The 288,358-nt window shown below is 42.2% G+C and overlaps 2 protein-coding genes and 1 long non-coding RNA gene across 5 annotated transcripts in view; 2 read left to right on the forward strand and 1 right to left on the reverse strand.

The window, feature by feature from the left end:
* Positions 1–60,488: 60,488 nt before the first annotated feature.
* LOC122813805 (nuclear fragile X mental retardation-interacting protein 2-like) lies at positions 60,489–115,100 on the reverse strand. 3 transcript variants are annotated; one of them, XM_044086328.1, is made up of 4 exons: positions 114,481–115,100; positions 103,409–104,866; positions 62,534–62,566; positions 60,489–60,823 (listed from the first exon to the last, which is right to left on the reverse strand). In XM_044086328.1, exons 1-4 carry the CDS (start codon positions 114,551–114,553, stop codon positions 60,774–60,776), a joined length of 1,614 nt encoding a protein of 537 aa, XP_043942263.1. In that variant the 5' UTR covers positions 114,554–115,100; the 3' UTR covers positions 60,489–60,773. The 3 variants fall into 3 exon arrangements, with proteins under 3 accessions (XP_043942263.1, XP_043942264.1, XP_043942266.1); XM_044086329.1 differs by lacking the exon at positions 114,481–115,100 and adding an exon at positions 113,745–113,878; XM_044086331.1 differs by lacking the exon at positions 114,481–115,100 and adding an exon at positions 113,217–113,240.
* Positions 115,101–115,375: 275 nt separating this feature from the next.
* LOC122813807 lies at positions 115,376–209,815 on the forward strand. Its single transcript, XR_006366732.1, has 4 exons — positions 115,376–115,453; positions 201,317–201,414; positions 203,766–203,863; positions 209,724–209,815. It is a non-coding gene; the product is annotated as an uncharacterized LOC122813807 (long non-coding RNA).
* Positions 209,816–238,215: 28,400 nt separating this feature from the next.
* Positions 238,216–288,358, forward strand: part of CDIPT (CDP-diacylglycerol--inositol 3-phosphatidyltransferase) — a 455,350-nt gene continuing 405,207 nt past the window's right edge. Inside the window, exon 1 of the mRNA XM_044086333.1 lies at positions 238,216–238,292. The gene's annotated coding sequence lies outside the window, so the exon portion shown is untranslated. The remainder of the gene's footprint in view (positions 238,293–288,358) is intronic.

A 288,358-nucleotide genomic window follows, 5' to 3' on the forward strand; every position in this document is an offset into this window, starting at 1 on the left:
TCACTGAGTACCGGCGACTGGCTTAGAAGCGACATGGGCAGTTACGGACGTAGGTGGCCTGTCTGTCTTTATCTTTGCATTTTTTTTGGAATGTCGGTAGTCGGATGGTTTACCGAAGACATATCAGGATAATTGAACAGAGCACCAAAATATTTAGCAGCGAAAATATACCGACAACGAATAGTACGTGGTTTAAATAAGGCACAAAACCGACAGCGAGGTACATCGTGGTCAGGGCCTAGGCAAGGAATACAGTACGAATGAAAATCTTGAGTTATTTGCTTTCCACAAGTAATGCAATTATTTACTTTTACGGACATCGGTTTAGAGCAAGAAAAAGTTTTCCCAACGGGGTACTTAGCTTTTAGTTGAAGACTTCATTTCTGAAACTCAAAAATGAAAATTTCAGGAGTCTGCCGACTAGCACTTGCAAACTGCTTCTGCTTCGGGCAACGCACGGCAAGAAAGACTTGGCATCGGCTGCATGTTTTATACCCCTGACGACCTGCCTTCATGGAAGAAGGGACAGCAACTGACGCAGGACCCAAGATTTTGTTAATCAGGCTGACTGAGGGCTACTGCAAGCAGATAACCCAAATGTGATGAATGCAACAGTGAAACACGAACATCCTACCGACACTGGACCCATCTCAATTTAACTGAGAAGGGAGGGTCATGCATACTTAAACTGGTAGACTTCTTTGACCGGGTCACCAAGGCAAAGTATGACTGTAAAACCGTACGAACATTGTATCTTTACCTGTCTAAGGCATTTGATACAATACCTCACTCAGGCACTGTTGACAAGTTCTGGGAGCTAGGTGTAAATCCTTACTAAATTCACTGGATGGATGGCTCACGCATTGGTGAGACCATCTCCACCAAGAGACTGGTCACCAACAGAGCACCCCAGAGCTCCATGTTGGCCCTGCTCCTGTTTGACATCACTTCTCAGAAATTAGTGCCAATATTAAAGCCCTCTGGTTCACCAAGTTCAAAGATGATTGTAAATTAGGAGTCTGTTTCCTCCAAGACATAAACATCTTGTAAATGAGTTTAACAGACAACTGACTGGTACCAATGCCAAAAATGCCTTTTGGGAAACTGTTCATGTAAGTTAATTACTCTAAGGATAAAATGCCCCAAGAGTCGAGCCAGTAGTAAGGGATGTGTGAACATATGTAGACAGCAATCTGGCCTTTGACCAACTTGTAGCCAAGACAATAAAAACATTATGTTGCCCAACTTATAGGTAAGGGTATGGCATCCAGGTCCAAGGAAATTATAGTAACACTCAACTTGGCCCTTATCAGACCTTCCATTGAACACAAAGCCTCCTTTGGCACATACCTAATAGCAGTTGGAACACCCACAAAGGTCTCTCACCAGGAGAATTCAGTGCATAAAAATCCTGTCCATATCACCTGAAGACTCTGTATTCAGTCTTCTACACACTGCTGAAAGGGGATCTTTGCCTGGCTTACTGACCTTCCTCAACCTAAGCCCTGATGGACGTTTAGCACATGCGCAAAACAAACAGAACCAGAAAAGTACAGTTGTGTACACTTACCATAAATGTAGATGTTAAGAGTGTATTCACTGTCGCAGTCATTACATTTGGGTTACCTTCTTGCAGGTAGCCCTCAGTCGGCCTGATTGACAAAGTCTTGGGTCCTGCGTCGGTTGCTGTCCCTTCTTCCATGACGTCAGGGGTATAAAACATGCAGCAGACCCCATTACATCAGTTTTTCTTGCCCCAGATGTCAGATGCCCCCCTAACAGGAAGAAATTAAATATAAAAGTACAAAGATACACCTCCAACAAAAAAGCAAATACACCAAAAAGGCTTTTAAGCATAGTAAAGGAAAGTAGAGGTATAGTCAAAAGAAGTTAGGGGGCTGGATGGAGGGTAACCAGGACTGCAACAGTGAATACACTCGAACATCTACATTTATGGTAAGTGTACACAACTGTACTATGTTCTTAGTGTTTCACTGTTGCAGTCATAACATTTGGGTAGATTCCCAAAGATACAGTTGGGGAGGTGGAATTTAGATAGCATTAGGGCCAGCTATAAGGCCCTGCAAGGCTGCAGTGGCAAAGCCAGCTCTGGATTTAGAGAAAATTGGCAAATGATAATGATTGGTGAAAGTATGTACAGAACTCCAGGTAACAGCTTCTAGGATGTCCCTGGTAGGGACGCTTCTGAGAAAGGCTGTAGAGGTAGACGCAGCCCTGGTAGAGTGAGGTCTTATCGCCTGGAGATAGGTTGTCTGTGGTACTTATAGCAGAAATTAATGCAATGGCTTATCCATTTAGAAATGGTTTGCTTTGAAATAGCCTCCCCCTCTGCCCCTGCAGCAAATGCCACCATCAGTTGTTCAGATTTCCTTTGAGGTTTAGTTATGTCCTAGTAGAATCTACGTTGTCTGTGCACATCTAAGGAATGCAGTATCCATTCCCCTTTATTCTGTGGATTGGGAAAGAAGGTTGGCAAATGAATGGACTGGTTAAGAACCACACTGGATACCACCTTGGGCATGAAGGATGGATTGGTTCTGAGGGACACCCTGCCCATATGAAAGATGATGAAAGGCTCCACTGCCATAAGGGCCTGTAATTCAGATACCCTTCTAGCTGAAGTGATTACTAAAAGGAAAGCTGTATTCCAAGAAAGAAATTTTAAGTCTGCAGTAGCAGCTGGCTCGAAAGGAAGTAGAGTGAGTTTCTCCAAGACAAAGTTAAGGTCCCAGGCTGGGGTTGGAGCTCTCCTGGGTGATCTCAAATTTTTGGCCCCTCTGAGGTACTGCTTGAGCAGTGGATGAGAGAAGAGGGGAGGTTCTGTGTTATAAGCTGAAATGGCTGAGGCGTGGATTTTAATGGAGGAAAAAGACAGGCCCTTGGTGAAGCATCTCAGTTAAGTATTGTAAAATCGGAAGTAAATTGAGCGCTGCTGTGCTCATCCCTTGAGATTGGTTCCAAGCACAGAATCTCTTCCATTTTTCTGCATAATATTTTGTAGTACTAGGCCTCCTTGCCTCTAAAATGATATCCATCACAGGTTTGCTGAGGGATGGTAAATGAGAGATTAAGTAATTAGCCAGGCTGCAAGGTTCAGTGTTAGAAGCGGAGGGTGCAGAATCTGGTTCTCCTGCTGAGACAGCAGGGAAGGAGTCTGAGGCAGGTGCTATGGAGATAACCATGACACACTGTGCAGGAGGGGTACCAGTGATGGCCCCGCCAGTCTGGAGCAATCAAAATCATCCTTGGTTTGTCCTGTTTGATTTTTAGTAGTACTTTGGAGAGCAGAGGCTGAGGGGGGGAAGGCATAGACTGATAGGTTTTTTCCAGCTGAAGGACAGAACATCCACTTTCCAGGCTTGTTTGTGGGGAGTCCTTTTGCAAAATTTGTCCAATTGGTAGTTCTGGGGAGAGGCAAACAGGTCTATATCTCGGCTTCCCCATTTGCTTGTCAACATGAAAATCCTTGGTTCCAGTTCCCACTCGTGTGTGCCCATGAGGTTTCTGCTTAGTCCATCTGCCAGTGTATTTAATTTTCCTGGCAGGAATTGAGCTTGTAGGTGCACTTGGTAGCTCAAGGCTGTATTCCACAATGCCATGGCTAGTCTGCAGAGGGGGTAAGAGTGTGTACCCCCTCCTGCTTGTTTATGTACCACATAACAGTGGTGTTGTTCATCTCTACCATTAGTTGTCCTGGAATGATGTGGTCCTTGAAGGCTGTCAGAGCATTCTGTACAGCTAACATTTCTTTTTGATTGATATGCAGGTGCATTTGACTTGGGTTCCATTTGCCCTGAATGCCCTTCCCTGCCAGGTGAGCCCCCCATGCATAGTCTGACGCGTCTGTTAGGGTTTGGGCAGCAGGGGGTGGTGTGAAAGGTAGTCTCTTGATTTGGTGGCAGGTCTCTGATCACCAAAGGAACTCTAGGCGTAAGCAAGGTATGATAGGAATCATTGTTTCTAGGTCTTGAGAATGTTGACACCATAGGCTTTTTAGATACCACTGTAGTTTCCTTATATGCAGTCTTGCATATGGAATTAGAAGAATGCAGGAGGCCATGACCCCCAAGACTTGCAGTATTTGTCTTGCAGATAGCAGGGTTTTTGCGGCCACTTGTTTGAAGTAGGTCGTTAAATTAATTTGTTTCTCTGGTGTGAGGTAAGCCATCTGGGAAGTTGTATTCAAACTTGCCCCCATGAATATAATTTGTTGACAGGGTACAAGGTGTGATTTCTTCTCATTTATGGTGCACCCCAGACAAGTTAGAACCCTTTGTACAAAGACCAGATGATTCAAATGTATGTCCTGGCTTTCTGCCTCAATTAGACAATTGTCCGGGTATGGGTATATTTTAATATTTCCTTGCCTGCAAAATGCAATAACTGGAGCTAGGCACTTTGTGAATACCCTGGGCGCAGTAGATAAGCCAAAGGGAAGTGCAGAGAACTGATAGTGCATGTAGCCTGCTTTGAAGCGTAGGTATCTTCTGCAAGATTCCCTGACTGGGATGTGCCAGGTATGCTTCTTTTAAATCTAGTGTTGCCAACCAGGCATATTTGCCTAGCATAGGAAGTAACCGAAGAGTCAGCATTTTGAATTTTGGAATCTCCAAAAGGGTGTTTAGAGTAGACAGGTCCAGGATAGGATGCCATGAATTGTCTTTTCTGGGTACCAGGAAAAGTCTAGAGAGTATAAACCTTGTCCCTTTTCCTCTTCTGGTACCAGTTGAATAGCCCCCATGCTTAAGAGAGAAAGTACTTGTTTTGGGGCCTCTGCCCACTGATTTGGGGGTAGGTTCAGACACCCGCTTGGTGTTGGCAATGTGTGGAAGTGAAATCTGTATCCCTGGGACACTATTTAAAACCCATTTGTCCTGGGTAATGAGTTCCCAATTCTTTGCATGAAGAGCAATCTTTCCCTCCAAAGTGGCAGTCAGTTGATAGTCATTGAGACAGTTTACCATAGGCGGGTTGTCTTATTCCCAGATTTGGAAGTGGAGGCCCCCCCACTGCTTAGCTCTGTGTGTCCCCTGGGACTGAAACCTGGGTTTTTTGCTGTGTCTGGGTTTGGCTTGAGAAGACCTGGGAGGGGCTGGAAAGGACCAATTCTTAGAAGGTGAGTGCCTAGTAAATCTAGGAGGCTGAACTTGTAAAAAATCTAACAGTTTGCATAGATTTAGCTTTATCTTCCATCTTTTTAAGAACTTCTTCAGCCTTGTTGCCAAACAGGTGGTCCTGATTTAAAGAAGCATCCAACAATTTAGCTTTAACATGATCAGACAAAGATTGCTTCTTAAGCCAAGCATGCCTGAGCACAGACCCAGTAACAGCAGCCCTGCAAAAGGCCTCTAATGAATCAAAACCACATTGCAAAGTAGGTTTTCCAACGTGTTCAGCAGAATGCATTAAATCCTGCAATTCTTTATTTTCCACACAAGTCAGAAATCAACATGTTCTGTTTAAGCAGTCCAATAACATGTTGCTAATACTTTAACATATGAAAATGGCAGTTTAAAGCCCTAATGGGTAAGCATAAACGTTCTTACCCAATCTATCCAGCATCCTGAAGTCTATCAGAAGGGGTAAGATTTTTAGCAGTAGAAGCCTTAATGCCCTTGGGCCCCTGTGAAATAGTCTCTGGATCTGCAATAGGATTTTTAAAAAGGAACTTGTGGGACTCGGGGACCCTGTAGTATCTCTCAGGTTTTCTGGGAGCAGGAGGCAGGGAATCAGGGGCCAAACTAGATTCTGAAAAAGCATCAACAATGTCTAGTACAGGAGGAATAGCTAAAGCCCTATGCTGAGGTAGAAGGAAATCCCTAAGCCTCTTTTTTGAATCAGAAAAATCCTGGCTTTCCCAGTGGGAATGCTTCCTTGAGTATGTAAGGTTTCCCCAAAGGAAAAATCCTCAGGAGGGGAAGCAGAGGGAATTGAGTCCCCTGCATCAGAATCTTCATAAGTACATAAGGGCAAATCCAGACCATCAGAAGAATCAGAAAGAATCCTGATCAGAAGATTCATAATCAACTTCAGTCATAGGTCTCTGGGGGGGGTTGGCTACCTCTGATTAGAGTTTTAAGATCTTCAGCCATTCTTGTTTTTTAGGCATAGAGGCCTGAGCATGTGGCCTGGGCGTCGTTTTTTTAGGCATGGATCGAGATTTAGGCCTAAGTAAAGAAGGAGGCGGTTTAATATGCAAGTCCGTAGGCCTGAATACACCCTCAGAAGCCGGTGCCTGCACAGTGGCTCCGGACCCATCCACGGTAGAGACATCCGCTGGTTCCATAGTTGAAGCATCTCGCGGCATACCAGACTCCGAATGTGTCTCAGTAGAGGCCTGCGAATCAGAAGTAGCAGGTATCAGGGGCTGCAAAAGCACCTCACTGAGTACCGGCGAACTGGCAACTGGCTTAGAAGCGTCGTCGGCAGTTTTGAACCTTGGCGGCCTGTCTGTCTTTATCTTTGCGTTTTTTCAGAATCCTGGTAGTCGGATGGCTAACCGACATTTCTGGATAATTAAACAGAGAACCGAAATATTTAGATGCGAAAATATACCGACGATGGATAGTGCACTGACTAAATAAAGCACAAAACCAACAGCAAGGTATGTCGTGGTCAGGGCCTAGGCAAGGAATACAGTACGAATGAAAATCTTTGAGGTATTTGCTTACCACAACTAATGCAATTATTAACTTTTACTGACATCGGTAAGGAGCAAGAAAAAGTTTCCCCAATGGGGTACTTAGCTTTAGTTGAAGACTTCGGTTCTGAAACTCGAAAACGAAAATTTCAGGAGTTGGCCGACCGGCACTTGCGAACTGCTTCTGCTTCGGGCATTGCATGGCAAGAAAGACTGATGTAATGGCATCAGCAGAATGTTTTATACCCCTGACGTCATGGAAGAAGGGACAGCAACCGACAAAGGACCCAAGACTTTGTTAATCAGGCTGACTGAGGGCTACCTGCAAGTAGATAACCCAAATGTAATGACTGCAACAGTGAAACAAGAACATCACTAGATCCAGGAATCTGAACTTCGCTTGTGACGATACGTGCCTCAAAGGATCCCTGTGCTATGGAATAGGCTCCCTATCCACACGAGCAAGTTCATCCTGAACTCTGTTCAAACAAAACCTTGACAATTGGATGAGAAATCGTAAATTTAGCCCCAGTCTGACCCCTATGTCCCTTATGGACAGAGGGAATCGACAAAACAAACAAAAAACAGTTACGCATTACCATAACGTTCTATCTGTGTTGTAGATCTTTATTCATTCATTACTGTTAGGACTTACGGTTCGGTCCTTGGAACAGACACTGCTACTGCTCGTGCCAGCCAAAAACTCTCAGCCAAAATCTACCCATAATACCTCTCAGTCTCTCCAGATAGAGTTTGGCCAGCCCAATATTAGAGAGATAGTAAGAGAAACACAGGAGGCGGCTCTGTCTGAGCAAATATCCTAACCAGGAATTCCTAAAGTCCACCAGGAGTCCAGGCAGGGGGAAGGAGGGTGGGAAGTAATGAATGAAGATCTACATCACAGATGGAACGTTATGGTAAGATGTAACTTATCTGATGTAAATCTTTATTCATTACTGTTAGGACAGAGTCCCCACCTACTTGAGTCCTGGGTGGCCCTAAGGAAGGATATTCCTGAGCACCATAGAACCAAAAGATGCTCGTTCTCCTGGAGGCCAAATCCAATTTGTAATGGGTGATAAAAGTATGAGGTCTTGCCCAAGTGGCTGCTGCACAGACATCATCCATAGAGGCTCTGGAATGAAAAGCCACAGAAGTAGCCATCGATCTAATAGAAACAGCCTTTATTCTGAAAGGTAAGGATAGCTTATTCTGATGGTAGATAAAGGTAGTGACATTTCTAAGCCAAGAGGATAGAGTCACTTTAGAGACAGGTTTACCCAGTCTGGGTCCTGCAAAGGCCACAAACAATTGATCAGTGTTCCTGAAAGATTTTGTCTTGTCTAATAACAAAGCTGCCTGTGAACATTAAGGGTGTGCAACAGATACTCCTCTGTTAGAATGCTGAGGGAAGAAAACCGGCAGATCAATAGATTGGTTAATGGGAAAAACAGAAGTGACCTTGGGCAAGAAATAAGGGTCAGTACGAAGGGATACTCTATCCCTGTGGAAGTTCAAGTAAGTTGACACTCAAGGCCTTCAACTCAAATACTCTTCTCACTGAAGTAAGTGCTACTAGAAATAGTCTTCCATAACAAAAAAATATATATCACAAGAATCAAAAGGCTCGAAAGGAGGGCCTGTTAGTGACTAAGTACCAAGGTCAAGTCCCAGGGTTCTATGGGGGGCTTGACAGGAGGTTTTAACGTGCAATACTCCTTTCAAAAAGGTCTTGCACAAGCGGTGTGACACAATAGAAGAATTATCAAATCCATTATGAAAATTTGCGATAGCTGCTAAATGTACAGTGATTGTCGATGCTGAGGCTCCTGCATGTAGAAGAGTCACCAGGTATTGTAGGGCCTTTTGAATAGGCATAGAGAAAGAATCTAAGTTCTGATCTTTGGCCCAAATAGAGAACCTAGTCCATTTACTAGAATAAATGCTCCTGGTGGAAGGTTTGCGTGAAGTCAGAATAATTTCACAAACGGGAGATTAGATATCAGGCAGCCTGGCAATCATTGGAAGTGGAGGAACCAAGCTGTGAGCTTGAGGCTGTGGAGATTGGGGTGAATCAGTCCCCAGGGATAAGATAGCAGACCTTGGGAATGATCCAGGATCCACAGGCTGTGAATCAGATGAGGCCATAGGAACAGGAACCAGACTTAATGGGGGCAATGAAGATCACTTTTCTTCTGAACCTCTGAGCTTTCTAGAGGAATTTCGGGATGAGGGAAAACAGGGGCAAAAGGCATACAGTAGACCCAGGGGCCAATCATGCGTTACAGTGTACTGGGGGGGGGATCAGGGCAAAGTAGCTTCTGCATTTAAGAGGGAAGCAAACAGATTGCAGCAAGGCTTGCCCCAGTGGCAGAAAATCCGACCCACTATTACAGGATTGAGGGACCACTCATGAGGCATCAGGATGTTCCTGCTCAGACTGTCCGCAATAAGGTTGGAACTCCTGGGAATGTGCATTGCTATAAGAAAGGGGTTGAAAGCTATCGCCCAGTACCAAATCCTCATGGCTTCCCACCACAGTAAGACCTGGTTCGGCCTTGCTTGTTGATATACCAGACGACTGATATGTTGTCCGAATGAATTGCAATGGTCCCGGAAGGGAGGGAGGGATGTATGGAACGCTTGCAAGGCAAAGAGAACTGCCCTCAATTCCAGGACATTTATGTTCAAACTGGCCTCCATGGGGGACCACGTGCCTTGGACAGTCTTTCCGTGAAAATGGCCCCCCACCCTAACAGGGAAGAGTCCATGGTCAATGTGGCCATAGGTTGGGGAGACGAGAACGGTCAACACCAAATATTCGATTATGACTTCATCCACCATAGTATTTCTTCCTTGCAAAGATTTGTAAGACATATCATGTGGTTGAGTGGGTGGGTTAAGATAGACCATTGTGAAGAAAGGAGCCACTGTTGTATTCTCATGTGCAACCTCGCCAGTGGTACTAGAGTAATGGCAGCTGCCATGGAGCCTAAGAGTTGCAGTACAAGGCATGCTGGTACAAAGGTCTGTGGAAGAAGGGCTTGTATTTGGTGTCTTATTTTCGAAAGCCTGTGAGGAGGGAGGGAAGCTTGACAGGACGTTGTCGAAAACTTCTCCAATGAATTCCAGTGTTTTTGTCGGGTCATTTGAGATTTGTCCTTGTTGATTGTAATCCCCAAGTGGAGAGTGAGGCCTTGAGTGTAAGAGACTGTAGATTAGAAGATTCCTGGTCGGGGCGGTAAGGAGCCAATAGTCTTAGATACAGAAACACCTGGAATTCTTGTAGTCAAAGATGAGCTACTACAACTGCCATACATTTGGTGAACACTTGGGGGGGGGGCTGTCAAGAGACCGAATGGCAGTGCCCCCGAACTGGTAGTGATGGGCTCCCATCCGGAAGCGGAGAAATCTCCGGGAGTGGTGATCCATCTTTATGTGGTAATACGCATCCTGGAGATCTATAGAGCACATCCAGTTGTCCCTCCCTAGAAAGGGGATAATGGACTGTACTGTGACCATCCGAAATTTGAGGTTTGATAAATTTGTTCAATAGGCTGAGATCCAGGATTGGTCTCCAGTCCAGTGTCTTTTTGGCACTAAAAAGAACCTCGAGTAAAACCTGGATCCCCTCTGGTCTGGTGGGACTGATTGGATGACTCTTTCTTAGCAGCTTTTCTATTTCTAAGGCTGCTGCCACCTCCCTCTGACTGGGTGGCACATCGGGGATTCATTTCACAGGTCTGGGATTTAAATCGAATGGTATCTGGTAGCCTCTGGATATTATTCTCTGCACCCAAACATCAGTAGTAATGTTGCCACGCTGGTGGATGCAGAGAAAAACAACCCCCCCACTGCTTCCAGAGGAAAGCAATTGGGCCACTGCTCAGGAGCGCTGGTAGGGTCGGCCGGAGAAGGAATCTCTAGCATTCTGGTTACGCAGACCCCCTCTACCCCGAAAGGGGCATCCTCCAGATGAGTTGCCCCGGGGGGTGGCTCACGAGTGTCACGAAAAGATCCTTGGGATTTCTTGAACCACATTTTTCCTCCTCTCTGGTTCCTGGAGTAGGACCTCTGGGGCGTGGAAAAATGTATGCCTACAGCAGACTTTCAGTCTTTCCCACTTTGTGCTAGTGTGTCTCGTACTTTGGGACCACGACAGGCACGTTGACGAAGGAATATTGAAAGGGGTCTGCGAATTCACACAAACTCATTCAAGCATGGTGTCTCATGACAATGCCTGATGCGGCAGCTCGAGCTGCCCCCTCGATGGTGAGAGATATCAAACACATTGAGGAGTTATAGAGACAGATCCAAGGGTAGCTATCTGCAAGGCGACTGTCACGCACCTCATCAGGCAGTACACCTCTGCCAAAGAGGAAGACATTTCCAGAGATTAGGTCTCTTTGAAGGAGAGTGAAGTGTGCCAGATAGTTCAGCGACCAAGGTCATAGTCTGTGGAGCCGAAGAAGCTATCAGCACCATGGCCAGGGATGGTGCCGAAGCAGGTATGGTCGTGAAAGCCAGTGCCGGAACCAAAAATGGCACCGAAACAGATCGTGCAGAGGCTGGAACCAAGTCAACATTAGAGACAGCACCGAGGGAGAATACACAGGGCCTGGTGCTGAAGAGGTCTGCACAGAGGCCGCCGGAGAAGCACGGAGCTGACTCTGTTCCATAACTAACAGAGATGCAGGAACAGAGTGACTCCATTTTTCCTTGTGTTTCTTGGTCTTAGGAGGTAGTGAGACCACTGACCCAGATAGAACCTCTGAAAAGGGCATTTTGATTAAACCTTTCAGAATTAGCTTGTTTTTGCATCCCAAGCTGGATCTGCATCCAGCACAAGGTGACATAGGCAGCCACCTTGGACCTGGTGAAAACTGGAGCAAAATGTCTCGAGTCAATTTAATAAAACAAATTAAGCAATGGCTCTATTTAACAAAAGCCTTTACATGCCTTTCACTTGAAAGACTTTTTTTTGAAGTGTTAAAAGTTAAAAGCTTGTTTAAAATATCGTAATGTCATTTCCTCATGTCCCCCTTGACTTCAGAACAGGTTTTATACTAACCATATCATTTAAGTCTGGGCTTTATCATCTCTAAAGTTACATATCCACTTTAATTCTGTTTTGATCACATCTCCCTTGCTTGCACCATGACCAAGGCAATGAACTCAAAACCATGATCACTTCCCCAACTCTCACAAATGCTTAGAGAAGGCATTTCTGTTTACTAGTGGCTGACGTATGGTTACAAATTATGTCCAGTATAGGAAAATCAAATGGGAAGCTATAGAAAGCTTCACTATTTGTATTACACCATATACATTTATAGGGCCTAGTGCTGCCTGGAGGCTTGGTCATATAATTTATTTTTTTAAGTCCAATTTTTACTACAATGTTAAGTCTTGAAAAATGCTCTTACAATAAATCACAGAAATCAGTTTTCTGCTTGCCTACTCCAGTATACTTGGCAAAAGCTTTGAGCCAATAAGACTGGACGTGGCAAGCAGATAAATAAGGACACGTCATGCAGCTTTAACCAATGAGCACGGCTGCCACTGTCTTGTCTTTCAGCTTTTCCAGGTTAGGGGTTACTACAGCAGAACTCCGGTCCGCTAATGATTGGCAGTAGATTTTCACAAACGCTGAGGTGCCAGCTCGTTCAACCTTCAACAAAGGCGCGCTCATTTACACATCTTTCAAACGGCCACTCAACTGCATGGAGGACATGCAGACCCACTGTCTTGTACAGAGTAGCAAATAGACTGGCTAAATGTATTTTTATGCAGCATGAGCAATCCAAGTTAAATTGATTGGTTGAAGCAGGGTTTTTAACCCTCACAGGAGTACTGTTGTCTCATATTGAGTGGCAGCAGCATTAACTTCAGACTTGTATTTAGTGTTAATGTGCCACTTCAACCACAAAAAAACAAGCACTGGGGGGGACAAGTAGATTTTGTTGGGCTTTGCTAATACTGCTGAAGAAATTTTTCCAATTGTGTACAAAATGCCCCAGTGGAGAGCCCCCCAAACAATCAAACTCTGTACCTTGGCTACAGGTGGCAAGAGCCTTAATCCTCCATTAACTTAAAGCTTCATAGGCAGGTACTAGGCCATCAGCCCAAGGGCCAAAGCAAGCCTAGCCAACAGTAAATCATGTATTGTTAAATTCCTGCCCCTCTATCGAGCAGTGCCCCAAACAATCCCAGAGGTGAATTTCCTATCACCCATCTTCTTTGGCACATAACCAAGGATTACTGAATTACACTTTTTGTCGGTCATTAAACACATTGACACAAAACCAAGCGATTAACAGTAGTCTACAGTTTTACAGAACATCCCTGATTTAGTTTATTTATGCCCTCTACTTGAGGAAGTCAAGTAACCAGTGCTTTGGAGCAACAGGAAATTTGGGTTAGGCTCTTCAATGGACCCCCTAAACCTAGTAACTCCTTTTAACCAAAGTAGTTATGGTTTAAAGGAAAGAAATTACTTGTAGTAAACTGGACCACCATCACATCAGCCACATTCTTTGAATGTTATTGTTGGCTTCCTTGATCTGGAGAATGAAGACAACTCGTTACTTAACTGCAAATAGATTGCAACTCCTATATGTCATGCTTTCCAATATTATTAACTACTGGAATTCTTAATTTGGCTAGCTTTTTGCAACAACAGGTGCAAAATGCTCTGTTTGGGCAACAGCAATTTGTCTAACACTTACTGCTAATCAGTAAGGCAATGGGCTGCTTCCTGCAGTATAGTTTGATTCTCGGCCCTCACTTGTCCATCACCTTACTTTACCAGACAGTACTCCTGGGACGCTCTTAAAAAGCAATGTGCTCAGTGGGCTATCCCAGGCTGTTAGTAAACACATTATATTTGTCTTTAGAACTCCTGCAGTCTTCATGTAGATGCGAATTAGTATTTTACAATTTGTTAAAAGTATCAAGCCCAGCACACCATCTCTTGTAATTTAACTGGTGCACTTTTAAGTGCATTTCAAGGGAGAGAAAACCGAAAAACTTGGCAGGAGAAACTATTGTTTAAAAAATGGCTGTTTTTTTTTTCTGTAAAGTTTGAAATGGTTTTAAATGAAATCCAAATCTCTGACAACTGTAAAGAGTAAAGAAAAAGTATAGTTGTGTACACTTACCATAAATGTAGATGTTAGAGTGTATTCACTGTTGTAGTCATCACACTTGGGTTATCCTGCCAGGGGTAGCCCTCAAGGTTGCCTCGAATACCACAGGCTTAGTATTCCTACGTCAGTTGCTGTCGCTCCAGGACTGAGGTCAGGAAGTCAGTGGTATAAAAACAGGCAGACATTACATCAGGTTTTCTTGCCCCAAATGTCAGGAGTCCCCAAACAGGAAGCTAGGATATGGTGGAATAACACCATCAGTAGAAATTAAATACCAATAACCCTGTAAAGAGTGAGGGGGAGAGAGAAAGAGAAGGGGGCTGGAGGGTGGGAAGCCAGGACTGCAACAGTGAATACACTCTAACATATACATTTACGGTACGTGTACACAACTGTACTATGTACAGTGTTTCAATTGGGTTGATTCCTAAAGCTGAAGAATGGGTGGAGGCAGTCAAGAAGAGTTAGATTTGGAAAAGATAGGCAGGTGGCAATGCTTGGTGAAGGTATGAACAGAACTCTATGTTGCATCTTCTGTGTGTCCCTGGTAGGGACCCCTCTGAGAAAGGCTGCTGCAGAGGTTGAAGTTGCCGTAGTGGAATGTGTTGACCCCTGTGGGAGTGGTTTCCTATGGTGTTTGTAATGGATACAGTGTGCTATCCATTTGGAAATCGTTTGTTTTGATTTGGCCTTACCCCCTCTGCCCCTGGTGCAAAGCTGACTAGTAACTGGTCAAATTTCCTAAAGGGCTTAGTCCTATCCAGGTAGAATCTGGACTGTCTGTGCACATCTAAAGAGTGCATGATCCTTTCCCCCTTATTTTGAGGTTTAGGAAAAAAGGTAAGCAAATGAATTGATTGGTTGAGAGCCACACTGGACACCACTTTAGGCATGAAAGTTGGGTTAGTCCTGAGGGAGACCATATTTGCATGAAAAATGATGAAGGGTTCCATAGCCATAAGTGCTTGTAGCTCAGACACTTTTCTAGCTGAAGTGATGGGCCAGAAGCAAGGCTGTTTTCCAAGAGAAGAATTTTAACTCTGCTGAAGCTGCAGGCTCAAAGGGGGGTAGCGTGAGCTTTTCCAACACAAAGTTCAGGTACCAAGCAGGGGTAGATGCTCTTCAGGGTGGCCTTAAGTTGTTAGCCCCCCTAAGAAACTGCTTGATGAGAGGGTGTGAAACCAGAGGTGGCTCAGTGCTGTAATGTACAGAGATGGCAGAGGCATAAATTTTAATGGAAGAAAAGGATAGGCCCTTGTGGAGGAGGTCTGCTAGGTAATCCAGGATGAGGTAAAGCAGGCTGTGCTTGGTAAGCTCCTTTAGTCTGGATGCAGAATACCTTTTCCACTTGTCAGCATAGGATTTTCTAGTGCTGGGTCTGGCTTCACATATAATGTCCAGGACCTGTTGCTTAGGCTGGCCACTGGAAGAAAAGTCAAGGAATAAGCCAGGCTGTCGGGTTCAGGGTCTGCAATTGTGGATGCAAGAACTCTCCCTCCTGATGAGTCAGGAGAGTTGGAATCTGAGGGAGGTGCCATGGAGGCAACGGTGACAGACTGCACAGTAGTGGGTACTAGTGTTGGTGTGGCTAGTCTGGGACAATCAGGATTACCCTTGGTCTTTCCTCCCTTATTTTGAGTAATACACTTGTAAGAAGAGGTAGAGGAGGAAATACACAGATAGGAAGGATAGGGCATCCACTCTGCAGGCCTTGCTGTGAGGTTCCCTGGTGAAGAATTTGCTGGGCTGGTGGTTGTTGTGGGAGGCAAATAGGTCCACCTTTGGGGTACCCCATTTCTGGGTTACAAGGCTGAAGGTGTTGTGGTTTAATTGCCACTCATGTGGGTCTAGGAGATTTCTGCTTAAGTTGTCTGCCAAAGAATTTTGGTTGCCTGGCAAGAATTGTGCTAGCAGGTGAATATGCACGGCTGAGGCCATGTTCCAAAGGGTCATGGCTAGCCTGCAAAGTGGGTAAGAGTGGGCCCCCCCCCACTTGTTGATGTACCACATCACTGTGGTGTTGTCGGTTTTGATTAGGAGAGGCCCCGGAGAGAATAGGGGGTCTGAAAACTGTCAAGATCCTGCTGAACAGCTAGCATCTCTTTTTGGTTGATGTGCAGATGAATTTGATTTGGGCTCCAGTGGCCTTGAATGCACCTGCCATCCAGGTGTGCACCCCAGGCATAGTCTGATGATTCTGTGGTTAGGGTCTGGGCAGTGTGGGGTTGTGAAAAGGGAAGTCCCTAGTGGTTGCATGCTACTGCCCACCAAAGAAAATATTTCCTTAGACAAGGTATCATAGGTATAACAGTTTCCAGGTCCTGAGAATGTTGACACCAAAGGCTTTTTAAGTACCACTGAAGTTTCCTTATATGCAATCTGGCATATGGAATTAGTAGAATGCAGGAGGCCATGAACCCTAGAGCTTGCAGGATTTTCCTTGTGGATAACTGGGTTCTGTTGGCCAGTTGAGAGAAGTAGCCTGTCAGATATGCTTCTTTTTCTAGAGTAAGGAATGCCATCTGGGATAGTGTCCAGGCTTCCCACCCAGGAATACAATTTGGCTGGGGACTAGTTTGTACGTCTTTTTGTTTATAGTGTACCCCAGTGACATTTGTATTTCCTTTACAAATGTCAAGTGCTGCAACAGCTTTTCCTGACTGTATGCCTTAATCAGGCAGTCATCCAAGTAGGGGTAAATTTGGACATTTGTCTGCAAAAAGCAATGGCTGGAGCCAGGCATTTTGTGAAAACTCGGAGCAGTGGATAAGCCACACGGAAGTGCTGAGAACTGATAATGCATAGATACTGCCCTGAAATGTAGATATTTCCTGCAAGAGTCTATGACTGGGATGTGCAGGTAGGCCTCAAGTCTAGGGTGGCTAACTAGGCATCTTTGGACAGCATAGATAGAAGCTGGAGGGTGAGCGTTTTGAATTTTGGTACCACCAGGAAGGTGTTTAGAATGGATAGATCTAAGACTAGGCACAAGGAAGAGTCTGGAATAGAAACCTTGGCCTATCTGGTCTGCAGGAACAGGCTGAATTGCCCTCATGGAGAGCAGGGAATGAACTTGGTTTTGTGCCTCTGCCCACTGGTTTGGAGGAAGATCTGGGAACCCTTTTGTTGTTGTCAGCATGTGGAAATCTGTAACCCTGGGACACTATGTTGAAGACCCATTGATCATTGGTGACGGAGGCATAGTTTTTTGCATGGGAGGCAGGTCTTCCTCCTAGGGGCACAAGCAGATGGGCAGAGGTGAGAGGTGGAGTTGAGAAGTCATTGTGAATTCTTTCCATAAGGGGGTGGCTTAGCACTCCGTTTTAGAAGTGGAGGTACTCCATTGCTTAGATCTCCGCATTCCTTGGGACTGCTGTCTTGGGGGGGGTCTGTTTCCACTAGGTTTAAGTCTGAGGCAGCCTTAAGGGGGTGGAAAGGACCAATGTTTTGAGAGGCAATGCCTACTGAATCTTGCAGGCTGGACTTGCAAAAAGTCTGTCTGCATAGACTTAGCTTTTTCTTCCTCCATCTTTTTTAAAACCTCTTTTGCTTTGGTGCCAAACAGATAGTCTTTGTTCAGTGGTGCGTCCAATAATTTTGATTTGACATGATCTGGTAAGGTCTGTTCCTTAAGCTAAGAATGCCCAAGTACAGAACATGTGACTGCTGCCCTGCAGGATGCTACTAGGGTGTCAAACCCACATTGCAGGGTATGCTTACTGACTTGGCTTGCAGAATGCATACGCTCCTGTAATTCTTTATTTTCTGCACAGTCAGGAAAGGTAGATAATTCATTTAATAAGTTCCATAGTATGTTGCTGGTATTTCAGCATGTGGAACTGACAATTTAATGCTCTAATGGCAAGAGTTAGAGGTGTATACTTTTTTACTTCATCTGTCTAAAGCCCGGGAATCCCTGTCTGAAGGGGTGGGATTTTTGGCTGTGGTTCCTTTTATTCCTTTACATCCTTGGGAGATGACTTCTGAGTCAGCAGTAGGATTTTTGAAAAGAAATTTGAGAGTCAGGGACTCTGTAGTACCAGTCAGGTTTCCTGGGAGCAGGAGGTAGACTGGATTCCATAAAAACAAAACAATCTACAACAGGAGGAATAGCCAAGGGTCTGTGCTGTGGTAAATCTAAAAATTCACCGAGTCTTTTTGGATTGAGAATAATCCTGGCATTCCCAATGGAAATGCTCTTGCAAGGTACGTAGGGTTTCACCAAAAGAAAAATCCTCTGGAGGAGAGGCAGAAGGAATGGATTCCTCTGCATCCGAATCCTCATAAGCAGAGAAGGGCATGCCTTCATAATCAGGAACCTCAGAGTCGGAGTCTTGGTCAGATAAAGCGGCTGGAGACCAGTCTTTCTTTTGGCAGGGGTAGGCTGGCTTCCCCTAATCAGCATAAGGTCTTCCGCCATTTTGAGCATCTGAGATTGAGGCATGGAAGCAGGTGCTTGAGTAGTCGTTTTTTTAGGTGTAGTCGCACTCTGGGCCTTAAGCTCAGTAGTTTTAGAAAGAAATGAAGACGCAAAAGAAGTCTGCCTGTGTAGAAGCTGGTGCCTGCACAGCGGCTCCATTCTCATCCAAGAGACATCCACAGGTTCCTTAGTAGAGTCTTGCAGCATACCGGACTCAGAACGTGTCTCTGTAGCAGCCTATGAATCCATAGAAATGGGTATCGGGGGGTGCGAAAGTGCCTCACCGAGTACCAGCGACTAGCTTAACAGAAGCGTCGGTAGTTTTGGACCTGTGCGGTCTTGTTTTTATCCTTACGTTTTTTCAGAAGATTGGTAGTCGGATGGCTTATCGAAGCCATTTCGGAATACGGAACTAGACAGCGAAAGTATTTAGCTACGATAAGGGCCCGACAACATAGTTCTGGTGTTGAACAAAGCACAAAACTGACAGTGAGGGTAGTGGCACAGTAAGAATGGAAATCTCGGTGTGGTACTTGCTTTTCACAGGCGAGAATTGTAATTTTTTTCTGACATTGGTTAGAGCAAGAAAAAAAGGATCCCCAACGAGGTGCTTAGCTTTAGAAGACTTCCAACTTTGGAAACGAAAACTCAGGTAGTGGCCGACCTGCACTCGTGTGAACTGCTTCTGCTTTGGGCTCCTCGGCAAGAAAGACTGACGTAATGGCGCCGGCTACCTGTTTTTATACCACTGAAGACCTGACATCAGTCCTGGAGTGACAGCAACCAACGCATAAATACAAAGCCTCTGGTATTCGGGCCGACTGAGGGCTACCCCTAGCAGGATAACCCAAGTGCGATGACTGCAACAGTGAAACACGAAGAACATAAGTATTACACTATGTTTGAACTGAGTTAATAGTAACTGGGGAAAGACAGCCAAGTAATGGGATACTGGTACAGCTGAAGGGGGTTTAATGAATTACCCTGCATAGGGCCCTATACGATTCAAGCTCATGTTGACTCAAAGTGTATACTGCAGCAATACATAGCCATTCATACAGGACAGATTGATCGTGAGTGATGGTGTGACAGCCATTCTTGATGACAAAATACACAGAAAGGTCAAACGTTTATCTTGCAAGAATGTAAGCCACCCCCCCCCCCCAAAATAAAAAGTGTATGCAGTAATATTTCTGTTTTTGTATAACTTTTGGGTTGTTTAAACAAAAGTTTTTGCTTTATTCATTGCAGCAACATTAAACTCATCAATAGGGATGGGTTGTGTAATATAATTTAGACATGTTGCATTTTAGCAAAGTATTTTCAGCACCTTCTTTACAAACTCCAACTATAAAAAGGTTTACATTTTTAGTCAGTTTGCTGTACCTCGGGTAATGATCAGAACAGTCTGATAGTTACCACTTATGCAGTCATTGCTGCATATTAAATATTCTCTACCAGATTGGATTGTAAAGATTTTCTGCATTTAATTAAACTGCTATTCTGACAATAAGCACAGGAGACAACTGCAGTGTTAATTTTACTCCAGTGGAGCTCAGGAAGTTAGCACTGTTAACTTCCAAAGGCCAAAGCCTAAACCTTTTGACAGAATCAAATTATGTCTTCACATTTCAAACAAATGTTCACACATCTGTGGAACCACAAGGGTTATAAAAAGTATAAATGGAAAACTCTTCAAACTATTTTTATAGTGGTAGGATTCTTTAAGCTCCAAGTCTTAAACCAAATTGTATGTCACAATAAACAAACTATTAACATTTGTAATATTTTATAAAGTACAATATCTCAACAACTCATATTACAGAGTTATCTGCATTTCATTCATTTAGCTGCGAGCTTTCATACCAGGCTAAGAGTTCTGTCTGTTACTTGGTTGAGGTATTTAGAAAAAATGTGAACATTACAACTATATAAAACGTCCAAAAAAAGTTATTTACCTGCACTAGACAAAGGTCAAATATTAATGTAGTTGATTTTGCCATTGTGTCTTTCGGCTTTTCCCGGTTAGGGGTCGCCACAGCGGAACTCCGGTCCACTAATGATCGGCAGTAGATTTTTACGTGCTGGCTTGCCGGGCCTAACGCACAACCTTCAATGAAGGAACACCCATTCACGCATGTCGAGACACAGAAGACACTGAGAATTGAACGGGCAACGTCTAACTGTGAGGCAATAACGCTACCGCAGCAGCAGCACCACTGCATTTTTGCCATTGTGTAGGTGTTAAAATAAAATTTTAAAACATTGTACATAGCATGGTCTTAGAATTTTTCAAGTAAATATGAAAAAGAAATACTTGACACCCAGAGACATCAGTAGGCATTAAGTACAGATGCACCTGGAGGCATCACTCGGATGTAATGAGTTAATGACCTGTGGCAGGAGTGCACCATTTTAATCTTTCCTTCTTTAACCTACTGTGTTGACATTAAATAAGTCACTTAACCAAAACAGTGCTTTGTAGCAATTGGGATAGGCTCCATAATCATCTCCAGGACCGTGGCCTTAGTAACTATAACCTTGTAGTTTTTCGGCCATTCCATATTGCATAGCTGCTCTAGATCAGGATTACCATGACACCATTTTTAATGCAACATACTCAATTTACTCTTCAAGGGCAGCAGGCACCACATTTGTAGGTACACTGAAATTGAAAGTGGTTTACCAGCAAGCAATCTTCGGAGAGAACCATTGCCATTAAAATGTGGAATTCAAATAACAGACTTCTACAGCGACTGTGCACATTGATTGACTCGGATGGTTAACATTTCTTACTGTCAAATAACTGCTGTTGGGGGCTCCCTGTGAATAAATGTACCTTATGCTGTTATCTGGTCTTTTTTTTTTTTTTTTTTTTAAAAAAAAACAGTCTTATCTGGCTTTGCAGGAATAGTGTGCGTATCAAGTTAGAATACTTTTGAGTGCCTGTGAGAAAAATGTGGACTTTTTGTGGTCACAATTGCTGGTATGAGGGTGTTGCTGAGCTGATAATATTGTCTCTGCAGGTCTAGTATGCATTTGGGTAAAGCAAACTGTAATAAAAAGAACTACGGTAAAGTGTTCACTCGGGGGCTGTAATTGTGGAATGATATTGGTAGATAAAGACAGCAATTTTATTGGCCTTATGGTTGCAATGCTCTAAATTTTTTTTTTTCTTTATGTCATTACTGGTTCATACACTTTTGCTGCTTACAGAAAAAATGTTCAAAACTACAAATTTAACACAAAAAAATTGCAATATTAAACATTTAAAATAAGAAAGGTAAATCAGAGTATGCATTTAGGTTAGAAAAAATGCCCAGAACCCAAAGTAGAGTTAAATCTGCCATGGATACATTTTTAATGAGAGCGAGCTTCAAGGGACAGAAGTTTACAGTTATTCGTACCAAGTCTGTTTTAATGAGACTTCAGTGTTTGCTATAAAACTTTGAAATTAAATCCAAATTTCAGTAATCATTGTAAAAGCAAAGAAAACGTACAGTTGTGTACCTACCATAAATGTAGATGTTAGAGTGTATTCACTGTTGCAGTCATTACTCTTGGGTTATCCTGCTGGCAGGCTACCCGCAGTCGGCCAGAATTCCAAAGTCTAGGTCCGGCGTCGGTTGCTGTCACCTCTTCCCTGACGTCAGTGCGCCAGGGGTATAAAAGATGCACCAGACGCCATTTTCTTCAGTTTTTCTTGCCCCAGATGTCAGGTGCCCCAAAATAGGTAGGCTGAAAAATATCAGTAAGAATGCATACACAAAAAAAAAATTCCTTCATCTACAAGCAAATACACCAAAAAGGTTGTATAGGATAGAGAAGTGCAGATAAGTCCCAGCAAAGAGAAGGGGAATGGTGGATGGGTAACCTGGACTGCAACAGTGAATACACTAACATCTACATTTATGGTAGGTACACATCTTTACTACGTTCATAGTGTTTCACTGTTGCAGTCATTACTCTTGGGTTGAATCCCAAAGCTGAGGAAGGGTGGCTGGGCTAAATAGGATTAGGAGAGGCTATGAGGCCCTGCAGAACTGCAGTGGCAAAGCCTGCTCTGTACTTAGAATAGAGAGGCAAGTGGTAGTGCTTTGTAAAGGTGTGCACTGAACTCCAAGTTGCAGCCTCTAAGATTTCTTTGGTTGGTACTCCCATGAGAAAGGCTGCTGAAGTGGCTGCTGCTCTGGTGGAATGAGGCCTAATGCCCTTAGGCATTGCTTTGCCATGTTGAGAATAGCAGAAATGGATGCAATGGCCTATCCATTTAGAAATGGTCTGTTTTGAGATAGCCTTTCCTTGTGATCCTGCAGCATATGACACAAAGTTGCTCAGTCTTTCTGAAAGCTTTAGTTCTGTCCAAGTAGAAGCGTAACTGCCTGTGTATGTCCAAGGAATGTAGAATTTTCTCACCCTTGTTCTGTGGATTTGGGTAAAAGGTAGGCAAGTGAATGGTTTGATTGAGGGCCACATTGGACACCAGCTTAGGGGTAGGGTTTGTCCTCAGAGAAACCCTGTCTGGATGAAAAATGATGAAAGGTTACACAGCCATGAGTGCTTGTAATTCCGAGACTCGCCTTGCAGAGGTTATGGCTAGGAGCAGAGCTGTTTTCCAGGATAAGAATTTAATATCCATTGTTGATGCTGGCTCAAAAGGAGGCAGTGTGAGTTTTTCCAAAACAATTGAGGTCCCAGGCCGGAATTGGTGCTCTCCTTGGAGGCCTAATGTTTTTGGCCCCTCTGAGGTACTGCCTTATTAAAGGATGAGAAAAGACAGGTGGTTCCGTATTGTAATGTTCAGAAATGGCAGAGGCATGAATCTTAATTGATAAGAAAGCCCTTTGTTCAGCATCTCAGTTAGGTATTGTAAAATCTGAGGAATGTTTGGTACAGACGTGTCAATGCCTTGTTCCTGGTTCCAAGCACAGAATCTCTTCCATTTTTCTGCATAAGATTTTCTGGTACTGGGCCTCCTGGCCTCCAAGATAACATCCATAACAGCTTTTGAAAGAGGAGTGTTCTGAATGGCTACATTCTCTGCCATGCTGCCAGATTTAAGGTCCTGAATTGGCTGTGCAGGATTGGATTGTTTTGTTGGGTCAGCAAATGAGAAGTTTGAGGCAATATCAATGCTGGACCTTGAGACAAGCTCTTTAGGACTGGGTACCAGTGCTGGCGTGGCCAGTCTGGTGCAATCAGAATCATTTTTGGCTTCTCTTGTCTGACCTTTAGGAGTACTCTGGGAAGGAGAGGTAGAGGGGGGAAAGCATATACTGTTAGATTTTTCCAGCTAAATGATAGGGCATCCACTTTCCATGCTTGCTTGTGGTAAATCCTTGTGCAAAATCTCTGCAGTTAACAGTTGTGGGGGGAGGCAAACAGATCTATGTCTGGGCATCCCCATTTCCTTATTATCCTGAAGATTTGTGGATCTATGTCTGGGCATCCCCATTTCCTTATTATCCTGAAGATTTGTGGATCCAGTTTCCATTCGTGGGGGTCCATGAGGTTTCTGCTTAGTTCGCCTGCCAGAGTATTGGTTTTTCCTGGCAGGAATTGTGCTTGCAGGTGAACTTGAAAGGCCAATGCTGTGTCCCATAAGGTCATTGCTTGTCTGCAGAGGGGGTAGGAATACCTCCCTGCTTATGTACATGACCGTAGTGTTGTCTCTGTCTATCAGTAATTGTCCTGGATGAAGTAGGTCCTTGAAAGCTGTCAGGGCATTTTGAACAGCTAGCATCTCTCTTTGATTGATGTGAAGATGCATCTGGTTTGCAGGCCATGTGCCCTGGATAGATTTTCCTGCCATATGGGCCCCCCCAGGTATAATCTGATGCATCCATTGTCAGTGTATGTCTGGCTGTGGGTAAAAATGGCAGACCCTGGTTGTGGGGACAGGCGCCCACCATCGAAACTCCCGTTGTAGGCAGGGAATGAGTGAAATTACTGTCTCCAGACTGTGGCAATGCTGAGTCCAAACACTTTTCAGATACCATTGTAGCTTCCTCATATGCAGTCTGGCATATGGAATTTGTAGAATGGAGGAGGCCATGAAACCAAAGGCTTTCAGGATTTTCCTTGCAGATAAGTGGGTTTTTGTTGCCAATTTCTTGAAGTAGTCAGTTGTTTTTGCTTGTCTGGTGTGTGATAAGCCATCTGGGCAGTTGTATTTAAGCTTGCACCCAGGAATGTCATCTCTTGAGAGGGCACTAGTTTTGATTTCTTTTCGTTTACTGTGTACCCTAGGCCAATTAGTCAGATGCTTTAGGAGTGTCTGTTTTCTGCTTGAATTAGGCAGTCGTCCAAGTAGGGATATATTTGAATTCCTTTTTATCTGCAAAACGCAATTACTGGTGCCAGACATTTTGTAAAGACCCTGGGCGCAGTAGATAAGCCAAACGGCAGTGCAGAGAATTGGTAATGCATTGAGCCAGCTATGAATCTGAGGCATCTTCTGCAAGATTGTCTGATTGGGACATGTAGGTATGCCTCTTAGGTCCATAGTTACTAGCAAAGCCCTCTTGCCCCGCATGGGTAGTAGCTGCTGAAAAGTCAACATCTTGAATTTTGGAACTTCCAGAAACGTATTTAGTGTAGACAGGTCCAGAATCGGTCTCCAGGTTTTGTCCTTCCTGGGTACTAGGAAAGGTCTGGAGTAAAATCCTTGCCCTTGTTGTGGTACTTGCTGAATGGCCCTCATGCCAATGAGGGCTGTAATTTGTTTTTGTGCCTCTGCCCACTGACTGTGTGGCAGGTCTGGCATGCCCTTTGACCTCGGTAGAGTGTGAAAATGGAACCTGTAGCCTTGGGACACTATGTTCAGAACCCATTTGTATTGGGTAACCATTTGCCAATTTGATGAAAAAATTGCTAGTTTTCCCCCTAAGGGGGCTGTCAAAAGAAAACTGCTTGGAACTGGTAGAGGAAAGTCATTGGGACTGTTTCCTGTAAGGCTGTGATTTGTCTTCTCCACTTTTGGAGGTAGGAGCACCCCATTGTTTAGGCCTGTATGAGCCTTGGGGCTGAGATCTGCCTCTGGGACGCCTGTATCTGCCTCTTTGTGGTGTGTCTGAGACTGGAAAGGACCAACTTTTAGAAGGCCAGTTCCTGCTAAACCTGGGTGGCTGTATCTGTAAGAAATCCTTGACTGTCTGCATGGATTTTGCTTTATCCTCCATTTTTTTTTCAACACCTCTTCTGCTTTAGTACCAAACAAAGTATCATGCTGCAATGGTGCATCTAATAATTTTGCTTTAACATGATCAGGCAGATTTTGTTCCTTTAACAAAGCATGCCTTCTAATAACAGAACCTGTAACAGCGGCCCTGCAAGAGGCCTCCAGTGAATCATAACCACATTGCAAAGTATGCTTTCCCCACTTGTTCAGTTGCATGCTATAAATCCTGCAATTCTTGTTCTCTGAACATTCAGTATTTGTCAACATTTTCCATTTAAGCAATGACGTTAAATATTGCTGATATTTAAGCATATGAAATTGACAATTTAAAGCCCTTACAGCCAGGGTGGCAGAAGTGTATACTTTTCCCCCATCTGTCTACAGCCCTAGAATCCCTATCAGAGGGGCAGGGATTTTTGCAGTGGAAGTCTTAACCCCCCCCATGGGACCCTGAGATATAGTTTCTGGGTCAGCAACGGGGTTTTTATATAGGAATTTATGAGAATCCAGAACCCTGTACTATCTGTCTGGCTTAGCAGGTGCAGGGGGTAAAGAGTCAGGGGACAGTCCGGACTCTGAAAAATACATCTACAATATCTAGAACAGGTGGAATGGCAAGGGGGTCTGTGCTGAGGAAGAAGCAGGAAGTCTGAGCCTTTTCTTAGTCAGAATATTCTTGACTCTCCCAGTGGAAATGCTCCCTCATAGTATGCAGTGTTTCCCCAAAAGAATAGTCCTTAGGAGGAGAGGCTGAAGGAATCCTCATGGGGAAGCATGGAGTAATCGTGTTCAGAAGAGGAATCGGAGGAAATAGATACCTGATCAGAAGAATCATACTCTGTCTCTTGCCTAGGCCCCTTATCAGGAGGAGGATGGGAGCCCCTGATCAAAGTAATTAGGTCTTCGGCCATTTTGAGCATCTGTTTTTTAGGCATGGAAGTCTGAATAGGAGAATGCTGTACTTGTTTCTTTGTCTTTAGAGCTGCTTTAGTCTTTGAAGCTGAGGATGGCTTAATATATAGTTGTGTAGGTCTGAAGACACCCTCAGAAGCAGATGCCTGCTCAGCGGCTCCGGACCCATCTGAGGGATTGATTTCCAAGTGTCCAATACCTTGAGTTTCCAGAGGCCCAGTCGGCTCCAAGTGGGAGTCTGTAAGCGGCCTGTGGCTCCTGAGGAAGCGGGTGCCAGGGGCTGTGAAAGCACCTCACTGAGAACCGGCGACTGGCCTAGAAGAGGCTTCATAGTCTACTTTGGACCTCGGATGCCTATCCTTGTCCTTGCATTTTTTGTAAACTCCGGTTGTCGGCTGTTCCGCCAGCATTATGTAATTAAATCGTCGGCCAAAATAATGAAATGCAAAATCGAACCGGCACTTGATAGTGCGTTGGTTGAATCTAGCACAAAACAGACAGCTAGCAACGTTGTGATCAGGGCCTAGGCAAGGAATACAAGAGTGAAAATCCTTGAGGTATTTGCTTCCCACAAGAAATACAACTTTTTCTGACATTGGTCTGGAGCAAGAAAAAAGTTTTCCCAACGGGGTACTTGGCTTTAATGAAGACTTTGGTTCTGAAATTCAGCTTTGAAAATCTCAGGAGTCAGCCGACCGGCACTTACGAACTGCTTTTGCTTCGGGCACCGCGCGGCAAGAAAGACTTAAGAAAATGGTGTCGGCTGCATCTTTTATACCCCTGGCGCACTGACGCCAGGGAAGAGGCGACAGCAAACGACACCAGACCTAGACTTTGGAATTCTGGCTGACTGCGGGTAGCCTGCCAGCAGGATGACCCAAGAGTAATGACTGCAACAGTGAAACACTATGAACATCTGCACATGGACAAGTTTGAAAAATGTTTACAGTAAATGCGTCAACCAAGCAATGGGACACTGGAAAGGCTTGGGGTAAGGGACTGTCCATTACCCCAGTTACAACCCTAAATGATCATGATCAGGCTCTGCCCCAAGCAAATGCTGGCATAATGAGATAAAGTGGCAGTTCATGTTTGGTCTATTACACTGACCACAAATGGTTGAAACTTAATCCATTGACATGCTGGTAACAGATCCAGAACCTCATAGCAAGCAAAAAAAAGCATGCATGCATACATATGTTTTGTGCAGGATATATACACCAAGTCTAATCACCTGTATGGATGCATCTCCGGAGTTATGCTTCACTTGTCAGTCTTAAAGGGCGATCTAGTGAGAGACCCCCCCCCCCCCACAAACTATGAAAGGGCTCTACCATCACAGGAAAGGGGGAGGGGAACATGCACCTAGGCTAAAGAAACTGTGCGTCTGGGGGGGGGGGGCACTGCTGCTGAACATCAGAGAAGGGGGGAGAAAGTAATTCAAAGACATATGCAGCTTCAGAAAAAAAAAGTCAGCTAAACAAAAAGCTTGAAGCATGGTACACAGATCTGGACAGGCAAAGTACTACAGTTGCATTATGGGAGAACAAGGACTGTTTGGCAACCTTTGGAAGTTTTACTTACTGCAACTGTGTCTCAATGTGTTTACTCTGGTCCTAATTTACAAAAGCTAGAGCGTCCTACTATACATATAAATAAAATAAGACTTCTGAAAGAGATTAAAACAAAATCACCCAATACTAAAGAATTAAACTCCATAATTTGTTCCCCTTTCAAGGCAATTTTAACCAAAAGGCTGAATGTGTAAAACATTGATATATGTTTATTTTGTTAATCGCTGCTTAAGCCACGTCAGCACCAGACGATAATGAAATAACTTGCATCAGAATGCAAAATTTAGACTGAACCGTGTCACTAGGTCTAGACTGATGAATTCTCTCCAAAGTGCACAAAACTGGTGGAAAATAAAATGCACCGTATGAGAATCAGAACTTTTGTACCTTGGAGAAAAAAAAATACTTTGAATCAAATGTTTCCCAACAGTTCAGAAAAACTGACAGATCTTCGGGAAATCAAATTATCGCCCTACTGTACTAAAAGTTCTATAAACGAGACGTTTTATGTACTTACCATAACTTTGCATCTGTGTTGTCCATTTCCATTCTTCCTCTTGAATGGTCATCTGATCCTCTGATCGGAATTGCCCACATCTTAAATACTTTGCATCTGAATTAATGCCCTATTCCACCCCCAACTCCTCAAATCAAGTTTGCTGCCTTACCTCTACTGTGTTAGAAACAGAAGACAAAAGATTGAGGCTCAAACCAGGAACATCATTGTTCCCATATCATCCAAAGATATGTCTAGGAGTGGCAGGGGTGGGAAGGAAGGTGAGGAAGAATGAAAATGGAAAGTAAGTAACTTCTAAAAATCTGATGTTGTCCTCTCTCACCAATGGGTCACAGTACCCAGCAACACAACTCCTGGAAGGCCCTCAAGGAAGGACATGGCATAACACTGCTAAACCAAAGGAAGCACTGCTTATGGAAACAGTGCAACTTGTAATGTGTAACAAAGGTACGAGTTCTGGACCAAGTGGCTGCTGCACAGATATCAATGGAGGTTCTTCAGGAAAATGCACATGAAGTAGCCATAGGATTTTAGTGGATTGAGCACTAAGACAAGGCAACTCCAAACCTTTGAGAATAAATCAACAATATACAATCACTGATCCATTCGGCTACAGTAATTTTGGAAACTGCTTGACCCAAGCGATTTATCAACCAGGTGCGGCATATATTTGCCTTTACTAGTGAAATTTGGAAAGAAAACTGGTAACAATCGACTGGTTAATGTTAGTCTTAGGAGCCACTTGAAAGGTTGGTTCAAAGAGATGCCCGACCCTTATGGAAAATGATGTAAGGATACTTGGCCAATAAGGCCTGGAGCTCAGAAATCCTTTCTGCTGAAGTGATGACTACTAAAAATATAGTTTTCCAAGAAAGGCACTTCATATCACATTTGTTTGCCGGTTCAAAGGGTTTTTAAGTTAATCCCTGAACCACCATCAAAGAGGAGGGGGATGTTTTACTGGAGGTCTACAGAAAAGACTCCCCTTCATGAAAGCTTTACAAAATCTGGAAGATGATTCAATTCCCCTCATGGAAGTTATACATTGCTGCCAACTTAAGTTTAATAGTAGAAAAATTAGCCCCTTCTTAAAATAAAAAAAAAAAAAACTAGTGAGAAATAGAATGGCCCAAGTAGGGGCTGAAAAGGGGTCGATATTCTGACTGGAAGCCCAAATAGAAGTAATCTTTCATTTGCTTCTGTGGTGGATGTTTTCTGAGAGGTTAAAACAAATGTGTCAGACTGGGGAAGAGAGCCTGGACCATCTACTTCTGAAGTGGAGAAACTATGATCAGTTTAAGGACATGGAGATTGGAATGTTGAATTCCTGATGGAGATCAGCGATCCTGAGTGGGCTCCAGTATCCACTAAGGATTGCTCAAATGAGACCAAAGTAAGGGCAACCAAACCTGTTTGAGGCCAGAAGAGGGCAATGAGGATGACGGCACTCTTCAGCCTACTAGCTTTCTGTAGAAACCTGGGAATCGGGGAAAGAGGGGGATAGGAGTAGAGGAGACCTGGTGGCCAATCATGAAACAGAGCATCGCTTGGTGGCTCCCCTGGAGGGGGAAGGGTGGGGGAATCAGAGAGAAGCACTTGCTGTTAAGAGAAGCAAATAGGCCTCAGCAAGGCTGGCCCCAGGGGCTGAAGTTCATATTCACTACTGTTGGATTGAGGGACCACTTGTGAGGAATCAGAATAGACCTGTCGAGTTCGCCAGAAGTTCATATTCGCTACTGCTGGACTGGAGGGACCACTTGTGAGGAATCAGAATGGACCTGAGTTTGCCAGTGTGCTTGTTTTCCCCAGTATGTGCACTGGAATATGAAAGCAGTCTGAAGAGAATGCTCATTCCCAAACCCTCATGGCGCCTCTGCATAATGGGTAGGAAAGGGTTCCTACTAGTCTGTTGATGTACCAGACTACTGACATGCCTATTTTGACTGCAATAGTCCCTACAGGCAGAACATCCTAAAATGTTTGTGATGTTAGGACTAGTCTCATCTCTAAGACATTGATATGCAACTTTATCTGAGGGGGACGTGTCTTGGACCATCCTTGCCATAACACCCCCCCCCCTTGTGAAGCATCTGTGGTCACTATGGCCATAGGCAGAAGAGATGGTCTGCCCAGAAAGAGCAAACTGCAGTGTCCACTGAAGGATTTGCATAAAGAATCCCGCTACAGGAACAAGAATGGCAGCTGACACTGAACCAAGAGCTTTAAAGACTAGTTTTGCTGGAGGGGATAGACGAGACAGTATGTCCTGCATATGATTTCTCAATGATGTGTGACAATGTAATAATGCCACTTTAGTCACATTATCCAGTTGAGTTCCTATAAAATTCCAGTTTCTGTACAGGAGTCAGCTTTGATTGGGCAAGGTTTACTGTAATAACTAGGGAGTTAGATTTGAAGCAAATAAACCCTGGCATGCAGAAATCTGCACCTGGCTGGGGCTGTGAGGAACCAATCTTCGAAAGAGAAAAGTATAGTTGTGTACACTTACCATAAATGTAGATGTTGAGCGTATTCACTGTTGCAGTCATTACATTTGGGTAATCTGCTGGCAGGTTGCCCCCAGTCTGCCTGGATTCCAAAGTCTTGGGTCCTGCATCGGTTGCAGTCTTCTCTTCCATGACGTCAGGGGTATAAAACATGCAGCAGATGCCATTTTCTTCAGTTTTTCTTGCCCCCAATGTCAGGTGCCCCCAAAAAGGTAGCAATGTTATATAAATATATACACATGCATCAATATAAACTCTACCTTCATCTACAAACAAATACACCACATAGATTGTAGAACTTTAGGATGACAGGGGAATGGCGGGAGGGTAACCTGGACTGCAGCAGTGAATACACTAACATCTACATTTATGGTACGTGTACACAACTGTACTATATTCTTAGTGTTTCACTGTTGCAGTCATTACATTTGGGTAGAATCCCAAAGCTATGGTTGGGAGGCTGGAGCTAAACAGCATTAGGTGCGGCTATAAGGCCCTGCAGCGGCAAAGCCTGGCCTGGACTTAGAGGCAAATGGTAATGCTTTGTAAAGGTGTGAACAGAACTCCAAGTAGCAGCCTCTAGGTTCATAGGTTGGTACTAGGCTATCAGCCCTAAGGCCTATGCAAGCCTAGCCATAACAATTCCCTGGAAATTTTTTCCCACAATATTTACTTCTCTGGGCCCCTGTCTAGCAGGGCGACTGACATGATCCCCGGGGTGAATTTCCTATCTCCCATCCAATCATCAAGGTTCCTTTTGAAGAGGGCCAATGAGGTGCTCTGCTTGACATGTATGGGCAGTCTATTCCAGAGTATTGGGGAGTCTCTGGGTCAGGAACCTATCCCTCCAGCAGGTTTTGCTCATTGTGATAAGGTTTAGATCCCTGGAGCGTGTGGCTCTGAGGGACTGGGATTTAAGTGGAGCATGTCCAACAGCTCAGGGTTTGACATGGTCTTGTATGTTAAGCAGAGATTGCCTCTGCGTAGACGATATGCCACAGAGTATAGCTGGAGTTTTTTTTTAGACTGTCAGCATATGGCACCTGCTTTAGGCCTGTGATTCTTTAAGTGAGGTATTTCTGTGGCCTTTCCAGCTGTTGCAGATGTCTTGTGAGGCACATATCAAATGGGGCATTATACTCTATAATGGGTCTAATGAGAGATGAGTACAGTGGGACAATGACCTTTTTTCTGGATGAAAAGCCCTTAGTGATGAGGTGTGCCACATAGAAGGATTTCCTGACTGTTGTGGCGATGTGGTTATCGAAAGTGAGACCACTGTCCACTTGTGTCCCTAAGTCACTCGTCACAATTTCGATGTTTAGTGTCCTGCCACCTATGTGGTAGCTCATGGGTACATTTTTTTTTTCCAAAGGGGATGACTATACATTTCTTGGCATTAAGCTTGAGCCCATGGCTCTGGCACCAGACATCTGTTTCTGTAAGACCCTTTTGTAGAATATCCACATCATTTGGGGATTCAATAATGGCTCCCAGTTTGCAGTCATGTGCAAACTTTGCTAGCCAGAGTACCTTAATGTTGGCCTGTACACTTGTCACTTGTCTGGAGCTGGATTTGGAGTTTGCTATATTTACAGTCTGGGTTCCGTCAGTAAGCCAGTTGGCAAACCATAGAGTGACGTAGGGATTTATGCCCAGCTTAGTAAGTTTATTTATGATTCCAGAGTGGGGGATGGTGTCGAAGGCCTTGGCGAGGTCCTGATAGGCTGTGTGGACCTCCTTACCCTCGTCCACAGCTCTGGAGATAGATTTGAAGAAGTCAATCAGATTCAGGAGACAAGATCGGCCCTTCATAAACCCAAACTGGGTGGGGTCCAGTGTCTGCAGGTTGCCAATGTCTTTGTTTATAAGTTCCATGATAATGCGTTCCATGCCCTTGCAGATCAGGCTTGTCAGACTGATGTAGTTCCCGGGGATCCAAGGTGGATCCTCCCTTGTGGAGCAGGAGAACTGTAGCTGTGCGCCACTCAGTGGGCATGAAGCCTGAGGTGAGGCTATGATTAAACATGACACAAGTGGGGTGCCAGTTCATTTTGTAGTTCATGTAGTACACAGCCTGGGATGTCATCTGGTCCCATAGATGCTATATTCTTAGCTTTGGAGAGTGCTGTTTCTACCTGTGTGGCTGTGATTATCGGAATTTGGCAATCTTTTGGTATTGAGATGGGCCCTTTAGGGGGTAAGGGGGAGTGAAGTTGGCACTAAATCGATCTGCCAGGATATTGGCAATATCTTTGGGATCAGTATATTTAATGCCATTCTGTTGTAGTTCAGAGCAGATTTGAGCACTGCCATTTAGATTCTTGACAGAACTATAGAATGCCTTGTGGTTGTCTTTGGCAATTTTATTTTCGTAACTAGCTTTTGAGGATTTTATGAGGAATCTCAGCTTCTTACTAAGGCTGGTGAGGGAGTTTTTTTGCATCCTGGGATTTTCTTCCTTTCTGCAAGTTTCTTCCTTCTCTTGTATAGTTTGTTTATAGCAGGGGACCACCAGATTGGCTTCCTTTTTTTGGAGAAGAGCATCTTGGTTCTATTTGGGATGGCAAGATTCATGCACAAGTGGATGTGCTCGTACAGTGCCTTAGAGTAGGATTCTGCAGTTGAACTTCCAGATGTGTTGTGAAGTTTGTCACTTCTGACTTCAGTAGCATGAAGTTGGCTTTGGAGAAGTTTAAGGTTTCCTTACTGGGGGGTGGGGGTGGGATGTGGATGTCAAGGGTGATTTGCTTATGGTCAGACCTGAACAATGAGGGGTTGACCACTGGTGTGGAGCATCTATCTCCCATGTTGGTAATGACCAGGTCTAGGATGTTGGAGCCCCTCATGGGACAATGGATTAGTTGATCCAGGGCGTTGGAATTTATGAATTCCAAGAACCGTTGGGAAAAGGAGTTGGTACCAGAGTAGTTTTCCCAATTAATGGCAGGGTAGTTGAAATCACCTAGTATTAGGGTGTTTGGTTGTATCTTAATATTTTCCAGTATGTTTAGGAAGGTGTAGTGAGAATCTTGGGGTATGGTGGGGGATCTGTAGCAAGCTACAATTTGGATTGCAGTCTTACCTAGTGTTAAGTTGCACCTGGAGAATTTCAGATGCATTGTGTTGGGCAACTAGCCTGGAGGTGTGAATATGGACACTCCATCTTTAGTGTCTCGGTCTTGGTTTTGTGGCCGAAAAGTGTGATAAGAATTGTAGCCTGGTATTGCAGGGGTGCTCTCTGGAGCCTTGAACCAGGTCTCAGTCACTGCAGAGATATCGATGTTCTCCATTTTTAGGAGTGCCTCGAGAGAGTGCATTTTGAGGTTTAGACTTCTAGCATTGAGTAGCATTATTTTCAGATTTTGCATGCTTGTATCTGTTACGGTGGTGGTTTTATCGTTTGAACCTTGCCTAAAAAAGGCACTATAGGGGGTGGCAAGAGCTTTAGACAGTAACCTGAATCCCAGGGGTGACAGGTGCAGACCATCTCTGGCAAAGCATTGTGGTTTGTCGATCATGTCTTCCCAGGCAGACAAATACTGGATACCCTTTGAATAACACCAGAAGCTTAGCCAATTGTTGAAGTCGATCATTTTGTCCTTGCACTGTGGTATCATTCTGGGCGAAGACAGGATGCTACTCAGGGCTAGGGTCATACCTGCCTGGGTCACATAATCCAAAAGCCCTTCCATGTAGTCCAGGGAGGTACTTCTCAAGTCATTTACTCCAGCACGGACAATGACAGTCGTATTTGTACTTGTTGTGGAATGAATTGAGTGCATGTGTTGTGGCGGACCCTGGCACCCGACAGGCAGCTAATTTTCTCCTTGTTCAGCCTGGTGAGTGGGACATCAGTGTGCCCGACTATAGAGAGTCACCTATGACTCAAGTATTGGGTACATTGTCTTGCCTTGGGGGCTGTTGTTGGATGGCACACTGGTGTTGTAAGCTATGTGTCACTTTGGTTATGACTGGTGTTTGTTTGCGTTTCGGAGGTCCTTGTTGCTTGGGCAGGTTAAGGGCCTTCACATATATGGATTTAGTGTTGCTATGTCTGGGAGTTGATGGTGTGGGTTTTGAAGGGCTATGAGTTGCTATAAGTGTAATGCAGGTGTTAGCCTTCTCCTCTTGACTGTCTAGCACAGTCTTGACCGGAGACCGCTTTGCTTCCAGTTTAGAATGCCTTTGGTTGGTACTCCCCTGGAAAGGCTGCTGAAGTAGCTGCAGCTCTGGTGGAATGAGACCCAATGCCCCTGGGCACAGGTTTACCATGGTGTAAGTAGCAGAAACAGATGCAGTGGCTTATCCACTTTGAAATTGTCTGCTTTGAAATAACCTCCCTTTCTGATCCTGCAGCATATGACACTAGTAATTGCTCAGTTTATCTTAGAGCTGTAGTCCTGCTCAAGTAGAATCTTGGCTGTGTACATCCAAGGAATGCAGAATTCTCTCCCCTTTGTTCTGCGGATTTGGATAAAAAGTTGGCAGATGAATTGGTTAAGAGCCACACTGGAAACCACCTTAGGCATAAAAGTAGGATTTGTCCTCAGAGTCTGGGTAAAATATGATAAAAGGCTCTACAGCCATGAGGGCCTGTAGCTCTGAAACTCTTCTTGCTGAAGTAATTGCTAGTAGCAGGGCTGTCTTCCATAAGAACTTTATATCAGCGGTAGCAGCTGGTTCAAATTGAGGCAGGGTGAGCTTCTCCAACACATAATTTAGGTCCCATGCAGGTTATGGTGATCTAGGAGGCCTTAAAATTTTGGCTCCTCTAAGACACTGCTTTATTAAAGGATGAGAAAAGATTGATGGCTCTGTATTGTAATGCGCTGAAATGGCAGAAGCATGGATTTTGATTGATGAGAAGGATGGGCCTTTGTCAAGCATCTCGGTCAAGTATTGTAATATCTGAGGAATATGTGGTTCTGCTGTATCAGTTCCTTGTGCTAGATTCCAGGCACAGAATCTCTTCCATTTGTCAGCATACTGACAGGTGTCGTTTGTATGATTACATGATTAGCTATGCTGTCAGGTTCAGAGTCTGTAGTTGATTGTGCAGGATCTGATTGTTTTGCTGGGACAGTAGCTGTGGTCTTTTGAGGCAAGGTCCAAGCTGGGTATTGAGACAAGTTCCTTAGGATTGGGTACCAGTATTGGCAGGATCAGTCTGGGGCAATTAATATCATCTTGGGCTTATCTTGTCCGACTTAGGAGGATCTTGGGTAGAAGAGGAAAGGCGTAAACGGATACGTTTTTCCAACTGAAGGATGGGGCATCCACTTTCCATGCTTGTCTGTGATAAGTCCTTGTGCAGAATCTTTTCAATTGATAATTTTGAGGAGAGGCAAATAGATCCATGTCTGGGCTCCCCCATTTCTCTGTTATCATGCACTTGTATTTCGTTTCCACTCGGGAGGATCCATAAAGTTTCTGCTTAGTCTGTCAGTGTATTTTGCTTTCCTGGCAAGAATTGAGCTTGAAGACGTATTTGGTAGGTCAAAGCTGTGTCCCACAGTGCCATGGCTAATCTGCAAGGGGTATGACACTGTGCCCCCCTTGCTTGTTTATATACCACATGACTGTGGTGTTGTCAATCTATCAGTAATTGTCCTGGATGAAGTAAGTCCTTGAAGGCTGTTAGGGCATTTTGAACAGGTAGCATCTCTTTCTGGTTGCTATGTAGATGCATGTTTTGGTGCCCCTATGCCCTGAATGCATCTTCGTGCCATGTGGGCCCCCCAGGCATAATCTGATGCATCTGTTAAGGTTTGGCTGGCAGGGGGTAGAGTGAAGGGCCATCCCATGTTTTGGTGACAGGCCTTTGCCCACCACAGAAACTTCTGTTGCAGGCAGGGAATGAAAGGAATTAAGAAGTTATGTACCTACCATAACATTCCATGTTAGTTGTCTCCTTCTCGCCTTCTTTCTTGCTGGTTGGGTTCGGAGCCGACCTTCGGCTCAGACTCTGCCATTTTCTAAAGCTCTAGAGCTTACTGGCTCAAGGCCTCCCTATATCCCACAATGCCTGGCGCTAGACCCCCAGATATCGTTTGGAAGACCTAACACCATAAAGATACAACTGTCCCTATAACAAGACTTCAGCTACAGGGCTGAAGAAAAAGGTAGAGGACATAAAACGGTAAAGACTGAGCCAGTGATCAGACTCGTAGGAGAACTATTCTCAGTCCATCTAGGCTAGGGGGATGGAGGGTGGGACACAAGAAGGCAAGAAGGAGAACACGGAACGTTACGGTGGGTACATAACTTCTTAATGTTAAGTTGTCCCTCTCACCTTCATTCTTGCTGGTTGGGACAGCGTCCCTAGCACCTTAGTCCTGGGTGGCTCATCGGAACAGACTCGAGCACAGGGAAACCAAAATCAGCTCTGCTCCTAGAGGCCAAATCCAATTTATAATGTGAAATGAAGGTAGGAGGGGTGGCCCATGTGGTCGCCGCACAAATGGCTTCCATTGGTAGTCTTGCTTGAAAAGCTACCGACGTAGCTAAAACCCTAGTAGAGTGGCCTTTAGGTTTAGCAGGGAGTTCTTTATGCCTCAACTGATAAGGGTAATAGAGGACAACCACTGGATAAGGTTACTTGAGACACTGGTCGACCCTGCTTACCTTCTGCATAGGGCAGGAAGAGTTGATCAGATTTCCTTATTTGCTCAGTCCTATGCAAATAGGAACGGAATTGCCTGCGAACGTCCAACTGGTGTAATTTGTGTTCAGCTTTGTTGGAATAGTTTGGAAAAAAGACTGGCAGATTGATGGATGGATTCAAATTGTTCTCAGAGGTGACCTTAGGAAGGAACGAAGGATTAGTCCTGAGCGAAACTCTGTCCTTATGGAAAACTAGATAAGGACAAACACAAAGGGCTTGCAGTTCAGAAACTCTCCACGCTGAAGTAATGGCCACCAAAAAGAGTGTTTTCCAGGTAAGCAATTTCAAGGAACAGGAAGCTACCAGTTCAAAGGGAAGTAGTATCAAGGAAGCTAGGATCAAATTTTAAGTCCCAAGGAGGCAGGAGATCCCTGACTGGAGGCCTGAGCAAGATTGTTCCTTTCAGAAAGGCTTTGCAAAGCTTATAGGACATGATGCTCGTTTCTGACAGGCCCGTATGGAAATTAGAGATTGCTGCTAATTGAACTCTAATGGTGGCCGATGAGGAGCCCACTTGAAAAAGCTCTAAGAAGTCCAGAACACTATGGACAGGGGCCATGAAGGGATCAATATTTCTAGCCTCTGCCCAGAAAGAGAAACGTTTCCACTTACTAACATAAGTCTTCCTGGTTGTAGGTTTGTGCGAGGAAAGGATAATCTCACGCACTGAATTGGAAATACTGGGAAGCCTGGCTAGGGTTGGAAGTGGAGCAACCAAGCAGTGAGGTTGAGAGACTGAAAAGACTGATGCAGCTGGCCCAACTGATGGATCAGGAGGTCCGGAACTGGGTCCAGATTCCAAGGCTGTTCTAGAAGGTGACTATGCATGAATGGGAACCAGATTTGTCAAGGCCAGTATGGAGCAATTAGGATCATTCTGCAACCCAGCAGAGTAGCTTTCTGAATTAGCTTGGGAATTAGTGGAAAGGGTGGAAATGCATACAGAGGTCCCTGGGGCCAATAGTGAACTAGAGCGTCTCTGGGGAGTGTCCGGGAAGAGGGAAAAGAGTGAAGAAACTGTCACACTTGCTGTTGAGAGGAGTTCCAAAAAGGTCGCAACAAGGCTGACCCCATTTGCGAAAGATTCTGTCCGCTACTCTCCTGTTGAGACCACTCGTGAGGCATGAGAATAGCTCTGCTTAGCCTGTCCGCTATGATGTTGGGACTTCCCAGGGATGTGCGTTGCCATCAGAAACCGTTGAAGAGGAGATCACCCACTGCCATAGTCAGAGTGCTTCTCAACATAAGGTTTGTTCCGCCCTGCTTGTTGATGTACCACACTACATACATATTTCTCTGTCAGAATTGCAATGGTCCCAGTGGGTAGAGAGTTTTGAAGAGCTTGCAACGCTAAAAGCACCGCCCTCATCTCCAAGACGTTTATGTGCAAGTAGTACTCGTGGGATTGCCAGGTGTCCTGAACAGTCCTGCCCTGAAAATGCCTCTCCCCACCCAATCAGGGAGGCATCCGTGGTCACTGTGGCAACTGGAGGAGGAAGGATAAATGGTCTGTCCTGGGGTACTGATGGAGAGACCGTGCACCAAGCCAAGTGGTCTTTGCATGACTGTGATTATCTTGAGACAAAGGAAGTTGCTGAAAATACCATTGGGTGAAAAGCATCCACTGGAGAATCCTCATGTGAAAACGAGCCAGGGAACTGATATGATCACTGCTGCTGCCATGAGACCCAAGGTTTTTAGGACGAATCTGGCCCGAATCTTTCTGCATCCTAATACTTGTACATGTCGGCGAATGTCTGCCACTCTTTCTATTGGAAGTCTTGCGGACAGATCTTTCGTATCTAATCTTGCGCCTATAAAGGTTAAACACTGACAAAGCGATAATGCAGACTTTTCGAAATTTGAGATACTAGGTTGGAGCATGTTTGTATGGTATGATCCCTGGCTCTCAGCAATTGATGCCTAGTGGTAGCAGTAAGGAGCCAGTCGTCTAGATATGGTAACACCTGGAATCCTTGCAGTCTCAGGTGAGCGGTAACCACTGCCATGCATTTGGTGAACACCCTGTGTGGTGAGACCAAAGGGCAAGGCTCTGAACTGGTAATGCCTGGCTCCCAGCCGGAAGCGGAGAAACCTTCTGGAACGCCTGTCCATTTTGATGTGGTACACATCCTGAAGATCTATGGAGCATATCCAATTGTCCTGACCTAAAAAGGGTAGAATGGACTGAAGCGTGACCATCCGGAACTTCGTTCTTTGAAAAGACTTTAGTCTGCTGAGATCCAAAATGCGTCTCCAGTCCCCTGTCTTTTGTGGTACCAAAAAGAACTGAGTAAATTCTGGATCCTTGCTGGTCTGCTGGGACTTGGATGGCCCGTTTTTTTTTTTTTTTTTTTTAGCAGTCTTGAAATTTCTTGTACTGCCTGTTCCCTTAGACTGGGTGGAACACCTGGGATGGGGTTGTTTGATTTTTGGGGAGTGTGGACAAACGGGATTTTGTAACCTCCGGATATGATAGACTGTACTCATTTGTCAGAGTGATGATACGCCAGGCTTCTGGGTACAGCGACAACCTTCCCCTGACGGCCTCCGAAGGCAGACAGCCGGGTAGCCCCTCAGGGGTGCTGGAAGGGCTGGTCAGAGAAAGATTCCCTGCTACCCTGATTCTGCGGCCCCCCTCTGCCCAGCGGGCGGCATCTATTGTTCCCTCTGCCTCTGGAGGGAAACTCGCCATGTGCGTCAGGTACGGCAACCTGGGGTTTCCGGAACCACATTTTCCCACTCTTCTGACCTTTAGGGTATGGTCTAGAGAGGGTGACCTTGGGGACCCTTCCAAATCCTCAAAGTCAGTATCTGACGTGACAGACTCTGGGGAGTCAACATGTTTCCTCTTACATTTTCTCTTTCGAAGGGGCTCCTCTGAAAATTCAGGAGAAGCCTCGGAAGAGGAAGATACACCCAGTGGGGTGACCTGGAGCATTTGATCCCCTCGCTTGGGGTCTGGAGGAGGGGCAGAGACCAAAGCAGGCACCCTGGGGGGAGGAGCTGAAGGGGCTGATCGAGGTGCAGACTCAGAAGTCAGCACGCTCCTCATGACCTCGAAGGTGCCCCTGTCCGGCACAGAGGTCCCCCGCTCAGAGGAGATGGGAACCCTCTCCGGCACCGAAAGGGACGGCTCCGAAGCTGATGCAGGAGCAGAGCTTACCTGCGCCAAAGCTCAGAGAGGGAGAATGGGGTCGGACAAGGGTCCGATGTCACTCGCCCCCTCGGAGTAGACGAGGGAGTCTCTGCGCCCAGATCCCTCCCAAGGACGGAACCATTGAAATCTGAGCCGATGAAGGAGCTGAAAGGGGAAGTAAAGGGGAAGTATCGGCACAGTGTCCAGGATCAGAGCCCCAAACAAGCTCTGGCTCCGAACTGACAGGAGTTGGAGGAACTACTTCAGGAAGAGGAGCAGCCACAGCCTGATGGAGGGCTAGTTAGCATTTTAGCCATGGCCTGCGATTTGAGGAGTCTGACCACTCTCTCCAAGTCATGATCGGACAGCCTTGAGGACAGAGAAGAGTGGGACCTATGGCTCCGTTTGGACTGTAGCACGGGTGATCCCAGAGCCGAGCGAATAGACTCCAGAGAGAAATCTGGATCGCTTACAGCTCCCTGACCGCTCCGACAGCAAGGTCAGAGCAGAGAAAAATTGACATTTTGGTCATGGCCAGAACCGAAATTGAAGATGCTCCACCTGGCGACGGCTCCGTACTGGGAGCAGACTGCTTGGTGGGCTTAGGGTTTTAGCTGGCTGAGACTTTGCTGGAGACCCCTCGGGTTTTAGTAAAACCCTGAATTAACTTGCTCCTGCAGGACACTGACTAAAGGCATGACATACCAAGCAAGAGTCCTGCAGGTGTAGGGAACCTAAACAATAAACACAAGTGTGACGGTCTGTCAGAGACATTTTCTGACAGCACGAGTCACACTTTTTGAACCCTGATACCTTGGTATCCTTAGACATGATAGAAATAAAGGGAATACCAATGGACAAAAACTTTTGACTAGTGTAAAAACACACACATTCACACAAAAGACTTATGTAATTATACTAACAAAAAAGTTGAGACACTATATTAACGCTAAACACTACTCCCTACTGAAAACAATATATATAGGAAGGGGATAGCCTCCAACTTAAACGGCCTACTTGGCAGATAGAGTTTCTCCCCTCCCCCCAGGTAAAAATGAGTTTCCTAAGGGTCGGAAGAAACCAGAAAAACTAAGACTAGTCTACAGTACTACTCTAATTTTAACAAAAAAACTCTATCTATACACTAACAGTTTAGCCATTACAAATACAAAAAGTAATATGACCCGAGTCAGTGAAGTGCAACCTCGTAGCTGAAGCGGCAAACGAGATCTGGGGGTCTAGCGGCCAGGCATTGTGGGATATAGGGAGTCCGAGCCAGTAAGTAGCTCTAGAAAATGGCAGAGTCGGAGCCGAAGGTCGGCTCCGAACCCAACCAGCAAGAATGAAGGTGAGAGGGACAACTTAACATCATTGTTTCCAGACTGTGTGAATGTTGACTCCATAAACTTTTTAGGTAGCATTGAAGTTTCCTCATATGCAGTCTTGCATATGAAATTAGTAAGATGTCATGAAGCCCAGAGCCTGCAGAATTTGTCTTGCAGAAGACTGGGTTTTTGTTGCCATCAGTTTGAAGTAGTCAGTTGCCTTCGTCTGGCGTGAGGTAAGCCACCTGGGCAGTTGTATTCAAGCTTGCACCCAGGAAAGTTATCTTTTGAGAGGGAACCAGCTGTGATTTCTTTTCGTTTATTGTGCACCCTAGGTATGTTAGAAGCCTTTTCACAAACGCCAAGTGTCAAAGAAGAGTGTCCTTGTTTTCTGCTTGAATGAGACAGTTGTCCAAGTAAGGATATATTCGTATGCTTGTCCGCAAAATGCAATTACTGGTGCCAGGCACCTTTGTAAAGACCCTGGGCGCAGTAGACAAGCCAAAGGGCAGTAAAGAGAATTGGTAATGCATTAAGCCAGCCATGAACCAGAGGTATCTTTTGCACTATTGTCGTATTGGGACATGCAGGTATGCCACTTTTAGGTCTAAAGTTACCGGCCAAGCATTCTTGCCCAGCATGGGCAGAAGCTGCTGCAAAGTCAGCATTTTAAATTTTGGAATGTCCAGGTATGTGTTCAAAATCAATAAATCCAGTATTGGCCGCCAGGCCTAGTCTTTTCTGGGTACCAAGAACAGTCTTGTCTTTTTTCCTGTTCTGGTACTATCTGAATGGCCCTCATATCCATGCGCGACGTAACCTGTTTATGCCTCTGCCCATTGATTTTTTGGCAGATCTGGCCAAACATTTGCCATTGGCAGTGTGGGGAAATGGAATCTGTATCCCTGTGATACGAGGTTTAGTACCCACTTGCCCTGGGTTATTAACTGCCAACTTTGAACAAGTGCTAATTCTCCCCCTATGGGTGCTGGCAAAAGATAAGTGCTTGGTGCAGGCAGAGGGAAGTCATTGGGATTGCTTTCTGTAGGTTTGCACTTTCTCTCCTCCAGATTTGGAGGTGGATGCACCCCATTGCTTTGACCTACGAGTCTTGCGCCTGGTATCTGGAACCCTTAGGGCATCTGGATTTGCCCATTTGAGCTCTGACACAGGAAAGGACCAATTTTTTGTAGGCCAGTGTCTACTGAAATTTGGTGGCTGCACTTGTAAGAAGTCAGTTTGCATAGACTTGGCTTTGTCTTCCATTTTCTTTAAAACCTCTTCTGCCTTAATACCAAACAGAGAAATCATGATGCAAAGGTGCAACAATTTAGCTTTAACATGGTCAGGCAAATTTTGTTCCTTTAACCAGGCATGCCTCCTAATCACAGATCCAGTAACTGCAGCCCTGCCTAAAGAATCTAAACCACATTGCAAAGTATGCTTTCCAACTTGTTCAGCTGCATGCAATAATTCCTGCAATTCTTTATTTTCTGCACATTCTGAAATCATTTTCTGTTTCAGCAATCTCATAACATGTTAGTACTTAAGCATCTGAAATTGACAGTTTAAGGCACTGATTGCAAAGGTGGCAGATATATAAACCTTTCTCCCCCCCCCATCTGTCCAGTGCCCTTGAAAATGTCAGAGGGGGTAGGATTTTTTGCTGTTGAGGCAGCAGCAGGTTTCTAAATAAAAATGTATGCGAGTCAGGGACCCTGTAATATCTGTCAGGCTTACTGGGAGCCAGAGATAAGGAATCGTGGGTTAAACTTGACTCCGAAAACACATCATCCACAATGTCTAAAACAGGGGGAATGGCTAAAGGCTTGTGCTGAGGGAGAAGGAAATCCCTGAGCCTCTATTTTGATTGAGAAGTCTTACTCTCCCAGTGAAAATGCTCTCTCAAAGTATGCAAGGTTTCTCCAAATGAAGTCCCCCAGGAGGAGATGCAGATGGAATAGACTCCTCATAGAGAGGTATAGTAATTCCTGATCAGAAGAAATAGAAACCTGATCTGAAGATTTATAAATCGGTGTCTTGCCTAGGCCTCTTATCTGGTGGGGGATGGGTACCCCTGATCAAAGTAATAAGGTCTTCAGCCATTTTGATCATCTTGTGTTTTTAGGCATAGAGGTCTGTGCACATGGCTCATGCGTCAGTTTTTGTTTTTAGAAGTTGCTTTTGTCTTTGGTTTTGCAGCTGTTGTCTGTTTGATATACAAATGTTGGTCTGAATACACCCTCAGAAGCTAGTGCCTGCTCAGCGGCTCCGGACCCAACCGAGGGAGATACATCCGTCGGTCCAATACCAAGAGTATCTTGTGGCATGCCGGACTCCACATGGGTGTCGGTAGAGGCCTGCGACTAGAAGGTAGCGGGCATCAGGGGCCATGAAAGCACCACACTGAGTACCAGCGACTGCCTTAGAAGCTTTGTCCGTTTTGGATCTCAACTGCCTTTCTCTGTCCTTCTCTTTGCGTTTATGTACTCCGGTAGTCCGATTGCTATTCGACATTTCTGGGTAGTTAAATCAGTTTCCAAAATACTTTGATGCAAAAATATACAGACGCTTAGTGTACTGGTTAAATCTAGCACAAAACCAACAGCCAGGCACGTTGTGATCAGGGCCTAAGCAAGGAATACAGTATAAATGGAAATCCTTATGAGGAATTTGCTTTCCACAAGTAATACAATTATTAACTTTTTCTGACATTGGTAAAAAGCAAGAAAAAAGTTTCCCCAATGGGGTACTTAGCTTTAGTGAAGACTTCGGTTCTGAGACTCAACATTTCAGTAGTCGGCCAACCAACACTTGCCGTGTGGTGCCCGAAGCAAAAGCATTTAGCAAAAAAGACTGAAGAAAATTGCGTCGGCTGCATGTTTTATACCCCTGACGTCATGGAAGAGAAGACAGCAACCGACGCAGGACCCAAGACTTTGGAATTCAGGCCGACTGAGGGCAACCTGCGAGCAGATTACCCAAATGTAATGACTGCAACAGTGAAACACTAAGATCACCACCTGGAATCTCAAGTGAGCTGCCACAGAACTACATATTCCCTCTGACTGGGTGGAATGTCAGGGAGTTTCTTCCTTGGGACAGGAGGTGGAAGGGGAAAGGAGTACGTTGTAACCTCTGGATATTACACAAATTTCTGTATTTGTCCAGGTGCAAGGGGGGGACCCCCAACTGCCTCCAGAGGCGGACCATCTGGCAGCAGAGCCTATCAAGAGTAGTCATCTTTGAAAGCCTTGGTTTTGCAGACCTAGTTTCCTCTGGGTGAGGTCTGCCCATTGAAGCCTCCTCTGCCTCTGGAGAAAGTATCCCCTCACGAGTCCCAGAATGGCCCCGAGATTTATGGAACCACATTTTTACCTCCTCGCAGATTCCTAGAAAATGTACATTGAGTAGAAAACTTTACTCCCACAGCAAACAGCAGTTTCCTTCCTGTGGGTAAGCGTATCCTTCACTGATGGCCCAAACAAGGAGGAGCCACCAAAGGGGGCATTAACAAAAGATGCCTTAATGGGTTCCGCAAAGTCTTATAGCCTCATCCAGGCATATCTAATGGTTATGCCTGAACCAGCAGCTTGTAAGGTGCCCTCCAATGTATGGGAGATCAGCCTCACTGATGAGCTGGCAATGGACAAAAGTAGTCAGCCAAGGAGATTATCTGCATAGACAGTTCGAAAGCTCCTTGATAAACACTCTGCAGACAAGCAAAATGCGCCAGGAAATTTTAAATGACCTCAGTGAAAGTGTGGCTGAGGTGTATATGCACTTTCCAAATCTGGTCATTACTCTGGATTTCCTGTTCAGTGAATGGACAGAGGAGATTTAATCAACTAGCTCCTCCTTGGTGGCAGACGCCACAATTGTGGCATCAACCGAAAATCCCTTGCTCCAGTGAGGTCTCATGGTTAACCAAAAACTTATCTGGACATTTGGGGATGGGCTTGACAATGTCTGGTTCCTGAGCCCAGCAGGAAATCAGGTCAAGTTTATCTTTTGGGGGGGGGTCACTCAGGAAGTAGGCAGGCCAGCCCTGACAGCCTCCAGAACACAGACTTCTTCAGGAGTTCGGCAAAACCAGCTACCTTTGTTTGGGGACATCCTGGAAATCCTCAAAGGATACCAACAGGTGGCAATCAAGGGGGGGGTCCTTCTCCCTCATCAAAAATTGGTGACTTCTGAGAGACTCCAAAGGGAAAATCCATGTGCCTCCTCTTACACTTTCTCTTCCAAGGTAACTCTTCCACAGTGTGCTCAGGAGCGGTGTCTGATGACAGGGGGAATCCCTCTGGGGAACATGTGAGCTGGGTTCCCCGAGCTGGATGACCCTAAAGAGCAGAAATAAACTCTGAGCCCAGACCTGATGAGGGGCAAGGGATAGGATCAAAGACTAGACAGGAAGGTTCTCTATGCAAAGAGAAAGCCCTTTCTACTACTTTGAAAGCTAATGAACCCAGGGAAACCTCCCTTACACCCCCACTCCCTGGAGTCAAAGCAACTAAAGGAAGGCAAGGGCCAACCCTGGATCAGTGTCTTCTGGACAGAATCTGACCAGAGTTGCCCAGGGCTACGGTAATGAGGGGAAGGGAAAAATCCAACAAAGTAGGAACTGAACCAAACCCCTTGAACCCAGCACTGACCTCTTGGATCAGAGACCCGCCTTGGTACAAAGATTTTGCAGAAGGACTGGTCAAGGATACAGTCCTAGTTGAGGGAGATTCTTTAGATCAGACTGTGAACCTAAATCAGAGATCTAGGATCCTGGGGCTCAACTCCAATGGTTGGATAGAAGGAGATAGTTGGGCAAGTGTATGCACGGATCTGGGTGGGGAAGGAGCTGGCAGGACCCCCTATATGATCGGAGCCCTAAGCAATCTCCACATCATCCCGTCCATATCCAACTCTGTCCAGCTCCCAGAAGATCTGGATGATGCTACAGATGCTGGCCTTAACTGCTTATATGGGGGTTGAAATAAATAGAGCAGTCAGAGCTAGGAAAACAGGTTTCAAAGCAAATTCCTGAGAGCAGCTCCTGGTTGTTGGATCCAAGGGTCTGGGATCAGAGTAGGAAATGGATAAGGAACAGCTTTTGATGGTAATTACACCCGTTGGACCAGATGAGACCTGTCAGAGGCACTACGGTCTTTGGATCTGAAGCCCGTTTTTTCAGTAGGGTCTGATGAGTACGTCAGGAGGGCTTGTTTCTTGGATTCTGAGGAGCCTTGACATTTAGAGAGGATTTGAGCCCCAGGGGAAGAGGCTGGAAAGCAAGCATTTAATAATTTATTGTGCCAGTTAGAGGCCCTGGGATTAAATGAGGTGCATATCCCACAGGTTAACTTCAGATGTTCTGTCCTCAAGCAATAAATGCACTTCCTGTGGACATCAGAATTGGGGTGTCTTATACCCACAAGTGCACTTAAAACCAGGCTCAAACATGTCCACGATCTTGCAGACTGTGCACCTCCACTAGCTAGGCTAAAAGTAGGTCTAATTACCAGAAACAGCACATGCTGCAAAACCAAACACGAATATAAATCAAAAAAGGTTACAACCAAGACGACAGAGTTGTCAGTAGCTCAAAAACTACATAAAACTATACAAGAACCAGTAAAGGCAAGACAAGCACTAAATTGAGCTTTTTTGAATACATACACACACAAACTTAGGGGGAGGACAGAAAACTTTGTTATGTACTTACCATAAGATAGGATCCCATTACATCTTTTAGTTATGTACTTACCATAACTTTGGATGTATGGGATCCATCTCTCCTACATACATAACTGATGGGTTCAGAGCCGATCCGTCGGCTCCGACTGCCACTAAACACTCATTGGCTGGGCTACCCCTTATCCCACAATGCACTACACCTGCTTCCCCAGATCTTGTTTGTTCGCTTTCATACAGGTACAGGAAAACATACCAATAACTGTAACAAACTAAAAACCTTCCAGAGAAGAGCTCAGCAAGACCAATGTTTCCTCCAAATCCAAAAGGTAGGGGGAAGGAGGGTGGGTATGCATGAATGTAGGTGAGATGGATCCCATACATCCAAAGTTATGGTAAGTACATAACTAAAAGATGTAATGGGATCCTATCTCGCCTGCATTCATAACTGATGGGACAGCGTCCCTAGCACCTAAAACCCCGGGTGGCTCACTGGAACACACTCCTGAGAACTGCGGAACCAAATGAAGCTCTGCCTCGGGAAGCCACATCAAGCTTGTAATGAGAAATGAAGGTGTGCGGAGAAGACCAAGTAGCAGCCGCACAAATATCATCTATTGAAACTTTGGAATGAAAGGCTATAGAGGTGGCCATAGCCCTGGTAGAATGAGCTTTGATTGGGAAAGGCAACTCTGCCTGACTGGGAATAAATGAAAGAGATGCAATCCTTAATCCATTTGGCAATGGTGGCTCTGGCAACTGGAAGACCTAACCTATTCTCTGCAAAAGACACAAACACAGTTGGTCAGATTTTCGAGTCTGAGAGGTCATATCCAAGTAAAAACACAGTTGCCTGTGAACATCCAACTGGTGGAAGATATATTCTGCTCCATTAGAAAAATTTGGAAAGAAAACTGGGAGCTCCAATGATTGCTGAAATACATAAAGGGGATGCTACCTTAGGCAAAAAGGAAGGATTCAATCTAAGGGAAACTCTGTCTTTGTGAAAGATCAAATAAGGAGGGGAAGAACAGAGAGCCTGAAGCCCCGAAACACGCTTAGCAGAAGTTATTGCCACTAAAAAAGCAGTTTTCCACGACAGGAATTTAACATCACAAGTGGCCGTCGGCTCAAAGGGACGGGCAGTTAAGGAGGCCAAAACTAAATTTAAGTCCCAAGGGGGCACGGGATGAGCCATAGGAGGTCTGAGGAGCCAGGCTCCCTTAAGAAAGGACTTGCAAAGTTTGTTAGCCATTAAAGAAAGCTCTATAGCAACATGAAAATTAGATATAGCCGCCAGTTGAAAGTGTGGAGACTGAAGAGCCAGAATGAAACAATGAAGCTAGAAATTCTAACACCCGCGGAACTGGGGCCGTAAGAGGATCAATGCCTCGCTGCTGGGCCCAACAAACAAACTTTCCATTTGCTGGAATACAGCTTAACGGTAGATGGCTTGTGGGAAGAAGACAAGATGTGCATCACTTCCGAAGAAAGAGAAAGGTCTCTAAGGATGGAAGTGGAGTAACCAAGCAGCCACTCGCAGCGACCGAAGGGACGGATGAGAGAGTCCCGACGGATTGGATAACAGGTCTGGCACTGGGTCCAGAATCCAGGGGCCCTGTACTGTACACTTCTGGAGAAATGGGAACCAAACCTGACGGGGCCAATGTGGGGCGACCAAAATCATGCGACACCCGACATGAAGAGCCTTCTGAATCACCCTCTGGAGAAGGGGAATCGGGGGGGGGGCATAAAGCAGACCCGGGGGCCAATTGTGGGCTAGAGCGTCCCTGGGACACTGTCCCTGAGAGGGTGTCAGAGTGAAAAACTCTCTGCACTTCGCACTGTTGGGGTTGGCGAACAAGTCGCAACAAGGGAAGCCCCATTTGGCGAAGATCTGCGCAGCCACTCTGTCGTTGAGGGACCACTTGTGGGGCAACAGGAGAGTCCTGCTGAGCCTGTCTGCAATCACATTGGCTTTTCCCGGAATGTGCGTGGCTACTAAGAAATAGAGAGGCTATGGCCCAGCGCCATACTCTCATGGCCTCCCTGCAAAGGGGGTAGGACTTGGTTCCGCCCTGCTCGTTTATGTGCCAAACTACCAAACTACAGACATGTTGTCGGATAGAATCGCAATAGTACCTTGGGGGAGAGCATGATGAAGTGCTTGTAAAACAAGAAGCACCGCTCTCATTTCCAGGATATTGATGTGAAGGTGCGCTTCGCAATCCTGCCAAGTGCCTTGGACAGACTGTCCAGATAATGACCCCCCCACCCTATCTGGGAGGCAACCGTGGTCACTGTGGCAACAGGGGGCTGAAGGGTGAAGGGACGCCCCCGGTCCAGGTTGGACTGAAAGCCACCAACGGAGGTCCCGACGACAGCTGTCCGTAACCAGAACTAAGTGGTTCAGGGGAAGTTCTTGGTATGACCATTGAACCGATAATAGCCATTGCAGCACTCGCATGTGCAGCCTGGCTAATGGTATAAGGAGGATAGTTGCAGCCATCGAACCCATTAACTGAAGAATGTCTGGCAGGAACTCGAGATTTAGGTAACATTTAGAACCTGTGATTGCAGAACCTGAATTCTCTGATGGCAAAAATGCCCGCATCCTTTTTGTGTCCAACTCTGTGCCTATAAAGGTGATACGCTGACATGGCCGCAACACAGATTTTTCCCAATTGAAAGCGATTCCCAGCGAGAGACCCAAGGTTACTGTGGCCATCAGCGCTTGAATCAGTAGATGCTTGGAGGTGGCAGTGAGGAGCCAGTCATCGAGATAGGGAAACACCTGGAATCCGAGACTTCTCAAGTGAGCTGTCACCACTGCCAGACACTTGGTAAACACCCTGGGGGCTGTGGTGAGACCAAAGGGCAGTGCACGAAACTAGAAATGACTGGTTCCTAGGCGGAAGCGTAAATGACTCCTGGACTCCTGACGTATCAATATGTGATAGTAAGCGTCCTTGAGGTCTATGGAGCACATCCAGACATCCTTCTCCAATAACTGGAGAATGGACTGAAGGGTGACCATCCGGAATTTGGACTTCTTTACAAAACTATTCAAAAGGCTGAGGTCAAAAATGGGCCTTACGTCCCCTGTCTTTTTTGGCACCAAAAATAATCTCGAGTAAGTTCCTGATCCGATCTGGTCGGCGGGGACGGGCTGGATGACCCCTTTGCTTAGCAGCTTTGAAACTTCTACGGCTGCCAGATCCCGCTGACTGGGTGGCACGTCCGGGATTCTCCTTGTAGGAGGAGGGGGCTTGAAGAAGGGGATGAGGTAGCCTCCGGTTACAATGCGAAGCACCCACTGATACTTGGTTATAGATTCCCAAGCCTGTGGGTGTTCGCAAAACGACCCCCGACCGGCTCCGGAGAAGCACAGCCGGGCCACATCCTAGGGACGTTGAGGGTAGGAGGAACCACAAAAGGAGTTGCGGTCTCCAGAGTTACGGGGGCCTCTGCCACCTCTAGGGTGGCGTCTTCCTGAATCCCCCCCCCGCCTCTGGAGGGTGGATCACTCAGTGGAGTAGAGAAGAACTTTTGGGATTTCCTGAACCACATTTTCCGTCCTCTCTGGGCCTTGGGGTAAGGTCTAGAGGGAGCGGAAAAACGGGCCCCAACGGCAGTCAAGGTCTTGCCCTCCTGCTCGCACCGAGTAAGTGTCCTTCACCTTGGGTCCAAACAAAGAAGACCCATCAAAGGGGGCGTCGGCAAAGGAAGACTTAAAGGCCTCCGCGAGTGGACACAAGCGTAACCAGGCTTGTCTCCTAAGAGCCACTCCTGTACCCGCTGCTCTACTCGCCCCTTTGGCTGCATAGGAAATGAGCCTCATGGACGAGTTGACAATAGAAGTTAGGGTAGTCATCTGGGCGCTTACGGTCTGTGCCAACGACTCAGGAAGGTTACCCGCAAGGGACTCTCCTAACTCCTTGAGGAGTCCCTTTGGAGCCTTGTAAAATGACAGACAGTTCAGCGACCGCATGGTAAAGATCGCTGAAGAAAGGGTACGCTTCCCGTACCTATCCATGCTCCTAGAATCCTTATTAGGAGGATGAATAGACGTTGAAGCCTCTGCCATGTCCTGCTGAGTGGCAGATGCCACCACCATAGCATCAACCGCAACACCCTTAGTGAGGAATTCCTTCTGGGGAGGGGCTGAAAGAAACTTATTGGGCCTGGCAGGCACCGGTTCCGCCGTATCAGGATGTTCCCACACCCTCAGAGAGATTAGGTCCAATAGCTCGAAGGGTGGAGACACCCAGGAGGAGGATGGCTGGGCCCCGAAGGCCTTAAGGAAAACTGACTCCTCAGCGGTAGGGGCTTTGGATTGCCAATCGCCTCTCCGTCTCAAGATCTCAAGGATATCTGAGAAAGAGAAGTCATCCGAGGACGATTTAGGGGACCCCTCCGCACCGAGGTCAGTATCTGAAGTGACTGATTCATCTTGGGAATCCACGTGCTTCCTTACAGTTTCTTCCTTGGGGGTTCATCCGAAGCAGATTCAGAAGGACCCCCCGGAAGAAGGGAACCCCCAAGGGGGTATCCCTCAGGCCCTGGGGCCCCACTGTTGTGGGAAAGGTCTCCAGAGGCACCAGTACCAAAAATTTGGGACTGAGGTAGAAACCTGCTGAATCGGCAAGGTCATGGCCAGTGCACTCCTCATGGCCTCAAAAGCAGGACCTCCAGACTCTGCAGAGGGCACTTGCTGAGACCACGACGGTACCGGGAATACCTGCGGCCGATGCTCTGAGGGGAAGACTGGGAATCGAAGAGGCGAGCTCCACAGTGTTGCCCTCGGCGAGGAAGACCCGGTACCAAACCCTGACAGAGGACAGGGTAGGAATGAAAGTCGGAGCAGCGAAACTCCGAGGGGGTCCCTGCTCCGACTGGACGATTCCGCTCCGTTCTACCTGCACAGACTCCAACGGCTCCAAGGGGGTCGGAGGAGGAATCAAATGCATGGGATGTGGAGTACGCTCCGAAGCCGCGTGGGCTGGAGCAGAGATCATTTTAGTAAAAGCTGGGGACTGGAACAGCCTCTGGATAACCCTATCCAAATCCGAATCAGATAACCTAGAGGATTTGGAGGAAACAGATTGGGGCCGAGAAGACGTCTGTCTCTGCTCCGACAAAGCAGGGGATCGGCTCCGAAAGGGTTCCAGCACTATTGGAGCTGAGACCGGAACAGTTTTGCAACAGTGTCTGCGCCGAAGGAGGCTCCGGAGCAGAGGGGGAAGAGTCTGAGCTGCACACCTCCAACGGCTCAGAGACCAATGGAGCAGAGGTAGGTGATTGGCCTCTCGATGCACTAACCTGCGGCTCCGACACCAATGGAGCCGAGGAAAGAAGCACAGAGGCAGACCCTTCAGCCATCGGCTCCGAAGCCATTGGAGCCGAGGAAGAAGAAGTCGACCCTTGTTTCTTAGCTGTCGGGTCAGACAGACTGGTCGGAGCAGACGATCTATGCTTCTTGGGTGTCGGGCCCGACGGACTGGTTGGAGCAGACTATCTCTTCTTTTTTGAAGCTGGAGATGAAGCCAAAGCTTCTTCAAATGAAGGCTTAATCAAACCTCTAAGTATCAATTTATTTTTTCTCTCCTGGAGAACTCTGGAGGAAAAAGCGTGACACACTGCAATTATCCTATAAATGTTTTGGCCCTAAACAGTACACGCAGACAGCATGGCTGTCTGTAATAGACATTTTATAATTACATTTTGTACACTTTTTGAAACCTGACTTTTGCTCTTTAGACATTTTCAGAGGAAAAAACAGGTAACTAACCACAAGGAAAAAAAACAACAACAAATGTATGGGCTAAAGCCCTAACTTAAATGGGCTTAGCCCGACACAACAGATCAAACACACAGAGAAGGAACTACGTGGGCTAAAGCCCTCTAACTTAAACGGGCTTAGCCCGAAAACTATTTCGGTCACACTAAAAGAAAATTTGATAAATACACAATAAGGGCAAAGGCCCTCTAACTTAAAACGGGCCTTGCCCAGTCCACTAGTAGCACGAAAATGAATAAATTAAATTTCACACCAAACTGGCCACAAACGCTCACAAAGCTGTTAAAATTAGAAGTTATGTACTCACCATAACGTTCCATCTGAGTAGGTGTATTCATTTGTCTGCAACCTGTGGGTTATGGATCCGATATCGGATCCGAACCGGCATGGTTTACCAGCTATGGATCCAAGCTCTCAGCTCCTCCCCTCACCCATAATGCCCTGCTCTACCCTCATGACCTCAGATCGAGTTTGCCAACAGCAAGAACACCCTGAAAAGGGTAACACACCATATGCAGGAAACTGAAAGGCCAGGGGGATAGGAGGGCGGGATGGTTGCAGACAAATGAATACACCTACTCAGATGGAACGTTATGGTGAGTACATAACTTCTAAATCTGAAGTAGGAGATTCATTTGTCTGCAACCTGTGGGACAGTCCCCAGCTACCTGAATCTTGGGCGGCCATCATGGAAGGATATTCCGGAGCACCGCGGAGCCAAATGATGCTCTACCCCTAGATGCAAGATCCAACTTGTAGTGGGAAATAAAAGTACGAGATGAAGCCCATGTGGCTGCTGCACAAATATCATCTAGAGGAATCCTAGCCTTAAAGGCTGCAGAGGTAGAGACTGACCGGGTTGAATGGGCGTGTACACCCTCCGGTGCGGGCCTTCCTGAAGCTTGATACATTGTGAAATCCAGCGAGACAGAGAGACTTTAGAAATTGGCTTGCCCAAATTAAATTTAGCAAAGGAAATGAACAACTGGTCGGATTGCCTATGACCAGCCGTTCTGTTTAGATAAAATCTAAGTTGCCTGTGAACATCTAAGGAGTGAAGCTTGTATTCACCTTTGTTTTCATATTTAGGAAAGAAAACAGGGAGGTTAATGGATTGATTAATGTTTGCTTCAGAAGCTACCTTAGGAAGAAAGGACGGGTTGGTCCTGAGGTAAACACGGTCCGGATGAAAGACCAAGTAAGGAGGTTTAGCTGATAATGCTTGGAGCTCTGAAACTTTCTTGGCCGAAGTAATGGCTACTAAGAAGGCAGTCTTGAACGACAAAAATTTGAGATCTACCGTAGCCGCCGGTTCGAAGGGGGGCGGTCAAGGCCTGGAGAACTAAGGAAAGGTCCCAGGGAGGAACCGCTTGTTTTACAGGGGGCCTGAGAAGGAAAGTACCTTTAAGGAAAATTTTACACAACTTGGCCGACATGAGTGGACTGGAGTCATGACCAATGTGATAATGTGAAATTGCCGCAAGTTGTACTTTGACTGTGGAACTGCTGGCACCATCGTTAAAAAGAGTGGTTAAGAAATCAAGCACTAAAGGGAGAGGAACTGTGAAGGGGTTCAGGCCTTGCCGCTCCGCCCACAAAGAAAACAGTTTCCACTTGCTACGGTAGACTTTCCTAGTAGACGGTTTATGAGCTGCCACCAGGATCGCCTTAACAGGGGACGAAATACTGGGAGTCCTGATCAAGAGTGGAACTGGAGCAGCCAAGCGGTCAGCTTCAGGTTGTCCAGGTTCGGAGGAGATAGGCAGGATGGATGAGATCAGATCTGGAATGGGATCTAGAATCCAAGGGGGATTCACCGAGTGAGACCTTAGGAAGGGGAACCAGATCTGTAGAGGCCAAAACGGAGCAATGAGAATCATTCTGCAACCCACCCGAGAGGCTTTCTTAAGAACTTGGAGCATCAGAGGCAAGGTGGGATAAGCATACAGAAGACCGGGTGGCCAAGCATGCACCAGAGCGTCTCTTGGGGAACCTCCTGGAGGAGGTATCAGAGCGAAAAAACTGTCGCACTTGGTGTTTGAGGGAGAGGCAAAAAGATCGCATGAAGGAGTTCCCCACCGTGCGAATATGCGTTCCGCTACTTGAGTATTGAGAGACCACTCGTAAGGGGTCAGAATGGTGCGACTGAGCTTGTCCGCCAGGATGTTGGACTGACCCGGAATGTGCGTTGCTATTAGAAAGCGGTTGGTAGATATTGCCCATTCCCAAACTCTCATGGCTTCGACAAAGAGGGTAAGACCTGGTTCCTCCTTGCTTGTTGATATACCAGACAACCGACATGTTGTCCCGATTGAATCGCAATTGTTCCCAAGGGAAGAAAGTCCTGAAGTGCTAGCAACGCTAAGAGCACTGCTCTCATCTCTAGAACGTTGATATGCAGTAAGGTCTCTGAATCGTTCCATGTGCCTTGGACGGTCCGCCTGCAAATGCCCCCACCCGAGGCGGGAGGCGTCCGTGGTCACCGTGGCGAGAGGGGGAGAAGCACAAAATGGGCGGCCTCAGTGGAGATCTGGGGAGTGAAGCCACCACAGGAGGGACCGCTTGCAAGCCTTGCTGATCGCAATGGGATGATGCATAGGAAGAGCAAGGTACGACCACTGTACTTAAGAGTCCACTGGAGGATGCGCATATTTAGCCTGGCGAGAGGAAGAAGTGCTATAGCAGACGCCATGGACCCTAGAGCCCTCAGGACCAACTCCGCCGGAACTGAACTTGAGTGGAGAATGGCCCGCACCTGGAGCTGCAGATTTTGAACTCTGTCCGCAGTGAGGAAGGCTTTCAAGCTCCTTGTGTCTAACCTGGCCCCTATAAAATCTAAGAGCTGTGTGGGTGCTAGGTTGGATTTCTTTGTTTATAGTGATGCCCAGACTGGGAGCAAGATGGAGAAAGGAGTCTCGCGCCAATAGTAGTAGATGCCTTGTTGGGGCGGTAAGGAGCCAGTCGTCCAGGTAGGGAAAGACCTGCACCCCCTGAAGCCTCAGGTGGGCCGCTACCACTGCTAATACTTTGGTGAACACCCTGGGGGCTGTGGTGAGACCAAAGGGAAGGACCCGGAACTGGTAGTGACTGGCTCCCAGCCGGAAGCGGAGAAACCTCCTGGAGCGCCTGTCCATTAGAATGTGGTAGTACGCATCTTTGAGGTCTATGGAACACATCCAGTGATTTTCTCCCAGAAGGGGGAGAATAGATAGAGTGACCATTCGGAACTTCTCCTTGGGAACTGCCAGGTTCAAGAGAGAAAGGTCTAAAATTGGTCTTAGATCCCCCGTCTTTTTTGGCACTAAAAAGAACCTGGAGTAGAACCCTGATCCGATCTGGTCTGGGGGGACGGGCTGGATGGCTCTTTTCTTTAGCAGATGGCCAATTTCTGCCAAAGCGGCCTCCCATTGACCGGGTGGAATGTCTGGGAGGGACTTCAATTTTGTTAAGTGACGAAATGGGATGCGGTATCCTCTGGATATGATCTGGAGAACCCAGCGGTCTGATGTTGTGGACTCCCTTGCCGCTAGGTGCCCGAAAAACGTCCCCCGACTGCCTCCAGAGTGGAGCAGCCGGGCAACCCCTCAGGGTTGCTGCACGGGCCGTTCAGAGAAGGGTTCTCTGGACCCGAAGTTCCTGGGAGCCCCTCTGCCTCTAGGGCGGGGTCCTCCCTGTCCTCCTCTGCCACGGAAGGACTGGTTGTCCGGAGCAGGCTGGGATTGCTGCGACTTCCGGAACCACATCTTCTTCTGACCCTTTTGGTTCCTAGAATAGGGCCTCTGGGGTGCAGAGAAGCGGATTCCGACGGCAGACAGCATCTTCCCGTCCTTCTCGCTCTGGGTCAAAGTGTCGAACGGTTTTGCCAAAGAGGGCAGAACCATCAAAGGGGGCGTTCGCAAATGACGCTTTGAAGGGCTCTGAGAAATCGCACGGAGCCAGGCCTGACGTCTAGTGACTAGACCTGCCCCTGCAGCTCTAGCGGCGCCGTCCGTAGCATGGGAGAGTAGCCGCATAGAGGTACTGGTAACTGATCTAAGAGTGGCCATGCGGGTGGAGTGCAGCACTTTGTCCTCCTCCGACATGGACTCTGGGGGAGATGCAGCGTATTCCTTAATGAGATCGCGCTGCATCCTAATTACGTGTGCCAGGTAGTTCAGCGCCCTTACCGAGAAGGTCGCTGAACTAAACATCCGCTTCCCCAAGCGGTCCATCATCCGAGACTCCTTGCTCGGGGGATGGACCGAGGGACTCTCCTGAGCAAGTTCCCTCTTGGTGGCCGCCGTCAACATGGCATCTACCGGAGGCCCCTTACTCCAATGGGCACGGTCAGCCGGTGGACTGAGGATCCGGTCAGGCCTCTTAGGGATTGGCTCCACGGTGTCCGGTTCCTTCCACGCCCTGGTGGTAATGAGGTCCACCAGGGGGTCGGCAGGAGGGGACACCCAAGAGGTAGATGGGCCCGCTTCAAATGCCTCCAAGAACACGGACTCGTCAGAGGAAGACTTGGGGGCAGACCCCCCCCCCCTTATGCGGAGCATTTCCATGATGTCTCCAAATGAGACATCCTCGGGGGTTGACCGTGGGGAGCCTTCCCCTTCCTCCAAATCCGTGTCTTCCGTGAGAGACTCGGGGGAGTCAATGTGCCTCCTTTTGCACGTATGCTTGCGAGGAACATCCTCTGTGGGGCTGTCAGAGGACTCCTCGCAAGCAGCAACCTGTTCCAGGGGAACAGCTTGGGGCACAGAAGCGGGCTGTCCCAAGGGCCGGATGGTGGAAGCCTGACCCAGTGCAGAGGGAGTGCGGGACGGAGCCGAAACAAGTGCCGGGGGTCCGGAGACCCTCAACAGGGCCCTCTCCACTACATCAAAAGCCGAAGGGGAGCCGACCTCGACCAAAGGATCCAACAATCGGCTCCCCCTCGGATCCGAAGAGTGGATCGGAGCCGGCGCCGAAGCGCTCGGATCCGAAGGGACAGTGTGCTCCGACACAGACTGCGCCAAAGGAGCACTGATCCCCCCGGATCCGAGGCTCGGATCCAGGCTCCGAGAGGTCGGATCCAATGCACTCGAGGGCAGGGTCGGATCCGAAGTACCAAGTACTATCGGCGCCGACCCACCCCCCGGCTCCGAAGCTGCTCGGCTCCAACTGCTCCGAACCCGGGTAGCGGGTCGGAGAAGGAGCAATTGGCTTGAAAAAGGGGGTAGAGCTCCCCCCTCAGAGGGGGGGGGGGCAAGAGCACTCCCATCTGCATCTGGGCCTGGATGAACCTTATCATCCGGTCCAGATCAGCGTCCGACAGGCTGTAAGTTGATCTCGACGAGGCTACCGAGGTCCTAGATAGCCACGATGGAGATCGGGTCTCCTCCTCCTCAGGTCCCGGTGAAAAACACACTGGAGACCGGAGCCGAGGAGGGGGAGAGCCAGCAGACAAGGGGGCCGGGGGAGAAGCCCGCTTGGCTGGCAGGGCCGAAACAGAGGTCTCGGCCCGCCGCTTATGGTGCTTCTCCCTCCGGTCCTTCTTCCTAGCGTCCCTCTCCTCCGAACCAGAAACGGGAGGTTGAGTCCCAGGAGGAGGAGGAGGGGGAGCCGGAGAGGGAACAACAGTGGTAACAGTTACCCCCGAAGGAGCGGAGGCCGGAGCAGAGTCTGGCGGCAAGAGACCCGCCAAAACAAGCTTGGACCTCCGCTCCTTCAATGCCCTGGGGTTGAACCCTGCACAAATGGAACGTCCAGATGTGAGGTGTTCAACCCCCAGGCATCTAGCACACAGAGTGTGGCCATCAGCTGGGGAAAGCTTATGGCCACACTCGGAGCACTTAGAAAAAATAGCTTTGGGCTGCTCAGACATCCCAAACCAACAATAAAGTTACTAGAACTAAAGTAAAAGTAACAAAAAAAACTCACAGGCCCAAACACACACTACGCTACCAGCGATGGGAGGGATATAAATTTAAGTTTTAAACTCTAAAAAAAAGTAATACAAGAGGGAAACCTACACTTTCACACAAAATTAACCAAAAAATTTCAAATTTGAGTACTTTAAACACTAAATATAGCACTTAGCTGGGGAGCTGGAAAAAACAATCTGGTCACCATGCGCGGCAATCGAGATCTGAGGTCATGAGGGTAGAGCAGGGCATTATGGGTGAGGGGAGGAGCTGAGAGCTTGGATCCATAGCTGGTAAACCATGCCGGTTCGGATCCATAACCCACAGGTTGCAGACAAATGAATCTCCTACTTCAGATCAGCTGTTTAAATTCTGACAGAAACCCTAGTCAAAAAAGACCAAAAGGTCAAGAAAAAACACTTAGCTCCAGCCAAGTCGAGACCACGTCCGGCTTGAAAAGCGGCCAACGAGATCTGGGGAAGCAGGTGTGGTGCATTATGGGATAAGGGGTAGCCCAGCCAATGAGAGACTTTGTTCTAGTGTATAGTGGCAGAGTCGGAGCAGACGGATCGGCTCCGAACCCATCAGTTATGAATGTAGGCGAGATAGGATCCCATATTTGACTGAAAGTAGTCTAAACTTTGAGAAATAGAAGACAAAAAAGGCACACACACCAGAGATTGGATTGCGATCTTGTTCCAATGGTGGCAAATCATCTGAGGAGTTGGGATGGAACAGGGCAGTACAGGTATAGGAAGGCGCTCAAGATTTGGATACAAAGTCTTGCAGATGCAGCAGTGTTAGACCAGAGGATCAGATCCGAGACCAGATCAGAGACCCATTAGTAAGAGAATGAAAAGAAAAAAATCAGATGTGATGCAGAGTTTAGTATTACATGCACATTTTACAGGAATTTCACACGCACAGGCCACAACATTCAAATTCTATTGCTGCCAATACCCTTCCCAAATTAAGTAAATTGAAGAATGAAGTAAAACAGAAGCAGACATCCAAGCACACCATCATCTCATGGTCCGAAATGACAAAGGAAGAAAATATACCCTGTTAAAACAAATAGGATCTTTAATTAGTAAAAAGTGTCCATTTTGAATGTATTTTAATTATACATATGTATATATACTATATATATATACTTAAAATTTGAACAAGGCCTATCAGAGTCTCAAGGTGCTGCTGTTGCAGCTGCTATTCAGAATGCCAGAGATGGGTCCATGTCATCACTGGATTACAGCAACTGTTTGTTTTTAGAGGGTTGCAGGGCTACAGGAGTTCCAGTCCATTGGAAACATTATGAAGGAAGAACACATGAATCAATTCTTCTGGTAAACGTTAAAACACTTGCTCTAGACATTCACTGTAGAATATCACTCTCTTAGGATCTAAAGAGGGGAGAAAAAAAAAAAGGATTTAGCAAAATTTATTAGTGGCAAACCAAATGAAAAAAAATCTATGCATTACTAAGTTTTTGATCAGCTGCAGATGTCCACTGAGCCTCCCAAACTTGCAGGCTTCCCCCAGATTATAAGATGGAAATACTATGGAGTCAGCCAGCAGCAAAAGTGCAGCATTAAAACTTGCAAGTAATGCCTTACTGCCGACACAGATATCCAGTGTTTTGCAAGAGAATTTAGACTAAAAATCCCACAAAGTCTTACCTATAAACTTGAACAGTGAAGAGACAAGCTAAAACTTGTATCCGTATCTGCTCCCAAGCTACAGCTCCAGTAATGACACTCAGCAACTGTCAATTCATCAAGTCATTCACACAAACCAGGAGGCGCTGATCAATGCAACATTCCCACATCTACCTTGGGTGAATGGAACAGAAGCACAAATTGTAGTGCTACTAAATGTTAGTCACTTTCAAACAATAAGGTGTAACAGGATAGGTGCTACTTCAACTCAGTATGGGGGAAGATTTAAATGCTTCTGCTACCTCAGCTTTAGACTACTTTTTGACTACACACCCCAAAGGAAATAGCACTGCAGAACTCTGTAGATGAATGTGGAGTAGCCACTTCAGCCTCTGTCCTTATTAACGCCTTTGCACAAAAATCTGACATTCATTAGGAGGGCAGTTTGGGTAGGGGTTGCTGGCAAAAAAGCTTATCACGCAGAGCACTGCCTACATTCTACTTAGTTTTAAAATCTGTACACTCAAAACAGCAGCACTGTCAACTCCTTTACTTCCATTTATTTTTTTTCCGGGGGGGGGGGCACAGAACAAAAAAGCAAGCCATGCAGTAGCACACTAAAAACTTTAAATTCTTAATAACGGCCATATCCTTCAAGGCAAGCCCAGTGACAGGACAGCAAGCAGTGAGAGCAGAGCTCATCAACATATGCTGGCACAGAAAAAAAAAAGGGTCTTTAGTGCAGAACTACCAGCACATAAGACACCTTGTATTTAGTGCACAGAAAGTTTCTGCTGTTAAATGTTGTAAATACAGAGGGGAAGGCAATTTCAAGCACCAATGCAGAAGAGGGCACTGCAGTAATTTGTTACCCCACTGGGGACTGGCACAGGTGGAGTACCTTGACCAATGAAGTGGTTCTCTTGAACATATGACAAAGGACTTATTTACACACAAACCCCCACCCCTTCCCAGTCAGGCTGCCTAGCACATGAACATTAAAAAACAGAAGTGGCAATTTCTGGTGCTTTCAAAAATCCCTCTGCTTCAGGGGACCTCAGTTACTTAGACAAGCCTAGTGTCCACACACCTGGTATTAATTCAGGTTGTTACACATGCAAGCATGCAGTACTGCCCACTAGGCCTTGTAGACCAGTCAGTGCTAAAATTGTGTGAGTTCTCCCAATTAAAGCCATGGGATTTAAAATGCATTTTAAACAAAGGCATGTCAAAGAAAAATAGGATGCTGAAAGTGTTCACAAATACTCATAACACTGACAAATGTATTTGATCATGAACCATGGACACTGCAGCTCTATTTATTAGCACTAAGTTTCTGGTCTTTGTCTACCAGATTTCAAAAATGAACATCCAATGAGTCATGACCAGATTTCACCCATTTTGAGATACTAACAGCCATCAATAGGATAAAAATTAGACTGGGTGCTTACTTACCTTGTTCATGGCGCATCCACACCTGTTCCCATTCTAAAAAAAAAAAAAAAAAAAAAAAAAAAAATGTTAGTGGCATTTCCAGACTGACATTCAGTTTGAAGTACAGTAAGTCACTTGTTATACTGTCACGTACAAGGTAAAAAAGTCAAAAATTGCTAAAGGAAAACAGGAACTTTTCTATCTCCATGAAAATACAAAATGTTTTACAAGCTTCTTGGCAAAGGACTACAAATTGCTTACTTATGTTCACAAGTAGGTATTAGGCTATTGGCCCTAGGGCCTATATAACACTAGCCAAAAAGGTACACTTGTTTTCACCACCCAAGAAAAATTTCTGTGCCCCTATCGAGCAGAGCCACAGAGATGATAACCAGGGTGAATTTCCTATTTCCCACCCAAATCAAGATTTTTCTTTAAGAGTGCTAATGAGGAGCTTTGTTTGACACAGATAGGTAGTTTGTTCCAGAGTATGAGAAGTCTGAGACAGGAATCTCTCTCTTCAGCATGTTCCGTTTACTGTGGTGACCAGATTTAGGTCCCTAGAGCACGTAGCTCTGAGGAATTGGGAAGTGGAGCATGTCCAACAGCTCTGGATTTGACATAGCTTTGTATGTCAGGCAGAGATCGCCTGCGAGTAGGAGATATGTGGAGTAAAGCTGGAGTTTGAGACTGTCTGCGTAGGGCATCCGAGGCTGGTAATCAGAGGTATTTCTGCAGCCTTTCCAGCTTTTGTAGAGGTCTTGTGAGGTACATACCAAAAGGGGCGTTGTACTCTAAAGGGTACAATGACTGACGAGTAGAACAATTACCTCTTTTCCTGGATGAGAAATCTTTTGTGATGAGGTGTGTGCCACATAGGATTTCCTGACTACTGTGGCGATGAAATCAAAGGAGACTACTGTCCACCTGTGTCCCAAGGTCTCATCACACTTTCGGTGTTAAGTAGAGTACCACCTATGTGGTAGCTCATGGGTACAGAGTTTACCAAAGGGGAAGACCATGCACTTTGGCATTGACACCAAGCATCTGTCTCAGTGAAGCCCTTTTGTAGAATGTCACATTGCTAGGAGTTTCTATTATGCCTCCTAGTTTGCAGTCATCTGCAAACTTCATTAGTTAAAGACCTTCTGTGTTAGCCTGCATCTCAGAGAAAGATACCAAACAGGATGACCCAGTACTGAATCCTGTGGCACTCCACTTGTCTGAAGTCTGAATTTTGAGTCAGCTACTTTCACAATGTGGGTTCTGAGCCAGTTGGCAACCCATCTTGTGACATAGGGATTTATACCTTGTTTAGTGAGTTTATCTATAATTCCAGAGTGGGGGATGGTGTTGAAAGGATTGGTGAGATCTAGATTGGCTGTGTGAACCACCTTACCCTCATCTACGGGTTTGGCGACTGCTTCAAAGTAGTCTATTAGGTTTAGGAGACATGATCTGCCTTTTACAAACCTGAACTGGGTGGGGTCCAGAGTTTGGAGATTACCAATGTCTTGGTTTATAAGTTCCATGGGTCTATATTCGATAATCAAATGTTATCTTTAGCGAATGCTCACAAGCGAAAATGCAAGTAATCGAACTTGGTATTGGGGGGGCTGCTCCCCCCACTAACTATATTCCAACTCTGAGATCACACTACAGTGAGGAAAGGGCAAATATCCCATTCCTCACTGTACCACGACCCCACAAACTTTCGATTCCTGGAATTGAGCATTCGCTTATTCGGTTATCTAATATAGACCCGTGTTTCATGGCCTTGCAGACCAGGCTCGTCAGGCTAATGGGGTGGTAGTTCCCAGGGTCCATGGTGGATCCCCCTTTGTGGAGTGGGATAACTGTCATTGTGCGCCATTCAGTGGGCACAAAGCCTGAGGTGAGGCTATGATTGAACATGGTACTTTGGTGGGGTGCCAGTTTATTTTATAGTTCATGTAGAACGCAGCCTGGGATGTTGTCAGGTCCCATGGATGCTGTGTTTTTTGGCTTTGGAGAGAGTGGTTTTTACCTGTGCAGCCGTGATTTTAGGAACTTTGCATTTGTCCGCTATAGAGATGGGCCCTTTAGGGGGTAGAGGGGGGGTAAAGTTAGCACTGAACCTGCCAGGATGTTAGCAATATCAGTTGATTTTGTATATTTAATGTCATTGTGCTGTACCTCAGAGCAGATCTGAGTGTTGGCAGCGAGATTCTTAACCCAAAGCATTCTATAGCTGTCATCTTTAAAAACAGTGGTGATTTGGAGGACTTTGAGGGATCTCAACTTCTTACTGAGGCGACCAGCGAAGTTGAAAGGATTTTACTCTTTTCTGCAGCAGTTTTCTTCTGTTGTAGAATTTATGGCAGGGGACCACCAGACTTGGCTTCCTTTTTTGGAAGACAGCATCTTGGTTCATCCATGCACTTGTACGTGCTTATAAAGTGCATTTGTGTAAGATTCAGCAGTCGTACCTCTACTGTCAGTCTGCATGGTTGTCGTGAAGTTTGCCACTTCCGTCTTAAGAAGCATAAAGTTGGCTTTGGACAATTTTTTACGGTTGTTTCCCTAACAGGGGGGATGTTGTGCGATTAGCTTGTGGTCGGATAAGACCAATGAGGAACTGACCTCTGATGTGGAACACTGGACACCCATGTTGGTAATGAACAGGTCTAGGATATTGCTGCCCCTGGTGGGGGCGTGGATAAGTTGATCCAAGGCATTGGAATTTATGAATTCCAGAAAACGTTGAGCAAGAGAGTTGGTGCACGAGTAGTTTGCCCAGTTAATGGTGGGGCAGTTCAAATCGCCCATTATTAGGGCAAGTTGTACCCTAATATTTTCTAGTGCATCAAGAAATGAGTGGGAATCCTGGGGCATGGTGGGGGATCTGTAGCAAGCTACAATTTGGATTGTGGTCTGCCCAGAGTTAGTTGCACTTGGATACTCTCGGATGCATTATGCGAGCAACTAGCCTGGAGGTGTAGATATCCTTAATATGGACACACCTCCGCCTTTAGTGTTTTGGTGCAGGTTAGGTGGCAGAAATGTGTGGTATGAATTATAGCCTGGCAATTTACTAATGCAAATGTCTGCACAGTCCAAACACTTTTTTTTTTACTAAAATTATGGTTTGCCATCACCAAGGCAGAGTAAAAGGAAGCCAGGGGACTGGTCTAACAGACGTGTGTACCATCTAGTCTATACAACAGGTAGGCTCCAAGAATAAGGCATGTAATAAGGCATGTGGAAGACTCACTAGAAATTTCTGGCTGCCAACCAACCACACCCTCATGCCTGCGACCTTCAGTGTCATGCCCAACCACATAACCATAGCACCACCACTTAAAACAGGAACAGTCTACTGCAGTGGTTGAGGACGTATGCCCCACCACTACCAGGTCTGTCTTAAGACCAGTAGTTACCCTCATGTAAGAGCAGAGGGAAAACATGAGATGCCAAGCCATAAAATTACCCTACCAAAGATGTAGCCAAGGCTTCTGCAACACTGATCAATATGAACATCTAATAATTCAGTTCTAGGTCAAATGACTAAACCAGGTAGGGGCAGCTACTGGAAAGTCTACTGTGCTGGACCCTAGAGGACTATCCAAGAAAACAACCAAAGTTAGCACAGAGTGCATATCAAGGGGGGGTAGTGTCCAGCATAGAACTAAGTTTTCCTCATTCTGATGGCAGTTTAGAGTCTAGAAATATTTGCTGGCTGTGGGGAAAATCCTGTAGACCTAAGACTACAATCTGGGAACTATCCTAACTTAAATGGCAGATCATACTGGGTACCACAAATCCACACCTACCTACAAGATGCAGGAGTAAACAAGTGCCCGAAGTAACTTTGGTCACCGCAGAGACAAATGCACATGGCCCCCCATAACAGAATGGAGGCCCTGGCTTAAGTTACTTTTCTAAAACTACATGTTTACAAGCCCCAACACTACACAAAATTGAGTGAGTCCAGAAACCACCAAATGCACAACAGCTAAGAGGAGAAAGAAAGCAGCTGTACTGCCAAAAAGATTGCCTAAAGTCCACATACCAGAAGCACTCCACCCTAGAACTAAGGAAGGTGGGGGTGGCTAGTGAAAAACTGTACGATTAAATGTTATGAGACCACCAGGAGGCACAGTTTACCAGCCAAGTTCAAATGGGATGACAGGCAACCCCCTTTCAAAGAATGGGGAGAAAAACTCCCCAATCAATTTACAGGATTTGTACAAGTTACGTACAATTATGGAATATATACAGTTACTGCAAACAGCACTACTGTAGTAGAGTGTACAGGATTAAAAGAATTTGACAGACACGCAGACTTTATTCAGATGAGTTAGTAGGACAAGCAATGGGAGGAGGATAAAGCAGACTAGACAGGCTAAGTTAAGGACCAGAGGTGTATTAAAGCTAATACAACCTGGACAGACAGCTCAAAGGGGCAATAACCAACTGAACTAGTCCCTGAAAACTTTAGCTTTAGTCTCCATGCACAATGGAGGTTAAGTCAAGGGCAAGGTGACACTGCACAAGAAACACTTGAGGGAAAAAACACCTTAAACGTGAGAGGAGTAGAAAGAGTTGTGTACACTTACCATAAATATAAATATTGTGGAGTGTATTCACTGTTGCAGTCATCACACTTGGGTTATCCTGCTAGGGATAGCCCTCAGTCGGCCCAAATACCAGAGGCTTAGTATTTCTGCATCAGTTGCCGTCGCTTCAGTACTGATGTCAGGTCAGAGGTATAAAAACAGGCAGCAGACACTATTACATCAGTTTTTCTTGCCCCAAATGTCAGGAGCCCACAAATAGGGAGCCAAGTTATGGTGGAAAACCACCACCAATAAAAAGTAAATACCAATAGCCCTGTAAGGAGCGAGAAAGAGATGCAAGGGGGCTGGATGGTGGGAAACCAGGACTGCAACAGTGAATACACCAACAGTGTACACAACTGTAGTATGTTAGTGTTTCACTGTTGCAGTCATCACACTTGGGTGGATTCCCAAAGCTGAAGAATGGGTGGAGGCAGCCAAGAAGAGTTGAGGTTGGCTAGTATGCCCTGCAGGACTTGTGTTGTAAAGCCCACCCTGGATTAGGAAAGGATAGGCAGGTGGTAATGCTTGAAGGTATGAACAGAACTCCAAGTAGCAGCTTCCAGAATGTCCCTGCTAGGAACTCCCTGCTAGGAACTCCTCTGAGAAAGGCTGACTAGTATGACTAGTAACTGGTCAGATTTCCTTAAAGGAATATAGTCCTATCAAGGTAGAATCCGAGTTGTCTGTGCACATCTAAAGAGTGCAAGGATCCCTTCCCCCTTATTTTAAGGATTACGGAAAAAGATGGGCAAATGGACAGACTGGTTGGTTGAGAGACACTGACCACTTTAGGCATGAAAGTTAGGTTAGTCCTCAGGGAGACCCTGTCAGCATGAAAAATAATTAAGGGTTTCACAGCCATAAGTGCTTGTAACTCTGACACTAACTGAAGTGACGGCCAGAAGCAAGGCTGTTTTCCAAGAGAGGAATTTCAACTCTGCAGGCTCAAAAGGGGGTAGCGTGAGCTTTTCCAACACAAAGTTAAGGTCCCAAGCAGGAGTGGGGGCTCTTCTTGGGGGCCTTAAGTTGTAAGCCCCTCTCAGGAACTGCTTGAGAGAGTGAGAAGTGGCTCAGTGCTGTAATGAGCAGAGATGACAGAGGCATGGATCTTAATGGAGGTGGAGGAGGAAAGGCCTCTGGAGTAGGTCTGCTAGGTAATCCAGGATGAAAAGCAAGAAAGGCAGTGATGTATCCGTTCTTTTAGTATGCGTCCAGTAACAAAACTTTTCCACTTGTCGGCATAGGATTTCCTTGTACTGGGTCGTCTGGCTTCAAGTAGGACATCCAGTACCCGCTTGCTTAGGCTGGCCACTGTAGTAGAAGTCAAGGGATATGCCAGGCTGCAAGGTTCAGGGTCTGCAACTGTGGATGCAAGAACTGTCCCTCCTGCAGAGTCAGGAGAGTAGGGATTTGGGGTAGGTGCCCTGGAGGCAATGGTGAGACTGCAGTAGCGGGTACCAGTGTTGGCATGGCCAGTCTGGGGCAATCAGGATTGCCCTTGGTCTTTCCTCCCTTGAGTAATACCCCTTGTAAGAAGAGATAGAGGGGGAAAATGCATAGAATGAGAGGTTTGCCCACTGGAAGGCTAGGGCATCCACTTTTCAGGCCTTGTGAGGTACCCTGGCACAGAATTTGCTGAGCTGGTGGTTGTAGGGGAGGCATTTGCTGAGCTGGTGGTTGTAGGGGAGGCAAATGGGGTACTTCAAAGGTGGACCTATTTCTGGGTTACAAGGCTGTAGGTGTTGTGGTTTGCCACTCGTCTGGGTCTAGGAGATTTCTGCTTAAGTTGTCTGCCAGATAGTTTTGGTTGCCTGGCAGGAATTGAGCTTGCAGGTAAATAAGCATGGCCGAGTCTCTGTTCCACTGGGTCTTGGCTAGCCTGCAGAGTGGGTAGGAGTGGGTTCCCCCCTGCTTATGTACCACACAACTGTGGTGTTGTTGGTTCTGATTAGTAAGGGCCCCAGTGAGAGTAGGGATCTGAAAGCAGTTAGAGTGAGAAAAAAGGATTCCCAACGGGGTACTTCGCTTTAGAAGACTTCAAGATGATTCAGTTTGGGAAACAATCTCAGGTAGCGGCTGACCGACACTCGTGCAAATGGTTTCTGGCTCCTCAGCAAGATGTAATGGCATCGTCTGCCTGTTTTTATACCTCTGACAACCCGACGTCAGTACTGAAAGCGACAGCAACAGATGCAGAAATACTAAGCCTCTGGTATTTGGACCGACTTGAGGGCCACCCCTGGCAGGATAACCCAAGTGCGAGGGACTGCAGCAGTGAAACACCAAGATAATCATCCATTATGCAGAAAGTAAACTCCTGGTAAATGAAAGTTCAAGCAGGGACCATTTCCCCAGACCCTACAAGTGACACCTGGGCAGGTTTGGACCCAAGCACAGAAAAACCTGTGCCCTGAAAGAGACGCATCTGATTAGCCACATTATAAAGGGAGTTCACTGGGGTCATGATGCTAAAACACATGAATGAATCCAGGAGGAAGTCAAGAAAGGAGAATACCCCCCACCCTCTTTCCCCATCAGATCCACTGCCTAACTTGGCCACAGGCTGATACCAAACTGCAAACCACCACCACCACTTAGGAAGCAGCAACTAATATAAAATCCCTTAAGCACAACACAATCAGTACAAGAACCAGAGCCAGAGGGGTCTTAAACAAGCACTGTGAAAGCATCAGTTTTCGGAGAGAAAGCTGAAACATCTAGTGTAAAATTAGTTTAAGAGAACCTGGACTTGATGCTGCCTCACTGGCTAGCCATCAAGATCCACACCCAAGGCCCCTAAATGAAAGACATGGGGGATATGGTACACCTTTCTTAAAGAGAAAGGGAGTGTCTGCCTCTTGGGTACCAGGTTGCTATGGAATGGAAGTACCCCCCCCCCCCAGGGCATGGCATGCAGATCCACAGACACTGTATAGATTCACATGGCCATGACACACCAGGGTAAACATCCCCTGTGCATTGACATACAACCACCAGAGAAGCAACTCAAGGCAACTTTTACAGGGCTACATGGAGTCACTAGGACTATCCGGGTAAACAGAGGCTCTAGTGAATGGGTGGCATCTTACACGAAACCTCAGCAACTCCTCAAGAGTGGCCTCTCACCTGAAAGAGAGAGAATATTGGAGCTCAATTCACTACATGAATAGCAGCTTTAACCTCTTTACATACGAATGCAAGGATTATCCTCAGTCTGAAGACTGGGAGGCCTAAGCATGCCCCAACAGCCTGAAGGGGAACATGCAGTCTGCCCAGCTACAGGGCTAAGGGAGATCCGCTCAAATGGTGCAGCAACTGTTGGTTAATATGGCCTTGCAACTAAAGCAGGCTTGCTTTGCAGTCATCCAGGACAAGAGAAGGTGTCCTGTTGTCAGGTCTCCATTGCTAGGCCCAATACACACCCAGGACAGTGTCAGGTTTCTGGAACCCAGATGTCTCCAACAGCACTAATTTTAAGTCTGGAAAGGCCCTGGAACTCCTGTGCTACAGGAAAACCACACCAAAACCTGGAGCAGACAGCCAAGAAATCAAAAAATGCTTCTCTGCAGCATTTTGGAAGAGTTCTACTGAGAAAAACTAAGCCACATGTTGGAGAAGATGACAATGGACATTAGTCCAAACTAAAATTTGTAAAAGCAAGAGAGAGCCCCTAAACGCTGAAGTCAGACTTCAAACTACACACATTTGACAAACTAGTATACTGCAAACAAAAGGGTGAAAGCTGGCAGGGGACAATCCCTAGAAGGAGAATGTGAAAAGGGAACAGCATAAAAGAAATTAAAGGACACTAACTTGTACCCAATCATGAACAATTTTGGAATTCTCTTGCAATTAGGACACTGAACTAACCCACAAGGCAGTTGTGAATCCAAAACGATCCCGTCAGAAAAGACGAAACCCCTAAGCAGAGCAGTTCTGTAAAAGGAGGTAAACCATACTCAAAAGCATCTATTTTAGATAACTGCACACATCCACTCAGTACATTTTTCATAGCCAAACTAAACTCAGGAATCCGTGCAAAGCTTGTAATCTGTATATAGTATTATACTATTCACTTACTCCATGACTAAACAGTTTTCATTTAGTCTAATTAACGTTGTGGCACTGAACTATGGCTGTGAAACTAATTAAATTGGATTGAAACTTCAGGACACTAACTTCTGGTTGATTAGCCATTGCCTAGAGTTAGGGTACACTTTTCTCCTTAAGGAACCACAGTCACCTGTTCTCCCAGAAAATTATAGAATTTGAAATATTAAATATGCAACATACTTCACCCTGCAAACACCAGCAGTCCTCAACAACCAGACCTTATTTTTGCCAGCTAAAAGTGCTACAATAACTTTCTGCAAAAGGATGCAGAAAATTCCCAGGCAGTTGAGAAAACATTTTACGCTACTCTAGGATACAAATGCAACCAGCTAATACACAGAAAAATTACTATTGTAAGTGCTGTCTAGACATTAAAGAGTACACTGTAAACAAAAAAAGTGTTCATGCCAAAAGTACTTTTGCTCCACACCAAATGGTGGGCCACAGCTACAGTAAACTCCTCAGTTGTCAATTACATAACATGTTGGTTCCTGCAGTTTTATAAAGATGTAATCATGGCTTTAATGTGTAATTTCAAGCAACTTCCTATAGGTGGCACCTCACTACAGACTACAGCCTCACACTACAATTAATGTAGGATTACCATCTTAGAGCACTACATTTCACTGCAGCTCCTGGCTCAGTTGTGGTCCCAATATTTTATATTCATATGTACCCATCACAAATACACCACAAAAAGATACTATGAAGTCAAAGGCCATTCCTTCCAAGAGTGGGAGGGGCTACACACCCCCAAGAGAGCACACCACAGCTGCCAGAATAGTAAAAGGTGCCGTTATGTTCAAAAACTTACTATTAAGCTGCACTGAGTTTTTCTTCATCAGTACTCTGTATGATTTCAAATGGAACCAAAGTACATGTTCACAGTAGTAATATACACCCCACAGCCTCAGGAAACTCCAAAGGACATCCCAAACTGGCAATTGTGAAGTACACCAACATACGCATTTTATGAAAGAATAAAGACCTCTTGATGAAAGCTTATCCTGGACCAGTGGTATAAAAAATTGCATTCTCCAACACTGTTTTAAGGGACTTGTTTCTTTCGGCTTTTCCCGGTTAGGGGTCACCACAGCAGAACTCCGGTCCGCTAATGATTGGCAGTAGATTTTCGGTCCGCTAATGATTTGGCAGTAGATTTTTACGTGCCAAGTTGCCAGCCCTGATGCACAACCTTCAACAAAGGCATGCCCATTCACGTACATCTCCGCACAGAAGACGCTCCGAGAATCGAACTGGACAGAGTCTGTGAGGCGACAATGCTACCGCAGCAGCACCACCGCAGACTTAAACAGCAATATTTCTATGACAACACATTTAAGCACGCCTTGTCAAATCTTTTGCACTACGCATTTGTGTAGCAAAATGCAACTCAGCCAGAGCCACAGGCACAGAGGGATAAATCAAATATGACAAGTGACCCAGGCTAGATTAGAGACCCGGGGGGCATCTGAGGAGCAGTCAGGCAAGATGGGCTTGCCCTAAATGGAAGGCAAGAGGGGCCCATGTGCAGGATATGCGACACCAGTTTCCAGTGTGTGTGTGTGTGTGTGTGTGTGTGTGTGTGTGTGGTTTGGGAAAACTACTGTATAGTGATCAATGATGGCAGGTGGGTCAGCGTGCAGATGTCATCCCTTTGCTGACATGAACCATGGCTCAGCAAGGATCCACCCAACTGCAAACATCCCAGCCATGGGTGTTACTGTGGCGCACAGTTTATGGGATAAAAAGTTTATACCCTCTCAAGCAGCAATATGAAGTTGCATTAAGAAATTTAGCCTTCCTCACGAGATCCAAGCACAGGTCAAAGAGTCCAGGAGCAATCTGGAGATTCCAGTGACCTGCACTGGTCCTAGACAATGGCCAGCTGGGGAAGTGCTGCAATGCCAAATAAAAATAATGCAACTGCATTATCTTTCTCTGCCTATCATTTTCAGTTGCAGCTCTTGGCCCAGAGTCCAGGTTGAAATCAGCCTTTGGTGCAGAATCCCCTTCAGGAAAATTCATCAAAACTCCAAACCGTTCCCTTGGCTTTCTAATGAAAGCAAACTAATGAAGCAAAGGGAGAGAGCCTGGACTCTACCATACAACCAAAAACACAACTGACTTCTCCCTTTATCAGCATCTTAGAAATCAAACTAAGGAGAGTGTCAGTGGGGAAAAAAAGGAAAAAAAACACTACCTGCCAACAAAATTATCAGGACAACCCGCAAAAGTTTTGGCAAATCAATCACACCCCTTAACCCTGGTAAAAACTCCACCCCTGCTCCCCTCACTAATACCTCAGAGCCCTTATCCTCTGTTTAACTCATTTTTTGAGAACTCCATCACTGCTCTCAAACTAATCCTACCTCTCAGTCCCCTCCCCCAACCTCTAATGACACCAACTCTGCTTTAAACCCAAACTTCCTACATAAAAATATCTAAACTAAAAACTTGCTGCCTGGCTGACCAGCTTCCAAAATGAGTACCTAAAACTTGCTGCTCTTTCCATTGCCTACCCCATTTCCATATTAATAAGCCGCTCTCTGAACATCTCTGAACAGTATATGCCCAGCCTATGGAAAATTTCACCACTTCATAAAGACAGCCCATCTAAAGAAGGTGCAAACTATCATCACATTGACAAAATCTTACAGAAATATATTAATCAACAACCTGTGAATCACCTTACTAACAAGCCTACTGTCCAGCTCTCAGGATGGTTTCTGGCCTAAACACAGCCCACATGTAGCTTTCATTCCCCTTACAGATACCATTCACTGCCTCAAAAATGGACAGCTTGTCTCTATGGACAGCTTGCCTCAGCCATTTTCCTAGACATGTCAAAAGCTTTTGACGCTCACCAGCTTCTACTTAACTTGCCACTTATCTCACCATCTCAACCCTAACATGGTTCCATAGTCAACAGGCTACTAAATAGGCAAACACCCTTTCTCCTCTATTACCAGTCACCACATGGGCACCCCAAAGCTCCATACTTGGGCCCCCTCTGTCATTTACCAATAGCCTCAATACTGCCACCCAACACATCATCCAGTAGGCTGATGATTTCTCATCTGCTCAGCCCACTCCTTTGTAGAACTGCAAAATAAAATGCAAAAAATCTTTCCAAGACATTGAAAATTACCTCTCCAGTCAACTCATTCTTCTCCAGCAAAGCATCCATACCCAGCACAACACCCCTCTCCATACACTCCCTCCAATGGGATCCCACCAATCAAACCAAGCTGCTTGGAGTTGCAACACAGGACAGTAAAAAAAATCCAATAAATATGCCTTACAACCAAAAACATCATGCCAAACTTGGTGCTCTCTACAGGGTGAAGCACTACCTTTCACAACAAGCTAGACTTGCCACAGATAGATCTCACTTGCTATCCACCCTCCTCTACGGCTCTCAGATCTTTACAAATCTAGCCAAAGCTGACATAAATAAATTAGAATCCTTCTTAACAAAACAGCCACGTTTGCTGCCAATCAACCCCATAAAATGCATCACTGTTCTGTTCTCAGACAACTCAACTGGCTGGAGCTTCCCAACCAGTTAGTGCTAAAGCAACTTTCTATTGCCATAAAATCATTTACATCCCTGAAGACTGTCCAGCTCTTTCAAACCTGTTACAGCCCAACACTAAGTGCAGGTTCCCAAGGTAATCTAATAAAATGCTAAAAGTAGCCCTGTCTCAATCATGGCAACTCCCTCTACTCCTAGAGAAATTGCAAGGACTGGAACAATCTTCCTCAGCACATCTTACATATCCTAAACCTGTCCACATTTAAAACTACCATGAAAATTTATCTATATGCTAACTGACTTTGCATCTGGCTAGTTTTCTTTACTTGGTTTTACTTCTCTGCCAGTGCATCAGATTTTGTTAAAAAAACAAAAAATATATTGCTTACTACGTATAGCTAGCCATTCCTGCTAATATTTCTGTGAATGCAAAACATTTTCAAATGTACTTTTTGATATTTGGTGCAACTGCTTACCTATACTGTTACAGAGCCTTCTCCCCGGGTCTCCACTGAAAAACAGGTTTCTGACCCAGTCGGACACTGCCCGGTTAACAAATGTAAATACATTTTTACCGATTAGTGACCTTGGCACTCGTTTTGGAATGTGCAAGTAAAATCTCAGTCGACTGTAGTTATCAGAATCTTCACCTTTGTTTGAATTAAGAAAAAAAGATGCAAGAAGGTGAACAGATTGGTTCACAGGCATCTGACAACTTTTAGCCATAAATGATGAATTTGTTCTAAGTGAAAGCCTGTACTTGCGGAAAAGAGGTACAGAAAAGCTTGCAACTCATAACTCTTAGAGAATATATCAAAGAGAACAGTTTTCCCATGTAAAAAGCTGCAGCTCTCTCAAAAGGAAGCAAAGTCAGCATAGACTACAAAACCTGGATCCCACCACAAAGTGGGACAGCTTTTTTGGGGTGGCCTGATGTAGACACCTTTTGCGAATTGTTCGGCCTCAAACTGAAGACAGGCATCAGGAAGAAGACAGGCTGAGATGGCGGACAGCTGTACCTCTAAGTATGCGGGACCTAAACTGAGCTGCTCAAAGTTATTTGTTACAGGTAATGTCTAAATAAAATACCAGCCTGTGTGTCACCGAATCAAAAACTTAGATATGGATTTCCTAGCCTCCTTTACCCACTACCTGTAGCATGTCCCATAAAACAATTGCCCAAAAGTGCATAATCCAAACATCAAGGCCAATACCCCAATAACCACAAATATTCTAAGACTGTTAAGAGGCACTGTGGTGCAGATCAGTGGCCTAAAAGACCGTTACCAGGACAAGACAGTTATAAAATTATTCACTGACTGGTAGCCACTACAGACTGCCGCATCAGCTTAATGTGGTGCAACTGGGCCGGAGTTTTGCACTAGTTGCAGGCTATATACCCCAAGGCTATAATATTGTTAGACTTGACCGTACTAACGTAAAGGTGGCGGAGTAGCAATTATTTTTAATAATCAACTAAATATCTCCACCCTAACAATAGACCCAACCCAGGATAGCAAAGTAGAAGCCATTATGATCAAACTTCACTTGAACACCAAGAAATCCCTTAACATTATCTGTATGCATCTACCCCCAGGTAATAACATACCCATTTTAGAAGCCTTTCTTAGCTGGGTATCTACAACCCACCCCCAAGAAACTATAATTCTAGGTGACTTTAATATAGACTGGAACAGCATAAATGCCAAAAGTCCTACTTCCCATATGAACCTCCAAGGCTTCACCCAAACCATTACCTCAACTACAAGAATCAATAAGCCTAATAATAAAGAAAGTGTTCTAGACTGGATACTGATAAATAATACCAAACATACCTACAAAGTAGGAACCCTGCCAGATGAGGTCAGTGACCACTCCTTGACTTGTATAGCAAGAGAAAAAACTGACCTTACAAACCTCCCTAATACTAGAAAAATACGTTCCACAAAACAGTTTAACGTAGACTTACTTCAAAAGGAACTTAACGAATGCAACTGGAATCCCTTAAAACTACTCCCTCTTGATGCAATATCTCACGTTAACACTAGTTTCTTATCCATACTAAATAGACATGCTCCTGAGCGTACCATTAGAATGAAGTCCAATATAGCCCCATGGCTTTCAAGAAACCAAAAATCTAATTCTCTCCAGAAATAAAATCTGGACTAAATGGAGATGTTATAGAAACAATCCTGATCTGCCTTTGTACCCCCTCTGCTGATAACCTCCCTTCTCTTTCTCCAAAAGGCTGCAAAAGTAATCACATATCCTATTTCCATTCTCATAAACAGGACAATCCAAGAGGGAACCATCCCAGACATCTGGAAAGTGTCTTACATTATCCCTTTACACAAAGGTGGCAACTCTATCGACTATTCTAACTATAGACCAATCGCACTCCTTTCTCCATTAGCAAAAATTATGGAAAAACGTATACACCAGCAACTTCTAAATCATCTCTCCTTACATAACTTAATAGCCAACTGTCAACATGGTTTTAGACCTCACAGTACTACCACTGCTCCTTTCCTTTGTAGACACCATCAATAGGAACCGCAACAATAATCTTCTCTCTTCTGCACTATTTATTGATCTTTCTAAAGCATTCGACATGGTTAACCACTCTATATTAATCAATATACTCACATCCCTCTCCTTTGACAACCTTGCCATTAAATGGTTTACATCTTATCTTAGCAATAGACAACAAGCAGTTCTTTGGGGAAACCAAACTTCCTCTCAATTACCTGTAACCATTGGAGTCCCTCAGGGCTCAATTCTCGGACCTCTTTTCACCCCATTCATCAATGACCTACATCTAGCAATTCCTCAAGCAACCGTCATACAATATGCTGATGACTCCACCCTGATTTGCTCAGCATCTTCTTCAGAACTTTATTCTCTTACTCAAAGCATCTTCAACACTGTTGAAACATAGTTCGCTACCTTCTTCTTAATGCCAAAAAAACTAAACTTCTCCTCTTCACCCCCACCTCTCTGTCCCCACCCCTTGATTACACTATTTCATCTATATTTCACTATTTCATCTAACAATGCTACTGTCATTTCCCCTGAACCAACAACAAAACTATTAGGAATAACTATTGATAACAATCTCTCTTTTGATCAACACATTAACAACACTATTAAAATAGTAAACAGAAAAATTGGGTCCTTATATAGAATCAAACCCTTCCTAACTGCTTCTGCCAGAGCCAAAATTGCCCACTCATCTTATGCCTACACTTCTCTATGCTTCTCCAATCTTCACCAACCTCAAGAAAGCCAACCTTAAACTTGCCACATCCACATGGCCAGATTTGCAACTGGCAACCCTTACAGAACACACCACTGTGTGAACCTGAAACTAGGATGGGTGGAATTTCAAAACCTTTTGCTTATTCCCCAACTCAACATTGCTCATAAATTACTCTACCAGCCCAATAACACCCCTATTCTTTCACAACTTTTAATCCCTTATAATAATCTCAACTCCCTTAGATCTTCTAAAAAACTCATGGCCTGCCTTACAAAGTCCAATAACTCAGCCGGTGACTCCCTATTACAATTGGAAGGAGCTGGAATATGCTACCCAGTGAAATCACACTAATCGCATCTTTACCGCTCTTCAAACAAGAAATTAAGAATTACTTCCAAAGTCATTGGCTCTGTTCCTGTATTAAGCCTGACTAATCTTCCTACCTACATCTGTTTTTCTAACCCTTTTTATTCATTTACCTCTCTTTGGCTTATATCCAACAGGTCTTTTTGCTTTTACTGTTAACATTCCTCTCAGATTGCTTCCATTCTTACCCACTTAGTTATATAGCTCTCTTTCTCTGGTAATTACCCCTTTGCTAACCTCTAAACTCCCTTTGTACAATGACTTGTCACCCTACATTCACACTGTCATCTCATCCTTCAACATGGATGTTTGATACTTATACAAGTTAAAATTTTGATATTTTCTTAAGTTTTTATTTTGACGTTGATATTGCTGTTTGTTATTGTTTATATTGCTTTTTGATTGTATGTTTTTTGCTTTTTGTGTATTTCTGTCTGGAGCTTTTCTCCCCGGGCCTCTACCGAAAATGGAAATATATCCAGCTAGACTAGCCCGGTCAACAAATGTAAAATAAATAAAAGTTAAGTGGGCAAGTTCAAAAAGTGTGGCAGCTCCAAGTATTAGGCAGTGCAGAAGTCCAGAGAAAGTGCAGATACTACTGAAAAGGTAATTGCATTTTTTTTTTAATCAGGGCTATCATCTCCAGATGGAAACATCACTTAACAATGGCTGATATCTGATTTTTAAGTGAACAGCTTTCACTTGGGAAGGGGGAACACCCTAGTTATGGGAGCATCTGGCACCCCCAGAAGGCCTAACCCACCCTCCCCATTCTAGTTTGTTTTTGCATTACTTGCAGTGGAGGGCTGAAATCACACAAGGGGAGTATGCCTTGGAAAAGGAGCCTCAAATATTTACACATTTAAGGGCTTTCCCTGGAGTAAAAAAAAAAAAAAAAAAAAAATACAAGGGGCACTTCTTAAAGCACAGGTAGCAATGCATTTCCCACACCAACCAAGAGCAAAAGCAAATCATAATGAACACCTAAACAGTAAACAGCAGCACCAAACTGAATACCTAAAGTAAATCAAGCTCCTCAATGGCTCAGAGGTTTAGTCCTTCACAGCAACGGCCAAATCATAACCGTTCACCGATGACCACGACCCAAGTCATTTTTCCTCAATCATACGGGTGGGGCTCTAACAGCAGCAAGATCATCTCTGTAGTCTCAGAAACAAGGGCTTCAGCATTACAATCTCAAAGGGAGACGGAAAAGATCCAACTCCCCCACAAAAACTGATTGAGCAGTAGATGTGGGCAACCACTAAGACAGGTGTATATGCAACTTCTCAGGCCTTCAGATCCTCTGTGTGGTGCCAATTATGACAGGATTGCACAAGGATCAAACACTGCTGAAGAGTTTGCTCCCACATGGGCAGAGGGTGGCCTACAAAGGTCTCGTATACAGTCTTAAAGCCATTCCACAGGATCATAGGACATTACTAGGCTATAGACCCAGAGGTCATTTTAAGCCTAGCTGTTTCATCCCAATGTAATGCCACAGAAATGCAATACCCAAGACTGCATTAGCCATCACTGCCCATGTCCAGGAGGGCTATGGGTGCTACAGTGCCCCATCCACTCATTAGGGTTCTTTCTGAACAGTGTCAGAAGTGCTCTGCTTCACAAGAAAGTACAATTTTGTACCTGCCATAAATGTAGATGTTAGAATGTCCACACTGCTGCAGTCATCGCACTTGGGTTATCCTGCAGTCAGCCTGTCCTGCAGTCAGCCAGAGTTCCAAAATCTTGGTCCGGCCTTGGTTGCTGTCGCTTCTTCCCAGACGCCAGTGCTCCAGGGGTATACAAGAGGCATCAGACGCCATTTTCTTCAGTTTTTCTTGCCAGAGATGTCAGGTGCCCCCAAGTAGGTAGGCAATACATATTGCTAATAAAACAAAAAAAAAGAATACCTTCAGTTACAAGCAAATACACCACAAAGGTCGTACAGGATAGAAAGGTATAGAAAAGTTCAGCTAGGTCAGAGGGGATGGAGGGAGGATAACCTGGACTGCAGCAGTGTGAACACTCTAACATCTACATTTATGGTAGGTACAAAACTGTACTATGTTAGTGTTACACTGCTGCAGTCATCACACTTGGGGTGAATTCTAAAGCCAAGGATGGGCAGTGGAACTAAACAGGGTTTGGAGAAGCTAGTAGGCCCTGCAGAACTGCAGTGGCAAAGCCAGTTCTGGTTATAGAGTATAGAGGCAAGTGATCGTGCTTGAAGGTGTGCACTGAACTCCAAGTTGCAGCCTCCAAAATATCCTTGGTTGGTACCCCTCCGAGGAAAGCTGATGATGCTGCTGTAGCCCTGGTGGAATGGGACCTAATGTTACCAGGTACAGGTTTTCCCATGGTGTGGGTAGCAGAAACAGATACAATGTCCTATCCATTTTTGAAATGGTCTGTTTTGAGATCGCCTTTCCTTGTGATCCTGCAGCATAGGATACAAAGAGCTGGTCAGATTTTCTGAAAGCCTTAGTTTTATCCAAGTAGTAACGTAATTGCTTGTGAATGTCCAAAGAGTGCAGGAGCCTTTCCCCTTTGTTCTGGGGGTTTGGATAAAAGGTGGGCAAATGAATGGTTTGGTTTAGGGCCACACTGGATACCACCTTTGGCATAAAGGAAGGGTTCGTTCGTAAAGCGACTGTCTTGATGAAAAATGATGAAAGGCTCCACTGCCATTAGGGCCTGTAGCTCTGAGACTCTTCGTGCTGAAGTTATTGCTAGCAGCAGGGCAGTTTTCCATGACAAACTGTAAATCAGCTGTATAAGCTGGTTCAAAGGGTGGTAGTGCAAGTTTTTCCAAAACAAAAGTTGAGATCCCAAGTTGGTGCTCTCCGGGGCGGTCTTATGTTCTTAGCCCCTCTGAGGTACTGTCTTGGTAATGGATGTGAAAATATAGGAGGATCCGTGTTGTATTGAGCTGAAATAGCTGAGGCGTGGATCTTAATAGATGAAAAGGAAAGTCCTTTGTGCAACATTTCAGTTAAATATTGTAGAATCTGAGGAATATTTGGGACAAGGGGATTTTGGCCTTTAGCCTGGTTCCAGGCGCAGAATCTTTTCCATTTGTCTGAAAAGGCTTTCCTGGTGCTGGGCCTCCTGAATGATATCCATAACAGCTTTACAGAGAAGTGCTGACTGAAGTGCTGACTGGTTGTTTAGGTAATTTGCCATGCAGCCAGATTTAAAGTCTTGAGCTGGCTGTGTAGAATCTGATTGTTTTGCTGAGTGAGCAGATGAGGAATTTGAGGTAAAATCCATGGTGGGCCTTGAGCCATGTTCCTTAGTACTGGATACCAGTGTTGGCGTGGCCAGTCTGGAGCAATGAGCATAATTTCTGGCGTCTCGAATCTGGCTTTCAGCAGCACCTTTGCCAGAAGAGGCAGTGGAGGAAAGGCATACACTAAGGTTTTCCAACTGAATGAGAGGGCGTCCACTTTCCAAGCTAGTGTGTGGTATGTCCTTGTGCAAAATTTCAGTAGTTGGTAGTTTTGGGGGGAGGCAAACAGATCTATGTCTGGGCTCCCCCATTTTTGAGTTATCATTGCGAATACTTATGGATCTAGTTTCCACTCCTGAGGATCTATGAGGTTTCTGCTTAGATAGTCTGCCAATGCGTTTTCCTGGCAAGAATAGCTTGTAGTTGAACTTGGTAGGTCAGTGCTGTGTTCCACATGGTCACTGCTTGCCTGCATAGGGGGTAGGAACGTGTGCTCCCTTGCTTGTTTATGTATCACATCACTATGGTGTTGTCAGTCTTTATTAGGAGTTGTCCTGGATGTAGGAGGTCCTTGAAAGCTGTTAGGGCATTTTGTACAGCTAGCATCTTTTTTTTTGATTGATATGTAGATGCCTTTGATCTGCAGACCATTTACCCTGAATACACTGTCCTGCCATGTGTGCTCCCCAGGCATAATCCGATGCATCTGTTAGTTTGCCTGGCTGTGGGCAAGGTAAAAGGCTGACCCTTGTTGAGGTGACATGCCTGTGCCCACCATAGAAACTCCTGTTGAAGGCAGGGAATGAATGATATTATTGTTTCCAAGCTGTGGCTGTGTTGAGTCCATACCCTTTTCAGGTACCATTGTAATTTCCTCATAAGCAGTTTTGCATATGGTATTAGTAGTATGCAAGATGCCATGAATCCAAAGGCCTGCAAAATTTTTCTTGCAGGGAGTTTGGTCTTAGTTGCCATTTTGAAGTATTGAGTCAGTTGTCCTTGCTTGCATGGAGTGAGATAAGCCATCTGGGCCGTTGTATTTAAACTGGCACCCAGGAATATTATGTCTTGTGGGGGCACTTGTTTTGATTCCTTTTCGTTTACCATGTACCTTAAACAACTCAATAGGTTTTTGACAAACGCCAGATGCTTTAAAAGAATGTCCTTGTTTTCTGCTTGAATAAGGCAGTCGTCCAGGTATGGATATATTTGAATTCCTCTTTGTCTGCAGTATGCGTTTACTGGTGCCAGGCATTGTGTGAAAACCCTGGGCACATTAGGTAAGCCAAAGGGCAGTGCAAAGAATTGGTAATGGGCTGAACCGGCTATAAATCGGAGGTATCTTCTACAATTTTGTCTGCTAGGGACATGCAGGTATGCCTCCTTGAGGTCCAAAGTTACTAGCCAAGCCTTCTTGCCCAGCATGGGAAGAAGTTGCTGTAATCTTAGTATCTTGAATTTGGGTACTTCCAGATATGTTTAGAATGGAGAGGTCCAAAATGGGTCTCCAGGCTTTGTCCTTTCGGGGAAATAGAGAGTCTTGTAAAATCCTTGTCCTTGCTCCTGTGTAGGAACCTGTCGAATGGCTCGCGTGTCCATGAAAGCTGCAATTTGTGAGCCTCTGCCCATTGATTTGGTGGCAGGTTTGGCATTCCTTTTATCCTTGGTAAAGTGTGAAAGTGGAATCTGTATCCTTGAGATACAATATTTAGGACCCATTTGTCCTTTGTGATGATGTGCCAGTTGTCTGCAAAAAGTGCTAGTTTTCCTCCCAAGGTTCATAGGTTTATACTAGGCTATCTGCCCTAAGGCATTTATAAGCCTAGCCCAAAGTTTTGTGGCTTACGCCACCCCTTATATGAAAATATACTGTGCCCATTAGTTTGTTGTGCCTCTGTCCAGCAGTGACAGAGATGATCCCCGGAGTAAACCTACGATCTCCCATCCACAGGTCAAGATTTCTCTTGAACAGAGCCAGCGAGGTGCTCTGCCTCACATGGACCGGGATTTTATTCCACAGCATAGGGAGTCCTGAGTGATAAATCTATCCCTCCAGCACGTCCTATTTATATCCGTGCTAAGGTTTAAGTCGCATGCTCTAGTGGTTTTGGTGGATTTGGATTTTTTTTGAGGTGGAGCATGTCCATTAATTCCGGGTTGGACATGGCCTTGTATGTCAGGCACATGTCACCTCTGAGCAGACGGTATGCGACTGAATAGAGCTGGAGTTTCTTCAATCTGGCAGCATAGGACAGATTGTGGAGTCCCTTTATCCTTTTGGTGAGGAACTTTTGGGGTCTCTCCAATTGCTGCAGATGTCGGGTGAGATGCATCCCGAATGGGGCATTGTACTCATTGGTCTGATAAGTGAAGAGTACAGGGGAACAATAACCTCACTAGATCTGGATGTGAATCCCTTCATGATCAGGTGGTCAATGTAGAAGGTCTTTCTAACCACTTTAGCAATGTGAGTGTCAAAAGAAAGGCCACTGTCAACCTGGGTCCCCAGGTCCCTGATAACCTCTTCTGTGCTTAGTGAGTGGATTGCTGCCTATATGGTAGCTTGGGGTTACCTTGTTTTTCCCGAAGGGTATGACTATACATTTTTTGGCGTTTAACTTCAGGCCATGGCTCTGGCACCAGCTATCTGTTTCCGTGAGTCCCTTCTGAAGGATATCCGTGTCCGATGCACTTTCCACTATGGCGCCCAGTTTGCAGTCATCTGCAAAACTTTGCCAGCCAAAGTCCTCCCATGTTGGCCTGCACGTCTGAGAAGTAGATGCCGAATAGGGGGCCAAGGACCGAGCCCTGTGGGACACCACTTGTGACCGGCTTGGACAGTGCCAGCAACTCTAACCCTGTGGGTTCTGTCCTCAAGCCAGTTTGCAACCCATCTTGTGACATATGGGTTTACATTTAAGCTGGTAAGTTTTTCTACAATACCCGAGTGGGGTATTGTGTCAAAAGCCTTTGCAAGGTCAAGGTAGGCTGTATGGACTGCCTTTCCCTCATCAATGGCCTTGGTGACTGTTTCGAAGAAGTCAACCAAGTTCAAAAGGCATGATCTGCCCTTGAAGCCAAACTGGGTCGGGTCCAATGTCTGCAAGTCCCCTATATCTTTGTTTATGAGCTCCATTATGATCCTCTCCATAGCTTTGCAGACTAGACTTGTTAAGCTTATGGGGCGGTTAATTACCAGGGTCCGTAGAGGCACCGCCTTTGTGGAGTGGGACCACAGTTGCCGTACGCCACTCCTTGGGCACGTATCCAAGGCTGAGATTAAACAGCTGCCTTATGTGCGGGTTTAATTCCTCATTTAGCTCATGTAGCACACAGCCGGGGACACCATCCGGTCCCATTGATGCTGTGTTTTTAGCTTTAGAGAGCAGCTTTCACCTGCGCATTTGAGATGTCTGGGAGGCTACACTCCGCTGGGATAGTTCTCTCCTTGGGGGGGGGGTGAAGTTTGCACTGAACCTGTCTGCCAGTATGTTGGCAATGTCTGTGGGTTCAGTGATTTTTGTATCACTTTGGACTAATTCTGAGCATATCTGGAGTCTCCACCCAGGTTCCTAACATAGCTGAAAAAGGCCTTATGATTGTCCTTTGAATCCATGGCAATTTTTCTCTCAAAATTGGCCTTAGTTGATTTTATGAGTGCTCGTATTTTTTTACTAATAATGATCAGGGGTGACTTCCCTTTTATGGATTTTGTTCCATCATGTAATAGCTTTCTCCTCTTATTGTAAAGTTTGTTAATGGCTGGGGTCCACCAGACTGGAAGTTTGCCCTTTGTGGAAAAAGAGTCTTTGTTTTATTTGAGATTGCCTGATCCATGCAGTCCTGGAGGTGTTCATAGAAGGCATTTGTAAGGGCTTCCGCAGCTTGGGTTGTGGTTTCCACTGGCTCAGGGGCCTTGAAGGATACCACACCAGTCTTGAGTAGTGTGAAGTTTGCTTTAGAGAAGTTCTTCACTGTGGTCTTTTTTGTTTGGGGTGGGGGCGAGATGTGGATTTCCAGTGAGATTAGTTTATGATCAGATCTCACCAATGAGGGATATACTTCCGGTGTGGAGCATTTTGTCCCCATGTTTGTGATAATGAGATCTAGTATATTTTCTCCTCTGGTGGGAACAGTGACTAGCTGTTCCATGGCATTTGAATTTATGAACTCCAGGAACCGTTGGGCTAGAGAGTTAGGGCTTGAGTAATGTTCCCAGTCTATACTCGGGTAGTTGAAGTCACCCAATATGATGGTGTTTGGAGATACATTTATACCCTCCAGTGTCTTCAGGAAGGCTGTGTGGGGTTCCTGAGTTTGAGAGGGTGGCCTGTAGCATGCTACAATTTGTAGAGCAGTTTTGCCTATGGTTAGCTGCACCTGGATGGTTTCCGAAGCTTCGTGCGTTGCCACCAACCTGGAGGTGTGAGTATCCTTTATGAATATGGATACACCCCCTCCTTTTGTGGTGTGGTCCGGGTTTTGGGGCCGGAACGCATGATATGAGGTAGAACCTAATAGTGCAGGGGTGCTCTCAGGAGCCTTGAACCAGGTTTCAGTTACAGCACAGACATCCATGTTCTCCATACTGAGAAGGGCCTCGAGTGCGTGCATTTTGAGATTTAGACTTCTGGCATTGAGCAGCATTACCCTCAGTTTCTTACCATTTTTGTTTTCTAGGGTGGTAGGTTTAGAATTTGAGCCTTGCCTAAAAAAGGCACTATGGGGGTGGCAAGAGCCTTAGCCAATATCCGGAATCCCAGGGGTGACAGGTGCAAGCCGTCCCTTGCGAAGCAGTGTGGCTTGTCAAGCTGTCATCCCAGGCAGACAGACACTGGATCCCCTTTGAATGACACCAGACATTAAGCCAATTGTTAAAGCTGATCATCTTGTCTCTATATTGTGGCATCATTCTTGGTGAAGGAAGGATACTGCTCAGGGTCATACCTGCCTGGGCTACATAAATCAGAGAGCTCCTCTGTCTCTTTTCATGTAGTTCAGGGAGGTAAGTCTCAGGTCGTTCACACCAGCATGGACAATGACTGTCATATTTGTACTTGCCGTGGAGTGACCCGAGTGCTTGTGTTATGTGGTGGATTCTAGCGCCCGATAGGCAGCTTACTGTGACCCTCTCCTTGTTCAGCCTGGTGAGTGGGACGTCAGTGTGTCTGACTATGGAGTCACCTATGACAAGTATGTTTGGTGTTGTATTTGGCCTTAAGGGCTGCGACTGCTTTGCACACTGATTTTGTGGTTTATGAGCTGCCAAGAGGGATTTGGCTTGGCAGTCTGAGGGGTAAGTCATTGTGTTTGTCTTCTGATAGTTTGACACCTGTCTTCTCCTCCTTTCTGGGAAGTGGCACCCCATTGTCGAGGCTTGTAAGAGCCTTGTGACTGACCTCCACCCCTTGGGCGTCTGTATTTGTCCCTCTGGTCTGTCAGAAGCTGGAAAGGACCAGTTTTTGGTTGGCCCATTTCTGCTGAAACGAGTGGGTTGAACCTGTAAAAAATCCTTTACAGTCTGCACAGATTTTGCCTTATCCTCCATTTTCTTTAAAACCTCTTCTGCTCTTACACCAAATAAAACAACCTGCTGTGAAGGTGCATCCAATAACTTTGCTTTAACATGATCAGGTAAAGTTTGTTCTTTTAACCAAGCATGCCTACGTATGACAGACCCCGTCACTGCTGCTCTACAAGAAGCTTCCAATGAATCAAATCCACATTGCAAAGTATGTTTTCCCACTTGTTCAGCTGCATGCAACAAATCTTGCATTTCCTTGTAATCAGGCTGCTCTGTATGTGTGATCATTTTTTGTTTTAATTGAGACATCAAATATTGTTGACATTTCAGCATTTGAAACTGGCAATTTAAGGCCCTCATAGCTAGAGTAGCTGAGGTATATACTTTTTCCCCATCTGTCTAGTGCTCTAGAATCCCTTTCAGAGGGTACAGGATTTTTAGCAAGGGTGGCCTTAAACCCCTTTGGGACCCCGGGAAATGGTTTCTGGGTCAGCAACAGGGCTTTTATATAGGAATTTGTGCAAGTCAGGGACTCTGTAGTATCTGTCTGGTTTGGCTGGTGCAGGAGGTAGTGAATCTGGGTTAAGGCTAGATTCTGAATAAACATCATCCACAATGTCTAACACGGGTGGAATAGCAAGTGGTCTGTGCTGGGGTAGTAAAAGGAACTCTTGGAGCCTTTTCTTAGAATCAGAGTAATCCTGGCCTTCCCAATGGAAATGTTCCCTCGTGGTATGTAAAGGTTTCCCCAAGAGAGTAGTCTTCTGGGGGAGATGCTGAAGGAAGAGACTTCAGCAGCAGAGTCTTCATAAGGGGGAAAAGAATACTCTTGTTCCTCATAAGAATCTGAGGAAATTGAAACCTGGTCAGAGGAAGCATAGTAGTCCTCCTGTCTAGGCCTTTTATCAGGAGGGGGATGGGAACCCCTGATTAGGGTAATTAAGTCTTCAGCCATTTTAAGCATCTGTTTCTTAGGCATGGGGCCTTGTACTGGAGACTGCTGTACAGTCTTTTTTGCTTTTAAAAGGAGTTTTCAGCTTTGCATAGGATTTAAGAGTGAGTGTAGTCGGTCTAAGACACCTTCTTCAACTGAAGGTGTTTCAACTGCACCGGAATCTCCTTCAGCCATGGAGTCTGAAGGGCTGAAAGATAAAGGTTGTGGAGGCCTAGCAATCTCCACTTGGGAATCGGATGCCACCTGGGGTTCTAAATCAGCGGTCATCAGGGGCTGCATAGGCGCATCACTGAAAACTGGAGAACCGGCGACTGGCCTAGCAGAGGCCTCAGAGTCTGGTTTGGGTCTCGGCTGCCTGTCCTTTATCTTCGCATTTTTATGCATTCCGGTCGTCGGTTGCTCCGACGGCATGGTATAATTACATTTCCTACCAAAATAATGTTGGGCGAAATCAGACAGACGTTTTATAGTTAGTTTGTTAAACCTAGCACAAAACAGACAACCTGTGATGTCGTGGTCCGGGCCTAGGCAAGGAATACAATAAGAATGAAAGTCCTTAGGAGGTATTTGCTTCCCACAAGAAATGCAATTAACTTTTTCTGATGTCGGACTGAGGCAAGAAAAGGTCCCCCAACGGGGTACTTAGCTTTATTGAAGACTTCGGTCTGGAATTAGATTTGAAAATCTCAGGAGTCGGCCGACCGACACTTGCGAACTGCTTCTGCTTCGGGCACTGCGCGGCAAGAAAGACTGAAGAAAATGGCATCAGATGCCTCTTCTATACCCCTGGCGCACTGACATCAGGGAAGAAGCGACAGCAACAGACACTGGACCAAGACTTTGGAACTCTGGCCGACTGCGGGATCGCCTGACAGCAGGATAACCCAAGTGTGATGACTGCAGCAGTGTAACACGATGAACATCAGGTAGACTATTCTAAAGACACTGCAGTCGCTGGGAGATGAATAGGGCATGCTGGAGACAGATTTAAGTTGCAAGCAGGCCATATTTAAATCCCTGAACAGGAGGCCTTTGTCCCATTTGATTTACAGATATGCAGCAAGTTCATTAGGTTTGGGTCTGAGATTGCTCTGCAAGCCAGGCATAGGTCTCCCCTAAGAAGTCGATAGGATAGAGTAAAATGACAGGAATTTTAGTCTTGTGTATGGCACGTACTGGAGTCCCTTGATCCTTTTAGAACCCTCAGAGGTCTCTCCAGTGGCCTGCAGGTGGTTTGTATGGTACACGTCAAATGGGGCATTATGCTCAATTATAGGCCTTAGTGCAGAGTATAGACAGGTTATAACCTCTTGCTCTTGAGGTTATGCCTTTGCTAATAAAGTGCACTATGTAGAAAGTCTTCCTTACTACAGTAGACACATGGTGGTCGAAGGTAAGGTTGTGCTCAACTTGTGAACACAAAAGTGTCTTATCATTGTGGGTACTTGGGGTATTGTTGATTTGATCATGTGAAGGGACATTGTTTGTGCTGAAGGGAATGATGGATTTCTTGCACTCAAGTCCAAGACAGCAACTAGGACACCAGGTGGTCTACACAAGACTCTCCTGGAGTACACAGACCATCTGGACATTCAATAATTGCACCCAGTTTGCAGTAGTCTGCAAATTGGTCAGCCAAAACCCCTTTGACCGGAACTTCTGAGAACATACCAAACAGTAGGGGCTCAGCACGGACCTCTGCAGCACCCCACTGGTAACAGGTCTGCTGGTGGAGTCACCCACCTTGATAACGTGTGGCTGGGCTCTCAAACAACCCATATTAAAACAAAGGGGTTTACATTCAGTTTGCTAAGTTTCAGTAATGCCCCCAAGTGTGGGATTAGCCTTTAGCAAGTCAAGGTACACTTTGTACACAGATTGCCCTCAATGGCCCTGGTTAAAGGTTTGAAAAAAATCCACAAGATTCAACAGGCAGGATCTCCCCTTTAAGTCGGGCTGGATAGAATCCAAGGTTTGGAAGTCACCTATGTCTATTAGATCCACAATGCTACTTTCCATGGCCTTACAGATGAGGCTGGTCAGACTTAAGGGTCTGTAATTCCCCAGAGCTTTTAGCCAGGCCACCTTGTGGATGGGAATTACTGCTGATGTTCTCCATTCCACAGGAACAAAGCCTGTGGTTAGACTACAATTAAAAAAGGGTACTCAATGGTGATGCTAGTTCATGTTTTAGCCCGTTTAGAAGACAGCTTGAGATGCAGTCTGGTTCCCACAAAGGCCATGTTTTTTTGCCTTGGACAAAGCTTTGATGACCTGTTCTTCAAATATACAGGGTGGGGGATCTAGAGAAGTTTGAGATAGATTTGGAAGGGATAGGGAGGTGAAATGTTTTTACCAAACCCATCTTCTAGCAGGTTTGTCATCTCTGAGAGGTCAGTGTGAGATGCCATTGGTTACTAGTTCTGCACATGCTTGAGTCTGTACGTGCGTAGCTGTAAAAGGCTTAGTTATCCTTGGTTGTCCTAAGTTTTTTCCAAAGAAGCCTTTAGATGCTTTGACAAGTGGTCTTATTTACCTGTGGAGGAGGGTGCTTTTTCCATTGTTGGGGTCTTGCCTTTGTTGTCATGGTCAGCAACTGTTTGTTGATGCTGGATGCCCACCATGGTGGCCTGTTTTTACATGGGGGCTCTGGCTTAGATTCTGGTACAGTCGACTACACACTTATGCAACTGCACAGCACTTTAGTGCAAGCTTCGGTGTAGTTACCACTTCCAGCTGGGAGTGGGGCTCAGAATGCATTTATACCTTCACCAAGGAGGGTATAGTTTGCCCTGAATTTTGTCAGATTTCATCCCGTCAGTTCTGGTGTTAGTATCAGCTCAAAGGTGACAGATTTGTGGCCAGATTTAACTAATGAGGGTCCAACAGTTGCGGCAGTGCATCTGTTTGACGTTAGTGAGGACCAGATCTAGTACGGTTGTTCCTCTCATCAGGGTATGAACAATTTGTTCTACACTATTGGAGTGAAGTTAAGGAATTAGCGCTAGCAGGTTCGGGCTAGAACAGTTTCCCAGTTGATAATGGAAATCCTCTATAACCACAGTGCTCGGTAATATTTGGAGCGTCTCCAGTCTGGTCAAGTAGGCTTTGTGTGCGTCATGACCCATGGGGGGGGGTTCTTGCCCACCATAATGTGAAGAGCAACTACATGGAGTTGTCTAACTAGATGGGAGACATCTTCAATACAGATTAGAAACGCTGCCCCTGATTATCACACATTCATTTTGCTGTATGAAGGTGTGGAAGGCACTGTAACCTTGAACCAGGCCCGACTGCAGGCATTTACATCTTCCAGAGACAAAGTGCTTCCAGGGTATGCAGTTTCGGGATAAGCTAGTGTTTAGCAGCATGACCCTTATTTTAGGATTGGCAAATTTCATATTGGGAAATTTAAAGACTTTGCCTAAAAGAGGCACTGAGGGGAAGAGAGAGCATTTGGCAGCAGCCGAAAGCCTGGAGGAGCCAACAGTCTCTGGCAAAACAGCGAGATGCTGCTACCATGGCTTCTCAGGCTGACAACAAATGCATCTCCTTTGAACAATGCCAAAAACTAAGCCAGTTATTGAAATCACTCATACTGTGGCATTCTAGGTGAGGGCAGTATGCATCTCAAGGCTAAGAACATAGCCTGGGCATCATTCTAGGTGAGGGCAGTATGCATCTCAAGGCTAAGAACATAGCCTGGGACAGACAGCTCAATCATGTCTCTTCATATAGTCCACTGAAGTACATCTCGGGCAGTTCATTCCAACATGAACTATGACAGAGTCATAATGGTACTTGTTGCTGAGAGATCAGAGTGCATGTGTGATCTAACAAATCCTGGCACCAGACAGCAGCTCTTTCCTTGTCCAACCTGGTGGAGGAGGACATTTGTGCGCCTCACTACAGTCTCTCCAATGACTAGAAAATTTGGTAGTGTTATGCCTTACTGGCTTGGTAGAGGAGACACTGGTCTTGCTGTGCATCATGGGTGCTATGGGAACTGTTAGTTGTAGCAGTCTGGTGTTTTGGAGGTATCGGTAAGTTTGAGAACACCTCCACGTATGCCGATTTGTGTTGCATGCGTACTGCGTGTAAGTAGTGATACTGTGTGCACGTGTAGTGGTGGGTTGGCCGACAACCTCCTTGTTACTGTTTTGAGTGCAAGAGCATGGATTCACAATTTTTGTGGGGCAGAGAGGAGAAAACAGGAGTACATGACACATGGCACTCGTGGCTAACAGTCATGGACAAAATAAGGTGCCCACACGGACATCTGCCTGATCAGTCTCTCCAACCTCCAAAGGCGATATTTAACACACCCACAAAATGTAGAGTTCTAGCAAAATATACCATAATAGAATTTCTTTAGCCTTGCTTGCTCACATCTGTTCATTTGGTTTCAGTTTGCCAAAATTTTAACCATACAGGCTTGGGAGGTTTCTTTTTTTTGGTTAGCCTCTGTAAATCCCAGCCTGGCACTATACTTCACCCATTACTCTCTCCAAACCACACATTTGCAGAGTGCGGTGTGTATACAAATGTGTGAATATTTATAGCACAACTACATGATCCAATGTTTTCTTCAGCAACTCACCTGCCCAGCTCAAGGTGTCAGTCAATAGCACAAGCAAATTCTTTGAAGAACATGCTTCTGAAACTTCCAAAACAGTACTTTACTGGAGTGGTGGGAAGCAGCACTTAACAGAGCTAGCCCTATCCTACAATATCTTCAAACTCAGGAGGGACATCATCCTATAGTTCTACCAGACAATATGTTCACTGTCAAAAAAGGTCCTTTCTGTATTTTCTGGTACAGACAGTGGTTTGCTGGGTATGAATAAAATGGAAAGTTTTCAGGTTCCAGAGAATTAAAGATTTACAGGTAATGACAAGTTTATGAATACATTTTCATGCAGTAATTAAGTGTTTGATCAGGGTGACCTGCCTGCTTAAATGAGTAGCGAAACATATCTAGTCCTCGACATCATATGCATAAATATTCAAAGGATGTAGTGCAACAGCTACAGTTAACTTCAAAACCACCTTTGCCAAACTCTGCAGCTCATACTACATCCAGTGCAACTGAAATAAAAAACAAAGGAAATGTCTCAAAGGAGTTGAGTCAAGGTCATACTGCTCGCTCTAGGTGCGGAGCCCCCCCCCCCCCCAGTCATTCGGAATAAGCTCATTTATCTCCATGGATTTACTACAAACAAAACCAATGAATAAAAAAGTGAAAAACTATAAGCAATCACATTGTGTATGGCTTTACAAGAAACTGGCTGAAGACTAGGCTTTTGTTGGTCACGTTAAAAACTTTTGGGGGGGACTGAAAGGCATATACCCATTGCAAAACAACTTGTTTTTGTTATTTTTATACATTTCATGATACAAACATGTTACCTAGTAAAGCATTTGCAGTAACTGTTGCACGTAACAATTTCTTAGGAACTGTAGGCATTCTAATGTAAATGAAGAAATACTGGACAAAAGCAAGTAAGTAAATATAACATTGGGCTAAGTGCAACACCACATGATTTAATGAAACTGCACGAGATGCGTCCTCAAGCTAAATTTTTAGCTTAGACGAGAGTATTGTCAGCTTCCTATACTGATTAAAGGAAATCTACTTAAATTGCCTGGTTCCATGGAAGTCGGAACATTTGTAGACCATTTCCTCAACTCGATGTGCTAGTTATTTGCTAAAAGCCTCAGTTCAGTTCGTAGTTATTACCCCTCATTAGCTGGCGTATCTATCCTGCATTTTTTGCAGATTTACTGCTAAATTTCACAAGCAGCACTACAAATTAAAACCTTATATCAAGAAAAACGCAAATATAAATTTTACTACCAAAAGTGTGTTAAATAGTATACTCGGGAGCATGCACGGAATGACAAAGCTAGCGCTAAAATAGTTTGCAAATGATGGCAGATTATAGACTTCATAATTCACACCAACTAAAAATACCAAAGCTGTAGTGAAACTAGGACCCTGACGAATGCAGTTTAATGCTCACATTTAACTAGACAGAATCACTCAGTCTTGAAGACGTGACATTATGTGAGCTACAACTTGCAGTTTCGAACCGCTCCTTACCTTTCTCAAATGACAGCACAAGACTAACTCCCAGTGACATTGGCAACAATATGAGCAGCTATGAAGAAAGGTCTTGCTCATGGCAGAAGACTTGCAACTGGCTAGGCAAGCAATGATCAGACTGCTGGCTGTCATGGCAACAACTGCAGTACTCTACACCTGGCTCTGCAAAAGTTTACAGTACACACCTGAGAAATTAATGCCAAAATTGGCTTTGGGAGAGGCGTCAATTTTTGCAAGAGTAATGTTAAATACTACGGTGACAAGTTACTTAAAAAAAAAAGTACTAAAACTCGTGTCATCCCATACTCAACCGTATGCAGGTTTAAAACAGGATTGTGTGTGCATGATTAGTGGCAAGTTCAAGTGCCATAAGTGTATTTCACTTAAAATTAAAACCTTAAATCTGCAATGACTGCCACACTGCAGGTCAGTATAGTCTACAAACTGCTTTAAACAGTAACTACCATTAGCCATCTCCACATTGTCAATGCATGAAAGCTCAACTATATAGTCATTGACGTTCTGTTTCACACACACTTAATGACTCCTGACATGAGTTTGAAAACTCAAGACTATACAGGATACAAGTTTTAACACCTTGTTTGGTCTCAAGCTTGTCCCAACATATCCACAAGTTCCACCTATGCAAGTATGCACACTGCTTGACTGACCACAAACCCCCAGTTGTACACAAGTGTTACCTATGGCAGAAGCACCCAATGCGGCCTGTGACCACCACCACCAAATACAATATCTTGCAAAAACAAAGCTTACTAAAATTGTAGTTAAGACTCCTCCCCTTAACATTTAAAGTCTAATTTCTGTGTGTTAATAATGATCAACGGTAAGGATCAACTAAAGGTAAACACTAGAAAATAGGAAAAGGAACTGTGTGTTGCCAACACAAGCACGTGGCCCAACAAATGGGGTTTGTGTGCCAAAACACAGGAATAAATGGGGTTTGTGTGCCAAAACACAGGAATAAACGAATAAAGCTCGTGAATAAACTGTGCTGGAATGTATGTTGAGGAAACAGCACCGGTGCTCAATGCAACTGTAGTGTTAGTGGCTTAATAGGAAGCATACTTACATATGATTATGGGTGATCAGAAGGCTGCGAGTTCTAATCTCACCACTGCTGATTGGATTCTTTGTAGCTAGGGAGGATGGCCTAATGGTTAAGGTGTTTGCCTTACAAAAACACAAGGTACAGGGTTTGAATCTCACAGGGGATAATTGGCTAGGCTTAAAACGGCTTACAAGGGTAGCCTAGTACTAAATCTAATGAAGCAGAAAAGCAAGCATAGACTTTCAGATCCCCTTGTCATAGGAGAAAAATCCCACAATGCACCATATACTTGAATCAAGGATATTACAGGGACAGCTGGGTACCTTCCAAAAACCACAGCAAACTAAACATTTGGGGTGTCAAGCTTTTCAGGACAGAATCGGAAGCTGCCACAAGATCTGGAACAAGGACCAACATCATTGCCTTATCATTAGGGCTGACATTACACTTTTGCAGACAGCACTTTAAATATACAAGATCCCACCCTGAACCAACTTTTCACCATACTTTAAATTGCAGAACTCCCACACTTGCATGCTTGCAACCAATGTGTAAAGAACGACTGCAAGAGGTACATTTCTGCTGAAAGGATTAGCAGTATACTCCACTACAGAATCTCCCTATAAAACTGCAAGAGACTAACACCAACACAGTAATACCTCACTCCATTCTGAGGATTACCGCACCTCCCTCACAAAGTTAAATGGGTTAAAAATCGCACTAAAAGCCATATTTTAACCAGTCTCTCACAACAGACAACAAAATTAGAGTTACTCAAATAGCACTGCACTACGACTATACAGTTATAAAAGTGCCAACTTGTGTGCAGGCTACACAGTAAAAGCACACAGTGTAACAAAGATCAATGCTGAAAATGGGCTCTTAGGTCAAGTCTGCCTACTTTAACCCCCTGTGGAAAGTTGGACACTACATTTTAACAGAGAAAAACTACAAAAGGAACTAAAGTCAACAACCTTTGCCATTTTCATATATGGTGGGGAACAGATTCCTCAGTCTCATAATTTAAATTGAGGAAGGGCAAGTAATAACAGGCTTGGGTACTTTTCCGTTAAACCCCTACCACTTCACACTATGCTTTCGTTATTTCAGTATCAGAAACAAGTTGGGTGTCCTGATCGGAGCCTTTGTCCAGGATTACTTTTGGCTTTCCTGATTTTGTGGGGCAGGAGGTTGAGAGCAATACAGCAAGCTAAGGTACTTTTCCAAAACAAATTTCAAGATGAATACTGAGGTGGAACAAGTGCCAAAAAGGAAGCGTTTCTTAGTATATAAAGAACAAAGTAGGACGAGCGGTGTACACTTCACGTTATGTATACGAGCATGGGACGTATGATGGAAGGGACTGAGGCAGAATTGGGGTTCCAGCACCTAAACTTGGTTCGTTGACCAAATGTAAACATAGAATAATACACAGCATAAACAAAAGGGTACATGCACTTGCCGCATATTGCAAAGTGCATTCTGTAAGGATGCTATTAGCATCAGGTTCCCAATAGTGTTCATATATTTGCTTTAACAACTATTTTGTTATGTTCTAACTGTAGATCTGTAATCCGGAAGTACTCTGCAGTTATTTCCTAATTTCCACTCTACTAGCGCATTATATTGATTACTTCTGAGTGTTAACAGAAAAATAGCGAATCTACAATCATATAGGTTACCAATCCATGTAAACCCATACCAAATTGCAGAAAGAATCATTACTGGGCACATTGTGGGTGCTGCGAAGAGCACTACTGGCTTGACAAAGACTGAAAAAATACTAAATTTTGTCATTCCCATCATGGTATTGGAAAACAAAGAACTTGGAAAAACTGAACCCAGTGAAACGCCAAAGGATACACACCAAGTGTGTGCATGGGAGAGAAAGTCGTGCCAGTTTTAGAAAGAAGATAAGAGTGATGTTAACACTCTGAAATAATCACAAATCGCATGTGACCAGAAAATCAGTTATTACATGACACATGTGGTTAAGGGCTACATTTACAAAAAGGAATAAAAAAAAAAGGGAGATATGCGTAAAACCAGCGGCAAGTGTTATGGGTGAAATATGCCAAAAGAAAACCTTAATGGCATCCTTCAGCTATTTCTGCAATGACAGTACATTAATTTAGATGTAAGGTAAGAAAGGTAACTTGTTTCTTAGTTGTAGAGATTTACTTAGTACGAATAATTCAAGCATAGCAGCGCAAAGTGGTAGGGGTTTAACAGAAAAGTACCGCATCCAGGCTTGTATACCAAAAGAGTCTTACTGCCTCAAAATTGTATAAAATTGTAGGAAGGTATGACAAAGCTGGAAGGAGTCAGCCAGAACTGGTGACAGCTAGGTAGTAGCACAAGCCTTTTCATGGGACTTTTGGGAGGACAGACTATACTTGTCCCCATGCCCAGAAAGGATACAAGCAATGAAAAAGTTGACAAATGTTTCAACTAATAATCCAGCAAAAGAGCAGATCCCGCCAATGATGGCAAGTCTTCCCATAGAAAAGGTGTGTAAAAGTGAGACAGAGAAAGGGCATCTTTTACTGATGTGCTCACTAACCTCTGCAAAGTACAAGCAGTTACTAAGTTACCATAACCCAAGAATGACCAACTAGAAATGTACAGAATTTTCTGCAAAGCCATTCACACAATTTACTATGGGTCACAGCAAGATCAAGGTCTTGCCTCTTACAGAAGACTTATCACACAGAATGGAGGTAGCCAAAACCATTCTATATATCCCCACAGGGATACTGAGGGCATCTTAACTGGACCAAGAACCAAATTCCACATCTCTGAAGAAACCAGCACAATAATTGCAGACTTCAGAACTACTCGTATGGTACTGGGGATTTATACATTTAAAACAGATTTAGCAAATTAACTGAGAAATAAGTACTGCTACTGTGATGTGACATTTACTACGTTTTTTTTTTTTTTTTTTTTTAATTAAAACATCTGCAGATGTTGCTCTACTCTGGGCAACCACAATGCCCAAAGGAAAACTAAATGGACCATCTCAGCACAAACAGCATTTGCCAAAGGTGTTCCCCAGGGATTAGTTCCAGGAAAGTACTTATATTTATTTCTCCCAAAGCAGACAAAGGGCCATTGGAGTACCAAGTCTGCAGGTCAACTCCCCCCACCTGAACTCAAAACGATTCTTCAGGAGGGACCAACATGCACAGAACGGTGCTGACTCGCATCCAAAAACTAAATGCCATGCAATAAACAACCCTATGGCAAAAATGGGCACCTATGTATTATCACAGAAGCCATACAACTATGAACAGGAACAGTCCTTTGGAACCTGGTTACTTTCAACAACTATGACTATGTATTCACAATTAGGGAATGCTTTCACCTAGCCATACTAAAATCACGACAAGAAGCTTCATTTGTATCAAAGGAATTTAAATCTCCCCTAATACTCCTCACTGTGGTTTGAGTATAATAGTTGTCAATGGTATGGGCTTGTCCGAGCACAAAAACACAGCTACAGAGGCTGCAGTGTTTCCTCAACATATCAATGTCATATCTTCCCAGAGCTAACCAGACCACCTTAAGGTGCTGTTACTCCAAACTTGAGAGTGTAGCCTACACAGCTAAGCTCCAGTCCTATGGGACCTCCTGCACATCTGAAGAACTAATAGCATCCAAACACCCACTCAAAAAGATCTTGGGACTTCCAAAGCAAAAAGGAATCAAACCTACAAAATATCCATCCTCCAGTGACACACTGGTTTGTGTTTACGGTAATTTTAAAACATGCAAAATAAGCCCTTACCAGTACCAGGATTTCTTAACTGAACAGTATTTGGACCATACAAAAAAAGTGGGACAAAGGCCCCAAAAAATAAGGACAATTTTTAAATAGCGCTTTTACAAACTTAGAAAGTTGACAGAAAATTCATGCTAAGGCAAAAAACGTTCTGAAGGACATGGAGTCTGAAACTTAAGTCTGCCATTTTCTAACTTCAGTCTTTAATGAATTGCCACTTGCCAAACAATTTTACAAAAAAATGGACCAAAAGTAGGAGGCAAAATTCTGGACATTCTGCGAAAATCTGTACAGCTGAGAGGTATGATTTGGAGAACATATCCTCTGTGCAGCTAAGTCAAGCCTTACTGCAATCAACATGTTATGGGAAAGTACTTGTGCAGCATATGACTGGTGGCATTACTAAATAAATACAGACTTCAGTGCAACTTCAACACAGGGAAGGTTTTCACTGCTGCAGTGTAACATGCATAAACACCACACCTTGGTCAATGCAAGCAGACAGTGGGAACCTGGTGGAATCAATTCACATGGCCATTAAGTTTCTATGCAACTGTGCATGGTCTACTTGCGTCCCTCAGGTGAAGCCAGAAAGAAAAAACCCCAAACATTTAGTGAGAAAACTGAAAATCTAAAGGACAAATCTTACATCAGGAAATTAAGGAATATCATTCAACAATGAACAAGCTCATCTATAGTGCCATATATTCCAATCCCAATGACACACCCAACATATTAAACAAATTTAGCACCAACATTACCACTGTTTATTTCAGGTTTAGGGGGAAACCAAATTTCAGAGACTAGAAAGTTTTAAAATCCCCCAAGACTAAAACCATTGCCATAGGATTACACAAAACAGGCCGCATTCAGTGCCGAGTATGCATCAACCCCCTCAAACTATTCAATTCTAGCTCATCTGTAGGGTGTGCCCAATGCCAGGAGAACAGCCACTGTGGTTTCCCTTAAGAAGGGTGGCCCTCTACAGACTCACTAAATGTATATATAAAACCACATAGTGCAGTATGGCAGAACTTGTTCAAGCAAATGCAACCAAATTAACTGATCTACACCCCAGTCAGCCTGGCTTTGAAAGGCAGGCCTAGTCACCTGAACCTCATAAGCTTCTTAAAGGTTAAGATTGCAGTGTGACCACGGTCTACAGCATATCTATCTGGCCAAGGTTTCTGACATCTCCCATGTTATTTTCTTAAACACCCATGTTATTCGCTGGACAGTGAATTGTCTGGCAAATTCTACATTGTGGAACGTGCTAGCACTCGCTCTGAATGCAAACCAACTTGTGGGTTACCACAGGGTTTAGTGCTGGGCTCTCTCCTGCTTGGCATTTATTTTAGACACACACCGCTCAATATTCCAGAAGAGGAGCTAACTGCAAGCGGAGACCTGTTACCTGCTCATCCAACAATACTGAACATTACCAGCAAAGGCCTGAACACACCTGGTGCACTAAAACTTAGTCTTAAGTTATACCTCCAAAGCAAATTAAAGTCTTAAATCCTACAGCTATCACTAAGCTACTGAATATAAAGGAGTGTAAAGGCTGCTCTGTGGTGACCAGTCCCTCACTTTTCAAACAGAGGAGACCGACAAAAAAAAAAAAGTTAGATTTTGGTGGTAGACCACCACAGGACTCAAGACTGATGTGATGTACTAAGAGCAGGAAAAGGGAGTCAAACACAACTTGGAGTTGCCCAAAACACTGCCAGTATCATGCAAAGGGCTTCTAAGCAGCCTACCACCAAATTTAACTGGGTGGAACAAGTTTAACTGTGGTCAGTTAAAACATTCCAATGTATTTGAACCCCACCTTAAGAGCCAACCTTAAACAGCAACATGGTGGCTTAGCAAAATGATCTTTGCCTTACAGCTCTGGTTCCTTACTAACTTTACTAGTTGCATATACATATCCTCCCCATACTTGTATCTCAAAAACAAAAGCCAGACAATCTGCAGATTTGAGTTTTCCAGCTGCAAGAGCACCATATATACATGATTCATAACCTGTAAGATGCATGCCCAAACGCTGCAGCCAGTGACAAGCTTATGGAAGACAGCAAGCTTAGTACAAGCATACAGTCACCCCCAGATCAATATCCTCCAATGACGCTTACTGCAAAACAACTGGTCCCAGAATCATGGTCTAAACTTATGGCTCAGAGTATCTTTTGTAAAAGTTAGCTACCATGGGGAATTACAACAAACAACCTTGTACAACACTCCCTTTGGTTATGTACCGGACCACACATAAGCAACTAGAATGTCACACAGGTTCATATATGGGTACTAGGCCAAGGAGGTGCTCTGCTTGACATGGATGGGCAGTCTATTCCAGAGTATGGAGTGTGTCTGGGTCAAAAACCTATCCCTACAGCAAGTTTTATTCATTGTGATGACCAGGTTTAGATCCCTGGAGCGTGTGGCTCAGAGATTGGGATTTCTTTAAGTGGAGCAAGTCCAACGGCTCAGGGTTTGACATGGCCTTGTATGTTAAGCAGAGGTTTTACGTGGCCTTGCATGTTAAGCAGAGATTGCCTCAGAGTAGACGATATGCCAAAGAGTATAGCTGGAGTTTTTTTTTTTTTTTTTTTTTAAGATGGTCAGCATAGGGGCATCTGCCTTAGGTCTGTGATTCTTTTAGTGAGGTATTTGTAGCCTTTCCAGCTGTTGCAGAGGTCTTGAGGGACATACCAAATGGGGCGTTTTACTCCAATGGGTCTAATGAGGGATGAGTACAGTGGGACAAAGACCTTTTTTCTGGATGAAACGCCCTTGGTGATGGTGCGCCACAGGATTTCCTGACTGCTGTGGCAATGTGGTTATCGAAGGTGAGACCACTGTCCACCTGTGTTCCCAAGACTCACTTTTCAGTGTTAGCAAGCAGTACAAGACAGTCCATAAAATTACTGGAGATGCAAAACAAGGCTGAGGTGATATGTCACACAAACCCTATTATGTAGGGTCACAAGACACCAGTCCTACAAACATATTGCAAGACAAAAATAATCAAAAGTGAACAAGGAAGGACGTATTATTGCTGCCTGTGACTGGTGACTCTTGTAACTTTCTTTAGATATTGCAAGACAAGCTATAAACCTACACCCCACAGCCATTACCTTTCCTACCCAGCCCTCCACAGCAACTAGTGAATTTCAACATTCTTTGAACCAGCTTACATGAAGTAGATCACACTTTTGAGGTGGGGCATCACAAGCACCTCAGCTTCCCAGTGAGCTTCAGAAATGACATGCCTGCAGCTAACACACGGAAAAGATGAGGAACCACCCCCCAGCAACAGACAGCAGTAATAAACACCCAATATCTTGAGTCACATCATTTGTACTTACTCTTTTGGCTTCACCCTCCTCCACAAAGTACACACTCCCACTATCAGCTTCCTACACAGCCCAATACCTACAAAGCAGACACGGACACACTTAACTGATTTAAAGCAGTGTTAGTGGCGATCTGATGAAGTCTTGCTGGGACGAAAACACTGAAATCCAAGCATGTGTTTTTAAGTTCATGAATTAAAAAAAGTTCTTCACAAATGCCTTCCTGGTTACTACACTCTGTAGGTTGGCAATGGACTGTTTTCAGTTTACTTTTTGGTTGGTTCTCATACAAGAGAGACTTTAAATGGATTACGAAGTGGACGAGAAAAGCACTAAAACAGGATAATATATACACTCTTTGCCGACTACTTAATCTTGGTTTACCTTTGAAATAAAACAAATGGCATTCAGACACCTCCCCAGTTTTGCGTTTAACTCCACAGCTGGTTCAATTCCCACAAGCTAACCCAGTAAAGCTTTAAATTTTTTTCCCCAGTATAAATAAAACTGGTGTCTTTAGCGTCTCATTACATATTCTCACTAAATACCACACTTCTCAACTCCATTCCCTAACCTATTGCATCTCTTCTAAAACCCCTTTTCCTTCTTGCATCACTAAGACTGTTGAACCTACATTGTGCATACACACCTACCCTCTAATAATTTTACCTGCAAAATTTAGCTTAAATTGGCACCTTAAAATATGAAGCTTTCCTGACAGTGGCATTTCACAGCATACACCTGTTAGCACACTTAAGTTGACAAAAAGAAATTTCTATAAATGCAAGTATTACAAAACCAGACTACTGCTCTACATCAGTTATACATCCCAGGTGAATTTATAATACTTTTGTTTTTAGCTTGATGGGAAAAAGTCACCTTTTACATACAACAGTCAAACCCTCAAGCCCATCAATCGGGTGTAGTGGTATTAGCATAGAGTGCATCTGAACAACCTCGCTAATTGAATCTTTGACTGCAGTAACATCTTACCTTTTACATGATAGCTGATAATTGCTTCTAAATTACATGGACTTGAACTATCCAAGCAGTCATGGTTTATATTCAGTGCTTCAGTGTCTTTAACTGTTGCTGTGCAGAAGCCCGGGGAGGCATGGTTACCAGAGTCCACAGGAAGATTACCTAAACTGGAGTTTGCACCACCATGGATCTCAGACTCCCGCACTGGCCAGAGTGGGACATCAGTACCTAAAGCAGAAGGAAAGCTGTCCACTATACCTTCAGTCCTACTTGTATCCCTTGTTTTTTCCGCATCAGCACCTGGATCATTGATAAAGGAGAGGCCCCACTCATTCTGGAAAATGGCACCCAAGTTTTGCTGACCCGGTGGGGGAAGGGAACTTTCCAAATGACTGGACTGAAGAGAAGAGGGGGAAGGTCCATTTTCAGTTACAGATACATGCTCACTAACCAATACTAGTTCTGGTGGTGGGGCATGGAAATGAGGCTGGGGTTGTTCAACAATAGGAGGAGCTGGTGAAGAAGCAGTACTCAAACGACCCTCTGAAGAGTTACAAATAATGCCATTCGGCAAACCATTGGAAGCAATAGTTTTGACAGCAGATGCAGGAACCTGCACAGGCTTCCCTGGATGTGAAAGAACGGACTCTATAGGTGCCTTATTCAGGTTTTCCTTTACCTTGCTGGCATAACTAATTTTAGGAACAATTTTTGCACTACTATTGTCAACAGGGAAAACAGGTGGAGGCTTAAAGAGTGACCAGGAGTCATCAGCAACTACCGTGCTACACACTTTTGGTTTGGGACGTTCCTCAGGTTTCTTGACTGCAGACGACTTTCCATCATGATTCTTACGCAATCCCTCACCTTCATTCTTGACACCATGTGAAGCAGGTGAGGAATACCTTCCACTTGGCTTGGCATTGCTGGAGTGGGACGATCTACCGGGGTCTGCTGCAGAGGATGACACTCTTGGCTTATCAAGCTCCTGCTTGGGGGATGTTTCTTTCCCATTTACAGGGGAACGGCTTTTATCCTCCAAAGACCCTATAGAATCTCTGCTGTTTCTCCGACCCTTCCAACGCCACTGGGCACTTCCATGGTCAGGACCTGCACCATCTCTTATGGGTTTAGTTACAGTGTCACCAATATGGTAGCCATTAATCTTCCCATTTGGAGTGCCCCATTCCTTCCTGTCAGGCCTCCTGGTGTTGTCCTTTGACCTCTTGTCAAACTCCTTGAAGTTTCGTCTGTCGTTACGGTAACCTGAATGGAAGTGCTTGGGTTTGAAATCAAAATGATTTGGGGGGCCAGCTTTCTGCACATGCTTTGGAACAGATGCACTTTCTGACAATTTGCGGTTGCGGATGTTCAACCCATTCGATGAGCTGAGCGGGCTGGTCTCTTCGACATCACGGTTTACAATTGCTTCTATCTCTTTGTCAGGTCCATAGTTAGAATCCCAGGCACCTAGAAATAATAAAAATTTGTTTTAGAATTTTTAAAAATTAAGGCTGCTCAACAAGGAAAGAAATGCTCACATGAAATTTCCATTAACACCAGCACAGCAGTAATCAAGGAAGTTACAATCTGAAACGCAAACATTTTTTTAAATATTAAGAAAAATCAAAACCAAGTGTACAAAAATTCAAAAGCACAACCAAATGTACAAAAATTCAAAAGCACACACTTCAGGGAGACTGCATTCCTTCTTATAACACCCTGGTCAGGGTTTGTGATCCCTTAACAGTTCCTGGTTAGAGAAAGATCGATATCTGCCCCCCCCCCCCAAATTAGTCGTGTGTACCTGCCCTTTCCCACAAGTGGCCATGTGCACCGCCAAAACATGCATCAATACCTTAATGCAAACTACCAACTCCAATTCCACCTTGTACTCTTCCGGTTTCAGTGCTGTACACCCCCACACCTTACCATAATGCATTCCAACTATCGCCTCAGTCATAATAAACCAAGTTGGGATACCCATCACATCACCTGACCTGTGAGGAAAAGCTCTAGCTGCAAGGACATAACACGTGCCCCAGGTGACACAATCCTAGAACTTACTAATTCCACCCCTGTACCCTCCATAAAAATGGAAGATATAATCTAGGTCTGGACCAAGAAAACAAGGGGGTACGACAGGATTTTCTTTTAGCTAGTAAGCTTCAGAAGACAGAGTTTTGCAGGTTACTCTTGCCCTAACAGATGCTTGAATCCCTCACTGCTGCAGTGGCCTAGCTATATGGGTTGTCTCTTGCCCAAAGACAACAACCAGCCTGCTTTTGAAAGCTCAGATTCCGCCTCACGTTCACAGTGGAAGATCTTAGGGACTTTCTTGCATAAACATTGAGTAGCATACTCATTAAGTTGAGAGAGATCAACAATTTCCCAATAAATGCTATGCACAATATAGATTGAAAGGTTGGTGGCTGCAGCATGTGGAGACCATCTACAGCTATGGGCAAAACACAACTATACTACACATTCATCATTTCCAGTGGTGCATTAGCTCTTAAGCCAATGGGTGGATCAAAGCCCATCATACCGTACTCTGCTCTTGTAGATCATTTAAGCCTAGCCACATTTACCAACTTTAGAATTGAAGCACATATCCTGCATGTGTCAGGCAAAAACCTTAATTACACCACCCTCCCCTCCAAAAATATTAACTGACCCAGGTGGGACAGCCTGGGAGGAAGGATTTGGATCCAGAAGCACTTTGAGAAGGGCCAGCTTTCTAGAACCAGATTCAAACATACCCTGAAGCGACCTTGGGCTTGAATGAGGCATTTGTTCTTAAGACCCTTTCCCTCTATCGAAGGCAGAGCTCACCCCATCATGAAAGTTTGTAACTTCGATACAAGAGTAATGAGCAGAACAGTTTGTGAAGTCTGTTCAATGTGCAGGTTGAAACGAGAAGGGGTATTTTTTTTTTCAGCAAAAAGTTAAGACAGATGGAGGAAGCAGCGTGTTACTGTAATGGTATTGGTGTAACCCACTCTGCAGAAAGTGCTGAAGTGATGGATCCAGGGGCAGACACATTGAAACGGCAACAAAATGTACATTGCAAAGGAGGGCCACTGGCTATTTTATCTCAAAACTTGAGTACTTTGAGGTGACTATGCTACTCACTAAGAAATATGAGAGTGTTAAGAGTAAAAATAATACAACAACTTTCTGCTACTCTGATCTAGTACATGCACAATGTGCTCACACACACCTCAGTCACCAGCAGTCCATTAGATATTTCATAGATGCATGGATCACCTGCTCCAGTCACTAATTTTACAGGGCTGCTGGCTGGGGGTCGGGACTGCTGTTCACACAGACCCAGACTTTTGGACCAGCATCACTGGTGGTAATTTTTTCTTGGGTGGCCTAATGGTTAAGGTGTTTGCCTTACAAACACAAGGTGCAGGGTTTGAGTCTCACAAGGGATAATCGGCTAAGCTTAAAATGGCTCGCAAGGGCAGTTAGCTTAGTACTAGCCTATAAAACCTATATAAACCTTCTGTTAACAAGCCTGTTGAAGACTGAGAGTTCTGGTGGAACCCAGCCTTCCACTGCTCTCTGCTGTCTAGGACTACTGTGAATGCTGACACCTGCCAGCAGTTAACAGTCCTTCCTTCTAAGACTTAATCACCCATTTCTAGCATAAATGGAGGAACCCTGAAGAGTGGAGTCATAAGGGGCAAAATATCTTCAGTGAGACAATATTTACTATATTGCTGCTCTGGCTGCTACATCTCATAAGAACCAAAGCATCAACTGTGCAAGCCACAGAAATCATCATGGCTGATGTGCAAGACTAACATTTAATTAAAAAAAAAATTCTGACTGCCCACATTTTACAACCTTAAGATAAACTCTTGGCTACCACACAAAGTCCACCCTTAGAACTCAAAAAGTCACAAAAAAAACACAATTTACTTACACATTTGTCTCTTCTGTAAGTGTTAAACAGAAATTCAAAATGTATTCTCAGCAAGCCATTAAGAGTCTGGTACTACAGCATGAGACAACTCACCATGCCAACAAAATTCAACGGAAACGCTTGCAAGAAAAAGTAAAAAGTGGGGAAAATATGCCCACTGCAGCTCTAGTGAGCAGGAAAGCATCGAAAGGAAGGTTACACAGACACAATTGACTGCCCATTTACTAATGTTAAAACCCAAGCAGAACACAGCCTTGGTTGTCAAGATGTTTCTCAAACTTCTTAAAATACAAGTGATTCTCAAGGGGGCCCTGAGGCTCAAGAAGGCACAGATTTTACTCCTAAGTTGCACACATCTTCCAAACAGCAATGTTTCAGACAGCTGCATAGGAAGTATTTCACAGTACAGACTACTAACTGTTGCTGGATCAAAAGCACACACTGCTGGACAACAAGTTACTTTCTAGAACATTAACAAGCCATTTCAGTTAAAGTAGATTTGTGAGAGAGAGAGAAGAAAAAAAAAGAAGATTAGACAAGCGAACCAAGCACCTTAGAATGACACTGGTTGGCAGGGAAAGAATTTTTGGAATAAAGTTGCCCACTATAACCAAGACAAGAAAGGACCCACAATTTCCTTGTAACAAAGAAATGATTAAAGTTAAGAGAATCACTTGACATTCTCATATTCCAAACACTGACTTCCCACACCAAGTATCCAGAGGGGCCAAAAGAAACAATTTCAACACAATGCCACACACATGGTCTGAACACAGTGCAATAAGGGAAGAAGCCTAGCTAGCATGGCAGACATCCCACCCAACTCCAAATAGAATACAACGGTGCAGAATGAGAATACCAAGCACTTGAAATGACATGACATAGGATAATCAAAACAGTAGAGTTAAAACTTCTAAACTCAATATGTACAAACATTAAAGGATTATGAGCGGACTGCCAATCATACCCTGTATGAGACATGGATGCCAAGAAAAGTCACCCTGATGGATACGCCCAACAAACCTTAGCATCTAGAGACAGCCTATGATGTCCAGCAGCTGTCTGAAGTAGACTCTTGAAAAGTTCACCACATGGAGAAGGACTCGCCACTTCGCTGAGCACGACAGACTGCCACTAGGCACAAGAAGTGTACATTTCTGGAGCCCTGATGTTTTGCGAGGAGTTGCTGCTGATACTGGTGTGCATTTGGTAAACACACAAATTCAAAAACTAGCCATGACCAAAGCAAAAGAAACCAGCTAAATAGAAATCTGTGCGCGCAACTAAGCATGAAAGAACTGACAAGCAGTAACTATGTACATACTCAGCCACAGACAAGATGGACAAACTGAGGACTGAGATTTCCTCAATGATAGTGTCAAGACAGCGATGTATGGCTTCAAGGCCCACAGTGCCCAGGTCTTCCCAAGCAAAGATGTGGCATAAAACAAAGTCAGAAAAATATCAAAAAAAGTGTAGCGTACAAGTGATATGAAAAGAAAAAGGCACATGTTGCATAATTCTTAATACTGCAGATGCAGCAATATGCTTTAATACTGAAGACAATGTCTCAACCATCTGTATTTTTGGTCTGTTCCGCATAAAGGTAGTGTTCCAGTAATTCACTGACTGAAGTCACTAAACAACAGACACCAGTTCCAGACTTAATTTCCTTCAGAAAATGCATACTAATGCACAACTTATTATGTCTAGCAACTTTAAGTTTATACAAACAATTAAAATGCTCCTATTTTTTGGGAAGAATTCTTGCACCAAGCGGTAGGAAGACACTGAGCGTACAAGGGACACCTCTTTACAGCATTATGTAGTCAGCCTATCACCAGGCCACACACCTTAGAAAGAAACCAGATATCTAGACAGTCAATTTTGTACATGAACGGACTTTGTTCCAGTTTCATTTCAACCAAAGCTGCAGGCTAACAGAAGGTAATTGTCAACCTCTGAAGTACCATTTCTGGGAAGTGGGGGCCACATGATTTCATACTGGAGAAATGGTAGAGAGAAGGTACACTTTAAGAATGCCTTGCAAATAGAGATGAAATTAGACAGCTGCATGACAAACTAAGCAACTCTGCCATAAACTGAAAACTTCAGGAATATAAGTCTAAGGAAGGTTTAGCTCAGTCAGTAACCCACTGTGGTTCACAGAAAAGCCAGCCAGCAGCTCCATATATTTTTTGCATGTTCACAGTTTGTGTGTGTAAATTATCGCTGATGGAACAAGGCAAGTCATTAGCCTGAGTGAGTGATGTCAGGATGAAGCCTGCCTGAAGAATCTGCGCTGGCATCTAGTTATTCTAGGCTTTACTTGTCTGAATTTCTGTATTCCAGTCAACTTTCGCCAGTTCTCACCTACTTAATTGCCATAAGACATGCACGCTCCATGCATTCTGCCTAGCCTCCAGCATCATCTTCACCTTTCTACTAAATTTCCACACACAATGTGAAAGCTCTCCTATACACAACTGACATACACTCGTCCACTTGATATACCCCTTACACTCGTCCACTTGATATACCCCTTACCCCTGCTTTGGGAACAGATACTTCTCTTATTACCAGTGCCACACACACGCTACCAATTACCTTGGCCTCTTAGAAAGCCAGCCCACCCTCAAATATCTAACTTGCCGAATACATTTATTTGTGCCTATCCCCATTTCAATACCTTATTTCCACTTAAAATTATGCCATACAACACAAAAGAACAACATGCCTTTGCCAATAGCTCTTACTTAATATACTAGTCAATTCCATTATCTTGCAAAGAATGTATTCAGTTTCTGCTACATTTTTAAATTTACCTTTTCAAAATACTCCTTGAAACAGCTCTAATGGTTCAATTACCCCCTCCTACAGCTTTTGCCCAATTTCATCTACTTTATACTAACTCATCTAATTGGAACAAATACTCCAATACTCTACAATTCTACTTTAAAACTTCCCAAAAATTCTAACAATAGGTTATATAAAGATGGCTTTAATCTTAATTATCCTAGCAATATTGTAAATGTTTCTCCCAACTGTAAATATACATTGTAAATAATTTGCTATTTTACTCCTGTTGTATTTATATGATATATCTACCTGTATTTTGTAGCCTTAGTGTATTTTTTATTAGACTGGAGCTTTTCTCCCAGAGCCTCCACTGAACTGGCTCTTTGGGCCCAGTGGACTTCCTCAGTAACCAAACTGGAAATAAATTTAACAACACTGACTCCAATTATTCAGAACATCTGCTTGCCTTTTGGTTTACTCATTGATCCTACTGTACCACTCCAGCCCTATCATACCCTTTTATTGTACCTGGAAATGCGCCCCATTCTCCCAAACTGTACTAATTTCTTCCTCTCCATGGAGTCCACTGAATGATCAGACATCTCATCCGGGAAAGACTAATACAACAGAGAGTGAGGTTTGTTGCTACCCCACAAACAGTATCAGAAAAGTTTCAGGTGGTTTATGGAAGTATATAGGAGGCTTGCCCCACCGCAACAATTGCTGTGTAGTAGTGCGTTCAAAAATTTGACATTTCTACAGATGCTACAGGAAATCACGGGTTCGTTGACGCTCACCAATATACTACAATGCTGCCAAGTCCTGTTTGTTCTGCCTACCTTCTTTTGTTCAAGCTGTAAGTGCAAGACTAATTATTTACTGGATACACTTTTATGATTCACAACCAGTATTTAATGTCACAGATCCCTTCTCGAACACACCCATTTACCCTTGTACTCCTATTTTATGTAACTTTCTCCAGTCTTAAGAGACAATCCCGTGGGTTACAACTACATATTTTCATTAACATATAGATTATGGGCTATGGTCCCATCAACCTTTTCCACAACCACACAGCCTTTTTTCATATGGTACACTTTTTGCTGCTTAAAAAATGTATTCTTTGATCTTGCTCTAGTACCCAACAGACATAACCACCTAATAGAAACATTGAGAAAGTTTCCCCAATCCCAATTATTTGTACCCCAACTGCTTTGGATAAACACATTCCCACATGCAGTTGCATGTCATTTCCAACGCTTCCTCCAAGTTTTCTTACATGAGTAAAAGCCTGACACGTTCAGGACTCCTTCTGTGAAGTCCACATTCAAGCACCAGCCATATTATCAGTTCGTGTTATTAACAGCAGTCAGATGATCCACTTTAACCCTAAACTCCATTTCAGCCTTTACCTTGTACACACTGCCTCAAGCAGTTATTCCTCATGTTGTACAGTTTACCAGTTATGCCAGTTGTCATCTTTTTCAAGAAGTCTACAGAACAGTTGAACCATTCTGGTATCAGTACCACAGCAACAGTTTCACCAGCTGTATTAGTGCAGTTGTGAAGAATGACTATACAAAAATTACCACAATAGAGCCCCGAACAAGTCTGCCCAACTTAGATTAAACTTAGATTAAGCCTGATTAAATGACATACTTCTAAGATTACAGTGACACCACTGAATCGACTTAGCTCACGTGTCTGCATACATTATGCCGGGACTGACATTCACAATTTTACTGATGTGGTCCTGGAGATTGTAGGTGTGGCCAGATAGAAGGTGCTGGCAAAGTGTAAGTGGTCACAAAACTGGCCTTGGAATATCCAAAGTCAAAGATGAAATGATCCCTCACCAACATAGTTTAGTTACCAGATGCACAAACTGGACCCTCGTAAAGAGCACCAACAAGACAAGACAAATATCCTTTGATTGATATTTTGGGGCTTTCGTCCCATTACTTATGGCTTTGTCCAGATGCATTGCTGAAAGATCGAGATGCATGTTCAAGGGGGACCGTGGAGGCTTGCCAGACATAAAAGAACTGTATCAGAACCTACAAGGCAGAAGATTAACTATGAAAACAGAAGCACAGCTAGAAAGTCCATTCCTACGAAAACCTTTAAGTATTGATGATGCAATCTAGCTATCAAGGTATTTTATTAAAAAGTTTTTCAACTCGTATGTCACTTTGTAGTGAAAGGGAGAATTAAGTTTACAAGGGAAAACGTGGCTCTTAAGCCCCTGTACCATTCTGCCACAATGGGAAATCACTATCCTTTAGGTGCGTGAAGCTATCGAGTGTTTAATGCCTGGCTGTGTGGCAATAAAATGGTTTAAATACAGAATACTACATTACAAAATACACCGTTGTTTGCACAAGGAACTATCCTTAATAAGGGACTAGGGACAAAGACTAGCTTATCACAAAGTCGAACCAGCCCCAATAGCCAGTCGGTATTGTGCTATGGAAAACAGAAACCGTTAAAATGAGTTTCACTTTAAGTTCTGGAAAGTTCCCCACCCCGTAGGCGGGAACAATTTTAAAACAACCTTTGACGGAAGCGGCTGTTCAAAGTCCGAAGGAAATAGTCAGCAAAACAGCCAACTGCATCCTGGGAATACAAGTTTTTCCACACACTTGCTATAATTTTGCTATCAAAAATCAGCAAGGCATTGGTAAAGTGTAGTCTGTAAGTAAAGAAAAAACACAACATTCACTAATGAAGCGGATTTAAAAACGTTTGGCCATCATCAAAGACAAATCCTATCGACTGAAGGCAAGGGGCATCGCCCATGCAGTAGATACTGCAACTCCCTGCGTTCCATGCGGTATGCCGGCCTGGCACTCCGATCACATGCAGCTGGCAAACAAAATGGAATTATATGGCAATCAATCATCGTAAGGGGGAAAAAAATCCCAAATCCTAGTAGTGTTTTTTAGTGTACTACATTTCTAAATAATGACGATACAAATGGATCGTAAAAAGAAACAGAACGGCGCAGTTTTGATATTAAAATATACAACCCATAGAATATTGGACGATTTTTTGTTATAATAACGTGCTTAAAAATTAACACACCGAACATCAAATGTTACGGGAAGCTTTAAAAGTTGACCCCCCCCCCCTCCTCCTCAAAATTATTGGCGAGAAATCTCCCTTGCAGAACTCCTCAGGTCGGCGTAGGTGACCGACCGTTAGCTATCATGTGCCTTCTTCCTCACGCTGTCAGTCAAGCAGCTGCAAGTTAAATAAGGAAGCTAGCCCACCGCAGGAAGTTAAAATAAGGCTCGAACACCATTTTGTAGTTTTAAAATGTCTACTGCTAAGAGTGGCAATAGACTATGAACTGCACAATTCACGCAAGTCCAAGACCCAGTCCAAAAACACCGCAACAACCTCAACTAAAGTACAGCAATATAACCACAATCTGTACGTGCAGCGACTGTTCTGCATTTGTGACCATCACTACACCGAAAGCCTTCTCCCAATGGAAAAAAAAAAGCTTGTACATACGAGTAGATATAGTTGTAAGTCAACACGCACGATGCTAATCATCATAAAGCAAATGTGGATTACTACAGTAATGTTCTCTGCCCAAGATCGCACCTGTCTTTACGTGCATCCCGGTGCTTCAAGAGGTCCCCCTTGGTTTGCGATAAGCTCTCGCTAGATACTGGGACCAGAATAGACGCTCTTCCTGCTTTTATAGGGTAGCAAGTCACGTCTTACAAAAGGGCAATATGCTGGCCAACTTCCGCATTCCACACTTATTCTACTGAATACTTCCCGCACCCCACACGCACGCGACAAAATGGTAATAAAAAATACCTACACCACATTTGTCAGTATTCCATTCTGTACCCTAACACTAGCCACCAGGTTCAGATTAGAAAGCCTGCTGGCAACGTGTAGTTATGTAATGTCGTGTTTCAGCTTATAAATTAATCACACGTGGACGTGTATAGTAAAATACCTACAATTCACATACAATCTTATTCTACTGAGTGGAGACCACAACCACCATTCACATTTTAACACAAACTATTTAAATTATCCAACTTCCACCGGCACATATGCATGAGTGAAGTGCGGACTCATTTAAAAGGAAAAAAAATAAGGGCACGCTTCACTTTTTGTCTCACGATACTGTTTCTCCGTTTACCAAAAGGCTAGTGGAAAAGGCAACCACCAAAATAATTCCGAAAGATACCGATTACAACCCAAGGTCAAGGTCCTAAACCGATAAACAATCCTTTTATATAAAACTTTGACATAGGCCGCCATTCATTCCAGGGCATCCATTTTATATCCCTTTCTTTTCCAAAATGACTTGTGTTTTTACCTGATTTTTTCTTCATCTTGTTGAGTGTGTTATGCAGCAGTACTATCTCCTCTGGATTTCTGTTCTCATCCATCGCAAGCTAACAAGACGTTTAGAAAAAGGGTTACTTTTCAACCCCTTAATAAAGTTCAACTATTAAAATAAGATTTCTAACTGCCGTCAAAGATATCCTATGAATAAAATGTATTTTCGGCCGTTAATACAGTACAAAGAAAAAAAAAAGAGACTCAAGCCAATTTAACACTTTCTCCAAATTTCTCGTTCTTTCTAAATACTTTCGGCTCAAAGTTCGGCTTTTAGTACACCATAACAGAGAAATAATGAAGGGGAAAACAACCAGACGACGAATTTGTTGCGGTTTCTTTCTCTTTGGCTCTCTGAAATCGTCTCGAACAGGTCCAGATTCAAGAAGCCGTTCTATTTTATTCTTTATCTTTTTCTACGTTGGCCGATCAATTTCACCGTGGAAGTGACCTCTCGACTATACGTAACGTTTCTCAATGGAAACCTGTAACAAAGTAACACGCCGCGCCCGGGAAGCAGAGAGAGAGAAAAACTAACCCCGGCAACCACATCAGCAGATTACACAAGGGAGGGAGGAGAGGGTGGAAAAGGGGAAGGAGAGAAGGGAGGGACACAAAATGGCAGCAAATGACAGAGGCAGTGGAGGTAAACCCGCCTACCAGGTTCAGGCTGCGGCAGATTCGACACACGTACAGCATTGCATTTCGTACTGTTTTACAAGATATCTGGGGGCCTCTGTCGGGGAACTGGAAGACTACAGGCTGGGAATGTGCTAATCTGGCACTTCTGCAGTTGCCAGAGGAAATCGACTGCAGCTTCCTGGGAAACAAGGGGATCAGAAAGGGTACTAACTGCTGGATCACCCGCGTGAGGTGTTAAAACAGTCAACACACCAAAGGCGTCCGTTAGCAGATTCTTGTAACTGTTCTGAGAATGTATCCAGTACTATGTATGTTACCGACGTTAAGAATTTTGTTGCGACAATTTTGAGAATGTATCCACTATGTTATTTAAATAATGTTATTTTCTCCCTTGTATGTGAATGTTTCATGTATCTATATGTTATATCTTGCTGTGACACATATACATTTAATAATTTCAATTATATGACATATAATGGTTAAAGAAAGTGACAACTTTGCTACTATGCACATTTTTTATTCAAAACTTTTTTGAAGTGTATAGATACGTAAAATAATAAAGCTTTCAGATACATTTAAGGTTATAATTCTTAACACTGTGAAAGCAGCATGAAAATGAAGTTTGCAGGCAGCTAGCTAAACCTGTTAGCAAGTCACTCAAAAGAGGTCTGTTTACTTCTGTTCAGACATTAGGTGTGATTGTGAAAAGCTTGCTTCTCAGCTGTCCAGGTTTTTGCAGAATGTCTTGATTTTTTAGTTATATTTTTCGTTTGTTCAAAAAATTGTGGTTTCTGGCAATTTATTGAGGACTGTGGTCACTAAATAATGACAGACATTTGAGTTTCAGACATCATATCGTTCAGAAAATGGACGCTAATTCACAACCTGCTATCCCATCAGCTGTAGAAGCAACATTTAAAATCTGTTCGTGATTTTGGGCCTTTGCCCTCCACCACCCTTCCCCACACATTATTTTTGACTTTGTCCAGATTTCATACACTAAGAGGTTTGGGGGGGGGGGCAATCGAAGTCAAGCTAGGAAGGGACAATGTAGGTGGGGAGAGTGGTCCAGAGGGAGGAGGTAAATGGCAGGTGCCAGACACTTTCCTTTTCACTGCAGAATTCACCAGGCAGCAGTTCCCATCTGACCCAATCCCATGTAAAAACAGAGGGTGAATTATATTAGTGGGTTGAAAAGGAGTTATCCCCTTAGGTTTTTCAGATTTTTGCCATCTCCAGTCAGTTATTTATGAGACTGTTGCAGTCATATAAGCAAAGGCAGGAAAGGTTGTGTTGGGGGGGGGGGGGGTGTACAGGAATTATGAGCTTGTACTCCTAGTGGGTAAGTGGGCCCAAAGGGGGTTGTCAGGGGCTCTCCAGCCTTGCAACGTCCATTGGCAGTTTACAAAACATTGCTTGAATGAAATGTGGGATTTATGCATATGTAGGTCTGGCTATTATAGGTTTGTAGGTAGGTACTAGGCTATCTGCCTGAGGGCATTTATAAGCCTAGCCAGAGTGTGTCAGTTTTCACCACCCCATTGATTAATTAACTGATCCTCTGTCAAGCAGAGCCAATGAAGTGATCCCAGGGGTGTATTTTCTGTTACCCATCCACTCGTCAAGGTTTCTCTTGAAGAGTGTTAGTGAGGGGCTCTGCCTGATGTAATTTGGAATTTTGTACCAAAGCATGGGGAGTCTGTGTGACAGGAATCTATCCCTCCAGCATGTTCTATTTATTGTTGTGGCAAGGTTTAGCTCACTAGAGCGCGTGGTTCGCAGTGACTTGGATTTCTTTAGGTGGAGCATGTCCATCAATTCTGAGTTGGATATGGCTTTGTAAATCAGGCAAAGATCACCTCTGAGTAAGCGATATGCCACTGAGTACAGCCAGAGTTTTTTTAGTCGGGCTGCATAGGACATATGTTTGAGACCAGTAATCCTCTTGGTGAAGTACTTTTGTGGTCTTTCCAGCTGTTGGACGTGTCTTGTGAGGTACATCCCAAATGGGGCATTGTACTCTATGATGGGTCTAATGAGTGACGAGTAGAGGGGCACTATAACCTCTTTATTTCTAGATGCGAACCCTTTAGTAATTAGATGGGCCACATAGAAGGATTTCCTAACTACTTTGGCAATATGATTGTCAAAGGAGAGATTACTATCTACCTGGGTCCCCAGATCTCTTATTACCTTATTCGTATTATTATTGACAGTGTTGTCTGTTCTGCATTACCTGGATGATACGCATATGCATATAAAAAATTCCTGCCTTGCACACATCCCGTAAACTAATTGGCTTCAGTCAATTAAGGCAATTAACAATAAACACATGGCTGCAGCAATTTAACCTACTATGTGCTTTCTATGTCTCTTTTTTTAATATTCACTGGATTTGTTGGCATGGATCAATCAGTAATGGGTCTGAAATTTACTGCTGAGTCACAAAGTCTAATGGTTGTTTGAGTAAACTGCAAGCTGTAACATGGAACTATAACAACAATAACAGATAAGGTGAATACGGTGGGGGAGCAATGGTGTGAAACTTTTGTGTTTTACTTACTGTGTAAGAGCTATACCCAATGAATTTTGCAATCAGATAGGTAAATGTGTGAGTGAGCATTTGCAAAAGAGTGATGGTCTCATAAATCAACAAGAGTAGCAGGGCACTCTGGACTCTAAAACCCATAAATATGAAGTGCTGCAAAGCTGTTCATGTCAAATCTGGCAAAGGACTTCCAGTTACCACTAATATATCTGTATTAGTGATGGGGAGATGCTGGAGGGATGATGCTGACTTAAACTGCAGCAGATGGACTGACTCTGGATAAAACTGTGCATGCAAACAGTCTTGAATCAGCCCTTTTATCAGATCATATTTATTTAATACATTATTATAGGCTTTCTCAAGTAATTATTCCATTATAGTTGAAAACCATGCAGGCTAGTTTTATTATTGATGTCCACTGGTACCTTATTCCTCATTTCATCTCCCCTACACCCATTCATTATCTTATGCTGGTATTAATACAAATTCTAGTGGAATTTTACCTTGTTCATTTCACATTTTATTTATTTTGGGTGGGATATTCCAACTAAGGAAGAAAAGCCCCTTTTTAGAGGAGGCTGGGGGAGAAAAGCTCCAAACAATAAAAAAATGCATACAATAATGTTCTAATTCAAAGGAAAACACTACAATAAAAACAAAAAACATGCACAATTGTTTAATATTTAAGGTTCTAATGGCACACTACAATAAGAATACAAACAACATAGAGTAAGGATCTAATATGTAAAATTCTAATTTTAATTTAATAAATTTGAGCTTCACAGGGGTTAGGTTGTCGCCTTCCAGCAAGAAGTTCCCTGGTTCAGTTCTCAGCTGGGGTGCCTTCTGTGCAGAGTCTGCATGTCCTCCCTGTGTTCTTGTGGGTTTCCGCCCACATTCTGAAGACATGCAGTAGGTGGATTGGACACTCTGATTAGCCATAGATGTGAGTGGGTATATGAGTGTGTAGTGTGAAAGAACAACTGTGGCAGGGCTTGTCACGCAGCAGTGTGAACCTTGGCTCTAGATTGTCATTGTTGAAGTGACACCCTGACTTCATGTGAAAAATGGAAAATAGGAGTTATGGATGTAAAATTCTAAGGAAGGATGATATGATACCAATATAAAGATCTTTGAGAGTGGTATGCAGTTTATCTAGTACTAAAATTGTGTAACTTTATGTAAAAGGAAGACATTTGTGGAGAAATGTAGTGAGATAGTATAGCTGTGCAAGTGACACTGAACAACTATAGAGCAAAATTGTGAATAATCCTACCTCACCCGAGTCCAATGTCTTTCAATGCTTTCTCACTACCAGTTTCTGTATTTTGACTAAAACTACTTTGTATTCACACACACACACACACAGTTTTCAAGGAGGGTCTAGTGCTGCCATCCCTGCTTGCTATTATGGCAACATGCTGCCACAAGCAAGGCTAATCAAACACACCCAGTTCACAATTACTGTGCATTCATAAAATGAGCCAACCATGCTATTAATGTAATGTGTATATAGCTAAGTAGTCTCTCTTTTCAAAAGGTAGATGAGAACAGTTAACTTGGTCTCACCTAATGTCAGAAAACCCCTTGCAAAAATAATCACTGAATAAATAAACTGGCATATACTCTTCCTATAATAGTCCTGCATGCTGATTTGAATACCAGCTTATTTCAGACCACCATGAACAAAGTTTGTAGCTCTATATTCCTAGCTGAACTCTAATTCCATCACTGCATGCTGCTTCAGAAATTGCGGTGGCTACCCCAGAGTTATAAAGGAATTCTTTTACTTGCCACTATGGTCTTTAAAGTAGTTAATCCACAGTAATGGTACAATTAGCCTTAAAAGTTTTGAATCCCCCCATTATTCTGTCATCGGCAACAATAATGCTTTTCTTATTGACTAGATCCTCTTTTGGACTAGCCATTGATAGGAAGGCTTTCTCAAGTATTGGCCTAGCCTGTTGGAACCAGATTCTCACCAATATCATAAATTAGAAGATATTAGAGGTCTTCTATGCCTAACATCTATTTGCTGAACAGATGAGTAAATCCATTAGAGACAGTGATTAACGAAAATCTATTCCTTTTGTTTTACTTGAAATTTAAATGTGTAAAATTGTAAATGTTTTAAATATTTAGATGTATTTTGCTGAATGTGCAATATCTTTTTTGAGTACGTATATTACTATAGTATTAGTGTAAATTGTAGCCATATTTCTTGTATGTGGCATGCAGTCCTCTAAAATATGTATGTATGGTTCTCCTAACATGAATATTTAACTGTTCCATTAACTGCCAAAATGTGTAGGAGCAGCAGAGGAAAAAGGCTCCTGGATATTAGCTGAAAATGGTCTGCAGACAGTCCCCTCACCAGTAAATAAATCAATAATTCCATATTAAGTCCATCCTGTTCACAGAACCTCGAAATGCCTCTGTCTTATTAATCTCATTTTATATAGTACATTGTGCATTTCTTGGTAAAATATGTCTGAATTTTGTCTAAGGTATCATTATCCTTACTGTACCATAGGATACTCCAGCTACAACCTAAACTTACTGGAATAAACCTGGGTTGTCATTATACCTCGGCTATTAGTTTCAAAGTTTTGTGTTAAAATGTCTTTTCGTGCCCTACCTGGCATAATAGCATGGTGAAATGTAGCTTATAGTCTGTTCAACTATGGCCCAACTGAAATGCTGACAGAAGTGTACCCTTTTCTTAAGCTACTGTTTTTGAAACTTGCCCTTCCCATGCATATTTACAGGTCTGTTCATTTTTGCCCATAGGCATAATTTTAAAGTATTCAACTCTGACGCTCACTTTATTACTGCCTGACCATGCAACTTGTTTAATATATACTGCATAGTTAACATTGAAACTTATATCGGTTTGTATTTTCACCTGTTGGACAGTTCATTGTAACTGGAATCTGGTGTAGCTCTAAAGACTAAAGGATTCCCCCCAATGACCTTCCATCAGGTAGATGATGTTCTTTTTTATGTAGTTTATATAAGCAAATATAATCTGGTCTAATTTTAAATCCAGGGGAATTCTCTTAGTAGCCTTCCAGTAATTGGAATTTTTATATTTAACTCTTGACTTCCTGTAACTTTAACCAGTCTGTAATCCATAAAATCATTTGCTATTATATAACCTTATCAGCAGCTTACTAAATCATTAGGAGTCAGGCTTCCTGGCAGAGGGTATCTGCCTGTGCCAGTAATAACCCAGATTTGAATGACTTGGGTGACTGAGTGCTTACTGGGTTGTATTGTAAGTGTTTACTAAATGTCAGAAAGCAAAATCCATTTTCATTGGTGACTTTGATGATATAATATTTAGATATGATGATGTCATTGTGTAACAATTCATATAATGCTTATAGGATCATAGGTGCATACTAGGCTAGTGACCACTAGGGCCTTTATAAGCCTAGCCAAGCAACCTAAATGTATGCCACAAGTTATTTGTCTTTGAGGTTATTTTAAGGGGTGCATATAAGCTAAGACATGATTTAATGGCTGGCTCTATCCGTCAGACATACAAGTGTCAGGCCAGGGATCCACCCGGATGCATTCAGGTTACGCATGAATAGGTTTAGGGATAGGCTCTCCACGTAGATAGGAAGCCTGTTCCAGAGAATGTGATTTCTCTGAGATACATACCTGTCCTTCCAACATGTCCTATTTATGCTGTAATCAAAATTTAGGTCCATCGGTCTGGCAGATCTGATGCTGTTCATTTTGCAGGTATGCAGAATGTCCATCAGAGAGGGATCCAAGGATGCCTTGCATGCTAGGCATAGATGACCTCTCAGTAGTCTGTAGGAAACAGAGCATAGAGATAAGGTTTTGAGATGATCTACAGAGAGCATTGTGTTTACACTCTCTATTCTTTTTGTGAGGATCCTCTGTGGATCTTCCAGTTGTTGAATATTTCTGGTCAGATACTGATGAGGGCCAAATACAGTGACACGATGACTTCTTTGGACCTAGATTCCATGCCCTTACCTATAAGTTGAGTGAAATAGAATGTTTTTCTTACTACCTTAGACACATGTGGGTTGAAAGCCAGGTTATTAGCTACATGAGTCCCCAAATTCCTGACTTCTGGATCTACTGTTCGTGGTGTTTTATCAATGAGTTAGTTTAACGGGGTGGTTGACTTCCCAAAAGATACATTATACATTTCTTGGCAATGAGTTTTAAGTCATGGCTTTGGCACCACTCATTTGTCTGTGTTAAACCTTCCTGTAGGATGTTGGTGTTGTGGGGAGATTCTATGACTGCTCCCAGTTTGCAGTCATCTGTAAACACGGTCAGCCAGAGACCCTTGACATTGGCTTTGACTTCAGAGAAGTAGATGCTAAAGAGGAGCAGACCAAAGTCAGAGCCCTGAGGGATCACCTTTCAGTGGAGGTGGTATCCTCTAAACTAACTTCCTGGGTCCTATCTGTGAGCCAGCTGGCACAGGGGGTTTATGCCTAATTCCATGAGTTTGTTTACAATCAGTACCCAAGTTGGGTATATTTTTAAATGCCTTAGCCAGGTCAAGGTAGGCTTATGGATTGCTTTGCCCTCATCCATTGCTTTGGCAACTGTCTCCAAGAAGTCCACCAGGTGTAGAAGGCATGACATGCCCTTGATGAAACCAAACTGGTTGGGTCCACTGTCTGAAGGTTTCCTATGTCATTGTTAATCCATTCACTAATTCTTTATATGGCTTTGCATATGAGGCTAGTCAGAAAAGTCTGTAGTTCCTAGGATCCATTGATGGCCCACTCTTGTGCAGAGTGATGACTGTTGCAGTCCCCCATCCACATGGGAAAAAATCTGTTCAGGCACTTTGGTTGAATAGTGATTCCATTGCCTTTAATAGGTCATATATCAGGCAATTTAGAGGGCATCCTGGGATATTATTGGGGACCATCAAAGCCATGTTCTTGGCAGAGCTGAATTAGCTGGCCAGTATATTTGCTGTATCTCCTGGCTCCCTGAATATGTCTCCATTTACAACCAGTTCAGCACACTGTTGTGTGCTGCCTTTGAGGTTTTTGGACATTACTAAAGAATGCCGTGTGGCTGTCCTTGGCCTGGAAAACTATCTTTACGTCAAAACTGGCTTTGTTGAATTTAATTAGCCCTCTTAGTTGTTTATTCAGCTTGATGACAGAGTTTTATCTCTTTGGGAGTTGCACTTTGTAATTTTAGCTATGACATTTTTTTTCTTTTATTGTACAACTCATTTAATTTTGGACTCTACCAAGGTGGTTTGTTTTGGGCTTACATCTGGTAGGTACAGCAGCCTCTATGTAATTATTGAAATGGTTGTAGTTTCTGTGAACTATTACACATAAGCTGCTGTGTTATTTGGGTTTGGAGGGCTTGACATTTTGCCAAGTTATAGCTTAATAGAAGGTATTTTGCTTTGGGATAGCTCCTAACTGTTACAGAGTTTACTGGGATTACATAAATTACTTTTATTTCAAAGGAGACAGCTTTGTAGTCTGACCTTGTGGGACAGGACATGACATGGTGGGGGGGGGGGGGCAGCATTTTCCCATATTTGTGAGTACCATGTCCAATATGTTTGTACTCCTAGGTATCTGTATTGTCTGGATTTGGATGTTTGTATTTACAAAGTCCAGGAATCTCTGTGCCTGCAAGTTTGAGGCTGTATAAGATTCCCAGTCTACAGAGAGATAATTAAAGTTGCCCATGGGTTTGGTATTTGGGTAACCTGCAGCTGGCTTGGATATGGTATGGGACTTTGTGGTAATCTGGATCTGAAGAAATTCAGCATGTCATCTTGTTTAACCAGCCTTACGGTGTACTTGTTATTGATATAGACAGAGACAGCTATGCCTTTAGTCCATGCCTGTACAGCTGCTGGTCGAAATGTATGGAAGGCACTGAAACATTGCACTGCCATGGTACTCCCTAGAGCTTTAAACAATGTATCTGTCACTGCACAGATGTCTGCGTTCTTCAAGGCAAGGAGAGCTTGGAGGGAGTGGAGTTTCTTGTTTAGACTCCTGACATTGAGCAGTAACACTTTTTAGATTCCCTTGAGTTGATTTTACTATAGTGGAAGGTTTGTCAATTTGGCATTGTGTAAAAAGGCACTATACAGGAGGATAATGTTTTGGACAATATTCAAAACCCTAGAAGAGAGAGGTGCAGACCATTCTTGACAAAGCAATGTGGCCTGTTGACCATATCCTTCTGTGCTGACAAATACTGTATCCCCTGAGAATGACACCAAAAACAAAGCCAATTGTTCATATTGTGGCATCATCCTTGGTGAAGGTAGAATGCTGCTCAATGCTAGGCACGTACCAGCCTGTGATACATAGTCTGAGAGTTTCATAATATCTCTTTTCACATAGTCTAGGGAGATACTCCTCAGGTCATTTACGCCTACATGGACTATGACTGAATCATAGTGGTACCTGTGATGCAGTCACTTGAGCGGGTGCATGACCTGGCAGATCCTGGCTTCTGATAGGTAACTGACTGTTATTTTCTCCGTATTCAGCCTAGTGACTGGGGCATCAGTGCATCACACAATGTTGTTCCTATGACTAGAGTCCTGGCTGGGTAGTGTGTGGGCATGCCTTATGGGCTTTGTAGTTACTGCTGCACTGGGTGTGGCAGTATGTGTAGTGTTGGGTGTTGCTTTTTATAAGTACTTTTGGGTTTGGTGAGGATAGTTCTTGCCGGTGGGTTGTCTTGGATGTCTTTGGGGTTTGGGAAGATTGGATTTAAGTGCCTCAGCATACGTTGGTGTACTTGTGGTGGGTGTAGTGTGTGTGTGTTTGTTTGTGTGTGTGTGTTTCTGAAAACCTGATTGTTATTTTGAGTACTTATATACAAGAGATTTGCCTCCATTTACGTCATCTCTTGCATACTGTGTATGTTTCTTTAAGGATTAATTGGTAGCTAGTGAACATGAGACAATTGCTATATTGTCTCAAAATGCCCTTTTCTACCAAACTGGGTGTAGAGTAATTGGGAAAGTGCATATCCATGATGTCAGGTTTTTTATTAGGTGATATGGTTTGAGTGGTTGTTAATGAATAAAATTACAAAATATAACAGTGGAATAGTCAGTTTCAGACAACATGAAAACAATCACTATTAAGCATAAAAAATGCAGATCCTGTGATGTGATGTAACTTTGGATCAGTAAAATTGTGACGGAATACTACCAATTCAGCTCTATGGCAGAGAAATACTTGTTGCAGTCACAAATGCAAAGGAATCCCAGAGAAGTGAAACGTTAGGTGGATATGCTAAGGGGTGCAAGGCAGAGGTGTATAGAAAAATGATTCACTTTGCTCAAAGTATTAAATCAGTAACATAATGGAAAGCAGCCCAAGAGACAATAAACTTGCAAACAGTAATATAAGACCAAGCATGTACAACCATACACATGTAATTTGAAATCCAAAGCTGCACCAACTGTAACTGAAGTACTGAATATTTTAAAAGTAATAAAATAACTAGAGGTGGGATCTTTAGAAAAGGAAATAAGTGAATTGTATAGAAATAACTTTTTCAATGGCTCAATTTGTTAACGAATTATGGTCTGACAAACAACCCAAGCAATACAGGGTTTGTTTGATTCCTCTTTAGGGATAGATTACCTTAGGGTTGGGGGTTGGCATAATGGTTTACGTGCTTACTTCACAGAAAAGAGAAACAGGGTTTGATTCTTACCAAGGGAAACTGAATACACAAAATGGTTCACAAGGGCAGCTAGCGTAGTACTTACCTATGAACCTACAAGTGGAATTTGTGGGAACAATACGTGCAGAATAATGTTCAGGAGGAGGACTGAGGTTTAATAAAATAATTGGATAATGTATGTAATGTTAGAGTGAATAATTGTTAAAGAAAATATATATATCCTGTATAATGCACATATATGATATATTAATGTTGTTGTATCTTTCGGCTTTTCCTGGTTAGGGGTCACCATAGCGGAACTCCAGTCCACTAATGATTGGCAGTAGATTTTTACATGCCGAGTTTCCGGCCCTGACGCACAACCTTCAATGAAGGTATGCCCATTCATGCATGTCTCCACACAGAAGACGCTCTAGCTGAGAATCGAACAGGACAATGTCTTACTGTGAGGCGACAATGCTACCGCAGCACCACCACCGCAGTACAAATATGATATGTTAATGTGGCTTGTTTTTATTTCTGTTAATGTTTGTGTGCCTCTGTCTTGAATGATAATTTAATAAAGGTGTTAAAAGCATGCAGAGAAGTATAATTCCAAATAGGATGTAGCATAAATGATCAGAATCATAAGCAAACGTGATAAAGAATTCAGTCAATAAAATAAGTAGTAAATAGATAAGAGTACCTCTACATTGTTATAACATCATATAGCATAATGTTTTTTTTTTCCTGGAGAAAATAATATTAAAAAAAAAAAAAGTAGCTGCAGTATGTATAAGTGTTGGTCATGGATTTTCAAAGAGAATAAGGCATGAGTCAAATGAGTGGAAGACAGTAAAAGAGACAGAGAAGTCAGAAATATAAAATAAAATACAATTAATTCAAATAAAAACTTGTGTGACAAGAGGGAAGGATGCAGTTATCGCCTACCCAGGTTCATGAAACCCAGGCAGTACTACAGAGTTTGGGAACATATTTACTGGTAAGCCAGGGTGCACCAATCTGGTGATACAATATGTTGACACAGGACCTCAGTGGTCCATCAGACAGGTCCCTTACAGTGTGTCTGAATGAGTTAAGTAGATACTGGGGGAGAAACTGCAGGAGATGTTGGACTGAGGCTAATCCAGGAGTCCACCAGTTTTAACATATTTTGTGACAAAATATAAACTAATAAATAAACATTTTGTTTTATATCAAAACACATTAATAGCATACATTCCTGTTATCTGATCTAAAATAGTTTTACATTCAAGAAGCCAACAAGTGGAGGAAGCAATAACATGGGGCAGATAGCCTAGTATGAACCTATGAACCTATGAACCTATATGGGGGGGGGGTGTCATATGAGGGGCCCCACCAAAAACTGACCAAATTAGGGCTGTCAGTTGCTAAGGATGGTCCTGTCCATGTAACACCACTCTTAAAGTTATAGTACACTCCCTTTTATTATAAAAAAATAAATATATACATACACATGTGTTTTTTTGTGTGTGTCTGTGTGTATGTATATAGACATACATAGATAAATAAATATATAGTACATGGTTCAATTTTAGAAGTCTGACTTTTCAAAACTTTGAACTTCATATGTTGAGACCATATGATCGACTATTTAAAAAATCGAACTATTTGTGCTGAGATCATGGTTCCGTGGGGATTGTGGAATTTGCCCTTTTCCCCACTGTAGTGGGATGTTGTAGTTGATATATATAATTAGCAGGGGATATGGGGGCACATCCTCCCACATGAGGAGTGCAGAGAAAAAGGCTGTTTGTGGTGTTAATTTGTATTTCAAGCTTTCAAAACGTTGATCATATGGTGTCGACAATATGAAGTTCAACGTTTTGAAAACAGTCTTCTGAATTACATTTTTATATATATACTAGCTCTACCCAGCCACGCGTTGCTGTGGCTCAGTCTGGTTAAATGGAAAAGAATGAAAAGAGAAAGCGCACGTTTCTAATATGTTTAATTTCACAATGCTTGTGGGTATACAATATTTTTTGTTGTTCCATTGTCTGTGCAGATATAGAGATTGTCTGGTTTGTCGACTCTAGAACACGCAACATATAACTGTACATGTGAGAAGCAATCCGTGTGTAGCTCTAAACCGCACAAGTCTAAAGATTGGCCCTAAGCTTTGTTGATGGTGATTGCAAACGCCAATCGAATTGGGAATTGCAATCTCTTAAATTGAAATGGCATATCCGTTGGAATCATAGGAATGCGAGGAACGAGGACATCTTCACCTTTGAAAGGTCCTGTCAAGATTGTTGCTTCTATGACGTTGCTCATTAATTTTTTTACTGCAAGCCACGTGCCATTGCAAAGCTTTGGCTGGTTGATATTTTGCAACATGATAATTGGCACGCCGATTTTCAATTGCAGTATGTGCAGTGGCATCCCTGGCAGATCGAGTGAATTCAAAAATTCTGTTGGATAATTAACCGCTTCATCTGCTTCCACAACAGTGTCGACGGACTTGTATGTGACTGCCTCACTTTGAATGTTAGACTGAATAATATTGTTAAGTTCGTAGATGTCTTTGTTCTTGGCCGCAAGAATAGCTCGTTCAGTCAGCCAGTCGTGATTCTTATAATTGGTTTGAATATTGGGAAATACTTTTTCAACCAATTCTTCTTTTGACGTCACTAAATTGCAGAAGTTATGAGGCAATGAAATTCGTCCTGAGGTCAGATAAACCGGCACCTTTCCGTTCCCAATTTCCAGCAATTGATGTGAGAATATCTCAGATGATCAATCGTTTTGCAGCTGGGCACGCATATTTGTAGTTAATTTTAAAGTCTTTACATGTCGCCACAAAGTAGAGTATTTCAGGCAAGCATTTATTTCGTCCGCTATTGTCGATCGAGGAGAACGAAGCAGATCTGAAGCTGTAGAACGCGATCACCGTGCTCTCAACCGTGCACACTCAAGTCTGGCTGCACGTCGCTATGCTGCTTCCTCGGCACGTATTTGAGCCATTCTTTGTTTCACCCATTCGCTGATGCCCGTTCTTCCTCAGTTTGATTTGCAATTACTCGTCGCACTGCTTCCGCTCATGAAATCGACTACCTAAGTTTGATCTTCTGCGAGGCATTATTTGGATGAACTAAAGCAGATCGATTGCACTGAAAAAGAAGTAAGAAAGTTATAACAAAAACATATAAAATTGCATATTTGTATACAAATATATAGAATCCATAGTAGGTATATAAAAATACGCGCGTATTCGAATGCAACGTGTGACATCTATATAATAGTAGGTTTATAAAAACACGCGCGTATTCGAATGCAACATTGTGTGAAAATTTCAAAGCAATTGGTGAAGAACTTTCGGAGATTTAAGATTTTGAACAAATGAACATTTACATTTTTATTTATATATATATATATATATATATATATATATATATATATATATATATATATATATATATATATATTTTTTTTTATGTATTTATATTTATATTTATTTTATATTTTATATATATATATATATATATATATATATATATATATATATAGGATGGCGCAGTGGTGCAGCGGTAGCATTGTCACCTCACAGCAAGAGGTTCTCTGGTTCAATTCTCGGCCGGGGTGTCTTCTGTGTGGAGTCAGCATGTCCTCCCTGTGTTCATGCGGGTTTCCTCCGGGTACTCCAGTTTCCTCTCACAGTACAAAGACATGCATCTGGAGTTTCTCCTCGGGCCTCTGATGAAAATTGGCTTTGTTCCAAGTCGGACTTTCCAGCTAAACAAATGTTAAATAAAATAAAAAAAAAAAAAAATATATATATATATATATATATATATATATATATATATATATATATATATACATGCATAACAGTAAACAATACATTTGACTTATAGTTAGCACTGCACTGTATTAATCATGGAACATTACACATAAAATGATCCCAATAACTAAACTGAGGTAAAATGCAGTTAGCTGTTAGCACCACTTACTGTCACTAAATCTGAATGTTTTTTCATAAGTCTACCATATCTGGTGTAGTAGCCATTAATGGCAGGTAAAGAATCTTCACTCATTGGAACTGAACTGTAAGGTAATAGTACTTTAAATGCATTACCTGTAGAACATATAGCAGTTCCTGAATCCAGTTCAGAAGTCTCCGCTGTCTGATCAGCTAAAGGCACTTTCACGGAAATCTTAGGCATCAAATTCTCTGGCAAACATACTTGATTTGGCAAGGTCTGCAGGCATCTGCAGTTTCTTCTGTATAACTCAATTTCTTCTCTGTGTGCAGTGTACACTTCTGGAATCTGGTTATGAACTTTTATTTATCCTTTGTTGACAGGATTAAGCCCACTAGTCTAGTGGCATCTTTTCAGGGGTGACCTGAAGTGGCATTTATAACTACTGGGGGTAATTTAGCTAGGGCATTGGGAATCTTCTCCTACTCTTATCTGCTGTTGCCATGGGATCTTTTACATCCACTTGAACTGCCATCAACTCATGCAGATGGGACCTCAGATGCACATTTCATCTGAAGGAAGGCATAATCGGGAGTACAGCACCCCCAGATGCTTATCATTGTCATTACTGCAGTTACTTGGAGTGGGAATATAACTCACAGCCATCTGGTCTTCCAGCACTAAAAGCAAGTGTGTTACCTGTTAACCCACCGCATAATATAATGTGTGTGTGTGTGTGTGTGTGTGTGTGTGTGTGTGTGTGTGTGTGTGTGTGTGTGTGTGTGTGTGTGCGTGTGCATGTGCACGTGTGTGTGTGTGTGTTTTCTGACCAATCTCTCATCTACAGTGCCCGGATTCTTTCCTCTTCTCTGAACTGAGATAAGTTTCTGACACTGATGCTTCTGTTTCATCTGTCTTTTCTTCAACAGTTCTTGTATTTCTACTTTCAGTAACTGACAGACCAAAATGCATACACAGATTGAATCTTATCCTTCCTGCCATATGTTTTTAAATTCCAAAATACAATTATCAGAAATAAGAGCAGCCAAAATAGTGAAAAAATAAAATTAAAACACAAAATAAAACAAGAAAAAAATAACAAGAATAAACAACCAGTTAACATTTCATCAAAGTATTGCTTTTTCTCTTAATAACAGAAAATATGATGGTTAGGTTAAAGTGTCAAATGTAAATATGAATAACAAAGAAAAGGGACAAAACAAATTAAATCAAGCCAAGGCCTGAAAACAAAAAAGAATTAAACCACCATGCTCTTACCAGAAACCATATCTGATGGGTTTTAAAGGATCTGTGAAAGTTGGGGAGTGTAAGACATTTACACCCATTGAATACAGGGCATCATAAGCAAAGGAATGAAAGCCAAGTGACTCTAACCACATCTGTGGTACTGCCATCAGTCATTAGAAAGATGACCACAGTGACTATGGCCAGTAGTATGTCACAATAAATAAGCCTCTTTGAGGTGGGTGGGAAGTCATGCATGGACAAGTATACCAACACCAGGGTTTTAAAACTGTGATATTTGTCCAGCAGCCAGCACAAGCTTCACAGTGCAAGTGTAATACGATGGCAACATGACTTGCCAATAACTAGCTTGGCAGTAGAATTTTGCACCAGTTGTGGTTGGCCGATTTCAGAGTTAAGAAGTCCCAGGGAAAGGGCATTACAGTAGTTTGGATGAAACAAGACCAGGGCACGAACAACAGTCAGATCATCCTCTTGAGAGATAAGGTGCTTGATCTTGACAATATTCCAAAGATGGAACCAAAATGTTTCATAGCAGCTGTTAACCTGGGTCCTGAAGTATCACTCAGATGTTCATTTGTTAGCTCACTTTTGCAATACGCAATGCTATATCTGGTGTCCTGCCAAAGATAGGATCAGCTGGCCAGCTACCAAATCTTTAAGGCACCTTCCACACACCCTAGCCAGTGTACATCTTGAGGATGGCAGTATAAAATTAGTGGTTAGGGTGTCAAATCTTCAGAAATTTCTTGCTATAGAAATGCTCTCTTCTGTGCAGGCTTTGCGTGATTGACCGTTGGCTGGCACTTCACTAAGGTTGGACAGATAAGTACCCCTGTTGGGAAACATTTTTTTTTTTTTTTTGTGATGCAAAGTCATCCTTTTCTGTCAGAAGTATATGCTAATGGCTAGAACTGGTGCTTTTAGTGTTTGCCACTAAAAATGTTACCTGAAATCTGACATCTTATTGTCATGGTTCTCTATGGTAAATGTCTTTCAAATAACTGATTTTTCTATGTAAAAGTTTTACTTTTGGTCAAAACTTGTAGGTGTGGACTAGGAGGTGTAGTTTTGGGGTCATTATTAAAAATGTTTACTTCATGCCTTCACTTTCCTTCTTCTTCTTTCGGCTTTTTCCCGGTTAGGGGCCGCCACAGCGGATCACCTGTCCGCTCATGATCAGCAGTGGAGTTTTACGGTGTCGAGTTGCCAGCGCGGCACCCAACCTCCCATGGAAGGCAGGCATGCACTCATGCCAACTTCACTTTCCTGTTAAGCTGTTTCACAGACCCTCCTAAGTTCCCCTACCCATTTGTGAGACACCTTTTTTTGGTAGACAGATGGTCCTGAATCCCTATGGGAAGTCCCTTATTATTTAATACCATATTTTGTGAGGAAAAGCGTTACTTTGACAAAGTTGTTGTTAGGGACTTGGGCTTGTGTCTTTGGTGGTTGTTGCTAAAGAATTTACCTCAGAGCTTAACTTTTGGGTCAGAAGTTAAGACCAACTCTTCAACACTCCAGTAACTGCTTGTTAGACATCTTTTGTAATAAGGACATGGACTCGGGTCCTAGTAACTCAATTGTTTCCTCTCTGAGCAGCAAAAAGAGAAAAGTTATCCAGGGGTGTGTGTGTGTGTGTGTGTGTGTGTGTGTGTGTGTGTGTGTGTGTGTGTGTGTGTGTGTGTGTGTGTGTGTGTGTGTGTGTCTCTCTGTCTTGACTGTGGCCATCTGCTTTTCCTTGGACTGCTCGCCACTTTCTCTTGTTCCCTCTGGTGCTGCTCCTTGGGAAGCCACTAAGGATCATGAGGTAGGCACATCCCCTGTGGCTTTTCAGCTGCCCGTATCAGGTAAGGCAGAACCTTCCTTGCAGGCATTGAGGAACAAATGGATGATGCTTCATTTCTAAGCCGGTCTGAACAGCTTCTTTCATGGGAAATGAACTGTCCTTCAAGCCACTCTTTTTCTGGAGGGTCTTCCAGGAAAAGGAAACCTAGGGTTAAACATTTATCGTCTTCAGAAGAGGATAACGAGGATTGGCTGGTCTTTGCTAAAGGTTGATTTACAGCATTTCAGTCTTTATATGATGTGTCTTCCCCTCATTAAAAAGGAAGCAATTTTCCCCCTCTCTCAGATTCTGATCCCTAGACTGAGGGAATGGATTCAGACGTAGACTATGTTTCTCACATTTCCATTCTACAGTATGGGGAATCTGACTCTGAAGAAAGTAGTACTTCAGATTTCCCCTTCCTGAAGAGTTGTGTTTTTTTCTCACAATATTGTCAGAATGAAGAACTTGTTTCAGTGGGAACAAAAGAAATATAATTCCAGTAAAGATATTATGATCTGTTACAGGTGGATTTTCCTCAGCCCGCAGGTATTTCTCCTGCATTGCTAGACTTAGAGGATGCCTTCCTTGCGGCCAGCATTCACCTGACCATCAGCTACCTGCCCTAAGAAAGTGTGATACATTATATTAAGTGATCCAGCACTCCAAAATTCCTTTCTTTCTAGCCACAGGTCAGATCCTGCAGTCCAGAACTTTGACTCCAACAAGTTCAACAGCCATCTCTCAGGGATCAACTGATCATTTCTCAAACAGTTACCCCTTGATGTAGCTGTACTGGAATTTAACAACATATTCCTTAACATACTCAACTCCCTAGCCCCAATACACAACATTAGAATAAAAGCAATCACATCCCCCTAGTTAGCAAACCACATCCACTCCCTAATGGCTCAGAGGGATAATACCTGGAAGCTCTGGACTAAAACTAAACTTCCCTCCCACCTCCAACAGTACAGACATCTATGCAACCTTGCAAAGAAAGCCATCACCACTGATAAGAGAAATTACTATAGAAACCCTCCTGAGTCACACCTAAATAACCCAAAGAAATTCTGGCATACAGTTAACCAAATCCTTTATCCAGGCAACCTCTCCTCCTCACCCCAACCCAGCCCTACAAACACACTTCTACAAACTGCCACTAACTTTAACTCCTACTTTATAGACATCATCAGCAAATTAACCAACCATCCTAACTCCAACACCAATGCTACCTCACCCACCAACCCTCTTAAACCCTTTATCTCCTCCTCAACCTTCTCCCTAAAAACTGTATCCACCAACTACATTAAATCTCTGCTTCTTAAACTTAAGCCTTGCTCCCCCTCAACAGATGGTCTTCCTCCACTCTTTCTCTAGAAAGCAGCCAACTCCCTTGCCCTTCCCATTTCTATTCTCATTAACTGGTCCATTTCTGAAGCTAAAGTTCCCATTATCTGGAAAAAGTTCTACACCCTACCCATTCATAAAGGTGGCAACTGTACCGAACTCTCCAACTTTAGGCCCATTACAATTCTATCACCTGTCTCTAAGATCTTGGAAAAATGTGTACACAAACAAATTCTACAACACCTCATGCAAGAGAACTTACTCACCCCCACACAACATGGCTTCCGCCCAGGTCATAGCACCTCTACCGCTCTCATTTCCTTCATTAACACCATCTCACAAGCCAGAGACCAGAACAAACTAGTCTCCTGCCTCTTTCTTGACCTCTCAAAGGCTTTTGACACCATCTCTTACCCCCTCCTCTTAAATAAACGTCCTGAACTAAATCTGTCCACCTCGACTATCTCCTGGTTCTCCAGCTACCTCAACAATCACTTCCAGTCAGTTAAATGGCTTTCTGCTATCGCCCCTGAACTTCCCATAAATATGGGGGTTCCCCAAGGTTCTATACTGGGCCCACAACTATTTTCACCAATCAGCTATCTACCTCCACACCACTATCAACACTAGTACAATATGCCGATGATTTCACAGTCATCACCATAGCCAGTACCCTCTCTGAACTACATACTACAACTCAGAACTCCTTTTTGTCTATCAAAAAACTGTCACAATCACAACCACTTGATCCTAAACCCAAAGAAGATTAAACTGTTGCTTTTTGTCCCCAAACAATGACTCATCTTAAACCTTCTTTCTCTCTCTCTTCCCTTAACAATACACCTATCACAGTTGAAACACACACCAAACTTCTTGGGGTCATTATTGATGATCAGCTGAAATTTGACCTACATGTTCACAGTCACATTAAGAAAACCAACCAAAAACGTGGACTCCTCTACAGGAATAAAAACTTCCTATCCAGTAAAGCCAAGATAGCCCTATCTCATGCCTACCTACTCCCAACCCTTCTCTATGGCTCTCAAATCCTCACTAACTTACAAACCACACTCATCTGTAAACTAGAGTCCACTTACAACAAAGTGGCCGAATTTGCTGCCAAACACCCCTACCATTCCCATCACTGCTCTGCGCTTAGGAAACTAAACTGGTTAGAGCTTCCCCACAATCTTCTACTCAAACAGCTCCAGATAATTCATTCGATACTGCACCAGCCCTTTTCTGCCCTAGCATTATCTCTACTATCTCCCCCTACTCCCCACTTAGAACACTTTGGAGCTCAGAACAACATCTCCTCTCTATGTCAAAACTCAAAATTGGCAGGAACCTCTACAGCTATTCCCCCAAAAAGAGCTGGAATAAACTTCCCCTGGACATTCAAAAAATTAAGCCTAAACACCATTTCAGAAACACAGCAAAAAAAACATCTCAGCAATACATGGCTGTGTCAGTGTAATCAGCCTCCCGAATGACCTTATTCCTCTCTGCTATCTTGCCTCACACCTTTCTTCCCTACATAGGTCACCCCACTACTTTTCTCGGGTCTATATCATAACTTCGAAGAATGAAAACTTCGAAAGTTAAAATATTGAACCCAAAACATTGAATGGTGAAAATAGCGAAGCCCCAGAACATCGAAATCTTACCTAGGGCAAGATTTTGGTGGGCCATTCTGTGGCTTTGCTATTTCCTCCACTGTGGTGCGAGAGTTACGGACCTTAGGGTTAGGGTGCAGGTTAAGGTAAGTGGATAGTTAGTAATGTATGTATGGGGTAGTGTAGGGTTGTGTTTTGTTAACTGTATATGTGTGTAGTAATTAGTTTGTTTGTGTATATATTCTTAGGGTATGTTTGCGATAGTTATGGACCTTAGGGTTAGGGTACAGGTTAAGGTAAGTGGATAGTTAGTAATGTATGTATGGTTTAGTGTGGGGTTGGGTTTTGTTAACCGTATGTGCGTGGTTTATTTATTTTAGTGTGCTTGTGTTGTGTGTATGTTTCTCGGAACAGCAAATTTTTTCCCTGGGAAGAAAAATTGCTATTCTGAGCATTCAGTGTTATCAGTATTTGAAATTCCAAGTTCGAACGTATGGTGTTCGATATTTTAGAATTTCGAATATATGATATAGACCCACTTTTCTCATTGACCAATATTTGCACTACATTACTCTTGCTAGTTCTATGCTCTGCAGCTATTTAGCTGAAATAAGGATGATGAACATAAGTTTTTAAAGCTGTATTCTACCAGATGTACTTATTAATCTTTTTGAATCTGTTTGTCAATAACTGTTAACCCATCGTAATTTTACTCCTAGTAACTATTGTTTATGTAGCTATGTATTACGTGTATGTACTTAATTAGTTAATTAATTAGTTACTTAATTAGTTAATTAGATATATTTGTGGAGCTTTTCTCCCTGAGTCTCCACTGAAAAAGGGCTGGACTAACCCGGTCAACAAATGTCAAATAAATAAATTAATTAATAAAAATGACCGTAGTCAAAATCGGCTTTTGCCAAACTCCTTACAGCATCTACCCATGTTCCTTCTGGCAAACTGGGAAAAGCCTTTGGCAGGTTTGGGAAGGAAGTTTATACGTCCTCCATCTTATCCTTCAGAACAGTCAATTGTTTGTCAGGCTATTATGTCTAAGTTCCTGCTAGCTTCCTTTGACAATATATATTAAAGATAATTGCTAAACTCCCTTCTTCAGAGATTAAGGTGTCATTGAATTAATTTGTATCCTCTGTGTCTTAGGTAACCAAACTCTCTCTGAAATGGGTTATTGATACTGAAGGTGCTGTTTCTAGAGCAGCTGCCACTGGGTCAGTGATAAGGTTTGTCTGGCTACATTCTCAGAATTTACCATAGGTTGTTAAAGATGAGATTCTGAATGCCTCCATGGATAAAAAGGCATTATTTTGTCCTTCTTTTACTGATATCATTAAAGGGATCGAGGAGAGGAGAAAAGTTAATTCAGGGGGTTACCTAGATTTTTCAGCCATACTTGCCAAATATAATATACATTTTTCTTCAAGTTCGGGTTCCTTTTTCAGGAACAAGCATTCCTAGCAAGCCACAGGAAAACAAAATTTCAAAATGCAATGTCAGAGATTTTCAAAGAGAAAATGAGGGTCCTCCCCAAACCAAGAACAAGCTGAGAAAATAGACCAACTATATGCCCCTTTATTTGCTTTCCCCTCTCCACCATGGCAGTCCTGTAAAACTTACCCAAGTCTAGGTGTTCAGTTTACTCTGGGCACCAGATAATGTCAGGCACTTGAGATGTTCTTTGTGTTTCACTGTTGCAGTCATCACACTTGGGTTATCTGCCTGCAGGTAGCCCTCAGTCGGCCCGAATACCAGAGACTTAGTATTTCTGCGTCGGATGCTGTCGCTCCAGGACTGACATCAGGTGGTCAGGGGGTATAAAAACAGGCAGCCGATGCTATTACATCAGTCTTTCTTGCCGAGGAGCCCGAAACAGAAGCAGTTTGCAAGTGCCGGTCGGCCGCTACCTGAATTTTCCTTTACGAATTGAATAATCCTGAAGTCTTCTAAAGCTAAGTACCCCATTGGGGATCCTTTTTTCTTGCTCTAACCGATGTCAGAAAAAGTTAACAATTGTCTTGCCTGTGGAAAGCAAATACCACACAGAGATTTTCATTCTTACTGCATCACTTGTTTAGGCCCAGACCACGACGTACCTCGCTGTTGGTTTTGTGCCTTGTTCAACGCCTGAACCATTCGTTGTTGGGCTCCCATTGTTGCTAAATTCTTTCGTTCTCAGTCTCTGTATTCCGAAATGGCTTTGGTAAGCCATCCAATGACCGATATTTTGAAAAAAGGTAAGGATAAAGACAGAGACAGACCGCATAGGTCCAAAGCTGTCGATGACGTTTCCGTTAAGCTAGTCGCCCGTTCGCCGGTACTCAGTGAGGCACTTTTGCAGCCCCTGATGCCCGTTTCAAGTGGTTTTGCAGGCCTCTACCGAGACCCATTCGGAGTCCGGTATACCATGAGACTCTTCTTCGACTATGGAACCTGTGGATGTCTCTACCTTGGATGGGTCCGGAGCCGCTGTGCAGGCACTAGCTTCTGAAGCAGTTCTTCACTCAACCGATGTTCGACTCAAACCAACGACTTCTTTTTTATCTAAAACTACCAAGTTTCTTAGGCCTAGAGTATCCGTTATGCCTAGAAAACCGATGACCAAAGCACATGCACCTACTCCCATGCCACAACAACAAATGCTTAGAATGGCAGAAGACCTTATTACGCTGATTAGGGGAAGTCAGCCTTCCCTTGCTAAGAGGAAAAGAGACCAGTCCCCTGCAGCTTCAACAGACCAGGAGTCCAATGACTCTGAGGAATCTGATTATGAAGACATGCCCTTATCTGCTTATGAGGATTCAGATACATTGGAATCCATTCCCTTTGCCTCTCCTCCAGAGGATTTTTCTTTTGGTGAAACCTTACATACTTTAAGAGAACATTTCCACTGGGAATGCCATGACTATCCTCAGTCCAAAAAGAGACTCAGAGAATTCCTAGATTTGCCACAGCACAGGCCATTAGCAATACCCACTGTCCTGGAAGTTGTTGATGATGTTTTTATGGAATCCAGTCTTACTCCTGTTACTTTACCTCCTGCCTCTAGGAAACCAGACAGGTGCTACAGAGTACCTGACACTCACAAATTTCTTTTCAAGAATCCTACTGTTGACCCAGAGATCATTTCCCAGGGGCCTAAAGGTATCAAGGCAACTACAGCCAAGAATCCCACCCCTTCAGACAGGGATTCCAGAGCTTTGGACAGATGGGTTAAGAAGCTTAGAATGGCAGACGACTTTATTACGCTGATTAGGGGAAGTCAGCCTTCTGCAACTCTTGCTATTAGGGCATTGAATTGTCAGTTTCACATGCTGAAGTACCAGAAACATATTATGGAACTTATTAAACAAAAAGTGGCTACCTTTACAGACTGTGCAGAAAATAAAGAATTGCAGGAGCTTATGCAGTCTGCAAGCCAAGTCAGCAAGCATACTTTGCAGTGTGGCTTTGACACCCTAGAAGCATCTTGCCAGGCAGCAGTCACTGGTTCTGTACTGAGAAGACATACTTGGCTCAAGGAGCAGACTTTGCCAGACCATGTCAAATCAAAGTTACTAGATGCTCCTTTGAACAAGGACAGTTTGTTTGGCACCAAAGCAGAAGAGGTTCTTAAAAAGATGAATAAAAAGCTAAGTCTATGCAGACTGTTAAAGAATTCTTACAAGTGCAACCCCCTAGATTCAGTCGACATTGCTCTTCCAAACACTGGTCCTTTCCAGCCCCCTCCAGGCCATCTCAAGCCAGACCTAGGGGAAACAGACCACCCAGACTACGGTCTCAGGGTATGCAGAGATCTAAGCAATGGAGTGCCCCCACTCCCAAAGCAGGGAGTGGTAAGCCACCTCCTTAAGGAAAAAACTCACAATGACTTCTTTACTCCACTCTCCATCCCCGCTCAATTGCTGGTGCCCCTAGGAGGAAAACTTGCCCTTCATGCAAAAAACTGGATGTCCATCACACAAGACCAATGGGTCCTCAACATTGTATCCCAGGAGTACAAATTTTACTTCCACTCACTGCCAACATCAAGAGGGTTCCCAGACCTTCCTCCAAACCAGTGGGCAGAGGCTCAAAGCCAAGTTCTTTACCTGCTCTCCATCAGAGCTATTCAGCCGGCTCCAGTAGAACAGATAGGTCAAGGATTCTATTCCAGAATCTTCCTGGTACCCAGAAAAGAGGGCGCTTGGCACCCAATCCTGGACCTTTCAATTCTCAACACCTTCCTGGTGGTATCAAAATTCAAAATGCTTTCCCTGCAACAGCTTCTACCTATGCTAGCCAAGGATGCCTGGTTAGTCACCCTACACTTAAAAGAAGCCTATCTGCACATCCCTATAAGGGAGTCATGCAGGAAGTATCTACGTTTCAGGGCCAGATCTATGCATTATCAGTTCTCTGCACTTCCCTTTGGCTTATCCACTGCGCCCAGAGTATTCACAAATTGCCTGGCTCCAGCCATTGCTTATTGCAGGCGGAGAAATATCCAAATTTACCCATACTTGGACAACTGCCTGATTCAGGCGGACAGTCAGGAATTGCTGTTGCAGCACCTGACATTTTTGAAAAACCGTCTCACTTCCTTGGGGTACACCATCAACGAAAAGAAATCGAAACTGGTACCCAGTCAAAAGATTGTATTCCTGGGAGCAAGCTTGGACACAGCATCCCAGATGGCATTCCTCACTTCAGAAAAACAAGTCTATCTGACAGCCTACTTCAAACAACTGGCCACCAGAACCCAACTATCTGCAAGAAAAATACTGCAGGCCCTGGGGTTCATGGCCTCATGTATACTGCTAATTCCATATGCAACACTGCATATGAGGAAACTTCAGTGGTACTTAAAAAGTCTTTGGTGCCAACATTCTCAGGACCTGGAAACAGTTATTCCTATCATACCCTGTCTAATGACAGAGTTCAAGTGGTGGGCAGAAGCATGCAACCACAACAAGGGACTGCCCTTTACTCAACCCCATGCCACCCAGACCCTAACCAGAGATGCATCAGACTATGCCTGGGGAGCACACATGGACGGCAAATGTATTCAGGGCCACTGGAGCCCAAATCAAATTAATCTGCACATCAACCAAAAAGAGATGCTAGCTGTGCAGAATGCCCTGACAGCTTTCAGATCCCTACTCTTTCCAGGACAACTTCTAATAAAAACCTCCAACCCCACATTTATGTGGTACATCAAGAAGCAGGGGGGAACCCACTCTTACCCACTCTGCAGATTAGCCATGGCCCTGTGGAACACGGCCTTGGACATGTAAGTCCATCTGCAAGCTCAATTCCTGCCAGGCAAACAAAACTCACTGGCAGACAACTTAAGCAGAAATCTCCTAGACCCACACGAGTGGCAATTGAAGCCCAGCACCTTCAACCTTCTGATTCAGAAATGGGGAACCTCAGAGGTGGATCTCTTTGCCTCCCCCTATAACCACCAGCTCAGCAAATTCTACACCAGGAACCCTCACAGCAGGGCCAGGAAAGTGGATGCCCTTTCTTTTCAGTGGGTAAATCTCTCAATCTATGCCTTTCCCTCTTTGCACCTTCTCTCAAGAGTATTACTCAAGATAAGACAGGACAGTCCGAGGACAATTCTGATTGCCCTGGACTGGTCACACTAGGACTGGTACCCACTTCTGTGCAGCCTGTCACTGGTGCCACCCTGGCACCTACAACAGAACCCAACCCTGCTCTCTCAGCAGGAGGGACTGATTTTGCATCCACAACTGCAAACCCTAAATCTTGCAGCCTGGCTTATTCCTTGAATTCTCCCCCAGCAACCCTAAGCAAACAGGTGCTGAACATCATTCTTGAAGCCAGAAGACCCAGTACAAGAAAATCCTATGCTAAGTGGAAAAGGTACTGCTCCTCAATTTAGTCTAAAGGAGAGGACAAATCTCTGCCCTCCCTGCCTCTAATCCTGGATTACTTAGCAGATCTACTTCACAGAGGCCTGTCCTTCTCCTCCATTAAGATACATGCCTCAGCCATTTTGGCTCATTACAGCACGGAGAGACACCTCTCTTCTCGCACCCTCTTATCAAACAGTTCCTGAGAGGGGCAAACAACTTAAGGCCGCCTAGGAGAGCACCCACCCCCTGCTTGGGACCTTAACCTTTTACTGGAAAAGCTCACACTTCCCCCCTTTGAATCTGCAGTGTCAGCAGAGTTAAAATTCCTCTCTTGGAAAACAGCCTTGCTTCTGGCCATCCCTTCAGCTAGAAGAGTGTCTGAGCTACAAGCACTTATGGCTGTGGAACACTTCATTATTTTCCATGCTGACAGGGTTTCCCTCAGGACTAAACCTTCCTTTATGCCTAAAGTGGTGTCCAGTGTGGCTCTAAACCAATCCATCCATTTGCCAACTTTCTTCCTTAATCCTCAGATTAAAGGGGAAAGGATCCTGCACTCCTTGGGCATGCACAGACAGCTCAGATTCTACCTTGATAGGACTAAGCCCTTCAGAAAATCTGACAAGTTACTAGTCAGCTTTGCAACAGGGGCAGAGGGTAAGGCCACAACAGGGGCAGAGGGTAAGGCCATTTCAAAACAAACAGTTTCCAAATGGATAGCACACTGCATCCATTTCTGCTACAAGAACCATGAGAAACCAACCCCTCAGGGGATCAGAACACATTCCACTAGGGCAACTTCTACCTCTACAGCATTTCTTAGGGCACTTCCTACCAGGGACATCCTGGAAGTTGCTACCTGGAGTTCTATACACACCTTCACCAAGCATAACCACCTGCCTATCTTTTCCAAATCCAGGACAGGTTTTGCAACAGCAGTCCTGTGAGGCATACTAGCCAGTCCTAACTCTTCTTGACTGCCTCCACCCTTCTTCAGCTTTGGGAATCCACCCAAGTGTAATGACTGCAACAGTGAAACACAAAGAACATAGTACAGTTGTGTACACTTACCATAAATGTAGATGTTTGAGTGTATTCACTATTGCAGTCTTGGTTTCCCTCCCTCCAGCCCCCTGGTTTCTCTCTCTCTCTCCTCTCTATGGCTATTACTCACCCCATTTGGCCAAAGTTACCTTTGAGACAGGATTACCCATTTTTGGTCCTGAGAAGGCCATAAATAATTGGTCTGATTTACATATTGATTTAGTTCTGTCCAAGTAAAAATGTAATTGCCTATGTACATCCAGCAAATTAAGGCAATAGTCTCCTTTATTTGAGTAGTTGGGGAAAAAATACTGGCAGGTCAATTGTTTGGTTAATCGTCAGTTCAGAAATAACTTTAGGTAGAAAGGATGGATTAGTTTGGAGTGATACTCTATGAAATATCATACAGGGTCATCTGAGACACAAAGCTTGAAGCTCTGAGACGCATCTAGCTGATGTGATAGCTATCAAAAATAATGATTTCCACGACAGGAATTTTAGATCTCAAGTAGAGGCAGGTTCAAAAGGAGATCATGTTAGAGATTGCAATACTAATGTTAAGTTCCAAAGTTCTGTTGATTCCCTGAAAGGGGGTCTGATATGTAGAACACCTTTTAAGAATGTTTTGCAGAGACGGTGGCATATAAGGGAAGAATCTTGAAACCCAGTATGGAAATTTGAGATAGCAGCTAAGTGCACCCGAATGGTTGAAGCTGCTGCTCCTGAATCAAGACAATTTGACAAATATTCCAAGACTACAGTAACTGGAGCTGAGAAGGGAATCCAGTTGTCTTCTTTGAGACCAAATGAGGAATCTCTTCCATTTGCTGAGATAGGTTTTCCTGGTGGATGGTTTGTGAGAAGCCAGAAGGATATTATGCACTGGGGAGGTGAGGTTGTCCTGCCTGGTGATTACTGGAAGTGGAGGAACCAAGTTGTCAACTTGAGACTGGAAATGTTCAGGTGAGTCCACCCTTGTGGGTGCAAGATCAGTTCTGGAGAGGGATCCAGTATCCATGGGTGATCAAGTAGGTGAGGCCAAAGGAAGGGAAACCAAACTTGTCATGGCCAATAAGGGGCAATGAGGATTACTCTGCTTCTCAGATGAAGGGCTTTCTTTAGAAATTGGGAAATTAGGAGAAAGGGAGGAAAGGCATACAGAAGTCCCGTGGGCCAGTCTCGTTGATCAGAGCATCCCTTGGGGACTTCCCCTGTGAGGGGATTAGGGCAAAGTAGCTGCTGCATTTGTGGTTTGCTGGGGAGGCGAATAGATCGCAGCAAGGCTGGCTCCAGTGACTGAATATATTTCTTGCAATAATAGAATTGAGGGACCACTCATGAGGCAGTAAGATGCAGCCACTCAGTTTGTCTGCAATCACGTTGGAACTCCTGAGAATATGTGTTGCTATCAGAAAGCAATTGGAAGCTATCGCCCATTGCCAAATCCTCATGGCTTCTCAACATAGAGGGTAGGATTAGGTTCCCCCTTGCTTTTTAATGTACCAGACCACTGACATGCTGTCTGATTGAACTACAGTAGTCCTTGATGGAAAGATGGGATGAAATGTTTGCAACGCTAGAAGCACCGCCCTCAGTTCTAGGACATTGATATGCAGGTTGGCCTCTGTATTCGACCAAGTGCCTTGGACCGTCTTCCCCTGGTAAAGCCCCCCCCACCCTATCAGGGAAGCGTTCGTGGTCACTGTGGCCCTGGGCTGTTGAGGACAAAATGGGAGGCTCCATTGTTTCTGTCTGGCTTCATCCACCACATTAAATCTTGTTTGCATCTTTGTGTTATTCGAATTCAGAAAGTTAAGGGGTGATGTAAGGGATACCATTGAATTAGAAGGAGCCATTGTAGAATTCTCATGTGCAGTCTTGCCAAGGGAACCATAGTAATTAACGCTGCCATCAAACCCAAGAGTTGAAGTGCAGTTCGGGCTGGGACTAGTTTTTGACAGAGTATCATCTGGATCTGCAATCTTATCCTGAGCAGTCTGTGATCTGGTCGAGATGCTAGACAAGCTGTTGTAGTGAAGATCACTTTGATAAATTCTAGGGATTGAGAAGGAGCTAGGTTGCACTTTCCCCAATTTATTGAGATTCCTAGATGTTCTGCAAGTCTGAGAGTGTACAACAATGCTGTTTCCAGTAGACACTTGGTGGGGGCAGTGAGGAGCCAATTGTGCAGATATGGAAATGCTCTGAATCCTTGTAGTCTCAAGTGAGCTGTTACTACTGCCATGCACTTGGTGAACACTCTGGGGGCTGTAGAGAGTCCAGAGGGCAGTACCTGGAAATGAAAGTGATTGGCTCCTAGCCAGAAGCGAAGGAATCTCCTGGAGTGTTTGTCCATTTTTATATGGTAATACACATCCTGAAGATTTGTTGAGCACATCCAGTCGTCTTTCTCCAATAACGGAAGGATAGACTGAACCGTGACCATCTGAAATTTTTCTTGCTTGACAAATTTGTTTAAAATACTGAGATCCATGATTGGTCTCCAGTCTTCTGTCTTTTTTGGCACTAAAAAGAATCTCAAGTAAAATCTGGATCTTATCTGGTCTGGAGGGACTGCTTGGATGACTCTTTTTTGAAGCAGCTTTTAAATTTCTAGTGCTGCTGTTTCTCTTTGACTGGGTGGAACATCGGGAATTCGAGTTGGTGGTATTGGACAAAGGTTGAATGGAATGTGGTATCCTTTGGTAATGATCAGTTGTACCCATAAATCTGTTGTTATTGTTTGCCAGGCAGAATGGTACAAGGAAAAATGTGCCCCAACTGCTTCCAGAGTAAAGTAACTCGGCTGTTCCTCAGGAGCACTGGTAGGGTTGCCCAGAGAAAGAATCTCTGGAGCCCTGGCTATGTGGACCTCCACTGCCCCTATAGGGGCATCTTCCAGTTGAGTTACCCCCTCTGCCATGGGGGGGGGTATACTTGCCACGTGTGTCATGGAAAGGACCCTGTGATTTTTTGTGCCACATTTTTCCACTCCTCTGGTTCCTAAAATATGGATATTGAGGGGTTGAAAAATGTAGTCCCATGGCAGAAAGGGTCTTACTGTTCTTTTCACACCTGGCCAGTGTGTCTTTGAGTTTAGGGCCAAAAAGGGAAGAGGCTTCCACTGGAGCATTCAGGAAGGAAGACTTAAAGAAGTCTGCAAAGTCACAAAGGCGCATCCAGGCGTGGCATCTCATGACAACGCCTGAACCCGCTGCTCTGGCAGCTCCGTCCATGGCATGAGAAATCAAATGCATGGAGGAGTTGGAGATGGATTCCAGGGTAGCTAGCTGTGAGGCAACCTTGTTGCAGACCTCATCACACACAGCTCCTGCTAAAGTTTTGGAGAGTTCAGTCACTAAGTCTCCCTGAAGCCTGGTGAAGTGTGACGGATAATTCAAAGACCTAACTGCAAAGGTTGATGATGCAAAGACTCACTTTCCTAGCCTGTCTACTGCCTGGGACTCCTTGTTTGGGGGGTGGATAGTCTGGCTCTCCTCGGCCAGTTCTTTTTTGGTGGCAGTCACCACCACCATAGCATCTACTGGAAGTCCCTTGGACCAGTGGGGGTATTGTTCCGGGGGAGGTAACATTTTGTCCGGCCTCCGGGGGATCAGTTCAGTGGTATCAGGATATTTCCATGCATGCTGCATGATGAGCTGAACTAGCTCATCTGCAAGTGGGGTACCCAGGAGGTAGAGAGACGAGCACAAAAAGCCTGCAGGAACACAGACTCCTCAGAGGAAGGGTTGGAGGACTTTCAGTCTCCCCTCTGTTTCAATATTTCCAGGATGTCTCCAAAAGAGAAATCATCAGGGGCGACCGTGGAGACCCTTCCCCTTCATCATAGTCCATGTCTTCGGTAAGGGACTCCTCAGGTGAGTGTGTGTGTTTCCTCTTGCACATCTTCTTATGCGAGACCTCCTCAGTGGGAGCTTCTGAGGAGGACTCAGAAGAAACAAACACCCTGTGGAAGAGTATCTTGAGACTCTTGTGCTCGCTGTCCTACAGTAGTGGCTTGTGTCAGCTGCAGCTCAGAAGGAGGATGTAGTGAGGGTTCCGATGCTGGAGGCTTGCCTACCGAGGCAAGAGCCCTCTCCATTGCCTGGAAAGCCGGCCTGCCTGAAGAGGGATGGGAGTCCGGAACTGAAAAAGACAACCTCTGAATCAAGTTACACCCTACTGCAATGAACCAGCCTCCAAGGAAGGAGATCAAGAAGACTGTGCACCGACAGGACTACCAGGACCATGGATGGTGCTGTAGAAAAAAATTGGTGTCATGCCATGAACCCTGGTGCCTACGGGCCAGCCAAGATCTTGAGAAAGGCTTGGCACCAAATGGACTGGGAGCCAAAGGGATGGCTCTGACACCACTGTGAGATCCACCAGTGGAACCAAAGCAGTGGGAGCCAATGAGGGCATTGATTCAGGGGGCTTCGATGCTTGCATAGAAGTAGAAGGAGGAGAGTTAGCTGGAGTCTGCAGAGAAAGACTCCCACCTTCAAGAGAGAGGGGAGTTTTGGATGGTGTTGTAATCCCACTTGCCATCAGCAGCTGATCCACAGGGTGCACCACATCCAATTCAGAAAGGCTCCTGGAGGAGTGTGTTGATATTCCTGATGGGGAGTCAGGTCTTTCTAAGAAGGGACTGTACTGTTGCCCCAGGAAGGGATCCACCGAGGGTGAATATCGGGTCCTAGCTGTTGGGGTCACTGGCACTGAAGAGTCTATGGTAGTATGCATAGGCAGTTCCAAAGTTGTCAGTAAAGGTAAGTTTGGCACCATGGCTGTGTACAGTGCAGAAAGAGGCTGCCAAAGTTGATGGAACCTATATCGCACCGAGGTGGGTTCTAATGTTTTAGGTATGATCACTGCCAAAGGTGTAGTTTTCGATGCCGAGGCTGACACTGAAGATACTGATTTTGATGCCGGTACCGTGGATGGAACCATAACTGATGGTGCCATGGAAGTAAATTTCCATGGTTCAGACAATTTAGTAATTTTAGGTCTCAGTTCCTGTTTTTTTCTCACCAGAAGGTGATGAAGGAACTGAGTTTGATCTCTTTTTATGATGTTTACTGGGAGGGGATGAGCCCTCCGACCCAGAGATAGCCTCTGAAAATGGTGTTTTAAGGAGGCCTTTTAGAATCAGTTTATTCCTCCTCTCATTAAGTGTCCTGGAAGAAAACCCTTTACAAATCACGCAAGGTGGTTGTACTGATAGAAGAGAAATGCCCAAACAGTAGACACAAGAGTCATGTGTGTCAGAGTTGGGCATCTTGCGGCTGCACACTGGTCGCATTGTTTAAACCCAGATGCACTTTCTTTTAAGACATAATGTCAAAAAAATTATTAATAAACACTATTAAAGAAGAGATAAAAAGTTTGGAAAGTTTTTTTTTTAGGAAAGAAGAGAAGGGGGTGGGAAATACCAACAATGGTATTAAAAGGGATTACCTAAAAGGTAAGGGGGAAAGATTACCATTGATGGTAATAAAAGAGATTTACCACAACAGTAATAGAGAAGGGAAAGGTATAGAAAATTACCTAAAAAAAGAGTAAGAAAACAGTAGAAAGTTTAACTATGAAACAGTGGGTAATAAACAATAAAGACTAAAGGTGAAAAAACAGTTAACAACAGGTAATTTAGAAAAAATTAGAATCACTTAGCTTAGAGAGCTGGCTTGACATGGCTTTATGGCAATGCTGTAAACGAGATCCGAGGTAACAGGGGAAGGGCATTGTGGGTAAAAGCTTAGCTTGAGAGTTTTTTGGCTGGCACGAGCTTGTTACAAGACTGACTCGGTTCCGAGGATGGAAACGACACCCATCAGTAAGGCATGAATGAAGATTAACAACATCAGATTATTCTTTCTAATAATGCAGGAGCTTTCAGTAGTGATTTTCTAAGTATGCTTTACAAAGCCGTATGGTCAGGCTTAACTTCTGTACATGTAATTATGAAACGTCTGGTATCCCAACACTATGGTAGCATTTCTTTCTCATTTTGTGCATATCTACTCTGTGTGTCTGTTGGTGCTTCTAATGCATAATCAACAGGTCTGTCTTCATGCAGGGTGGCACTGCTCCTTGTTGGCTCACATCTACTTGAAGTGTTGTAAGTAATGCTGCATTAGAATATTTGTGAGAATGTGCAGTAGTTACAGGTATCTTCAGTACCTTAGTACTCAGTTTGGAGGTCATTTGTGTGACACAGAAGGATAAAGCCCTGACTTCACCCCCCCCCCCAAAAAAAAAAAATAACCCATACTCTTTTACATGGGAAGCTGAAGAGCTACTTGGGGAGGAGTGAGAGTGAGTGGCCAATGGCACTCACTCATCCTGGGGTGGGGAAGGAAGGAAGGAAGGTAGTTTGGTCTGCTGCATTGCTGACCTCCCCAGCAGTGTTGAGGTAGAGCAGGTAGCATTATGAATTGTGACTGCTTTCAAGCTGCATCCAGCCTGTGAGACTAGATAGGCAGACAGGATGTATGTGGGTGCATGCATCCTCTATTTAGCAGTTCTTGCAGAAACCACAGGCCACTGTGGGGGGAACGCTAGGGCAGAAGAGGTGTACCTTGTGAAAATACCAGCTTACTCCCAACACCCAAGTCTTACCTTGAAAGGGAACAAAAGTGCTTATGGGATCTTGCCCTGGTCAAGTTGTTGCCTCCATTGGGTGAATGAATGGGTCAGCCTTCTCCCTTTCAGGTAACAAATGATTCATTAAGGCACTGGGTAGGGGAGCTTAATGTTAGTATGGCAAAAAATATATTTTCAGTTCATCTTTAAATTATATTCTACTCAGCTTTATCACGGGCACATTTAGATCTGACATATGAGTTTTGAACTTGGACAGTTATTGTACCATCCGTGAAATCACATTAATGAGATTTTTTTTAAACAAGAAACATCTTTATTGAATTAGCACTTATGACATAGGCAATCATATATTTATATAAATGAAAACAAACCATACTGACATATTTTCAATTGCAAACATTATACATCACATATAATCTTTTATACAGTCATTGTCAATTGAATATTACATAGCTCATTCAATTCCTGCCTTCCCTTAGATCTCATTCCTCCTCCAAAACATTATTCTGCATATATTTTTCCCACAATTCCCAATTTTTCTATGTAATTTGCTGCTACCCTTTTCTATAGATCCTACTTCCAGTTCTTTTCTGTCTGTTACCATATTCACTACTTCTAGTATGATTGGTTTAGACTTTGATTTACATTCTCTAGTAACTGTTTTTTTGGCAGCCACCAAAATTAAACTCATCAAGGTCTTACTATCTAGGCAATTCTGATTCTGTATCACAGCTCAAAAAATCATTTCCTTAGTTGCACCAGTTTGTTCACCCTGTATTTCTGGCAGAATAGTCTGCAGGGAATTTTTAAAGTCTGCCAACTTGTTACACTCCCAAAAAATATGTTCCTAATTGCTTCTTTTTTCTCCATCACACCTCTGACATTTGCAATCTATGTGAGGAAAAATTCTTTCTAGTCTGCTTGGGGTGTAAAAGTACCTATGTAAACACTTCAAGCAAAAATCCTAAATCTTGTAGACTTTGTTGCATATTTCGAACCAAACGTATGTCTTGCTATTGTTTCTTTGTGAACTACTTACCCAGTCTCTCTTCGCATTCCTTTCTAGCCTACTCTGATTTATTCCTATAGTTATCATGAAATATTTTATATGCCCTACTAATTATCTTTTTCTTGTTATAGACTCTACTAAAAACTATCAGTGCTGGTCTTTTACTTAGGATCCCCCTATTCCTTTCTCTTTGCCTATACTCTGATATTGATCCTCGAAAGGGAAGGCAGTCTCTACCTTGCAGTCCAAATGTATTCTTGACCTTCCTATTCTGTTATCTTTCCTTCTCTAATTATTGGCTCCCAATATCTTGGTTTCTTTATCAGTTTTCTCCAGTAAATTCCAACCCCCCTCTGTACCCCTAATTGCAGTCATCTCTATCAGCAGAATCTCCTTTATCTATTCCCATGTTCACTTAGTTCTTAGAATACTTTCTTTTACTTTATGAATGTAATATTCTGTATGGTTGTTGTTATTATCCTTAAAGATCTGCATCCAAAATTAGAAGTTATGTACCTACCATAACGTTCCATGTTAGTTGTCTTCTCTTGCCTTCTTTCTTGCTGGATGGGTTCGGAGCCGATCCTCGGCTCCGACTCGGCACTTGCTAAGCTCGAGAGCTAATTTTACCAGCTCGAGGCAACCCTATATCCCATGATGCAAGGCGGAGATTACTCAGATCTCGTTTGGTAGCTAAAGAAATAGCAGTATTTTCTTCCAACTTAGGAGGAAGAAATAAAAATACTAAATAACATCATAACCCTCTAGAAAGGATCCACATAATCTAGTGACACTAGGAATTGAACAGCTAGAAAAAAGGTAAAAACCTCTCAATAGAAGATGAATAATCTTCTCGGTCTGACCAGGCTAGGGGGAAGGAGGGAGGGACGCAAGAAAGAAGGCGAGAGAAGACAACTAACATGGAACGTTATGGTAGGTACATAACTTCTAAATGTTAAGTTGTCAATCTCGCCTTCATTCTTGCTGGATGGGACCGCGTCCCTAGCACCTCTATCCTGGGTGGCTCAATGGAACAGACTCTTGAGAATGGTGGAACCAAAATTTGCTCTGTCTCTGGAGACCAAATCTAATTTGTAATGTGAGACAAAGGTATGAGGAGAGGCCCATGTGGCTGCTGCATAAATAGTGTCTATTGGAAGTCTAGCTTAAAGGCTGTAGATGTAGCTAGAGCTCTGGTAGAATGGGCTTTTGGGTTAGAAACCAATTCTTTGCCCCTGAGCTGATAAATGTAAGTGATCAAGGAAGACAGCCACCTAGATAAAGTTACCTTAGAAACTGGAAGGCCTTTCCTGTTCTCTGCATAGGATAGAAAAAGTTGATCAGATTTCCTAAAAATTTTTGTCTTATCCAGATAATATCTCAGTTGACGGTGAACATCGAGATAATGTAACTTTTGTTCAGCTCTATCAGAATAATTCGGGAAAAATACTGGAAGATCAATGGACTGATTTAGGTTAGTCTGAGATGCCACCTTTGGTAAGAAAGACGGGTTAGTTCTTAGGGATACCCTATCTTTGTGGAATATTAGATAGGGAGGGCGAACACAGAGAGCATGAAGCTCAGATACTCTCCTGGCAGATGTAATGGCAACTAGAAAAAGTGTCTTCCAAGAAAGCAATTTCAAGGAACAGGCAGCTGCAGGTTCGAACAGGGGAAGAATCAAGGATGTTAAAACTGAATTTAGATCCCATTGTGGTGGAGGGTCTCTAATAGGAGGTTTCAGTAAAAGATACCTCAAGTAATGCCTTGCAAAGTTTATGTGACATAATGTTGTGGTCCAAAAAGCCTATATGAAAATTTGAAATGGCTGCCAGTTGAACTTTCACTGTGGAAGAAGAGGATCCTGAATTAAAAATGTCAGCTAGGAAGTCCAACACCGAATGAATTGGAGCAGTATAGGGGTCTATGTTCCTAGCTTTTGCCCAGAAAGAGAAACGCCGCCATTTACTAGTGTAGATCTTTCTGGTAGAAGATTTTAGGGAAGCTACTATGATATCCCATACAGGATTAGAAATCATAGGAAGCCTGGCTAAGGATGGAAGTGGAGCAACCAAGCAGTGAGGTTGAGAGAAGGTATGGATTGGTGCAGTTGACCCGACTGGTGGGTCAGAAGATCTGGAACCGGGTCCAGATGCCATGGCTGTACCAAGAGGTAATGATGTAGGAACGGAAACCAAATCTGTCGAGGCCAAAAAGGGGCAATGAGAATCAACTTGGCTCTCAAGGCGGTTGCTTTCTGAATTAGCTGAGGTATCAGCGGAAAAGGAGGAAAAGCGTAAAGAAGTCCCCGGGGCCAATCTTGGGTTAGAGCGTCTCTGGGGGGATGGCCTGGAAGGGGGAAGAGAGAGAAGAAGTCTGGGCATTTGCTGTTTTGAGGTGTAGCGAAAAGGTTGCAGCAAGGAAGGCCCCACTTCTGAAAAATCTCTTCCGTCACTGACTGTTTGAGAGACCACTCGTGAGGCATGAGAATAGCTCTGCTCAATCTGTCCGCTATGATGTTGGATTTCCCGGGGATGTGCGTTGCTATCAGAAAATGGTGGGAGGAGATTGCCCATTGCCAAAGTCTGAGAGCCTCTCGACATAGTGGATAGGACTTGGTTCCACCCTGTTTGTTTATGTACCACACTACGGACATATTGTCCGTTTGGACTGCAATAGTTCCCAGGGGAAGAGAGTCGTTGAGGGCTTGCAATGTTAAAAGCACTGCTCTCATCTCCAGAACATTTATGTGCAGATGGTACTCGAAAGGTTGCCAAGTGCCATGAACCATTCTGCCCTGATAATGCCCCCCCCCGTCCGATCAGGGAGGCGTCCGATGTAACCATGGCAACCGGGGCAAGAAGAACAAATGGTCTGCCTTGATGGATTTGAGGGGACGATATCCACCAAGTCAGATGCCTTTTGCAAGTTGGAGTTACTATGATCTGGTGACACATGGGAAGTTGTTGAAAGGACCATTGGGTGAATAGCATCCGTTGTAGTAGCCGCATGTAAAAGCGGGCGAGGGGAAGAAGTGTTATGGCGGCCGCCATAAGACCCAGTACTTTCAGAGCAAATCTGGCCTGAATTTTGTTGCTGAATAGAATCACTTGGACGTGTCTTTGAATGTCCAAGATCCTTTGGTCTGTCAACCTTGCAGAAAGTTGTACGGTGTCCAAATTTGCGCCTATAAAGGTAATATATTGACAAGGCGACAAGGCAGATTTTTCGAAATTTATAGAAATTCCTAGCCCTCTGCAAGTGTGAATGGTGTAATTTCTGGCTTGGAGAAGCTGATGCCTGGTGGTGGCAGTGAGGAGCCAGTCGTCCAGATATGGAAACACCTGGAATCCTTGACGTCTCAGGTGAGCCGTAACCACTGCCATGCATTTGGTGAACACTCTGGGGCTGTAGTGAGTCCAAAGGGCAGGGCTCTGAATTGGAAGTGACTGGTCCCCAGCCGAAAGCGGAGAAATCTTCTGGAGCGTCTGTGAATTTTTATGTGATAGTACGCATCCTGGAGATCTATCGAGCACATCCAATTGTCCTTGCCCAGAAAGGGCAGAATGGACTGAAGTGTGACCATCCGGAATCTTGATTTCTTTACAAACTTGTTGAGTTTGCTCAGATCTAATATTGGTCTCCAGTCCCCTGTCTTTTTTGGAACTAAAAAGAACCTTGAGTAGATTCCGGATCCTATTTGGTCCGCTGGGACTGGCTGGATGGCTCTTTTTACTAGCAGTTTTGATATTTCTAGTACTGCTAGTTCCCTTAGACCAGGTGGAACATCTGGAAGGGTTCCCTTTTGTTGAATTGGGGTTTGAATAAAGGGAATTTTGTAACCCTCAGATATAATTGACTGTACCCATTTGTCTTGAGAAAGGGAAATCCAGGCTATTGGGTACAGCGATAATTTTCCCCTGACTGCCTCCAAAGGCGGACAATTGGGCAACATCTCAGGGATGCTGGAAGGGTTTGTCAGAAAGAGGCTCTCTGCTACCCTGATTCTGCGGACCCCCTCTGCCCCTAGGGCGGCGTCTATTATTGTTACCCCCTCTGCTTCTGGGGGTAGACTGACTTCGTGCGTCAGGCGTGACTCCTTGAGATTTGCGGAACCACATTTTCCCTCCCTTCTGTCCTTTGGGTTAAGGTCTAGAAGGGGTGGAGAAATGGACTCCTAAGGCAGAAAGAGTCTTGCCATCTTGTTCGCATCTAGTCAAAGTGTCTTTCACTTGAGGACCAAAAAAGGTCGAGCCATCAAAAGGGGAGTTTGTGAAAGATGCCTTGAAGGGGTCTGCAAAATTACAAAGCCACATCCAGGACTGACGCCTTAAAGCCACTCCTGTGCCTGCGGCCCTACTCGCTCCATCGGCTGCATAAGAAATGAGCCGCATGGAGGAGTTAGCAATGGAGTTAAGGATTCCTAGCTGTGAGGTAATCTTATCCTGAGACCCAGCAGCTGACGGTTCCTGTAAAACTTCTCCCAACTCTTTAAAAACATCTCTTTGAAGGCGGGTGAAGTGGCATAAGTAGTTCAGCGATCTCATGGCAAAAGTCGCTGAAGAAAAAATCCGCTTACCGTACCTGTCCATAGTCCTAGAATCCTTATTAGGAGGATGAACAGGTACTGAAGGATCAGCTAATTCCTTCTTGGTGGCAGCAGCCACCACCATGGCATCAACTGGGACACCTTTTGTTAAGTATTGTCTATCTTGAGGGGCTGTAATAAATTTTGAAGGTCTCCTGGGGGTAGGTTCCACCGAATCCGGAGCCATCCACGCCTTCCGAGCCACTACTTGCATGAGAGGGTCGAAAGGCGGAGACACCCAGGAGGTGGAGGGTCGAGATCCGAACGCCTCCAGGTATACTGACTCGTCCTCAGAGGGATTAAGGGAGGGCCAGTTCCCCCTCTGTTTCAGGATTTCAAGGATGTCTGAAAATGAGACATCCTCAGAGGAGGACCTTGGGGACCCCTCCGACTCATCCAAGTCAGTATCTGATGTAGTAGACTCAGGGGAGTATAAATGTTTCCTTTTACATGTCCTCTTACGGGGGGGGGGGTTCTCCTGATGGATCAGGAGAAGCCTCGGAAGAGGAAGATATTCCCAATGGGGAAACCTGAGGCGTTGGATCTCTGGGTCTGGGAGCAAGAGAGTGGGAAGAGACGTCAGCAGGCACTGTAGTGGGAGGAGCTGATGGAACTGTCCGTTGACTAAGCCCAGGGGCTAGTACACTCCTCATCACCTCAAAGGCTCCCCCATCAGAGAGACAAGAAGGTTCCCGCCCCGAAGAGATAGGAACCCCAGGCCTCACCGAGAGGGAAGGCTCCGAGGCAGATGGGGCCGAGCTCACCAACGCCGAAGCTCTGAGAGGGAGAACGGGGTCGGACAAGGGTCTGATGCCACTCGCCCCCTCGGAGCCGACGAGAGAGACCAGACGCCCGGATCCCACCAATGAAGGTCTCAAGGAGGAAATCGGAACCGAGGACGATGGAGCCGAAAGGGGTTGTATCGGCTCTGAAGTCACAACGGTACCGGTTCCGAGGATCTCCGGCTCCGAGCTCTGTAAGAGAGTCGAAGGAGGAATGTTCGGTGGATGTGATATAGCTACCGTCTGTTGAGATGGGCTATGAAGAATTTGGGCCAATGCCTGAAACTTTAATAGTCTACTCACCACTCTCTCAAGGTCGTGATCAGATAGCCTGGATGACCGAGAAGATCGGCTCCGATGGCTCCGCTCCGAGAGCAAGGGTGATCTCGGAGCCGAATGAATAGATTCCACAGAAGGGGATCGAGATCTCTTTTTCGAGATCAATGGAGCCATCGGAGCCGAAGACACAACGATTCCAACCGGAGCCGACACTGAGTGTCTAGACTTAACAGTATCGGCGCCGGATGGAGCCGATACTGACACTGGTATAGAAGGATCAGCTCCAGCCGGAGCCAATCTCGAACCTGGAGAGGAAGAACCTGAAGCCGACGGCTTGGAAGCCTGAGCCGAAGGCTTAACAGGTTTCGAGGGCTTCCCCGGCGCCGACTTAGTCGGGGAGCTCTCGGGTTTTAATAAGCCCCTTAAAATGAGCTTATTTTTTCGTTCCTGCAGGACACTTGGGCTGAAAGCATGACAGATAGCACAAGAGTCCTGCAGGTGCGAAGGTCCCAGGCAATAAACACAAGAAGTGTGACCGTCTGTCAGAGACATCTTCTGACAGCACGAGTCACACTTCTTGAAGCCTGAGACCTTAGTGTCCTTCGACATAACTGTGTCGATGAAACACTGAAAACACACTGACACACAAACACACTCAGTCCAACAATTAAATTAAATTTAATTAATTAAATTACACTAACAGGGATAACAGACAGTCACACACAAAAAATTCCCTGACAGGAAAAAATTTAGGGAGGGAAGGCCTAAGGCCTAACTAGGGGTAAGGGAATATTCCACTTAAAAGAAGGGAACACTGACAGGAATAGGGTTAACGTGAGTCGATAATTAACAAAATATAATACCTATGTGTAAAAAGTTAAAAGGGGGTAGACAAAAGTCTATGAAAAGTTCACTTACCTAGAGCTGGTAAAAGAAGGCACCTCGTTAGCGAAGCGGCAAATGAGATCTGAGTAATCTCCGCCTTGCATCATGGGATATAGGGTTGCCTCGAGCTGGTAAAATTAGCTCTCGAGCTTAGCAAGTGCCGAGTCGGAGCCGAGGATCGGCTCCGAACCCATCCAGCAATAATGAAGGCGAGATTGACAACTTAACATTCCCAGTCCCTCCTCATTTCTTGAACTTCACCATGTTGTGTCATCATCCCGTTCTACTTTGAATTATAGCTTTCTGCTTGTGCTATTTATAGAAGCCTTAACTGTGTAGCTCTGAAATACACCTTCAAATCGGGTAATCCCAAGCCACCTTGTTTTATTAGAAGGATAAACTATCCCACTTGACTCTTGCTCTCTTCGTCTTCCATTTAAAATCCTTCAACTCTTTATTAACAGCTATCCACAACTTCTCTGGTTGATAAAAATATGCCTGACCTGTGTATAAAACTAAAGGGACTAAAACATTTTCACTGCTTGTATCTTGCTATCCATGTACATAAAACAGAGCTTCAAGTTTCTCAGTTTTTGTATTATCTTTTAGTCTCTTCCCACATATACTTATCTGCCATTGCGGAATCCTTTTTTAACCCATGTCCCTAAGTAATTCATTTCATCATGTCCCAATAAATATAGCTATTGCCTTTGTTTTATCTTCATTAGTTTTGTATCCCAAAAAGACAAAAAACTGTATCAGAATGTTCCAAAACACTGAATGTCCTTTTCTGGTTTTAGGTATTAAATAATATCATCTGCAAATAATGCCAACTTTTTAACTGATTACCAAGTATATTCTTGAATTTCTGAGTCACTTATTTTCTTTGCCACTGGTTCTAAATATAACACAAACAACAAAGGGGAAGGAGGACACTCCTGCCTGGATCCTCTGTCCAACAGAACGTATTAAAGAAGAACCCCCCCACTTCAATTTTCATCTTCAATCCTTCAAATATTCTTCTAATTAACCTTATTATTTTGTCAGGGAATTCAAATGCTTTCATTTCCCTACTCATAAAATCCCAGCTTACTGTGTTGAACTCCTTTTCTGCATCAAGATCGACCAACAACAGTGGTATTTTCTTACCTTCTGCTTCCCTCTGGATCATCAGTGTTCTGCTAATGTTGTCATATGTTTGCCTCCTCTCCACAAAACCAAATTGATCCTTTTAATTTTGGCGTCACAATTACCATTCTTTTAGCCATTATACACATAAACTTTTTATAATCATGGTTTGATTGTTATCCCTGCCAGCCTTTGACACATTCATTTTCTACATTTGTGCTTATTTCTGTTAAAGCACATTCTCGCATAATGGCCATTTGCACCACATATTCTGCAGACTTGACTTCATGCTTTACATTGTCTGTTATTATGCTTCTGCCACAATGCTTACATGGGGGACAGTTCCTTGAAACTTGTTTGTTACTAGATGCCGTCTTAATGTATCTGCTTCCAGGTGTAGTACCATTTATTCTTATTTTTATTAATTTGACACTGTTTCTGCTTAGTTTTCCTGAATCAGTTTTATTTATTTCTTGCTATCAGCCATACGTTTGACATTTGGCCTGTCCACACATCTATGACTTTTTTCAAGTATTAGGTTTCATTCTCTTAACACCCTACTTGTTATATAGTCATTATATTTTTGCCTCACACAATTCTGTCACTGATCATTGACTCACATATTTTTTCCAAATTCTCAGTCAGGTGTCATCTATCTCAAATTACTCACATATGCATCTGCATTTCCTTATATCCATGGTTTCTGGTAAAAAATAAATGATATAAGGTAGGTTCTTTGACTCGTGGTATGCCTTGAATTTATTTTTTAGTTCTATCAAACTACTTTTCTCTTTCTTAGGTATGGCAAAACTGTTAAATAAACAAAAGAACTGTTCTACTGGAAAATCCACTTGAAAGGAATCTCTGATGCTGTTTTAGACCAAAGCACTTTTCATTGTTTAATACAAACACAAAAAACTTCCTCAGAATCTAAAACATGAAATATTTATTTATTTTACATTTGTTGACCGGGAAAGTCTGACTGGATACATGTCCATTTTCAGCGGAGGCCCGGGGAGATAAGCTCCAAAGGAAGGTACACAAGCAAATTTAACATAATACAAATTAAACACAATTTACAGACTCTGTTGAGGAGTCTAAGTTATACAATCTCACACACTTCTAATCTGGCTTAACAATTACAACACAGTTGAGTTCAATTTACAAAATAGTACTGGCGCACCAGTAAGACTAAATATTTAGTCAGGCTTGGAGCAAGGACATAGCCACTGAGACTTGAAATACTGCTTGAGAGTTTTCTTAAATTGAGATAGGGTAGTGTCTAGGGTAATGTTAGCAAGTAGCGAGTTCCAAGTTTTACAAACAGAGTTGGCGAACAGGGAGTCTTTGGCTGAATTGTTGGATTTGATGGTTTATACTACCAGTCTATTAGATGAGCGAAGTGGTCTGAGGTTGGAGTCGGGATAGATGATCTTTTTCAAAGCAGGTGTATTTTCAGGTTGATTAAGTACTTTGTGAGCCACAGTAAGTTGGTTATACTGAATCTGCCTGGGTAGCTCTGTTAAACTGTTTTAAAATGGTGCCAAAAATCACATGATTGATGAGCAACCAATACAATTCCAGATAAAAGAAGGTGTTCTCTTAAAGAAACAATGCTGAAAAGTGCAACAAACTAACTATACATACAGTTCAATTAACATTTAGTTTCTGTGCTGAATAATTTAAATAAAAAAAAATCATATAAATGTTAGATTAAAATGGTTAAAGCTTCTGAGCTAAAAGAAAAACACTTGATATTGACAGATTCATTGAGGCCATGTGTTTTATCGGCTCTCAATTTAATCTGCCACAATGATTCTGGGCATTCTAAAAGGACTCTAAAATTCCCAGAGAATTTGTCATAGTTAACTGAATCTAATACAAAAAAACAAAACTTTCTGAAGTTTAAATGTGTCGAAGAGTGCTTAACTAAAGCGTTGGTATCATCTTTTTCCTAATAGTGAGAGTGTGTTCATAAATTCGTTTTGATAGTTTTCTGATGGTCTTGCCAATGTAAAAACTTAGACACGATACACATGTCACCAAATAGACCTCACACCTAGAGTCACAGTCATGTCTCCTTTTCACCCGTAAATCTAGATCTAAAGAAGGAATGAATGCATGAGATGTTTTACTTATATAGCAGCATTTATAAGTGCCAGCAGTTATAAGTGAAGAAGGAGAATCAATAATTGCATGTTCAAGAATTGACTTGATATTATAAGATTTTTTGTAAGTGAAGGAGAATCAACAGTTGGATGTTCAAGAATTGACTTGATATTATAAGATTTTTTGTAAGTGAAGGAGAATCAACAGTCAGATGTTCAAGAATTGACTTGATATTATACGTTTTTTTGTAAGTGAAGGAGAATCAATAGTTGCATGTTCAAGAATTGACTTGATATTATAAGATTTTTTGTAAGTGAAGGAGAATCAACAGTTGGATGTTCAAGAATTGACTTGATATTATAAGTTTTTTTGTAAGTGAAGGAGAATCAACAGTTGGATGTTCAAGAATTGACTTGATATTATAAGATTTTTTGTAAGTGAAAAGTGGACAATCACCCAAAATGTTAGCCAATTCAGTATTCCCCAAAATAACCTTCCAATTGTCCCTAAACATTTCTCTGATTAGGGACATGTCCATGGCAATATGAAGGGGGAAGGCTCCTCAGTAACAAATCACATTGTTCTGTCAGACAGTAGGTGTGTCACAGACAACCAGTGAAGAAGCCAAAGAGATGTGGTGCAAGATAGGTCTAGCATGGCCATTTCTGAGCAATAGAACTTTGCGTTTGATTTCAGTTAACCAGTCATACCGGTAGCCTCTGTGCTGAAAAAAGGACTTCAGAATGGCCATCTCTTGTAGGAAGATTTGATCGTCACTGGTCAGCCTACTCAGCCATATATACTGTCCCTTGATGACTCCCCTCTTCATATGATAAAGATGCTGGCTGTCTCTGTGAAGATACTGGTTCACAAAAGTGTCTTTGTGGAAGATCCCGGTGAGAAAAAAAAAACATGGATATTGTCAATAGAATGACTGCTGTCTAAAAAGTTGATACTCTTCCCAAACCCACTCAACGTGAACTTGAGGAAAGAGGTACTCTTACTGATGAATTTGATAAGTTCTTCTTTTATGTCAGAGGTAACCTTCCAAATGAAAATCAAATCATCTATGTACCTCTTGTAGAACACTAGCTTGCTGAACAATTGATGGGTTTTCAAGTGTGCCTTTTCCCACCAGCTCATGACTAAATTGGAGAAAACAGGTACCACCCTTGCACCCATTGCCACACTGGAGATCTGTTTGAAGTATCTTCCTAAAAAGACAAAAAAATGTTGTCCAAGATGATCTCCAACATTGTACACACAGTGTTTCTTAGACCCATCTCTTCTCAGCCTTAGGTAATTCACTTCAGAAGTTCCAATAAATGCCATGGATCATGATGGCAAAACTCAGAAGTCTGCTCCACAGGGTTTAAAAGATGGCCAAGGATGATAGAAATTGGTTCAGTCTTATAATGCCTTACAGAGACACTGTCTGCCTTCATAACTTGTACATTCTTGTTTTCTGATACATCCTTTAAGGCAGACTTCTCTGCTACAGTGAGGCTGTAGAACTTTGGTTTTGGTGTATGAATTATGAAGGCAGACAAGGGTGGGATGACAGTGCTTATGGATGTATGTGATTATAACCAAGTCATCTTTCATTTAATTAGTGAACAAAGTTGTTATGAAGAGGTGACCATTGACAGAATCCAGAGATGTTTTCAGAGATAGATAGTATGCTCTTTGACCTTCTGAGTCAATGCAACATTGATCACGACACCTATGAGTTTTTGCAAGTTGAATTTCTGAAAAATGGCTAAAATCTTTGGTATCCCTAAAGTGCACAAAGACTTGCCCAACCCTCCCTTTTGACCGATTGTCTCTGCGGGGTATTATAAGACTGAACCAATTTCTATCTTCCTTGACCATCCTTTAAACCCTGTGGTGCAGACTTCCGAGTTTTACCTTCATGATTCATGTCATTTATTGGAAATTTTGAGTGAATTACCTAAGGTTGAGAATGAATGGGTCTTTGCATCTACAGATGTAGTGTCACTCTACACTTGCATTTAACAGAAAACTGGCATAGATTTTGTAAGAAGATACCTCAGCAGGTTTATAGATTTCAACAATTGTCTGATAAACACTATGTGTACAATGTTGGAGACCATCTTGGACACAGTTTTTTTTTGTCTTTTTTGGAAAATACTTCAAATAGATCACTAGTGTGGCTATGGGTACAAGGGTGCCACCTGTTTTTGCCAATTTGGTCATGATCTGGTGGGAACAGGCACACTTGAAAACCCACCACTTGTTCAGTAAGCTAGTGTTTACATAGATTATTTTATTTTTGTTTGGAATGGTACTGCTGAAGAATTTGACCAATTCTTCTCTTATGTCAATTAGAGTACCTCTTTCCTCAAATTCACATTGAGTGGTTTAGGGAAGAGTATTAACATTTTAGACATCAGTCTTTCTATTGAAAATGTCTATGGGTTTTTCTCAGCAGGATTTTCTGCAAAGACACTTTTGTGAACTAGTATCTTCACAGAGACAGCTAGCATCCTTATATGAAGAGGGGAGTCATCAAGGGACAGTGTATATATATATATATATATATATATATATATATATATATATGTATATATATACGTCTGAGTAGGTTGAGCAGTGATGATCAAATGGCCAGTCCTGTTTTCGGTACAGAGGCTACCAGTATGATTGATTAACTGAAATGGAATATGGAGTTCTATTGCTCAGAAATGGCCGTGCTATACCTATCTTGCACCATGCCTCTTTGGCTTCTTCACTGTCTGTCTGTGATGCAACTACTGTCCAGCTTGTGATTTGTTACCGAAGAGCCTTCTCCCTTCCTATTGTTATGGACATGTCCCAAATCAGAGAAGTGCTTAGGGACAATTGGAAGATTATTTTGGGGCATACTGAGTTGGCTAACATTTGGGGTGATCGTCCACTTTTCACTTACAAAAGACTTACAACATCAAGTCAAATCTCGAATGTCCAACTGTTGAATCTCCTTCTTCATTTATAACTCTTGACACTTATAAATGCAGCAAGTGCAAGCAATGTCGCTATGTAAGTAACACATCTCATGCATTCATTCCTTCTTTATTTGTAGATTTATGGGTGAAAAGGAGATATGACTGTGACTCTAGCTGTGTGGTCTATTTGGCGATTTGTGCATCATGTCCAAGTTTTTACACTGGCAAGACCATCAGAAGACTATCAAAAAGAATTTATGAACACACTCTCGCTATTAGAAAAAAAGATGATACCAACGCTTTAGCTAAGCACTCTTCGACATGTTTAAACTTCAAAAAATTTTCTTTTTTTGTATTAGATTCAGTTAACTACTGCAATTTCTCTGGGAATTTTACAGTCCTTTTAAAATGCCGAGAATCACTGTGGCAGATTAAATTGATAAAACACCTGGCCTCAATGACTCTGTCAATATCAAGTGTTTTCTTTTAGCTCAGAACTTTTAACCATTTTAATCTAATATTTATACAATTTTTTTATTTAAATTATTTGGCGCAGGAACTAAGTGTTAATTGAATGGAGAACATCAACATCTGTGCATTGAGAGCACCCCTGCATTACCAGGCTATAATTCATAGTACACCTTTTGGCCACCTAATCTGGACCAAAACACTAAAGGTGGAGGCGTGCCCATATTCATTAAGGATATTCACACCTCCAGGCTAGTTGCTCAGCATAATGCATCTGAGATTATCCAAGTGCAACTAACTCTGGGCAAGACCGCAATCCAAATTGTAGCTTTCTACAGATCCCCCACCATGCCCTGGGATTCCCACTCCTCATTTCTTGATACACTGGAAAATATTAGGGTACAACCTAACACCCTAATAATGGGCAATTTCAACTGCCCCACCATTAACTGGGCAAACTATTCATGTACCAACTCTTTTGCTCAACGTTTTCTCGAATTCATAAATTCCAATCCCTTGGATCAACTTATCCACACCCCCACCAGGGCAGCAATATCCTAGACTTGGTCATTACCAACATGGGTGACCAGTGTTCCACACCAGACGGCAATTCCTCGTTGGTCAGATCTGACCAGAAGCTAATCACCCTAGACATCCACATCCCGCCCCCATCCCCCATTAGGGAAACCACCGTAAAAAATTTGTCCAAAGCCAACTTCACGCTTCTTAAGACAGAAGTGGCAAACTTCACGACACCCATGCGGACGGGCAGTAGAGGTACGACTGCTGAATCCTACACAAATGCACTTTATAAGCACTTACAAGAGTTCATGGATCGTGCTATCCCTAACAAAACCAATATGCTATCCTCCAAATAAAGGAAGCCAATCTGGTGGTCCCCTGCCATAAACAAACTCTACAACAGAAGAAAGAAACTGCTGCAAAAAAAAGTAAAATCCCTTGATTGGAGGAACTCTCATGTCAGCCTCAGTAAGAAGCTGAGATCCCTCATAAAATCCTCCAAAGCTAGTTATGAAAATAAAATCACCACTGTTTGTTTTTAAAGACAACCCAAAGCATTCTATAGCTATGTCAAGAATCTCAATGCCAACACTTAGATCTGCTCTGAGTTACAGCACAATGGCACTAAATATACAAAACCAAGTGATATTGCCAACATCCTGGCAGATAGGTTCAGTGCTAAGTTTACCCCCCTCTCACCCCCTAAAGGGCCCATCTGTATACCGGATAAATGCAAAGTTCCTTTAATCATGGCTGCACAGGTAAAAAGCACACTCTCCAAAGCCAAGAACATAGCATTCATGGGACCTGACAACATCCCAGGCTGCGTACTACATGAACTACAAAACAAACTGGCACCCCACCTAAGTACCATGTTCAATCATAGCCTCACCTCAGGCTTTGTGCCCACTGAATGGCACACAGCGACAGTTATCCCACTCCACAAAGGGGGATCCATCATGGACCCCGGGAACTACCACCCTATTAGCCTGATGAGCCTGATCTGCAAGGCCATGGGATGTGGGTCTATATTAGATAACTGAATGTTATCTTTAGTGAACGCTCACATGAGCGAAAATACCGTGAATTGAAAGGGTGTTTGCGGGGTCATGGTACACTGAGGAGTGGGATATTTGCCCTTTCCTCACTGTAGTGCGATCTTGGAGTTAGCAGGAGGTGGGGGGGCACAGCCCCTACAATACCAAGTTCGATTACTGGCATTTTCGCTTGTGAGCATTCGCTAAAGATAACATTCGGTTATCTAATATAGACCCATGGAATGTATCATCATGGAACTTATACACAAAGACATTGGTAATCTCCGAACTCTGGACCCCACCCAGTTTGGGTTTGTAAAAGGCAGATCATGTCTCCTAAACCTAATAGACTTCTTTGAAGCAGTCACCAAACCCGTAGATGAGGGTAAGGTGGTTCACGCAGCCTATCTAGATCTCACCAATCCTTTCAACAGCATCCCCCACCCTGGAATTCTAGATAAACTCACTAACCTAGGTATAAATCCCTATGTCACAAGATGGGTTGCCAACTGGCTCACTGACAGAACTCACATTGTGAAAGTAGCAGACTCCAAATCCGACTTCAGACCAGTGACAAGTGAAGTACCACAGGGTTCAGTACTGGGTCCTCTCCTGTTTTGTATCTACTTCTCTGAAGTACAGGCTAACACAGATGGTCTTTGGCTAATGAAGTTAGCAGATGACTGCAAACTAGGAGCCATAATCGAAACTCCTAACGATGTGGACATCCTACAAAAGGGCTTCACTGAGACAGATGCCTGGTGTCAATGCCATGACCTCAAGCTCAATGCCAAAAAATGCATTGTCATCCCTTTTGGTAAAAGCTCTGTCCCCATGAACTACCACATAGACAGTAGTCTACTTAACACTGAAAGTGTGATAAGAGACCTTAGGACACAGGTGGACAGTAGTCTCTCCCTTGATAATCACATTGCCACAGTAGTCAGGAAATCCTTCTACATGGCACACCTCATCATAAAAGGTTTCTCATCCAGGAAAAAAGAGGTAATTGTTCCCCTCTACTCATCACTCATTAGACCCATTATAGGGTACAATGCCCCTTTTGGTATGTACCTCACAAGACATGTACAGCAACTGGAAAGGCCACAGAAATACCTCACAAAGAGGATTACTGGCCTCAAACAGATGCCCTATGCAGACCGTCTCAGAAAAACTCCAGCTTTACTCCGTCGCATATTGCCTACTCAGAGGCGATCTCTGCCTAACATATAAGGCTATGACAAACCCAGAGCTGTTGGACATGCTCCACTTAAATAAATCCCTATCCCTCTGAGCTACATGCTTTAGGGACCTAAACCTTGTCACCACAATAAACAGAACATGCTGGAGGGATAGATTCCTGTCCCAGAGACTTCCCATACTCTGGAACAAACTACCTATCTATAGCAAACAAAGCTCTTCATTAGCACTCTTCAAGGAAAATCTTGATGATTGGATGGGAAATAGGAAATTCACCCCGGAGATCACTTCTGTGGCTCTGCTCGACAGGGGCACAGGAAAATAATTTTCTTGAGTGTCAAAAGCCAGGATACCTTTTTGGCTAAGCTTATATAGGCCCTAAGGCCAATAGCCTAGTACCTACCTATGAACCTATGAATTGTGTGTATCGGTTCTTTGTTGCAAGTTTCAGCAGTATTTCTTTAGGAGAACTCCTTTTATTTGGAATTTTATTGGTTGTTCATCAATCACATGATTTTTGGCACCATTTTGAAACAGTTTAGTGCATTTCGTGTTTTAGATTCTGAGGAAGTTCTTTGTGTTTGAACTGCTTTTCGTTCTTTAATTACTATAATCTAAAACAGCGCCTGAGATTCCTTTCAAATGGGTTTTCCATTAGAACAGTTCTTTTTTGTTTGTTGGTCTTTTTGTTCTACACCACTTTGGGATTTAAAACTGTTAAATACTTTAATGGCTTCCTCACCTATGATATGAAGAAATACCAGGTGCTTGTCTCCCTCAGGCTTGGCCACTCACAGTGACCCACAGATCAAATGTTTGGATCTAGGACTTCCAGTTTTCTGGTGCATTTCCCTGTAGCTTAAAACTAGCTGGAGGTTAAATCATCATCATCATTCAGAGCCAAAAACTGAAGAAAGTTATCCCCAAAATTGATGAGATTGTTATTATGTATGCCCATCCTGAAAATAAGCACTTTTGTCATTTTGTGAGTTGGGGCTTGTTGTCAGGCTAACACAAATGTTGCAAAGTAATCTGTTTAGGAAAACAACGTAATAGAATTTATTCTGTTACTATTTGCAGGAAACATATCAGTAAAAATAAAGAACATACGTGTACAGAAATAATTGGAAAAATGTGGTTTGTAGGTGGTTGTCATACACTCAAACATGAAGAAAATCATTTATTTATTTATTTATTTCCAGTTTGATGACCGGGGAGGTCCACTGGGCTCAGGAAAGCCATTTTCAGTGGAGGCCCAGGGAGAAAAGCTCCAAAAACACAGTAACAATAAGCAAATAAAGTATTATTACATATCTATAATACACAGTGACAACAAGCAAAAAGTTATATTACATAGTAAAACATATTAGGGTACAGTAAAAAATGGCAACATGTATTGCATACATACATTTGTAAGTTATATTCATACATACAATTGTAATAGGATTGGGACAAGTTGAGACAGACGATAAGTTGCACTGAGAGGTAGATGATGACAGTAAGGTTGTAAAATAACAGTTGTTATTCATTTGACTGTAGTTATTCATTAGAATGTAGTTATAGAATGACTTTTTAAACACAAATTTGCATAGAGAGGTGAATGTAGGTGGAAAGTGCATTATTTAAAAAGTATCGAGATGAGACAGACAGAAAAGAACTAGAGAAGGTGGGATGTATACATCACCATTCAGGATAAGAAATGTATACATCCTCATTCAGGATGAGAAGTGAGGATGATTTAGTTAATAGCATCAAAGTTTTAGAATTGCCATTAGAGAGAATCTTCCCCAGAAGGGGAAGGAGGACAATATATACATTTAAGATAAAGAATGGTAAGAAATATATTCAAAGTGAGGCTACTGTTTTAGGTAGTCAGTATGGGGTAGATTAACTTGTGGTAGGGGCTTAGTGGGCTAGGTGGGTTGAGTGCAACTGCAGTTCCAATTTTGGGTGAAGTGGGAATGGAGCTGAGTTTTGAAGTGTTCAATGTTTTCTGAGGTTCTTAGAGTGGGAGGGAGAGAATTCCATTTTTTTTCTAGGGAAAATGATAGGAGAAGTTGGCCGGTGGAACGGTTTGATTTGTATACAGAAAGTAGATTTTGGTGGGCAGATCTTAGAGTTCTGTGAGGGATGTATGTTGGTAAGATGTTAGCTAGAGCTGGGCAACTGTTGGGTTTAAAAATTAGTTTGTGGGCTGAAGTGAGTTGGAGGTAGATAAGGAAGTTGGGAAGTTCTAGCCACTGAAGCTGGTGGAGAGATAAACGGTGGGAGGTGTATTTGGATTTAGTGGCAAATTTAGCGATTTTGTTGTAACAGATTTCTAGTTTGGAAGTGATAGAGGAAGATAGGTTAGCTAGAAGAGGAGCACCATACAATAGTGATGGTAGTAAGTAGGTAGTGGAGAGTGTTTGTCTTGTAGATGGTGAGAGAAAGTGTGAGTTTCTGTACAACATACCAAGTTTTTGATGTGTTTCCTTAATATTTAGCTGAATATGAGTATCAAATTTTAGGTGTTCATCAATAGTAACCCCAAGAAGTTTAGCAGATGAAACAACTTCTATGGATGAGTTGGTATGACTAACTATTTTGAAAGAGTTTTTGTTGATAGTGAGGGATTTAGAGGGAGTGAAAAGTAATATCTTAGATTTGTTGGCATTTAGGGAGAGGTGATTTTGAAGCATCCAGTTCTCTGTAGTTGAGAAGGTGATTTGAATTAGTGTTTGGAGCTCTGGTAGGTTAGAAGCGGAGCAGACTAGGGTTGAGTCATCTGGGTATTATACTATCTTAGTGTTTGGGATGCCAGCATGGAAATCATTAAAGAATATATTAAAGAGCATTGGACCAAGTATGGATCCTTGGGGAACCCCAGTTGGGGTGGAAAGGAAGGTTGAGGTGCCAGTTTGCCACTTGACAGCCTGAGATCTGTCAGTGAGATAGCTACTGAACCAGGTTAGGGTGTTTTGAGATAGATTAAGGTTAGAGAGGTGTTTAAGGAGGTGGGAGACTGTGTCAAATGCTTTGGAGAGATCAAGGAGGACTATAGATACAATTTCTCCAGAGTCTCGGGCATGGTTTACTATGTCTAGGTAAGAGAGATGAGAAGTTATAGTACTGTGGCCAGGGCGGAAACCGTGCTGAGTAGGGGTGAACAGTTGATTATTAGTAAGGAAAGGCATGAGCTGGAGGTGGATGCATTTTTCAAGAATTTTTGAGATAGGGGAGAGAATGACTATAGGTCGAAAGTTTGAGAAGTTGTTATTTTTGCCTCCTTTGTGGGGGGGGGTAGGATAAAGGCAGAGCACCATAGTTTGGGTACATAGGATTCTTGAATGGATCTATTAATGAGAATGCTGATAGGGACTGCGATACCATCAGCTGCAAGTTTTAGGAATAGTGGGGGGATATAGTCAGGGGCATTGGAACATGGCTTGAGTTTGGAGAGAAGTTTTTTTATGCAAGCAGTGGATATGGTTTTGAGTTGAAATGAAGGGGGATTGCTGGGGATGGGAGGTTTGGTAGAGGTTAGGGAGGAGGCTTTGAGGGTGGTGAAGGGGTCATTGTTTGGGAAGGTCTTAGTGAGTTCTGCTATAGAGTTCGTAAAGAAGGAGTTGAATAGAGTAGCTATTTCTAGATCTGTTTTGTTGGTGTCTGGGCAAGGGTTTTGTTTGGTACCTGGGTTTAGAAGAGAGTTGATGGAGTTCCAAAATTATTTGGGGTTTTTGGAATGGTTAGCCTGGAGTTTGGTATAGTAGGATTTTTTGTCTTTTATAATTTGTTTTTTGGCTAGGTTGTGGAGTTGCTTATATTTCAGAAGGGAGTCAGGGTCTTTATTGTGGTGATAAAGTTTCCAGGCCTTGTCTCTTTGTTGCATAAGAGTTTTAGTTTCTTTAGTTAGCCATGGGGCAGAGTTAGGTTTTATACATTTTATTCTAGTGGGGGCTTGGGAGTTCAGGGTATTTAAGAAGGTAGAGTTAAAGAAATCTACAGCATTATCTAGAGGAAGAGTTTTTAGGCTGTCCCAGTTTGTGAGTTTGAGGGAGTAGGAAATAGTTGTGGAGTTAAAGTTAGTGAGGTTTTGAGTATGGATGTATTGGTGAAGGTGAGGAGTGGAGGAGGTTTCTCTATGGATGAAGGCTGGCAAATGGTTACTCATGGAGTTCGGTAAGGTGCCTGAGTGTGAGATTTTATTTGGGTGGGAGGCAAGCATCCAGTCAAGAGTGGTCCCTGGGGGATACTTTATGTTGGGTCTGGTGATGTCACATATACGTTGTGTGAAGTTAAATAGATTAATTGAAATGGAGGGAGTTTTGGAATTGATTTTGTTCCAGTCAATGTTCACATACCATAAAATGTATGTCTCAAGTGTAATATTGGTTGTGGCCCATAGAAGTATTTCTTCAAGTGTATTGCTGTTGTTTCCAGGGTGAATGTAGAGGGCCATAACACAAATGTTTTTATGGTCATTCATTTTGAATATTCCTATAACTAGGTCAGTGTTATTGAACTGAGGAATGGGGTTTGGGTAGGGAGTGATGGAGAGTAGACTAGAGTAAATTAAGGCTACTCCTCCTCCTTTCTTATTTTGGCGGTCTTGTCTGAGTGCTTGGAACCCAGAGGGTAGAATTTCAGAGTCAGAAATGTGAGGGTTTAGCCAGGTCTCAGAGACTGCAACTATATCTGGTAGAGTATGGTTTAGCCAAGACTGGAAGTGGGATATTTTATTTCTCAAACTCTGGGTGTTAATGGTAAGTAGTTTGAGATATTTAGGCTTGGTGGTATGGGTAGTGGTTGGAGAAGTGTGGTTGGTCTTAGTCTTTGGTCCGAGGTTGGGGTGTATGTCTCCTGATAAGAAGAGGTTGGCAAAGGAAGATGTGAGCAGGAGCTTGGGTTTGCTACTTGAGTTATGTGGGGAAAGCAATATTGCTTTAGGTGTGTTGTGCTTCATTGAGGGGGATTGTGATCTTACGTTTGTAGTACTGGAGTGGATTTGGTTGAACAAGAGAGGAGGATATGGTGTTAAAGTGGGAGGTTGTAGGGATAGGAAGGGTGTTGGTTGAGGAGGTGGGGGTAGGAAAGAAAGGGGGAGTTTGGAGGTGGGATAAGAGGTAGCATAGGTCAGAGTGATTAGAAGAAGTAAGAAGATTGAGTGGCAGGGAAGGATTACAGAAAGTGGAGAGAGCATGGTAAATTGAGGAGGTGGGAAAAGGTAGTTTGGTGTCAGTGCGTAAGTGTGAGAGAAGGAGTGAGGGGTGTGGAAAAGTGTAGGGGGTATAATGGATAAGGTTGGGGTGAGGTTGGTTAATTGGTGGAGTATGGGAGTGGTTAATGAGGAGAAGAGTGTGGGATTGGGTGAGAAATAATGGGGTGGAGAATAGAGGTGGGAGTAAAGGTAGGAGTAGTGGGGGCGGGTGAGAATTGGGGGCAGGGTAGGGGAGCGGAGTGAGCCTGCAGGGTGAACGGAGTGGGTTGGAGCAAAGAAGACTTAGCCAGCAGAGCAGAAAACAATCAGTGAAGCAGAGAACAGTGCTCAGGTGAGGGGCACAGGGGAGGGGCACTGGGTCAACAAAGTATCTAAGCGGCTAACACCTTACTAACAGCCTGTTTGGGTTGAAATGTAATACTTTACTTAATGCAGTAAGTTCGTATATTATATGGTTCAGATACTAGCTTCTGGGGATTAAACTAAGGATTTTATACATTTACAAGGTTTAGATAAATGAGGAATATTGGGGGTGCAGAGTGAGAAGGGAAATCATTATTTCTATCCTAGCAAAAAAAGTTACAGGCAGCTCCATCCCTTTTTACAAAAGTTTCCCTTGATTTCCGTCACCATTCTGCATCTTCCATACTCAGGTTGCGATTGATATATAAATGTAATGTCTGCCACAGTAAGCATAAGGCCTTGTAAATGAAGATTCATGAGACAGACTTACTGCAAGCTCAATGAATTACTTGAAAGTACCCAAACTCTTATGGTCACATGACTAGTATCCATGTGTAACAGTGCTATAACACACAACAGCACTCCCTACCCTGATGTGCTCACATTTATTACATCTAATGATATTCTCCCCCAGAAATGACTTGTGTGTCTCATTATGTTTGTCTTTGATATGTCAGTTGAACCCACATTTGCTCAGCACTAGTGTCATGCCCTCCATGAAAATGTCACAATTTTTAATCAACTGGTAAAAATTCTTTCTGCATAAGCTGTAAGAGTGGTCATGGCCTGCCCTACATATTATGTCACTACTCATATTTCTTCTGTACTGGCACAATGCCCTGCATTACTATCCTGCCATTTTAATCCACCATTAATTCTGTCCACAGATATAGTGTATGGCTGTTTATGGCCTGTCCTGGCTATGCCATTATTCCTCATGGAACCAAGTGAGCAAGGACATGTTTAGGTATGTGCCAGGCTGTAAGTTTCCCTGTTATTAATATCTATTAAGGAATATGTAACTTAAAAATAACTTTTTTTTTTGAGGGGGAAGGTCTGTTCAAGCAGATTGTTACAGAAGCGGGTACTGACATGTGGTCATTCATATCCTAGTTTGTATTTTGCTCCTGTGTATACCTAAAGAAAATCTCAGAATGAACAAATCCACTGCTTTTCTACCTTTAATCATTTTCCACATGGTGTCCATACTATCCTTCAGCACAGGAATAGTTGGCCCCCAGAGCTGCACTGCTTTTCTACCTTTCTGACACATAAAGCAAAGCAAGGCTGTAAGCAGTGGCATAAATAAACAGAAGTACTGCAAACCTGGACAGTAAATAGCTGTCTAACAGATCTACATCTATAATATTAATTCCATCTGCATACCCATGGTGCCTAGATAATTGTTCTTGCTTCCTCTGGCTTATCATCCTGTTTCCTCTATTTCACTAGGTGCTAAAAAACAGTAAATGAAAGAAACATGTCCATGGACACCAGTAACTGCATATAGCTGAACAGGAACGCCTTCCCATGTATAAGTAGCCACCAGTCACTAATTTTACTGCAGAACTCTGCTTCTTGTTAATCTGTTCTTACCATTGGCAGAGAAACTCTTCAGATCACTGTAGTGATGCCAGATTGCTCACCAGAGTGGGTGATGTCCACAGTATCGCTCACGTCTCTGTCAATGCAGTGCCAGGCATCTACCTTGTACTAGCGGTCTTCAAAGGAGTTCCCTGGTAGGTGCACATGGTGCTGCTGATGCAGGAGGTAGAAAAATATTTTAGTCTCCCTACTGCACCATGAGGCAGCCATTCCAAATTTATCCTGTTCAAAAGCCGTGGCCACTTCACAGGTTGATATCTAGAGGAAAATGGTAGTAAATTTGTAATGTGCATTGCAAGAGTCATATGACATACATTGATAAGCAGCATGGCAGCTTGTGATACTCATGTATCAACAACACTGCTGCCTGTGGGGGGAACTAAAAGTGTTGGAAAAAATGTATCAGCACTGTACATATCATGCTGTTGTCCATGGTGGTGGCATAACAACCCCAGGATTTGCAAGGTGGATGTCAATAAGCCTGCATGCAGCCTTGTGGAAGTCACAGGCAGTCTGTAATGCACGTGCACAGACATGCACAAACTGTATTGATCGTTCTAGAGCCAGTACACATTTCACTAAATGTGTGATACAGAGACTTCCCCCAGTGTTATCTCAGCATAATTGCTGTACTACAAACCCCAAAACAGTGTGATATAAACAGTTGTATTAGTTGCATTGCAGTGTCTATGACACTATATAAGTTTCTCTGTACTAGTGAGTGGAACTCAAACAGGGTTTCTCGCTGACTCTCTTCAAGCACAACCTTGATGAATAGATGGGAAACCACAAATTTGTCCCAGGGGGCTCCACCTGTGTCCCTCATTGACAGGGGTGACAGCTGCTGACTAAGGGTTCTGTTTTGGGGATAAACTCTTGGCTAGGCTTGTAAGGGCCCCAGGGCCATTAGTCTAGTAACATCTTTTGATCCTACAAACCTGAAGGAAATATCTGCATTACATACATAGAAATATTTCAAGCACAGGCATCAATGCCCTTCTACCTTGCCAATATACCAAAACACTTGTTCCCATAATAAGTGTCCAGGTTGTTCTTAAAAATATCTAAACCAGTACTTGCTTTAATGTAATTTGGTAGTCTGTTCCATGGATCAGCTACTGTCAGAGGACCAATTAGTACACTTGTAATTCCTATAGAATCTTCTACACAGGTTGTCTGATGATTCTCTAGTACTTTTTGATAACCCCAAACATTCCCAGAGGTAGTTGTCCCTAAATGCACTATATACCTGAATAAGATCTCCTCTGAGATATCTGTAAGAGACACTGTACAAGTTCAGATATTTTAGTCTTTCATCATAACTTAAGTTTTAAATCTATGGATGCCTTTGGTATATTTTAGCTGTACTCTTTCCAGTTTATTCATGCTTGTTTTCTTATAGGGTTTCCATATTGTTATTCCATACTGAAGTTTGGGTCTAATGTAACCAACAAACAATGACTGCATCATTTTTGATTCCCTAGACTTTATAAATCTTTTTATACAACCTGTAGTTCTATAAGACCCTGAGCAGTATCCTTCCTTCACCAAGAATGATGCCACAACATAGAGACAAGATGATCAGCTTTAACAATTGGCTTAATTTCTGGTGTCAATCAAAGGGGATCCAGTGTCTGTCTGCCTGGGATGACATGCTTGACAAGCCATGCTGCTTCGCAAGGGACGGCTTGCACCTGTCACCCCTGGGATTCCGGATATTGGCTAAGGCTCTTGCCACCCCCATAGTGCCTCTTTTAGGTAAGGCTCAAATTCTAAACCTACCACCCTAGAAAACAAAAATGGGAAGAAACTAAGGGTAATGCTGCTCAATGCCAGAAGTCTAAATCTCAAAATGCACGTTCTCGAGGCCCTTCTCAGTATGGAGAACATTGATGTCTGTGCTGTGACTGAAACCTGGTTCAAGGCTCCTGAGAGCACCCTGGCACTATCAGGTTTTACCTCATATCATGCGTTCTGGCCCCAAAACCCAGACCACACCACAAAAGGAGGGGGTGTATCCATATTCATCAAGGATACCCACACCTCCAGGTTGGTGGCAACGCACGAAGCATCAGAAACCATCCAGGTGCAATTAACCATAGGCAAAACTGCTCTACAATTTGTAGCATGCTACAGGCCACCCTCTCAAACTCAGGAACCCCACACAGCCTTCCTGAAGACACTGGAGGGTATAAATGTATCTCCAAACACCATTATATTGGGTGACTTCAACTACCCGAATATAGACTGGGAACATTACTCAAGCCCCAACTTTCTAGCCCAAAGGTTCCTGGAGTTCATAAATTCAAATGCCATGGAACAACTAGTCACCGTTCCCACAAGAGGGGAAAATATACTAGATCTCATCATCACAAACATGGGGACAAAATGCTCCACACCGGAAGTATATCCCTCATTGGTGAGATCAGATCACAAACTTATCTCACTGGAAATCCACATCCCGCCCCCACCCCAAACAAAGAAGACCACAGTGAAGAACTTCTCTAAAGCAAACTTCACACTACTCAAGACTGGTGTGGTATCCTTCAAGGCCCCCGAGCCGGTGGAAACCACAACCCAAGCTGTGGAAGCCCTTACAAATGCCTTCTACGAACACCTCCAGGACTGCATGGATTAGGCAATCCCTAATAAAACTGTTTTGAATAAACTTGAATAGAGAATGATTATAGGGTATCATACTTCATTTCCAAATGGAATGAATTTAGAAAATTGATAAAATTTATTGAAGTTGTAATTTTGAATATCATAGAGTATTTATTTTATAATTATATTTTTGTAATTATGTATAATAATTTTGTTAAAAATTAACTAATTGATTTTTAAAAATGGAAGAAATGTAAAAGAACACTATATTTGAAGTTTTGTATAGAAATGTTCAGTGTTGAGGGGGTTAAAAATGTTTAAAATGTTTGAAATGATTAATTGCTTAATTGATTGATTGATGCATATATAAAAAGAACATTCAAAATGTCTAAATGTGTCCCATTGAAGGTGAACTGCTGAGGTACCAGGACTGAATAAAGATGGATTAAAGCCACTTCTGTGTTCCTTTCTCTGAATGTTCTTCGTGGTGTATTCTGAAGAATCCCTAATAAAACCAAGACTCTTTCCACCAAGGGCGAACGTCCAGTCTGGTGGACCCCAGCCATAAACAAACTTTACAATAAGAGGAGAAAGCTGTTACATGATAGAGCAAAATCCATAAAAGAGAAGACACCCTTGATCATTATTAGTAAAAAAATACGAGCACTCATAAAATCATCCAAGGCCAAATTTGAGAGAAAAATTGCAATAGATTCAAAAGACAATCATAAGGCCTTCTTCAGCTATGTTAGAAACCTGGGTGGAAACTCCCAGATATGCGCAGAATTAGTCCAAAATGATACAAAAATCACTGAACCCACAGACATTGCCAACATACTGGCAGACAGGTTCAGTGCAAACTTCACCCCCCTCTCCCCCCCAAAAGGAGAGATAACTATCCCAGCGGAGTGTAGCCTCCCAGACATCTCTAATGTGCAGGTGAAAGCTGCTCTCTCTAAAGCTAAAAACACAGCATCAATGGGACCAGATGGTGTCCCCGGCTGTGTGCTACGAACTCAACGAGGAACTAAACCCGCATATAAGGCAGCTGTTTAATCTTAGCCTTACCACAGGATACGTGCCCAAGGAGTGGCATACGGCAACTGTGGTCCCACTCCACAAAGGCGGTACCTCTACGGACCCTGGAAATTACCGCCCCATAAGCTTAACAAGCCTGGTCTGCAAAGCTATGGAGAGGATCATAATGGAACTCATAAACAAAGACATAGGGGACTTGCAGACATTGGACCCGACCCAGTTTGGCTTTGTCAAGGGCAGATCATGCCTTTTAAACTTGGTCAACTTCTTCGAAACAGTCACCAAGGCCATTGATGAGGGAAAGGCAGTCCATACAGTCTACCTTGACCTTGCAAAAGCTTTCGACACAATACCCCACTCAGGTATTATAGAGAAACTTACCAGCTTAAATGTAAACCCATATGTCACAAGATGGGTTGCAAACTGGCTAAAGGACAGAACCCACAGGGTTAGAGTTGCTGGCGCCATGTCAGACTCCAAGCCGGTCACAAGTGGTGTCCCACAGGGCTCAGTCCTTGGCCCCCTGTTGTTCGGCATCTACTTCTCAGAAGTACAGGCAAACATAGGAGGACTATGGCTGACAAAGTTTGCAGATGACTGCAAACTGGGCGCCATAGTGGAAAGTACATCGGACACAGATATTCTTCAGAGGGGTCTCACGGAAACTGATAATTGGTGCCAGAGCCATGGCCTGAAGTTAAATGCCAAAAAATGTATAGTCATACCCTTCGGGAAAAACAAGGTAACCCCAAGCTACCATATAAGTGGCAATCCATTAAGCACAGAAGAGGTTATCAGGGACCTGGGGACCCAGGTTGACAGTGGCCTTTCTTTTGACACTCACATTGCTAAAGTGGTTAGAAAGACCTTCTACATTGCCCACCTGATCATGAAGGGATTCACATCCAGATCAATTGAGGTCATTGTTCCCCTGTACTCTTCACTTATCAGACCAATGATCGAGTACAATGCCCCATTCGGGATGTATCTCACCCAACACCTGCAGCAATTGGAGAGACCCCAAAAGTTCCTCACCAAAAGGATAAAGGGACTCCAAAATCTGTCATATGCTGCCAGACTGAAGAAACTCCAGCTCTATTCAGTCGCATACCGCCTGCTCAGAGGTGACCTGTGCCTGACATACAAGGCCATGTCCAACCCGAATTAATGGACATGCTCCACCTCAAAAATCCAAATCTACCAGATCCACTAGAGCAAGCGACTTAAACCTTAGCACGGATATAAATAGGACATGCTGGAGGGATAGATTTGTCACCCAGAGACTCCCTATGCTGTGGAATAAAATCCCAGTCCATGTGAGGCAGAGCACCTCACTGGCTCTGTTCAAGAGAAATCTTGACCGGTGGATGGGAGATCGTAGGTTTACCCCAGGAATCATCTCTGTGTCACTGCTGGACAGAGGCACAACAAACTAATGGGCACAGTATTTTAACATAAGGGGTGGCGTAAGCCACAAAACTTTGGGCTAGGCTTATAAATGCCTTAGGGCAGATAGCCTAGTATAAACCTATGAACCTATGAACCTATGAACTATCATTAACCAATTGGTTGATATGATTAGAAAAACTCATAGCAGGATCTACCCATATAAGCAGGTCCTTAAATGAGTCTACAGTTTCAATCACTGTGTGCTGCATTAAATATTCACCTTTCAGTTTATGTCTCCCAAATCTCATATGCTTAGTTTTTGATGTATTTATCAGCATATTATTCTCCTGTGCCAAATGGTCAATTTAGTCAAGTTATTTTGCAGACATGCCTTATCTGTAACATATGTAATCAGTTTACTCAATTTCAGGTCGTCTGCATATAGACTGTAGAATACCTCAGATGAAAAAGTTAGGTGTGAAAGATACAATCTAAATAAGTAAGGGCCTAGGATAGAGCCCTGTGGGACACCCTGACTGTAACCAGTGATGTTAAGTTGTCTATCTCGCCTTCGTTCTTGCTGGTTGGGATCGGAGCCGATCCTCGGCTCCGACTCAGCCATCTTCTATAGCTCAAGAGCTGTTTACTGGCTCGAGGCTACCCCTTATCCCATGATGCCTAGCGCTAGCTACCCAGATCTCATTTGCTGCTTCAGCTGCGAGGTGTCGTTTTACTGGCTCAGGCTTGCATAAGTTTATTATAGAACTTTTTTCTTCAAAAATAGCTTTTTTCTTAAGAGTTATAGTTAACTTTTAGTCTTATACTATTGTCATTAGTTTAGTGTGTTGTAGTAGTTCCTTTCCTCCCCTTTAGAACTCATTTAATTTAGAGAGTTCTTCCCCTCCCCCCGCTCTACCCTTTTAGGTAGCCGTTTAAGTTAGAGGCTTCCTAGTTAAAAAAAAAAAAAAAATCTTTAGCTTTAGCTATAGTATAATGTGTGTTTTTTTCCCTTTGTTGATACTGTGTTGTGGTGTTTTGTTGTTCGCTTATCGGCTTTTTGGCTAAGATCAGTGTAGTATCTCTTGAGGTATTTTGTTAGATATGTCTAAAGAATCCAAGGTGTCTGGATTCAAGAAGTGCGACTCATGCTGTCAGAAAATGTCTCTGACAGATGGGCACACTTCTTAAGTCTACTGCTTAGGTGCAGTGCACTGCAGGACTCTTGTTTTATATGCCATGCATTTAGTCCAAGAGTTCTGCAGGAGCGTAAGAATAAGCTTATTCTCAGGGGTCTTTTAAAGCCTCAGGATTCACCGGCCAAGACTCAGCCTGTGAAATCCCCCAAACCAACCAAATTGTCGGCTCCAAGCTCGGAGCCATCATTGGTTCAAACTTTACCTGCTGCTTCGGTTCCGGCCGGAACCGATCAGACTATCTCCCCGTTGGCTCCATCAGTATCTTCGGAGCCATTGCAGAGCCACAAAAGGCTAAGGTCCCCTTCCCTGGAATCCATACATTTGGCTCCTTGGTCTCCCCTGCTTCAGAGTGAGCACAGTCACAGGTCTTTCCACTCCTCTCGGTCCTCTAGGCTCTCGGGTCACGATGTGGAGAGAGTGGTCAGTAGGTTGCTGAAGTCGCAGGCACTTGCCAAGATCTTGTCCAGCCCTCCTCAACAGGCGTCGGCTCTGTCCACTTCTATTGATGTTCCTCCTTTGACTCCTTTGAGCTCGGAGCTGGAGTTCATTGGGGTTCGAATCGTGGAACTGTCGGCTCCGATAACTATTTCTCCTTCGGTTCCGTCATTGGCTCTGATTCCCTCAATGGCACCATCCATTGAGGGATCTGGGCGCTGAGGCTCCCTTGTCGGCTCCAAGGGGGCGAGTGGCATCGGACCCTTGTCTGACCCCGTTCTCCCTCTCGGAGCTTCGACGCAGGTGAGTTCGGCTCCTACATCGGCCTTGGAGCCATCTCCCTTGGGGCAGAGAAGGATTCCGATTTCCTCGGAACCAGATCCTTCTCTGCATCGTGGCAGGGACGCCTTCGATGTCATGAGGAGCGGCCTCTGAGTCAGCTCCACGATCGACCCCACCGGCTCCATCCCCTGTAGTGCCTGCGACAACCTCTGCTCCTCCTCCAGACCCCAAGTGTGGGGAACCGGCTCTCCAGGGCACCCCATTGGGTGTTTCCTCTTCTTCTCAGGCCTCCCCTGATCATTCAGAGGAGCCCCCTCATAAGAAGAAGTGCAAGAGGAAGCACATTGACCCCCCTGAGTCGGTCACTTTGGATACAGACTTAGATGATTCGGAAGGGTCCCCGAGATCCCCCTCCAAAGATTTTTCCTTTTTGGACATCCTTGAAATGCTTAAGCAGAGGGGAACTGGAATCCCCTAGCCCTTGGATCAGTCTGTATTCCTGGATGCATTCACTTCCCGACCTTCCACCTCCTGGGTTTCTCCACCTTTCGATCCACTCATGTCTGTGGTGGCTCGAAAGGCTTGGTCAGCCCCGGATACAGTGGAACCAACCCCGAGGAGACCTAGCAAGTTTATCAATGCACCCCTTGATAAGCAGTTCCTTACCAAAGGTGTTCCTCTGGATGCCATGGTGGTAGCAGCAGCCACTAAAAAGGAGTTAGCGGAAACTTCTTCGTCTGTTCATCTTCCTAACAAGAAGTCTAGGACTATGGATAGATACGGGAAGAGAATGTTTGCCTCAGCAACCTTTTCTATGAGGTCACTGAATTACTTATGCCATTTTACCCGGCTTCAGAGGGATCTCCTTAAAGAGCTCGGAGATACCCTTCAAGATCCATCAGCTGAAGGGGCTCAAGCTAAAGTGGCTTCCCAGCTGGTGACCCTTAATTCTGTAGTCAACTCCTCCATGAGGCTCATTTCCTATGCAGCCGATGGTGCAAGTAGAGCCGCAGGTACAGGCGTGGCCCTTAGGAGACATGCATGGATGCGGCTGTGTAATTTTGTGGAACCTTTTAGAGCGTCATTCACTAACACCCCCTTTGACGGTTCCTTTTTTTTGGACCACAGGTGAAAGACACTTTGACTAGGTGTGAGCAAGAAGGCAAGATGCTCTCTGCCGTAGGAGTCCATTTTTCTACTCCTTCCAGACCATACCCCAAGGGACAGAAGAGTAGTAAAATGTGGTACTGAAAATCCCAGGGAGCCCCACCTGACACATGTAGTGACTTTTCCTCCAGGGGCAGAGGAGGAAACAACAACAACAGACGCTGCCCTCATGGCAGAGGGGGTCCGCAGAACCAGGGAAGGAGAGAATCCTTCTCTGAGAAGCCCTTCCAGCATCCCTGAAGGGTTGCCCGGCTGCCCTCCTCTGGAGGCAGTCGGGGGAAGACTTTCACTGTACCCAAAAGCCTGGCAGGACTTAACGCAAGGCAAATGGGTACAGTCAGTCATTTCCGGAGGTTACAAAATTCCCTTCTCTCAACCCCCCCTTACCGTCAAGCAAATCCCTTCCAGATGTTCCACCCGATCTGAGGGACCAAGCAGTCATAGAAGTTTCAAAACTGCTAGAAAAAAGAGTCATTCAGGAAATCCCAGCAAACCAACACGGATCCGGAACTTACTCAAGGTTCTTTTTGGTACCAAAAAAGACAGGGGACTGGAGACCAATTCTGGATCTCAGCAGACTAAACAAGTCTGTTCAAAGAACAAAGTTTCAGATGGTCACGCTACAGTCCATTCTACCCTTTCTGGGTCAGGACAATTGGATGTGCTCCATAGATCTTCAGGATGCGTACTACCACATCAAAATGGACAGGTGCTCCAGGAGGTTCCTTCGCTTACAGCTGGGAGCCAGTCATTACCAGTTCAGAGCTCTGCCCTTTGGTCTCACCACAGCCCCCAGGGTGTTCACCAAATGTATGGCAGTGGTCACGGCTCACCTGAGACTTCAAGGATTCCAGGTGTTTTCATATCTAGATGACTAGCCCTTCACTGCTGCCACCAGGCATCAACTTCTGCAAGCCAGGGACTACACATTCACAATCTGCTCCCAGCTAGGCATCACAATAAACTTTGAAAAATCTGCCTTGTTGCCCTGTCAATCTATCACCTATATAGGAGCAGACTTGGACACAAGGAACATGTCCGCAACGCTTCCGCTAGACAGGGTATCTTTAATTCGCCAGCAAGTACAAATTCTAATGCAGAGCAAAAGGATCCAAGTCAGGTTCGTCCTTCAAACTCTGGGTTCCATGGCAGTGGCAATTCTTCTAATCCCACTGGCCCGCTTTCACATGATGATCCTTCAGTGGCTTCTGTTCACACAGTGATCTTTCCAATAGCTGCCCATGTCTCACATGATCATGATTACAGAAGCATGCAAAAGGCACCTTTCCTGGTGGATGGTCTCCCCACTAGTGATTCAGGGCAGACCCTTCATTCAGCCCCCTCCGGTTGCCACAGTGACCACAGACGCCTCCCTGATAGGGTGGGGGGGGGCATTATCAGGACGGGACAGTCCAAGACACTTGGCAGCCTCACGAGTACCATCTGCATATAAACGTCCTAAAAATGAGAGCTGTGCTCCTAGAGTTGCAAGCTCTTCAGGACTCTCTCCCTTCTGGGACCATTGCAATTCATCGGACAATATGTCAGTGGTGTGGTACATCAACAAGCAGGGCGGAACCAGGTCCTACCCTCTATGTCAAGAAGCACTCAGACTCTGGCAGTGGGCGATTTCCTCCCAACGATTTCTGATTGTGACGCACATCCCTGGGAGGTCCAACGTCATAGCAGACAGGCTGAGCAGAGGTATTCTCATGTCTCACGAGCGGTCTCTGAATCAGGAAGTTGCGGATCTTATCTTCCACAAATGGGGACAGCCTTGCTGCAATCTTTTTTACCACCCCCTTCAACAGCAAATGCAGCAACTACTTCTCCCTTCTTCCACTTCCAGGTCACACACCCAGAGACGCTCTAGTCCACGTTTGGCCTCAGGGACTTCTTCAAGCCTTCCCTCCATTTCCCCTGATACCGAAACTCATACAGAAAGCAATATCGTTGGGTTGAAAAATTATCCTCATTGCCCCCTACTGGCCTCGACAGATATGGTTTCCGTTCCTGCACCATTACCTTCTCGATCAGCCTTGGACTCTGGATCCAATTCCAGACCTACTGATTCATCAATCAGGCAGGCTGCATCAATCCCTCCAAACACTCTAGCTCACAGCTTGGTTGCTCCACTTCCAACCTTAGCCAGGCTTTCCAGCATTTCCCCGGCCGTACATGAAATTATTGTCTCCACACACAAGTCCGCCACTAGAAGGACTTATGCTAGCAAATGGAAACGTTTTTCTTGTTGGGCAGAGGCTAGGAACTTAGATCCCTTTTCAGCCCCAGTCCACAAAATCTTGGAGTTCCTAGCAGAACTTTTTCATTCTGGGTCCGCTTCTGCTACAATCAGGGTTCAATTAGCGGCCATTTCAAACTTTCATGTTGGTTTCTCTAATGCAAACATTATGCCTCATAAGCTATGTAAAGCTTTTTTAAGAGGGACTACTCTCCTTATACTCCCAGTGAAAGATCCCCCTCCTCCTTGGGACCTAAATTTGGTACTAACCTCCTTAATTTTGCCCCCTTTTGAACCTGCAGCATCCTGCTCCATTAAGTTTTTATTTTGGAAAACTCTCTTTCTGGTAGCTATTACTTCAGCCAGACGCGTCTCTGAACTTCAGGCACTATGTGTCCGTCCTCCATACTTAGTTTTTCATAAGGACAGGGTTGCTCTGAGGACTAATCCCTCTTTCCTTCCGAAAGTCTGCTCAGAAAATAATTTAATCCAATCTATATACCTACCTGTGTTCTTTCCTAACCACACCAACAAGGCAGAATACAAATTACATCAAATAGATTTTCATAGACAACTGCGTTTTTACCTGCATAGGACGAAGGACATAAGGAAATCGGACCAACTATTCCTTTGTTATGCTCTGGGCAAACAAGGCCTTCCAGTTTCCAAAGTGACCTTATCCAGGTGGTTGTCTTACATTATTACTTTCATTTATCAATTGTGAAACAAAGAGTTGCCTATCAAACCAAAAGGTCATTCTACTAGGGCTTTGGCCACCTCTGTAGCCTTCCAATCTAGGTTGCCCATGGATTCCATCTGTGCAACCGCTACGTGGGCAAATCCTCATACCTTTATTTCTCATTACAAGCTAGATATGGTCTCCAGGAGCAGAGCTGACTTTGGTTCCACTGTTCTGAAGAGTCTGTTCCAATGAGCCGCCCAGGATTGTAGGTGCTAGGGACGCTGTCCCAACCAGCAAGAACGAAGGCGAGATAGACAACTTAACATAAAGAAGTTATGTACCTACCATAACGTTCCATGTTAGTTGTCTTCATCTCACCTTCTTTCTTGCGCCCCACCCTCTGTCCCCCTGTCCTATTGGATCGAGAGGAGATTTGGTTTCACTGGCTGAGTGTTCTCTGGTTTGTTTCCACTACTGACTTAGAGAGTATGACAGGTATGCTCAACCTGTTTGTTTGGACAGGTTGATTCTCTGGCTATGTCTAGGGTTAGCTATTACAAATGAGATCTGGGTAGCTAGCGCTAGGCATCATGGGATAAGGGGTAGCCTCGAGCCAGTAAACAGCTCTCGAGCTATAGAAAATGGCCGAGTCAGAGCCAAGGATCGGCTCTGATCCCAACCAGCAAGAAAGAAGGCGAGATGAAGACAACTAACATGGAACGTTATGGTAGGTACATAACTTCTTTATTTCACCTGTCCAGCTGTTGTATGATACTTGCCATGTCCTATTTGTAAGCCATGCCGCTATCTATCTATATATCTTATCAAGAGTACATTAATACCTAGTTGTACTAATATATTGGTCAGTGTTTTGTGTATGACCCTGTCAAATGCTGAAGTTAAATCTGTACAAATTAAATCACAGCACAATTTTTCATTCATAGCTGTTATTATAATTATATTTATTTATTATTTATTATTTTATTTAACATTTGTTTACCAGGATGGTCTGACTGGGTCTACAGAACCCATTTTCGGCAGAGGCCCAGGACGAAAAGCTCCACATACAGAACAAATACAGTATAATACAATACAATACAAATGACATTAGAAATACTATACAAAAATAAGTTGAAAGAAACTATGTTATAAGATTACAAATCTAGACAGTTCTATAGAGTTAAAACATAGATAGTAAAAGCACACTGGTCCTGCCCTTGTTATCATCCTCCATAAAGTACATTCAGTCCACTTGCTAAACTCTACCTAACTATTCACTATCAGTATGTCCTCTTATACCTCCAGTGATGAACTATAACCTCTGCATACTATTTACCTTTACATCTACAGATCTCATTTCCTCTTTTGATCTCAATTATTTATTAGAAACATCTACAGTTACTTATAATTATTGCTGCTTTTTATGAATTATTGTCTTATATTGTTTAATGCTTACATTTCAGAATAATGAAGCTCCTTAACTAATTACCTCTGTATTAACTGATATACTTTCTATGTAACTACTGTGAAATTCTAATGCTTTTAATGACTTGTATACTGTGGAACATTTCTCCCCGGGCCACCGTTGAAAAAGGGCTATTCAACTCAGTTGGAACATCCCGGTCAACAAATGTAAAACAAAATAAAATAAAAAATAATAAATGATAGTCACTCTCACCATATACATAGCCTATGAGTAGATAGCGTCCAAATGTAGTATGTAGGTAGTGCAATGTGTAACATTAACTGTTGTAGTACATGAAAAATAGAATGTTGGTTTCAGTTAGGAAATAATAGACAGAAAGTTAGTGATGCAGAAAGCGAGTGAGAGAGTTAAGAATAGAGACATTACAGCTTGAGCAGTAACTTAAAGATATGGTATAGAAACAGAGCTGGAGTAAGGAGAGCTTTAGACCCTTGCAGACTGTGAGGGAGTGAAATGTGATAGAAGAGGAGGATGAGGCTAGTGTGGAAGAAGGGGAAAGAGCTGAGCATTAGGCAAGCTTTATGCAGGAGCAGAGCCATGTATTTTTGAGATGATTTTTTAAAGATGCTTTGAAATGGGTTAGAATAGGCATAGACCTGATAGCTAGAGGTAGTGAATTTTATAGTATAGAGACAGAGTAAGAATGCAGAGAGTGACCTGGTTTTGTTGTGGGTTTTGATATAGCTGACAGATTTTTGTTTTTGATCATAGGGATTGAGTTGGTGTGTAAGATGTGACTAGACTGGCTACTGCAGGGCGGACAGTAGGCTCGCAAATAAGTTTGTACGAGATGGATAGCTGAATAAAGGCAAGCTGGTTAAGGAGTTCAAGCCAGTTTAGTTCTAGTAGTGGTTTACAAGGGTGTGTGTGATATCTAGAGTTTGTGGCAAACTTTGCAACTTTGTTGCAGCACTGCTCCATCTTGCTTAGGGTAGAAGTTTGTAAGTTAGTTAGGATGGGGGCACTGTTAAGAAAGGAGGGAAGTAAAAATGTTTTGCAAGGGTAGTTTTGGTTGCTGCAGTAAAGAAATGTTTATTTCTATATGAGTCCCAATTTTTGATTATTTTTTTTTATTTTGTGGTATATGGGGGTCGGATGAAAGTTTATTGTCAATGATAACTCCTAGAAGTTTGGTTATGCAAGGATGTTGAAATGATTGGTGACAGGGGAGGTATTTTTGGGGTGAAAGAGTACTACTTTGGTCTTCTTTGGATTAAGAAAGAGTTGGGCATTTCTTAGCCAGGATTCAACTGCAGTAAAGGACTGATGAGATTTTGAAAGGAGTTCTGGTAGTTATTGAGTGGTACAGATTATGGTGGGATCATCAGCATACTGAACAAGGGTTCCCGGGTGAGAGGCAGTATGAAGATTGTTTGTGAAAATGTTGAAGAGTAGGGGTCTGAGGATGGAGCCTTGAGGGACTCCAGTAGAATTGTGGAGAAAGAGTGAAAGTTCATTGGACCATTTCACTGCTTGTTTATGATCCCTGAGGTAGCTCTGGAACCATTTTACTGTGTTATGTGAGAAGTCTAAGTTAGACAGTGTGTTCAATAGTAAGTGACAAGACACTGTGTCAAAGGCCTTGTAGAAATGAAGGAATACTGAGGAGGTATAGTATCCTGCATCTCTAGCCTTGTTCACGGTGTCTGTAAAGGATAATAGGGCTGTAGTTGTGCTGTGGCTGGGTTGGAAGCCATGTTGGGTTTTGGTTAGAAGATTGTTTTGCAATAGATATTGCATTACCTGCTGATGTATACCTCTTTCACGAATTTTGGATATAGGTGACAAGATGGATATAGAACGGAAATTGGATGGTTCAAAAGAGTCGCCTTCTTTGTGGATGGGGGTGATGTGAGATTGTTTCCATATGGTAGGTACTTCTGATTCAGATAAAGACCTGTTTATATGGATACTTATTGGGTAGGTGACTGAGTTGGCAGCCAGTTTGAGGTAATGTGGTGGAAGATTATCAGCTGAGATGGAGCAAGGTTTTATTATAGAACATCATATTATAGGTGGTGGTTGTTGTGTCTTTCGGCTTTTCCCAGTTAGGGGTCGCCACAGCGGAACTCTGGCCCGCTAATGATTGGTAGTTGATTTTTACGTGCCGAGTTACCAGCCCTGACGCACAACCTTCAACGAAGGTACGCCCATTCACGCATGTCTCCACACAGAAGACGCTCTAGCTGAGAATCGAACTGGACAGCATCTTACTGTGAGGCAACAATGCTACCGCAGCACCATAAGAGATCCATTTTCAACCTATGCATGCTGATATATGGTTTCAAATCCCAACCTATCCAATTCTGACAATAACGTATCCAATATTACCTTCTCCATTATTTTTCCACAACATGAAAGTTGACTAGGGTCTATATGACTCTGGGTTTGTCCTACTCCCCTTTCACTTAAAGACAGGTTTAATAAGCGCATGCCTCCAGTCTTGAGAAATCTCCCCATATTTATACGGCCTAGTGAATAATAGATATAATGGTACTGTAAGTTCTTGCTGATGTGTTCTCAGGTCATTGTTACTAATTCACTCTCCTCCCTGTGCTTTGTTTAGATCCAGTTTGTGCAGTTCTTTTTCAATATAATCTAATCTGATTCCAGTATTTGGGGTTACCTGGATGTCACTAGGACAATTTATCACCCCTTTTGTGGAGGCAAACTGTTTTGCATAAGATTTTGTAAATATATCTATAGTCTGTTGTGTCTAAGAATGCATTTTAGAATCTGCACACATTTTATCAATTTATATGTCTTTACTCCTTCCACATCTTTTGTGTCTATAAAAAAGGTTTCCTGTTATGCTCAATATCTTTTTATATACATTTTCTTCAAATTTTTCTCGATCTTGTCTTACACTATGCTTAATCTGTTTGGCCAGCTTGTTTATTTCAGTTTTCAAAGTTGTAGTTTGACCTCTCTTCCATTTGTTATATTTTCTGTCTCTCACCTTAATCAGATATTGTGTTCTTATGGAAATATATCCCACTGACTCTGTATGCCTAGATCCTGATGTCATTTTTATTATTTTTTTTGCACTCGATTTCTCTTTCAAAACTTTTCACATTCCATCTCCAGTTTTTCCACTGAACACCTCATTCCAGTTAGTTTTACATAGTGACTGTTTTGCTTCCATATAATCTGTAATTAATTAACCTTCTATGCATTGGTTTAGATTTCAGTTTGGCAGAATTATCTAGCAACAAATTAAACATTATAACCCCATGATCACTGCACATCAATGGTAGTAGAACTTGACTTGAAGTAACAGTAATTTCTTTAGGAACACAACGTGTAGTATGTTCTTTCCCCTGGTAGTTATTTTTTTTTTTTTTTTAACAATCTGAAGCAATTGTTGTTCCTGAAAAAAAAGTTATGTACCTACCATAAAGTTCCATGTTAGTTGTCTTCATCTCACCTTCTTTCTTGCTGGTTGGGATTGGAGCCGATCCTCTGCTCCGACTCGGCCATCTTCTATAGCTCGAGAGCTGTTTACTGGCTCGAGGCTACCCCTTATCCCATGATGCCTAGTGCTAGCTACCCAGATCTTGTTTGACATAGCTAACCCTAGCCATAGCTAGAGAATGAACCTCTCCAAACAAAATGTTGAGCACACCTGTCACACTCTGTAAGTCTGTAGAGGAAACAACCAGAGAACACCCATCCAGTGAAACCTGAACTCCTCTCGGTCCAATAGGATAAGGGGATGGATGGTGGGAAGCAAGAAAGAAGGCGAGATGAAGACAACTAACATGGAACATTATGGTAGGTACATAACTTCTTTATGTTAAGTTGTCTATCTCGCCTTCGTTCTTGCTGGTTGGGACAGCATCCCTAGCACCTACAATCCTGGGCAGCTCATTGGTACAGACTTTTCAGAACAGTGGAACCAAAGTCAGCTCTGCTCCTGGAGACCATATCTAGCTTGTAATGAGAAATAAAGGTATGAGGGTTTGCCCACGTAGCAGCTGCACAGATAGAGTCCACGGGCAACCTAGACTGGAAGGCTACAGAGGTGGCCAAGTCCCTAGTAGAATGACCTTTTGGTTTGACAGATAACTCTTTGTTTCTCAGTTGATAGATGAAAGTAATAATGTAAGACAACCACCTGGATAAGGTCACTTTGGAAACTGGGAGACCTTGTTTGCCCAGAGCATAGGAAAGGAATAGTTGGTCCGACTTCCTTATATCTTTTGTCCTATGCAGGTAAAAACGCAATTGTCTATGGACATCCAATTGATGTAATTTGTATTCTGCCTTGTTGGTGTGGTTAGGAAAGAACACAGGTAGGTATATAGATTGGTTTAAATTATTTTCTGAGCAGACTTTAGGAAGGAAAGAGGGATTAGTCCTCAGAGCAACCCTGTCCTTATGAAAAACTAAGCATGGAGGACGGACACATAGTGCCTGAAGTTCAGAGACACGTCTGGCTGAAGTAATAGCTACCAGAAAGAGAGTTTTCCAAGATAGGAACTTAATGGGGCACGATGCTGCAGGTTCAAAAGGGGGCATAACTAAGGAGGTTTGTACCAAGTTTAGGTCCCATGGAGGAGGGGGATCTCTCACTGGGGGTCTAAGGAGAGTAGTCCCTCTTAGAAAAGCTTTACATAGCTTATGAGACATAATGTTTGCATTAGGCAACCCAGCATGAAACTTTGAGGTGGCTGCTAATTGAACCCTGATTGTAGCAGAAGCGGACCCAGAATGAAAGAGGTCTGCTAAGAACTCCAAGATTTCGTGGACTGGGGATGAAAAGGGATCTATGTTCCTAGCCTCTGCCCAACAAGAAAAACAATTCCATTTACTAGCATAAGTCCTTCTAGTGGCAGACTTGTGAGAGGAGACAATAATTTCATGTACGGCTGGGGAAATGCTGGGAAGCCTGGCTAAGGTTGGAAGTGAAGCAACCAAGCTGTGAGCTGGAGTGTTTGAAGGGATTGATGCAGCCTGCCTGATTGATGAATCAGTAGGTCTGGAATCAGATCCAGAGTCTAAGGCTGCTCGAGAAGGTAATGGTGCAGGAATGGGAACCATATCTGTTGAGGCTAGTAGGGCGTAATAAGGATCATTCTGCAACCCAACGAAATTGCTTTCTGTATGAGTTTCGGTATCAGGGAAAATGGAGGGAAAGCATAAAGAAGTCCCTGAGGCCAATCGTGGACTAGAGCGTCTCTGGGGGAATGACCAGGAAGCGGAAGAAGGGAGAAATAGTTGCTGCATTTGCTGTGGAAGGGGGTGGCAAAAAGGTCGCAGCAAGGCTGTTCCCATTTGCAGAAGATCACATCCGCAACTACCTGGTTCAGAGACCACTTGTGAGGCATGAGAATAGCTCTGTTGAGCCTGTCCGCTATGAAGTTGGACCTCCCAGGGATGTGAGTCACAATCAGAAATCGTTGGGAGGAAATTGCCCACTGCCAGAGTCTGAGTGCTTCTCGACATAGGGGGTAGGATCTGGTTCCGCCCTGCTTGTTGATGTACCACACCACTGACATGTTGTCTGTTTGAATTGCAATGGTCCCAGAAGGAACAGAGTCCTGAAGAGCTTGCAACGCTAAGAGCACGGCTCTCATTTCTAAGACGTTTATATGCAGATGGTACTCATGAGGCTGCTAAGTGCCTTGGACTGTCCTGCCCTGATAATGCCCCCCCACCCTATCAGGGAGGCATCCTTGGTCAATGTGGCAACCGGAGGGGGCTGAATGAAGGGTCTGCTCTGAGACACTAGTGGGGAGACCATCCACCAGGAAAGGTGCCTTTTGCATGCTTCTGTAATCAAAATCATGTGAGTCATAGGAAGCTGTTGGAAAGACCACTGTGTGAACAGAAGCCACTGAAGGATTCTCATGTGAAAGCAGGCCAGAGGGATTAGGAGAATTGCCGCTGCCATGGAACCCAGAGTTTGGAGGACAAATCTGACTTGGATCCTTTTGCTCTGCATTAGAATTTGTACTTGCTGGCGAATTAACGATACCCTGTCTGGTGGAAACCTTGCGGGCATGTTCCTTGTGTCTAAGTCTGCTCTTATATAGATTACAGATTGACAGGGCAACAAGGCAGATTTTTTGAAGTTTATTGTAATGCCTAGCTGGGAGCAAATTGTGATTGTGTAGTCCCTGGCTTGCAGAAGTTGATGCCTGGTAGTAGCAGTGAGGAGCCAGTCATCTAGATATGGAAACACCTGGAATCCTTGACATCTCAGGTGAGCCGTGACCACTGCCATACATTTGATGAACACCCTGGGAGCTGTGGTGAGACCAAAGGGCAGAGCTCTGAACTGGTAATGACTGGCTCCCAGCAGGAAGCAAAGGAATCTCCGGAGCGCCTGTCCATTTTGATGTACGCATCCTGAAGATCTATGGAGCACATCCAATTGTCCTGACCCAGAAAGGGTAGAATGGACTGTAGTGTGACCATCCGAAACTTTGTTCTTTGAACAGACTTGTTTAGTCTGCTGAGATCCAGAATCAGTCTCCAGTCCCCTGCCTTTTTTGGTATCAAAAAGAATCTTGAGTAAGTTCCGGATCCATGTTGGTCTGCCAGGACTTCCTGGATGACTCTTTTTTCTAGCAGTTTTGAAACTTCTATGACTGCTTGGTCCCTTAGATTGGGTGGAACATCTGGAAGGGATTTGCTTGATGGTAAGGGGGGCTGAGAAAAAGGGATTTTGTAACCTCTGGATTACGTAATACATAAAACTTGTATTTGTCCACCAATGAGACCTATTGTCTGAGGTGGTGGATGGCTTATGAAGCCGGCCTCTATCTACATTGAGAAACACCTTAGACCTGTTGTTGATAGTACAGCAACTATACTCAAGGACACACAACAGTTTTTAGAAAGTTATGGTGAATTTCTTTCCTCACATGATGAGAATAATAGGGAGTTGTTAGCGACTTTAGATGTTATATCCTTATTTACCACAATCCCTACTGATATAGGAATGGAGTATGTGAGGTTATATCTTATTGAGAAAGGAATATCAAGGGATTTAGTTATCAGAATTCTTATGCTACTTGATTTAGTACTTAACAATAATGTATTCACATATAATGACACTTATTATTTACAAAGAAAAGGAGTTGCAATGGGCACTCTTTGTGCCAACTCATATGCCAACCTTGTGTTGGCATATTGGGAGAGTATGTATGTTATAGCCAATACAATATATGGTAAACATATAAAATTCTATAAGCGTTTTGTGGATGATGTGTTTTTTATATGGGATGGAACTATAAATTAATTGAATTAATTCATTGAATACATTAATGGTACAACTCATTTTCTGAACTTTGAGTTTAAAAGCTCAGATAAGGTGATTGAATTTTTGGATGTGCAAGTGTTAAAGAAGGATGATGTAATACATTCAGAAATATATAGAAAGTCATGTTGGAGAAATATTATTTTACATCGTAACAGCATGCATCCACAACATGTTTATAATAATATAGTGGAAAGTCAAGCTTTGAGAATTTCTCGTCTCACAACAGATGATGAGACTTTTAGTTATAAACAAGGGATGCTAGCGGACAACCTCTTAGAAAGAGGTTATAGTAAGAAAGAGGTAGAAAGAATTTATGGTGATAATCATACTATGAGATGAGGGAAGTGTAAGCCATATTTATATAGTCATCAAGTTATTGAAGATAGTAGACAATTAAATACCGTAGTAAATAGGATAACCATCCCCTACTCTAATAAGAATATAAAGATCAAGGAGATAATAAACAGGAACTGGAGTATTCTCACCACTGATGATATTCTTTCTGAAATAGTGGGGAATACACCCAGTTTTGCGTATAGGAATATGAAATCTTTGAAAAGGTTGCTTTGCTATGAGAATAATGATGTGAATACTATTTCATCCAACAGGAAAGGTACACTCCCTTGTAGGAATTGTAATCAATGTACTTACATGTCTGGTAGCAGTATTTATACTCATCCAGACACAGGAAAGGAGTTTAACTTTGATTTTTATGCTGACTGCAGGTCTAGAGATTTAGTATACCTGGCGGTTTGCCAGTATGCTTTTGTTTCTATGTAGGTAAGACAAACAGAAGTCTCAGGGAACGTGTAAGGGAACACATATATGCCATAAATAAGGAAGATGAATATAATGCTCTAGCTCGACACATACTAAGTGTAGGGACATCACACTCATTTAAGTTTAGTGTACTGCAGTTAATGAAAAGAACAAATAGATTGGGTAATATAAAAAAATCACACAGAAGAGTGTGAGAATAGATGGATTATCAGGCTACATGCCCATAAAGGACGGGGACTCAATGAGAAGGTTACACTAAAACCCTTCCTAGCAGCACGTCCCTATAAGCATTAGTTTTATGAAACTACAAACTATTCATACAATTTTTATTGAAGAGTTTTAGCATATTTGTTATATATATGTTTTTTTATATATATTTATTGGTAAACGTATAGAGTATATACATACTTCTTATATGCCTTTATTTTTTAAGTGATGGAAGTATGCTGTGATTTTGTAATGATTTTGATTGGTTCTTCTTTATTGGTGAGTGTATTTAAAAAGAAGGTTTTCTGCATGTAACTGTTTTTGAGGTCTGATGAAGCGTTGAGAGGATGTGAAAGTGCTTACTTGTACTGCAGTAATAAACAGAGTTTTTATCGGCTGTGGTGAGCCCTATCTGTTCTTGCTTTCTATATTTATTTGTTCTGAAGGGGCTCTCTATCCAGGATTGTTTGCTGTGTTTTTATGAACCTCTGGATATAATTCACTGTACCCATTTGTCTTACATTAAACTTTGCCAGGCTTTTGGGTACAGTGAAAGTCTTCCCCCGACTGCCTCCAGAGCCGGGCAGCCGGGCAACCCTTCAGGGATGCTGGAAGGGCTTCTCAAAGAAGGATTCTCTACTGCCCTGGTTCTGCAGACCCCCTCTGCCATGAGGGCAGCATCTGTTGTTGTTTCCTCCTCTGCCCCTGGAGGAAAAATCGCTACGTGTGTCCGGCGGAGCTCCCTGGGATTTTTGGAACCACATTTTACCGCTTTTCTGACCCTTGGGGTATGGTATGGAAGGAGTGGAAAAACAGACTCCCACGGCAGAGAGAGTCTTGCCTTCTTGCTCACACCTAGTCAAAGTGTCTTTCACCTGTGGTCCAAACAGAAAGGAACTGTCAAAGGGGGTGTTGGTGAATGATGCTCTAACGGGTTCTGCAAAATTACACAGCCACATCCATGCATTTCTAGGATGTCCAAGAAGGAAACATCTTCAGAGGGGGATCTCAGGGACCCTTCCGAATCATCTAAGTCTGTATCAGAAGTGACAGGCTCAGGGGAGTCAATGTGCTTCCTCTTGCACTTCTTCTTATGAGGGAGCTCCTCTGAGTGATCAGGGGAGGCCTCGGAAGAAGAGGAAACACCCAATGGGGTGCCCTGGAGAGCCGGTTCCCCACGTTTGGGGTCTGGAGGAGGAGCAGAGGTTGTCACAGACACTACAGGGGATGGAGTCGGTGGGGTTGATCATAGAGCTGACTCAGAGGCCAGCACACTCCTCATGACATCGAAGGCATCCCTGCCACAATGCAGAGAAGGATCCGGTTCTGAGGAAATCAGAATCTTTCTCCGCTCCGAGGGAGATGGCTCCGAGGCCGATGTAGGAGTTAAACTCACCTGTGCCGAAGCTCCGAGAGGGAGAATGGGGTCGGACAAGGGTCCGATGCCACTCGCCCCCTCTGAGGTGACGAGGGAGCCTTGATGCCCAGATCCCTCGACGGACGGTACCATCAAGGGAATCGGAGCCAACAACGGAACCGAAGGAGAAATAGTTATCGGAGCTGATGGTTCCATGACTCAAACCCCAACGAACTCCGGCTCTGAGCTCAAAGGAGTCGGAGGAGGAACATCGATAGAAGTGGATGGAGCCGACACCTGTTGAGGAGGGCTGGACAACATCTTGGCAAGTGCCTGCGACTTCAGCAACCTACTGACCACTCTCTCCACGTCGTGATCCGAGAGCCTAGAGGACCGAGAGGAGTGGGAAGATCTGTGACTACGCTCACTCTGAAGCAGGGGAGACCGAGGAGCCAAATGTATGGACTCCAGAGTAGGGGACCTCAGCCTCTTGTGGCTCCGCAATGGCTCCGAAGATGCTGATGAAGCCGACAGGGAGATAGTCTCATCGATTCCGTCCGGAACCAAAGTGGTAGGTAAAGTCTGAACCAATGACGGCTCCGATCTTGGAGCCGACGATTTGGTCGGTTTTGGGGATTTCACAGGCTGAGCCTTGGCCGGTGAATCCTGGGGCTTTAAAAGACCCCTCAGAATAAGCTTATTTTTATGCTCCTGCAGAACTCTTGTACTAAATGCATGGCATATAGAACAAGAGTCCTGCAGGTGCACTGCGCCTAAGCAGTAGATGCAAGAAGTGTGCCCATCTGTCAGAGACATTTTCTGACAGCATGAGTCACACTTCTTGAATCCCAAAACCTTGGACTCTTTAGACATCCTGTATCCAAAAAAAATATACTTGAAGAGATACTACACTGATGTTAGCCAAAAATCTGAAAGGCTATAACAAAATACCACAACACCAACAAAAGCAAAAAAGAGAAAAAACACACAGTTAAAGCTAAAGATATTCTTTTTTTAACTAGGAAGCCTCTAACTTAAACGGCTACCTAAAGAAGATAGAAGGAAAGCCTTGAAACTAAGCGCTACCTGACAGAAAGGGATAGGAGAGGGAGGGGGAGAACTCTCTAATTTAAACGAGTTCTAAGGAGGGGGAAACTACAATATACTTAGCTAACACACAAGATAGAGAGACTACAAAATTAAACAATAACTCCCAAAAAAAACACTATCTTAGCTAGAAAAGTTCAATAAGAAACTTAATACAAGCCTGAGCCAGTAAAAACGACACCTCGCAGCTGAAGCGGCAAACGAGATCTGGGTAGCTAGCGATAGGCATCATGGGATAAGGGGTAGCCTCGAGCCAGTAAACAGCTCTCGAGCTATAGAAGATGGCCGAGTCTGAGCCGATCCCAACCAGCAAAAATGAAGGAGAGATAGACAACTTAACATTATACGTTGTGAATAATTTCCTTACTAATGTTGATGAATCAATATTATTCCAGTCTGTTTCTGGTAAATTTATGTCCCTAGCTAATATTATTGTTCCCTCCTGTGTTTCATGCAAGAAATATATGAATTCCTCAGGTCATCTGCACTTGACTTTGGTGGTCTATACACTCCAACAATTGTTATATGTTCCAGGGTTACCTTTATTGTCACAGTCACACAGTCTACAGTATTGGTGCTGTTGCTGAACATGTAATAGTCACAGGTCTCATAACTATCTTTAATCCCTATCATAACACCTCCACCTGATTAGATAAAAAAATATTATCATTTTCTGTAACCTGTGTGTTACATAACAAAGCAGTGTCCTTTTTAGTACGTATTCTCTTTACTTTACAGACCTTAATCAGTTTACTTTTCTTTCTTGTTATTTGTTGTGAACTTCTTCCTTTCTTTCTTTTTTTTTTGTTTCCTTCTAAACAAACCAGATCTTCAGATTGCTGAATACTTGCATCCAGAATTCCAAAGTTATCAGGGGCATCATCTTGTTTCACAGGGGATGAATGATCTTTGCAGACAGTAGATGCATCATTTCCTAAATGTGTTCTATTTGTTCTTTGCCTAAAATTATTTATCTCACCAGTCCAGTCATTAATATATGAAACAACAGTTCTCCAAGCCATGCCAATTGAACATTTGCAATCATCATCATCAAGTCTAGGTTTACTTCTAACAAAATGGTATTGGTCTGTGGAGTAAGAACTGTTCTACGTATTACTGCATGGTAAGGATACACAGACCAGAGGCAGTTACGGAGAATGACTGGATAATTATATAATTCTTTTTTGGGGGAGCTGCTCCAGAACTGGTTGCTGATAGAAGGATGGGGAGTGTGGGGAGGGTTGTGGTGATGAATGAGGGCAGATAGGGCCCAGCTACAGGCAGCAGTAGCTCACTAAATGTACATCTGTGCAGTTGCATGAAGTAGCCTATGTCCTGGCTATGGGAGTTGAACTACATGCACCTTGCCATGTCTATGTTGGAGATGCACTATGCTGGTATTTCCATATGTCAGTAACATGTTTTGTGGCACACAAGTGCCATGAGCTCATGGAGGCCCACCTGGGATGCAAGCATGAAGGCGAGCAGCATAAGGTATGTTTGTTTATGACAGTCTGTACAGAGCTGTTGTCTGTATTGTGTTACAACACTGGGAAGTAGGATTATAATATATTAACAGTAATCCTCAAAAATTACGTTAAAAGCACCAGCAGTCACTCAAAACAAAAGTCGAAGGTGCCCAAGGAAGCAGGAAACAAGCACTTTTAAAAACACGATTTATTGCACGAAACCACAGCACATAGAAATCCCAATACACATTAACGTTTCTGAAATCTCAGCCTATACGTTTTCATTTGTTTACTTCATCAGATGTGGACGCGAGCCCTGCGCCAACTTTCTGGGTCGCTGGTGCTAGGAGGCTTTTCTATGGAGCTTAGGATTGAACCGAGAAGGTCCGCCATCTTGGACAGGGCTCGCGTCCACATCTGATGAAGTAAACCAAATGAAAATATATATGCTGAGATTTCAGAAACGTTAATGTGTATTGGGATTTCTATGTGCTATGGTTTCATGCAATAAATCATGTTTTTAAAAGTGCTTGTTTCCTACTTCCAATATATTAACAGTGTTACACATGTGTGTTTATCTGCCTGTTTTCACAGATGTTATGATCATGTGGAACAAGGGCATGCCTGATGTCAGTGCTCTATCAGACCATGATGATGATGGTAACCTTGCACTAGCATAGTCTGAGGGAAAATTGCCACTTTAGGCATAAGTAGCTGTGAAGGGAATACTACCATCCATGTCCAGTGACACAATTCTGTTGCCTGAGAAACTTGCACCCTCTCCATTGCCCATGAAAGGACAGACTATGTCCAGCACTTCTACTCGGGGACCATCCTCATCCCTGGCTATTAACAGCTGTGGACAGTGGTGCCACCATAGATTATGGGGACAAGGGTCAGGAGAAGTGGGCCAGTGACCATTAGTGTCAAGGTTCCTGCTCATTAGCTGAAAAGGGTGTCACAGTGGGCATTATTTAACAGATCTTCACAATAGTTATTCAGGCACAGGCATATGCCACCACTGCCATGGTACAGGTGACAGGTGTACTATGTGGCCTGTGTGAAGATATATGTGTGGGCATCACCCAACTGAGTGATGTGTTGGACAAGCACATGAGTGCCTCCACTGCCTTTAAGGGATCACCTGCTTAACCGCCCATTGTTGTGGCAGTCTTGCAGCTACCTCTACTGTGAGTATATCCCACAGGGCAGTTAGAACTAGGCCACATACTGTTACCTCCTCCACAATACCCAAGTGGTGAGACAGGTGTAGCATAGCAAGGTGGTCACAGTCTTATAGTTCACCTTCACTCTTGCATGCGGGTGTTTGTGCCACTGCCATTCCTCAGAAACAGATGATCACAGCTGCAGTTTTCCAACGTGGGATTTCACAACATTTATCTCAGACACATACACACCATGCCACCAAACCTGTAAGAGCCGTGTTCCATAGAAGCTGTGCTTAGCAAGTACCCATTAAATCTGGACACCTTTTCCCCTCAGGAAACACTACTCCCTCCCTGCTCAGAATACCCAGCTCACTCCAATCATTTGGTCATGTCACACACTCCCTTCTACAGCCTTATTTCCCCTACACCAATATGCCATGATGGATTCCTGTCACTGTGCCCTGCCCTCACTGCTGTGCTATAGGGGTAGATAATATGTGATGTGCAGCATGGCCAATCAAAGGACTATACAGCATAGCCTGGCTGTAATACTACATGCATCAGTTTTAATCTTTGTTGTATCTCATCTTGCACATAGTTGTGAACCAGATGCCACATCTTTATCAGTGCTGCAGCATTTTTCCCCAACCTTTGCCTTGCATAAACTTCCAATGATGGGTTCTAACTGGCATCTTTTCCATTGCCATCTCCAGTCTGTCTGATTCTCCAGTGGCAATCCCCTGCTCTAGCTGTCTCCATACCAGCATGTTGTGCAGAAGTGTACAAACAGCAGATATCTTGCTTCAGGTGTCTGGAGCATTCTGCAGTGTACCACCAATAGAATCTAGTTAGCAGAAGGGGTCCTTCTTCAGTCTGAGTACATGATAGATAAAGTTACAGGTCCATGACAGTGCAGTAATGTATTGTATCTCAGCCATGCTCTGTGGGTTGCATAGTTGTGTAGAGGTGACATGAGCCATGGCTCCAGGGCATATCTGGCATCACAAATAAGATGTCTCTGTGTGAGATCACCCTGCACAAATCGCTGGCAGAGTTGGATGTATGCAAGGTGTGGGAACTGTGGCAAAAGCATGGATGGTACAATTACTCATTGCATATAATACCCTCTACATTGCACACGGTCCACCACCTGGCAGTTGATGGGAGTGGAAACCTTTACAAATTAAAAATTGATGTATGTGTGGACCAGTTAGGGCCTTGATGGCAATGTGGGTACAATTAGTGATCCGTATAACAGATTGGCTATTTTGTCGAATGCTTGCATAGTGGTGATTATGTTCTGTGTGGTCCTTGGGAACCACATATGCTTCTCCATATACACTGCAGCATAACATTGAATAGTTGGTGTTATATTTGTAAGGCAGATGCCTGCAATGTGCCTACCATGCCCCATGATGGCTGTTGGAAGGTCCCTATAGCAAAGGATAGTCAGTGCTACTCATTCCTTAGTATTTACAGAGATCTGTATTCCACACATTGCACAAAATTCCATGTGAGGATGGCACATATCTATACGCTTCTATATTGTGTACTGCCCACATTATAGCATTTGACTAAGTCTCTATTGTTGAAGAGAAAGTATGTTAGGAGCAATTGGATCTTTTTGTAGCACACAGAGTATTGACATGCACCATTGTAGACACTGGCCGTGAGAGCAGTCTGTAACATATACTGTTCGGCTAATGCAGCTGATACTCCTAGCATTTTAGTAAAGCTTTGTTTCTCTTCACCAAGGAATCACAGTGTATAAACTCACTGGTGGCTGCAGCTGGTCACACAATGTGTACACATTTCTGAAACAGTCCACCATGTTGTTTATCTTGATTTGTATTCTCAGCTGGGCTCATTACCATAATGTCACTCATTTCCATATCATTATATAATCATTAGCATACAGTGACAACTGTACAATTTCGACAGGTTGCACAGAGGTGCTGTCTTTGTCTATGAATCTGCCCCATCCTGTGTGTCTCAGCTCATCAAGCAATTTTGCCAAATGCATTATGCTGTTGATTTCTGAATCCCAGCCAACATTTTTCATGGGGATTAAGCATTAACGTCTGCATCAAACACATTCTTAATAAAATAATTCTTCCTGTAGTTTGAGAGGCCTACTATAACATGTGAAAGTTATGCCGATATTTTTAAAGCCATGGATAACAGTGCATCAGCTACATGCTATACTGTTTCCATAAATCATGAATGCGTACTGCAGTTTTATTCTACTGCTTGATAATTGTTATTTGTAAATATGTATAAGAAAAGCATTTATTTTGCATTCATTCTTAAAAACGTTACTTATCATTGTTTTCTCATCTAACCTGAAACATCTTTAGATCTTTGTAATTTTATTTTTGGCTGTCTTGTAAATACAGCCTCTGTCATATGTTCATCTTTTCCAGTAACTATCATATACTGCATGCACTTATTTTATCTGTCCAGATCATGGATTTCATCCTATTTATTTATATGTATCTTTATCTGTATTTGTATTTAGACATGACTGCTTGATGGCCTGGGTCATTACTGAAAAGGATCTTTTGACCAGTTCGCCACCCAATTTAAACGATGTATATATGGCACCCTACTGGACGTGTAAGATAAATTGATTGACAATTACAGTCTGAAAAAATAGCAAATTATAAATCTTGCTGTTATACTTTTAAGGCATTTTGTGAGGAGCTTTCCCCCCTGCACCCCTTGACGTACTGGGACACCCCTGCTTCTTGTATATAGCACCAATATTGTTATGCCTTGAAATTGTGGGAATTCTCCAAGATACTTCTGTCTCAGAATTAGTACATAGTCCCTGTATTTGCACTTAAATAATTCATATTTTCTCATACTTTCAATGGGCACGCCCATACATACACACACACACACACACACACACACACACACACACACACATTTTATATAGATTCTGTCTAGCTATCTGTATACGATATAATGTGTGTGTGTGTGTGTGTGTGTGTGTGTGTAAAACTCAACATGCAGAAATATCGACACAGATTGTGTCAAAACCTGCACATCAAAACAATACTTACCAAGTACTCACAAAAGAGAAAACCAATGACCAAAAAAGAATGCAAATTAATCTCCTTTTGCACCTGTTAAAAAAAAAAACAGACCACAAACATTCTGACATAATTTGGCTGAATAGGGGTATATTTAGGGAAATATATATTCATGTGTGAAGGGTCAGGGTTAGAGTTAGCACACGTGAATAAGCAAAAACAGCTGTCAACTTTCTGTGCATACAAACAAAAGCATGTAAGTCATATCCATGCATACATATGCACAAATACATACACGTACATAATATGTATACATGTATATCTATATATATTTATTTAGCTGTCTATCTGTCAGGGTATACTGATAGCTGGATAACCCTTCTCTGGCTCTGCAACATTGAGGCATAAAGCCCTGACTACAGTGTACATAGCATGAGTTTAATCAGTGGCTTGGACATTGGAAGAGTTGGGTGCTGGGAATGAGAACTGAGTGGCATTTGCTGGCCTGCCCATCCTGAGGGGAGAGATGGTGGTTTTGGTCAGGCAAAGGAGAAGGGCTTGGTACCCCAATCCAGTGATGGCAGCCTTCAGCTGTGCAGTGTGTGGCAGCATGCAAGTGTAGATGGAGGGCATATAAGGCCCTTGCAGTGACATGTATACCCACATGAGCCAACAGTAGAAGGATTAGTGTTTTAAGAAAATTGTTGTGTAGTTGGGCTAGTGCCTGGAAAGGATGCCAAATAGTACTGAGGATAAAGCAGAAGATAGGTGAATAGTTGGTGTTATATTTGTAAGGCAAATGCCTGAAATGTGCCTACCATGCCCCATGATGGCTGTTGGAAGGTCCCTATAGCAAAGGATAGTCAGTGCTATTCATTCCTTAGTATTTACAGGGATCTGTATTCCACACATTGCACAAAATTCCATGTGAGGATGGCACATATCTATATGCTTCTATATTGTGTACTGCCCACATTATAGCATTTGACTAAGTCTCTATTGTTGAAGAGAAAATATGTTAGGAGCAATTGGATCTTTTTGTAGCACACAGAGTATTGACATGCCCCATTGTAGACACTGGCCGTGAGAGCAGTCTGTAACATATACTGTTCGCCTAATGCAGCTGATACTCCTAGCATTTCAGTAAAGCTTTGTTTCTCTTCACCAAGGAATCACAGTGTATAAACTCACTGGTGGCTGCAGCTGGTCACACAATGTGTACACATTTCTGAAACAGTCCACCATGTTGTTTATCTTGATTTGTATTCTCAGCTGGGCTCATTACCATAATGTCACTCATTTCCATATCATTATATAATCATTAGCATACAGTGACAACTGTACAATTTTGACAGGTTGCACATAGGTGCTGTCTTTGTCTATGAATCTGCCCCATCCTGTGTGTCTCAGCTCATCAAGCAATTTTGCCAAATGCATTATGCTGTTGATTTTTGAATCCCAGCCAACATTTTTCATGGGGATTAAGCATTAACGTCTGCATCAAACACATTCTTAATAAAATAATTCTTCCTGTAGTTTGAGAGGCCTGCTATAATATGCTATAACATGTGAACGTTATGCCGATATTTTTAAAGCCATGGATAACAGTGTATCAGCTACATGCTATACTGTCTCCATAAATCATGAATGCGTACTGCTTGACAATTGTTATTTGTAAATATGTATAAAAAAAGCATTTATTTTGCATTCATTCTTAAAAACTTTACTTATCATTGTTTTCTCATCTAACCTGAAACATCTTTAGATCTTTGTAATTTTATTTTTGCTGTCTTGTAAATACAGCCTCTGTCATATGTTCATCTTTTCCAGTAACTGTCATATACTGCATGCACTTATTTTATCTGTCCAGATCATGGATTTCATCCTATTTATTTATTTATATGTATCTTTATCTGTATTTGTATTTAGACATGACTGCTTGATGGCCTGGGTCATTACTGAAAAGGATCTTTTGACCAGTTCGCCACCCAATTTACACGATGTATATATGGCACCCTACTGGACACGTAAGATAGATTGATTGAAAATTACACTGTGAGTCTGAAAAAATAGCAAATTATAAATCTTGCTGTTATACTTTTAAGGCATTTTGTGAGGAGCTTCCCCCCCTGCACCCCTTGACGTACTGGGACACCCCTGCTTCTTGTATATAGCACCAATATTGTTATGCCTTGAAATTGTGGGAATTCATCAAGATACCTCTGTCTCAGAATTAGTACATATTCCCTGTATTTGCACTTAAATAATTCATATTTTCTCATACTTTCAATGGGCACACACACACACACACACACACACACACACACACACACACACACACACACACACACACACACACACACACACACACATTTTACATGTGACAACCTGTCAGAGACATTTTCTGACAGCATGAGTCACACTTCTTGAATCCCAAAACCTTGGACTCTTTAGACATCCTGTATCCAAAAAAAATATACTTGAAGAGATACTACACTGATGTTAGCCAAAAATCTGAAAGGCTATAACAAAATACCACAACACCAACAAAAGCAAAAAAGAGAAAAAACACACAGTTAAAGCTAAAGATATTATTATTTTTTTTAACTAGGAAGCCTCTAACTTAAACATCTACCTAAAGAAGATAGAAGGAAAGCCTTGAAACTAAGCGCTACCTGACAGAAAGGGATAGGAGAGGGAGGGGGAGAACTCTCTAATTTAAACGAGTTCTAAGGAGGGGGAAACTACAATATACTTAGCTAACACACAAGATAGAGAGACTACAAAATTAAACAATAACTCCCAAAAAAAACACTATCTTAGCTAGAAAAGTTCAATAAGAAACTTAATACAAGCCTGAGCCAGTAAAAACGACACCTCGCAGCTGAAGTGGCAAACGAGATCTGGGTAGCTAGCGCTAGGCATCATTGGATAAGGGGTAGCCAGGAGCCAGTAAACAGCTCTCGAGGTATAGAAGATGGCCGAGTCGGAGCCGAGGATCGGCTCCGATCCCAACCAGCAAGAATGAAGGAGAGATAGACAACTTAACATTATACGTTGTGAATAATTTCCTTACTAATGTTGATGAATCAATATTATTCCAGTCTGTTTCTGGTAAATGTATGTCCCTAGCTAATATTATTGTTCCCTCGTGTGTGTCATGCAAGAAATGTATGAATTCCTCTAGGTCATCTGCACTTGACTTTGGTGGTCTATACACTCCAACAATTGTTATATGTTCCAGAGTTGCCTTTATTGTCACAGTCACACAGTCTACAGTATTGGTGCTGTTGCTGAACATGTAATAGTCACAGGTCTCATAACTATCTTTAATCCCTATAACACCTCCACCTGATTAGATAGAAAAATATTATCATTTTCTGTAGCCTGTGTGTTACATAACAAAGCAGTGTCCTTTTTAGTACGTATTCTCTTTACTTTACAGACATTAATCAGTTTACTTTTCTTTCTTGTTATTTGCTGTGAACTTCTTCCTTTCTTTCTTTTTTTGTTTCCTTCTAAACAAACCAGATCTTCAGATTGCTGAATACTTGCATCCAGAATTCCAAAGTTATCAGGGGCATCATCTTGTTTCACAGGGGTTGAATGATCTTTGCAGACAGTAGATGCATCATTTCCTAAATGTGTTCTATTTGTTCTTTGCCTAAAATTATTTATCTCACCAGTCCAGTCATTAATATATGAAACAACAGTTCTCCAAGCCATGCCAATTGAACATTTGCAATCATCATCAAGTCTAGATTTACTTCTAACAAAATGGTATTGGTCTGTGGAGTAAGAACTGTTCTACGTATTACTGCATGGTAAGGATACACAGACCAGAGGCAGTTACGGAGAATGACTGGATAATTATATAATTCTTTTTTGGGGGAGCTGCTCCAGAACTGGTTGCTGATAGGAGGATGGGGAGTGTGGGGAAGGTTGTGGTAATGAATGAGGGCAGATAGGACACAGCTACAGGCAGCAGTAGCTCACTAAATGTACATCTGTGCTGTTGTAAGAAGTAGCCTATGTCCTGGCTATGGGAGTTGAACTACATGCACCATGCCATGTCTATGTTGGAGATGCACTATGCTGGTATTTCCATATGTCAGTAACATGTTTTGTGGCACACAAGTGCCATGAGCTCATGGAGGCCCAGCTGGGATGCAAGCATGAAGGCGAGCAGCATAAGGTATGTTTGTTTATGACAGTCTGTACAGAGCTTTTGTCTGTATTGTGTTACAACACTGGGAAGTGGGATTATAATATATTAACAGTAATCCTCAAAAATTACATTAAAAGCACCAGCAGTCACTCGAAACAAAAGTCCAAGGTGCCCAAGGAAGCAGGAAACAAGCACTTTTAAAAACACTATTTATTGCACGAAACCACAGCACATAGAAATCCCAATACACATTAACGTTTCTGAAATCTCAGCCTATACGTTTTCATTTGTTTACTTCATCAGATGTGGACGCGAGCCCTGCGCTAACTTTCTGGGTCACTGGTGCTAGGAGGCTTTTCTATGGAGCTTAGGATTGAATCTATTCTATGAACCTATCTATGAACCTATGAACCGAGAAGGTCCGCCATCTTAGACAGGGCTCGCGTCCACATCTGATGAAGTAAATCAAACGAAAATATATATGCTGAGATTTCAGAAACGTTAATGTGTATTGGGATTTCTATGTGCTATGGTTTCATGCAATAAATCATGTTTTTAAAAGTACTTGTTTCCTACTTCCAATATATTAACAGTATTACACGTATTTTTATCTGCCTGTTTTCACAGATGTTATGATCATGGAGTCTTCCAATGTGGAACAAGGGCATGCCTGATGTCAGTGCTCTATCAGACCATGATGATGATGGTAGGCTTACACTAGCATAGTCTGAGGGAAAATTACCACTTTAGGCATAAGTAGCTGTGAAGGGCATACTACCATCCATGTCCAGTGACACAATTCTGTTGCCTGAGAAACTTGCACCCTCTCCATTGCCCATGAAAGGACATACTATGTACAGCACTTCTACTCAGGGACCATCCTCATCCCTGGCTATTATGTCAGCTGTGGACAGTGGTGCCACCATAGATTATGGGGACAAGGGTCAGGAGAAGTGGGCCAGTGACCATTAGTGTCAAGGTTCCTGCTCATTGGCTGAAATGGGTGTCACAATGGGCATTATTTAACAGATCTTCACAATAGTTATTCAGGCACAGGCATATGCCACCACTGCCATGGTAGAGGTGACAGGTGGCCTGTGTGGAGATGTATGTGAGGGCATCACCCAACTGAGTGATGTGTTGGACAAGCACATGAGTGCCTCCACTGCCTCTAAGGGATCACCTACTTAACCATCCATTGTTGTGGCAGTCTTGCAACTACCTCTACTGTGAGTACATCCCACAGGGCAGTTAGGACTAGGTCACAAACTGTTACCTCCTCCACAATACCCAAGTGGTGAGACAGGTGTAGCATAGCAAGGTGGTCACAGTCTTATAGTTCACCTTCACTCTTGCATGCGGGTGTTTGTGCCACTGCCATTCCTCAGAAACAGATGATCACAGCTGCAGTTTTCCAACGTGGGATTTCACAACATTTATCTCAGACACATACACACCGTGCCACCAAACCTATAAGAGTCGTGTTCCATAGAAGCCGTGCTTAGCAAGTACCCATTAAATCTGGACACCTTTTCCCCTCAGGAAACACTACTCCCTCCCTGCTCAGAATACCCAGCTCACTCCAATCATTTGGTCATGTCACATACTCCCTTCTGCAGCCTTATTTCCCCTACACCAATATGCCATGATGGATTCCTGTCACTGTGCCCTGCCCTCACTGCTGTGCTATAGGGGTAGATAATATGTGATGTGCAGCATGGCCAATCAAAGGACTATACAGCATAGCCTGGCTGTAATACTACATGCATCAGTTTTAATCTTTGTTGTATCTCATCTTGCACATAGTTGTGAACCAGATGCCACATCTTTATCAGTGCTGCAGCATTTTCCCCAACCTTTGCCTTGCATAAACTTCCAATGATGGGTTCTAACTGGCATCTTTTCCATTGCCATCTCCAGTCTGTCTGATTCTCCAGTGGCAATCCCCTGCTCTAGCTGTCTCCATACCAGCATGTTGTGCAGAAGTGTACAAACAGCAGATATCTTGCTGCAGGTGTCTGGAGCATTCTGCAGTGTACCACCAGTAGAATCTAGTTAGCAGAAGGGGTCCTTCTTCAGTCTGAGTACATGATAGATAAAGTTACAGGTCCATGACAGTGCAGTAATGTATTGTATCTCAGCCATGCTCTGTGGGTTGCATAGTTGTGTAGAGGTGACATGAGCCATGGCTCCAGGGCATATCTGGCATCACAAATAAGATGTCTCTGTGTGAGATCACCCTGCAGAAATCACTGGTAGAGTTGGATGTATGCAAGGTGTGGGAACTGTGGCAAAAGCATGGATGGTACAATTACTCATTGCATATAATACCCTCTACATTGCACATGGTCCACCACCTGGCAGTTGATGGGAGTGGAAACTTTTACAAATTAAAAATTGATGTCTGTGTGGACCAGTTAGGGCCTTGATGGCAATGTAGGTACAATTAGTGATCCGTATAACAGATTGGCTATTTTGTCGAATGCTTGCATAGTGGTGATTATGTTCTGTGTGGTCCTTGGGAACCACATATGCTTCTCCATATACACTGCAGCATAACATTGAATAGTTGGTGTTATATTTGTAAGGCAGATGCCTGAAATGTGCCTACCATGCCCCATGATGGCTGTTGGAAGGTCCCTATAGCAAAGGATAGTCAGTGCTATTCATTCCTTAGTATTTACAGGGATCTGTATTCCACACATTGCACAAAATTCCATGCGAGGATGGCACATATCTATATGCTTCTATATTGTGTACTGCCCACATTATAGCATTTGACTAAGTCTCTATTGTTGAAGAGAAAATATGTTAGGAGCAATTGGATCTTTTTGTAGCACACAGAGTATTGACATGCCCCATTGTAGACACTGGCCGTGAGAGCAGTCTGTAACATATACTGTTCGGCTAATGCAGCTGATACTCCTAGCATTTTAGTAAAGCTTTGTTTCTCTTCACCAAGGAATCACAGTGTATAAACTCACTGGTGGCTGCAGCTGGTCACACAATGTGTACACATTTCTGAAACAGTCCACCATGTTGTTTATCTTGATTTGTATTCTCAGCTGGGCTCATTACCATAATGTCATTCATTTCCATATCATTATATAATCATTAGCATACAGTGACAACTGTACAATTTTGACAGGTTGCACATAGGTGCTGTCTTTGTCTATGAATCTGCCCCATCCTGTGTGTCTTAGCTCATCAAGCAATTTTGCCAAATGCATTATGCTGTTGATTTTTGAATCCCAGCCAACATTTTTCATGGGGATTAAGCATTAACGTCTGCATCAAACACATTCTTAATAAAATAATTCTTCCTGTAGTTTGAGAGGCCTGCTATAACATGCTATAACATGTGAAAGTTATGCCGATATTTTTAAAGCCATGGATAACAGTGTATCAGCTACATGCTATACTGTCTCCATAAATCATGAATGCGTACTGCTTGACAATTGTTATTTGTAAATATGTATAAAAAAAGCATTTATTTTGCATTCATTCTTAAAAACTTTACTTATCATTGTTTTCTCATCTAACCTGAAACATCTTTAGATCTTTGTAATTTTATTTTTTGCTGTCTTGTAAATACAGCCTCTGTCATATGTTCATCTTTTCCAGTAACTGTCATATACTGCATGCACTTATTTTATCTGTCCAGATCATGGATTTCATCCTATTTATTTATATGTATCTTTATCTGTATTTGTATTTAGACATGACTGCTTGATGGCCTGGGTCATTACTGAAAAGGATCTTTTGACCAGTTCGCCACCCAATTTACATGATGTATATATGGCACCCTACTAGACACGTAAGATAGATTGATTGAAAATTACACTGTGAGTCTGAAAAAATAGCAAATTATAAATCTTGCTGTTATACTTTTAAGGCATTTTGTGATGAGCTTCCCCCCCTGCACCCCTTGACGTACTGGGACACCCCTGCTTCTTGTATATAGCACCAATATTGTTATGCCTTGAAATTGTGGGAATTCATCAAGATACCTCTGTCTCAGAATTAGTACATATTCCCTGTATTTGCACTTAAATAATTCATATTTTCTCATACTTTCAATGGGCACACCCATGCACACACACACACACACACACACACACACACACACACACACACACACACATTTTATATAGATTCTGTCTAGCTATCTGTATACGATATAATGTGTGTGTGTGTGTGTGTGTGTGTGTGTGTGTGTGTGTGTGTGTGTGTGTGTGTAAAACTCAACATGCAGAAATATCGACACAGATTGTGTCAAAACCTGCACATCAAAACAATACTTACCAAGTACTCACAAAAGAGAAAACCAATGACCAAAAAAGAATGCAAATTAATCTCCTTTTGCACCTGTTAAAAAAAAAAAACAGACCACAAACATTCTGACATAATTTGGCTGAATAGGGGTATATTTAGGGAAATATATATTCATGTGTGAAGGGTCAGGGTTAGAGTTAGCACACGTGAATAAGCAAAAACAGCTGTCAACTTTCTGTGCATACAAACAAAAGCATGTAAGTCATATCCATGTATACATATGCACAAATACATACACGTACATAATATGTATACATGTATAGCTATATATATTTATTTAGCTGTCTATCTGTCAGGGTATACTGATAGCTGGATAACCCTTCTCTGGCTCTGTGGCATTGAGGGATAAAGCCCTGACTACAGTGTACATAGCATGAGTTTAATCAGTGGCTTGGACATTGGAAGAGTTGGGTGTTGGGAATGAGAACTGAGTGGCATTTGCTGGCCTGCCCATCCTGAGGGGAGAGATGGTGGTTTTGGTCAGGCAAAGGAGAAGGGCTTGGTACCCCAATCCAGTGATGGCAGCCTTCAGCTGTGCAGTGTGTGGCAGCATGCAAGTGTAGATGGAGGGCATATAAGGCCCTTGCAGTGACATGGATACCCACATGAGCCAACAGTAGAAGGGTTAGTGTTATAAGAAAATTGTTGTGTAGTTGGGCTAGTGCCTGGAAAGGATGCCAAATAGTACTGAGGATAAAGCAGAAGATAGGTGAATTTACCTTCCAAGGCTTGAGGATAAGCCAGACTACCTTGGATGAGGGGGCATGGGCACCTGGAAAAGTGGCAGCCCCAGTGGAGAAACAAGCAAGGACAAGGATAAGAAAATATCATGGCTGCTGTAATGATGACCCTCTGGATGGCTCATGAGAGTTTGACTCAAGTTTGTTTAGAGAGGGCTTCATTGTTGACAGGTATGTGGCAAAATGGACATAGAAAAAACATTTCTCATTGTGCAATCTAGTCATATTTCTTAGTCCCATTCACAGTGAAGAAGAAAAACAGAGCTTCATATACAGGGCACATAAAAACAACTCCCCCACATAAATCAAAACCATTGAAATTAAAATTATCATAGTTAGACAGCAATGCAATGATCTTAAAATAAAATAATAAAAAAGCACTACTGCAACCAGGCAGTTAGAAAACTGCATAACTGACCAAAGGGATCCATTTCAATATATCTAAACTTAGTAAGGTTAAACTAATTAAAAATATAACTGAACTATAAAACCAATCTATATGAACATAAACTTCAAAAGACTGCTAAAACAATACAATACAATTAACTGACTCTGTGAAATATAATAAAAATTATCTTAGACGTACAGTTGAAAACAATCCATGAAACAGACCATACATAAAAAAGTAAGGAAACTATTTAAAGCTTTATTTAATAGACACCTTACACAATTCACATTTCCCACTGAAATGAATGGGGAAACTAATACAAAATTAAAAATAATAAAGAAAGAAAGGGTTTATGGGGGTCTGATTTGTGTTACATGAAGTATTTGATGCACTAAGATTAGGGACTCAGTTTTCTGACAAGTGAAGAAAATCATTCCCTAAAAGTATCGTACAATACTTTCCATTTTGACACACCACATCCCCGCGCATTCCATATATTTCTGTATCAGAGTATAAAGCCATAAGGCAATATTTTAAATTCTTTTGTTGTAACAGTCTTGTTATAAACTTATCAAAATATCTTCTTTTTAAGTCTATTTTCAGTAGTGTTGATTTTTATTCCTTACATTTATTTAGGTCCCATCATGAGTGACTTTATGCCAGCATTTTTATTTGTTCTCATAGGTTCATGGCTCTGTACTAGACTAATGACCACTAGGGCCCTTATAAGCTTAACTGCACAACCCAAATGTCCAAGTTGCACTTAAATGGGGTTAGGAAGGAACTGTACTTTACATGGACAGGAAACCTGTTCCAGAGAATGGGAATTCTCTGAGAAACATATCCTTCTCTCTAACATGCCCTATTTATGTCACAAGCAGAATTTAGGTATTTTGATCTAGTAGTTCAGTTACTGTTTGTTTTGTGGATTTACAACAGGTTCATCAAAACATTGTCCAGGGATGCCTTGTATGCCAGGCAAAGATCACCCCTCAGGAGTCTGTATGATACTGAGTAAAAAGTCAGGGCTTTGAGACTTTGAGGTGATCAGCATAGGACAGTTTGCTTAATTTCTGTATTCTTTTTGTAAGTGACCTTTGTGGACATTCCAGTTGCTGCATGTATCTGGTCAAGTACATACCAAAGGGGGCATTATACTCTATGATGTTCTAATGATGGTCAAGTACAGTGGTACGCTGATCTCTTTGGACCTAGATGCCACGCCCTTACTTATAAGTTGAGCAACATATAAGGATTTGCTTACTGCCTTGAGCACATGTTGGTTGAAGGCTAGGCTACTATCTACATGAGTTCCCAGATCCCTGACTACTGAATCAACTTTAGGGGTGTTTTATTGATGATATAGTTACCTGGTGTGGCTGACTTTCCAAAAGGTACTATAAAGCATTTCTTGGAATTGAGTTTTAAGCCATGGCTTTGGCAGCAAGCATTTGTCTGTGTTAGACCTGCCTGAAGAGTATTCTCATCTTGGGGAGATTCAATGATTGCTCCCAGTTTGCAATCATCTGCAAACTTGATCAGTGTTTGACAGTAGCTTTGACCTCATCCAGTAAGGATTTCAGACAGCTGTGTATCACCTTTTGGGTGTTAATAGGAGTGACCATGATCTCTTTTATACTTCATAGTTTTTTTTTTGTTTGCTTAGATTCCATCCCTAGGCTTTCCTCCTGAAACAAAGTTTAAAATGAGCACATTACTTGGTAGCCCAAACTGCCCAAAAAATCATTAAAATCTCCTGGCTTGCTGGCAAAAATGATGCAGTTTATGTCTTGGTATGGGTAATGTTACAGCAGTTGCTTAAGTAAACAGTATGATTCAAGTCTGGCATAGATGATGATAAATGTGGCAGCTACAGAATTAATGTCTGTAAGATTGGCATATCTACTATTAGCATTTTTCCAGGATACTGAAGTTGTCTCTTCATTAATAACTGTAGATTTCACTTGATAACCGTCTGTACAGTAACACAGAAGATGAGCCATGTTCATTAGATTTGGACAATGCCCAAACTTCTCCAAAAAGAAATTAGAAAACATTTTTTAAATCTTTCTTTTTGTTGGATTGTTTGCTATATTTCAGCCGACAAAAAAATAAGTTATGTACTCACTATAAGGTTCCATGTGAGTTGTTCATCTCGCCTTCATTCTTACAGATGGGTTCGAAGCCGATCCTCTACTCCGAGTCGGCTAGCTACAAGGCTCAAGGTCTTCAGACAGCTTGAGGCCAAGTCCCTATTCCATGATGCACCTTGAGTTACCTCAGATCTTGTTTGCTGCCTCTAATAATACCATATGCCATTCTGTCACTTTTGTAAGGTAAAAACCATAGGAAAGACAAAGCAACCATGATAAAACATGAATCTCAGTCCTTGAAAAAGCCTGGAGGGGATCGGAGGGTGGGAAGTAAGAATGAAGGCGAGATGATCAACTCACATGGAACGTTATGGTGAGTAGATAACTTCTTTATGTGAAGTTGTTCTATTTCGCCATTCATTCTTACAGATGGGTAGCTTCTCAAGCACCATCTTTCTCGGGTGGTTCATGGGAGTATGTTTCTCATGACAGTAGAACCAAAGAAGGGCCTGTCCCTGGAGGCCCTATTGACTTTGCAATGAGTGATAAAGGTATGAGGCTTTGACCAAGTGGCTGCTGCACAAATATTGTCTATTGGTAGCCTAGCTGAAAATGCAGAAGATGTGGACACAGCTCTGGTTGAATGAGCCTTAATTTTGCATTGTAGAGATAAACTGGCAGCTGAGTAAGTGAAAATGATGCAATCAGATAACCATTTTGATAGAATTTTTAGCCACAGGCATACCTTTTCTAGAATCTGAAAAGGAAACAAAAAGTTGTTAAGATCTTCTGAATTCTTTGGTTATATCTAGGTAAAATCTGAGTTATCTGTGAACATCAAGTTTGTGCGGCATATACTGCAAATTGTTGGTGTGTTTAGGGCAAAAACACTGGCAAATCTATAGCTTGGTTAAGGTTAGCTTCAGTATAAAGTTTAGGTAAGAATGAAGGATTTGTTCGCAGTGAAACTCTGTCAGCATGAAAAAACAAATACTGAGGTTTTATGGGCAAGGCTTGTAGTTCTGAGACTCTTCGAGCAGATGTGATGGCTACTAAAAAGATAGTCTTCTAAGACAAAAATTTCAAATTGCATGTTCCCTGCAACTGGGTGAGACGTCCAGGATTTTTGTTATCAAGGGGTTGGAGTGGCAAAGGGAATAAAATATCCTCCAGATATTATGCTTTGTACCCATGTGTTGTTTGTTATTTTTAGCCAGGAGACTGGAAGTCTGGATACAAAGATTAGCGACCCTCAACTGCCTCCAGAGTAGGATGTTAAAATTCATCTATTTGAAAATACCTTGTAAAAATGGTGACATAGATGAATGCACAAAATTAACAATTTAAACAATCTAAAATTCTGACAAATATATATAAATATATATATATATATATATATATATATATATATATATATATATATATATATATATATATCAAGGAAAATGAAGGCCTTTATTTTATAAGGCTCCTCAGTTTAAGTATGCAAGCTATGGAGCACATTTCATTAATCTCTGGGTGCCTAAATGCATCACATCTTAGCTGCCACAACAATTCACATTTCTCCAATCTGAGAGAGGTGGGGCCACCTCCAATATTTCTGTCAACTGTATCAATAACTCTAAATTCAAAAACAAATTTTCAAATAGATGAATTTTTAACATCCTTATGGTGCATAAGAAAGTTTTTTTAACAGTCATTTTTATCCATTTTTTCATCTATTTCGTATCTAATTTATGAATATGTATTAATTTTCAGTCTTATAAGTGTTATTTAACATTTTTACCATGTGTTAGTGGCTACTTTTCCAATATACTTCTAATGTACACTTCTGAGGTATTTTGAAATGCATTTTTCAGTGTATTTTCTATATTTTCTAATGATTTTCTTATATTATTCCAAGCTAGGTCTTTAATTTAATGTAATTAATGTTTAATTGACCATGTGATAGAGCTCATTAGATTTACATTCTGGGAAAGTGTATATAAGGTCTTGTATTCAGTATTGTCTTGTCTGAAGAAGTACAGGCTCTATCCTGTACGAAAGCACTTACTTTATTTGTGAATACATAATTCTTTTTGGAGTGTATCCAGGTCATGTTCAACTCCATGTATGCATCAGACCTCACTAATCACTAGGTAAGAACATACTTTTGACCATTATGTTGTCCCATCACAGGTGTGACACAATGCAAACATGCGTTTTCTACCTATGCTGTGAGGTAAGAAGGGAAAAAAAGATATCTTAAGGGAACAACTTAACTTTAATAACCCAAAAATAATATCTGAGACCCTTAGAATTATTAGAGTTATTGTGCATAACAAACAGGATGCTTGAGTATATGTCATTTGATGTAGATGACAAAATATCTAAACACAAATGATCTAACCCAACTGATCTAAACACACTTCATCTAACCTAGTGTAACCAAAAAAAAAAAAAAAACAGAAAGTTTATTTTTGCAGGGGGTAAGCCTTCCTGCATCATCACACCCCTTATATATAACAACTCTGCAGTCACACTACAGTGGAAGAAATGAAAAAAAAAAACACTGGAAGTGCACCACCAGCTTGCACAATTCAGCACACATGATAAAGAAAGCTGATATTACTTGTAAATCTATAAGAAAACTCATACCAGTGATCAAAAAATTACACACTTTCCTTAATTTCAAAGTTATAACTGGTAAAATGTACTGAAGAATATCATTAGATCAGCTGTGATTAAATCACTTAAATCACTTTTTTAGACCACTTGTAATTAGATAAAGTGATAGACCAATTGAATGTACCCAGATGCCAGCATGCCATGTTCCGGTCTTAGATACGAAGACTAATTAAATCATCATAATGCATTTTTTAATATGTGTAATTATATAGATACAGAGCATTCATGCTTCCAGTACATGGAGTTTCTGTGTTTGGTGGAGCTTGGAATGTTACATATTGTTCATAAAAGACTGTACCTATTGGATGCCACACACAAGCTTCATTCATGTTGCCTTATCACTTTTACATTTGTGACATTTTTATTCTCAAAGTATTTTGTTTTAGTAATAGTTAGTTAAAATAGCTGTGTGTGCTGTTAAGCATAGATATGTTTAGTTCTTTAATGTGACACACATCCAGACATCTATAAACCACTTTTTCACATGTTCTGCCCATGGGGTCAGGGCATCACATCAACAGTGACACCTATGATAAAAGCAGTCCAAAGCTGCATGTACATTGAAAAAATAATTAACAGCATTTACTTCACTGACATCCGGGGTATGCTGCATAAAAATATTTTGTGTGTGTGTGTGCGCACTTTTTCTGATGTACAGCAGCCATTGTAGGGTAAGTGTGGAGTTGTACTTGTGATAATGGTAATTGTCAGTGGGGTGGCTTACTGCTGTTTGTGTTTGGCTATAAAAACTGAAAAAATCATATCAATGAAAAGAGATATATCAAAATGGGTTAGTTAAACCTTCCATCTAATCTTCCAAAATATCTGCTGAATGGATTCTTGAAAGAGTTCACATGCTTGTATTAAAACATATGCTTTTAACTTGTAGGAATGATGCAATTCTTACTTTAATTTCCGTATGATTCTTACCACTATAAAAAAGCTGCTGCCATTTTCCAGCATTTAATATGTTCCACAAGACTCTGGATCTGGCATAGGCAGTGCATAATTTTGTTTTGTTTTCAGACTTATTATTAAAAGAAATGTTGAAAATAGTTTTTCTACATCAAAGCTTCTAGCATCTGGTAGTGACGCTAGATGGAAAGAGGAAGGTTAGGGTACACATAAAACAAATTTCTAGCCACTTCACAATTATGCATATTATTTACTGCCCTAAGTTATTAATTCCATGTTTTTTTTGGAGGGGGGCAAGATACCTGAGGGTAGAATGATTGGTGTAACTCTTATGAAAGTGTGCTATAAAAGTATATTTCTGTAATCCCTTTTGCATAAATGTCTTTACAAACTTATCTACACTATTAAGATATTAAAAAGACAACTCAACCATTTAAAGATATAAATAAAACAGTATGTGTATGTAGTTATAATGGTAGATATCTTGTATGAATTCAGAATCACAAAATATGTAAATAGATGCATGCCTTGGTGACTTTCATGACTGAGTGTGGATCTATAATGTCAAACCAGTTTTTATGCTTTGGAAACATGTATCAGCTTTGCATGTCTCCACCTTTTACACTACTTAGACAGTTAATCGGAGTCATTAATCAATTAATGCTGTGTGTAACAAACTAATGAACAGTACCGTATAATGCAAACAGGGCAAATCACTGTCTCAGATAGTGGGCACTTTTCATTAGCATGAATGCATGACATATTCTGGAGGAGGCATGTCTGCAAACCTTTGTGGGGGAATGTTTTTATCCCCTCCCCAAAAACAAACTTTATGATTTTAGTGCCAAAAGAAATAACTGTCATATGACAATAAAAATATGTCACTTTGTTAATTATTATTATTATTATCTGTTGTGTTCATAGGGCTACACGATACATGATATAGTGACTAGTTAAATGTTAGAAATGCTGTTTTTTGATCTATATGTATACCATATAATATGGTAAGACCTAATGATGGTTCATGTAGAAAACACATTATACTAGAAAGCATATAATAGCAGAATGCAATATGAATCGCCTGGTAATCCACTGGTTAAAAGCAAGACCTATAGCACAAAATGACAGAGACATTTTTCCTCTCTTGGAGAAGCAATTTTTATTACCAAGAATGGAGACCCTTAGGGGGATGCTAACCAAGCAAACCTCTGGAGTACCTGCAGACTAATCGTGGATTTGTTTGTGGACTATCAACAGCTTGTGATTTTACTTGTAAAGTATCAGTAGCCTGGTTGTGACTTAACCTAAGGAATACTAGGACCCCATCTGTGGATGTGTGGACCAACTGGAATAGAGATGCAGTACCTAAGAACTGTAAGAAATTTTACATTGCTTTAAGTGACTAAAGACTGACAACAAAGAATCAACATTCAAGTAAAAAGTATCTTTATTTTATTTTGTCTTGAAAGTTAACCTTATTTTAGTTTTGGTGCATTAAAAATAAACTGTGTTTTACCTAATGAAACTGTCTCTATTGTTTGCTGTGTACTACAGTGGTGGTTTTAGTGGGCAGTTTTTGATCAGTATTCACCAAAACATTTTCAGTTCCTACATTGCAGCCTTCAAGTGCAAAACCATTTGGACTTAATTTCCTCTCCTAAAAAGAGAGAGTGAGTTACACTTTGAAAGTGAACTTTCTGTCAGGCAACATGGAGAAACTTGTAGAAACACTGATGCAGACCAACACCAATATGGACTTACATATAATGGGTCTTCAGGAAAGTAGTATGTTTCTCCAAGAACAGGTGAACATGATAGTCACTATACTGGCCATTTCTCAAAACCACCACTACTAAATAAACAGAGCAGAGGTTAATGATATTACAGTGATGGCGAACCTTTTGGGCTTGGCGTGTCAAAAATTTGGAAAATGCCTATCTTGACTCTGCTGGAGTGTTACCACCCCCCCCCCCCCCGAGAACAAAAGAGAAACAATTCTTCACATATTCATTTATTTAAAAAAAATACAGTCCAATCATATGTGCTGCTATCTATTATAAAAATAAAAGCAAAATCAGTGACTTACAAAAGAGAAAACGATATGTGTACTCGTGACTGGGCTTAAAACAGTGCACCAAAAAAATTACCTTACTTTTAACAGGAATTTTGAACTGAACTGAAAAATATGGAATACACTGCATTTGATTTGATTAACATCAATTAATGACTTTTTCTTGTTGCTGAGTTTTAATAGATAAGTGCAGGGTCAAATATTTATTTACTTTTTTGTTCATTCAGTTTCTTTGGTAACTCGAGTGTTGATGAATGCTGGTGTGTCACCCAAAACGTCGTGGTATGTCACCTTTGACATGTGTGCCATAGGTTCACCATCACTGTATTAAAGCATATTTTGTTGCTTTTGAGAGATGTGCCACCCAAGATAATTAGGCCCAGTCTGACTATGCCATATTTTATTCTCCCAGATTACACGAGATGCACTCAGGGCCTCTATGGACATGGAAAGTATTACTATGTGGACTATCAAAAACTAAAGAAAGAACTGATACCTTGGGTGGTGTATTTTCTAAAATACTAACTTTGAAATGTCACAACTGGATATTTTACTGCAAATGAAATAGTAAAAACACAAATGTCTGATTTAAGGCATATTTAAGTTTATAGTTAGAACCTGAAGTGAGCAGTAAAAGTAAAATGATAGATATTCTAGCAGCTAATAAATTCAAAAAGGCATTCTCAAATAATTTACTTTAATGGGCTTTATGGATTGGCCCTAAGAGTACTGATAAATTGCTGGTGTTAACTGAAAGGTTTCTAGCCAGTGAGGTAATATCTGGAGTTGAGCAACATAAACTTATATCTGAAAACATGCAGATATCTGTGAACACTCAGAAACTGCTAGCAATGAAACTGTATGTTTTAAATGTGAGAAAAAGGGCCACATTGCTAAACATTTTTTTACTAGTAATAAGAATACTGTACTTAACAAAAATTTTGATTTTTCACCAACATGCTGGCAATGAAAGTATAAATGTTGTGCCTATGAAGAATATGATGTTTTTTGAAACATCAGTCTCTTTTATTAAACATTGAAGAATACAGAAATAACAAGGGGGAAACAAATCAGAAACACAGTTGGCTCTACCAGTGCCCTGTGTTGGTAGCAGAAACCAGTGCCTGTACCATAAACCAGCAGTTCACTGCCACCCCATCTTGAATAACAAAAACAAAGCACTTCACTATATTAAGCCGATCTCTACAGTTGAAGATCGGCTTATTACAGTAAGTTCTATGCCTCCCCCCACCAGCTCTTCCATACCGACCATGGAGCCAGATGCATGACACACCCCTTCCTGCCCCAACCATTCAGGTCCTGTTTCTGTGCCCTGCCCCCCATCCTCTTTCTGCTCTGCACATATAACTATAGCTATAAAAATGTTTTTAAATCATAGCACACTGTTTGCTACAAATGTAGCAAACAGTTGCTACAGTTTATACCCTGCCTGTATGGAGTGGTATGGTGCTCATGTCTTAGTTAAAAAACATAAACCAAAAAAAAGCATGTTGTCCATTAAACTGTAGCAAACAGTTGCTACAGTTTTGGCTACACATGGAGCACTGCATCACTCAGGTTTCAATTACCATAAATGCAATTGCACTAAAGAGAGAGAGAGATTGTGATGAGGGATGGATGACTGAGCCCTCCAACCCTTTCCTGCTGGAGCAATTGCTACTCTTGCCCCACTCTAGCTAAGCTTCTGAAACAATTAAAGATCGCTATACAATTATAAAGTAAAAATATGAATAATAAAATCCATAAAAAAGACTTATCTTTCATTTTATAAAAAAATTATCTGTGTATGGATTAAAAACATTACCGCTTCTGTTTTTGCCTCTTTTGATTATGAAAGAAAATGTACATATAAAGTACATTATCTAAAGAGAGTTTTGTCCTCACAAATAAAGAACTGAACAGTGAATCAACAAAATATTTTTGACATACTGCTGTTGCCCTAAACTTTACACCTATGGTGCTCATTTTCTAATAAATTTTGATCTCTCAGTTGCTTTTAAGGATTTTTCTTCTTCTTCCATAATCAAATATGTTAAAAGTTGTATTATCTCTTACAAAGTAGGAGGATCCTGATTTCTGCATATCTTAGTTATTGCCTTTTTAGTAAGCAGCATAAATAAACAAATTAATTTTTTCCTGATGTCTGATAATCCAGGATATTCCACCATTCCCAAAAATATGCCTCTTCAGTAATTACTGTCTGAGTTTGCAAAACTTCATTCACTTCCTATTGGTGGTTGCCTGTATGTTCTTTAACCTGTCAGAATACATGGAATGCTTGGTACTGCTGAATGTGGCTTATAATGCTTTATATTATAGCAGCAATTTAGAGATGATCATGCTAAGACACCTCATTAGCATTAGTATGCTACAAGGTCTGTTTTAGTGTGATAAAAACTAAAGTTGCCTTACTGAGAGAAAGACAACATTATGATGAACAACTTAAGAAGTGGAATATGGAGGGCAGTAGTTTGCACTACCATATAGGCATACTGGCAGCAGACAACATAACTGGTAATGGATCTCAGGACTGCAAGGTGCATTGCAGCAACAGGAACAGACCATGAGTAATGGAGTATGTGGAGTCACATAGCACATGGGCATGACAGATGACTGTTCTGCTGTGAGGGAACTAACTCTGAAAGGGAACAGAGCACAATGGCATAACAGTTTGCTGTCCTGTTTTGGGGGGACTCACAGTGGCAAGGAACAGAACACAAGGGCATGACAGGTTACTGTCCTGCTTTTGGGGGTGGCAACACTGTACCATATAAGCACAGATTGCAAGACACATTATGGGTGATATGAAGCCTCCTGTGCACACATCACGTCATGTCCTTCCACCACAGTACTGCAAATTGTCAGGCAGTGGTAACATGCCTGTTGTTGCTATTAATATAGTACAGGGTGTGAATGGTGACAGCATAGTAGCAGATAGGTCTGTGGACATAAAATTGAGGCAGGGGACAGTGCCGATAAACTGGTGTCTATCAAGGACAGTCTCTCTCTCTCTCTCTCTCTCTCTCTCTCTCACACACACACACACACACACACACACACACACACACACACACACACACACACACACCCTGATTCAATGTGTGACCCACAAGTGTACATGTCATGTCATGGGACCAAGAGAATGGCAATAGCTGTCTGGAAATGCTTGTGTATAAAGAAGAGGTGCTAATGCTGGCCCTGTGCACACATGGCATGTTTATCCAGGAGAAAGGTTCTGGCCCTATGCACACATGGCATATTTATCCAGGAGAAAGGTGCTGGCCCTATGCACACATGGCATATTTATCCAGGAGAAAGGTGCTGGCCTTAAGCATACATAGCATGTTTATCCTGAAGAAAGGTGGACTAGCCAAGACCTTCTGGGATCGGGTGAGTAGGGAATGTTACAGGACATCAGTGCTGTGGGTAACCATCACAGGACAGTTGTACAGGTGCATTACAGGGCCACCAATATGGTACTGCATGCCAAGACAAAGACAACAGATATTGCCAGGGACTTGTTCACCACAGAAGGTGGACCACCAACATACAGGTGTCTTCCAGAGGTGGTGGAGTTTTTGGCAACCCTGTCTAGGGCAGATGGAAACACAATCATACCTGGAGGTGGCTAGGCTGTGGCAGCTGGGCTGTTGATGACTGACAGTATCTCTAGGGGATGCACAGGTTACTAACACCTTCTATTACAGTTTTACAGTGATCCACTAATATGAATGCAATATTCTGCATAGCAAATATGTATATTTGTTCTGAACATACAGCAGTACTGCAGCTGTAACAGCCTGCACCACAAGATATGTTTGTGTCTGTAGGCTGTGCAAATAATTGGCATGTAGCAGTATTATGCCTGTTGGGTGTTTGGTGGGAGTGATACATGTGTTCCAGCATTGTCACAGATATATTGTTGTTATGCTTTCATAGGCTCCAGCTGTTTGGGATCAAGCACAACAGTTAGCTACAATGCCTGACGTCAGAGGGTCAACTGTGACAGATGAAGGTGGCACCATGCATTTGGCAAGTGCCAATGACACAATGGTTTTGTCACTGAATCTAACATTGGCGGGCACATGCACACCCCACTGATGAACTGGCAGGGTGGGGCAGAATGAACCTTCATTATTCCACATGTTTAGTGTTGAACCTCCAGTCCTTGTTAGCATCACCCAAACTACACTGCAGTCACCATCAAAGACTGCAGCAGTAAGCAACACTGCCTCTGAGGTGCATGGACCGAGCATAGTGGAGAGGCATCAAGGAAGCCATGGCTCCATGACATACCCTGACTTGGATGACACCCCGGAATCATTTAGGGGATGCAGAATTAGTGATCCAGGTACATCTGGCCACTATGCACACCATGTTGGAGATCCAGTGTGTGCTCTGGACCTTGAGTTTGGAAGTATAACCACTGTAGGGAATGTGGGACATCCTGCAATGCATACATAGTGACATGGCATATAGGAGCCTGGAGTAGATAGGCCTGCTGAGGTCAGTGGTGATCATATTAGCCTCCATTTGTACATCCATGAGGACCACCATAGCTGCAAGGGACTGGATGTGCAGTGTATGTCCACAAGCCAGGAGCACACAGATGACACTCAATGTTCCTAAGAACTGCAACACTATCACCTGTGGCCATGGCTGCCTCCATCCATTAGGCATAGTTGCTCCCATGGCCAATGGTCTTCTAACTTCACTGTGTGGACATGCCATTAGCTAATAAATCTGGGTCCTCCATTTCATTACCATTCCTATTCTGTCTAGGTCTATTGATTGCAATGCTTAGACATGGCCATCTGCATGGTCATGAATGCTGACCATCTACTGCCTCCCCTCTTAGGGTAGGGGGCCACAGCAGGGTTCCCACCCATGCACTCGAAGCAATACACCATCCAGACAAGACACCTCTAGTCTTGATACTACACGGCCACTGTGTACACCTGGCTAACATTCATTACATGAAAGCTCCACTCCAACACTATAGGAAATACTATCTGACTCACCATCAACATGGCAGAGTCCATGGATATCATATTGTAGGTTTACAGTACGTACTACATTGCATCACCAGATGCATCCAGGCAGTGAAAGTGAGCCTTCATAAGTCCAAAAACATGTTTGATGATGGTCCATGCCCACAACAGCATGGTGTTGCAAGCCATCTCCACCTGGTCTGGGGCTACAGTGGGGAACCTTTTGCCATAGTTATAAGGTGTGTTCTGAAATACTTGCAGCACACAACACTGAACACCATTATGTGTGGCTTGCTACCTACATCCATAGGAGCATCACAATGATGACTCAATGGCTGACATTGTGTGCATGTACCAGTGCAATGACCCTGTAAAAAGTCCTCTATGTGAAACACTGGTAAAAGTCTCATGTTTGTCAGATGTGGGAATCATGGGAACTGCCTGGATGATGCACAGACAACATTGTATGTATATAATATCATGTGCATTGCATACCACCTGGCAGCTGATGTCAGGAAAGTCTTTCTAACTGATATACTAGATACCATGCAGGACAGGTGGGGCCTTGATGCCAAGGTACATGAAGTCAGCATCTCCCATGATCTCAGGGAAATGGCCTATGTTATAGAATGCTTGCATAATGGTTGTTCTTTCCTTTGGTGTCTGTGCAAACCAAATATGCTCCTCTACATGCTTTACCATCATGTCAGGAAACTGGTGTAGGATTCATGAGTCCAGTGCCTGCAAAACTCCTAGTGTGTGCTTTACCAGATGCTGAAAGTTCTTCATGGCAAGGGTGGTTAATGCTGTACAAATATTTACATGAATTGAGACAGGCATTCTATGAATCCCATTGACTTTAAGTGAGTGGTACATGCTCCTGTATGGTTTCTCTGTCCACATGGCAGTGGTTGACAATGTGCTGGTCATTGTATGCTTGCTGGTGACATACTGATCTGCAATGTGAAGGGTGGCCATGAGCAATATTGTGGACCTTGGCTCTGAAGGAGCCCACTAACTATGTCTGATTTCATAGTCTGCATACACAATAGCCTTTACTACCATGATGACACTTATTTGTATGATATTATGTAGTTGTATGCATACAATGTATACCATACTGTTTATGCAGTGGTGCATTGTTTCTTTATATTGTCCCCTCCCTGCACATTAATAATCACCATGCTGTTTTGGTAACACTGCACAGTGTTTACTTCTGAAAGTGACCATAGTTTCTTTATAAAAAAATGCCCATGCTGTATAATTTCCTAGCTTCTGCTAATATTTGTAAATACATTCAATTAGGGCTTAGTACTTTTGACTACATAACGGTAAAATGTGATGTATTTTCAGTTATCATATTAACTTGATGGCTTTTCTGCTCTGCAAGTATTGAAATATTCATCACCAGCTTACATTTCTTACTGGCACTTATTCCCATATTACTGTTTACTAACTGACATCTTATCTAATAATTGGTCAGTGTGTAATTCATGGGGTTACAATGGAGTGAGCACATCTCAGCAAAGTTATAACTGGATCAAAGCAACAGTCACAAAAGTCAGATATATTCTGTACATCAGTTACCGCACAGCTGCATGGATTTCAAAATGATGCTGGTCAATAAATGCCGTGTGGCCTTGAATGACAAAGTGAACCTTTGGCAATACTCAACCTCATCAAAAGTATGCCTTGATGTCATTTTAAAGAGATTGGTCCATCTTTAACATTGTCAGGTTGTTGGTAAGGCTGTCTCCCATGCAAGTCATCTTGTGTCCACAGACCTATTTTTACACTCGGGGGGGGGGGGGGGAGTTAATTTTTTAAAAGCTTTCTTCACACCAGACCATATGACCAGAATCATGTTGACAGGATGGACTTGCTGCCTTTATACAGGACTGTTTCACTAAACAGTTTGTGAACACAATCCTACAAAAGGGAAACATTTACAGAGGTTTCAGATGTATGTTTCAGTCCATAGAAGGGTGACTAGAATCCTGCTGAAAAGATGTAGTTTACATTATTTTCAAAATGATTTGTTTCACATCAAAGTAAATGATCAGATGCTTACTGAAAAGATGCAATTACATCAATATTCTGCCTTCAGTATGATGTTTTACACCTGTATGCATGTTAGATGTTTTAATATTTGCTTATATAGCTTTTTCATCTTGGATGCTTGATTTTTTTGCAAGTCTGTTTCTATGTCTAATGTACACATTCACTACATTATTATTCACCCTATAAATTACTGCCCCACTAATTCTCAATATGATCTGCAGTATGTTCCTAAATACTTGGCTTTTAAATTAATTATGGTGATATAGACAATAGTATAGAATGAGGCTACTTATATCTTTTGTGTTTATGGTGAAAAGACGGTGTGAGTTTGTAAACTTCTTCAAAAGCATTAAGCCTGCTCAAGGCCATTGACATCATTCCGCATGCTGGCATCATACAAAAGTCAAATGCTTTATAAATTGTCCCACATTTAGTAAAGTGAATAACAAACTGAATGAGAAACAGAACTCACGCAGTGTGAGTTGCAGGTGCCTCATCAGAAAGTACAAAAGTGACCATCAGTGTCCCTAAGCTCTCAGTGTTGGGACTACACCTTCCTGGTATTTACTTCTCAGATCTCCAAGCAGAGAGTGACAAGACTTCTGGCTAACAAAGCTTACAGATGACCGATTCCCAAACTGTCCAAAATGGACTCTCTCTCTCTCTCTCTCTCTCTGTCTCTTGCTAGTAAACTGTTGGTGTACTAAGAATGGGCTCAAACTAAATGGCAAAAAGTGTATTATCATCACTTGTGGAAGACAGCCCCCTCCCCTCATTATACTGTATAGACAACACACCACTACAAAATAAAAATGTAGTCAGAAACCTAAGTATTTGGGTTTATAACTCCCTCTCTTTTGACCAGAGTGTGGCAAAGGTAATCAGGAAATCGGAATTTAAACAGAAATACAGTTATATTCAAAATAAAAGAGTTCTGTTAGCCTTTAATACTGACAGAGCTACAACAGAGATGAAATATAACATCATCATGGGATAGTATAAAGAGAGGGATTTACACTCAGTTTTTCAGAGAGAAGATGATTACATATGTGCAAATATATAGGTCTTTGTAGTAGCTATGCAGATGGCTATCATAAATATACTGACTCTGAGATCACACAAAAGTACCCTAAAAAGAAGTTTCATTACCCCTTTAAACAGTGAAGCATTAACATATAACAAAATTAAAACATTGTTTTTGTAGAGGGGCAAGACCCTTGCTCCCCATACCTCCACACATATAAATAGGTTAACTCCAGCATCACACAATGAGGAGTAAAGACAATTCTTTAACCCACTGCTCAATGGAAGACACATCCACTAAAACAAATACAGTACAAAACTTGGTGATGCAATTAAATTTAATGCACTAGAAACAGAAGCAGGATATAAGAAATCAAGTCACGCTTTTGTTTTGTGTAACGGCAAGTGAAGGGCAGATGTTATCATATAAACGCTTAAAGATAAGTTAGGGAAGTCATATGCAGCTGGATTCTGGTTTGTGTTTTCAGACTAAAACTGAAAAATTGATTCTGAAAACAAAGCCGTGTTCCAGTTTTTGTTATAAACTTAAATAATTCAACATAATTTGATATATGGACTCTCGTTCATTTTAGGTTACACAATACACACAGAATGGTAAAGTGATTACTTTTAGCTTATATAATAAAAATACATTAGGTATAACATGCCAGACTGCTAGGCTGCTTTACCACAGAAGATGTATTTCTAAACTGGAATGGAAATATACGTTCTAAGAACAAAGTGGCACACTGAATTTCCAGCCCATCCCAAGCCCATATTTATTTTATTTATTGACTGATTAACTGATATTGTTTACTGGGAAAGTCTGACTGGGTTACAAGAGCCCATTTTTCAGCTGAGGCCAGAGATAAAAGCCCCACTTAACAGAGAAAAAAAAATTCAAGCACATTATACCAATCTGGTGATCCCCTGCCATAAACAAACCCTACAACAGAAGGAGGAAACTGATGCGGAATAAGGTAAAGTCCCAAGACTGGAAAAACTCCCTTATCAGCCTCAACAAAAAGTTGAGATCCCTCATCAAATCCTCTAAAGCTAGCTATGAAAACAGAATTGCAGCAGATAGTAAAGACAACCACAAGGCCTTCTATAGTTATGTAAAGAATCTCTATGGCAATACCCAGATTTGCTTTGAGCTACTGCACAATGGTACCTCCCATACCAAGCCAACAGATATTGCCAATATACTGCTTGACAGATTCAGTCCCAACTTTATCCCTCTCCCCCTCCAAAGGACCAATCACAATACAGTAGATTGCCAGGCACCCAGTATTACTGCTGCACAGGTTAAAACAGCACTGTCCAAGGCCAAGAATACAGCTTCTATGGGACCTGACAATATCCCTGGCTGTGTTCTACATGAACTACAGAGTGAACTAGCACTTCACGTGTGTGCCCTGTTCAATCACAGCCTCACCTCAGGCTTTGTCCCTAACGAATGGTGCACTGCTACAGTCATCCCTCTCCACAAAGGAGGAGTGACTACAGACCCTGGGAACTATTGCCCCATTAGCCTGACGAGTCTGATATGCAAAGCTATGGAATGCATCATCATGGACCTAATAAACAAGGATATAGGGAATCTCCAAACTCTGGATCCCACACAGTTTGGTTTTCTGAAGGGTAGATCATGCCTGATCAACCTGGTCGACTTCTTTGAGTCAGTCACCAGAGCTGTGGATGAAGTCAAGGTGGTTCATACAGCCTACCTTGATCTGGCCAAGGCCTTTGATACCATTCCCCACTCAGGAATCACAGAAAAACTCACTAAGCTAGGCATCAACCACTATATCACTAGATGGGTTGCAAACTGTCTCACAGATAGAGCCCACAGTGTGAAAGTAGCTGACTCCAAGTTAGACTGCCGACCTGTCACGAGTGGAGTCCCACAGGGTTTGGTCCTGGGTCCTCTCTTGTTTGGTATCTACTTCTCTGAAGTCCAGGCCAACATGAAGAGACTCTGGCTGACAAAGTTCACAGACAATTGCAAGTTGGGAGCTATTATTAACTCCCCAGGTGATGTTGACATCTTACAGAAAGGCTTACTGAGACCAACGACTGGTGTCACAACCATGGCCTTAAGCTCAATGGCAAAAAATGTGTCATCCTCTCCTTTGGGAAAAACCTGGTTCCCATGAATTACCACATCGATGGTAGTCCACTGAACACAGAAGGAGTTATAAGAGATCTGGAAACACAGGTTGACAGCAACCTCTGTTATGACCACCACATTGCTACTGTGGTCAGAAAGTCCTTCTATGTGGCACATCTCATTACTAAGGGTTTTGCATCCAGGAAGAAAGAGGTAATTGTCTCCCTCTACTCTTCCCTCATTAGGCCAGTCATCGAGTACAATGCCCCATTTGGCATGTACCTCACTAGACACCTGCAACAACTGGAGAGGCCGCAAAAGTACCTCATAAAGAGGATCCTAGGCCTTAAACACTTGTCCTATATGGACAGACTCAAAAAACACCAACTATTCTCTGTCTCATATTGCCTACTTAGAGGCAATCTCTGCTTGACTTACAAATCCATGTCTGACCCAGCTCTGTTAGAAATGCTACATCTAAAGAAATCCCAATCCCTCTGCACCACACACTCCAGAGACTTCAACCTGATTGCCACAATCAACGGAATAAGCTGGAGGGACAGGTTCATAACCCAGAGATTGCCCATGCTATGGAACAGACTTCCCATACATGTCAAACAGAGCACCTCACTAGCCCTCTTCAAGAGAAATCTTGATGAGTGGATGGGAAATAGAAAATTCACCCCGGGGATCATTCCAGTGGCTCTACTCGACAGAGGCACTGGGAACTAAGGTCAGATGGCACGATGCCAGTGTTATCCTATGGGCTAGGCTTGTAAAGGCTCCAGGGGCCATTAGCCTAGTACACGCTTATGAACCTGTATAAGAAACAGCTGAAAAGTATCTTTTTCAAAAATAACCAACAATATTGTAAGGCACAGAGATATACTAAAATATGTTACAAAGAGAACAATCAGAAAAATCAAATAAAACACTATATACAATTCTGGAGAGCATCCTTTTGGCAATTCACAGTGGTACTAAGTAAAAATCATGTTTAGTTTAGTTGTAAATATAAAGAGGGAGAGAGTTTAGGACATATTATTACAAACGGGAAGAAGGTGATAGGAAAAGGTTATGTAAAGTGGTAGAGATTTTAGGATATGCAGTTGAAGATGAGTAAGTGGAGATGGGTAGAAATTCTTTACAGATAGGGGTGGAGAAAAGATAGGCAAGATTTATGTAAAGCTGGGGGTATAGCATGAGCAGACTCCTGGGTTTTTTAGGTGACCTTTCAGATGATGCTTGAAGGAAAGATGGTAGGTTACAGTTCTAATAGCCTTTGAAATAGAATTGCATTTTTTGGCAACAGAGTAGCAGTAATGGCTATTTCCGATTGCTTTTTGAGGTTTATAGATGGAGAGAAGTTGTTTATCATTAGAATGAAGGGGTCAATTTGGGTGAAAGGAGGAAGAATAGACCTTAGTGTAGGACAGGCATGGGGTTTATAAATTATGTCACGGGCAGTAACTAGTTGCACAAAGTAAAGGTAGTGGGGTACTTCAAGCCAGTTCAAACTTTTAAGGGCCTTGCAGTGTACAGTATTGTTTATTAGCAGCAAATATAGCAACTTTGTTGCAGCATATTTCAAGTTTAGTTTTAACTGATACCTGCAAGTTCGTAAGGATAGGAGTACCATATAAGAGTGAAGGAAGGAGGTAAGTGGTTCCTAGGGTGGTTATAGCAGAGTTAGTAAAAGGTTTTATGTCTGTAAAGCATGCCAAGTTTCTAGTGATCCTTTATATTATTTTGAATGTGGAGTTCAAATCTGAGGTTGTCTTCAGTTGTCACACCAAGCAGTTTTGTATGGAATACAATTTCTATCTCTATATTGTTAACTGAGAAGACTTTGAAGCTGGGTTTGTCCTTCAGGTGTGCTTTGGGGAGGAATAGGTGTAGTTTTGTTTTTGGGGGTTGAGTAGTAATTGGCATTGTGAAGCCAGTTTTCAACAGAGATGATTTCAAGAAGATGCACCAGAGTATCAGATGAACATATTAGTGCTGAATCATCAGCATACTGTATAAGTGATGCTTGCCTAGAAGAGGTATAGAGGTCATTAATGAAAATGTTTAATGAGAAGTGTACCAAGAATTGAGCCTTGGTGTACACCAGTAGTAATAAGGAGGTAAAGGGAGAGAAAGCATGTTGCCATCTAACAGTTTGTTGTCTGTCAGATAGGTAGGTTTTAAAACTACTGAAGTGAAGGAGGGGATAGGCAGAGATGGTGCAGTTGTTGAAGGAGCTTGTTTTGTGAGATGGTATCAAAGCTTTGGGCAGAGCCAGAAATATGGAGGAGATAAGTCTGCTATTGTCCAATTTCTTGTTTATATTGTCTAAGGATAATAGCGCAGTGGTTGTACTATTGCCAGGGTGAAATCCATGTTGAGCACTGGTTAAGAGCTGTTCTGAGAGGCGATGGTGAGGAAGTTGAGTATAGATATAGTTTTCTAGGATTTTTGAGAGAGGGAAGAGAATTGCAATGGGACAAAATTAAGAGACTTCTGTAGAGTTTTCACCCTTGTGCAGTAGGATGACATATGATCTTTTTCAAATGACTTTGACATAAGATTCCTGTATGGATCTATTGATTAAGATAGGTGCTTGGTAGGATATGGCTTCTGCTACCATCTTGAGGTATTCAGGTGGGAGGTTGTCAGTAGCTGTGGAGCAAGGTTTAAGTTTATGTAGCAGTTTTTTATTGTAGATATTGTTGCAGGTTTTAAGGTGAAGCTGTTAGCATGTGTGGTTAAGGATTATTTGGATTCATATTTTTCAGAGGTTAATGTGGTAGTGGAGGGGGAAGTTAGTTATATGTAATGTGTTTATGTCAGGGAGGGTGATGTGCTGTTGGTGAGGGCAGCAATGCTCTCTATAACATATTTATTAAATGTAGTCACAATTCCAGGGGGCATGTTTGGGAGGGATATAGATCTTTTTCTAAGCCAGGATTGAATAGTGTGTGAATAGAGGATCAGAATTTTTTGGATCATTTTTATGATTAAGTTGTATTTGGTCATAGTGCTGTTTCTTATAATTGTATATCTGTGTTTTAGCTTGATTAAAAAGTTCCCTTTATCAAATTTCTTTTAGCCACTCCCTCCAAGATTTTCCTTGATACGCATTATATTTTTGGCGAGGGTGGATAGCCAGGGGGAGTGTTTTACTTTTACTATTTTTATACGTAGAGGGGCAAGGTTATTTAGGGTGTTTAAAAAGGTATTAAAAGTTGCAACTGCATCATCTAATGGGAGAGTTTTTAGTATAGACCAGTTGAAGGACCTTAGGATACTGTTAAATAAGTCTTTGTTAAATTTTGTTAGATTCCTGGTTGGTTTAGGTTGGTGGGTATTGGGGTGATGAGTGGTAAGTCTGTGTGAATATGCAGGGAGATGGTCACTTAGGGAGTTAGGATAGGTTCCACTGATAGTATATTTACTGGGGTCTGAGACTAAACTCCAGTCAAAAATTGTGCCCTTATTACTTCTGTTGTATCTAGTAGGTGCTGTGATTAATTGCATCAGACAAATAGATTTATGCAGGATGAGGAACTGTCAGAGGTTACATTTTGCCAGTCAATATTGACACCAACCAGAATGATTTTTTGTAAGTAATAGTATTAGATACTCAGGAAAGAAATTCTTTGAACATTGGTATTTTGTTACTGGGGGAATGCAAATTTTAATAGTACAGAGTATTTTTTAGAGTTTAGCTTTAAAAGTGTTATGAGTATTTTGGTTGAGTGTAATTTGGGGATGAAGATGGAATAAGAGGAGAGATTATAGTAGTTGTTGACTCCTCCTCCTTTTTTGTGGGGTCTGTCAGTCCTCATAATCTTATAGCTTAGAGGTAGTATTTATGTATCTTTCATGCTGCTTTTAAGTCATGTTTCAGTGACTGCTAGGATATATGGGGGAATAGAGTGATATTTATTGCTTGTAGCTCTGTAATTTTATTACAAATACCAAGAAGATCTAATTTTATCAGACTTAGTTTTACTAGCTGGACTTCTTCTTAATGGAGAGCAGACGTGAGCCTCCATGGACTATGATGTTTGTGGATGGCATTATGATTTGTAGTGAGAGCAGGGAACAGGTTGAGGAGACCCTGGAGAGGTCGAGATATGCTCTAGAGAGGAGAGGTATGAATGTCAGCAGGACTAAAACAGAATATATGTGTGTGAACAAGGGGGAGGACAGATGAATGGTGAGGATGCAGGGAGTAGAGTTGGTGAAGGTGGATGGGTTTAAATACTTGGGATCAACTGTTCAGAGTAATGAAATGATGAGTGTGGAAGAGAGGTGAAGAAGAGAGTGCAGGCAAGGTGGAGTGGGTGGAAAAGAGTGTCAGGAGTGATTTGTGGCAGACGGATACCAGTAAGAGTGAAAGGGAAGGTCTATATGATGGTAGTGAGACCAGCTATGTTATATGGGTTGGAGATGGTGGCACTGACGAAAAGACAGGAGTCAGAGCTGGAGGTGGAGGAGTTAAAGATGTTAAGATTTGCACTGGGTTTGACAATGATGGACAGGATTAGAAGTGAGTATATTAGAGGGTCAGCTCAGATTGGGCAGTTTGGAGACAAAGCCAGAGAGGCACGATTAGATGGTTTGGACATGTGCTGAGGAGGGATGCTGGGTATATTGGGAGAAGGATGCTAAAGATGGAGCTGCCAGGTAAGAGGAACAGAAGAAGGCCTAAGATAAGGTTTATGGATGTGTTGAGAGAGGGCATGCGGGTGGTTGGTGTGACAGAGTAAGATGCAGAATATAGGAAGAAATGGAAACAGATGATCTGCTGTGGTGACCCCTAATGGGAGAAGCCAAAAGAAAAAGAAGACTTGTTCTTAACTGAATGGGAGACTAGTATGTCTGTAAATGGGAAGTGGATTGGGTGGAAAATGCCTTTGTATAAGAAGTAAAGGGTTCATTAGAGAAAGGGCCGCTTGTAACTTAAGGAGGGGAGTTATCTGGGCTGATATGGTGCTTGCAGGAAATGGTGGTATTGAGGTTTTGGTTTAGATTAGTAGGGCCAGGATTTGGGTGTATCTCCTAATACAATTGAATATTTGAGTTATGAGGCAAAAATTTGGAATAATTCATAAGGGTGGGTATGAGTGGATGTTTTGTTTTGAGGGAGGGGTGATCACAATGAAGTGTTCTGTATTTAAGACAAAGAGTAGTGGAGAGATTGAAGAGGCTAGGAGATATATTAGAATACTTATTATAATTGTCTAGGTTAATTAGGAGGTTGGAGGTTGGGGTTTTGGTACTGTAGTTTAAGGGAAATTGACAGTATGTTAAGTGGGAGGTCATTGAGGGAATAATATAAGGAGCAACATTTTGTATACAAGAGTTACTGATCAGGGGAAGAGATGGTAGAGGGCTAGAGTTTTGCAAACTTCTTTTAGATGAAAAAGTAGATGAAAAGGTGAAGGACTGGAGGCAGTGTAAAAGGGTAATGGTTGTTTGGGATACACAGAAAGAGGTTGAGATGATTAAGTGATTAGGTAATATATTGTGGGGTGGAGTTTTTAACTTTCTTGCCATTGAGCAGTCAAACTGGGTGGGGTTTGGCTGGGATGGATGACAGAGAGAGAGGCTGAGATGATTAATAGGTTAGGTAATTATATTGTGGGGGGAGGAGTTTTGAACCATCCTGATGTTGAGAGCTTAAATCTGCTAGGTGGTGGGGCATGATGCAGAATAAGTGTCGAGTTAGGAGGGGTGGTTGGGAATTGGGGGTAGGGTAGGGGAGCAGAGTGTGCATGAACGAAGTTTCTATTTTACACATATAGTGACATTATTTTATTATAAAAGACACTGAGATGTTTTACAACCCCCTCAACTTCTTTTTCTTTTCTGGGCTGAAGATAGTTTTCCACACTCTTGTCAAAGATGAAGCCAGAAACAGTAGTAACATTTACATTTTCTATGTTATTAGACAGCAGAGGGCTGAAAACAGCAGGCTCTGAAAAATTTGGTTTTAAGTTTAATCATAAAAAAGACTATACAACATGGTTCTAAAACACAGAACCACAGATGGTGGAAAAACAGACTCAGATGGAACAAAACCCTTGGCTGCCTAAAACACAATTTTTGTTGACATCCTTGCTGACCCAGCATTATGGTGGGAAGTGTGTAGTATCATAGTACACTGCTCATTCTCCAGTACATAGTCTGTTTTCTAAAACAGCATTTATCTTTTCAGTTTTTGAGTGTGTTTAGCTGTTTTTGAAGAACAAGCTGAGTATAAATTTAAATAAGTTTGCTGGCTAGAAATACTCTTCAGACAATTATAGTAGCAGCAGCCTCATTGAAAATTAGTCTTTTTAATGTAGTAGTTTCTTTTTTTCCTCATAACACCATCAATATAAAATAAAGCCAGTTAAGTTGTATTTTCCAGTGCATCATAAATATTTTAGGGGAATAAAAACACAAAACACACACACCTCCCATAGCCTTATTTGCACCAAATCATGCAGGATTTAGAAATCTCAGGAAAATTGAAGTATTATGTGCTCAGTAGCTAACTATAAACTAATCCAGCACTTCTTTGGCTCCTATGTTATGTCATAAGACAGCTAGAATGTAAAAAGTGGAAAACACACAGTCACACCTCTCAACTGTCCAGATTTTTGCATCATATTTGGTCTGTTCCTCAAACACATTGCATTTCTGCAGGCAATTTATCAAAGATTCAAGTCACTAAATAATATACATTTGGATTTTAGACATCATATCCCTCAGAAAATGAATGATAATGCAAAAAATGTTATTCTAGCAACTTTCTAAGTTTTTAAGAAAAATGTTTAAAATCTTTCCCTGATTTGGGGCCTTTGTTCCCCCTCCCCCATTATTTTGGGCTTTGTCCAGATTTCTTGTGCTTAGAGGTTGAGATCTAAGCAAACAATCCATTTTACCATGAAAGTTACTGCCAAGTAGTATTTTGTTTGCAAAATGTATAGTATACAAGCACACAGAGTTGGATACAGTGAGTGTTTTCATATAAACTGCTCCCCTTAAACTACATAGCTGCTTGCTGCACAATCTGTACAGATACACACTTTAGCAGACAGAAAAACTTCACTTTTTCTTTATGTAGAAACCTCTAGATATACTGACTTCTACTGTTCTCTGTAGAAAGAGGTAGCTACTTTAAGACAAGCCTAAACAGTAGTTAAATAGACAGTTTTTATCTGAATCGTATAAAATGCTATATTTTATAGTCTAAATGGGAATAAAATTCAGGTGTGCACCTGCTTTTACAGGATTCGTTTGTTTTAACAAGTGCCTCCTAGCAAAAGCAGTGTCAACAGGAAGAGGTCTCTTATTACCATAAGGCTCAAACAGTTTGCATCTAGTAATCTCTAAGTTAAATGTGGGGACCCATGGGTTTGTAAGGGGTTGCTGTTGCCCAAAGAAGATAATACGAGCTTAACTAACATCTATGCAATGAAATAAAATATGTCCCAGAATTTAGCATCAGTTTTAGTGAAGAAAATTTCTGGATGATATGTTATGACATATCAATGACATATCAGTTTAACAAAAAAAACATAGAGTATAAATAAAAGATCGATTGTAGTTTTTAAATATTTTTAGTAGTATTAAGTGATTGTTTGCATTATTTTCTTTAGCTAGATTCTACATTTACATTAATGTATTCAGTTTAACAATGTGTCCTTTATTTCTCCCTATTCTGGTTACCTTAGCCATGGATTTCTAAGGGAAAGGCTCATATCAAGCCGTATTAAATGGTAGGAAACAGTGAAAAGAAATGATTCTGTCCACTTACATTTTTCAGTGATGTGGTCATTTTAAAGATACTAAAATACCAATCTGTAAATTTACAGTCAGACATACGAAATATATTTAACTAAAAATATGTCTATGTTATCTTGGATGTATGTTTTATTTCTTACTTTGTAGTCACCATTAATTTTACAGTTGAATGTTGAGGGTAGTTTGTATCCAGTCTTTGAATCCTGACTTCCATTTTGAGTCATCTCTGATTGAATTTACATTTTAATAATGAAAAAAAAATCTCATTCACATTTTTGTTAATAAATGATAAAGAAAGATGCTGTTTTTTGTTTGTCTTAATGAATGTGTGATAGAATTCCACATTAATGAATTCATTTTATTACTGTTATAGCATTATTTTTGAAGACAAGCATTGCAAATAGTAAATAGTATTCATCCCTGTTCTAATCTACACGAGTGTGAATTCTCAAGACAAAACTATTATCAAGCCATGTCAGGAGATAAAAATGGTGCAGACCAGGTATGATCTTCCATCTTTCACTGACACTTCTCATGCTTTTAGAAACTTAAAAAAAAAAACTGTTAAAGCTGACATGGCATCTTTAAAACATAAACATTAAAGGACCTAATCTTATTTATAATGCAAGTGTTATACCTGGTATACATTAAGAGGCACATTAAAAAAAAAATAAACAGTTTTGATTATCTATTTCTCCACAAAGAAACTGTATTTTTTCAAGGGGGTATGCAAAAATTACAGAAACTCAGTCTGACGAGTGAAATCAGAATATTCTATCTATTAGTAGAGACATAACAATGTTTTGACAAGTTTAATATCTGATTTTTTGTATATTAAATTCCTCACCTTTCTGAGAATTAAATGATATTTTACACTGATTTCTGGCAGCCGTACTGCCTGATTTAACAAACACTAACATTTTTCATAGAAATTCAAGCTTAGTTTTTCAAAATAAAATCTTTAGACTGTCTCTTCATCAGACAACTGTCTTTCTCTCTTATTTTTTTCAGGATGTTATGAAACAATACAGAGGCACTTATACACTGCAGAATCCCATTCATATATCTTCATCTATAGAAGCCATAAGGTAGGTAATCAGATAATGGTTTTGACAAGAGCCTGTGTTTGTTTAATATATATTAAAAGCAATATATTTCTGAAACTAAAGCTATATTTTATGAGCAAGGTTATTTTAGAGATGTTAGTGTATTCTTATGTATTAAGAGCTATCTATTTCTGAGAATAAAATTATAGTTTGTGACAATTACAGCAGATGTTCAAGCTGAGGCATGTTAATATTTTACACAGAAACTCACTATAAAACGATGTACAGACGAGCATAAGTGTATGTAATCTAATTAACCCTGCATAGGAAAAAAAAAAATCAGTGTTTAGTCACTGTTTAAAAAAATACCACAGTGGATCAGTGGGTACAATGGGGAACGCTTACCTGACATCAACACATGAAACTCAGTGAATTCATTTGGCACACATTTTATAATCACCTGTTTAAACATCTCCAACACCTCCACTACCTATACTATATCCTCTTTTTGGGGTGAAAAAAACAAAAGGTTAGACATGTCTGAACATGTCCACATTCACTATGCACAGGACAGGAATAATTCAGTACCATACCCAGAGACACTTTTGTATGGCCAGGTAGAAAATGGCTACATTTTGACTCAATGTACAATGCCAATACATTGTGGATATAACACTATAGCTGGTGTAGGCCCAGGATGCTGTGACATCATTTCCAGTGGAACGTTCAATGGGCAAAGGGCAAATGGCAAATAATGGTGCTTACTGGATGAGACACTACTCTCTTGCACATTTCCACATATGATGTCAGTAGTTCCCAAAAATGTTATCAAGGTCATTAATTAGAGGGGCTTTGCCCTTATGATATTTACTATACATGTCCACTACTGAACTTAGACTCTCTGACTACCTTTCCCTCCTCAGCTGGGGAGTAGGGTGCTATAGGCTCACCCTGTAACAAATGCTGAAAGCTTGTTCCAGGCACATGGACTCTAAATATATAACAAGCAAGTACTAATTCTCTTGTGCAGGAGGGGGTTCAAGTTCTGCTTACAACAGCAATGCAGATGGTCATTTAGAGAAGTTGTTGAGACTGCATACAGAAAATCCCAAACATGTGAAGTATGTCTACTTCAGTCATTGCCTTCAATCCCTCACAGACATTCAGACCTAGTATCCAGACAACTAATCAACATTGGAAAGAGGAGGACTTTCTCACATTGTTTTCTGAGATGCAGAGTTTAGAAGGGTGAAAAACTATAAGCATACAGTGAGTCACAGGCCCAATTATGTCTAGGGATGAGGTTCAAGTCTGCCCCCAAAAATATATATATATATATATATATATATATATTTTTTTTTTTTTGTATACACACACATATATATGTGTATACATCAGAGTCATTTATGTAGTCAAAGGAAAAAACACTGAATGTTCATCAGTCAAATATTCAATGCTGTTTGTTTGATCTCGGAACTGGTATATACAATTTTCAGGGGGTATGGGAGTACAAACAAGCTTTTGTTTTCCTTGATGTTTTTAGGTTTGATACTTTTGTTTTGAAGCTTTGATGTCTTGATGTTTTGAATGTAATATATATATATATATATATATATATATATATATATATATATATATATACATATATATATATATATATATATGTGTGTGTGTGAGTGTGTCTTTATACACACACATATACACAGACATGTACCACTCATTAGGAAGTAACATTATTATCATAGTACTAAGCAAGTGACAAATAGATGGTTTGAATTAGTTAGCATTTATTATGACTAAAAATATAACCACAATAATTATTGGTCTCAAACCTTCCACAATTACAATCCAGTCACTACTGGTGTCATATCCCTGTTTTTTTAATGAAATTGCAGTGGTTTAGTTGAGTAATATTGATCATACTGAAAGTGTGTTTTAAATATAAACAGTAAGCTACAACAAATAAAAAGGTGTGACACCCAGTGCACACAAATTAAAGTTGCTAAAAAAACTGGAAACTGTCTATAAATAATTTGGGTCCAAATTCAGTCTAGTGCTAGACAGAGAAAAATGGAAAGTGTCTATAAATAAGTTGGGTCCAAATTCAGTCTGGTGCTAGACCAGTGATGGCGAACCTATGACACGCGTGTCAAAGGTGACACACCAAGATGTTTTGGGTGACATGCCAGCATTTGCCAACACCAGAGTTACCAAAGAAACCGAATGAACAAAAATATAAGAAATATGAGACCCTGCACCGCCCAGAGATTAAAATGGATTCTCACCATCCATATTAGCATACCATCTGCCTTCGCAGCAGCCACACAGTTCAGCTGACTTCTAACTGCTGTACTGGAAGCTCATTTTCAAGGCGCAACCATGATATCTGCAACTGTAGTCTCCAAATGAGTGCATTTGTTTTAAATCAGCTTTTGCAGTCGTTGCTTTTGTGAAGTGCATTGAATTATTTTGTGCCAGGAGCGAGTTCAGCAACACTGCTGCAGAGGTAAGGGAGTTATTAACCTCAAAGACTATTTCAGTATACTGTCTCGCGATTCTGCAGAGGGCAGTGCTGACATTGTTTTCCCTTCGTGCCGTTACACTTCTGCAAAGGGCAAGTAGTCTGCATTTCTAAGAGTGTGCTGTTTTACATTCCTATCAACTGTTGTTGTCTTTTGGCTTTTCCCAGTTAGGGGTCACCACAGCGGAACTCCGTTCCGCTAATGATTGGCAGTAGATTTTCACGAATGGTGCCAGCTCGACGTTCAACCTTCAACGAAGGCACGCCCATTTACGCATGTCTTTCGAATGCCCATCCAACTGCTGGGAGGACATGCAGACTCCACACAGAAGGCACTCCCCGCACTCCAGCTGAGAATCGAATGGGAGAACCTCTTGCTGTGAGGCAACAACGCTACTGCTGCACCACCGCGGAAGTCATACATTTCTATCAACTATCCTGCTTAATCCCTCCTAAAACTGGTGACTTTTTACACTTAATCATAACAATAATTAGATTTATAGACTTATTTTACTTCAGAAAATGTATAATAATTCACCCTCATTTTATTCCATTTACATTTGGGGGGGGAGGTGACACACCATTAGAGTCAAGTAAGGGCATTTTGCAAATTTGCCATCACTGTACTAGAGAAATTTCCAAGACAAATACCATAGTACTATAGATATAAAAAGAAGAAAGCTTATACAGCTGTGAGCAATCATGTGTAAAACGACAATGACAACTTAAACAGCATTTTAAGCATGTGCAGACCATGTGCCATTCCAGCCAGCAGTAAACCAACTTTTCAGTCTTCAGATAAACTCAGTTCGACCCTGTTTCATCAGGGAGAAACACTTCAAATGCCTGAATCTTCAAGTCAGTAATATGTCTTGTGATAAAATTATTTTTCACAGTATCAGCCTTACTTTTAGGGGTTGCAGATACCTCCAAATAAAATGTTGAGGAGATCCTACAGACATCAGTGGACATACTTGGGCATAACAATATATCTTCTCTCAACATGAAACAAATGAAATATCTTCTGCTGAAATGGGCAAAAACATTCCTGCTTAAAGGAAAGTAGATCCTTCCCCACAACATAAATTACTCTCTCACTGATACAGTTAAAACCAGAATGTATGCTTTGTGCCCAGATCACAGTTAAGTACACGAATCGGAGAGTGAAAGTCTAATATTACATAAATGCTTTGCCATTCCCATTGAGTGGTTGGCTGAGGTGCAAGTTGCTGAAGAAAAACAGACAAACTGTTATTACTGAGTTGTTAAAAAGGTAAGCCCAACAGGTGCTTTTAAAGAAGCAATCTAGATGCACTGTCTGGTTAAGTGGCTTGCTCAGCTCACTTTTGCACAGTGTGAAAGAGTAGACTGAGAGAATCAAGCCCAAAACAACTGGATAGTACTAATTTTGCAGGTCACAGCCTTAACCCTCTGGGCTATACTACCTGCTAACAAATGAGGGCCTTAGCAAAGGCTAAATCCAGTGCTTCTATGGATGCAATCATTCCCAAAATTCATGAATTCTTTGCAGTGTGAAAGTCTGATGTTCTACACAGTAGTAGCAATATAGTTAGTGTTCCCATTTGGGGGGGGTGTTAGAAACTGAAAAATGAATCAATTCAACTGTGCTGAAAACAAATCTTGGTGATAAAATTAATAAGTCACAGCTGCTTCTGAGACTGAGCATGTTTTTCTGGTAAATGACATTCCTTCCATTACTGGATGCACATTTGTAATGAGAACACAATGGTGCAAATTGTCTTTACTCCATTTAGCTTTTTAACAGCAGTATCTGAAAACCACTGAAGACACTCAGGAAATGATCAAAGAAACTGAAGATTGTAAGTGTGTGTGAGTTGGGGGAAGGTTCTGTCTAATATTATAAGTAGGCAAATTTCAAAGGTCATTGCCATATTTCATTCATTTTGGAGCATAGCTGATACACACTTTTCTGTCTCAGCTAGATTTGTTTGTAGTGTACCATGTTATCTGTTAAGTGCATGTTGCAGATTTGCTTTTCTATGTGTTTTATAATGCTGGGGTTAATTATTACAGTCTATTAATTTTATTTGGTCATCTACCATTCAGTTCTTTCACCTTCAATATTGTTTAACTGGCCATCAGTTATTACAGTTTAATGTATGTTAATATAGTTAATAATTTTCCACCCCTTTTTGGGATGACAGCAGGACCCAAGGAAACTGTTGCACTACCCACCATCAGTCCCTCATCCTCCCAAAGTGGTGACAGCTGGGTGACTGTAAATAGATCCAGCATAGTATAATAAGCAATATTTTTCCTAGTATAATATAATAACAGGCTAACTTCTCTCTCCCCACCCTCTCTATACCTTTAACCCCTCTTTACTGCTTAAAACTAGCATCCACCCTGATTTCTTTTCCCTTAATGTCGTTCTGTGCTCTGACCTACATCTACCTCTCTCCCACCTCTTCTTGCCTGTCTTCCTTCCATTCCTCTCTTCTCTTCTTGCCTCCTGCCTCTTCCCCAATATATTACTCTTCATATTCCTTTTACTTCTCTTCCCTTCTGAGCCTTAACTCTTATCTATATGACTAATTCCTTTGCATAACCTTTATAAGAGAAAGATTGCTTTTAAACCATCTGAATATTGGATTTGAGTTTATACTGTTTGAATTCTAAAATGTATCTTGATATTATTAACGAGTTGATTTATATTTCTGTTTTACTGTATGTCTTTATTAACAACTTGTTCTGTCTGCCTTATTTTGTTATGTGTGGAGCTTTTCTCCCCGGGCCTCTACTGAAAATGGACATATATCCAGCTAGACTAGCCCGGTAAACAAATGTAAAATAAAATAAATAAATAAATAAAATAAGCAATATAGTTCAAAACACCTGTATGCCACCCAGCAACAGCCCCTAAGGCAAGACAATGTACCTAACACTTTAGTCATAGGTGACTCTATAGTCCGGCACACTGATGTCCCTCTCACCAGTTGAACAAGGAGAAAATTACAGTCAGCTGCCTGTCGGGTGCCAGGATCCGCCACATAACGCATGCACTCAAGTCACTCCACAACAAGTACAAATATGACTCGTGTCATTGTCCATGTTGGAGTGAATGACTTGAGACGTACCTCCCTGGACTACATGAAAAGAGACATGGAAGAGCTCTCGGATCATGTGGCCCAGGCAGGTATGACCCTAGCCCTGAGTAGCATCCTGCCTTTGCCCAGAATGATACCACAATATAAGGACAAAATGATTGACTTCAACAATTGGCTAAGCTTCTGGTGTCATTCAAAGGGGATCCAGTATCTGTCTGCCTGGGACAACATGATTGACAGACCACGATGCTTTGCCAGAGATGGTCTGCACCTGTCGCCTCTGGGATTCAGGTTACTGGCTAAGGCTCTTGCCACCCCATAGTGGCTTTTTTAGGCAAAGTTCAAAGAACAAAACCACCACCTTAACAGGTACAAGCATGCAAAATATGAAGGTAATGCTACTCAATGCTAGAAGTCTAAACCTCAAAATGCACTCTGTCGAGGCACTCCTAAAAATGGAGAACATCGATATCTGTGCAGTAACTGAGACCTGGTTCAAGGCTCCAGAGAGCACCGCTGCAATACCAGGCTACAACTCTTACCACACTTTCGGCCACCAAAGCAGGACCGAAACACTAAAGGTGGAGGAGTGTCAATATTCACCAAGGATATTCACACCACCAGGCTAATTGCCCAACACAATGCGTCTGAAATTCTCCAGGTGCAACTAATACTAGGTAAGACTGCAATCCAAATTGTAGCTTGCTACAGATCCCCCACCATACCCCAAGATTCTCACTACACCTTTCTAAACATACTGGAAAATATTAAGATAGAACCAAACACCCTAATACTGGGTGATTTTAACTACCCTGCCATTAACTGGGAAAGCTACTCATGTACCAACACCTTTGCCCAACGGTTCTTGGAATTCATAAATTCCAATGCCCTGGATCAACTAATCCATAGTCCCACCAGGGGCTCCAATATCCTAGACCTGGTCATTACCAACATGGGAAATCGATGCTCCACAACTATGGTCACCCCCTCGTTAGTCACGTCAGACCATAAGCTAATCACCCTTAACATCCACATCCCACCCCCACCTCCCAGTAAGGAAACCTCCATAAAAAACTTCTCCAAAGCCAACTTCATGCTACTCAAGTCAGAAGTGACAAACTTCATGACACCCATGCAGACGGGAGCTGAAAGTCCAACTGCTGAATCCTACACTAAGGCACTGTATGAGAACATCCACTCATGCATAAATCGTGCCATCCGAAATAGAACCAAGATGCTCTCATCCAAAAAAAAAGAAGCCAATCTGGTGGTCCCCTGCCATAAACAAACTTTACAACAAAAGGAAGAAACTGTTGCAGAAAAGAGGAAAATCCCAGGATGCAAAAAACTTCCTTACCAGCCTCAGTAAGAAATTGAGATCCCTCATAAAATCCTCCAAAGCTAGTTAAGAAAATAAAATTGCCAAAGATTCCAAAGACAACAACAAGGCATTCTATAACTATGTCAAGAATCTAAATGGCAATGCTGAGATCTGCTCTGATCTAAAACAGAATGGCATTAAATATACTGATCCCAAGGATATTGCCAATATCCTGGCAGATCGATTCAGTGCCAAATTCACCCCCCTCTCATCCCCTAAATGGCCCATCTCAATACCGGAAGATTGCCAAATTCCAGTAATAATGGCCACACAGGTAAAAAACGCACTCTCCAAAGCTAAGAATACAGCATCCATGGGACCAGATGACATCCTGGGCTGTGTACTACATGAACTACAATATGAACTGGCACCTCACCTAAGTGCCATGTTTAATCATAGCCTCACCTCAGGTTTCGTGCCCACTGAGTGGCGAACAGCTACAGTTATCCCACTCCACAAGGGGGGATCCACCTTGGATCCCGGAAACTACCGTCCCATCAGTCTGACAAGCCTTATCTGCAAGGCCATGGAGCGTATTATCATGGAACTTATAAACAAAGACATTGGCAACCTTCAAACACTGGACCCCACCCAGTTTGGGTTCGTGAAGGGCCAATCTTGTCTCCTGAACTTGATTGACTTCTTCGAATCAGTCTCCAGAGCCATGGACAAGGGTAAGGTGGTCCACACAGCCTATCTAGACCTTGCCAAGGCCTTTGACACCATCCCCCACTCTGGAATCATAGATAAACTTACTAAGCTGGGCATTAATCCCTACGTCACCCAATGGGTTGCTAACTGGCTTACTGATAGAACCCACACTGTAAAAGTAGCCGACTCCAAATCCAGTTCCAGACAAGTGACAAGTGGAGTACTTCAGGGTTCAAGTCCTGGGACCACTCTTGTTTCGCATCTACTTCTCTGAAGTACAGGCCAACACTAAGAGACTCTGGATAACAAAGTTTGCAGATGACTGCAAACTGGGAGCCATTACTGAATCCCCAAATGATGTGGATACTCTACAAAAGGGCCTTACAGAAACAGATGCTTGGTGCCAGAGCCATGGGCTCAAGCTCAATGCCAAGAAATGTAAAGTTATCCCCTTTGGGAAAAAACATGTATCCGTGAATTACCATATAGGTGGCAGTACACTAAATACCGAAAGTTTGATAAGATACTTAGGGACACAGGTGGACAGTGGTCTCACCTTCGATAACCACATCGCCACAACAGTCAGGAAATCCTTCTATGCAGCACACCTCATCACTAAGGGCTTTTCATCCAGAAAAAAGAAGGTCATTGTCCCACTGTACTCATCCCTCATTAGACCCATTATAGAATACAATGCCCCGTTTGGTATGTACCTCTCAAGACATCTGCAACAACTGGAAAGGCCACAGAAATACCTCACTAAAAGAATCACAGGCCTAAAGCAGATGCCCTACGCTGACCGCCTTAAAAAACTCCAGCTATACTCTGTCGCATATCGTCTACTCAGAGGCGATCTTTGCTTAACATACAAGGCCATGTCAAACCCAGAGCTGTTGGACATGCTACACTTAAAGAAATCCCAATCCCTCAGTGCCATATGCTCCAGAAAAACATGCTGGAGGGATAGGTTCCTGACCCAGAGACTCCCCAGACTCTGGAATAGATTGCCCATACATGTCAAGCAGAGTGCCTCTTTGGTCCTCTTCAAAAGGAACCTTGGCGATTGGATGGGAGAAAGGAAATTCACCCCAGGGATCATGTCAGTCACCCCGCTAGACAGGGGTCCAGGGAAGTAAATAATGTGGGAAGAAATAGCCAGGGAATTGTTATGGCTAGGCTTGTATAGGCCCTAGGGCTGATAGCCTAGTACCAACCTATGAACCTATGCCCTAACCATGGATTCATATCTGCCCCATGGTCACTCACATTATTGCACGTCCCTCTTCTGCCAACATAGAATGAATGCCTTGTTTCTCTCTCTCCTTTTTTTTTTTTTTGCTTTGCTGCACAGCCTTAGACTCAGATAGGGAGACACTAGCTTCACCTTCTAAGGAAGATGAGATTGGTGATTTACCCACAAATTCCGCCTTCCTCTTTACTTCCTCATCTGGACTTTCTGTAAGCTAGATTCACTTCTCAGACTTGGGATGTTCATCATATAGATCATTGCTGCAGTAGCCTTAGCTATATGAGTTATATCCTGCCAAGGATATAACTGCCGGTCAGCTTCCAAAGCTTCAGGGCACCTTTCATACACCCAAACTGACTGACAGCTTGAGCTGAGCTGACTAAAAACAAGTTTGGATACCAAGCCCTTCAGTGCTTTACTGCCACCAAAGAGTATGCTCCACTGAGGCTTTCAAAATTCGATGGTCAGGTTGTGCTGCTCCTGTACTGGATAGAAATGTTCTCTTTAGGAAAAAATCTTCCATTCAATAATTTTTGTTTATTATTAATACTTTCCTCTTCAGGAAAGTTATCCTAAACTAAGAGTTTGTGTTTTAAAGTTTAAATGGACTGTCATGAGACTGTATTGTATTTTTAAATGACAGCGCTCATTTTCTTGTCAGTTTAAAAAAGTTGTTTAAAGTAACTGAAAAACATTTTTTCTGTGAAGAAATTGTGTTTATTTTACTTTGTTGGGACTGGCAAAGTATTTTGAAGTGCTTTTCAGTTATTTGTCTGAGAAAAAAGTGACTTTTAAAGACGTTTTTGTTAAATTACTGCTTGTTTTCCCTGAGAAAGAGGCACAATTTTTCTTGACCTTGGAACAATCTGTTGGGCCTATAGTCCGTCCTTCTTCCAGCTACAAATAGAAGAAAATTAAGCAACCAGCCTTTTTCCATCACAGCAGGCTAGCAATTTGCCTTAGATGTAGGTGGGTGACTCTGCTGCGGCCATTAATTGTACCTCAGACCACTAATCTTTTACCTCAAAACCTACTGGTGCAGTACCTACAGCCACTGTGGACAGGGGTTAGCAACATCCTCTGCAGCTGTTGAGGTCCCCCTCATTGGGCAAAGGAAGAACAGCCACTCTTGTCAGTCCTGGGAGAGGGAGCAGGGAAGGCTTCCCTGGTTTGTCAGAATGTTTTGCCCATCCCTGGGGAAGCTGCTGCTGTTGCCATTAATAACACTGTTGGTCCCATTTTTTTCTGTCAAAAAGTAACAGAAAACTAAGCATGTATCTATCCCTCCTCACATTTTTTTAGACAGGAGTCATTTACTGGGTCTAGTTCAGGCTTTCATTCAAGCTATTAATGTTTATATAGAAGTTTCTGGTAAAAAAGAGGATTCCTCCTTTCCTGGAGAAATTCAAGATTCTGAATCTGGATAAGAGGATCAAGGGACAGATACAGGGATTTATCCTTAGATTTCTGATCCGGATTCAGAGGTGAGCTCAGTTTCTGAATTTGTGTGTGTGTGTGGGGGGGGGGGGGCTGTTTCTTTGAGAATGTGTTAGTGTTTTTGGTGGGAGAACACTGAGCTTTCTCAGTCTTTCAGAAAATACTATGGCATGTACAGAAGGAATTGTCAGAACCTGCACATATTCCTCCAGTTCTGTCAGCTTTGGAGGATGTGCATAATACTGTCTGCAGTTTTCCTGACAATCAACTAACTGTTCCTAAAAATGCAGATAGGATGTATAAAGTTCTGTCTTTTAAGCTTTCATACACTCTTCTCAAATCTGACTCAACAGCTATAGTTTTAGTTAATCTCTCTACTCCTAAACATTTAGGTAATTCCGATCCTACTCTTTCTGATAAGAACGGAATGATTGTAGGAAAAAGTGTATACTTCTGCAAGTTTGATTTTCATAATTCTGAACTGTCAGGCTCATATGTTAAGGTTTGTTCTGACTAATTGTGAAAGTACGAGGAATGTTTTATTTGCAGTTTCTTCTTAAGGGGAAAATTTGCTTTAAGTAATTTAATTTTTTTCTTTTGTTAATGTCACAACTCATTGTTTACAGTGTGTGCATATAAAGCTGTTGATACTTCTTCCAGGGTATGGCCACTGGTACTGTTTTGACGACATTTGCCTGGCTGTATTCTCAGAACCTCCCAGATGATGTTCAAAAATGGATTTTAAATTCTCATTTGGACAGAGATTTTGTTTTTGGCTCCTCTTCTACAGAGGTGATCAAAAGTATGATGAAAAGGGTAAACTGATACAAGGGATCTGAAAGATTTTTCAGTCCTCATTTTTCAAGTTTTTCAAATAATTCTCTAAGAAGTAAGAAACAAAATAAACATGCTTAACAAAATGCAGGTAAACAAACATTAAAGAAGAAATGGCAAGTGTGGTTCCAAGAAGATAAATTCTGGAAACTCCCAAAACCAAGGACAGTCTAGTAAGTCAAAATGACTATATAAGAGACCCCCCTGCCCCATGGCAGTCCATGTTTTGCTTTCTGAAAGTCTGAATCTCCACTTTTCACTTTGGCAACAGATAGTTTCAGTCAAATGGGTACTGACAATCATTCATCAAAGTGACAGATGGCAGTGGGAGGAAATTCTTCCTTTTCAATGGGTAATTCCTCATCCCCAGACAAGACCAGACACTTCTGTTTCCACCTGTCCTTCATCACATGTTGTTTCAGGGAGTGATAGAACCAGCTCTCCCTTGCAAGGTGGGAAACAAGTTTTAATCAAGGATATTTTTAGCACCAAAGAAATAAAATGTTTGGAGACCATTTCTGGATCTTTATTTCTGAAACCTGTTTGTGATAGTGATAAAATTCAAAATGATGTCTCTTCACAACCTGTACTTCTTCCTCATTTAAGTTTCCTTGCAACATTACATTTAAAAGATGGTTATCGCATTCCTAATCATCCAGAATTCAGAGATTTCTTAATGTTTTGTGTGTCTGAATTACATTATCAGTTTCTGCCTTACCTTTTGGACTACACACTGCACCAAGAGTGTTCACAGTGTCTAGCTCCAGTTATAGCTCATTGCAGATTACAGGGTATCCCTTTTTTTCTATATTTAGATGACCTGCTTATATTTTTTTCAGTGTCAGGAATCTCTCTCTCTTGGGTGAAAGATTGCTTAAGAGAATATTCAAAAGTCTTTCTTGACTCCTTCACACATGATTATGTTTCTGGGATGTCAACTAGACACAACAGTTCAAAGAGCTTTTCTTCCACAGGAAAAAATAGATCTATACCTAGATTTATTTCTAGGGTTTTCCACTCAAGCTTCAGTCACAGTGAGGGAATACCTCAAGATTCTGGGTTTCATGGCATCTGTGATTTTCATGAAACCCAAGGCAAGACCACATGAGAATGATATAGTGTATTTGAAGTCTCCTTGGTCCCAGCACCAGCATCCCTTGTCTTTTTAAGTCCCAGTGCTGAGTTTTGTCATAAAGGAAATCACTTGTTAGAGACAACTGATATCCCTAAATCCAGATCTCCCCTTCTCCCACCCTATTTCAAAGCAGCCAGTCACCACAGATGCCTCAGACTTTGCTTTGGAAACAGTTTCAAGATGGATAAAAGTGGAAGCTGTGTATCACACCAAGGATAGATAGAAGAACATAGATATAAAAGAGATACTTCCCCTGATCAAGGCACTCAACTCTCTGAATTATCTTTGGTCCCCAGGACGTCTTCAAGTTGTTACTGACAATGCCACACTCATGTGGTACATGAGCAAGCAAGGGGGACCAGGTCATACCACCTCTGCAGACTAGCAATGTTAGCTTGAAATATAGCTTAACAGCACAGTCTAACTCTATATGCATCCTACATTCCATTCCAGCAAAACTGTGTGGCAGACAAGCTGAACAGGACAAGGACAGACCCACATAAATTGAAACTAGATAAGGAGTCTTCCAAGATTTGATCCGTCCTTGGGGATTTCCTGAAGTAGAGCTATTTGCCTCCTTTCTGAACAGTCAACTTGCAAGATTCTGTTCCAGGACTTCATGTAAGAAGGCCTGGAAGATGGATGCCTTTTCCTTGGACAGGAGTGTTCCTGTATGCTTTTCCACCCTTTCCACTAATATCCAGGGTACTTCTGAAGATTCAAAAGGAATACAACAAGATCATTGTGGTGACTCCCTTCTGGTCTAGGCAACAGTGGCTCTCCCTTGTTTTCGAAATGGCCAGGGGCAATTACCACAAGTTTCTTCATGGACTGGATCTACTCAAATAAGAATAGGGATGTTTAATAGACTTTGACACCAATCATTTTGAACTGATTGCCTGGATTTTTGGGTCTTAATTCCCTTTAGGCACCTGTTTAATGAGGATGTACAGCAGGTACTAATGGAGGCAAGAAAGCCAGTTACTAGAAAATCATATATTAGCAAATGGAAAAGTTTTTCTAGTTGGTTCCAACAACATAATCAGCATCCATTCAGGGCTAGTTGTTCTCTGGTTTTAAAATATTGTGTGAGTTACTATCCTGTGGCCTTTCTTACTCCTCTGTCAAGGTTCACTTATTGGCCATTTCAACATGTCTGCGCATGGATCCTCCTCTTTCAATGCAGTCTCATGTCAAAATGTTTTTGAAAGGGGTTTGGCATAAGAGGCTTCCAAGGAAAATGGTGGCCACTCCTTGTGATCTTAATTTTGCATTTGAGACACTAAAACTTGCTCCATTTGAACTAGCAAACCTGGCTGACCTGAGGTTTATAACACAAAAAGTTTTATGGATTGCTCTGTCCTCTGCAAGAAAGATCTATGAGTTGCAAGCTCTTATGGTGAGTCAACACTACTATCTCATTTTCCACAGGAACAGGTTTTCTTTGAGAACTAATCCTTTTATGCCTAAAGTATTATCCGAGTTTACTTTAAGCCAAAATATCCATCTCCCAGTTTTCTTTCCTGAATCCAAAAATGAGGGAGAAAGGATACTCCGTATTTTGGATGTCCACAGACAACTCAGGTACTATCTTAATAGAAGTGAATCTTTCAAATCTTTGGATCAATTATTCATTTTTTGTGAAAGTAAAAAAAAAAAAAAAGAAAAGAAAAAGACAATCTATGTCAAAACAGACTATTTTCAAATGATTGCCTATGACTATTGCCTAATGTTATCCTCGCTACAACAAAACTATTCCAGGCAGGGTCAAAGCCCACTCTACTATGTCCTTCGCTTCATCTATTTATGGCTTTTTGGAAAGGGATGGATTATAGAAGCATTCTAGAAGCTGCTACTGATCCTCTGTATATACTTTTAGAAAGCACTATAAGCTCGACTCCTTCTCTACGTTTAGATCAGGGTTTGCAAGGACCATTCTTCATGGGCTCCTGGACTCTTCTCCTTCCACCTCCCAAATGTAGTACATTAGGGCAATCTACTCATAAAACTAAGGCTACTGTGGCAGTGATCAATATGGTGAACATAGTAAAGTTGAATAAGTAAACTTACCATAACAGTAGCTGTCTAAGTGATCATTGCTGCAATAGCCAGTCTCTCCCACCCACCCTCCTTGTTTTTTGGTGTGTTGTTTATGGCAGGATGTGATTATTTTTGGTTCTTCCTAGCATTGTCCTTTCAAAGCTCAGCCTCCCACGCTCTCTGTTGTTAGGAAAGAGCTGAAGGGCTTGTCACCCAAACCTGTCTTTTAGTCAGCTCAGCTCAAGCTGCCCGAGTGTTTGGGCATGTGGAAGGTGCCCTGAAGCTTTGGAAGCTGGCAAGCTGTTATATCCTTGGCAGAATATAACCCATATAGCTAAGGCTACTGCAGCAGTGATCATTCCAGCATCTACTGTAATGGTAGGTTTACTTACACAAATGTACTTTACTTGTGGTAAAGGCAAAACCCCTGTCCTCTCACCATTTGAAATACTTAGAAATGGAGACTGAAAGAATGAAATACCAAATCCTTTTCTTTTTTTAGAATCTTTATTTCCTGGTCCTTACAAATGTTTTTTATAATGTACTGCACTTGACTCTGTCCCATTTTCCCTAACTGTAGTTGTACGTGGGCTATCTGGTTGACAGGTATACATACTTGTTGACAAGATTGTCATGCATGTGATGTTTGTTTCTTTCATCATTACAAATCAGGCAAAATAAATAGAGAGAGAGAGAGAGAGAGAGACAGACAGAGAGAGAGAGAGAGAGAGAGAGAGAGAGAGAAAGAGTAAAAGCTAGAAGCATACTGGGAGCAAACTACTTTTCTGTGACCAAAGAAAAAATTATGGATATGGTGCAGCATTAGAGGGATATACATGTTCCATACTTCTGTAGACAGGTCAGGATCTCAGACAGTGTTTCAAATTCCACAAGCTAACATAACCAAAGCCAATTAAGAGGAACTATTATGTAATTTAAGAAATGTCTTTAATAATTTTTGCCCCAAGTTGACACCTCTTTTACTTCTGCTAGTATTTGTCTAAGACTTCATACTCCAAGGTGCTTCTTGTTATTATTCTCACCAAGTAAAGTTTTCCTCCATGAAGAAGGATAGATATGCCTACGTTCTATATCACAAATGCTCATTTATGGCACAAAAGGCCTGTCCAGGGCTAAGGTCTGTGGTGTTGATGGTTATTTCACTTCCAATAAAGAGTCATTTATTTTCTTGTTTCTATTCTCTACTACTTTCTTTGTCATAGCCCTTTTGATTTCACATGCAAAGGTAGGCCACTGATCACTCTGGTCCACCTGTTCCATCTTGAGGGATGAAGTCTGGGTAGGTAGGATTTGCTGGGACTTTCACACTGTAAGAAGCTTTTTTTAATATACTCTACCTTTGTTCTGTACTCACACAAAGCCATGGATATGCAGTATCCTGAACACAGGTGGATTATGCACATTCTTTCACATCATCTCCCCCTGGCTTGGCATATCCTGCCTGTCACCATGATAAAGCCACAACAAGACTCCCACAGTTTCCACTAGGGACAATGTTGCAGCACCTATACCTTTGAGCTCACCTTGACATAAAGGAGTAGATAATTAGCTGTGTATTACTATCTGCCCTCTTTTCCTGGACTGCACATGTGCTGCTGCTCATACCCATGTCACAGATGGCATAGATCAGCACTTCTCCACAAAACTGGATTGGATCCTTATTTTCCATTTTGTTTTTGCCTGGAGAATGTTGAATGAACTGATTTCACTCTAGCACTGGCATATACCTACTGCAAAAGTGAGACACTTTGAATACAGTCTCATGGAATGAATTACTTCAAAGCAGCATAATGATGAAAAGAATAAAGAATGTCTGCAAAACATAGTACAAATCAACCATCCAAGGTGGGCTTAGCTCCAAATCCTTGGCCATAACTCTGTATAACCACTCCCCTATTCACCTACATTCCCTTAACCACCTAAATATACTCTACATTCATTCTCATCCCAATGACAGCATCAGCTTCCCACCTGCATCCATAAAAGCCCATTTCAAAATTGTGCGTCTGTTGTACTCTGACTACCTGTAAGACTAGTGTTGATTATTGGATGGGTAGACACAGATTTACACCATGATTATCTTGTAAAGGCCTGCTCGATCTAGAAGGTAATCACTATTAAGTGCTTGAAATGGGAGCCAATCATTTTTTAAATGTGTCTGCTTAAAGGTGTACAGTACAAGGACAAAATGATTGACTTCAACAACTGGCTAAGCTTCTGGTGTCATTCTAAGAGGATCCAGTATCTGTCAGCCTGGGATGACATGCTCAACAGACCACAATGCTTTGCCAGAGATGGGCTGCACCTGTCTCCCCTGGGATTCTGGATACTGGTTAAGACTCTTGCCACCTCTATAGTGCCTTTTTTAGGCAAGGTTCAAAGACAAACTCACCACCATAGCAGGTACAAGCAAGCAAAATTTGAGGGTAATGCTACTCAATGCTAGAAGTCTAAACCTCAAAATGCACTCACTCAAGGCACTCCTTAAGATGGAGAACATCAACATCTGTGCAGTGACAGAGACCTGGTTCAAGGCTCCAGAAAGCACCCCTGCATTACCAGGCTATAATTCATACCAGACCTAACCTGGACCAAAACACTAAAGGAGGAGGCATGTCCATATTCGTTAAGGACATCCACACCTCCAGACTAGTTGCTCAATATAATGGATCCAAAATTATTCAAGTGCAACTAACACTGGGCAAGACTGCAGTCCAGGCTGTAGCTTGTTACAGATCCCCCGCCATGCCCCAGGATGCCCACACTTCTTGATATACTGGACAAAATTAAGATACAATCCAAAACCCTAATAATGGGAGATTTCAACTACCCCACCATCAACTTGGAAAACTACTCATGCTCTAACTCATTTGCTCAACGTTTTCTGGAATTCATAAATTCCAACGCCCTGGAACAGCTTGTCCATACACCCACCAGGGACAGCAATATCCTGGACCTGGTCATTACCAATATGGTAACTGATGCTCCACGCCAGTGGCCAACTCCTCGCTGGTCATATCTGACCACAAGTTATCACCCTAGACATCCATATCCCGCCCCCACCACCATTAAGGAAACCACTGTAAAAAACTTCTCCAAAGCCAACATCATGCTTCTTAAGACAGAAGTGGCAAACTTCACGACACCCATAGAGATGGGAAATAGCGGTGTAGCTGCTGAAACCTATACAATTGCACTGTATAAGCACATACATGAGTGCATGGATTGTGCCATCCCCAACAGAACCAAGACGCTATCCTCCAAAAAAAAGAAGCCAATCTGGTGGTCCCCCACCATAAACAAACTCTACAACAGAAGGAAGAAGCTGTTGCAAAAAAGAGTAAAATCCCATGATTGCAGGAACTCCCTGGTCAGCCTCAGCAAGAAGCTGAGATCCCTCATAAAACCCTCCAAAGCTAGTTACAAAAATAAAATTGCCACTGATTCTAAAGACAGCCACAAAGCATTCTACAACTATGTCAAGAATCTCAATGGCAATACTCAGATCTGCTCTGAGCTACAGCACAATGGCACTAGATATACAGAACCAACTGATATTGCCAACATCCTGGCTGATAGATTCAGTGCATACTTTACCCCCCTCATCCCCCAAAGGGCCCATTTCTATACCGGAAGAATGCAAAGCCCCTGTAATCATGGACGCACAAGTAAATACTTCACTCTCCAAAGCCAAGTTGGGACCAGATAACATCCCAGGCTGCATCCTGCATGAATTACGGAACAAACTGGCACCCCACCTAAGTACCATGTTCAATCTTAGCCTCACTTCAGGCTTTGTGCCTTCTGAATGGTGCACTGCGACGGTTATCCCACCCCACAAAGGGGGTGCCACCACGGACCCCGGGAATACTGTCCCATTAGCCTGATGAGCCTGGTCTGCAAGTCCATGGAAGGTATCATCATGGAGCTTATAAACAAAGACATAGGTAACCTCCAAACTCTGGACCACACTCAGTTTGGGTTTATAAAAGGTAGATCATGTCTCCTAAACCTGATTGACTTCTTTGAAGCAGTCATCAGAGCAGTGGATGAGGGTAAGGTGGTGCACACAGCCTATCTTGACCTCACCAAGGCTTTTGACACCATCACCCACTCCTGAATTATAGATAAACTCACTAGACTGGGCATAAACCCCTATGTCACAAGATGGGTGGCCAACTGGCTCGCTGACAGAACCCACAATGTGAAAGTAGCTAACTCCATATCAGACTTCACTCCAGTGACAAGTGGAGTACCACAGGGATCAGTCCTGGGTCCTATCCTGTTTGGTATTTACTTCTCAGAAGTCCAGGCTAATACAGCAGGTCTTTGGCTAATGAAGGTCGCAGGCGACTGCAAACTAGGAGCCATAATAGAATTGCCTAATAATGTGGACATTCTACAAAGGGGCCTCACTGAGACTGATGCTTGGTGTCAAAGTCATGGCCTCAAGCTCAATGCCAAGAAGTGCATTGTCATCCCCTTTGGGAAAAACACTGTACCTATGAACTACCACACAGGCAGTAGCCTACTAAACACTGAAAGTGTGATAAGAAACCTTGGGACACAGGTGGACAGTAGCCTCTCCTTTGATAATCACATTGCCACAGTAGTCAGGAAATCATTCTATGTGGCACACCTCACCACAAAGGGGTTCTCCTCCAGAAAAAAAGAGGTCATTGTTCCTCTCAACTCATCCCTCATCAGACCCATTATAGAGTACAATGCCCCATTTGGCATGTACCTCACAAGACACCTACAACAACTAGAAAGGCCACAGAAGTACCTCGCTAAGAGGATTACCAGCCTCAAACATATTCCATACACAGACTGCCTCAAAAAACTCCAGCTCTATCGCCTACTCAGAGGTGCCCTCTGCCTAACATACAAAGCCATGTCAAACCCAGATCTGTTGGACATGCTACACTTAAAGAAATCCCAATCTTTTCGAGCCATACACTTCAGAGACCTAAACCTTGTCACCACAATGAACAGAACATGCTGGAGGGATAGATTTCTGTCCCAGAGACTCCCCATGCTCTGGAACAGACTACCCATTCATGTCAAGCAAAGCTCCTCATTGTCTCTCTTTATGAAATATCCTGACAATTGGATGGGAAATAGGAAATTCACACCGGTCTTCACTTCTGTGGCTCTGCTCGACAGGGGTACAGGAAAATAAATTCTTGTGTGGTGAAAGCCAGGGAACTTTTTTGGCTAGGCTTATATAGGCCCTAGGGCCGTTAGCCTAGTACCTACCTATGAACCTATATGGCTAGGCATCTTGGTGTTCCTGTGATAGTTTGCTTAATATTGTTCTTAAGTTCATGTGTTGCTAATGTCAAAATGGTCGAGTGGTCTAAGGCACTGTGTTCAGGTCGCAGTGTCTCCTGGAGGTGTGCATTTGAATCCTACTTCTGGGAAGTTAAATATCCGGCAGATGGCATAGAGAGTTAAGGCTGTGAGCTGTAGTTTTTATGGTACAAAGTTTGATTCCCTCAGCCCTTATTTGCCTACTGTCTGACCTTGACCAGAAATTGTTTCTGGGTCACCCCTGAAAAGGGGTTGTGTGTTCAATCGGCCTATCTGGTTAACAAATGGGTATCAGTATGTTCACTAATCTACAACTATTTGCTGGTAGAAGCTTAATGACCAGAAATGTTTAATACTATATATGCATTTGTTCACTCAACAGCAGTGAAACATTTTAAAAAATTCATCCAATAAGGAATAAACTATAGAGAAAAAAACTTCCAGTCCTATGACTACTGTATGGTTCAGATGCCTTTGTTAGGCTGTCATTAGGTGAAACACCCTTGTGGTGCTCTAAACAAACAAATGGCCTGAACTGTCTCCCTAGAAGAATAACTAAATGCATAGGTCTTCCCTTTAGGCACTTTTACTTTATTTGCAAACCCAAATCATATGCTGAAAATTTCATCACCTTGTGTACTAGCTTATAGTCTAGGTCTGTTCCTTGATTTCACCATTAAAACTGATCTCAAAGCCAGACCCATTACAGTTGGCTGACCTGGCATCCACTGGGTGGCCGTTCTTATGGTCACTGATATTACAGTCAGTGAAAGCAGTCAAGAGTTTCCCGTCTCTTAATGAACCTGGGTTGATATATTCCAGAGCCATAAAGTTTTAAATAAGGCTGAAAGCAAGAAAGCAGTAAAAAGTAGACGGTGATCATCTTATTTATTCAGGGCTGTAACTGCTCTTTAATGACCAGTGCACAAACCACTATAAACAGGCAGTTTAAAAGGCCTATACACATATTGCAGTAACTTTATACCATGTGATGACGTGACCTATGTGGAAAGGTCAAGCAGTCCTGTTTGTCAAGGAAATCATAACAAACAGACTTCCTTGGGTATGGAGTTGGGTTTTTGTTTATATACTAAATGGTGACTGAAAAGAAACAATCACTGTGTTTGTGTTATGTGCTGCTGTTACATATGAAAACCTGAACTTTCACAGTGTTTGTTGACAAGCCAGTTCACGTAATGCCATGAGTCAGAATCTCCTTATCAACATGCAGTGGGGGTAGGGGAGGAGTTAACATTGTGATAAATCTACCAAAGCGAGCAGCAGGAAGTTGTTTTTTTAAACTTTACAGGTTTATTGAATTCAAGCAACCAGAAAACATCAATTATAACATGCAGTATTAACCGTGACTATTGACAAGTAAATTCAGAAAACACTAACTTAAGCTGCTATTCTTAAGAAAAAAAAAACTCTAAGGAGTAGTAGTCATAACAGGAGTTTGCTGGCATGATTGCTGTTATCAAATATAATCTTGGTCTGAGCCTTTGGCAATAGGGTTGGCATATTTTGAAATACCCAAAGTGGGTCATTTATTAAAGAAATGTGAGATTTTGCAAGACAAACAATACCCACAATCAGTACAAAGGAATGGACTCATTTTTTTTGCCAAAATAAATAAAAGTTAACGTTTTTAAAATTTGAGTTGCTTCTGTTGTTTCATACAATAGTAAGATGTCTGGAGTAAAAAATGAGTCTTTTATGCAGCTATTAGTAAAAACTTAGAAAGTAATTTTTGCCCTAACATCTCAGGACATTTGTCATTGTTCATATTTTTTCCTGTTTTTCACAGGACACAACTGTCCAAACAGGAAATGTCCTGTGTAAAGAGGGACAAGTGGTAATAACCATATCTGCCAGTTCTTGTGTGCTGCAGGGGGGGGGGGGGACTCAGTGTTCAATTATGACTCCCCCATTTTGAGGAATCCATTCATCCATTGACCATTTCTGTACTAATCACTCCTATAATTACTCACATTCTGCATGCATTAACCAGGGTAGCCACATAACTAAGAATATTGCTCTACAAATTTTTTGATGCATACACACCCACAAGGAAAGCTATCTTGCATCAGAGGTCATTAGTATGGAGCTTTGTAGCTTTTCAGTTTCTACTTTCTTGCTCTCACTTTCTTCAAGACTAGCAGAAATAAAAGAAAGGACCTTTCATGTTTGCCTTACCCTTCTAGTACCAGTGTCCCACAAAAAGGGACCAGGTGTCAATGTTATATTTAGAGGGTCCAATACTTCCTGTAGAACATCTTTCAACTTCTATAACTCATGACAATTCCAAAACATAATGAGCCACTTACCTGTTACGTGTTCCTGACACCACCAACACTTCTCCACTATTCTGAGGAATATTATATTAATTTTAATAGGAGTGTAAAAATATTGTGTAGTTGTTTCCAGCTATAACCCCAAACACATTTGGATGTGGTCATGCATGTGGAATGCAGACAGATATTGTACATCCTTCCTGACCAATTTTGTAGTTTAATAATTGCTCCAATTGCAGATTATACCTGTGACAAAGGGAGATACTGCCAGCCCAGCTATCTGGAATTTTGTAAATAATTATATGTCATTTGTGAATATCAACATGAATCATATAAGATGCTTGTGTTACAAATGTATTAGAACTGAATGTCATGTATATATCAAACTAGGTTTGTACAGACATGTGTGTTGAAAAGATATTTTGTATACTGCTTCTGCTTAAAATGTAACTACAGCATGTCCCACTGCAATAGAACAGAAATGCACATGAAGTTTTGCAACTGTTTAAATGTATATATAATAGTGGAAACTGGAACACAGGCGGTTAACCACAGTCCAGCAAAACTTTAGAAAAACACCTGAAATTAAATTACTTTATGGCAGCTACAGACACAATGTCTGTGCCAAGAAGCTTTCTATATTGCCTTGGAAGTGTTTTATTGTTTTATGACTTCTAGCATCTGCCAAAGATCTGAGGTCTGTGCATTTTCACAGGAAGATGCTAAATACTGCTAGCTTCCAGTAATGGGGGTTTCATCTGGGATAGAAGAATCAGATGACAAGAAATGATGTCATTCTGCAAGCTATCACAGCAGTAATACTTGCAATATTAATTTAAGAAGTCCCTGGGTGAGACACAGCATTCTGTATTCTGTCTTGGATCTGGCAACAAGAAGACCCATTCACCACAAATCTGCCTTGCTCTTAAGTAAGTTAACTAGAGTATAGTAATTCTCTTTGATTCAGTCAGGAATACAGTGAAGCATAGTTTAGATGTTTTTCCTCATTTATTTGAGACTGTCCCGCAATGTTGTTTTAAATATTCCCTGTGGTTTTGAACTCTGATGTCACTGTGAATATATAGGGTCTATATTAGATGAAAAAATGATCAAAATGTCGAGTACAACATTCTCAATACACTTTGAGCAATCTTTCATCTAACTGAACTCTGAAAATGCCGAAAACCGGAGTGACGAAAAGTTTTAGTTGGCCATGGTAGTGAGTGTAGCTTGCGACGTAAAGACACTACACTGCCTGGAATGGCTAGGTAAGCAAATTCTTTACTTGTGTTTGTATTTTGCGATTACTAGGAAATTGCCCTTTCCCCAATGTAGAGCGATCTCAGAGTTGGTATATATAGTTAGGGGGGTGTAGCCCTCCACTTTCTTTTAAAAGCAGAATAGTGTGTTTAGGTTTTAAAATTGTTGAATGATGTGAGCATGTAGGGGTTTATATGTATTAGTTGTATGTGTGTGTCTTGCATATTAGTATTGGGAAAGTGTGGAACAAATGAAACTTTTTGAAATTCCAGTTTTCGGCATTTTCAGAGTTCGATTAGATGAACGTTCGGTCAAAGTGTGTCGAGCATGTTGTACTTGACATTTTGATAATTTGTTCATATAATATAGACACAATATATACTGAGTACTTTTTTGTTCTTTATTATTTATTATTAAATACATTTAAACCTTTTATTGTGGCTGATCTGTGTAGAGATATTTAAGTTTTGAGAGTACTTGCATATTTATATGGTGACACTGTGCGGGCCACTCCTAATAGCATTGCTTTTGGTCAAACTATTATTGGTAATAATAGAACATTACACAGTAAGATTGGACAGCCTTTGTTAAAGGCCTTAAAGTAGCTGATAAGGAGTTGGCTGGTGGCAGTGATAACTACCTTATAGTCTGGGCAAAAGGGGGCATAGCTAGTAAACCTGTGCCAGCCTTTCCGAGGTGTGTGTGTGTGTGTGTGTGTGTGTGTGTGTGTGTGTGTGTGTGTGTGTGTGTGTGTGTGTGTGTATAAGTCTTAGCTACATGGATAGGGACAAGAAACACTGGCTGGACAGAGAGGGTGCTGGAGGTCTTGGCTTGGCCACTCAGCTGAGATCTCAACTCTATAGCTGTGCCAGTAGGTAGTCTTATTGGAGCTCTGGAGAAAGAGGGAGAAACCATCCCCATACTGACTCTCAGTGTGCTCTTAAGGGAAATTGCACTTGATGAAGAGAGCTACATCTGGAAATACTGTGTGTGTACCTTTTCATCCTCTCAGTGTACGTCCCCACTGGTGCCAGGGGTGAGGATTAAGGCTCCATGATTACTGTTGTCAGTGGTGAGGCATCACAATACCATCGAGGACAAGTCCATTGGTTTTGATTACCTCTTTGTGAAGCCACCTGTCCAAGTACTTGGTAACAACAGTTTTATATCAAGCTCCCACCCACCAAGTCACCCTGTGGGCCTTTCTTGCTCTGAAAACTACTTCCTATTTTTCACCATTATTACCAGGTATATAGCAAAACAAAAACAATCACCATAACAGAGTTCAAACTTTTTTGTAGCTTTCAACCATTCCAAATATTGTAATTCTTTGTATTTTATTCCCTGTCACTTCATGTTTTTGTTATCTTATGTACTCCATAAGAGTGGTCATATTAATTGACCCCAGGCTGAGACTGAACTTGGTCAGAAATGATCAGTGATCTACCCTGGTTAATAAATTCAATACATAAACAAATAATTCTCTGTTTTTTTCAGCCATGGTTGTATAGGTTTCACGTCAAAGCCACATTCAGTTTACACAGCACAGGCAGGGTTAACCCTGTTAACCAGTTCATACCTCTCAACTGTCTAGATTTTCCCAGAATGTACAGATTTCTGGCTCATATTTTTGGTCTATTCCTCATAAAATTTGTGGTTTTCTGGCAAATCACTGGGATGATAGGAGGGCTGAAGTCACTAAATAATGACATACATTTGAGTTTCAGACTTTAAATCCTTCAGAAAATATATGTTAAAACAAATCCTATTACTCTAGCAACTTTCTGAGTTTATAAGAGCAATATTTAAAATATGTCCTTATTTTGGGGGCTTTGTCCCCTCATTTTTTTGGCCTTTGTCCAGATTTCTTGCACTAAGAGGTTGAGAGATATGAACCAGTTTCATGTCCTGAGTCACTCCCAAAGAAATATAAACAATAGTGTAAATTTGGAGGTATCCTAAATGATGCAGGGGGAGGCACAACAGAATCTTTTTTATTAATATCTTATTTCTCCTGTGTTGCATGCTTACCATCATACATTCTTCCTTGTGAGCCATCATAAAGGCACCCATTAAGGGTTTTGGGATTAGGCTCCTAACCCCCCCAGGTGGTTGATGTAATCACTATCACACACATAACTATGAAGCTATGGTCACCAGCATGGAATGCCAAGCCAACACTCTATGGTCCTATGGCTACTGTCACCATACAAATCTCTGCTTGCTCTGGAGCAGTTCTGTTTGAGTGGGATCACCTTTTACTTCCCTTCAGAATGAGCCAGCCAGCATAGTGCAGTCAGCCCCCCCCCCCTCCACATGCACACAGATTTTTCAGTCCCCAAGCTACTAGTCAAACTCTGTTTATCTGGTTTGTAGTCGGGGATTCATCCCTCTACACCATAGAGTCAGGTCACAATACAAAGTTTTAAGTATCTCAAGGGTACTTTTGAGGCTAACCCATAGCAGATGTGTTTCAGTCAGTTCTTGGTTAACTTTATTTATTTATTTTATTTATTTTACATTTGCTTACCAGGAGAGTCCAACCGGGGAAGAAACCCATTTTCAGCAGAGGCCCAGGGAGAAAGGCTGCACAATGGCCAGTGCAATAAATGCAATAAACACAAGTTATTTAAGTAGTGTGCAAAATAAAGGAACTGTGCTAACTCAGTAAATTCAGCATAGGATAAACATGCAATAAAATAGAACAGCATAGGGGAAATTATTAATATTCTTGTTAAAAGGTCAAAATGGCAGATTTTCACGTTGTTTATTTGATTGCTGTTGACTGATTTATATTGTGCAGCACTTTATCATGGAGGTATTTTACTGAAAAAGCATTCAGCAGTGTGGGGTGTAAAACAGTGTGTCATGGCCTCCTGAGGAAGCACAGTCATATGGACTGCTTAAGACAACTTCTCCACCATGAAATGTCATCATGATCACACAAAAAACTTAAACCAGAAGCCTCAGATGGTGTTTATGAAACTAAATGCCTTGGAGGGAAGTGCTGCATCTATGAAGCTAGAAATGACTAGCTGAAGAAATCTTTAGCTTAAAGCCTTAAACATAGCACCTAGACTGGTTAGAAAATGGTTCTGGGGCCAGTAATGCTAGAAGAATCAGATGAAAGTTTACTTAAATTTTAAAGGCATTAGCTGCCAAACATCCTACAGCTTGAACTTGAGCCTGGCTTGTTCAGAATGAATTATTACCAGGCAAAGTAGTCAAGACAGATGGCCTTAAATGTGAATGTACTGCATGTTACTGGACTCTAATGACACTATAAATCTTGTTTTTACTATGGCTAGCAAGCAGAAAAAAACTAAAAATTCAGGTGACCTTTAGCACAAGTGTTTTCTGACCTCCCTTTAGGCATCTGGCAAAAGAAGAAAAAAATCTGACTGGGTGGTGTCTCATATAACAGACTTTATAGTATTCAGTGCATTTCTTTTGTTTGCAGGCTTGTGTTATGTTCTCAGGTAACACTTGGATTTGTACTAATCCTGAGAGTGCTGAGAAGTGGATTTGGCACAATGGGCAACATTTTGTATCCAAGAACAGTGAAGGGGCATGCTCCTTGAAGCAGAAGAATGGAACCCTGACTATGACCCAGGAGAACCATATTCATGAATTGGTCAAAATCACTGAAGGAGCTGGTGGGGAGGCAGATCAAACATCTGATATCATCTCTCCTTCTTCAAGGGGTGAGGGTGTGGGTTTTGTCATTAACAGAACACCCTCTACTGAATACTGTGGATGAGTTTCTCATGGACATAAGCACCACAAATAACAAAAGAACAGGCAGATGGTCAGAGGTTCTACTTGCTAAGATGTATATAGAGCTTCATTACATGATCACGATACCAGACTGAGACTGGCATGCTTACAATAGTGGGAACTGGCATGCTGACTTGGCTTGCTCACCATACTGGAGACAACTGTCATGCTCATCATACTGGTAAGAAAATATATCTTTACCTGACAGCAGGTTCATACTTTACAGGTTTATATGCAAGTATTAGGCTAGTTGTTCTTGTAGTCCATTTTAAGCCTAGCCAATTTCTTTTCAAAGGTAAGAATCAAACCCTGTACCTTGTGTCTGTAAGTTAAACACCTTAACCATTGTGTTGTCCCCCTTAAGAACACCAGTTCAGAATAAAATGTTGTTTTTATTATTAATTATTAGTATTATTTTTTTCAACCCAGGATTTATGAGTCTAATTATGACAGGGGCATTTTTCCATAGTTTTGTAGAGGTGTGGCATGATTCAGTTAGTCATTCCAAAGCAGTGCAACTATCAGATTTCAAAGGGAAGTTGTGGGCTTTTTATATATGATGTGTGTAAAAATATTACCAACTGCACTTTGTTTTGGATTTTTATGGTGAAAATGGATAAAAGGGTTTTATACCCTTTATATTTTAGGATGGCGCAGTGGTGCAGCGGTAGCAATGTCACCTCACAGCAAGAGGTTCTCCGGTTCGATTATTGGCTGGGGTGCCTTCCGTGTGGAATCTGCATGTCCCCCCTGTGTTCGTGTGGGTTTCCTCTGGGTGCTCCAGTTTCCTCCCACATTACAAAAACATACGTCTGGAATGTTTCTCCCTAGATCTCCACTGAAAATTGGCTTTGTTCCAAGTTGAACCTTCCCGGTTAACAAATGTTAAATAAATTCATTCTTATAAAAATGTACAGTTGTACACTAGCATGCTTGATTTTAATTACACTATCTGTACTCTTTCTGAAAAGAGAACATTCCCTAGTAAAGCTTCCCGACTAAAATAACATGATAGGCATTTTCTAAAAAATTGCATATCTGTGCATTGTTTTGTCATTTGTTGTGTAATTTCACTGTTCAATTTTTTGTGGGGCATCAGATATGTAAAGTAAGAATTTATTATCTTGTTAAATAGTATCTTGGCCTGTTAGAGTATTTCACTATTTCTTTTCTAAGAGGTGGTTTAACTGAAACAAATAAATACAATTTATATGTAAAAGTATATTACAGGAATACATAATGTCCAGCTAGACATGCTCTCTCAAATGAGATGTATGACAGCTGGGGGCACAACTAGAAATTATACAATGGGCAGCTTAGGGAAGATACAGACAAATATATCACTGAAAAAATATAAGATGAACAGAATGCCACATTTCTAAGACAATTGGTAAGTGGGTTAAAAAAGTGTTTTAAAAAGTTGTAACAAGTTGCCGGTTAAGTAAGATTCAGTAGGCAGATAAAAGAAAACGGGATACGCCAAGCAGTCATTTTCTGTTGTCAAATTTTGTGTTTAACATCTGTTTAATGAAATAGTATTTGCTCAATTATGATATGAACTGTTCTCCTTCTGGCTACCACACCATGCCCCCTTCTCCCCTTGCTTTTTTTTCCTTTTGAATTTACATAACACACTTGCCCATAAACAATGAAGAACATTCAAATCAAATTCCCCCCTTCTTAGTCCTTAAAGTATACATGTTCAGATTTCTAAGAGTCTTCCCACAGCCTAATTGTTTATTCTCTTTAGACTGCATTAACTGTAGTGCATGCTTTTTTATTAGCCTAACTTCCCTTGCTAGCCATGGTCTCTGGTAACACACACAGCATTGCAGATAATGCCTAAATGATGCTCGATATAACAGAAAGACAAACTCAGCATCTCTGCAATCTATTCCTTGTGTTATATATATAGTATAGGTAGCATTACTGATCAAGGGCAATTTTGATGGAAACTAGTTCATTGCAACTATTGTAACCAATTAGGTTTGGTAAAGTGTTACATTGTATGAAGGTGCCATTGTTTAACTACCTATGTATAGGTTTTGCTGGTCATTGACCTTATGGTTAGAGCTGAGATCTGAAATGGGGGAGATTGAAAATTTATGTGTAGGAATAGAGAATATGGAATGCTGAGTCCTTTACAGGAGGAATGTGCTGGGATTAACCTCCCACAAAAGCAATGCAAACGCATATATGTATGGCTGCATTTTATGCATTCCATAGATTTTGTCTTTCAAGTGAAATGGTTTTGAGTTTTGTTGATTCTCAGCTATGTGGGTGTCATTACATTGTTTTCAGTGGGGTTGTCTTCTGTGAGATATCTTTGATGAAAACACATCAGTATCGGTTTTATTTATTTTTACAGCTGTAAATCAGGGGTCTATATTAGATTATCAAAGTTTCAGAACTTCAAACACTGTATGGTCGACACCACATGATCAAAGTTCTGAAACTTCAAAAATCTAAAAAAATAAATAAATAAATAAAACAAACGTAACTGCTTTAAGCAGGGGGGCAAGCCCCCCATGCACTCCCCCCCCTCGCTACTTAAATATACGAACTCCGAGATTGCACTTTAATGGAGAATGGTGTGGAAAGGGAAGATTTCCCTTTCCTATGCTGTAGCGCGATCTCGGAGTTGGTATATTTAGGTAGCAGGGGGTGTGGGGGGTGCAGGGAGACTTGCCCCCCTGCTAAAACACTTTGTTTACTTTCCTTTGTTTTTTTTTTTTTTTTAGCTTTTCGAAGTTTCAGAACTTCGATCATATGGTGTCGACCATATGGTGTTCGAAGTTCTGAAACTTCAGTAATGTAATATAGACCCGTAAATGAGGTAATTGCTCTTGTCTAAGGAACTTTTTGAGGCACAGCCTGTTTAGTAAGGCAACATAAAGCAGCAGTTACAAAAAAGTAAGAAGGCAAGGCAAAATATAACAGTAAAGAAATAAATTAAGTCATTGCAGGTTGTTGTTGTTTTTCTTTCAGTTTTTCCTGGTTAGGGGTCACCACAGCGGAACTCCAGTCCACTAATGATTGGCAGTAGATTTTTTATGGTGCCGAAGTGCCAGCTTGATGCCCAACCTTCAATGAAGGCATACCCATTCACGCATGTCTTTCGAATGCTACTCGACCGTGGGAGGACATGCAGACTCCACACAGAAGGCGCTCCAGCCGAGAATCGAACAGGAGAACCTCTTGATTTGAGGCTTCAATGCTACCATTGCACCACCGTGGCTTTAAGTCATTGCAGGTACAATATTTGAAAAAAAGTATGTAGAAGTCAGCTTCAAGTTTTATAAGCTGCATTCTGGCTTCTAATGAAGTGTAGTATTTTATTTATTTTTATACCCAATTGTAGTATTTAAATCTTTAAAGAGTATAGCTTTGGTGCTGTCAGTAAGGCATCTCTGCCCCTCCCCTTGTAGAATGTACCCTTACATGACCAAGGGACAAGTTAAGAGTTTTATCATAAAATAGTTATTATAAGGATAACTAATCAAATGTTTATCACCAGTGCAGGTATGCATTAACTACCATCCATAAAATGGTGCTCTTCAGTGACAGTCTATGACAGTATTAACCATTTCTGAAAATACTACAATCCCAGTAAAAACAGGCAATGGCAAAGCAGCCTGGGCAAATTTATCAGATTTGCTGATTGCTTTTTTTTTGGAGGGGAGTAGTTTAAACAGCCTACTGATAGAGATCCATGCTTCATTCCTTCTGTCTTTAGAAGAAATTTATTGGTATAAATACTGATTTGTTTTATCCTGTGGAAGTACAATGAAATTGATGCTATTGAACTGAACAGAACCTACGTTTTTGCAGAAGGCAACTCTCCCCAAGCACTGCCCATATGGTAAGTTATACCCACACAGTTGCATACTAGTATACGCTAACTCTCAGAATGTAGCACTTGAAGTAAGGAGAGAATAAATATACCACCTTTCTTAAGACAGTTTCCTAAGAGTTAGAAGAATAGCAGAGGTGTAGGGATGGGGATGCAAAATGTTAAGCAAACTGACTGAGGTCAACACATGCATATACTCTGATGATGATGATGATGACACACAGAGTCACAGTCCCAGGATACATTGACAATGTAAGTTTCTTTCCTTGGTGGTCCTGCAAGTGTCACTCTTGGTGATACTGTGACCTCCACAACACTTGCTTTCTTAGAGGATGCACAAAGAGAGAATCATCATGTTTGTCGGGGGGGGGGGTCCCCTGTGACACACAGCATTGCCATTGGTACCTCTGAGCCTGTGGCAACAGAGCAGTGCACTGCATCTGATGTGTGGACACCTACTGTATCACAAGCTACCAGTTGTTCAAGCAACCACTGTCACAGATACGTGGGCAACCCTATGCATCAGTCAGCAGATGTGAAGAGTAATCCGGGCACAGTCAGCAATTACCCAATCCGACCTGGAAATTACTAGAGTGGTGCATAGCCTCCAGACAGATGTTGTCCAGCACGCCAAAGCCTCTAGGAGACAATGGAGTCCTGGGATGATATCATTACTGGACTCATACAGTCTATACTGGCATATGTTAAATCTGTGACTACCTCCATGTGGATGTTAGCCACCATCAGTGCTCTGTGTCCCACTGGAGTCCATTGGCATGTCTGTACCCAAGGTACACAGGATGACTATAACTGGGAACATAGTCTGCAACTGTCATGGTCAGTATCATCATACCCCCATGTCAGGAATGGCTATGCAGCAGAGCCACCCAGGGCAGGGTACCTCATGTGCACATCTCTCCTACAGGTCCTGTTTTATCATATCTGCATCTTGGTGACATCCTCTAAGACAACTATGTCTGCTCTTTGCATAGGGTCTAACTGCACAGGCACATAGTGCCTTACGCACAACCCATCATAACAGTGGTCACATTGCAGAAGCCCGCAATGGCTTCTCCACCCAGTCAACAGAAGAAATCTTACTAGTGAACCCCTCCTGGTGATCCACATCTCTGCCTCCATTGACTGGTAGCCTCACATACCCTGATGGTGTAAACACCCATGTGTCCCTGTGTCTCTAGCACCTGAGCAAATGATGATGGCTGTGACCTTCACCACCCTCCTTGCTGTGTTGTGACTCAATTGTCCAGCATAGCCTGTACAGAACACAGCACATATCATAATGCTATGTTTGACAATGCACTGCCATTAAGTAAGTGTCAAGGCCCATAGGGTTAGACTAGGTGTTGCCTTTCACCTGCACTGGCATGTATTGTGCACAACAACAAAAGTGAGGGTGTGTAGCCCCTGTATGTTGTCATAGCCAGATGATGATGATGACGATGTACGAGTGGTTTCAATGGGTCTTGCTGCTGTAGGTTTGGAGAGCCCCAGTAACAAAGGCAGAACTACATGCTTCATGATGCTCATATTATGTAGAATGCAGCACACTACAAATAGCTGATAATATCACCTTGTCTAGGCAGTGTAACCAAAATGTCAGCAGGCTAAATATGTGCTGTACATTATTCATAGTTTGAACATAGACAGTTATATACTGATGTTTACCATACTTTGTGGGTTCCTTACAGGCATTATCACTCTGGGCTTTGTGAGGGGGTTGTCTTGCAACGCCTTCAACACAGTAGGCAGATATGGGGAAAATAAAGTCATAGAGAGGTTAGATGTGAACATACTGGCTGTGGTTTTTGATATACAGGTGCATTAGTGTTCCCATACTTAACTTTTAGGTGGCTCTGTGGGATGTCACCATGCAGGAAGTGGCAACAGAGGTAAGTTGTATGCCATATCTGAGAATCATGGGTAATACTAGGGTGATGTACAAACATTTGGATTATAAGCCCCTGTGCATTGCACATTATCTGGCAGTTGATGTCTTTAAAGGGTCTTTGTTACCAGATGAGCACAATCTATAGCTCTCAGCACTTTGAGAAGGCAAGCAATATTATAAAAAACATGAGTTGTGGTGGCCATCTCCCTTGCTGTGCTAGGAAAGCAGATATGCTCATCCACATGACAATGATTTATCAAGGAATGTTTTGCATATCCTCTAGTCTGACACTTGTGAGATACCAAGAGTGTCACTATGTTGTCTTGAAAGATCCCTGTAGCTAGAATGGTCAGAACTTAAAATCCACTGATATGTCACTTCCTGTTTTTGGGTTGTACAGGTCAAAAAATGCTGCATAAATGTCTGTGTCTTCTCAAAGTGGTCCAGCGGCTGTTGGTCCTTCAGCTGGTGTGATACAACTCTTTGTTGGTACTGCTTTTGTTGGCATATATAGCTACATTGTGTTCCTGGGTGACTGCTAACTATGCTAAATAAATGCTGCTGCTGCTGCATAGTAGCCACTGCTGCTCCACCTTTATAGTCAGATACAAGCACCTATGCCATTCATGCCTGGTGACAATGAATTGTGACATTCTTACCCTGATCCTTTTTTACCTCTGTATATGCACTCAGACTGCACATCTTCATTTGCTTTCCCTTCTATGGCCATTTGTATGCCACTTTTTCTATGCCTTTTAGCACATTGCGATGTAATGCTACATGGTTCTATAAATCTTTGCCTAATTACACATTCTACATTTTGGTACAAGTGCAAAATGTGTACTTCACAGTTTGACTAAGAATAATAGACTTTATCAAAATATCAAAAATTGTTCTAAAAAATGTGTGTGTGTGGGTATGTCTGTGTGTGATCCATGTTATTTGATTGAATGTTCAATTGACTGAAACTCAAATGATCAAACCAATTTGACTGAAAACTCATTTAATAATAAAGTGTAGAAGTCTATAGCAAATGTCTGATGGTGTCATTTCTTATCAAAGGAAGTTATTAGGGAACTGAGTTTAGCAGAGTATGTGTGGACTGCAATTGTCAGCATCTTGTTGTACCCCCAGATCCGTAAATGTTTTCATTTTCATTCCAGAACTGGTTCACTCTGTGTGTTGTTTTTCTTTTCTCAGAGGTTATGCAGCCATAGTGTTAATATATATAAGTAAGGGGTGTGGGGGTGTGCAGGGGTGCTTGCCCCTCTGCATAAAATTTGTTTATGATGTATTTGTTGTGAAGAAGGTTTTCTATCAAATGTGTTTTCATTCAGCTGGGTTTGATCATTTGAGTTTCAGTCAAATGAACATTCGATCAAATGATATGGACCTGTACATATCTCTCTTTCTCTATATACATATATGTGTGTGTATATGTGTGTGTGTGTATGTATATATATATATATTTTTTTTTTTTTTTACATTATTTACTTAAAATGCACAGAATCTCAGCAGCTGATTTTGCTGTCTGATAGTCACATACATTGTTGGTTGAGTGCAAGAGCTATCAAAAAGAATCAAGCACTGTTTTTAGAGAGAAAATATATGTGTGGTAGCAGTAAGTGGTAAGCATCATGTTGTACCCCCAGATTCGTGTGTGCAAGAGTTTGTATGTTAGGGTTAGAGTAAGGATTAGGGTGGGGTATAATTTTATATTATGTACAGGTGGTGGTATGTGTGAAGAAGTGTGTCCATGTATCATGGTTACTGGTGCAGTTTGGGAAAGTTCTTTTTTTTTTTTAGTAATGAAATGTGTAGGGTTCAAATTAGGTTAGGGTTAAGGTTAGTAGATACAATTAAGGTAGTATGTGCTAACCTGTTCCTACACATTATATTAATAAAAACCTTTCTCTAACTGTACCACTATTTAGAAGAACTGTATCTGAAGATTTACATTCTGTTTTTTCCCCAGTGTAAAAAAAAAACACTATTTGTTTTGTTTTTCAAATGATTTCTTTTTTGGGACATTTTAATGTTTGAAAAGTGTGTTGTCTCTGTGCAGGTATCAACATAATGTGTGTCAATATTTTTGCATGTCAAAGTTTCCTAATACACAGGGACTTACAAGATGGATGCACATTGAATAACAGCTTAATTTCAACTCTCTCTCTGTGTGAAAACAGAAACTCAGGAAAGAGAGGCAGTGAATTGTCTTTTCGGGAAACAATTGGTTACTGGCTAGTAAGTGCACTGCCTCACAAAAGGTGAAAAATGGCTGGGAAGAATTCTGCAGCTGCTTGGCAAAAAGCAGTTCAAGCTCCAGCTTTGGTGCAAGACATGACTTTGAGTAATCTAGAGGGAAAAAAAATAAGTCAAATGTGTTCAGAGCTGATTAGAATACATTTAACACCGAAGGAGTATATCAACTCAAACAACAAAAGGCTGGAAAAAAATGGAAGAAGCTTTAAACAGATTCTCAGATGAGGTGATAAAACTGCAAAAATCAGAAGATGAAATGAAGAAAGGGCTGCCTGAATATGAGACTGCTCAAGATGAGATGTTTCGAAAAATGGTACAATTTGAGGACAGAGCATATAGGGAAAACTTGAGATTGTTCTGCTGTACCAGGGAAACTGGAAGGAACAGACTGTATTAATTTTATGAAAGTACAAATAAGCAACTAAACTGGTATTCCACAGCAGGTGTTGTTAATTGAAAGGGCTAATCTCATGTATGCTTCAAACCTATCTACAAGAAAGCAGCCAAGACCTCTGATGGTAAAGATTCAATCCTATTAACAGAAAGAGGTAATTCTGACAAATCTGTGGCAGGAGGACAAAGTACTAAAAGCTGGAGACAGTAGAGTATTTGTGAAAAATGATCACTCACTGTACACCAAACAAAAGAGGAGTACATTTATTTCAGCAATCATTAAATGTCGAGAAGCAGGTGAGAGATTCAACCTGCTGTATCCAGCTGTCCAAGAGAAAGTGTGCTATCAAACAGAAGGGGATTCTGTTTCTTATTCTTCTGATAATAAAACTCATAGAGTGAGACTATGCCAGTGAAACCTTCTCCAATGTTCTGAAGGAAAATGCCTGAGAGACAGAAGAAAGCCAGGAGTTGACTATAAGAACCAGGGATATATTGAAAATGAACCAGAGACTGGAGATGGGTGATGGAGATCAACAGGAAGAAAACCATCAGCTCAGAAATGAACGAATAAATGTGGGATTACAAAGCATCAGTCACATTTGTGAAACATGGTGGAACAAGAAAACCTGGACATATTGGACTTTTTTGACTTTGTTAAACTTGTAGGGGACTCCAAAGCACATGCCATACTTCATGTCATTAATTTTTGTAAGAACATTAAGGAGAGAGGTAGAGAAAGGAAAAGGTAACTGTAAGAAAAACAATTATATTCTTGTTCTTAATAGTATTTTTATAAAACATAACAGAGTGCATATTATGTAGTACACTTTTCAGTTATGTTTGTGTTTAACAGGGATACTAAACTGAACAGGTGCCTTTTTTCTTCTTCTTTCTTTCTTCTTGTTCAGTTTTAAGAAATGTAGACACTGCAATCTAAAAAGAAAAAGCATGGACAAAAGATTATGATATAAGTCAAATTGATATGCTTTTGTCTCCCTTTTGCATAGGGGATTGACTGGATTAAGCCCATTGACTTTATCTAACAAATAGTTTTAAGTGGAATCGACTAAGTAAAAGAACATTGAATGTAATGAAAAGTTTTCCTTAAGCAAATAAATGTTCACAGTGCAACATGAGAGCTTGTAGCTGAAGGTAACTATGTATCTGGTTATGGAAACAAGCTGATAAGGGCAATAAAATAGAATTTTCTTTCTTTTAATAGCTAAAATATAGTGTTTTCTGAAAGCATTCAAAGCTGTTTTCTCACATGGAAGAGGAATAAAGATAAGATAAAAACAGACAGCACTTAGTGTAAGTAGAGGCACAGGCTGTACCATGCTTCTTAGCATGGATAACCTTCATTATAGGTCAATTAAAACCTGTGAGTTTAACTGCCAATCTGGGACAATGGTTTCTATTTGGAGGATTAAACTTCATTTTTAGGTGCATACTTTTGTATGTTTGTTTTAAGTTAACATGTTATGGGGGTGTGCTTGTTTTTTTTTTTTTTTTGAGGGTTTTCATTAAAATAAAAAGTTTTGTAAGATGTGATAAAGGTTCAAGTAGATATGACAAGAAACAACTATATAAAATATAAATCTACCAAACATTAGTGTGTGCATGTAACACAAAAGCTAAACTATACATTAGAAAAGCTGTTATACATAAAATGTGAGAATAAGAACTTCTTAACATAATGGCAACACTTTCCATATTATTTTTGAATGTAAATGGTCTCACAGGTATATATAAAAAAGAAAGAGTAGTGAACTAGTAGTGAACTATATATAAAATCCAGAGTGCAGATAGCTATGTTACAGGAGAAACATTTGGAAAGAACTGAGCATGTGAATTTGATAAAAAAAATTATTTCATGATGTTCTACATTGGAATATCTGAGAGAAAGGAAAAGGGGAGTACTTATATCAATTGCTAGATGAGCTACAATAATGATAGAAGAGAAAAAAAGATAGCAATGGCACATCTGTAGTAGTAAGGGGCTACTAGCAAAGGAGGAGGATTATGCTGGCATGTATTTATATATACCTAAAACGGGTACAATGGAGATTAAGAAAGACAATTCTGGGAGAAATTATCAGCTTTTATCAGGAAATATTACTTATAGCTGGGGAATGACATTTAATTTGCAACAGTGAGGGTGCATTTGAGGGCATAGAAGGGAAAATACAACAAGAGAGAGTAGATTTTGAAGAAATGTATGAAAATAGTTGGTATGGAAAATGTGAACTCAGTAGTAGGAGCTCAGGGAGAATTTACATATTATTCCCAAAGTAAAAAAACTGAACTAGGCTAAACAGAAATTATATTTCACAAGAGCATGTGCATTTAATTGAAAGTTTTGATAGCGCATCCAAAAACTATTTCAGATCACACGCCAATAATAACTAAAATAAAAATGCAAGGAAATAAAAATGTGACACTGGCACTTTCCCATCTATTTGTTAAAAAGAGAATAATTTAAGGAATGGGTAGTGGAAGTTATTTGAGAGTTTCTAGGGAAGGTATAAGTTTCTTCAGAAGTTACAGCTAGTGAGTGGGATAAAATGAAAGTGGAGTTTAAAAACAGGACAGAAATAAAAGAAAAAAGGCATATGGTTAAGAAGAAACAAAATTTATTTAGAGGGACTGACAAAAGTTAAAGTATTGCAGAATAGGGGGAATCTCACAGAAAAAGAAGAGTTGCAATTGCAGAGTGCTAAAGAAAAAATAAGGGAGTATCTGGATAATATGATTGAGTTTAGAAAGACTGCTGTTAAGCAACTATTTTAGATAATAAATCTAGAGCACAAAAGCTTTTAGCACAATGGTTCCAGCAACAGAAATTAGAAAGTGTTGTTGCCAAGCTTAAGGAGCTTATAACAAGTGAAATAACCAGAGTTCCTGTGGATGTATTACAAATATTTTGAAAATCTTACGAAAATCTTTATAAAGCGGAGAAATATGGATGTGGAAATCAAGAAAAAGTACAAATGGAAATGTTTATGGAAAAATTAAATATGACAAGGTTAAAGGTAGATGAGGCTCAATTACTAACAGTTAGGATAGGAGGAGATGAAGTAAAAAATAGGGATGCAGAAAGTCTTCAGGAACAGATGGTATTCCTGTGGAAGTTTGGAAGCTAGGAAGAAAGCAAGTGATAAAGATCTGGAAGGTTTTGTTTAAGAGTATTTTAAAAGGAGGAGAAGCACCAATGTCCTGGAAGAAAGCTGTGGTGGCTATAATATCTAAAGATAGTAAAGATCCAACAGATCTAGCTTCATATAGACCCATTTTGATTCTAAACCATGACTATAAAGTGTTTATGTCTATAACAGATAAAGAATGGCAAAACTGATACCAAAATTGATAGATATGTATCAGTGTGGTTTTGTGTAGAGAAGACAAACATTTGACAACATTAATGCAACAAAGATGATCCAAAATGGAACCAAATATAAGAAAATTCCATTATTGTTGGTGGGTCTTGGTGTAGAGAAAACATTCAACAGAGTAAGTTGGAGTTTTACGAGAATGGTGATGGAAGCATATGCATTCCCTGACACAATAATAAGGTTAATTAGGAGGATTTATGAGGGACTGGAGGCAAAAATTAAAGAGTGTGTGTGGGGGTTCCTCTTTGATAAGTTCTGTTTGAACAGAGGAACCAGGCAGGGCTATGGCTGTCCTCTTTCCCCTTTGTTATTTGCATTATATTTAGAACCATTGACAAAGAAAATAAGGGACTCAGAAATTCAAGGATATATTTGGTATGGTAATCAAGAAAAGTTGGCTTTATTTGCAGATGATATTATTTTGTACCTGATAAAACCAGAAAAGGATATTTCAGGGTTGTGGGACATTCTGAAACAGTTTCAAGTCTTTTGGGGATAGAAACTCAGTGAAGATAAAACAAAGGCAATAGGTGGAAACTATGTATCCACACACAAGTTAGTTCAGCAATACCTATATTTATGGGGACATTATAAAATTAAGTACTTAAGAGTATGGATTAAAAGTATTCTGTTATAGCAGCTAAGGAAATGTGGGAAGATACTAATACAAAAACTGAGGGATGACTTTAATCAGGGGTACAGAGAAAAAGCAACAGGGTATGGAATTTACTGGAGAAAACTAGCAAAGGAACCAAGGTATTTGGAGCAAATAATTTTACAGGGAAATGTAATAGAATGGGAAGAAACCAAGAATACATTTGGACTGTAGGCTAGACACTACCTTCCCTATCAAGGATTGATAGAGTATAGGCAAAGAGAAATTAATAGGTGGGTCCTAACTAAAAGACCAGCACTGGTAGAATTTTTACTAGACTCTAGAACAGAAACTGCCATTAAAAATAGGATAGTTAGTTGGACATGTAAAATATTGCATGATAACTATAGGAATGAATCACAGGAATTTAGAATGTATTGGAAAGAGAGACTGGATAAGCAATTCACAACGAAACAATGGGAGGATATATGGATGGCTCCCAAATATGCCACAAAGTCTAGAATATGTAGGATTTTTGCTTGGAAGTGTTTACATAAGTATTTTTTATACCCCATGCAGACTCCAAAAAATTTTTCCTCAGGTAGATTGCAATGTTGCAGGGTATGACGTGGAAGAAAGAGGTAATTAGTAGCATATTTCTGTGAGTGCAATGACTTTAAAAACTCCCTGCAAACTACTCTGTCAGAAATAATGGGTGAACAAGTTGGTGTAACTAAGCAAATTATTTTTTGAGCTGTGATACAAAATCAAAATTGCCTAGACATAGTAAGGCCTTGCTGATTTCAATTGTTTTGGCTGCCAAAGAAGCAATTACTAGAAAATGGAAATCAAAGTCTAAACCAGCATTAAAAAACATTCAACAGAATTATGCTCCCAATCGGTCATTGCAATCCAGTGACCAAAAACTCATGTCTGTCTATAAACATAGCAAATCTGCTAGGTATTGTCTATACTTGTACAAGGTTGCTAAGGCCTAGAACTCCTTACCTATATCCATCAGGGCTCTATATTAATTCATCGAAGGTTCACTTCAGCGAACCTTTCTTCACTGAACCCTAACCACCAAACGTTCATTTCAGTGAATGTTCTCATTGAAAAAAATTTAAACAGGAAAATTAAGCACTTGGTCAAAACAACACTGGAACAGACACCACAGTATGTAAAACCCACCAAAGTGGGGGCTTTACTGCCCACCCCCTAACTATATATATATATATATATATATATATATATATATATATATATATATATATGGTTTACTATTGGAATGCCGATCCGACTATGTGCGACTCGACTTGCGCAAAGGCGGAAGAGCGAATGTCACCGCGGTCGAACCCAATTGTGCGAACGGCATATCATCGCCCCTGCGTGAACCATGGTAGCATGGGTGTGGAGGTGTTGTGCAGCCGGTAATGTCGAATGTCGAATGCCCATCGGTTGCGAACGATTTTCGTGGTTTCGGTTCACGTAAATGCATCGCAGAAGTGGCCGTTCGACCATGTTCAATCGCGATTTTAATAGTAAACATATATATATATATATATATATATATATATATATATATATATATATATTTATACCAACTCCGAGTTCACACTACAGTGGTAGAAAGGGCAAATTTGTGCTGCTGGCCAACTGTTTCCTTCCCTATGTAAATTTTTTGAGGATATGAATGTTCGCTGAAATGAACGTTTCATGGTTATGGTTCAATGAAGAAAAGTTCGCTGAAGTGAACCTTTGATGAATTAATATAGACCCATCTATCAGGTCTATACCCACCCTCTCATCTTTCAAAACCACTCTGAAAGACTTCCTAGCTAAAATCTGGCTCTGTTCTTGCTCAAAAACAGGATAACTTATATCCCTAAATGTAAACAAGCAATTTTCATTCCTTATACCTCCTTTCTCTCCCTTCTATACTTACTTCCTTACTGCTATCTAATTCTGTTCTCTGATTATCTCTCTAAATATACCATACATCTTTTTTTTCCCTTCACTTCATATTGCAATTCCTGTTGGTATTACACTAACATAGCTTTAATTTCTCTACAAACTGTCTAAAAGTTCTCTAAATATTAAAAGATTGTCATATACCCTGCATCAATTCTTAACCAATATTTTATATTATGTATAATTTGTTATAATTATTTAAACTGCATATGTTTTTGTTTTATTTTTGAAGATTGTAAAATTATTGTTCTTAAAATGTTATGTAATAATTTGTACCTTTTCTCCCTGGGTCTCAATTGAAAATAGGCTTCTACCCAGTCTGACTTTCCTGGTAATCAAATGTCAGTAAGTAAATAAATAAATAATAAATAAACCAACTGTACTAGATTGAATATAGTAACAGGGATAAAAGAACTGGAAGTGGGACCTTTAGAAAAGGGTAGGAGAAAATTATATAGAAACAATGGGAATTGTGTGAAGAATACATGCAGAGGAATGAGGATTAAGGGAAGGCAGGAATTGAATGAGGCATGTAATGTTCGTTTGACAATGACTAGAGAAGATTATATGTGATGCTTAATGTTTGCAACTGAAAATATGTCAATATAGTTTTTCATTTATATAAATGTATGATTATTTATGTCGTAAGTGATAATTCAATAAAGATGTTTCTAAATAGACGTACACACACACACTATCTATATAATTATTAAGAGCAGTGTACAGTGTAAGTAAATTTTCAGCCCTAACAAAGCTGCTTGTCTTAGGCATTGTTTATTTTGTTTCTGTTTCTTCTTTCATAGTGGGGATGAATTTCTCTTTGAGAACACTCTGCAACTTCCACTTATATATCCAGAGTGCTATTCCTGTTTGAGGAAAACTGTATCAAGGAAACTGTACAGATTTCTTTGAGCTAGTGTCCCTAATAACCACTGAACATTATATTCTACCATGCTACCAGTTGTCATTTTGAGTCTTTAATCCCTGGACCAAGACTGCCTCTTGCTTTGTGAATCCAAAACCTGAGATCTGCACTGTTTTCTGAAACTAAACTCTGTACACCAAGTGAGCTTTTTGTACAGTGTGTAATAAAGTGGAGTTTGCCTTTCATGGTCATAGTGCCTGATGTTTTAGATCATTTTCAGGGCACTAGGGCAGATAACTATGTTAGGTTCATAGGTGTGTACTAGGCTAATGGTCCTGGATCCTTTACAAGCCTAGCCCATAGAAGTACCATGGTATTGTGCTGCCTGATGTTAGTTCCCAGTGCCTCTATCAAGTAGAGCCAATGGAGTGATCCCCGGGGTCAATGTTCTATTTCCCATCCACTCATCAAGATTTCTCTTGAAGAGGGCCAGTGATGTGATCTCCTTGACATGTATGGGAAGTTTATTCCAGAGCATGGGCAGTTTCTGGGTTATGAACCTGTCCCTCCGGCATGTTCTGTTGATTGTGGTAATGAGGTTGAGGTCTCTGGAGTGTATGGTGCAGAGGGATTTGGATTTCTTTAGATGTAGCATTTCTAACAGAACTGGGTCAGACATGGCTTTGTAAGTCAAGCAGAGATCGCCTCTTAGTAGACAATATGACACAGAGAATAGTTTGATTTTTTTTTTAGTCTGTCCATGTAGGACATGTATTTAAGGCCTAGGATCCTCTTCATGAGGTACTTTTGTGACCTTTCCAGCTGTTGCATGTGTCTAGTGAGGTACATGCCAAATGGGGCAGTATACTTGATGAGTGATCTAATGAGGGAAGATTAGAGATTCTTTCTTCCTGGATGCAAAACCCTTGGTAATGAGATGTGCCACATAGAAGGACTTTCTGACCACAGTGGCAGTGTGGTGGTCGAAGGAGAGCTTGCTGATAACCTGTGTCCCCAGATCTCTTATAACAAATTCAGTGTTCAGTGGGCTCCAATTGATGTGGTAATTAGTGGGAACTGAGTTTTTCCCAAAGGGGATGACAATGCATTTTTTGGCATTAAGCTTAAGGCTATGGTTTTGACACAAGTCATTGGTCTCAGTTAGGCCTTTCTGTAGGATGTCTACTTCACTTGGGGAGTTAATAATGGCTCCCAGCTTGCAATCGTCTGTGAACTTGGTCAGCCAGAGTACCTCCATGTTGCCTGGACTTCTAAGAAGTAATGCCAAACAGGAGAGGACTCAGGACCAATCCCTGTGGGACTCCACTTGTGACTGGTTGGCAGTCTGACTTAGAGTCCGCTACTTTCACACTGTGGGTTCTAGCTGTGAGCCAATTTGCAACCCATCTAGTGGTATAGGGGTTGATGCCTAGTTTGGTGAGCTTATCAATAATTTCTGAGTGGGGAATGGTACCAAAAGGCCTTGGACAGATTAAGGTAGGCTATATGAACTGCCTTGCCCTCATCCACAGCTCTGGTGACTGACTCAAAGAAGTCAACCAGGTTGAGCAAGCATGATCTACCTTGCACAAAACCAAATTGCGTGGGATCTAGAGTTTGGAAATTCCCTACATTCTTGTTAATTAGGTCCATGATGATGCACTCCATAGCCTTACATATCAGACTCATCAGGCTAATGGGGTGATAATTCCCAGGGTCTGTAGTCGCTCCCCCTTTATGGAGAAGGATGACTGTAGCAGTTTGCCATTCAGTAGGGACAAAGCTTGAGGTGAGGCTGTGATTGAACAGGGCGCACAGTTGCGGTGCCAGTTCACTTTGCAGTTCATATAGAACACATCACAAATAGCGTGAACAGCTCCATCATGACCCAGCACTCTGCCTCCTGTCTCTATCTCTTATTTTCAGTCTTTATATTGGCAGTTCAGGTTGAGAGGTGCTCATGGCAGAAAATGGCAATAACTCATACACAGCCTGTCAAAGGTGGCAGGCATATCTTAAGAGGCATGTCATGATTTTCAGAAGCTGCTAGGGCCACCAGCATATGAAACTATGACTATCCTCATTACTACCATCAGACATAAATAGATGTGGGGAGATACATAATTTCTAAGAAGGCTTGTGAATTTTAACTTTTGCAGTACAATCTTTTACATTTTAAATATCTTTCCCAGACTGACTTATTTTATTTATTTTCATTTGTTAGCCAGGGTAGAACACCTATCCAAGTAGACCTAAACAAAGATTATAGCAAATATAACATGACATGCACGGCTTTCAGTTACATCAACAGTAAGGAAGAGTCCTGTATTCTAAGTAGTCAGTTTCTTCCTGGGACTTTGTTTATTGAGCCCACCTCTATATAGCCCTCTGTACAAATCTGAAATATGACTTATACTTTGAACCGCTGTGTACTTCAAACAATCCACTCCCTGAACTATATTAAGTGGCAGTTATGGATTTGCAGGATATTTGCTTGGTGGTAGAAGGAAACAATAAGCCTATCTAGTCTGCTTTTTAAATGTATTTAACAGTCTGCCTCCCCTCACCCCTACTGGTCCAGTATCCTCTTCAATACCTTTATTAATTCCTCTACACCACTTGTTCCAGTTGTCCATTACATGGATCCACAACCCTTTGTCCAAAAAAGTCCCTTCACATATTCTGGGAGTAGTCTGTTATAACTGTATGTATTACTGAAGGAGTGGCTTGACTATGGCCCATTTTGGTAAGAACGACATTACCTCTTGCTTTTGGAGTCTGTACCCCTTAGGATACACCTTAGCATTCTGTTTCCTTCTGTCACTGTCCTTTCATTCTCCTTCTGGTGATCTAGTCCAGGTATGGTCAACACTCCAGATCCTTTTTCCTGCTCCTTTGATATCAGTTCTACTCCCCTCAGCTAATGATTTCATGTGAGAGTTGCTGTGGCCCTCATTGTGGCACTTTGCATTTGTCTAGACTAAGTCTCAAGTGCCACTTTTCTGTCCACTTAGTCAGTCTTTCTAAATACTTTGTCAGACCCCTCCCATTCTTCACTGCTGCACCTAAGCCTGTCATCAATGAAGAGATTGATCAACTTCTCTCTACCTTCAAATGTGTTTGAAACAAACACACTGATGATTACTGGACCCAGAACTAACCTTCTGTGGTGTTTCATTAGCCACTTTCTTTATTCCTGACACTGTTCATTTCACCAAAACCCTCTGTGTCCGTCCCTTCAATCATGCAGCAGCCCCCAGTCTCACTCTTGTCCCACTCACACCAGACTTTTTTTTCAGCCTTCTTATGTGGGACTGAGTCAATGACCTTGGTGAAATCCAGGTAGACTGTATCTTCTGGTATTTTCCTATCAAGTTCTTTTGTAATTCAGTCATAAAACACAATCAGGTTTGTCTAAAAACTCCTTCTGACCATGAACTCATGTGGATTGCTGTCCTAAAGATTCTTGTGCTCCAGAATAGCAACTGTTTTTTTCCTCAAGTGTCTTTCCATGACCTTTCCTGATGCTGCTGTTATGCTAACAGACCTGTAATTCTTCAGAGAATTCATGCTTCCGTATTCATATATGGGTATCCACAGTTGCATTTCTCCAGTCCACAGGCACTTTTGCACTGGCAAATGATCTGTTGAATGTCTTCATTAGGGGATCTTCCTGATGGCTCTGGAAGTCAGCCTATTCAATTCCAGATTCTTCCTACATCAGTTTTAGTGACCATTTACTGCACATTCCATTCTGCCCTATCTACCTACCTTCCTCACATCCATCATGCAACCTTTCCCTTTTGCTTTACTTTGTCAAGACTGAAGCAAAACATTTATTCAGTATGTCTACCTTTTCCATGCTATCTGTGATATCTTTCTCATTTTTGTTCATCCCAGCCACATCTGTTCCTTCCTTATTTCTGCTATGTGACTGAAAAACTTCTCTTCCTCCTCCTGAACCTTTCTTGCAATTACTTTTCAGCTTGTGTCTTTAATGTGGTCACCTACTTTGTAGCTATTATGTTAGTTTCCTTTTACTGTGGCTTTTCCTCCTATCCACCCCTTACCCTCCACCTCTTTTCTATTCCTCAGACCTGTGTCCACACCGCTGAATACTCCATCTCTGGCAGTTGCATGGTTATTTACTCCTTCAGTCTGCACCATTGTCATGACTTATATTTGAACTTTCCCCCCAAAATCTCACATTAATATCTCCATCCATGCATACTTACCTTTTCCCTTATTCTCAGCCATAGATTAGCAAGGTCACTTTTGCTTAACCTTGCCTTCACCTGGCTATGCATGACCCTCATATCCTTTTTGGTACAGCTCCACACTATTTAACTAAACATCTCACAGTCCAAGGTTATTGATAAACTCCTGGTCCATCTGTGCATAGGAAATGAGAATCTTCCCATCTGCTCCTGCCAGATTCAGGTGTCTCATCACTATAACTCTCTTCCTTCTACCCCACTACTGTATTTATTTATTTGTGTGTGTGTGTGTGTGTGTGTGTGTGTGTGTGTGTGTGTGTGTGTGTGTGTGTGTGTGTGTGTGTATATATATATATATATATATATATATATATATATATATATATATAAAATATATATGTGTGTGAATGAGAGGGAGGATAGAGGAATGGTGAGGATGGATGAGTTTAAGTACTTGGGATCAACAGTTCAGAGTAATGGTGAGTGTGGAAGAGAGGTGAAGAAGAGAGTACAGGCAGGATGGAGTGGGTGGAGAAGAGTGTCAGGAGTGATTTGTGGCAGACGAGTACCAGTAAGAGTGAAAGGGAAGGTCTACAAGAGGGTAGTGAGACCAGCTATGTTATATGGGTTGGAGACTGTGCCAATGACAAAAAGGCAGGAATCAGAGCTTGACGTGGCAGAGTTGAAGATGTTAAGACTTGCACTGGGTGTGACAAAGATGGACAGGATTAGGAATAAGTATATTACGGGGTCAGCCCAGATTGGAAGGTTTGGAAACAAAGCCAGAGAGGCAAGATTACGTTGGTTTGGACATGTGCTGAGGAGGGATGCAGAGTATATTGGGAAAAAGATGTTAAGGATGAAGCTGCCAGGTAACAGGAAAAGAGGAAGGCCTAAGATAAGGTTTATGGATGTGGTGAGAGAGGACATGCAGGTGGTTGGTGTGACAGAGCACGATGCACAGGACAGGAAGAAATGGAAACAGTTGCTCCGCTGTGGCGACCCTTAATAGGAGCAGTTGAAAGAAAAAGAAGAAGAATTTACTTATTTATTTATATTTGTTTACCAGGGTAGTGCACTGATCAATATTGACCAATTTCAAGCTCAGCCCTGGATTATCCTATCCTTTAATCTCTCATCCTTCTCCTACATTGATATGTCAGTGGGACTGATATATGTAATGATCTACCAGCATCCTCCCTTCCTTTACTTAACCACTAGGATGATTACACTAGTTTGTGGCCATACCCCATCACATTCTTTCTCGTCCTCTGGGTATGTGGTGTACTTCTTTATATAGATTACTACTTAAAATCCATCCCTTCCTTCTTCTTCACTCCTGAATGGCCTATAGTTAGGCACCTTCACATCTCACATCTTCTTCTCATATATTTAAGTTGTTAAGCTGTACTTTGTGACAACACTACAAAGTACGGGCAAAACCCATTAATTGGCATTTAGATGTGACCTGCTCCTTTAACAATTACTCAGACTTCAGCGTTAGCAATGATGCTAACTAACAGTCCTTTGGGGGTTCTTTGAACCAAAAGGGAAGGAAGAAACTTTTTTTAATAAAGACAATTAGGTCTAAATAAAACAATGGCAAATTATTAAGAATCAAATATGAACACAAATACAGCATTAAATCTTAAATCTAGAAGACAGAACTGTTCTTAGGATCAGCTGGTGTTATGAATGGGAAAATAAGTTTGAACCAGGCAAGGTTGGTTATAGCGCAGGTTCTAACATTTATTTTGACTGAACACTGTATGCATGGCACATGTTAAAGCTTAACTCTGCATTTTGCATTACTGACAAAACTTCAGCCTTTTCCACTATATTTAAATACAGGATGTAATGAAAATCACTAAAAATGAAATGTCTAAATCCAGTTTTGTGTGAAAAGTGCTCCAGCACTGTAAAACACTCTTTAAGTATTATAGTGTGGTCAGAAGTAGGACTCTGTTAAGTTAACCTTTAACCCACTTGGGACCAAAGAAGTCACCCAGTATTTTCTAAGTGTAGTATTCTTTACATAAAAGGTCATCAAGAACTTATCACTGGAGGTTTTCTGAGTGATTGAGCCATTGACTAGCTCAGGCATTACGTTCCCCAAGTTTGTCCTGACTTGTTTGTTGACTTAGACCTGCATACAGGCAATGCTTCCATCTAATTTCAGCTGGGAGGTAGCCTTCTATTGGAGTAGGACTTAAATAAAGCTGCAGGTTATCTTCAGGTCATGGCTGGAGTTATCCAGTCAATACTGCAAGATCTGACAAGAGACATAACTGTTGTCCAGTAAGGGTAAAAGAGCAAGATACCCGCACTATACTTCACTCCTAAACTCACACAGAGATGCAGTGGTTGGATTGGTGTGGACTGTCTTTGTGAAGACAGACTGCAGCATTTATACGTGAAGTTACTTTCCTATACAGATTTCATTCAAACACCCCACCACTTAGACTCCTCTAAGGGATAGCCAATCTGTGGACTGTACATATCCAAGTCCACAGGGCAAGAAAAATGTCCAAGTGACTAGTAAGTATCCTTCCACCACAACTATTCTCTCAACTATATTTTTTCCTGACAAAGTAACTAAAATTAATGGATCACAGATTATATATATATGGATCTATGTTGATAGATCAAAACTACATTTCAGTGAAACGTACATGAGCAAACTCACTTTCGGTAAAGTGATTTTATCAAAAATGCACTTTCACGGAAAAAAAAACCTACACAAATAAAATATCTACTCATGTTTATGCAGAGGGGCAAGCCCCCCTGTGCCCCCACCCTTTAATATTCTCACTCCGAGATCACACTACAGTGGGGAAAAGGGAATATTCCCTTATCCCCGCTGTACCGTGATCTAAGCAACAGTTTGCTTAGTTGTACAGTCAACAATACATGTTGATGTACAACAAAATCTACATGCAAACTGCTTATTGTTTTTTTTACTTTTTTTTTTGCGAAAGTGCATTTTCGATAAAATGCACTTTCATGAAAGTGAATTTGCTCAAGTACATTTCACTTAAACGTTCTTTCGATGTTCATACCAAGACCCATATATATATATATATATATATATATATATATATATATATATATATATATATATATATATATATAGCTTTCTGACTTGACAGCATACCTACCTCTAAACTGTCTAGGATTTCACAGAATGTTCAGACATTTTACACATAATTTAGTCTGTTTCTCATTAAATTTGAGGTTTTCATGGCAAATCACTGGGAGTGCAGTAACTAAATAATGAAAGATATCTGACTTTCAGATTTCATAAACTTCAGAAAATGCTTGCTAATGGAAAACCTGGTAGTAACTTTCTAAGTTTAAAAGAGCAATATTTAAAATGTGTCCCAGCTTTTGGGCCTTTGTCCCTGATTCTTGCCTAAGAAGTTGAGAGGTAGGTTTGATAACTAGAGCTCAGGATACATGTAATATATAAGTAAACAGTACTTACCAACTTGGTTGGATATTGATCTATGCCTGGCCTTCTTTCTCGACCGAACAGCATAGTTATCCTTTCCCAGCATGCTATGCTTTCCACCCTCATGTATTATTGGTTGTTCAGTATTTAACAGGCAGTCAGTGTTGATGTTCTGCACCTTATGCTGCACACCAC

Source organism: Protopterus annectens, chromosome 10.part0 (assembly GCF_019279795.1).
Source record: "Protopterus annectens isolate FY-2018-M chromosome 10.part0, PAN1.0, whole genome shotgun sequence".
NCBI classification, from domain to species: Eukaryota; Metazoa; Chordata; order Ceratodontiformes; family Protopteridae; genus Protopterus; species Protopterus annectens.

Excerpts from the sequence above, each read along its gene's own strand:
- LOC122813805 (XM_044086328.1), bottom strand. The coding sequence starts at position 114,553 with ATGGATGAGAACAGAAATCCAGAGGAGATAGTACTGCTGCATAACACA. Across the intron at positions 104,867-114,480 it reads CAAGATGAAGAAAAAATCAG|GTGCCTGGGATTCTAACTAT; the intron begins GTAAAAACACAA and ends TATTATTTCTAG. Across the intron at positions 60,824-62,533 it reads GTGGATGCGCCATGAACAAG|ATCCTAAGAGAGTGATATTC; the intron begins GTAAGTAAGCAC and ends TCCCCTCTTTAG.